The 209,668-nt window shown below is 48.0% G+C and overlaps 2 protein-coding genes across 2 annotated transcripts; both read right to left on the minus strand.

Annotated features, from left to right (window-relative positions):
- Positions 1 to 6,022: 6,022 nt before the first annotated feature.
- Positions 6,023 to 56,449, minus strand: LOC135904878 (disintegrin and metalloproteinase domain-containing protein 10-like). The gene is made up of 14 exons (XM_065435866.1): positions 56,312 to 56,449; positions 55,365 to 55,518; positions 48,240 to 48,361; positions 46,453 to 46,736; positions 42,984 to 43,340; positions 33,852 to 34,044; positions 30,843 to 31,033; positions 25,872 to 26,070; positions 22,701 to 22,857; positions 21,487 to 21,585; positions 18,747 to 18,940; positions 10,264 to 10,469; positions 6,962 to 7,117; positions 6,023 to 6,254 (listed from the first exon to the last, which is right to left on the minus strand). Exons 1-13 carry the CDS (start codon positions 56,376 to 56,378, stop codon positions 6,962 to 6,964), a joined length of 2,379 nt encoding a protein of 792 aa, XP_065291938.1. The 5' UTR covers positions 56,379 to 56,449; the 3' UTR covers positions 6,023 to 6,254.
- A 7,282-nt stretch (positions 56,450 to 63,731) lies between these two features.
- On the minus strand, positions 63,732 to 202,314 carry LOC135904877 (syndecan-like). The gene is made up of 6 exons (XM_065435865.1): positions 202,005 to 202,314; positions 95,559 to 95,618; positions 90,320 to 90,458; positions 87,896 to 87,987; positions 82,434 to 82,620; positions 63,732 to 67,194 (listed from the first exon to the last, which is right to left on the minus strand). The coding sequence occupies exons 1-6, from the start codon at positions 202,071 to 202,073 to the stop codon at positions 67,025 to 67,027; spliced, it is 717 nt and encodes a 238-aa protein (XP_065291937.1). The 5' UTR covers positions 202,074 to 202,314; the 3' UTR covers positions 63,732 to 67,024.
- Positions 202,315 to 209,668: the final 7,354 nt, after the last annotated feature.

A 209,668-nucleotide genomic window follows, 5' to 3' on the forward strand; every position in this document is an offset into this window, starting at 1 on the left:
GAAACCGAACGCTTGCAAACCACGTTGCTTGGACAGCTCTCACGGGGGAACGACGGCCAGGCTCCGGAGAGACTTCGGACGCTGGCTCCAAGAAACCGGAAGCAGACGACGTGACGTCACATCATGCCGCAGAGCCAGTGAAGGCAGAACTTAGCCCGATCGCTCGGCGAACGAGTTGAGGAGGAAAAGCGTGGCGATTGAGGAGGGCAACTTGTAATCGTCCGCAGCTCTCGTAATATGACGCGCTCCAATTAAATTGTGGTGCGAATGTTGTATGGTAGCTGCACCCTACGCGCCAACAGAATTCCTCGACACAGTTTCAGGGATCATTTAATTATATGAATGAATTCAATTCAATTTTATTGGTAAGTTAGTTAGTACAGAAATAGTTGTATGCAGGGAGGGGTCCCAAAGTGAAAATTGCATTAATTGTAAATCAATAAATAAAGCGAATGTAAAAATGCATAGCTGAAATAATTAATGAGCAGATGGAAACGAAATAAGTGCACTGATATCATACATAATAATTTAATAAAACAAGTTACAAAAAATAGAAGAAAAAAATGCAACAAATACAAAAGGAAACCGGTACAAAATACCAAAAAATGTATAACATGCCATTATGATGAGAAGTTTCAAGAAGTAGGCGCATACTCTCATAGACAATGTACAGTTAATTAGTACAGTGATTTTCTTAATTCTACATAGGTAGTCCTTTAATTGAGATTTAAAGATGGAAAGGGAGTTTGTTTTAAGTCGGTAGACAGGGTGTTCTATCGTGGTATAGCAGAAAAAAGAATAGTTTATTTTCCATAGTAGTCTGAATCTTAGGCAAAAGTAGCTTGCCTTCAACAACAAAAAAAAAAATAAACAAGCTCAGTTTGCTTTGAGCAATATACACGATGGAATTGTGTCGAGGTAGAGATAACGATGATACATATTGAAAAATAATAGACAAAGTCTGTATTAATAAGATAGGGATGACGGTAGTACGTAATTGTTAATAAAGAGCGGGAGAGAGTGCGACTGACGATATGCAAAAGAAATATCGCACATAGCTTGTTTTTGAAGGGTTGAGAGAGGTGATTGATGGATAAAAATGTTAGATGCTGTCCCAGGCTTCAGTACAATAATTTATATGACTGTGAATAAATGCATAATATAATGTGACAAGTGACAATGCCGCAGAACTAACGGCAACGCGTACAAGTTTGTTCACGTTCGTCCTGTGCAACATGTCACCTCCATGCAGTGGTTATATTTATCCACACCAAAAGCCGCAACTTTATTCTCAGGCAATTTTTATGTTTATGCATTACATAGCTATGCCAGAATTAAAACACCAAATCTGGCGGATGTACAGTTTGAGACGTCCACGCGGCGATGTGACGAGGACGAAGCCAGGGTATGACGTTACCCGAGGGAAGCATGGCGATAACAGCTGTATTAACAGAAAGGTACGATGAATAGCTACATTTCAGGATCCTGCACTTTTAGCACCACAGTGCTACTATGCACGTAAGGCGCCCAAATCTTTAACTGGTGTGCGGGAGCGGCGACTTTTCCGGGCGTCAGCGCCGTATGACGCGGTGAGGCTGGAAACAGCCTAGTAGACGATGGGCCCAGATGAGCGCGCTTTGTCCGCATGCGCTTAGCCTCAGACTGTTTCCAGCCTCGCCCCGTCAAACGGCGCTGACGCACGGAAAAGTCGCCGCTCCCGCACACCAGTTAAAGATTTGGGCGCCTGTACATGTCTTTTAGACGGTCAAGACAGTCCAAGTGGAGGCACACACCCCGTAGCACATACCGAATGGCAAAATCAATACAAATCAAGTCGATCAAAGAAATTGTCTAATATTATGGGGTACATTTCCATTCAGAGTTCGGTATACTTCAGCGTTGGCTATGGTAGCTATAGATATAGCTACATACATGTTCAGGGTTATGTAGAGAGCTGTATTATTGTAGTACGCAAAGCTGCGCTTTTTAGCACTACGTTTCGTTCAGCTTATATAGATTATAATAAGCCCGTTTGCTTGTACGCGCATTCAGCGAACATTTAACAGTTTTCTTCACCGCCACGCAGTAGTGAGGGTGAAGAAGGTAGCAAAACTCCGATTGACGAAACTAGCGTTTTATTGAGCGAACCTGTGCCCTCAAAAGCAGGCTACACTCAAAGGACAACGATAGCGGCGAGCACAGTCGGCGATCGTCGAAAATCTGCGGGTCAAGCGCGTCGGCTTTTATACACCAGTTATGGAAGGTTCCAGAGTAATGCCCGCGTGTCTTCCAGAAAGTTCTACACAATTCGCGCCGCACATGCAATCTGATTACAGAAGCTCCGGTGACAATAGAACGATCGATAACATTCCAGAAACTTGCGATACATGCGGGCGCGTCCCGCTCCGAGCGATAACATTTGTTAGACGGTAAAAAGCGCGCACCTGAAAAAAAAATAACGAGTCCACGTGTCAATGCCAATATACCGACTGACCCAGCAGCAGGCAGCAACAGCAACAATGCCTAGCACGAGAGCATACACAAAGAAATCTTCGCTTTGAAGCGGTTCTTTTAGTGGAAAACAACGCATGAAACAAGGACTGAGACAAACACAGCACGAGCGCTTGCCGAGGGCAGAAAAACACATCGCCACACAACACAGACAAACAGAACACTAACGTTTGTGTTGTGTGTTTTTGTGTCGCAGTTCTTGTTTCTCGCGCGGTTCTCCACTTCAAAATGCAATACCAACTAGTCAAATGTCTCACCTTCTTGCTTTAATATACTAGAAAACATACAGCACAATGGAGCTAGTTTTTCGTTAAATTTCAGTATGCCACTCAGGGAAACTTTAGTGTCTTCCTTGAAGCGAGGGGAACATAGATGCCTTCTATTTCTCAATTATAGGGAGGGAGGGGGGGGGGGGGGGAGGCGATTTGGCAGTTCCGCAGTTTCGCCTCAAGTATGGTGCGAGAGCCACGATACTGTAGGTTTAGCATTGCGCTCGAAATCCTCCGGCGGTGTTCGAACTGCAGGCTGGTGTGACATGTTGGTGCGACACGGCACGCAAGGCAACAGCTGCTGGGCAGAAGGAACTACGCCCTGGCAGCTACCAGGCGTCCCACAACGCTGGTGGGAAGAGGACCACCACCAGATGGCGTTTTAGGCGTCGCACCCCCATGGTGCACGATATGAGACGGAAGGGAAACCGTCGGCGTTAATGGACACCCGGCGAAATGTTAGATAACGTTTAGCTCGACGTCAAATGTCCCTTCCGCTCCAGGCCTGTGCATACTCAAAGCATCTCGACAAGAACGCCAATGCGCTGTTAGTGTGCGTGCGCAGAGCGTTCGTGCCAGCCGCGGAAGGAAGAACCTCGTCCTGGCTATGCGCTACCGAGCCGATTAAGCGGAGCGTTGACGGTATACGTTCGCTTCATGAACTTCGTCGTTTCCGGCGTTAAACACACTCTCCGTCCCTGAAGACCCCCTTACCCTCACATGTGCCGTCGATAGCAGGACAGCAGTATTGTGGCAATGCATCTCGAGCATCCGTGTAATTGCGATTGCACGAGAAAATTTCCTCGGTTGCACTGTAGGGAAAGTGCCGCAGAATTCGAAGGCGCTGCATGGACCTCATTTTTTTTTTTCTGTGGCAATGTCGTTGCCCCGTCGTAATGAAAAGATTAAGGTGATCCGAGAGGCTCGATATTTGGTTACGCACAACCACGCGAAGTAGCAGACGATGGGGCCAAATAAATCGTATAGAAATTATTGTTTAATTCAAATGCAGAAATATAAACAATATAAACTTGTAGTTTCACCCAAAGAAATGAAGCACTGATAGCGGAGAACGACAGAAAGCTGAGCTTGTTGGTAAGGATTCATTAGGCAAAAAAAGTGGCGAGGCGTGCAGACAGGACACAAGTGGACAACACGAACGCCGATTAAGCGGAGCGTTGACGGTATACTTTCGCTTCATGAACTTTTTAGGAAAAACTTTTTACTTGTTTTTCCCCGGGCATAAAAAGCGAAGAAAAAACTGTGTCCAAATGTATCCAATGAAATTGAGTACATTGATGTAAAACACGTGAAAGTTAAATGAGCGTCCCTTTCGAGTATAAACATTCACCCGCCGCCGTGGTTGCTAAGTGGCTATGGTGTTGGGCTCCTGAGCACGAGGTCGCGGGATCGAATCCCGGCCACGGCGGCCGCATTTCGATGGAGACGATAACACCCGTGTACTTAGATTTAGGTGCGTGTTAAAGAACCCCAAGTGGTCAAAATTTGTGGAGTCATCCGCTACGGCGTGCCTCATAATCATAAAGTGGTTTTGGCACGTAAAACCCCATCATTTAAGAAAAGAGGGTATAAACATTGAGGCACCATATAATTTCCTCCAGTTTATGCAACATGTTTGGTGGTGGTGTGCCGCATCTCCATCTTTTGTTGCTCGAGAGTCAACGCTATACATACGGGACACAGGATCCGATCATTTAGGGATTAAAAGTGACGGCGAGGACATTCCTGGTAATGCTCTCATTCATAGTGGTAACAACAACGGCTTCGAAGGTTCATCAAGTGCCTTGCCTAATCTGTCTATGGACGTCTGGGTTGGATAAGCACACAGTACAGAATTCGTTGTTTTCAACGAAGCAGTGAAAGAAAAGTTTTGCCTTAGTTCCGCATTGGATAGCCGTCAACTCATGTACTTACACTGTGGAGGTTTGATTCCTCGAAAACGCAGCAAATAATTGTTTACGCTGTGTACGCTTTATTGTGGCCAGTTCAAAGCGCGTGCTGAATGCATCGCGACTTCGGACACGAAAAAGCAAGTCACTGAAGCCTTACGAAGCAGTCTCATGGTACCACACACACTACTGGCGTATATGCATGCAGGGTGTCGGGACTATCATGCACCAATATTTTAAAATGTGCAAATGCCAAGTACCTCGACAGAACCAGTGTACTGTTGTTTGACGTCGCTTGGAAATGCTCAAATTATTTTTTCGCATTCCCTCTAACTACAGTAGCCTCAATTCGCTTATAAACTTCTCAAATATAATTATAGTTAGATCAAGAGTGTCAATGAGAAGATTGTAGAGCAATATAAAAAACTCCCGCTACAGCTTTCTGTTGCTGAATACGTGCTACATAAAAGGCACTTTACCGAGTACGAAAGAAACCCGCGAATACACGCAAAGGGCCTCGAGCGGCCAGTCGCGCGGCAACTTTGCGTGTATTCCCACCGTCGAAACGAGTTACGTATGAAGCATACACTGCAGCGAGACTCCACTTTCGTGTTTCCAGTAACAACACTTGGCGCCACATAAGTTTTGTTCACCGCCCATAGAGCCGCCACTGATAACCCCCTAGCGGGCGCTTCAAAAGTACACTCGGCATGCAGTAGTACAAAACAATTTGCAGCAAAAGCGGCTGAAGTTCACGGCTGCGATTTACACTTTCTTTTTCGGTTGCCTGATAGCTCTACTTCATAAATTGCCTGACAACTACTAAGCGCCCATAAACGGCTGATGAGCTGCCATTTTCTCAAAGCATGGGATTCCATGAAAGCTTCGCAAACACGTATACGTTTACGTTGGTGTAAACGTGATGCCGTCCGTCGCTTCGTATACGAGGATAGGGAAGCAAGGAACGCCACTTGCGGTCACCAGTCAAAGCAAAGGAAGAGAGTGTTTCTGTTGGCAGTGAAACTCGCTTCTTGGCACCGTTGCGACGCGACATGCAAATTTCTCAGCAGCGATGCGCATTTCTTTCAGCGCATCGTTGATGAGGTTTGCCAGGACTCGTATTCGCAAAGAAAGTACTTACGCTATAGAACTTTTAGAAAGGGCACATGACCGCCAATCGAAATGGACATATTAGCGAGGATGGCCAGCCGTTGGCAAACGGCACTCGCTAAAAGCCGATGGAGCGAACGGGGGCGAGAGCCAATCCATGGAGCCAACGTCACTATATACATTCGCAGCTCGCCACAGCGACCGATTCACGTTTGTAAGCAATTTCGATATTATAAGAGCTTTATTACAGCGAAACACTATATATTCGCCCCTTTCAATGGAGCATCTAATAAAAACAATTAAGACAACTTTTCAGACAGCGACGATAACGTGCCGCGCTGAAGAAAATAAGAAAAAAATTGAAAACGCGGTTTTCTTCCCGCACAGCCGGCTGCCGTACGGACCAGACCTTCCTCCTGGTCGCCGATGCTCCGCAACCCGGGGCCGTGGTCCGCTGAAACAAATTACAGACTGTTAGCGCAAGATGCCTCAAGGTTTCATTCGTGTTCGGACTTGCATCAGCAATGCGCGACGTTCAAAACGAACATACTTTTCTTTCGATCGTTTGCTTTTTTTTTTGTGGTGGTTGGTGGTAGTCGGAATCTCACCGCCAACAGAAAGGCGCCGTTGCAAAAGTCGCGTGGTGTCTCGTAACAGTAAGGCATGCACGAAATTACCAGCAAAGTGCGCGCGTGCGCATGCGCATGCGTGTGTGTTTGTTTGTTCGTGTGCGTGGCGCGTGCTTTCACCAACGTATCTATTCGCGCATTATTTCTTTACAATGACTATGCATTTTTGTAGATTGGTATTTAGATGCCTGCATTCCGTAGCGAGGCCTTATTTTAGTCGTACGTTGTATTAGTTGTTCTAGGTGAACAAATATTGTTTCTTCTAATTATTGTCTAACTAAGATGAACTTTCTTTTTAGTTTCTTTTTGTACGAATGTCTTCTCCATTGAAAAAAAAATAACGGTATTAGAACTGTCCTAATTTTTCTTCATTTAAAACGATGTTAGGGCTTTCTGGGGGGAAAAAACTGGCAAAATTGGAGTTCGCAGGTCAAATTGCTGAATTTTAGATACGGTGCAGGCGACTACGTTTGTTAAAGTGGCTGCCAGTACTTGTTATCAATAGCAGATGAGCCACGCTCTACACCCTCACCTAGAGCTTCCAAGGTTGCCTGAGCGTGTCCTTGAGCTTGTGGGCCGGCTTCTTGTTCGGGTTGCTGGTGGGCGTGTGGACGGCAAGGCACCGGAACACGACTATCATCAGCCACAGTGAGCCCAGCGCCACGAACACGGACAGCAGAGGGTGCACCTGCAGAACACGGCACGATCATCAAGGGGCCAGCTTCACAGCTTGTCAATTGCATGGTTTTTAAAGCTGGCTTGATTTCATGCCCAGTACATATATCCTTCTTTATTTAATTATGGGGTTTTACGTGCCAAAACCACTTTCTGATTATGAGGCACGCCGTAGTGGGGGACTCCAGAAATTTAGACCACCTGAGGTTCTTTAACGTGCGCATAAATCTAAGTACAGGAATGTTTTCGCATTTCGCCCCCATCGAAATGCGGCCGCCGTGGCCGGAATTCGATCCCGCGACGTCGTGCTTAGCAGCCCAATGCTATAGCCACTAAGCAACCACGGCGGGTACTACATATCCGCAAATTTCGAGATTTGAAAGGTTTCGCTGACCATATACTAGCACACGATATACCGGGTGGTTCATGTTAGTAGAATCCAAATTTTATAAAATGTAGGTGTATATTTAAGAAGAATGAGACCACACTGCAGTCGTCTTGAGTTCTCAAACTTTCTTTTTAAGCGTAGTTGGTTAGCTATTTAGTTACGTTTAAATGTTCAAAGTTTTAAACATTCGTTTTAGGGCACCAGCGCCGCATTTTTAAAGTTGTAGAGCGTGCTCCGAAATACCTAATAAAGTTGTTTTTATGACACGAACTTTAAGAACACCCGCGAACTGAAAAATAAGTTACCTCAATGTGCACTTGCTCATCTGGATTGCAAGGCCTTCAGTGCTGTTTCGAAATAACGAAGTCCGCATACCAATCGCAAATGAATTAAAGCTATCGGCCACGGCTTCGAGCGTAAGTCCCCACCAGCGTTGTAAAGACCAAAATATATATGTATATATGACCAAATCTATAGGGTGTCCTTTCTTTTTCTTCTTCTTTTACAATGCAGATATTTCAATAAAAAGGCTATAAGCGCAGCTATCGCGGCGTTTTTGCAGACGTGTTCATAGAGGAGGAGGGCATACTTTGCGCTAATAACGTTTGCTTCAGAAGACTAATAAACAAAAGATTATTATTTCACTTTTTATTAGTGCATTAGGGGCAGTTCCTTAAACGCCGAATGTGAAGGCAGCCACATTTTAAGGCACTTTCACTTTTTAACACTCTCGAAAGCCGCACATATTGTCCTACCTCATTCGAGATATTTCTCATCCAATATCAACGGCAAATCCAGGCAGTATCGAGACAGTGAGTGAAGGAAGCACAGAAAAGGTGACCCCGCTGCCATATCGCACTGAAACGACCCATGTTGACAACCGCGACGAAGTTTGAAACCGAACGGCTCGGCCAGTCGCGGCAGCTACTGATACGGCATGCTTATCGAGTCAAGCATGGGCGGCTATGTGCCCGGTCACGATTTGCCTCGGCATGCTATCAGATCTCCCCACGCTTCTTTACAGGGCACTGCCGTCTGAGGCGCAGCGGGAAGCGACTAATCTCGATATTTCCTCGAATGAACTTTGGGATTTGGTGATGAATGTCTCGAATTAGGTGCGATTTTTCAAAATGTTTAAACGATGGATGTGCATGAAAATGTCACTACCTCCAAATGTGTCATTTAGACAAGTGCCCCCGAGGTACTAATAAAAAAAGTTGATTAATATTATTTTGTTAATTATTATAATGAGGCTCACGTTATCAGCGGCAAAGTATGTCCACCTCACTCGTCTCCGAGGACGCCAAGTTCGTGTACTCGTTACTTTTCAGAAAAGATATGTATACTCTAAAAATATATATGAAACATGTCAGCGAAGGAAAATCAGACCTTGGGGGTCCTGTAAGTGCCCACCTTGTGGATATGTTCATTTCGTCTGCTGCTGAAGGGCTGATTGGCTGGGGGCGCCTGTCTCCTTCTGACGCGTACCCCAGCCCAGCCAATCAGAACTCCAGCAGCAGACGAAGTGAAGGTGACACAAGGTGGGCACTTAACAAATACAAGGTGACACATGTTTATGCTGCAGCGAAATTCCTGAGACTACTCAGCACATCCTAATGGAATGCGAACGGTTTCACCCAGTGAGACTTGTAGGCAAGGTAAACTTTCCAGAAGCGCTTGGATTTAAAGGGAACGGAAGCATCAACCAGTCAGCACTCGAGATAAGCAAATGACATTTCATTGATACGACCGGATTGATACGAAGGGATTGACAGGACTGTATCCGTTACAGCCACAGTTGGCTCTACAAGCTAGATACAGAAGTTCTGAGGAAGAGAAAAATGATTTAAAATGTATACAAAAATGGTAGAACGAAAATTCTTCAAGGCTAGGTGACTATTTAACACCGCCGCGATTGAAAGGGGATGCCAATTAAATCATCATCATCAGGCTACAATCGCCGCCGGTATTTCTCACAAAAAGTCAATTACATTGTTTCGCGGTTAGGTTTTATAGGTGTTCCCCATTATGGTCCCGCATGCACAAAAAGCTCTTACACTAGAATTGTTCGTAAAAAAAAATCCAGCCAATCCTGACGCTGGACATACAATTAGCGAAGGCAACCGGCCAATGGCAAATAGCACTTGCGTAAGAAAAGATTTGGGAATTCAGTCTCTGGTCTTAACCTCTATTGCATGGAGCAAGTACACTATGTTCAAAGCTTCGCGGTGAAATTACAGCTTGCAGAGCGCTCGAGTGCCGAGAAGACGCTCATTTGTGACGATGTATTGGTGGTGTGTTGAAATCATTGTCCTAAAATGGCCTCCTGCGTGGCACCTAGATATTTCTGACAGATCTTGCTTTACAAGTTTACTTTCAGGTACGTTAATCGGCATCACAGTTAAGCTGGGAATAGGAACAACCGTGCTAAAGACGTCGATGAAAGCAACTGGGCAGTGCTGGGGAAGCACTGCCCAGTTGTTTTAGTATGAAAGGACTGGGGGTACAAGTATGCAAGATGTATTAAAAGACTAGTGTTACCATGTATTAAAGGGCTATGGTACAACCATGCAAGAATTTAGATGTATCACTCTGTACTTAAAATCTCGCCCCTCTCGGCTTCGTGTTTTCTAGGCGGCCTATATAGTTCAGCACATGTGCACGCTCGCGCCATGCCAACCTCTCTCACTCTCTCTCTCTCTCTCTCTCACTCTCTCTCTCTCTCTCTCCCCAGGCGCTAAATGTGAGCCGCGTCGCGGCGGCGTACGTACCGTGATGAACTCCTTGATCTTGTTGACGGACTTTTCGCCAAAGAAGATGCGCTGCAGGCGTGCCAGCGGCCCCTCGGCGTCCACGTCACGGCACTTGCGGAAGACGTCGCAGTAGCCCCGCAGTCCGTTGCATGGAGCACCGGGGGTCATCATGACGCCGCAGTGGGCCTTCATGGCTGGAAAATCGCACGCTGGGAGGCAGCCCCCTGTCACAAAAGAAGGAGATACCACGACAGAGTAAAACATGGGCAAACACTCCAGCGGCACGGTTACGAATTTGAATTAACAACGAGTTGTAAATATATGGGACAAAATGTTAGGGTACGCTATATATTGGCCAGGAGTGCAAGAGAACGTGAAGACAGTACAGAAGAACGCAAAATGTGCAATGTTTGGGTCTTCGGAAACATCTTTAGGGAGCTTTGGAGATAAAGTTCCCAAATGGTTTTGGGTACCTAAAACCGCTTGGGGACTTTATGTCCAAAGCTCCCTAAAATTTTGACTCTTAATATTTGCCTCCTTGATAAACAAGCAGTTTACTTTTTGCAGGTGTGGGCCGTGTAGTCGAAAACGAGGAAGAAGCCCACGGGCCAGGCACGTACCCAGGGGGGGGGGAGGGGGGGCCCGGGGGGGCCCGGGCCCCTCCCCGAAATCATGTGGCATACCCCCCCTCCCTCCCCACCCACGCCACCACTCCTCACATATTCCTAAAGCGCCGCCAGATCAATGTTGAGACTTGGCAGCTGTTCATCGCTCAGCATTATGCTGCCTTTTTCACTCCTTTTAGATGGCGGTAGTTATCGGCATCTCCTGTAATGTGAAGGACAGTTTTCTCACAGATTCCGCACCCGCGCGATTAACTCGATATGCGTTCAGTTGTCACCATCTATTCAATCGTCACGCGCATAGCTGTTGCTTTGTTAGTTCAACCTTCTTTGTTTAGGCTGATCCTGGGACCAGGAGAGGGATGCGGCTGTTACTCAGCTGGTCTGTACTCTCATGGAACGAGTTGCGGCCGAAGAAAACGCCAATTGCGTTTAACTTTTCCCTTTGCTTCATTATTTCCTTGAGTTTCGGCTCGCCGCGACGCTGGCAGATGCCCGGAACCATATACACGTGATGTGGGTTAGATAAGGTAGGAAATAAAATAATGTGAAAGAGCGTCCCTCATGAAACCCTGCAATAACCCTTAAACCCATAAGCAAGATGACGGTCGCCCGTTATCTCGTCTGTTTTTCCCTAATTGTATAGCCCTTTTCGTGCAAAGTTGGCAACTGGAAACAAAAATCGCAAGGAGTTGAGAAATTAAGCGATCTACTAAGGGAGAGAGCCAAGGCAGCAACCAAACTGCAAGCAAAAGCGAATAAAAAGAAAAGGTAACCGTTGTTTATGAGAATATTTATGGATCAACATCTTTTTGTTTAAAAAAAGAAGTAGAGAAAACGCCGCGCCGGAAGTGGAGAATAATTATTTGTTTTGAATGACGCTTCTACAGTTATCGGTCGTACCGCCTCACGTAGCCACCTCTCTGCTGTGCTTATGTGGGTGTTTTTCTAACCTTTCGCGGTGAGCGCAGTACATCTAGAATCACAGAGTCCTGCGCTCTACGCGGTTGTGCGGGACTGGCGGCCGCACAGCGTTACGCAATTCGCGGAACTGTCAAAACTGATCAACAAGGCGAAAATAACTGATATTCGAAACTATAACATGAGAAACACTGAAGAAGCCGTAAAAAAATGAACGCAGCCTGAAATCAGTAAAAAATAAACCTGGCATAGGACAAACCATGATGTGTGCACTAAAAGATAAGAAGGATAATATCATAAGCAATCTCGAAGATATAGTAAAAACAGCGGAAAAATTCTAAGCTGACCTGTATACAGTACCCAGAGGAGTCACGATACCTCACTTAGAAACAGTAATGAACAGGATGCAGAAACTCTCCTATAACTAGCGATGTCAGAAGGGCCCTGCAAGACATGAAACGATGAAGAGCGGGAGGAGAAGATGGAATAACAGTCGATTTAATCAAAGAAGGAGGAGGCATAATGCTCAGAAAACTGGCGGCTCTTTATACGAAGTGTCTTTCGCCTGCAAGGGTCCCAGAAAACTGGAAGAATGCAGACATTATACTAATCCACAAAAAAGGAGATGGTAAAGAATTGAAAAATTATAGGACCATTAGCTTGCTCCCAGTATTATATAAGATATTTACCAAAATAATTTCCAATAGAATAAGGGCAACACTGGATTTTGTCAACCAAGGGAACAGGCTGGCTTCAGGAAGAGATACCTTACAATGCATCACATCCATGTCATCAATCAGGTTATCGCGAAATCTGCAGAGTACAATAAGCATCTCTATGTGGCTTATATAGATTACGAAAATGCATTTTAATAAGTATAGATACCAGCAGTCATAGAGGCACTGCGTAATCAAGGACTACAGAACGCTTACGTAAAAAGCTTGAAAAATATTGCTACATGCGTGTGGTATTTGGTTGTTTGAACGAGGTGCGTGGGTGCCATCACTCCATAAAAGAGGAGGAAGAACGAACTGGGCTCGCGCTGTGAATCTAACCGGTCAGCGCTGCAACCGTTGTTGTAAATATAATCTGTAAATAGTTTCTCGTCTTACTGACTCGTCTTTCGCGTAAGAATATCTACAGAGGTTCTACAGCTACCTTAATTCTGCACAAGAAAAGCAGGGAGATACCTATAGGGAGAGCGGTCAGACAGGGAGACACAATTTCTCCAAAGCTATTCACTGCGTGCTTAGAAGAATTCAAACTATTAAACTGGCAAGGCTTAGGAGTAAAGATCGACGACAGATATCTCAGCAGCCTTCGGTTTGCCGATGACATTGTTCCATTCTACAACAATGCAGACGAGTTATAACAAATTATTGGAGAGCTTAACAGAGAGAGTGTAAGAGTGGGGGTTGAATATGCAGATGATGAAGATAATGATAAATAGCCGGGCAAAGGAACAAGAGATCAGGATCGCCAGTCGGCCACTAGAGACTGTGAAGGAGTACGTTTACCTAGGTCAATTAATCACAGGGAACCCTGATCATGAGAAGGAAATTCACAGAAGAATAAAAATAGGTTGGATCGCATACGGCAGACATTGCCAGCTCCTGACTGGAAGCTTACCATTATTATTGAAAACTAAGGTGTGCAATCAGTGCATTTTGCCAGTGCTGACATATGGGGCGGAGACTTGAGAATAAGTTAAGGACCGCGCAAAGGTCGATCGAACGAGGATTGCTAGGCATAACGTTAAGAGAGAGAAAGAGAGCGGTTTGGATCAGAGAGCGAAGGGGTATAGACGATATTCTAATTGACATCAAGAGGAAAAAATGTAGCTGGGCAGGTCATGTAATGCGCCGGTTAGATAACCGTTGGACAATTAGGGTTACAGAATAGGTACCAAGAGAAGGAAAACGCAATCGAGGACGACAAAATACTAAGTGGAGCGATGAACTTAGGAAATTCGCGGGTGCTAGTTGGAATCGGTTGGCGCAGGACAGGGGTAAATGGAGATCGCAGGGAGAGGCCTTCGTCCTGCCGTGGACATAAAACAGGATGATGATGATGATGATGATGGTGGTGGTGGTGGTGGTGGTGGAGGTGGTGCCCCCCCCCCCCCCCCCCCCGAAAAAAAATCCTGGGTACGTGCCTGCCACGGGCACTCACGTTACACTCGAATGACTAATGCGATATAGCGTTACGATATCCTATCATTCGGTCACGACTCCTCCAGCGTCATGGCGATCTGTGAGTTATATAATGACCACCTTACACTGCTGTACGTGTGCCAGTCTACATCACCTTCTCTCCAACTTGCGGGTTTCCGCACAACTACTACGTCAAACTCTTGCCTTTGCTTCGAGTTCTCGACAAATTCGACTTCGCCCTGCCATCTGCTAGCCACCTGTTTAGCTCAGATGGTAGAGCGGCTGCCCCGGAACGGCGGTAGTGCCAGATTCGAGTCGTGGACTAGGACGAATTTTTCTTCAACGGCGCGATTTTCTTTCAAGGAACCCGCATGGTTTTCCATTGTAGCAATTGCTACGATTGGGTAGATGTCTCATTTTCCCTTAATTAACCACGTAACTTGAGCCAAACATCAAAAATATGCAAATGCCATGTAACTGGACAGAACTAAGATTACGTTGTTTGCCATCGCTTGTAGATACTAAGATAATTATTCTTAGTTATGTATCAACTTCTCAAATTGGTTGTCGAATTCTGATTGCCCCTTTTCCTATATGTAGGAAAAGTGGCAACCAGAAAATTGTAGAGCAACACAAAAGAAAACAAAACTCCCGATACAGCTTTCTGTCGCTCGGCACGTGCTACTTAGAAGTGTTTTTCCGAGCGTGAAAGAAGCCCGCAAATACACGCGAAATGCCTCGAGCGGCCAGCCGCGCGGCATTCCCAGGAACGTAATGTCCAACTGAACTTCATGAAACATGGTGCACTCTAAAAAAAGTTTGCACCTTTTGGGGTGTATATCTGCCACACAACGATAATCGTCATCTGCCTTGATGCGTATCTTTCCTTGAAAATGCCGCGCCCGCTACTTTCCTGTTGGGAATGCTATGTCATGCTGATAACGCGCATCCCGTTCGTTACTGGAAAGTACCGGGCTCGCAGCGTTAAAGAAAGGAAACGCATCAAGGCAGATGACGATTATCGTTGTGTGGCAGATATACACCCCAAAGGGTGCAAACTTTTTTTGGAGTGCACCCCTGAGAGAAATTTGAGCGGAGATGAGCCAGCGACAGATGCGTCAGTATGCATCTGAAAGCCACTCAGTGAGTCCCAACAGCCGAAGTGAAGTACACATTAGCCGATACCTTGAAGATGATGGTGATGATGATTTGGGATTTTTATGGCGCAGCAGCCGTGCAGACTATAATGGGCCAAGCACATGTTTTTCTGAGTAGCTTATTTGTTCAAATGCGGTAAAATGGTGTAAATGGCCAGGTAAAAATATAAAACATGAAATGAGCTATTGTTCTTGTGGGATTTCTGTGGCTTTTAAAAAGAAGTATCTTCATATGGGACGAGTGGTTCATCGTTCAATAAGAACATGGGATGGATAGCGATTATTTTCTCGTAAAAAATCTTACAATATCTCTCCCTCTATTCTTCTAAGCCAGGACAGGTTATTGAAATGTGTAGCACGTTTACAATTTCAGCGCAGTGCTGGCATGTTGGTTGTGGTTTGTTATTAATTAAATAACTATGTGCCAGCCTTGTGCGACCAATTCTTAGGCGACATAACATAACCTCGTAAAATCATTGTCTGTGGCGACAACTCCACCATTCTCGTAAAAGAGGTTTTATGCAATGAAGATTGTTAGGTTTTTCCTGATCCCACACTTTCTGCCAGTGTTTCTCAACTGCTATTCTTAAAGTGGCTTTATAATCTTGCCAAGGTAGGCCAACATCATGTAGCTCCACATCTTTGGTACGGGCTGCCATAAAATCTGCTCCTTCATTCCCGGGAATTCCTACATGACTAGGAAACCAGCAGAAAGTAACATTTAAAGCTCTCTTGTGACATTTGGTGTATTGATTTTGTATTTTCTTCATTAGATTTTTTCTACATGATAACCTAGATGCGAGAGCTTGAAGACAGCTCAAGGAGTCGCTAAATATAACGGATTGATTATTTCCTCTTTTCTGGATCTCTTCAAGAGCTAACGAAATGGCATGGAGTTCTGCAGTAAAGACAGTAGCCTGACTTGAAAGTCTCATTTGTTTTTCAAATTGATTTGATGTGACTGCAGCGCCTACATTGTCATTGCTTTTTGATCCAGGTGTAAAGTATTTCATGCAAAAATTATATTCTGATTCTATTTCTAAATATTCACTGAGTAACGCCTCTCTTAGTGAAGATTGTTTTCTGTTTTTTTGTTAACCTAAAGTCGCATTGCGCATGTTTCATCTCCCAAGGAGCAAAAGAAGGTTCATCTTGACAGAATTTATTTCTTACATCGTAACATAGGTCCGCATTCAGCTTTTGGTACCTGATAAAAAAGGAAGGAATAATTTGTGTTCGTTGCTAAAATGTATTTCAAAGCGCGGCCTTGTAAATAGTCTACAAGGACGCGTTGAACAGGACAGTACTCTCATTATGTACATGCTTCCAAAAAATAGTCTTCTGTGTTCCAAAGACAACTGGCTGGTTTCTGTATACAAGCTTTGTACGGCAGACGTACGAAATGCGTCGGAACACAGACGTAGTCCAAGATGATGCACCGGATCAAGAACCTCTAATGCCGACTTTCGAGCTGAGCCGTGCACAAAACATCCATAGTCTAATTGTGGCCGGACAACTGCATTGTATATGCGAAGCAGGCATGTTCTATCTGAACCAGATGATCGATGGGATAGGAGCTTTATTAAATTTATGGATTTGAGAGATTTCTGTTTTGCATAAGCGATGTGTGCTTTGAAGTTGAGTTTCTTGTCAAAGATTATACCAAGAAATTTGTGTTCATTCTTTATTGTGATTTGCTGTCCTTTAATATGTAATGTTGGGTCCGGTGTGAGCCTTCGGTATTGACTGAAAGGTACGGATATTGTTTTTTCTGCGCAAGATTTGAAACCATTTTCGTTTGCCCATTGCACTATAGAGTTTACACCCAACTGGAGTTGGCGTTCGCAAGTAGCCATATTACAAGAGGAGAAACAAAGTTGAATGTCATCCACATATAAAGAATACATTAAGGAAGAAGGAATAACTGTAGTTATCGAACTGAGCGTCACTAAAAGTAGTGTAACGCTCAATACTCCACCTTGCGGCACTCCATTCTTCTGTATAAAACAGTTGGTCCAAAGATCACCTGAAAAGTTCGGTCCTCCAGATAGCTTTTGATTACACCAAGCATGCATATGCCCTTTTATTCCGTATCTGTTTAAGTCCATTAAAATGCCATGTCTCCACGTCGTATCATACGCTTTTGATAAGTCAAAGAAAACGGATACGCAATATTTCCTTTGGACGAAAGGTTCACGGATTTTTGTTTCTAACCGGACTAATTGGTCGATTGTACTGCGATTGACTCTAAAGCCACACTGGTACTGATCAAGTAACCCGTTACATTCCAAAAGGTGTACAAGCCGTTTGTTAACCATTCTTCCGAATGTTTTTCCTAAACAACTGGTTAAGGCAATGGGGCGATAACTGTTAGGGTCAGAGCGTGCCTTTCCAGGTTTTAGAACTGGTAGAACTATAGCCTTCTTCCATGCTTTTGGAAAATAGCCTTCCGCCCACAACCTGTTGATGAGGTGAAGGATTGTGTCGTACGTGTTCATGTGTAGGTGTCGCAGCATTTCGTAGTGTATGTTGTCCGGACCTGCTGAATGGCTCTTCCCTAAATCTATCGCATCGAAGAGTTCAGTTTTTGTGAAAGGACAGTTATATGGCTCAGTACTATTCCGTGATATCCGAAGTTCTTGCTTTTCTGCAGTGCCCTTTATCTTAAGAAACTCGGGAGTGTAGTGAGCGTCACTCGAAATTCCAGCAAAGTGCTCGCCAAGTATATTTGCTTGCCCTTTAAGATCCGTTTCCTCGTCAAATACAGGGAGCGCGTATTCTGTATGAACGCCGTCAATTTTTCTCACTTTCTTCCAGACTAATTTACTTGTTGGGTGACTGTTTATCGAGCTCACATATTTCACCCATGATGTTCTTTTTGCTATCCGTCTTTCCCTTCTCGCCTCACTACGCTTCTGTTTAAAAAACAATAAATTTCCGAAAGTTGGGTACCTGTTTAGTCGAGACCATGCACAGTTTTGTTTCCTACGAGCTTTATCACATGCGTCATTCCACCACGGTTTTGGTCTACGTGGAAGCTTCCCTTGTGAAAGCGGTATGGAGTTTTCAGCTGCATCTAAAATTTGTTTCGTTATCGCATCACATAAGTCGTGAATATTGAGTGCGATGACATCATCAATCCTTACTTCACAGCTTTCCAAAAAAAAAAAACAGACTAGTCTGCTTTACCCAGCTTCCATCTCTGTCTTCGTGCTGGCATTGCTGGAGGCGCTTCGATCGGCTTGAGTATTATAGGGTAGTGGTCGCTGCCACATGGGTTTTCCCTCACGTCCCAAGTAAAAAATCTAGCAAGTGACGGCGTGCCACAGGAGAGGTCAATGCTTGAAGTAGATTGTGATTTCGCAATAAAATATGTTGGCTTTCCATCATTAAAAAGGTACACATTGCAGTTGTCTAAAAATTATTCTGCCATTTTAACGTTACGGCATTATAGCTATTGTTTAAGCTAGTTTATCCAACATGACGTACTAGCGAAATTATTAGGATACAAAAGAAAACGAGGAGCTGGATATGTGGCCCGTCGATGTACGTTCTGTCATCGGTTCCTATTTTTTTTTTCATCACGCGCAGTCCTCTTCATCAGATAATGAACAACCATGTGCACACGCACAGAACACGCTCCTCACCCGACGATCCCTCGCAGGCGAGCAGGCAGAGCTCGTCCACCGAGTATCCGGGTCCGGTGAGCGTGCACTCCTTGAGCCCGTACTTGGCGCAGATGGACGCCGCGCACTCGCCGTCCATGCACACCTGGGTGCCCTCGTTGCACGGCGTCAAGTCCGGCTTCGGAGGCCCCGGCGGGCAGGTGGCGTTGAGGCCGCTTTAGGGGGCGACGGTTAAGGGAGGAGGCACCTCTCTTCGAACGCGGGGGAAACAGACTAACGTTACGGCGGTCTTATGGCAAGCTTGGAAGCAGTGGCGTAGCAACAGGGGGGGCCGGGGGGCCGTGGGCCCCAGGTGCAGGGGCCAGAGACGGGGGGGGGGGTGTCATATACGTCTGAAGACACCCCTCTTTCCGCCGGCTACACCCGGGGGGGGGGGGGGGGGACAGAATACCTATGGGCCCCGGGTGCAAGACGACCTAGCTACGCCACTGCTTGGAAGTATACGTCTGTCTATGCGTCCGCTGAGACCTGGCGCGTGCCATCCTCCTAAATGCTTCCGCAGCACTCAACACAGGTTTGATTGCTTTACCATCAGGAGACAGTGACTCAGTGCTAAGAACAGCGACATCGTTCTTTGGGCTTGTGGTAGCTTTAAACAGGTAAACACACAATAAAAAAAACATGCAGGTAAAGGAGCGCTCATATTTCTCTTATATATTAGTTTGTGGCGTGTAGTGTGAATCCGATTCATGGGAAATGCAGTCGGATCGCAAGATAACTAAAAATAAGTTTCGGTAAGTCCAATCAGAGAGATCGCTTAATATTATGGAAACAAAAATGAAGTTGCAAAAGCATGCGCGCGTTTTCCAGCCTATGATATAGTTACAACTTCGCGGATACCCGAGAGCCACGATTGTGATCGTCAAGGATATCGAGCAAAATACGGACGCGTAGCTAGCGCCATTTACCTCAACCAAATAATCTTTGTCCTTCGTCTCCACCCACTGTCACCTTCGGCCCGGCTAAGGACGAGCCACAAACCGAAATGCATTCCGACCTATCACTCATGCGTTAGAGCATAAAAGTATTGCAATATTTGTGCGCCGTGCAGCTGTAGTGCGGCGCTACCAGAACATGATGATGGTTTAGTGACATCCCCCTTAAATCAGGGCGGTGACAAATAGTCGCTTAGCCTGCTTGTGTTTTGGACAACAGCGCCGCCAGCGGTGGCGACTTCCGTACCATGTGAAGACGGCCAAAGTACGGGAGAGAAACGCAGGGTTCGTGGTGCCATCGTCGTATTTCGCCGCAGTTTAAAGTGGCCTTTCCGAGCCTAAAGTTGTTGCACGTAGTTGTTGTTGCTTGCCTCCCGCACAAGCTCTCTCGTGGTTATCGCGACCAAAGCTTGCTAAACAGACACTAAACATCGCACCAACATCAGAACTCAAGTAAATTATATTTAACCCCCAATGCAAGCCTCAATGTGTGCCGCCAAATTGTGATATGCTGTGCGGCTTCATTTTTTTACGCGTAAATTTTTTGCGATATCGTTTTCAACGTATGTAGCAATAACGCTGTTGGAAGGCTGCCACAAAATCGTGTCTCCAATTTTTCGCCATGCTTACGTATATTTGCGCTGCCCATCAACAGATTCAGACTTTGCACGACCCGCTGTCACAACAACTCCACAGCACGAATACAACAAATACTACTTCACAATAACACTGAACATAAGAATACGACAAAAGAAAACTTTGAATAAATGATCTAGCTGAAACACGTTCCACCGCCTGCACACGCTACACCAATAAACATGAGGGAGCTTTAGAAATGGGGTCCCCAAACTGATGTGCGCACCCAAAAACTCGAAGTACTTCGTATGACCTTCTGCGTTATTTTGTAGGCCTGGCCGATAATGTGTCCTAACTTTGGGTCCCCTATTTCTGAGCTTTCCTGTTTATTCGAGAGGCCGACAGCGAGGGACGACAGGAGGAAATAATAAAAAGGTTGTGGCGACACCGCAGAAGAGCGCATAAAAAGCGGAAAGTAACTTTTTTCTTTTTTTGCGGAATTAACGCTGGTAAAATCATCACACAATAAATATTACACACATTAAGGTGTAATTTTGTATAGCAGCAATGATTGTCATCGTCATGTAAACAACTTTTCTTTTTCTTTTTTCTTTCTTTTTTTTGGGGGGGGGGGGGTGAGGCGGGGGCCTTTGCAGGGAATCTTTTGTGCGTTCTATGTGCGCGCCTTAGGGAGGTAATCACCGACACAGTGGGTCATGTAAAAAAAAGTGCCCACAAGAATATGGTGATCTGAAACACTCACAAGTTGAAGAGGTATGTACACAGTTAAGATGTCAATTCATGCTGTGCATACTTAGTGGTAGTAATGGTTGACATTAGTACCCCTTACATAAAGAAATACGAAAACTGGCGCAGCCGCAAACGAATTCGACTGCAAATGTCTAGCGACGGTGTACTTGACCACAGAATACGCAGATTTCTCACTCTGAACTCCGGGGCTGCTTGTCACAATGGCTATGAGGGTCATCACTACAGAGATTGCAGAATAGCTAGGTTCGACAACCTGGCTTTTTTTTCCCACACACACGTAAATTTAAGTGCGCAAGTGTTCCAGCATTCTGCTTCCATGAGAATGCGATCGTCTTGGCGTGGAATCGAGCTCACAACCTCACTCTTATAAACAGAACGCCGGCCATGTCTGTAGCCATAGCCGATGGGCAAAAGGATACTTGCAGTACGACACGTTCCGGCACAGGGAGTCTGTGCTGCACATCACGCTGGAGTCGTGCAGCCGACATTCACTGTTGCAGCACGGTCCGGCCGACGGACTGCGACAGAGCGACAAGCACAATTTGCACACATTTACAAAGAAGTTAGCAGGAAGTGGTTGTGGCCGTCTCACGCTCCGTTCAAAACCAGTCCTGCAGATTCACAGCACGCAGAAAATATTAGGGCACTTTTAGCTGCACTTTTTTTGTTCTTTATCAACGTCGGCGCAACCTTGATCCAGCAGTTAGCCATAGGCCAGTTTACTTTTGAACCTTTACCATTTCTCGTCGACCTGCTTCCAGCGCTACACTTCCGTGATAATTAATTCCGTATCAGTTAACGTAAAAACAAATGTGTATACCCCCCCCCCCCCCCTTAAACAAAGATCATCCTGATTTTGGAGTCGAAAGTGAGGCTAGAGCAGCACTGGGCCACACTCCGAAGAGCACCTAGAAGTAAGTGAGCAGCCGTAGAAGCGATGAAATGGGTTCATCGTGATGTGAAAGAATATCCGGACGGATAGCAAGTGGAAAAGGGGTGGAATTTTATTCCTAGATACGTACTGCTATGCAGGCTTCGAACAAATCCGATGAGTGTATCTATCACACCATGTATGGAAATGTTCTTAGAACATTTTCAAGGTAGTTTGGTTCATGCATTCCTTCCGATTGCTGCACAGCTTTGAAAATCAATGTCAAGGATTCCGAGACCTGAGCTTCGGCGCAACCGCACACCCGAAAAAAAAAATATTAATAACAATAATAAGAATACGACCACTGATGGCGCATTATGGAACATTACCACTGGTTCATCTCAGCCTCAACAAATCTGCTGCGAACACTACAGAAAGTTTTGCCTTCAGTTTATCGTGCTTTGTAGTATACGTAAATAGGGCGTCCAAAGTAACGCTAGCCAAGCTTTTTAAATGCAAGACAAGAAGAGAAAAGGAACACGGCCCTAGGTACCATTCTGTGACCTACGATGTTGTCAGACCTCTGATGACCGAACACTGTAGGTCTTATAGTTGTATCTGGCACCATCATTCTAATTTTTTTTTACAACTTTGCTAACGTTAGCTGGTACATACGGTAGATGAAACGAGGCCAAGCGGGACTGTTAAGATATGTGCCGGCCCTGCAGTCACTGCTGTGAAGTGTACATAAAAAATAAGGACCTGCAGTCTTTGCCCTTGCGGAGCGTGCATCCTGGTGCACCGAGAGTGTTGTGGCGCGGGTAGCAACAGCTCTCCTGGCATTCGTTGGCGAAGAAGCCGCAGTCGCACTCTTCCGCGTCTTCCACGATGTTGTTGCCGCAGATGGGACCGCTGTCGACTGCGTGCCAACACAAAGCCGAACATATCCTGAGAAACGGGGCCCTCTGCGCTCACTACTGCTTCCCTTTTTCCATTTCTCTAGGCTGTGCTATTGGCTGACATGACGCCAAGCCTTTATGTTGTTCGCTGTCGGCCACTTGCTGCTAGCTGTGATAGAAAATGAACTGAAGCGATAGACAATTCTTTTCTTTTTTCACCTAATATGACTCTTACGTATAGCGAATGGGCTTTCGTTCACTTACGAACGTAGTGCGACCTTTAAAATATGAGCAGTTACCTGGTCTCGATCATATGCTCCCCCCTATCCGTGATGTTAAAGGGACGTATAATGCGAGAGCTTTAAGGTGGCGTCACCACACGTCTGTCGCTTTTATTCCCACTCTCGGCCAATCGTCAGTTCTCGGTGTTGGTAAATATTTGTAGCAACGTAGCAATTAACGCAGCCTACCGCTACGATTGTTGTACACCGGTGCCACAACGGTATGCCAATAGCAAATTAAGGCAACAAAAATCTCGGCTGGTGGTGCAAAGATCACGCGAGCCGAGTTTACCCGCACTTAGCTGTTAGCTGTTAACTGACATTGTGAAATATACATCAAGGGATGACATCAAGCAGGATTACAATAGAAGTGATTAAGAAACCGAGACCCATGGTTGTCTTTGGGCACTTCAGAAGCAACATAAAAAAGCAACGCATTAGAATTCTCTCTGTGTGTGGGCGGAGCTCTTCACATTTAATTTTGAAACCAACCACATATAAGCCATCCGGGAAACATTCTCTATTTTTTACTGTCTAATTTGCTGAAACTTTCGTGACCCGACTGCTATGATTTGACGGAGGAAGCCGCCAGACTATTTCTCACAAATAAACATCACGTTGATGCCAAGCCTTCGGTGGTATTCCGCCAAATGGGAAGGAAGAGCGGGGTGAGGGTACTGCACATTTTTTAGGAGAGATATCTGGATAACTCTACATAGAATCCAAAACTGCAAGTAATACATCCTCCACGTAGTGAAAATCCGGCAATTTCGACTACGGCATATCTTCTGCTGATTCTATATGTGCCTCATGGTTCAAGACGGTTGGTTTGCCCTTCCTTGTCAGTCTTCAGGCAATTAAGTACTCTTCAATCGATACCTGTTCATGGTAGTTTTACTGAAGTAATAATTGAACCACAGACAAGATCGCGTTTGGATTTTGATCCTGTCAGGTTCGCCCCGGTGCTTCTTTGAGGCTAACAGTTAGCCTTCATCCTAGATATCGCATCCACTCATGTCACGTTGTCAGTTCTACCATATAGATCCGGGTCGTGCGTAATATATTTACGTTGACAGTTCTTTGGTGTTTCCACTTCTGTTTTATCTCGATATTCTGAACAATGAGGTTCAATACTGCTCTATACTGAGCTACGAAATTTTTCAAGGGGCCAAGAGGAAATTCAAGTATGCCATATATAAAGCGTTTGCGACGTCTTTGGGTTCTTATCACTTCAAAGTCGCCTGTTACTCTGACTTGCCATCTTTGTACGTAGAGTGCGGTCTAATGTTAATTGAAACATATCAGTGAAGAGCACGAACACTTATTTTCTATCTGGCAAATACACAGTAGCCTGACTTTGCAGCAGATGGTTCGTGGTTGGTGACGCTGGCATTTTTTCTACAACCCCGTGTACTAGTACGTCGACATATGGCTTCAGCCGGCACTTGCAACAAGACACCCAGAAAAGCGAAAGCCGTGCGTTGGAGTGTTTTCTGTAGTAGTGTACCGCACTGCGCAAAAGCTTTTTCTTAGATGTAAATGAAGGGCGAAAGAAATGAGCTCGTGCTGTGCTCTCTAACATGTTTCGGAACAACCACCAGTGGGAATGAGTTGAAGCTTTGCAGTCTGGAGACAACGCTGATTGCGCTACCTAATAGGATTTGACAAGACAGACACCGGAAAAAAAGAAAATGGCGCTTTGTTATGGCGCAGGACTAAACCAAGTCAATCCTACAAAAATTATTGTCAAATCTTAAGATGCTATTAATCTCTCCATTTAGCAAAGAACAAAAAATCTGGGGGTTTTACGTGCCAGAACCATCATACGGCACGCCGTTACAGTGAGGAACTCCGGATTTTTATCCCCCTGGGCTTCCTTACCATGCACCCAATGCGCGGTACATGGTCGTTTTTGCATTTCGCCCCCATCTAAATGCATCCGCCGCGACTGGGATTCGATGCCGCGATCTCGTTCTTAGCAGCGCAACGCCTTAGCTGCTAAGCCACCACGGCGGGTCTTCACGGAGTAGCTGACGAATTAGTTGGATGTAAAAGATCCATCGTCCTGTATACCTCGCCCCAGCGTGCAGGTCAAAGGAAAAGCAGTTACGAGTGACATGCGTAGCAGCACATTCAACTCATGTTGTCCCGTAGTAGTAGCAGTGAATATTTACAGCGGCCAATCTCTGAATGACAAGACTAACTTTTATTGGGCGTACTTGCGCCCACAAAAAAATAGGCTGCACTCAAAGCACAGCGATAGCGGCGAACACGGTCGGCGATCGTGAAAATATGATCTGCCGGTCAAGCGCGTCGGCTTTTATACACGAGTGATCGAAGGTTCCAGAGTAATCGCTGGCACCCGCGTGTCTTCCAGAAAGTTTTACACAATTCCCGTCGCACATGCAGTCGATTACGCAAGCTTCGATGACAACAGACAGCAGATAAAACCATCGATAACATTCGAGAAACTTCCTATACGGGCGGGGTCGTCCCGCGCAAAGCGATAACGTTCGTTAGACGGTGAAAAACAGTCACCCGAAAAATATAAGCAAATACACGCGTCAATATACTGTGACCTACAGGACAGCAGAACTTTTTGTTGGGCTAGTTGGTGCATATTACTGAAGTACTATAGCGCCAAACAGACGACACAAGAAGAAGAGACACAGACGAGCGCTTGTGTCTCTTCTTGTGTCGTCTGTTTGGCGCTATAGTACTTCAGTAACCTACAGGACGCTGTCCGAACTCACCCTGAAAGCAATTCTCGCGGTTGCTTCGCCCTTCGAACATCGGCTTGAGGACGTTGGTGATGTTGCGTATGCTGCAGGGCGAGAACTTGTCGTTGTTGAACTCGGAGCCCTTGGTCGCCGACGGGAACATGATGTAGTTGCCTCGCGTACCGCAAGGAGCGCACGCGCCGAAGCAGCTGACGCCGGGTGGTGCGTCATGCTGCGCAGTAACGCGTCACCACAACCGTTGCCGTTAATAACGTACAAACAGAGCCAATCTATAGCACACATCTGAAATGTTCTAGTTGCTGTCGACGTCAATCTTCTGAAGTAAATGCCAACTATTACGGTAAGATTAAGTGTATTCAAGGGACTTCAAAGGTGCATGACTGCAGCTTTTATCTGCAGTCCTATACCACCAGTTTGTTTCTTGCATAGTGACAAATATGCTCATTTCCATTCTTTGTTAGCTATAATCATATGAAGAAAACGGACGACAAATTGAGAGAGAGTATAAAAGTAACCGGTCATGTTTTGACTGAAAGGCAGAATAAGGAAAAGGAAATCAAAGGGGACAAAAAGAACTTGACGCAGGTAGGAGTCTAACCTAAAATTTCCAAATTTGGTGCAGAACTTTTATAGTTATGCTACCGCGTCGGCCATCTTGCCGTCAACTTTCTTGGGCATATGCGTACGTGTACAAGATTTTAGCTATGAGTGTTAGCCAGTGCTCCTCAAAGTCATGGCGGCGGATGACACCCTTTCAATTGCCGGCGTCAAGTTGTACGTGAACTTAAAAGAGCAGGCAGCTGGCCAATAAAATCTCGCATGCTACCTCGTGGAATCGAGGCTGCCAACGCTAACGCCCCTCGCTATGCGAAGTGCGAGAACAATACGGGAATCCGAGATGCTCCTTTTTTTTTTAGTTACTCCTTACAACGATACGGAGAATAGGTACGACGAAGCCAAAGAAATACAAAAAAATGCCCAATTTTACATCGTTATGCGGTAGCCTTCTAGTGAAACGACTCGTCACTTTTGACGTAATGGTTCGTTCTTTTCCCAAACTTTTACAATGACATCGACGAAAAAATGGCTGTGGCTTAGGTAAGGTTAAGCCCAGGATGCGAAGCATACTAGCCTTTATTTTAGTTGTTGAACCACTGTTTAGCCTGGTGAACTGCTGTTGCTTGGCTATATTTGGTTCGGCTAGACGAAGAAACAACTCATGCATTACTTCTTCGCCTTCAAGAGTGGAACGCGACAGCGTTCCCGTCGACCCGCCAAGGGGTGTAAGACAATGGGCTACAGGGCAGCGACTACGCGCCCCGCATTGGACGCGGTGAGCGTCGAGCAAAGCAGCGTTCGGCGCGGCAACGAAATGTGCGCCTGAGCAAGAGACGCACGCCTTAGAAACAGCGCGTTTCTAAGGCAACACCGCATTCACTAGAGGCGCTTTTGTACCGCTTTGAAGCGTTGTACAAGAGTGCTGGGAAAGCGATTACAGGGAGTGGTGACCAGAATAGTAGGGTCGCATCAAACATGCGGCATTAAAGGGAGGTCTATCTACACAAACATTCATATTGCCAGAAGCATCTTAGAATACTGTAATGACCTAGGTGAACACTGTGCCATGTTACAGTTAGATATGCAGAAGGCTTTCGACCGTGTGGCCCATAAAATTCTTTTCAGTATTCTAGAACACATAAAGGTAGGGGATTTGATCTTGGATGGGGTAAAGATGTGCTATCAAGACTGTACCGCCAGCCTCATTATAAACAAGGAGGTTACCAAATCCTTTAGTGTCCGGTCATCTGTGCGCCAGGGGTGTGGTTTGTCGCCTCTTTTATTCGCAATTTACCTAGAGCCGCTTTGTAGGAAAATCAAGAATGACAACAGAATATCGGGTTTCAGAGTGCAGTCCGCGGAGGTGAAAGTGCTGGCATACGCGGATGACATCGCGTTGTTTTGTCGGGATAAAGAAAGCATCGAAATCGCGGTCGCAGAGGCTTTATCATACTGCAGAATGACAGGCAGTGCTATCAACTTTGATAAATCCCTAGGGGTATGGATCGGCAACTGGGAAGACCATCCGAGTACGTTTGCAAATATCCGCTGGACAGTCACGCCGGCAAAGTACCTGGGGGTGCCGCTTGAGCACTACCGTGATGCCGTTGATTACTGGAATGCCGAAACCGAAAGGGTTCGTGAAGGTACACTTAAATGGGGAGGCCGCAATTTCTCTATGTTTGCTCGTGCGACAGTGTGCAACCTGTTTGCCGTTGCCAAAATTTTTTACGTGCTCCAAGCGTTGTGCATGTCAAGGGCTAACATACAACGTTTACACAGAGTACTTGCAGTGTTTGTATGGGGTTCAAGCTGGGAGCGCACCAGTCGCACTAATCTCTTTCGTTCGGTTAAAAATGGAGGATTAGGTCTGGCACATTTGTTCATTAGGCAGATTGTGTCGCGGTTTGTTTTCTTACGGGACCAAAATGACCCATTTTTATTAACTATGTTTCAGACAAGGCTGAGCGAAGCTATACCTGAGTTTATTGTATCGTCACATCGGTGCAGTCAAGGCAGAGCGCGTGGTTTCCTAAAAGAGGTAGTCTTGGCGTTTCAGCTGTTAAAGGTTCGGTTCTCCATGGAATACCTAAGTAGGGTACCACGAAAGCGCTTATATAAGGACCTGGTAGACACAATGTTGCCGGTGCCGTTGTATCGCTCGATGTTCTGCATTGGACCTGAAAAGGACGTACTAAAAAGAGTAAAACGAATGCCAGTACGCCCATCGGTAAAGTCCTTCTTTTTCCAGCTCCACACCAATACTTTACCTGTGAAACCGTGGCTAGATGAAAAAGGTCTTTCCGTGCCTTGGAGCGTCAACTGTTTACTATGCCGGAAACCCGAAACAATAGAACACATTTTTCTAGACTGCTGGGATGCTGTGTTCCATTGGGACATATTACAGAGAACACTAAAGAAGGACTTGCCGATTACACCATACGGGATTCGTTTCTTGCCTACTCTAAATGAAGACAAAGTACCCTATGACATGTTCATGCTGGTGTCCTTACATAGCTTATGGAAAACTAGAATGGCCGTGAGACATGCCGAAGTAAATGCCCGGCCTGTTAGAGAATACTTCATTGAAAGCATTTGTCATATTAAGGAAATGTATAATTTGCAAAAAGAAAAACCAACATGGCTCAGTGTGATGACTGAGCTAGCGAATTTTAAGCGATTTTAGCCCTGTGACTGCCAACCAATGGCAGAGATGTTGTCGTGACCGTTGTCTATTGTTAAAATGTCTTGTTTTGTAGCCTTGTTGCCATGTCGGTAATAAAGACAAAAAAAATACTCGTGGCTCAGTGGTAGCGTCTCCGTCCCACACTCCGGAGACCCTGGTTCGATTCCCACCCAGCCCGTCTTGCAAGAGTTGAGCCAAAGCCACTTCTCCTCTGTCGTGACGTCACGGTGTCACGTGATTTCATGGTCACCGCCGCGCCTGAGGAGCTGGGTTGAGCCCTCGTAATATGCTTCGCATAAAAGTAAACTTTGCTCGAAAATGCAGGAGTTCCTCCATTCAACAAATCGAAGGGCGCGTGGCGTCGTTGCCCCTTTACTGCGTGCTTTCCCTGAATACTCAACGCGCCGGGGATGACCTTAGTTGAACGCAGCCAAGCCTCGCGGGCACGTACATACTTGTTTTCAGGTTCATTAGAGCGCGACCGGCCTGTTTAGCACCAAGCCTCGCGTTGCGGCAACTAATGGCTTTAGAATGCGGCATACAGGATGTATCTGCAGCCACTTAAAGCAGATTGGCACATGCGCTCGCGCTAAGCGCTGCAGTTGTGTCACTCGGAACTTAGCAGCTTGCAGGTCCTGGCCGCAACTATTCCGAGCCTTCTTGTTCCTTGCGATGTCATCAAGTCATATAACACCTTGGCATATATGCCAATGAATCGGCACAAAGTTTGCAAATGTAAACCATAATCATGTGCGCTACATTGACATTGCGAGGAACAAGAAGGCTCGAATTGTTACAGCCAGGACCTGCAGGCTGCTAAATTCCGAGTGACACAATTGCGCTTAACGTGGACACAAACGCCAAACTGCGTATATTAGCATCTATGGCGTATGTTGGCATATATTGGCATATATGCAATTAAGCTGCTTCCGTGTGGCTGCATAAGGGCTCCTCTTCATAGGCGGAGATGGCCAGTTCACTGAGGGGGCACACCGGCCATGTACCTCCTCCTCCACCAAGTTTCTGCGTTAGTAATAGGGTGCCCCTACCCCGAAAAAAAAAAAAATTTCTGGCTACGTCACCGGGCCACTTCGCATGTATTTATTATTACTTTTACAGCCTGTGTCTACCGCTAAATGACTCGTTCCTATATCTACAAAGAGAGCGATGGCGACCTTACCGCCAGCATTATATGGAGAACGGAAACTATATGCATGTATTGCGAGTGTAGGGTTTGCTGTGCAGTGCTGTTACGATAGACATGGCTTGACGAACATGACCGCCCGTTATGGCTACGTGACTTCGGCGTTCTCCTGCCGAGCACGAGATCACGTGTTCGATCGCCGGCCGAGATGGTCGCAATCGAATAAAAGTGGAATGCAAAAAGCTCGTGCACCACGATCTCAGCGTACGTAAAGAACCCCGGATGTCCAAAATGAAATCGGAGACACCCAACTACGACGCTACTGCTACGTACAAGCGGCTTTCGGAAGTAAACTCCATCATTTAACAATAACTGACTTTGACTGAACTATCGAAAACGTTACCATTTCTCTCGTCCAAAGCATGCGTGCATCGCTGACTTCCTTTCTATATAGCCTCACCCACCGATGTCGATATCTTCCAGGCAAATATTCGCATACAGTTAATTGTGTTCAACGCCCTTGTTTGCCGGTCATTTGTAGCAGCGCCTCGGTTTAAAAGAACAGACACAACACAAAGAGCTCTTTTGCGCTCACGGGTGATCCGAAGTTGTGGCCGATTTCGTGACAGAACGTGATTTCCGAGACGGCCTGCGACACCGGGCTGTTGTAGTTGAGGAACGTCAAGATGCCCGAGTTGAGGCTCAGGTGGAATTGGCGATACTCCGTCGTGCCGGGCTTCTGGTCCACAGACGGGCGGTTCTTCTCGCAGATTCCACCCTGACCCACTGCACGCCGAACGGGGTTAACATTGTTACAAACGGACGCTTAAGGAGCCGGCCGCTGCAAGGAAATACGAGAAGGTACAGTTCCGTTCAGTATATAAGCTGCAACGCGGTGTGGTGTCCACGTTCGAAAGGGCTCCAAGACTGCACCGAAGCACGTGCGTAGGAAAAATTGTAGAACTAAACAACATTCAAATTATGCAGCCATAAGTTGTGTGCATGTCGGCACGGCCGTGCAGTCTTGCAGCCCCTTCGACCACGGCCACCGCGTTGCAGCCGATATTGAACGTGACTGCCCCTCTGAGCTGGCTTCGCGTGAGCAACTGAAACAGTAAAACCGTGGTGGCGGTCTTGCTATAGAGCGGCGACCATCGTTGTACGGCCACGTGATCAAACATTTTTGCAACCATGCGAGTTCAAGACTCTGTCGTTGTTGTGTCGATTACAAGATGCCGTCCACTCACTGTGCCGTGACGGAGGCGCCGGCGCTGGCAGAGTATGAACTGGGCCGTCACGCGCAATAGCGCTGTTTTGTTTTCAAAAACCGTCAACAGTTGAAAGAAGTTTGATACTGCAGTAGTGAAAATGTCAGTGTCAGTTTTACAATATCTAAGAAAAGCTCCTACACACTGCCGTAAAAAAAGCATTTCCGAAGGCACGAGCTACGTGACGATATAGCGTCGATAAACAAAATAATTTTTTTTCGGGTGAGGCAGCACTAGCCTTCGACTTCTCTCTTACGCCAGCGTGCAATCGCAACCTCCCTCGCTTATCTCTGTTTACAATGTACTACACTTCTACATAAACAGTTAACAACAGTAGCCGAACAAATGAAGCTCTTGACCTTGGAGCCACCGTTTCGACAAAGACACCTATCGATGACCTCAAAAATTTCTCGTGACCCCTCCGTCTTGTTTACATAAGCGCGAATGCAACCAAAGATAGAAAGTATTTTATCTCGACAAAAAAATTATAATGCCGCTTTCTAAGTAACTGGCGCGTGGAATAAGCAGTGTTCATTCTGCAAGCCGCATTTCCAACGATGCCAAACAGCCCACTTGTATTAAAGCTTCTTTCTGGGCGAGTTGGTGCATACTTGACATAAAAATTGTTACAGCGCAATCACATGCAACTACAAAGTATGAAGCGCTTGTGTCCCGTCCTTCATACTCTGTGGTTGCATATGATTGCGCTGTAACAATTTTTATGTCAAGCCCACTTGTAGGCATGAGTTAACGTGGATGACATGCGGGGTCCACCTTTGCAATGAACACTGCTTCAGTATCAAACGTTACGCTTTCCGGATCCTAATGACACCCGGAAATGCAATCTGTTTTTCGCAACCAGCCCATGGCTTCGGGTAGCATAGGGTGTTTTAGGTATATTTAGGTACATTCCCATTGCACAAATGATAGTGGCAGCAAGAAGCACTCGTTGCACTCCTTTAATATTCTGCAGGTATCAAACTATGGAGCAATAACGCGACTGGGTGTCGTGCTCTGTGTCCCGATTTTAGCGCTGTTTGATTGCGAAGCCTTTAAACCTACGTTATCGGATTTATTTGGACACGGAATCGCGAATAACATGTTTTTTTTCAGATTTAAGTTGTTTGCCGATTTTTCATGCGACATTTGAGGCCTATAGATTTTCCGAATGCTTTTATCTCCTTTACACACAGTAACCTTTATTCAAATGAACCCCCTTCTCGCCAAAAAAAAAATTGCTTATTTTTTTTCAAGCACTCATTACAGAGGCCAATAGTTGAGCTCCCTATTGCGCGTTCATTTTTTCATTTTTAACTGTTCCCAACTATTTATTAAACCCACAAAGCCCGATGTATTCTTTTTGATACGCTGAGTTCGATACCTTAAGATGCTGACTTAAGCGGGGGAAGACCTAACGCAAAAACTATAGCAGCTCTTTTGATATGCTGGAGAGAAGTTTCAGTTGTGAGTAGTTCACGAAACGAATTACTACTTCATCAATCCCAAAAGTAATTACGTTTTATTTCAATTAGCATTCTTAGGATGCTTCATGCACTTTCTGGCGTTATCTACGTCCATGATGATTTAACATTTTTCTCGGATAACTTGGATCACTCGGTAATCAGCAGACGGGCGGTCGAGCTGCTCTGCTGAGGGAACCGGGTGCGCAAGCCAGCCGTCGGATCAACTTGGGTCGCTGGCTGGGCGACACTAGATAAGTTCCGCTCTTAAATAAACCTCTTTCTTGGCAACTTGTGTCACTTAGTATGCACCACTCTTCAATGACAAAAAAAAGATTATATTTCTTCAGTTCTGCATGGATATATATATATATATATATATATATATATATATATATATATATATATATATATATATATATATATATATATATATATATATATATATATATATATATTTATATTTATATATATATACGCTCAATCTTGTATGCGCGCATTTCGTGGCGGCGACGCCAGATGCCGCACAGTGTTCAGAAGGAAGCGCGAGAGAGGAGTCCTGCTGCAGTACATACATCGTATACATAACGCTTTACGGCGGTGTTACTACGGTGTATCGCCACGTTGTTTGACTCCTAATCGCTTTAACGTCGACAGTTATCCCAAGATGGGTTCAGCCGGAATTTTTATCTCACGTAAAGTTTTCTTCACTCGTACGAATTCACTCTCATGGCGAAAAAAAAAACGTTTACAAGTTTATCTAATTTTCTTTCATGTGGAATATAACTTTCGGACTTTGTGGGATTCACTTTATTATGTAAACTTATACGCTAGTCTTGGTGTGCTAAGGCTACAGTGGAGGAGAGGCCTGCTTACATTGCGGCCTGGCAATCCACGCGAGCCCTAGGATGCCGTCGGCGAAGTCTCGGAAAGTCCAGGTGAAGGCCAAGCAGAAGTCGTCGTTGTTCTCCTTCGAGGTGAGGTGGAGCAGGTAGCCCGCGTCTATGCCATCCGAGCAGAACGGGTTGTTCTCCCTCACACCTTCGGCACAGCTGCGGCTGTCGTTGATCTGCAGGCCAGTCACATTCACTGCGTAGTTACTCCCTCTTCTCTTTAACGATGTTTAGCGTTGTTTAGTGGCGCACGGGCGACTAACGCCAACGAGCGCCAGCAGGTTTAATATGCCTAAGTTGTGCACTGGTGAATAATATATTGAAGATATGTTCAACGCACATCCCGGTCTAAAGCACCGCAGTATAAACGCATGGATAGATGAATGCTTAAGATATCTAGAGAAATACAAGTTTCCCGCGATCTTATCTGCATTTCTCTACACTTGGTCGTACGCGCGTCAAGGTCGCAAACACTGAACACTCGCGAACACACTCGCTTAATGGAGACGACATTCGGGAAGTAACGTGCACCAGTTCATTATTTTTCATGTTTCACACGGCTTTATTCTTTTTAGACAGCACAATAACACCATTGAAACACCAAATGAAACTAATCGTTGTCACAAAGCCAACTTCCGATCAGAAAAATCAGGTTACAATGAGAAACCAGAAGGCTCTTCAAAGCGAAGGCGCCAAACTTTCGAAGAATCCGTCTGCGGTATATCCATCGCCTCCATGTTGAATGAAGCGTTGCAAAGACGGCACTCGTACTCACACTATATCGCCAGTATTGCTATAGTATGAGACTTTACGCCCCATCGTGAAAGAAGGTAAGGCGGGCATACACGCACATTAAAGAACTAGACCACACAAACAGCGTTTGTGCTGTCGAGTTCCCTTGTGTCCGTGTCTGCACGCCTTACCCCCTTTCACGACGAATCCATACCAACTATAGCTCAGCTTTATGTAGCCATATGCCCCATTTTGCCTATACTAGAGTAGGCTAAGCAAAGCGATGCATCTACTGTTCATCGGAAAATGCCCGCAGTTCTTTACATTGCAAATGATGTGATTGAAGAGAGTTCCAGGCGGACATTCAGGAAAATAAAATTTAGGCGCCACAGTGTTTAAAAAAATGTTCTAGGGTTTCAAGTGCCAAAACCACAATCTGATTATGAGTTACACCACAGCGTTAATTTTGACCAGCTACAGTGTTGACTTTTCTTTTAAGGTGCACATAGGTCAAAGTAAACGAGCGTTTTTACCTTTCGCCCTGTTTAAAATTCGGCCGCCGCGATCGTATTCCGACAGGGGCAGAATGCAAGGACCATCGTGTACTGGTGCAGTGGGAGCGCGTGCTAATACCCCAAGTCGACAAAATTTGGCAGTTTCGCCCAAAAGGACAAAGTACTTACTGAGACAGCAAGGTTTAGCGTCGCGCTTGAAGTACTCGGACGGTGTCGTAACTCTACGCGGGTCCGACTAACGTGGACGTGACATACACGGGTGTGCCAATATTGCTAGCACCGTTAAACCGTTAAACGCTTTAACGTGCCGTGCAGGGCCTGTAATGACGTCACACAGGCGTCACTACACTGCCAATAAAGAGCCGCGCCAGTAAAATTAGGTCGCGTTCGGGTTTGAGCACTGATATTGTTTTGTGCTTTTAATATTTGATGGAATGAAAATATTTAAGGCAAAAGGCATGCGCTGTGAATGTTATGTTTCATGACATTTGTCTGTGGGTTGCGATTCTCAATATACTGAGGAATAAATTAGTCAAGGACGTAAGACCTGATATGTGCAACTTTAGTGAATGAATAATGTAGCAATATAGCCCGCATACACGGCTTGGATAGGCATATAACTCGCACATACCTAAATATATACGAAGCCCCACGGCGACTCGAAAGCTTGATTGGAATGCCAGTATAATTGCTATCGCAACAATAATGCGAAGTCCACCACTACGGCATGCCTCATAATCACGTCGTGGTTTTGCAGCGTGATAACCCGGAATTTCATCATCATCGTCAGCCTATTTTATGTTCACTGCAGGACAAAGGCCTCTCCTTGCAATCTCCAACTACCCCTGTCCTGCACCATCTGATTCGACTTGCGCCTGCGAATTTCTTTGTTTCATCGCCCATCTAGTTTTCTGCCGTCCTCGACTGCGCTTCCTTTCTTTTGGCACCCATTCTGTAACTATACATGTAATGGTCCGCTGGTTATCTGTCCTATGCGTTAAATGGCCTGCCTGGCTCCTTTTTTCTCTTAATGTCAATTAGAATATCAGCTATCTCCCCTTGCTCTCTGACCTACACCGTTATATCCTTGTCTCTTAACGTTATGCCTAACATTATTCGTTCCATCGCTCTTTGCACGGTCCTTGTTTTCGAGCTTCTTTGTCAGCCTCCAAGTTTCTGCCCCATATGTCATTACCGGTAAAATGCATTGATTGGACACCTTTTTTTAAATTATAATGGTAAGCTTCCAATCAGGATCTGACAATATCTTCCGTATGCCCTCCAACCGATTTTTATTATTCTGTAAATCTTCTCGCGATTACGGCACCTTGCGAGTAATTGACCTAGATAAACGTACTCCTTCACAGACTCTAGAGGATGAGTGGTGATCCTGAACTCTTGTTCCATTACCAGGCTATTACACATTAACTTCTCCTTATGAGTCATATTAACCCCACTCTTACCCTTTCTCTGTGAAGGCTCTCAACCATCTGTTGTAATTCGTTCCCAGTGGTGCTGAACAGGACAATGTCATCTGCAAACAGATGGTTGCTGAAATATTCGCTGTTGATCCTCACTCGTAAGCCTTCCCAGTTTAATAGCTTGAAAACTTCTTCCAAGCGTGCAGTGAATAGCATTAGGGGTATTGTGTCTCCTTGCCTGACCCCTGTCTTTATAGGTACCGTTCTACTTTTCTTGCGGATAACCATGGTAGCTGGGGAATTTTTGTAGATATTTTCCAAGATACTGACTCGTGTACTTGTTTATCGGGCGACCACCTTTCACCGCCTAAATAATGTTATCGCACAGCGCAGTATGCGCCTGCATGTATCGGAAGTTTCTGGAATGTTATCGATGGTTCCATCCGCTTTCTGTCACCGAACATCGTGTAATCTGATTGCATATATGCGCGACGCGAATAGTGTAGAACTTTGTGGAAGGCACGCGGGTCCCAGCGATTATTCTAGAAAATTCGACAACTGATGTATTAAAGCCGACGCACTTCACCCGCTGATCAGATTTCCGACGATTGCCGACTATGTTCGCCGCTATCGTTGTGCTTTAAGTGCAACTTGCTTCTGAAGGCACAAGTTCGCCCAACAAAGATTTAGTTTCGACATTTACTGTTTTGCTACATTGTTCGTCACAGTCAGTACCATGTGAGAATATTTACGTACACCTGTTGAACACCTTGATTACGTAATGCCTCTATGATTGCTGGTATCTCGATTGAATCAAATGCCTTTTCATAATCTTTGAAAGTCATATAGAGAGGTTGATTGTACTCTACGGATTTCTCGATTACCTGATTGATGACATGGATGTGATCCATTGTAGAGTATTCCTTCCTGAAGCCAGCCTTTTCTCTTGGTTGACTGAAGTCCAGTGTAGCCCTTAATTTATTGGAGGCTAACTTGGTCAATATTTTATACAATACTGACAGTATAAGCTAAAGGGCCTATAATTTTTCAGTTCTCTAACGTCTCCCTTTTTGTGGATTAGTATAATGTTGGCATTCTTCCAGTTCTCTGGAATTCCTGAAGTCATGATACATTTCGTATAAAAGGCCACAAGCTTTTTAAGCATGATATCTCCTCCAACTTTGATTAAACCGACTGTTATTCCATCTTCTACTATCGCTTTTCTCTATTTCATGTCTTGCAAGGCCCTTCTAAGTTCATAGTTATAGAATGAGCCTCTGTAACATGTTCATTACTACTTCAAATGGAGGTAGCGTGGTTGGTCTGGTACTGTACAGGTCAGTATAGAATTCTTCCGATGCTTTTACTATATCTTCCAAATTGCTGGTGATATTACCCTGCTTATCTTTCAGTGCCTACATCTTGGCTTGTCCTATACCAAGTTTTCTTCTCGCTGATTTCATACTGCGTCCATTTTAAACCGCTTCCTCAGTCTTTCTCACGCTATAATTTCGAATATCCCGTACTCTCTCCTTGATCAGATTTGACAGTTCCACGAATTCTATCTGATGTATTGAGTTGGACACTCATCTTTTTTTGCTTCTTTATGAGGTATTTCGTTACATAAGAGAGCTTACCTACTGGTTGCCTTGGTGCCTTACCTCCCACTTCAATTGCTGTTCTGAAGCCACTCAAGTTACGGTTTCGTTCATTACCTCTATGTCATCTTCGTCCCTCTGTTCTGAGGCTGAATATTTGTTTGCAAGTACCAGCCTAAATTGGCATGCTTTTACCTTTACTGCGTCTGCGTCTAGGTTGACCTGTTTCTTCTTGACCAATTTTACACTCGCTTTCTTCATACTGAGGTGAATTCCTAACCTATGATCACTGGACCCCCCTCCCCCCCCCCCAATTCACCCTACCTAGCGCTTCTACATCCTGCACTGTATGCTGGGATCTGCAGAAAGTGTGAAATCTATTTCATTTCTTGTTTCACCATTAGGGCTTCTCCAGGTCCACTTTCTGTTGCTACGCTACCTGAAGGAGGTGTTTATTATTCGTAGCTTATTCCTTTCCGCGAATTCTACCAAAATCTCTACTCTAGTATTCCTAGAATCGGTGCCGTAGTTGCCAATTGTTTGTTCACCAGCCTGCTTTTTCCTCCCTTTTGCATTGAAGTTACCCATGACTACAGTATATTTTCCCATCGCTAATTCAACATCTTCAAAAAGCTGCTCTATTTCATTATCATCTTGACTGGACGTTAAACCGTAGGTTTGTACTAACTTTATTTTGCACCTCCTATTTAGCTTTACTACGACTACCGCTACCCTATCAATAATGCTGTAGAATTCGTCAATGTTACCCGCTGTGTCTTAATGAATTAGGAATCTTACCCCGTATTGCTTCTTATCTGGCAGTCCTCTATAGCAGAGGACGTGGCCCTTAGACAACACTGCATAAGCTTCACGAGTTCGTCTAACCTCACTAAGGCCAATAATATCTCACACAATGCCCGATAGTTCCTCAAAGAGTCCTGCTAAGCTAACTTCACTCGAGAGAGATCGTGTGTTGAACGTTGCCAGGTTCAGTTTCTAGTGGCGGGCTGCCCGGGTACAGAGACTCTTAGCCGCCCCTGCTGCGTTGCAGGTCTTACCGCCGCCACGGTCAGGTGCTCTGTAGCTACTGGGCCCTAAGGTCCATGGGTAAATTGTAGGAGTCATGAGAAAGGTAGTGGCCGAATACTGCACCAGGGAGGTCGATTGCTGTTCTGGTAAGGGAGCGCCTTTTGTTGAAGCTTAGTGGACCTTCTTAATATGGTTGCACCAGGATATTATAGCCCCACTGGCTCTCGTCATCTTTTTTTTTTTGCCGGTGTTAGGCCCCACTCCAAACCCTAAATTTATTGATAATTAAGTAACGAAAGCGAATTTGATGCCCTCATTTGACATGAATCCGCGCGAACTATAGTGCATGCTGCCGCCAACAACCTATACATGTTTTGACGATGCTTTGTCAACCCGGAGCTATCAACTTACGACGCTTACGTCCCATTAATGACCTCAACAGCTGGTGCTACGCATGCGCTGCAGTGTGATAAACCTGGGGCCAATAAAGCTGTGTTGGTCACCGTTTTGTCACGCTGACACACTTACCCACTCATTCCTCCATTCCTTGAAACGTGTGCACATTTGCAAGAATTATTTCTTTCTTTTTTTTGTTGCAATTGCAGATTTCCTTTTCTTTCTCCCTCCTTTTTCTCTGTCTGCGCGAGGACAATGTTTAGCCAATGAACATTAATACCGTCACTAAATCATTAAATCATTGCCTTTCGAATAGAGCGCGACAAATACGTGCAACATGTCTGTCACCATAATTATCGCGTATTTTACCTCCGCTGCAGAGGAGAGGGCACTGTCGGCGATTTACAATTAACCCTGTTCTTCGCGCGTCGACTCCATCCGATGCATGCAAATTTCTTTATCTCATCGCAGCGCCTGCACTCCCTTTCCTTTGGTACCCATTATGTTACTATATAAAGGACGACCAGCTATCTGCTACATACGCATTACATGGCCTGCCCAAATCCACGTCTTCCAGTAATCCACAACTAAAATATCGGCAATCCGCATTAATAAGCTGTTTGATTCGTTCTGCCGCCTTCTCCTGTTTTTCAACATTAGACCTATCTACATACGGTAGCGTATGCACGCCTAAGAACGATGACTGCATGCTTGCCCAAGAGAACCGTGTATTTATAGTGACACTAAGAGATAAAAATTGGCAGCGCTTAGCTCGGCTATGCCAAGATATACGTAGCGAAAGCTAAGGCATAGCATGGTTAGCATTGGTTTATTTTGATTGCAAGTCCAGGTTAGTCTGGTTGTCTAGCTATGTTGGGGCGTTTAGCCACTCGTTCGGCACGCTGTTCGTCTGTTTCCTGGGCGATTCGTTTCCGCTTCATCGCGTTCCGATTTCGATTCCAGGCCCCCTCCTGCTTGTCAGAATTGACACCGTTCATACCGCCGCCTCATCTGTGGTTGCGGCGCACGTGAGCTCTCCTTTTCAATCATCCGACATGTTATCCGGCATGCGACGCAGCTGGCGAAGTGAGCGGAGGAGAGCGCAACGATGAGAAACGCGGAGTGACGTCATACCAAACGGCGGCGGCAGAAAGGCGCGTCGCTGCGCAGCGGCGGAACACCTGTGGCTCGGTGCTACTAGTGGCGTATGCGCAGTAGTGACTAGGGAGCGAGCGAGAGAGAAATATCCGGGACGAGGCGCGCGTTGTGGCGTCATGTGCCTCCTCGGAGCACCGCCACGGCGAAATCGCAAGTTCGTGGCCAGTAAAGTTTTCGCTTTAAAAATAACTTGTGCCTGTTACTTTTCTACAAACCGGAAAAATCTACTGTCACTGCGTGAGGATGAAAAAGCGAAAGGCTCGTGGCGACGTAGCCATCGCGCGCTAGCACACCGTGACGTAATGGATTTCAACGACGTTTAGTTGGCCTTAGGTAATTTAGTCGGTAAATACATTGTATACTAAATGACTCTAAAGATTGAACTTCAAGAGCTTCTACTGAGTCACAGCTGCTCAAATAAAGAGAAGAACAAAATTAAGAGGAATTTGCCGGAATGGAAGCATTCCAGGACATGCGTAGCACCACATGGCTGCCGGCGTGAAGCGGAATGTGTTATGCGTAGTAATGATTTGTGCGGGGATTATGCTGATGCGTTATGCGTAATTTGCTTATATATGCGTGAGGAGTGTGAGCCGAGAAGTACACATTGCCGAACGTATACATTCCGCACCACGCTGACCGCGATAAAACTCGTAGCGTTTAAGGCGGTCAGCACAGTTGAGCTTCGACAGTATGCCCGTTCAAGGAGGTCCTACTTAATCTAGTTGCGCGGTGCCCGGCGCGGCGTAACCAACGCGATAATACCGTCACAGGCTGCGGAGGAAGGGCGGCTGCGCGTGCAGGCTCAATTAATGCGCGACTGGAGCATCCTCTCGTTTTGGGTCCCCGTTAGCCACCTTACATCCTCACTGGTCGGGTGTTCACCAGGGCGTCCCATACCACTTGCTATCGTCCTTTTAGTATACGCACGGAGGAAGGAAACTAAGGAGAGGCCCTGGCGTCACTCTTTGTGAAGCAAAAGTGAAGCCGGAAGTTGGCGTTGCTCATGGCGATGCTCCGCCTTTTGTGCCACCCTCCTCTCTTGTTTACATCTCTCGCGAAACCACGCCGCGCTGCGCGTGGTATCGCGCGCGGAGCGCGCGCGCTCGCGCAACATCCGGCAGAGCACGGTGCAGGTAACACAGCGCAACAAGACACGGTGACTAACGCAAACCCGCCCACACAGCGCCTTTGCCACGGCACGAAACCTACCAGAGCAACACGTGTGAGCGCTCAAAAAATCAGAACAATGCCGCCATTGTGGCCCAAAAGGCGTGGCCATGCAGCAAAAAAAATTAAAAAGCAGCAAAAAAATGAGAACCTATACGTCATTTCCGCCACACTTTTCTCCTAGCGCGCGGAGGGGGTAGGGCCTCTCCTTAGTTTCCTTCCTCCGTGAGTATACGCTTAGGGATATCTGGCCTAGGTTTAACGTTTCCTTTCAACATGGCGTACGGGGAACGGGGAAAGCGGGCTGGCTCGTAGAATGTCTTGCGCCGGCGCGTCTACTGCTATCGCGCACAATGGGTCGCTTGTCACTGTACTCCGGATGGCAGCTATTAGCCGCGCACATAATGGACTTATACTACGCATTCTTGCCTTGTATTGGGAAACGAGTTTTTCTGGCTTCACATGGAATTTTTCGACCAACTGCCATAAAATTCTGCACTTTAATAGACTAAAGTACGTGACGTCACACTGACGTACTGATGCTGGAGCTTTTTGAGAGAAATGAAACGAATAAGTCTTTGACCTCAACATTTTTTTTTTAAATCTTCAACCTATTATCGCGAAATTCCCGCTAAAATAGTTTTTAAATAACAATATACCAGCCTAAAAAGAGTCAGTGTGCCTTTTCTGTCCCCTTAAACGATGCACGATCACACACATTAATACCTCGCTATAACGAAGTTGAAGAAGGAGCCACAATTACTTCGTTATACCCGTTCCTTCATTATATCAATCATTACCTGTAATGTAATATGAATCTCTATGGCGATTTCAAAGGGAATTTCACTTACTTTGTTATATCCGTTGTCTCGTTATATCTCGTCTCCTTAAAAGGATGTTCCGTTGTATATACATTTCGCGACAGCCTGTTGCGCGCATAGAAGAGTCACAATCTAAATTCCAGCGATACAAAGTACCGTGTTGATATTTGCTTCGTTCAAGGACCACGACCTAATCAGCGAACGACCTAATAAGAGCGAACAAGCCTCTGATGAGGCTCGCTCATTCATGGGCGCATTCGTTCGTTCGCGCTCACCCTAATCTTCTGGACGATGAAGCTGATGTCCTGGATGCCCCCGAAGTTGGTGCGCCGGTAGATGGCGCTGGCGCGGCTCACGTGCCCTGCGATGACAGCCGTGATGCGGGCGCGCGTGCGCGCCGGGTGCTCCTCCATCCTGAAGACGTGCTCGTACAGCAGGTGGTCCACGGACACCTTCAGGTTGCACACGCGCCGCGAGTACACGGGCAAAGCGCGCGCCGACGCGTTGCCCGTCTCGCCCTCGTCGTCGGAGCGAGCGTCGCGCAAGTTGGCTTCGCCGCGGGTGGAGGACGCCTGCTGGTCTCGCTTCGGGCTCGCCGTCCAACGCTCGACTGCGTCCCGACGTCGGCGTACCTGAGAGGTCCAGCGACGCGCTACAGTTTTGGGCGACCTGGTGATTTGACACTTGAGGTCGCGCGTTGGCTGTGTTCGATATAGCGCGCCTTCGCTACTTTTGCCTGACAAAAGCAATTTCCCGTCCTGCTTGAACGCGAGCTGATGCTTCTGCGGGCGTCTGCGTGACCTTGCGTATTTGTGTTTCTTACACTTGCCAGGCGATTTTTTTTATGCGAAGCATATTACTAGAGCTCAACCCAGCTCCTCAGGCGCGGCGGTGTCGCCTTCAATACCACGTGACACCGTGACGTCACGACAGAGGAGAAACGGGGCTCCAACTCGCGCCGTCGCTCGAGAGCTCAACCCAGCTCCTCAGGCGCGGCGGTGTCTCCTTCAATACCACGTGACACCGTGACGTCACGACAGAGGAGAAACGGGGCTCCAACTCGCGCCGTCGCTCGCGGCGTCGCCCCCCGCATCGGTCGCGGTGAGCGTCGAGCAACGCAGCGTTCGGCGCGACAACGAAATGTGCGCCTGAGCAAGCGCCGCACGCCTGAGCCGACGCCGACGACACCGGCTTTTCTGCGACACGAGCTCCTTAACGCTGTCGCGTTAAAATTAAGGCTAGTATGCTTCGCATCCTGGGCTTAACCTTAGCTAAGCCACAGCCATTTTTTTGGCCTTGTTCGTTTTTGAGTCGTACGGTGATTTCCTGCTACTATCTTGATTCCCTTGTTTTCTCTCTTGATTCTAAGCGAAATCAAATGGTAAGATCATTTTCTTTTTCTTTCGTAAATATCTGCTTAAAATGTACGCAGAGTGTATTAAACATCAGAGGAAAGCACAGCGCACGTGTTCGTCACCTTTGTTTGCTGCGCGCTGATGTACAATCACACTGCGAGGGGAGTCGACGTGCACAAAAGCCACAGTTTTCATGACGGAGCTCAAGGTACGCTGCTGTGTTGGATTCTCTAGGGTTTTGTCCAATAATAGAGTTCGTTACATTAAGTTCAGTCGCTCGGCAAGTCTACAGGAACTCGCGAACATCTCCTGGTGGTTTACCTAAGTTTGTCAATAAAGAGAAGTGCTAAGGAATTCATACATAAAGTATCGTATACAGGGTCTATATACGGTGCAGCGCGTTGCTGGCAGCAAAATGACTCCGCCCATCTTCCTAAAGAACGCCGTCTAATTATAGCACTCAATGAAGCCTATAGCTCAAACCAGTGTGACAAAAGTGCGGCCTTCCCCAGTACTTCACATACGTTCAGTACCATCCAATATGACAGCACCGCCACTACCAGTTTGTTTTAATGAGTCCCACTTAGCGCAAATAACCGACGCGCCTAGCTGAAAGGCGCCGGCTGATAGAGCGCTGCACAGCTGAAGTTCTATTATACCAGGGACAACGCTATAGCTAACGATAGCGTGTGAAGTCATTTTAGGAAACAGTCAGGTACGACGTTTTCGCTTTACTTTCTCGTTGTTTCTGTTTCTTAGGGTCTCTTTTTCTCACACAGCTACGCCTATAGATGACTGCGGATTGTCCGGTAAACCTATCGCGTATTCCATCATGTCTTTTCGGAATACGAGTCCCACGATGGCCCGCACACACCTTCGGCATGAAGAGGCTGCGAGCGAAGTGCGAAGTAAACCAAAGCGTGGTTCTAGAGAACCGCCGTGCGACCTACAACTTTCCCTCTCTTTCGGCTTTCGAGGCTACAATACACCGGCCGTATGGATGCCGCCCCTGGGCCACGCTTGCTCTTAACGAGACAACATGGAACTTGTCCCACCCCGTGTTCCACGTAAGTCCAAAACTTTGATCTCTTCAAACGGATTAACAGTGGTAGAACAAATAAAGGATGCATGAAAAAAAAAGCCTTAATGTGAAAAAAAAGCTTTATTGTTGAACAAAGGAAGCCCCAGCCTGGAGTCAATATTTCCATAAGGTCAAAACGTACTGCTGGGCGGTTGGTTGGACTAGTTTGGTTTCGACAAGGATGGTATGAAGCCGGGCTAGTTGGCGTACCTTCTTGTTAAACAGCGCTAAACCAGACAAAGGATTCAAAGGCAGAACGGTATAGACGTAGGGAAGCGCCTACTCGGACAACTTATTCGTGACTGAAAAGACAACACAAACACTTGCTCGCTTGCTAAAAGCGTGTGCTCGACAAGGAGACATTTCGTTGGCTACAGCATACATTGGCTCTTGAGCTTTGCACGCCCACACTATTGATCACTTCGTCTCCCACTTCGCGGGAACCCTTTGCAGTGTTCGCTAAATGCTTAAGTACACATTTCGTCACCGTCATCGTGTTTTTTTTATTAATTATTCTTGCATCAAATTATAACTCAGTAGTGTTAAAGGAATGACCAAGCACGTTCTATCGCTCCTTTCTCAACAAATCTTTTGCACTGTGCAAAGGCAGCTCTCTTTAAAGCCCGCCATTGGAGAGATTTAGGTTAGGGGACGCAAGCGGCTTGCGTAAACAAGGACTAGGGGCGACGGTACTGCGCATGCGCAAACCCAGACGAGGGTTACAGCGCATGCGCAGTACTGTGGCCCCTAGTTCTTGTGTACGTAAGCCACTTGCGTCCCCTAACATAAAACTCTCTATTAACCTGTTTTAACGTGTATAGGGTAAGCCATTCAACACGTCCGTGAGCGCGCAGACTAGGCTTGCGTACGGAAGACTAGGGGCGACGGTACTGCGCATGCGCAGATCCACACGTAGGGGTCTGCGCGTGCGCATTGCCATCACCCCTAGTCTTCCGTACGCAAGCCTAGTCTGCGCGGCACGGCACGGAGTAGGGGTCTGCGCGTGCGCATTACCGTGGCCTCTAGTTCTTGCGTGCGCAAGCCGCTTGCGTCCCCTTACCTAAAGCTCTCTATTAGAGAGTTTTAATTTAGGGGACGCAAGCGCTTTGCGTAGGTAAGAACTAGGGGCGCATGCTAGGGGCTACTACGCATGCGCGGACCCCTACGTCTGTGTCTACGCATGCGCATTACCGTCGCCCCTAGTTCTTGCGTACGCAAGGCGCTTGCGTTCCCTAACCTTAAACTCTCTATTCACGCGTTTTAACGTGTAGCCGTTCAACATGTCCGTGCGCGCGCAGACTAGGTTACCTTAGGACGAGCGGCACGCGGTGGTGCGGCGGCCAGGGTCGCACGGCTCTTCATCACGGAGTTCATCCAGCGCTCGGTTTCCCCGCGCACTCCACACCAGCCGCCGGGCGTGCTAGTGTTCGGAAAGCGCGCGTCCCTCGCGTCGTACAGCACCGAGTGGAAGGGTTTGGGCCCCGAGAAGAAGCGTCGGGCGCTCTCAACGTAGTAGCGGCCCCACGGCGACTGGATGGCGCCGTGGAACACGCCGTCCACCAGGGCGCCGTACACGTGACTCGAGGGCTCGCCTGTGAATTACACAATGCGTTTCAACGACGTCGTGAATTTCTGCACGATAGCGCTATATAGTACGTGAGCAGAAATGATACGCTAAACAATATAATCGAGCAAGGAGTCAGAGGTATTATCTGAAATCATTTGAAGCAAACAGACAATGAAGAAAATCACACTAGATAATAAATGTTTCTTTTTCCTTAATTGAAATTTGTGATTATTTGTGAATGTGGGCTCACTTTACTATAATGTTCATATTCCTGCAAAGAGAAATGGACGTGGAAGAACGCACAGCTTCCCATCAGTGGGAGTCAAACCCGCAAAATCCGCACGACGCGTGCTCGATGCGAATGCTCTACCAATACAAGTATATAATCGTTGCAATCTACCGTTATTGACATATATCAAGCAGAAACTTGGCAGCTAACAAAGAAGCTCGAGAAGAAGCTCAGAGCGACGCAAAGAGCGACGTAACTAAAATTGATAGGTGTGACGTTAAGAGACATGAAGACAGCGGTGTTGTTTACAGAGAAAACAGGGGTACCCGATATTCTAGTTGAGATTAAGAGTACACAATTGGGCTGGGAAGGCCACGAAATGTCTGCGGAAGATAGCTGACGCTCTCATAGAGTTACAGAATGGGTGTCAAGGCAAGGGAAGTGCAGTCGAAGACAGCAGGGAACTGGATTGCGTGTAGTCATTATGAAATTTGAAGGCACAGGATTGTGCCAGGTGGTGCAAAACAGGGACAATTAGAGGCTGCTAGGAGAGGCATTCGTCCTGCATTGGACATAAAATAGGCTGATGATGATGATGATCAAATTTAGCCCATGAATGTTAGCCAGTGCCAGTCCCAACCATTGTGGCGGATGCTGGAACCTCCTCTCAGCCTCAGTTGTCACGTAGCACGAGAAATTCGGGAGCATGCAACTGGCAATTGTGTCCTCGCATGCTATCTCTATGCATTAAGGATGTTAGAGTCAAGCCCCTCGTTGTCCAATGTGCTATAGGAGCTAGAGAAACCGAGCGGCTAGATTTTTCTGAAACAACCATGAAGGTATCGAATCAGCCTTGATGCCTTGAATCAGCATATGAGGGAGGGTCTTCCACTTTCTTAATTATATATATGAAGCTCATCGCTAATTGAACCTTCCTTCACGTTTAGCTGCACATAACGAAACAGTTATTACCTGTATGCTTTCCATGGCGTCCTTCTATGTTGGCAGCATATGGTTGTTAATCGATACACCGCAATGTCAGAGTACGTGTGTGTCTCCAGCACCTTACTACAGTGACACTTATCGAGTTTTTAAGAAAAGCTTACCATGGTATGCCACAGGTAGTTGAAATGATGCAAATCATTGACTATTTTGTTAAATTATACTAAACTTCCAATTCCTTTTTCACAAGCAGACGTTTTGAACGAAGGTGTGGCACTATACAGGAAAGAGAAAGTGCAGTTTTTTTTCCAGTGTTTCATTTAAATAAGAAAAGCCGGAATGTGGATTTCATCTCACCAACAAGTTCTCCGCTGTATATGTGGCCGATTTCCGGCTTGATTCGGCCAAGCTGTGCCGTCTCCACCACGAGGTCCTTGTGAAAAACAGACGCGTCCGGCCTTAGCTTCAAGTGGAACAGCCTGCAAATGGCAAAATTGCCTACCATCTCATTTCCCCAAATGAATGTACTTTGTAAACTATAGTAACAACCAGAGCTATAATTTTTAAAGCGACCTGAAATGGACACTGAGGTGACCTACGCTTCCTTATATATCAGTAAATTACGCTTATACAGTAGCGAAGCTGTCAGTCTTACCACAAGAGGAAGCTTGGTAAAAGGACGAAGAAGAAAAAAGCGAGAGATCTGTAGACGCCACCATGGAGTGCGCGCACCAGCTAGCCGTGAAGTCATGAATTTTCTCGGTCTATTCCACGTAATCCATTACCGCTATGGCAACGCTCTACCTCGCAGCCAACTCTTCCATATTAAAACTCGCGTAACACATTAACAGTCCATATTTACACCCACGTAAAATGCAGAAATGTTCTTATTAGCCGGCGCAGCCAATCTGAATGAAATTTGTTGCACTTAAGATAGAAATTATAATTCTGCCGACTGCACGAAGCAAAATCCGAATTTAAGGGATTTTTTTTTTTCACAAGAAGTTGCTGGAAGCCGGTGTTGAAGAAATTGAAACGCCAAGTCTACAAGTTCATAATTCTTCATCGAAAGCTGTAAACGGCATCTGTTAGAGCTTCTACAGCGGGCAAATATGACATAAGTTTACAGTTTACGCGAAACAATGCTTACGAGAGTTTTGGAAAAGCCGTGCTCGCAGACTAGTTATAAATTTCAGGGCAGTGTGTAATACATCAGCTCGATCTCCCAGTAGCTGAAGATTACAGAAATGTGATATCATTTTTATTTGCTGAGTTACAGTCGGTAAGTTGACTCAGCTTGCAATTGTCACGAGCTCTTGCAAAAAAAAAAGAACTGATGACATAAATAAAAACCTATTTACAGTCGGTATATCTTAAGTTTTAAGTGCAATAAGTTCCATCAATATTGGTATAGTAGATGCAGAAAAAAAAGTGTTTCGGCGTTTTCATGTACTTATTATAAATAAAAAAGCCGTAGTTTCGCCCTGAAGGCGAAACATTGATTTCGATAGCTAATTATTAGACAGCCACACGAAGTAATGGTACTAGTTTTATCGGCCGTATAGACTTGTAAACATTCGCTTACTACCTAAATTAACAAGCCTGGTGCTACGCGCGCACAAGCAAACATGAACTCACCTCACTGGCGTGGGGAAGCGCGACAGCAGCAGCGTGCCGTCTCTCGTTTCAATGCGAACTAAGCGGTGTTAGATATGGAGCTGTTTCCTGCGATTACTTCGAGTTCCCCAGACCACATCGGATGGCAGCACAGCTAATTGAGGAATGCAGAAGCAGGAAAGTGCATTCCAGAGAAGCGGCCGAGCAAACAAGTTTAAGGCAACAAGTTCACGTGCCAACAAGTTCGTGCGTCGCCGGGATTAGAAGGGGGCCTCGTACAATGGAGCTCAATCGTCCCCCTTCGGCTTTGAAGAAGGCATCTGCTACCGCTGCGGAGCCGAGCCACCGGGTGCAGGTGGGCCCTTGTGCAATGAAGCATGAGCGCCCCCCCTCCTTCTCCAGCCTAGAAGAAGTGGATTGCCAGTCTGCGAGGCAAGACCGCAGAGAGCCGCCAGGTGCGACACCGCGACACGGGCGCCTACCATTGGCTGAAAGTGGCGTCATCGGAGCGGACTCTCCCATTGGTGAAACATGACGTGACTTACAGTGCTCGAAGGGTTTATAAGAAGCCTTCCAGAGAGACCTGAGCATTCTGGGACATGCCCTGATTCCCTGATTCTCCTCTCTCGAACTTCTTGCCGCGGGCCGCAGCGTCCGAGTTGCTGCCGGCCCGTAATGTCTGTACTAATGTTACTTGTCGCTCACCTCCTTGTACATAATGTAGAATAAATCCCTCCCAAGTTTTGTTTTTTCATCCCGACGTCCCGTCCTCCAACCTCTACATCTGGTTGGCAGCGGTGGGATCGCCTCCGAATGCATCAGCTCGTGGCAGCGCTACGGATAAACCTTCGTCGAGAGAGATCCTAAGGAACCGGAAAGAGCGAAGAAGAGAGAGCCTTCGTCGAAAGAGGTCCGAAGAAACTGGGAGTAGCGAAGAAGGAGCGAGCCTTCGACCCAGGGAGTCCGGAGGAACCGGAAACAGCGGACGAATGAACCGGATGGCAGGGTGCTGCAACCGTAAGTGAGCGCGTGGTTTTTTTCCTTATGATTCGCCAGACTCAAAGGTTGTGTGTTCAATTTTGATAGTTCTGGGAATCGGGAGTTTGTTGCATTGTGTGTTTGCACAAATTAATTAAGGAAAACAGTTTTAACCACCTGTCGGGGCAGCTGCCATGGATCTTAGAAGGTTGACGAGGTTAGACTTGTTGTTGGTGTGCGACGATTTGGGAGTTGAGGCGGACGAACGGATGGAAACGCCAGCTATCATAAAGGCGATTGAAGATAGTGGCAATGATGATAAAAGCATTGAGCTTGCTTGGGAAGTGATACAGGAGCCACGGGAGCGAGAGCGTCGTGTACGTTTGCGAGAGCGTCGTGAACTTAGGAGTGAGCGTCAGCGTGAAGAACGCGAGAATGAACGGAAGCATGAGCTTCAAGAACTTACTCTTAGGTGTGAGCGTCACGGACGTGAGAATGAACGCGAACGTGAGCGAGAGCAAAAGTATGAGAGAGAGAAGGCAGCACTGATCAAAGAGATACAGTATTGTGATCAGTTATTGGCACAGAGACAACGGCTGTCTGAGAATTCTGTAGGTAGTACAGAGCGAAAGAATGAGGAAGCATTTAGCAGATTTTCGCCAGAAGCCGACGAAAAGAGTAGTGCCTGTGAGATTAGCTGCCGATTCATAAGTGAAGGTAAAGGGCTAGCTGCTAACGATGCCTTAGTGGCAACAGAGGCCGTTAAAGGCCGCACGGAGAGCGACGAGGTGCTGTGCCAACAGATGACTGTAGAGACAGCTAGGCCAGCTGCGAACAAATTGGCACAGTTACCGAGTGTGTGCGTCGCTGGTAATGTTAGCGAGGTTGCTAGCGAAGAAAAGGGTACTGCTGACCCGACAGACGCGAGCACCCATGTAGAGCCAGATGTGCGTGCAGAAGTGAAGTGCGAACTGAGCGATGCAGTTGAGAATAGTTCTCGGGGTGGCGAGCTCCGTAGCTCACGAGAGAACAACTGCATTGTTCAGGGATCGGTGCGGCTCTCCGCCAGTCTAGATGGCCTAGATAGGGATGATTCAGTTGTTAATCATTCGGACTGTGCGCGTGAGACAGCGATCGATACCGACGGGCTGTGTGCCGATGCACAGCGTGAGCTGGGCAATGTAGTAGAGGGCAGTTCGCAAGAGTGCGAGTTGTCTAACTCGAGTAAAGCCTGCTGCATTGTGCCAGAGTCGGTTGAGCTGTCCGCCAGTCGAGGCAGAGAGAATGTTGATTTAAAGGAAAATCAATCAGACTGTGCGGGTAAGAGACCGATCCGGGCCGACGAAATGTGTACCGGCCAGCACGAGGCACGAGAAGGCGACATGAAGGCGAGTGCAAAGAGAAAGCGCCGTAAAAAGAAGCGCGGTAAAGACCGAAAGTCGGTAATTAATGTAGCGCCGCCAAAAATGGCGAGAAACCCAAAAGGGCAGAGCGCGAGGAAGAAGGTGCGGTCGTCTAGGACGATGTTGACGCATCCAGAACGTTCGAGCCACCGGTCAAAGGGGGACCGCGAAGAATGTTCTGCACGGACGCGGACAGAGGGCACGAGGCTGTTAAACTCCTCGTCGTTCCGTAGTTCTTTTCATAGCTCAGCGTGCAGTTCGAAGAAACGCAAGGTGGCAGGACGAGACCAGGTGGGGAGTAGCGACGCGGTCAATCGAGTTTGTGTTGAAAGCGGGGCGCGAGGACGCAAATTGGCAGGAGACCGTAACGGCTTGGGGGAGCTGATAGTTAGTCAGCCCTTTTGTTGTCTCTCGGCAGCCAGAGTAGCTTTCAAGCCGCGACCACCGCGAGGACGGCTCAGAGTATGAGTCAGACATAAGCGTTTGGAAAGGGAGGCGAAGAGCCCTTCCGTAGAAATGAAGTGTGTTGTTTTTATTTTTGAGCATCGGAAAATTTCGCGATTTGAGACTGGGATTTCTTTCAATGTGTAAGGTTTGAGCTTTGGTTATGTTTTCGTTCGAGAAGCTCGAGATTTGAAAGACGCGTTTTTATGTAAGCATGTAGTCTCGCAAGATGCTCATTAATAAGTAGATAGGCTTTTTTTTGGTGTGTGTGAGTAACCTGAAGGTCAAGGTTATCGTCGAAAGGCCTATGGTAAAGCGCGTGTGTTATTTAACCTTCTTTCTTTTTAAGTGTTTTTGAATTTTTTTAAGGTTAAGCGCGTAGATTTTCAGTGAGTGCATGATTTGCACTGAGAAGCGTTCTTAGTTCCATTAGCGCGTGTCCTGTGTGGACGGAAGGAAGCAGACTTTATGACTGGGTTGCTAGTGTGTGTGAGGGCAGCCGTATTCTGACTTCTTTAGTGAACGTGCGTGGAAAGAGTTAGTAGAAGACGCATCATTTTAAGAGTTCTGCGGAGTGTGTAAGTCCCGCGAGTTTAATTGTTCGTTTACGTCACGTGTCCTGTAGGACTTTCAGGGAAGAAACGTGAGTAAGCGTAAGTGAAAAGTTTGCCTACAACGCAAGTACGCGTTTTGTTTAGTGACCACAAGGCTAGTGCGCTTGTGATTACGTACTTGTGAGGTTGACCAGATTGTTCAGTGGCACCACTACGTGCGATAAGTACGCCACTGCGATAGATTGGAAACATGCTGTTCGTGTGGTTAGGCCACTTAAGTTATGTTCGGCTGTTTTCATTTGTTGTTTGCATCGTCAACGACCCTTTTGTTTTGCAACAACAATAGTACTCTGGTCTTGTCGGCATTCGAGGAGAAATGGATAGCTGTTTGGAAGGGTGGTTGGAACTGTTGTCAAAATTGGGGAACTAAAAGGTCAGGGTTGATTTTGACTCAGTAATAGCCTGGCGAGTCAGGGGTGAAGAGCCTGCGCTTACGCGTGGTGCAGCGCTGTGTTGTTTGGTTTGTTTGACGTATGTTCTCCAGGGCCCAGGATCCCGAGGGTTGTCAAACGAGGCTCGACCCCAGTACCCTGCAGCTTCTATCAGCGTTCCTCATGGCCAGCGAATTGAGTTCACCGGCCATTCAGAACAACCGGGGCGAGGACGAGCTGTTAGATATGGAGCTGTTTCCTGCGATTACTTCGAGTTCCCCAGACCACATCGGATGGCAGCACAGCTAATTGAGGAATGCAGAAGCAGGAAAGTGCATTCCAGAGAAGCGGCCGAGCAAACAAGTTTAAGGCAACAAGTTCACGTGCCAACAAGTTCGTGCGTCGCCGGGATTAGAAGGGGGCCTCGTACAATGGAGCTCAATCGTCCCCCTTCGGCTTTGAAGAAGGCATCTGCTACCGCTGCGGAGCCGAGCCACCGGGTGCAGGTGGGCCCTTGTGCAATGAAGCATGAGCGCCCCCCCTCCTTCTCCAGCCTAGAAGAAGTGGATTGCCAGTCTGCGAGGCAAGACCGCAGAGAGCCGCCAGGTGCGACACCGCGACACGGGCGCCTACCATTGGCTGAAAGTGGCGTCATCGGAGCGGACTCTCCCATTGGTGAAACATGACGTGACTTACAGTGCTCGAAGGGTTTATAAGAAGCCTTCCAGAGAGACCTGAGCATTCTGGGACATGCCCTGATTCCCTGATTCTCCTCTTTCGAACTTCTTGCCGCGGGCCGCAGCGTCCGAGTTGCTGCCGGCCCGTAATGTCTGTACTAATGTTACTTGTCGCTCACCTCCTTGTACATAATGTAGAATAAATCCCTCCCAAGTTTTGTTTTTTCATCCCGACGTCCCGTCCTCCAACCTCTACAGCGGCTAGAACACAGCGCACACGAAGCTATCAGTACTCGGCGCACTCTGTGCCCATCGCAGATCACTTTCAAGACAGGGCCCTCACGGCTGCGCTTCGCGCAGCCGCCGCCGGAGTAGAATGCCCCCGCCCCCTCCTCCCTCTCTCCCTCCCTCCCGGTGCCTTGCGCGCGATGGAAGTCGGCGTGCTTCCTCCTCGCCTTCCTCCCTTGCACACGCAAGATCGAACCACTATCACATGCTCATCCTCGCATGCTTTCACTCGCACCTACAGCCTACGGCGCGCGGCGACAATATTTTTGCAGATGGACTTTATGCGGAACATGACAGCGACGGTGACGGCAACGATGGTGTAAATGCGCGGGTAGTATCTATGTAATTGAAGGGGGGGGGGGGTGCGGATGAGGTTGCACTCCGGCGGCGGTTGCCTACGGCGAGGCCGCGCGGGCCCAATCTTGAAAGCTATCTGCGGTGGGTACAGATTATAGACGCGCCGAGGGCTGATAGCTTCGTGTGCGCTGTGTTCTCGCCGCTTAGTTCGCGCTGGAGAGGCAGCACGAAGGGAAATTGGCTCGCTGCTGCTGTCGCTATTCCTCACGCCAGCGTTCTGACAGTGAGAAAAAAAAAGACAAAAACACGAAAGCATTCTACAGTACTCTTTGCAACAGTAATTTCGACTGTAAAGTAAGAAGATAAAATGACTGAAAAAATTAATGCGATTCCACGGCTTCATCAAAGTTAGCCGTCTCAAACACATGCTCTTGGGGAGTGTTCCAGTGTGAGTCCGTACGAGAAAAATAACTCTAAGACGTACTTTTCACATACACGTACACAAAAACTTAGGAAGTAGATGCGGTAAGATGGTCGCAGCATAGCCTAATTGATAAAACACCGCACACGTAATGCGGAAGGTGTGGGCTCGACTCCCACCTGCGGCAAGTTGTCTTTTGGTCCACTTTGATTTACATTCTCCATATCATTTCTAAATTTCAGCTAAAGTAACGGCTAATTTCCCACATGCCTTCACTGGCTTCATTGCCAGTTTTCTTCAACTGGTTGGAGCTACAAGCTACAATTGAGCAGGCGCATGATGAAGGCAAGGGGCACGTGTAGGCATGCTTGCCTGTTGAATCCCTGAAAGCGCAGGTAGACGTGGCGGCGGTCATGCTGAGCCCCTTGGTTGAGAGACCTCCGGAGTCTCACGTGATCCCGACGCACCTGGTACGGCGGGTACGAGAGCGGCTCGAAGTAACGCACGAACTCGTTCAGCCGTCGCGCTGCGGGAACCATAACAAGGATGTTGAAGATGCCTTCATGCCAGCCCAGTGTGCGCAATCTACTTTTGCATCACGTTCTTGCTCACTCAAGATCGTTCCCGCAATGTTTCCGGCTTCTGTTTTTGTCACCTGGTCTGCTTCGATTAAGTATTCATACGAATACTGATATCTCAAAGTGGGTGCTTCGAACATGATCCTATGTTTTCATTTGGTGCATTCTAAGACACAAGTTCATTGTGTTAGCACAGAAAGCATACATGCTGTTAAGGGCTAATGCGCGGAAACAACCGCCACATTTATTTGTTCCTTGCGTTCCTAATAAAAAGATAGTGAAACTGAGAAATAACAGAGAACCTGGTCCCTTTCGGCGTAAACGTCGAGTTAGCGTACTTCCCTCAATGAGCTAGTCATTAGAGGCAATTGTGCAAATCCCTTTTGACAAGTGAGTCTCGTAAACAGTCTATTCAGCTGTTTAAGAAGACGCAGTCTGACTACTTGTCACAATACAAACAAGGAAGCAGCTATCCTCTCCGACCTTGGTGCTCGGTTTTGCAAGTCATTAGCACGAACGTGGTTGACCTGGATCACTTGGGTCCTGTCTCTCTCACAAGTTGGTGCGACGATAGCTGGCACACTGAAGTAAATAATGTACGTGGCTGCAGCTTCGTGCAAAACACAAGAAAGGCGAGGTCCACTTGCTATAGCGAGACGCCGTGGTATGGCTTAGTGGCTACGGCGCTGCGCTGCTGAGCACGAGGTCACGGATCCAAACCGCGGGGCCAGAAGCACTTACCTTCCGCCAGGAGAGCCACACTGAAGTAGAAGGTAAGCACGAGTAATCCGCTCCACTTGCTTGCCATGTCTTCTTGGTGCTAGCGAAGCCCTACCCGATCGGTAATCTTCCAGAATCGCGTAGTGCGCGAGCTATAGGTCACGCTGCAGCCCACACGAGGAGCGAGACACCGCCGTCTTCTTCGTCTGTCATGCAAATCCTGCAGGCGAATACTTTTAAATTAATTATTACTCATTCAATATGACCTTCCTGATGTTATTTAACATGTAATTCTGCGCTATTCAATGCTATTTCAATAGCTATTAGGGAAACTTATGCTCTATAATAATTTCGAATAATCCACCCATTTCTTGGCCAATCCTCCATCGTGGGTAGGCGCCACACGCATCGCAGGCTACAACAACAACAACAACAACAACAACAATGGCTCAATGGGCAATGCAGGGATGAGAGTCAATAGTGATGTGCTAAAAGCGTACTGCAAGAACAGTGTATACGCGTGTAGAAGAACACTAAATGGAAATATTAGCCTAAGCTGAATTATTCAATTATGCTTCTGCCATTAGCGAAACGATCGCTCTTACCGTCGCAGAGTGGGCTTATTCGGTCGGAAAAGGCGCTAAAACAAAATACGGGTGGCGGCGCCATCTTGAAGTTCCAGCACAAGCACACCGTTACGTCAAGGGTTATTACAAAGACTCCTCATTCTTTATCAGTAAAGCACAACTACAGTGCTTTATAAAGGAATCAAGCACTCGGCCTAGCAATTTTCGATAACGTTTTCCTACGGCAAAGTGATCCAAAGTCTGAGAAAAAAATTTGGAGGACGCTTAAGCGTCCCCTTTAAGAGTGGAACGCGACAGCATACGAAAATCCCGACTGCTTCTGGTTCTTCCCGGAAACTGCAGCTTACGTAACCGCAATGTTCACAGGGAAACGCTGGCGGCGAACGCTAAGCACAAAGGCGAGCTTTGTTTTTCTTCTTTTTTTTATATGTTGCGCTAGGAACCAAGGGGGCTGTGCCGCTCCTACAAAAATGGACCTCAAACAGCAGCTTGAAAACGCTACCGCGTTAAAATGGGTTTGTGTTTGGGTTTCCGCGTAACAGAATTATGTTTTCTCGTGCAATCAAATTACAATCAGACGCTATCATGTCTGTAGGTTGTGTGTAAGTCATACTTGACGATTTTTCTGCGTATTTTACCTTGAGAAATTAATTCAATTAGTTCAGTCATTTCCTTGCGCCACATGGAGGGCCTGCGTAGCTGGGTACGCGTAGTTCGAGATTCTTCTTGCCCAAGCGGCGTCCCACGCCCGACTTTCTCTGACACCGGGCTCTTAACGCTTTCGCGTTAAGGAAGAAAGAAAATCAACTTTATTCGAGGTCCTGCAAAGCACGAGAGCTTTAGGCTCTCATGGAGAGGGCGTCTCCCACGACGGAACTGGGAGGGTGAGTTTCCTGGCGGCGTCGTGGGCCTGCTGGATGGCCCAGAGTTGGGGAGCTAGTTCTTCGCTCCGGATTGCTTCCTCAAGCTTGCGCTTGTCCTGCTCGCAGTTTATGGGAGCTTGCGATCACGGCCAGAGTAAATGATAGACGGTAAGGGATGTATTGCAATTTCTCGTTATTACTTTGCTTCTGTGACGACCCATTGACGTATCGGCACTGAGGTTTTGGAGCGAAATTCATAAAAGGAAAGTTCTACCATCGAAATTTTCTTCAATAACAATAGACCTCACTGCATCAAATCAATGAAAATAGAGATTTTAAATAATGTGGTATTCCTGAGCGTATAAGCTAATCTTAGTGGCCTTTGAATACCCTCCTGGCTAAAAATGATTCGCTGCGTTCTCCGTATACACTCATGGAAATTCCCTGCGAAGTCATGAGAAAATTACCATTTTGTCGCTTAACTTTCTAGGACAGATTCCCGAGATTCCAGCGTCGATTGGTCCTAAGCATTTTATCTTCTAAGGGTGGTTTACCTAAGCACCACGATAAACGACAGTAAATTAGCACACATTAGGCTGTACAGTGACAATGGTAAACACTTTCTCGAAAGGATGCCTTTCACACAACTTAGTGCGACAGATTACCGCCACTACAGCGCGTGGTGTGGGTAAATTTCACCAGTGTCAAAATGCTTCATGCGGGCCGCCGCCCCAATTATTGGCTTTTTCGCGCCTGTTGAGCTTTAGCCATCAAACGATGTTTGAAATTTGATTTTGCTGCCGTTTAATGCTCCGGCGTCAGCAACTAACGGTAATTCGGTGCAACAAACATCTCCAGCTGCAGAAGAAATTACCCAAAGGTACTTTAGCGTCTTTCTGCTAATACTAACAGTAAATTGCAAGTTACAGAACTGCGGCTATACTTTCCCACCAGTACACTGTTCATTGCGAAGGCTAAAATGCGGGTACTGCGCCACTTCAGTCGCCATCTATTTCGCCATGCCCGCCTCGCACACATTCATTCTTCTGAGTCAAGCAGCTTTTCTGATCAATTGTAGTCGAACAAGACATACTTCTGTAGTGTCTGTAGCAGTTTCGTCAAGAGGAATACTACGCTTTACACCCCTATAAAATGTACGGTCGAAACTCTCTTAAGGCGAATTATGGTGGTGCGAAGCGTTCTACAAGGTTATCATTTTGAAGTTGTATGGCATTTTTAGTAATAGCAAGTGACAGATAACATAATTCTAGTCCGTGGTCGGGATATTCAGAGAGGCGGACATTATTTGCACGAGAAATCAAAACACATATTCAAGTATTCCTTCGATTAACAATCGACTTCCCCTTCTTTGCACAAAATATAACTTCAGGGTGTCTACCAAGTTGACATTTCCAAGTTCCCCGAGTTTTCCAGGTTTTCCCCGAGTACCTTTGCAAATTTTTCTAAGCGACGCAGAACTATGTTTTATGTCAAGACGGGAAACCATGTCGCCCGATGCTGTCACTCTCTATTAAGCATGTGAAAAAAAAACGACTTAATCCAGTTTGAATACTAAGGAGCAGTGCTTATTTTATTCAAAAAGGGAACAGAAGGGAGGGGTTAATAAAGTGCGCAGCAAATAAAATGTCAAAAAAATTGCAAATCAAGTCGGACATTCTCAAATACGAATAAAAGGGAGATGCACACAGAAGCAAGTATTTTCGAATATGAGCTATTTCTATCAACTGATAGCAAGCTCAGTCGTATGAGGCCCAAACTTTGTCATAAATTAGATTCTCTCGCAACAGCTCGTAAGTCAACCTCAACTGTCCTGACACTCTCAGTCCGCGTACGACGCCTCAGTGTTGTGCTTCACTGCTCTAAAGAGTTTATTTTGGTTTGTATGAGGGACACCTGCATCTGGGCGTTAGCCAAAACTTTGTTTTTTTGAGCTCAAGCTCCTTCAAGGCGGCCGCAGCAGGTTTCCTTTCCCGTTCATTCCTGTCGGTACACTTATTAGGCATATTGGTGCTCGTACTGTGACAGGAGATACCGGGTGCACGCGTGTATAATTAAGGAATACATACTGTGCCCCCGTGGCAACTGCCCCTTCCCACGCTTGTTACGCTTCACCGCAATACTTTTGCGCATGCTTCACCAAGTAACATTTTCGTACAGAGGCGAAGCTGACTTTCGGAAACCGGCATTATGCAACGCAACGTGCTTTCCACGCTTCTAAGCCAATCGCGAGGACCACAATGGCGGAGTCAATGCCGTTGCTGACAGCGACGAATTATTTCAATGTATTTCTTTCAGCGCCGGTTCGAGGTGGCGAGGTAATCAAAACGGCAGCGGTGGTGGCTTTGATTAATGCTCTTTCGGACTTGCGGTCACGGCAAGAAGTCCAGAAAATCGGAAGGCGAAGGGTTCTTGAGTGCGAAATTTCAGACTTTCTGATACAGTGATTCTATGGCGTACGGGGTGGTGCCGCGAAACCGTCCGAATTATCGGGCATCCGGAAAGTCGGTCGTTGACTGTACACTGGCAACTCCTCCAGCTGCAGCTAATTGCAGCTAATTTTCCCTGATAGAAGCACAAATTCCCTGAGTTTTCCCTGAGTTTTTCCAGACTACACAAAATCCCTGAGAATTCCCGGTTTTCCCGGTTGGTAGACACCCTGAACTTCTCTTACACGTTCATGCAAGCAAAACGAAAAACAGGCGGGGTTTCTGTAGACGAGAGAGAGATACAAACTTTAATTATATGCTCAGAAACGTTAGCATGGCTAATCAACTTGCATGTTACAGTCAGCTGGTGCTGACAAATTTCCACTGGAAGAAAGCAGAAGAGAAAATTCCTAAGCGCACAGCCACAGGGCTAGACGAGGTGACCGGTAGGCTGATCAATGAACTAAGTCTAAAAAGCATTGAAATTATGGGGTTTTACGTGCCAAAACCGCTTTCTGATTATGAGGCACGCCGTAATGGAGGGCTCCGGAAATTTTGACAACCTGGGGTTCTTTAACGTGCACCTAAATCTAAGCAGACGGGTGTTTTCGCATTTCGCCTCCATCGAAATGCGGCCGCCGTGGCCGGGATTCGATCCCGCGACCTCGTGCTCAGCAGCCCAACACCATAGCCACTGAGCAACCACGGCGGGTGGTCTAAAAAAAAAAAAGTAAGGAACCTCTGTTGAAAGCAGCAGAAAATAGTTTAAAAGATAGACGAATACCAGACTGCTGGCAATAATGTAGAATGAATCCAATTTATAAATGCAGGGGGGATAAAGATAAAATTCACTCATACAGACCGTTGACCATTACATCGGTAATATGCAGGTTAGCAATACAGGAAATTAAATTAAAGCTGCAAGCGTGGGCAGATAATAAAGGCATTTCGGGAGAACTTCAGAATGGCTGCAGAATAGGTAGGCATCTGGATAACTTATTTGTCCTTACTCAGTTTATTGAAATATGCAGAGTATAAAGGAGACTGTTGTTATATGTAGCCTTCATAGACATTACAGGAGTGTATGACAACGTAGACCGCGACAATTGGGGGGATATTCTGGTAGGGGAAGGCTTGGGTGACGATTGTATACAGTTTTACCTAGAAAATACCTCTTGCGTTGAATGGGAAGGGATGAGGAGCGAGGAGAAAGTTGATATCAACAAGGGACTGAGGCAGCGGTGCCCTTTATCCCCTCTGCTGTTTATGATGTACATGGTGAGGATGGAAAGGGTGCTATAGTTAAGTAATATTGGGTTTATTCTCTCATACAAACAGGCAGGTATAGTAGTAGAGCAGTAGCTTCCATGTTTGTTCATGCGGACGACATTGCGCTGCTAGCTAACCAGCAAAGTTATATGCAATATCTGTGGAGAGGAAGGCAAGAATCTCGGTCTGAAATTGAGCGGTAAAAAGTTGGGTATTATGGTATTCAATGAGAACAGTGAACAGGCGGTTTCAATTCAGGGCCAGGAAATACCTCGGGCAAAAGAATATGAATACGTTGGTATATCAATAAACGATGGCGATAGATATAACACAGGAAGAAATAACAGCAAAGGGGAAGAGAAATGCGGCCATAATGAAGCACAGTGCTATGGCGATATAAAAGGTACGAGGTGCTCCAGGGTATGTGGAAAGCTGTAATGGTTCCAGGACTTGCGTTTGGAAATGCGGTTGTTTACTTGAAATCAGGGGTACAATCAGGACTTTATGGCAACCAAAGGTCAGTAAGACGCCTCGCACTGGGTGCTCACGGGAAGACAGCAAATGAAGGCTGAGATAATCTCATGGGTGGCAGCAACGGAAAAGAAACCTGCTATGATAACTACTTGAGAAGGAAAAATGAGATCAGGAAAGCAACAATTCAAGATAACTCAAAGGGAAACTTATTACTTTTCAAAGCGAGATCAGGTGCCTTAGAACACGCACTTATAAAGCAAGATATTAGAAGGAAGAAGCATGTGCTTGCTGCGGTAAAGCTAGGAAAACTATGGAGCACTATTTATTAGTATGAAGATATCTGCCCAGCGTTTAGGCATCTCTGGCCTCCTTGAAGCCCTTGAGTTCAGCAAAAGCAGGGGGAAAGTAAACATGCATGCAGTAGAGATTAGTAAGCAGCAATCGGTAGATTGGTGGAAGAAAAGTAGGGGAACAACAAACAACGGAGGCGTGCAAAAGCAAAGTTTACAATACGGGTTCAGAAAATTTGGTTGTGGGAATTTGCTTTTTTTTCCATTGCTTTTTCTTTTTTAACATAGGTAGGACATTAGGCAATATAATAAGAGCTTGGTTCCGTGGACGAGAGCATCTTGTACAGGCAAGGAGTTCGTTCGACTTGTGTTCAACCAAATGGCATTTCACCGTACTTTAACACGATCAATATGACAAGGCTGAGATGGCTGCTGGTCCCGAAATAAGGAAGCTAAAATCGCAGAGTCACCGGTATATTATAGGGCTCCCACTTGGGCGGTTTTCCTCCTGAACAGCCAGTTCCCTCACTGTGCTTGCTGCCGGTTAACCACCGCAACGCTATTCGGCACTTTTCCCTCCTTTGATCACGCATACATAACTAGTCAATTATTTCAAGCGCATTTTATTCCTAATTCGTGATTTTTTTTGCCATCGCGAGACCACACAATCCATCACTGTCTCATTACGGAATAGCTCCGACTCGCCCTTCCGCCGTCTCTGCAGCCCTCCTTTGCCTCTGTATCTGAAGATATATCAGACTCGCGCCTTTCTGGTATCACAGCAAATATAGAATGTATTTTTCGTCTGCTGCTCTCACAACAGACGAGCTCGCTGCGCAGTTGCAGTCCGAGTAGATGCTGTTGCCGCTAGCAGACGACAGGGCGCGCAAGAGCGCCTTCCTTTAAGATGCACGTGTTTAAGCTGACACATCAAGAATGCAGTGGCACGTGTCTATGAACTGAACCATGCGTTCATGTGCCAGGCAAATTACCTTGCCTAGAGTCCTACACTTTCCCATGCATCGCATGTTGCCGTTTTCACTTTTGTCCGACACTTCCTAGCCACGAAACCTCTCTACTGCCAAGGGCATCAGGAATGAGAGATCCCTCTGAAGGGTTCAATTGGTACTTTCACCCTTTCCTGGCAAGTCTCGACAGTGGCACACATCTGCATAAATAGGGGGGAGGGAGATGTTGCTAAGAAGGTACTTTGCTGCTCAAGCTGAAGCAGTTTGTGAAGATGTTCTGTAAAAGGACTGATGGCGACTGCTTCGACCGAGGGCCCCGTTGGCCCTTCGCTGCGTACTCGCTAAGTAACGCAAGCTTGTACTCGCCTGTGCTGCACAACACGGTGTGAAGACCTAATCAAACACTTTCGCCAGCTGCTAAAATTTTTACCCAGAAAAGCGGCAATCCTTGACTGCAAATCCTCTCCACCACCCGGCCGCAAGCCGAGAGTGTGACAAGTAGACCACTACTCACTAGCGAGTAACTTGCCAACAAAGAACACCTTTGCTTTTTTTTTGTAAATCCATCAATTTATTGTATTGACAACTATGAAAACCTCTGTACAAAAATGTTTTCGCAGCAATACAAGGTCGAGACCAGTGTCTTCAACTGTGCACTCTTTGGAGCCTGTCTGCAGTTGCGCTGACAGGCAGCCAAGATGACTAATGCGGACACACCACAGTTTTGGTACATTTGGAAGCTACTGTTTGGTCTTTGATGCAGCGACGTCTTAAATTAAACATGTACAAAAAAAATGCTTTGCAGCAGTTGTATGTGGATGTGTGAAAACACCGTACAACAACACGCACTCTTTGCATATAATATATTAAGATTCTAGCAGTGAGCAGAAAAAAAAAAACTGTCTACTGGAAACTTCAAAGGTTATTTGAAATGCAAGAAACGGTCAATTGCAGCATCAAGCAGAGGTCACAGTTAACACTTTGTAGTAAAAAAAAAAATTTAACGCAACGACGAAACACCGGACCAGCATTGAGAAATGTGGTTCAAGAGCAGGGCTGGAATCGTAAGGCATTGAATTAAAATATCCTGTGTATTATTCATATACTGCAGCCCAGATAGAAACCCATGGTAGGGTCACAATGAAAAGGTAAGCACCAAAAAAAAAAAGAAAGCAGTTGTTCAGGACTGCGAGTTCCAAGGAAGTTAAAATTGTAAATGGAGAGGCCATCTGATGCTCAGTTAAAAAAAGGAATTTCTTGATGACCCCACCTTTACGAAGACACACAAACTGCTAGAACATCCAGTGGTCACACATACAAGGTTCGATAAAAGAATACTACTCTTGCAATGTTGAAGACAAGTTTGGGTGTCCCTTAAGCAAATTTTGGAAAAGTGTACAGTATTTACAGGCTCTTTTGAACACACTATGCACTAAAACCAACAACAACAGGCACGGTACATTAAAAAAAAAAGAAAGGCAAAAGAGAAAGGAGTCCAAAGCATTTTCATCAAGGCAAAAGCGTGCAAAGCACGCCAAACTTCGTACCGGATGCTCCCATGGCTGTTCGGTTCTTTTGCATTCATTTCCCTCGGGACACATGGGGTGACTCGGTTTGTGAAGTATGTACAAGAAAAAGGAAGGCGACGACACAGGTGAGGCCTCTTGAAGGCTAAACATGCATGCTAAAAGAAATGAATGGGGAAAGACGCTGAGACAAACCGAGAAAGAGGGCTGTCGGCGAGACAGTCAAGGAAGGTGTAGTTCCATACAAGCTAGATGCATAAGAGGGCCCAGAACGCGTGGGCAGGTGGGCTCCGTTGAGACAATGGAAATGCTCTCCACTTGAAAGCACCGATGTTCCATTCAATCCCAGATTTCAAAGCTACAGCCATACCCTCTTGCACAGAGTGACACACACACACAAACTTTCACGACACATCCCATTCGTGTATATGTGTATATCGTATAGAAAAAGAAAATGGGCAATACAAAACTCTATAAGCACTTCAAGTGAGGGGAGATGGGGGTACACAGGGGTAAACGTAAAAAAGACGTCTTGGGCAGGCTGAAGACACGAGAAGTGTTGTCCGCAAAGCTTGGAAAGGCCAGCCCATCCTAAGCCACAATACGAGTTTATCAAAGCTTCAACTGAAGACTTCAAAGAGCGCTGCTACACTCCACAAATGTAGCAGATTTACTTATCCAGTACTGCTGCCTGCTGAACGCTTGCATCTGACCACTTATTCGTGAACACTACGCTCCCAAGGCATCTTTTCATCTCGGGGGCAACAGCACTAGAGAAGCAATAAATGCAACAGAAAGTTAGCGAGCCTTTTGAAAGTATATAGATGCTTGTCAAGATAACTTTAGTTTCATGCTGGAGCTAAAGTGCAATCGCTTGTTACTCAGTGTTGGTGTGTGGCAATCTAGACTTTTGGTCAGGGTGGGGAGGCCTTCTGGTGGACAACACAACAGTACAAAGTTACGCAGTGAGGAACAGTGGAAAAAGAGGAACAATATACTTTGCACTCATTTTGTGGCACACGCCAAAGCCTTACACATACACACACACACCGTTGGTCTGTGAACACGTGCAGAGCCTATACGAGCTCACCAACGTGCACTCTTGGCAGGGAACCGAGCATTGGGGCCTTAGTAGAACTCCGACAAGAGACTGGGTGGTTCCGTGAAACAAACTGAGTGTTCTACTGGGGGTAGTCTGCTTTGTCATCGACGAGACAACCAACCCGAAAACCCACAGAACTTAGAAATGTAATTGCACATGGATTAGCAACATCTTGCAGCTTTTGGCTAGTCTGTAACTAAATCCCACAGAGGACCAATTGCCAGCAGAGAATTGCGAATGTAAGGAACATTGTCACTGTAAGGAAAGCGGACGACAGAAACCCATCCCGAACAGCAGCTGGAATGTACAAACAAGACATCTCTATGACACTGCTGTCAAGATGGAACGAACAGGTAAAGAGTGGTTCAAGTTGAATGCTGTACCAATTCCCCAGCCAAGAACAAAGTAAACAGTTTGCTTCCACAAGCATCCCTTTGTTGGTGCCTTAATGCGACAGCAGGGACATCTGTAAAGCACCCAATTTACGTTTTCCTGTTTTGACTGCCAATGCAACTTTACGTGCGAAGCGTGGGGACAACCACGAGTCCTGGCGCTAGACGTTTTCCGCTGCTTACACCCCGACAATGAGCTTGCATCAAATAAAACCACAGCGTCAAAGCAATGGTCTATAAGTAAGAAGGCTTAAATAAATGGCACTAGGAGAGACACCCCTCAGACAGCACTTGACAGGCAGCATTGAATGGAAGGCCCTTCAGTTCCAGCTGACATGGTATTTCTGCTAGCAGTGCCAACAGTAAGGAGCCGTCGTTGACTGCGCTATACCAGGACGATGACACACGGTGTTAAAAAAGTCAACTAATGTAAGAAAAAATTTCGTTACATCAAGTGACAACTATAAGGCACAACAAACCGAACATTGTTTTTAAAATGTCATTTTTTTTAAGAATGCGCTTCAGGTTAAAACAATGTCAAGGAACACAAGAAGGCAACTAGGAAAAAAAAGAAAAAGTTGTTAAAAGAGTTACTGTACGTGGAGAGGGAAAAAATAACAGGATGGAGCTGGGGAACCCGCACGGCAAACTGCACAAACTTCTAGTTGCACACTTCCGCAGCATTCGACGACGCTTCCACTTGAGAAGTTTGTGGCTTGCCCTTTGATGCTGGTGTTGCGCGAGCCGAGGGTACAGGCAAGTGGGAAAGAGGAGGAGAGGCGTCTCTTTTGCACGAGTGTTGGTGGCGATCTCTCTCTAGGCGTAGAACTCCTTGTTGCTGCTACGCATGTACGAGTTGACTGTCGGTGACCGCTTGGGTTCGTCCAGGGCGTAGCTTCCTTCGTCCTTCTTGCGCATCCGGTAGACAATGAACATGACAAGCAGGATGGCACACAACAGGCCCACGACGGCACCACCGATCACCGCTGCACAGAGGAACAATAAACAGAGGTTGGCAGGTAATAGGGCACAAATTGCACAGAACATGTCTAATGCATAGCTGTGGCTACTCCACACAGCACAGATGAATTGTAATAACCATCAATATAGATTATGGATGCAATGAAGTTAATTTAAAATGCATTGATTTCCTCAACACTGGCACATAATGATCATATGCTTATAATGAATACTATCAAATATATTAAAGACCTTTTCACGTCTCATGCGATGTTTTTAGAACAAAATGACTGCACAAGAATTTTTCAACTTGCCCAGCGTACACTTCACTGGCACATTCTTAACAGCATGAGCAAAGCAATAACAGCAGCTGCTAAATGAAAACTGCACTCCACAGTGTGATGGTGGTGGACCTGTACCAAGCGAGTTCTGGACTGCTTGCTGAAAAGCAGATAGCAAAATATAAGTCCCCACTCACTTCGAGTCCCCACTCACTTCGAGTCCCCACTCACTTTGAGTCCCCACTCATCAACACTGGCACCATAATCCAGAGCAACCCGCACTGGAAAATCAGTATTCCGTGCTGCTAAAAAGAATTAATGAGCACAACATATGTCCCAGTAGTATCCACAAGTTCATCTCAGCAGTGAGCGTGCTGCTTAGATTTGCTAAAGAATGAGTAGCAACACTCGTCAATGATTACAGCAATGAATACTTCAACTATGTGTAAGCAAAATACAGTCAGACACCTCTACAATGAAGCAATTGGGACCTCCGAAATCTTTCGTTGAACAGGTTACATTACTGCAACGGTCCCGTGCTGCACATAGACATAATGTTGGCTAAGCACATTTAATAAAAGAATCTTTATATTATCCTGAATTCAAGAAATATATCATGAAATAAGTCTGCAGTTTGTTCCGGAGGCTTTTTACCAGAGAATGTGCAACTGCAGGTGACTTCACATGGCCTCGAGGTTCATGGCACAATTGATGGTGAAACCTGGTTACCATAGCTGCAGCATAGTCGGGACCCTCCTGTGTGGTCTTTGTTCTGCTATTGACTAGCACGCTGGGTGCACCGTATCTCGTCGATACCCAAGTTTACTCACTGTATAGGCGAATGTGTTGAGGTTTTTGCTGTAGAGGTCAAGGAGAAAGAAGCATCTTAGGAGGGGAATTTTTTGCAGCAGCGACAGCAAGTGCGGGCAGGCGTCACAGTTTGGGAAGGAGGAAATGCAGTGTTCGTCACAGCACGACAGCAGACTTGGCAGGTGTGTCTTATCGTTTACACGCTCTTGTATGGCGCACGAAGCACAAAAGATCACGATCTTGTCCCACATTTTGTAAATTACCCTCGATTTACATCAATAATGTCAATAAAGAGACGGGACGAACATTTTAGAAGTAATTGCTTAGTACAACTCAACTTACACCATACACTGCCCCTGAAACAAGCTACCAGCAGTGTCCCCGACCAGACAATGGCTGCTGGCGCCACAAATCATTCCCACAGACGGCGATTGACGACTGCGACGGCCAAGGCCAATGTCTGAGTGACCGGCGATCTGCCAATTGCTCAAACGGTTGTTTCGGGCCATTTTTCATAGATGGCAGCACATTGCAGGCTATTTCTTAGTTGTTTTAGGTTTTGCACACTAAAGTCAGATACAACTTTAGAACAAAGGGGAGGCCCCGCCCAGGTGACCGAAGCGCGACAGCCGATTGCCTCCGCGACTAAAATACTCCCGCTCGAAAAATCGTGCTCCTGAAACGTGTAATTCTCGGTATAAATAAATACTTTTCTATTTTGATGACTTATTTAATAGAGCTCTCATGTGCTACAGCACATGCCGAATAGCGACAAAAAAATAACCCCGTGCCTTCTGCAATGCTGCCTGTCGTCTGCTCATTGCAAGTGACAAAAGTAGAAAGAGCAGCTCTGCAAGGCTTTTGCACTTGTTCACATGTACACAGCGTATCTACTACTCGTTTTCCAAGCTTAAAACGAATCAGTTGCTATTGAAAAAGTACTTATATAGAACAATGCATTTATCGCAACCATTACAAACCTGGGGCCAGAATATGGTCGAGGCAGGAAAATACAAAAATCTTTCACTCATCGCTTTAAATAAATACTCTCGGTTTTAAATATAGCACTGTCACGATCCACCCGGATTCGTGAACAAGGGAGGGCTCGAGGCACCCTCCGTTAGACGGACGCTCTGCAGTGTGGTGGTGCTGAACGATGACTGACCGGCGAGCAGCCGTGCTCGGTGTTTATTGCGGTGCGGTGACCAATGTTGCCTGCCGAGCTTTAGCAGGCCACCGAGCCTAGTGAAGAACGAACATACCTGAGGGGGCGTCACATGCTTGCTACAAGCATAAAACATATTTTTCCGTTTTGTGTTTTCACAATTTCAGAGCACGCGTTCTACAGCTTCCGCATGCAGTGAGCACTGGTGGACAGCAATTAATCGACGGTGCTACACAACGCTCGAACACCATCGCTAGACGCTCGGTTATCTCACTGCTGACAATGATCGTTCACGCTAAGTTGACGGCGACAAACCTTTGAGTTGAAGGCTTCTTCTGTGAATATTTTCTGTTGAAACACTCTTAGGTTTGTTTCATGCACGCACCCTTTTCCGATTTCTCGTGAGAATGGTTTTGCTCCATCACTTCACCCCGTCCGACGAAAAATGCAGCGACACAGTACACGAACACACCCACCGCTAACAGTAGTCACCAGTCTTAGCAAACTTTTCTCGTCGTAACTTCACTTGGGAGCGAAATAAAACAACATGGAACAAACATGCAGGATGCGTGTTCGTAGCAGTCACCACAGGATCCTGTTTTCAGGCAAAGCGTAGCGCAGCGCCAGCGATGCTCGCTGCAATGTTCCTTCGCCGGATCACGGCTCAGAATAAACACATGCGGCACAAATGCCGCATCGTGAGCTCACAGTAATGTTTCCGGCATGATAGACCATCACAAACAGTTCTGGAATTCACTCTGACGAGGGGCACACGGTTGACGCAACCTCGCCCAGTTGGAAGCGCGGGCGGCCATCTTCGTCGGCGGGGTCACCGGCCGTCCGGCTCATGACGTTAGTCCAGAGTGCGCGCCCATTGGTGGATACCCGTGTGCCTCCGCCTCGGAGGAGTAAACGCCTCCTTTTTTCTAAAGTTGTATCCAACTATACATGGACATATTTGTCTACACTTTCGGCAGTTGTTTGTAAAACAATAGAAAGCTTCCTGCTTGCCAGACTGCTCTGTTGTAGCTGCTGCAACCAGAGTATCAGGCTAAAGAATGTATACAGGCTTCCAAGTCGGCCAATTTTTTTCAACGCATACCACCGAAAACTGAGGCGGAACCATACTTTGCTGTGCTTAGTTTTCAAGGGCCAAGTTCAGAAGTCCGAGAAGCTTTCCAAGTTCAAAAAACAGAAGTGCACTCGAACCTTCTGCATGTTTTAAAACTTTTTTATGCTCACTTTCTAGTCATTTTTTACTGCAATGGACGTGGAAGCCTTTTGCCAACAAAATAAATCTGACATTTTGTAAACACAATGTCTGTAGGCGATTTTACAGCAGGTTTCTTAGAATGTGGACCGCTCCAACAATGCAGGAACATGTGCCGTGGAACAGCAGGCACAGTGGAGCACCGAATGGGCGGAACGGAAGGTGTTAATTTTGCTTGCATGCATTGCGGGCGTGTAGGTGACTTCAGGAGGCAAACCTCAGATAAGTTCGGGCACAATGTGCTCCGACGAGTAAAGTGTAGTAGTTTTGTTTGCAGTTTGCAAGCTTTCCGTCTTGTTCTCGCGGGCTTCCACAATGCACAGTGCCAGCTTCTCAGACCTTGTGCGTGTGCTTTTCACCAAGGTACAAAGGCGAGCACTTTCCATCCATGCCATTTGAGGATGGGAAAAAAATTTGTTATGCTGAACTATGGCAGTGGCTACAAATCTTGCAAGGATGATGTAATTGCCTTCAAGATTCCTAGTAACCTGGTACGGTTTAAGCGCGGGCTTGTGCAATTTCAAGGAAAGATCTCGCAACTATTTTTGTGAGAAGCACTTCTTTGGGAGAGAGATATGTAGAAGGCCATAGCATTACGACGAACTAGGGGACAAGGTACTTGTAGACAAGCCGAAACAGCCAGTATTGTTGCCAGATGCAATGCAGTCAATATTTCTGGACTGTCCCACATACACATGCTGCTATGTGAAGTGAAGCCTGAAGTGAAGTCTTCGGTGGATCAAGATACGAGCATGCACGCTGCTTGCAGTAGTGAGCAAGACGATTCATTTCCCAAGAGCGTGCGGACTGCCGCGTTTGTGTCACTGCTTTGAATTTCGGTTTAGTAAATGCCGGTAACAGAAATTAGCACATCCATTCACATCTAGAAGCGGCTAGCAGTGGATCATCCCAGATGGCCTTGAACCGGCGAGCCTCTGGTCTATGCTGCACGAGTCTTCCCATTCTCCATAGCCAGCTCAAACGACTAAGGGCGCGTCGGCTAGTGTCCTGTGCCGGGAGTTTATTGGGACACCAGAGCGAGTGCCGCTTTGCCCCTGAAAAATGCTTGCTCCATGGTAGAGGCATTCACAATGTATAAGAAGGATAGGAATTCGGCTGGAACATGGCAAATGCTTCGTCTTGCAAGTAACTTCATGTTAAAGGTGTTCATAGTGGAGGCCTACGACTGATGAAAATTGCTCATGAGAGAACAGAAGGTACTACATCATGCCTTACATCCATATGCTGATTAACAATCTTAAGATTGCTTCAAGACATGGGATCAATGCTGCATACTCCACCTGTATGAAGGCTTAAAGGGGCCCTGAACCACCCCTTGGGCTTTGTCTACGGATAGCATACACTGCTGTGAACATCTCACCCAAGTTTTGCTGTCGTATACTGTGCATAGGCTCACAAGCAGAGTGCAAAGTCACCTTTTTCTCAAGCGCTCTTGTTTCAACAGAAGTCTGCTCCTTATTCCCTTCTGGACACTATTTCACAATAAAGCGGAATCCCATATGCGGCTGCTATTCGCAGCTGCAGTCAGCTACGTAGCATAAATACCGAGGCTGGTGCGGGGTGCTGCCACGAGTTCACTAGCCAAGCGCGCCGCAGCTCGCCGAGGACAACCGCATTCGGCTTACGCTTAACATGTTGTAGGCACCGCAATCGGAAGTCACGGCATCTACATTAACATGCAAAATGAAATTTTAACTGTGCGCCACAGTGACATCTAGAAAGCAGGGCGTTGTGGGCACACCCCACTGCTTCGCAGCCTTCGCAGTGCAAGGCATTGAAGAAGGAATGGGAGCACAGCGAACACCACATTTGATTGCCAATAACTCCGCTTCTGCTGAACACAGTGAAGTTCTTTTTCTGGCAAAGTATTACTGAAATAGCCCCGTTTCACTGCAAACGCCTTTCTACACTTCCGATAAAAAGTGGTTGAGGGCCCCTTTAATATGCTGCCAGGTAAGCCAAGACAAGACAAGAAAATGCGCAAAAGGGCACTAGATAACATACGTGGAATGCCAGGATGTATAGTCTATAATATTTATTTCACGTGGCAGCCATTCTATAGGCCAGACAGGCAGATGCCTTAACAGCAGAGCAAGGGAGCATGCTGCCATACTAAATGGCATGGATGCAGGCTGCCTCGTTTAAGTGCAATTGGAATAACTATAGGCACCAGTTTACTTATGGCCTCTCAGATTATTTAACGTGTCCCCCTACCTGCTAAGTGGATTACAAAAGGGTTTTTTGCATTCCGCCCTCTTCAAAGTGCAGCAGCCGGGATTCAAACCCAAGACCTGACGCATGCGCCTTTCCTTATGCCACAGAAACCACACAATAAGTGCAATCGAAAATCTCACTCTGCACAACATACTGCAATGTAGTTCTCGATCTGCAACACCTCTTGGTATTAGTGATTGATATACTAGAACAACAGCTTGCAAATGTAAGGTTACATCAAATCTCCTTTGTACACCTATGTGCTTCCAGTACATGACATACTCAGTCCTGGTTCCGAATGCAAGTGGTGCGATGTGGCTGCTGACTGCAGAAGCATAACACCACTCCTTCTGTGGTGAATAGGTTCAGGCCTGCAGTACCTTTCACGCATTAATTACATCTTATTTTGCAACACAGAGGTACGAGACTTAAAGTTACATCAAATTATTCAGTTTCACAAACCAAGGTAAGGATCTCTGCAATCTCAAGCTTACCATACGAATGTTCAGCTTGTTGGCCTCCATAAAATGGGCAACATGCGCAATTATGCATGCAGTTAACCAGTACTAGACCTCGTAGTTATCGGCCTAATTATATTACATATTACTGAATGAAGCTTATTCTTCATATCTAGCCAGATGAGATTTTCAGAGAAGGAGTTTCCAAATGATACTTTGAACATGCTTGATCGTTCAGACAGCTTCACAGCACCGCGAAAGGCCTCATAGGCTTAATGCACAAGTACGACTGAAATTTCGGACACCTTCAGTGCACTGTTCAATTATTCGGACTCCACATGCACAGGTGTGCCTTAATTTGGCCACCAATTGAAGCAGAAAGATTGTTCAAGCAAAGCCAAGCAATGTTTCGTTGATCTGGTAGTCTGACTGCACAAGACAAGGCATATTAAGCCGCAAAGTTGGTAAGGCTGCATTGTCAAATTTGTTGTGCAAAGGCGCTAGTTCTGAGTGCGTAGAAATGTTTACTCTTCATGTTTAACAGCGACATGGTCCCAGGCGAATTTCGATTGCTGCTATAAATTTTTGTCTCATAATCGAACAGCTGAAATGGTGCGAACTCCACCCTCGATGTCTGCCTCGACGAGGGCAGCAATTAAGCGAGGGAAGCATTGCACAATAAAAAACTTGCGATCATTCAATACACAGTTTTGACTTCGCCAGGTTGGCAGGGGACAGATTTTGTGGATGCATTGGCTACATGTCACGTATCGCTGTACCGGATCATCTAGCGAGAAAAATAAAACTAGTGCAGCCAATAATCAGCCAGTTATGCCCAAAACTATATACCGCTGCACAAGGATATTGCCCATGTATGTCTCATACCTTCTGCAGTGCTGCAAGGTACTTGGAAGACCGAGTATAAAACGCTATTCTCACTACTCCAGCCTTTTATCGTACATCTAATACCACCACAGGTGTGGATTCTTCAGCCGGTGCCTTGTGGCCCACCTTCAGCAGCAACCTCAAATTACATGAACAATGACATGCAGAATCTACACCATCCCTCTCGTGTGTAAGCTTCAACAAGGTTTTCTTATCGTCTTGCCATCTGAAGGATGGTTCCACGTAAGCCCCACTTCATTGCTTGGTCCTCTTGAGACTGCACAACGTTTCAAATTGTTGCTCCCTAGTTTCGTATCTGGGCACTGCCATAATCTGCACTGGACTGTTGCAAACTCACTCTCGAAAGCATTGAGACAGTGGAACCTAAGGTGGAACCGCTATAGGAGCTGAAGCATGACTGAACTTCTAATCCTTAACAAACCAGAAACGAATTTAAACAAATGGGTTCATGTGAATGCATAGTGTAACTGCTCATCCTTAACAAACCAGAACCAAGTTCAAACAAATGGGTTTGTGTGAATGCATAGCATAACTTTTCCAAGTGAGTCTGACGAACGATTAAGCACAAAACTAAAGCCATCTTAAATTGTTTTGGCATACGGTTCAGCATGGCCTGGAGGAAAACAAAGGGACCTTTCCGAAACACTGTTAAAAAGTTTCTTCTCTCACAAGCCAGCTGGCTAGTTTGCATAATTAAGAGCTGTAAAAACTGCTTAGATTCAGTGCATATAATGCTGGGTCCTCTTTCCCCATGCCACCTAAACAAGCAAGGCAAGAAGCCATGCAAAACAGCATACCTTGGTATGTAGCAGTAGCATTGGCACTTCAATGACCCGAGCTACAGCACATTCGCATAACCTTATTATTAGCATATTCACATTACCCTATTTGCTTCACCTGATGTGTGCTAGCACCAGCTAACATTAGAAGAATTAGAAACGCAAAGACGTGTCCCTGTCTGCTTTACCAGCCGCCTGATGTCGATATGTCTCGTCCGTCTCGTACCATGCATGCAGAGACGGTGCGAGACAGCTCGTGCATGTTGAAGCATGGCACGAGTATAGAGATCCGTTTGACAGATTGCCGGCTTGGACTGGCTTGCATCACGATGTGCCTGGAGCGATGTAGCAGCTATGTTCGTTATGTGCAAGGGAGGGCCGGAGTACACGCTCGTGTTCATGTGCTTGTCTCGGTTTGTGCTGTACCAGCTCAATCAATGGATAGTAGCCAAATACAGATAGCACGTTTCGAATCTCAATGCTGAATATGAAGTGATGTTTGGCAAGGTGTTTAACCACTGTACCAGGATTGAGCCCACACTGCTGTTCATCTAATTGTAGATGCAAACCACCATTCCTCGCGAGGCGTGGCAGGGGCAAGGCACAGACGAGCTTGCATGTGTCAGCAAGCGCATGTGCGATCTGGGCTTCATCAGAATGAAAGAACAATTAAATTGCTCTTGTAAACAATACCAAACATTAAGAAACTTGACTACCACTTCCACATTGATGTAGATTCTGCATATTGATGAGCAGCTGGCTGAATTCTTGGGCAAGCGCCAGATTTGACACATCCAAGTCTGTCAGTAGAAACACTGCCACATGCCGAGTGCACTGCGGCAGCCAATATAGTGTTCAGTAAACACCAATTCTTTATTGACCACGACTTGCAAGCACAGTTGCCTCCCATTAATTCGACCTTGACAGGAGTGATTAAGTTGACGCAATTGAAGTGAGACAAAAAAGCATCCACACAGACTGCTGGTTCATATGGCTGTATTTACTAGACTAATGTGCTCCCAAGCCTAACACACACCAAATTATATAAGAAGAAATGTAGCAAGTTTTCAATTATTCTGGTAATAAGATGATGCCTACAGTCAGGAACTCCAGAAATGAAGGGGGGCAAGTGGGGGAGAGCTCCTACACAAATTCCACTGCAGGGAAGTACTGGCAGCACTTCATATTGGAACTGGAAGGAAGGCACTCCCAGTCCCAAGGACTGACCCCTTTTCAGTACTAGTAGATTAAGCCTTTGTTATTAACGAAAAAAAAAAAAAGATCGCTTGTAGTGAAACAATCCCCGACTTGTGCCCTCGCACTCAAAATACATTTCTGGGGCCCCAGCCTGCAGTTTACCCTTTACAGAATGGAAATTTATGCTTAATGTCTATCGTTCTCAATCTGTTCTTTATCACTACAGGCTGCAACTCACTGCCCTCCTTGAAGTCCACAGCAAGTGATAGCACCACTTTTATTGAACCATTGTGCTAAGATCGCAAATGACATGAAGGTTCACACCTAAACTATTCACCAATTTGCTAGTTCATCAAGGAATGCACGCAAATATCCGGAACACCAAAAACATCTGCTGTGACTTGTTACTAGTCTAGCCTGCAAAATACATTACCTTTTCAATGAGCTGCTGTAATTAAGGACAAAGTGGTGTGCTGCTGTCCTCATCCTATGTGAATATACTTGATCTGCCACAATAGAAATGACACTGGCTTTGACAGTACGTTGCTGCTAATGACATAACAACAGTTTTACGTCGCACTTTTGCACAGGCAACTTCAGGACCAACTTCCTTGGAAAAAAGTGTGCATTTGAATAGAGTAGATATAATTGATCCCTTTGAGCTGCTCTTTTCACATTGAAATCTGCCGAAGGCTGGTCAGCGACCAATGTTTTTGGTGGCACATAATGTTTCTTCAGCACACTGTCCTATAGGCCGACCGAGACAGATGCTGTAGCAGCTAGGGTCACAATTAGGGTTCCCACTAGGATCAGGCACAAGCGCTGACTAGTCAAGCTCAACTTATCCAGCGAAAGTAAACTTTGGGATGGAAACAATAAAAGTTCTGGCCCCTATAGATGTATGGGTGTTGGAAAGTACCTTCGGTAGAGGTTGAATTAACTGCTAATTCGAATTAACAGTAGAACTAATGGAAGCCAAATGTATACACGCTAACACTTCTTAATAAGGGTGTGGAAATATTTTAACTTGGATACACAAATGAAATAGTGTATCTTAGAATAATTAGATTCTTGAATAATATTTCAACTACAATTGAACCCCCTTACGATCCCAGATATAATGATCTATCGGTTATAACCACATTCCATGGCATTTGAGATTTTCTAAACCTGCCCATTGAAGCCGAGTCCTGATAAACATTTGAAAAGCACCTGTACTGTTACCACGAACACTTCAAATCTAGTCGCTGTAAAAGGAGGGCCCACATGAAGCTGCAAAGCACTGAAGCACGATCGCACTGGGCTTCATAGCGAACGTGTCGCTAATTTAGATCAGTCTGGAACAATCAACTAGCCTCAAACTATGAGGAACTTAGGCCCAGACCCCGCATGCACTATGCCAGCCATGCCTTGCGATGAAGGGGGGTTAGCGTCTAAAGACGCTTCAGCAGCAGCGCACAGGCGCAGCCATGTTTGATCAGCTAATCGTGCCGGCATGACTGGCCTTAGTCTGAAGGCCAGCAAAGTGGCCGTGCAGCTGGAGACATGGGCGACGGTGCGGCAAGTGCCGTTGCTTCGGGTCCACCGATGGACAGCAGCTGGATTGACGACACCAAGCTCCATGGTTCAACGAGCATGTAATTGAACCATTGTAGTTTCAACGTATGTGCTCGCAGTGGAGCGCTCTGGCACTATCATCGTGCATGAGTGTCGCTCCTGCGACTTGCGATTCAAGCTCGTGAAGGCTTCTTGCGCACCATTCCCGTCAGTTCACTCGTCAATTACCGTTTTTGCTTTTGTACCTGGTGTGGTGTACTTAAGCCAGGATCTGTTTGAAGTGGTTGCACAGCCTCTCGCATTTTGCTTGACGGCGTGGAATGTGTATGCTTGGGGGCCAAGTGAAAAATTTAGTCTGCTTGTGCGTTGATATCTCCCTCACTGGCATTTTAGCTTCCAACATATGTTAAGGTAAGCGTTTACCTCAGTACTGCTGCAATGATCTCTGCAGGATTCACCAGTGCGGAGGGAACGCAATACCTTCACACAGTTGGCTTCAGATCTCCAGATTGCGCTTTTTGGATATGCTAACTGGATGCCCCCAAACAGGTGCTGTTTCATATAAAACAGCCTGTCACACGGGCACTTTCGATCGCGATGGAGCCTCGATCAGAATCCAGTTGATTGCCAATGGGTGTTGCGACATAACTACCCAATTGCGATAGGAGACCGACACAATCGAGGTACGACAAGAAAGAAAGAGCCTAAGCAATAATCCCTTAAGACGGCTGTTTTAACGAACAAAAAAAAAAGCCTTTTATTTAGATATAATTCTGCAGATCTGTCTGCAGCGTCAACACCACACATGTAGTTCTGAGAGTTGCAGATGATCAGAATCAGCAGACATGGCACGTCTTTTAGCTAAAATAATTAATAAAAAGTTATTTTTCTGAAAAAGGTTTTGTGCAATTACCTTTATTATTTATTAGGCACGTTTATTATTCACTTCGGATTTACTCAGTTACACTTTAAGTGTTACAGCCCAAACAACATGATCCTGATCATTGGACTGTAGTAGCGATCATTTTCGATCAAAATGAAAAGTCTGAGCCGGATCGAGGCTCGATCGCGATCAAAAGTGCCCACGTGACAGGGGCATAACTTTGGCGGTAACTGAAGCATTTTATAAATGAGAGTTCACCTCTGAAGCTCTTAAGCTTTTCATAGAACAGCAACACTAGCTTAGTCATCCAATGAAAATTTATTAGTTATTGAACCTCATACTATAACTTAGAAATCCGAACAATCAGTTCAATATGAGACTGTATCGTGTTATTTTAGTTGTTTCAAACGTCTGCAGATGTTTGGAGGAGTAAGTAAAAATCAGCTTCCCTTAATATATATATTTTTTTCATTACTGCAGTACATACAAATTTCTCTCTCCCATTTCAGTTGTCTACGAATACACGGTCAAGGCAATCGAACGAGATGGGAAGCCCGCGCAGAAACGGCCTCAGGCAGTCTTGATGCATCAGCGGCGCGTGCATTTCACACACTGCCATGTAACGCCGCTTAATGTAGAGTTTCAGCTTGTCCGCTAACCCGGTAAACTCAGGCAGACGGGGTGTTGGGGCAGAGGTGCAAACGTGAGTGACCTGCATGGTGCGGCCACCTGGTGGCGCAGAGCTCCGACTAAAACGGCGAATATTGCAGTAGCGAAGTGTATTCTACTTTGCTGCTGGTGTATATTTTCGGCAGTGGCGTATTCGTGTTGCTGCCAAAAATATACACCCGCAGCAAAGGCGAAATGAACTTGGTTGCTCCAATATTAGCCGTTTTTGTCCGAGCTCTGCACCACCAGGTGGCTGCATCATGGGGGGCCACGCACGTTTACGCCTCTGCCCCAATGCCCTGTCCGCCTGCCTGCGTCTACCCGAATACCGGACAAGCTAAATCTCTCCAATGTCTCCGTCGCAGTTCTTCAATTCGACCACGGCACAAGTTTTCCTCTAAATCTCCGCATTGTGCAGAATATTGTACGATGTCGCCCGACAGCATACAGCATTTAGCAAACAGCGCTTGTCAGACGCCGCTGGCTACACTTTCACGACGGAGCAATGATACTTTGGTTTTCGCGTCCAAGGCCAGGGGTGTCCAAAACATGTGGTGCGCTGGTGGCGCCACCCAATTTCAGTTGCACAAACTGGCTGCTGCAAAGCATCTGTAAGGGATGTGTACCGCTGCGTGCTCACTCCCGGCTGCTACTGCAGGGGTGGGACTGCCCAAAGTCATTTTGGAGCAATTTTTGGAGCAAGGAAAGTGACGTGTTGGAGCAGTTTGGAGCAGACAAAATTGCATTTCGGAGCAGCTTGGAGCGGACTAAATTTCATTTTGGAGCAATTTAGAACACATAAAATTCTATTATTCCACCAAAATTCAGACTGGCGTGCTTCAAAATGTTTTGTGGCAGCACACTTCGAAACCACGACAGAACATGGAACAAACCAACATGAGCGCTGTACCGCAACTGTCTTAAGCAACGTCTTAAGCTGAATCTTGAAGCAGATTACCCCGATACTTAAACAGTCTAGTGCATGCAAATTTTGGCGATAGAGTCTAAATTTTTTGCAAGTGGCAGCAATCAAAAACATGCATTCTGCAATAGCGAGTCCAAAATTTTCACAACACAATTTTTTACAAATACATTTTGCTTTAACTTCTCAACCGTGTGGGTGAAGTAACTGGGAATGTGCTTCACCAGCAGACCTTACGGAGAAGCCAGTTATGTACTAGTACTGTGGTTCACTGAAAGCGATTTATACATAATAGTTTTACCTTGATGCAACTCAATCAGAATTCAGAGCAGTAGAAGTGCACTTTGTAGCTATAGCGTACTAGAATATGAAAGAATGGGTCGAGTGGCAGCACGGCGTATGCTTTCCTGTAATGCTGAAAACATCAGTGGCACTATGATTGAACTATTATTTGACACTCATGAGGATAGTGGTAAATATTCAAATTATGCAGTCCAGTCGATGCGGTAACAATTTTGGGGGGGGGGGGGGGTGGGGGTCACCATATGTCACCACAGACCCTGAGAGCTCAAATTGACCCTGGGCAGGTATAATGTAAAGCTATTCCAATCTATTCCAACCCTCTCTCACATTCGATTATGGCTTCGATTAATGCCTTTCGGATCTGCAGTCATGGTGAAAAAGTTGAGAAACTCAAATAGCCGAAAGTTCTGTGTTCAAAATTCCAGACGTTCTTATACATTGACTCCATGAGGTACGTGGCGGCTCTGCGAAGGCGTCCAAATTATCAGGCATATAAAAAAAATCTGTTGAATGTAAATGCACCTCAAAGGCATTTGTTATGGTACGCGTTTCTATTCATGCCAACAGTGCAAGAGCAAAGCCAGAGACCCCAGTGGCAACAAGATAATGAAGCACTAGACGCGAGGGAAAAATAGTTACAAACGCCTCTAGTTCACTTCCAGCACCCTCAGTTTACTTTTCATTGTTATGTGCCTCAGCCAGGAAGCAGCTCGCCGCTAAACACAGCCGCCCTGGCTTTTCCTAAAGCAGCAATGACAGCCGGGAGTGACCACGCGCACACCGGCCATTTGTGGGAAGCGCCAAGAAGTCCAGTGTTACAAGCACAAAAATTACGAGAAACTGTGTGGGAGGCACCATCACGCAGTGTGCGGAATGTGAATGGCTGCACTTTTCTTCGAAGAATGAATCCATTCGCTGTTCACGGCCACTGTTGGAGCACACATGCCGAAGCCGTTCTGGTGCACTGTGGCACTATTTCAGTAAATTTTCTGCGTTCGACGCAGTTTGGCACGGGCATCAGCGTTTGTGTCGAAGTGGTGCAATTGACGCAGGAGTCTTACCCCTGCTACTCGTACATGCTACGTATTGAGTGCTACAAAGTGCGAAATCTTAATTGGGTTATTATCCATACAGGACAAAGCCAGTCTGCACCATGTAGCATGGCAAAGGCGCTCCAGCCCTGCCGTGCATTTACAGTTGCCTTCAGTGTTAATACCGTGGCCACCAAAGGGTGCTGTGACGGCTTTCTCAATATAACACCATAGGCAGAGCGTCGGCACTCAACCTACTCAACAGCCACTGGCGCTCCTTTATTCCACGTTGAGGGCAAACGAGAAAGGTAAATATCGCACTTAAGTATGTAAACTCATACTAGGTCTTTCTAGCAAAATTTCGGTAATACATTTCTGGAAGGTAATACACTTGTGCCAAGTTATTTTTGAGGCATTTACATGTGTCCAAACAAACTTTCCGGAATGTTCCGCAGCAAAAGAATTCGTCTAATCAGGTGTCATGTGCAAGGCAAATGCTGGTGTACATTCAGAGGTTATGCTGGAATGAATAATTACGAACGTTATGGTGGAATCTATGAAGAGTCATGTATAAATGGCCACTGCCCTTCGTCTGTAGATCAGATTCTCAATGACTACACTTGCAACTATTATTGCGCTTTGAATGTCGCTTGTCTTCTGGGCACAAGTTTGCCCAACGAAAAGTTAGTTTTCTTGGCTCATAGTTCCGGTACTATCTGGTTCTTCACAGTCACTAAAATGTCACAGTAGTAGTCCCAGAGTAGCCTGTCTACATAGGCATGCCATGCGAGCCACCCACCTGCCAAAATGCCAGGCTGAGCAAAAAAGGAGGACGGTCGGTTGTCCTGCTTGCGCCCCAAGGGTATATTGTTGCTTTGCCGATTGTCGTCGTCATGGCCACTGCTTGGGGGACCGTGTGCCACATTGATGCTAGGGCCCTTGGTTGATGTCACCGGACCGGACAACTCTGGAATCTCGTTTCCTTCCTGTGAAGCAAGACAAGCAGTGGGCGGACAGTGCCATTAGAAAGTTAACAATGCATAGTTGCTGTGCATATGTACCAGGATGATGCTAGCAAAATAGTAGTTTTCACAGTCATAACTTCATGATTACGAACACAGTAGGCTTTCTTAAGGGAAGCATTCTGGGGTTTTGCGTGTGTCAAAAATACGATCTGATTACGAGGCATGCCGCAATGGGAGCTCTTGAGAAATTGAACACAGGGACTCTAATGTGCACCAAAATAAGTGTACAAGCATTTTTGGATTTCGGCCTGATCGAAATGCAACCGCAGCAGCCAGGATGGTGCTTGTAACCTTGACCTCAGAAGTGCAACACCATAGCTGACATAGCTGACTGACCCAATGCATTAGTGGTTTGGGATGACACCACCTCAGATTTCATTGACAAAACTAGGACCTCATGCAAACCCAAGGAGCTGCTGTGCACTCTTTGCTGGTGCATTAAGAAATTGTGCTTAAAATTGGGATTAATGAGATAAACATAAGTGTTGTAACAGAAGGCTCTGGACTATTTAATTTTAATTGCCTCTGGATCCTTAATGTAACCACTGAGAGCGCACAGTGACCACGACACGAGCATTCTTGAATTTTCTCCCATATAAATGCTGCCGCCGCAGCCGGCAATTGAACTCTTGACAATATGCAAGGCCAAAGGCCATAGCCAGTGAGCCATCGTGGTAGGTAAAAGGCAGGACGAGTTCGATGTTCGTGCAATGGTATTAAAGGAAGTTGTCTTGTGCAGACATCAGCAAGCGAAACGTTGGCTAAATTCTGTGGTTTTACATGCCAGAGCCACAGTACGATTATAAGGCACGCCATAGTGGGGTTAACCAGGTTAATTTTGACCACCTGGGGCTCCTTAATGTGCACCCGATGCACAGTACACTGGCGATATTGCATTTTGCCCCCATCGAAATGTGGCTGCAGCGACTGGGCTTTGATCCCGCGCCCTCTGGCTTAGCAGTGCAATTCAGAAGCCACTACGCCACCATGGCAGGTATAGACAAGTCCATCAGTGCTGTGTGAAGGAGAGCAGCTGTGAAACCAATGAAAATATGTTTGCAGACACTATGCTCGTGCCGCCTGCAAGGCTGTTGGACTGCTGCTGTCCCCGGTGCTTACAGCTCAGTTTCGTACTTGGCAGGCAATGCAAATGTGCCATCGCAAAAGTCTCACTCCATGCATTTCACTACACAATTTCCTTACATCTGCAATGCATTCTGCAGGATAACTACTATGCATATTACAGCTAAACTTTGATATAACGAAGTCTAAATTCGGCACTTTGTTATGGTATTGAAATTTCATTATACATTCAATTTCGACCCATCATGTGAATGAGTAAAGTTCTCGACAGATTTTTCTTGCATGTAAGGGGCAGTAAAACTGCCCGAATTGTCAGGCAATCATAAAAAATTTTAAAAATTTAATTCTGCTGAAATTGAGTCAGTGACCAAAGATATGGTTTCATGCCGTGCCAACGATATCTTCACATCAGCAGCACAAGGCGAATGTAGGCTGCGTGAGCACTCAGCCGAGCCGACAGCCAAGCGCAGCCATGGCCGGGCTAGCCAAGGAAAGGTAAGCTCACATGCCCCACATGCCAAAAATTAAAAGCAAGACAACTAAAAAAAAGTTGCAGATTCAGACACTGAATACTCGAGGCTGAGATGGCAGCAGCAATTGCAATGACTCAGAAAGGGTCAACCAGTGCTGAACTCGACCCGACACACGGCTGCAAAGAACAGCTAAGCAGATGACAACAGTCTATCTGTGCACAGGCGCATATTCTCGCCAATTACACACCGCTTAATTGCACCAAGCAGAGCTGGCCTACCCAACTGGATGAAGTTTGCGTAGTAATTAAACTGGCCAAGTTTAACAGCGAAAATTACAAGAAAAGACATGTAAAATGATGGCTCCGCATGGGTATCACTGTCATGGTACAATATCAGCACTGTTTTACAATGCCTGGAAACTTGTATGTCCACTGCAGTGACGATGTGGCTGCTCAGTGCCACAGATTCGAGCGCAGGCAATGTTGACATGGTTAAGGCCGACGAACACGGTACAGTCCACACCAGTACACACAATGTGTGCCACAAAGCCTGGCCGTCAAAAAGTTGCGAACTTCAACACACAAAAACTTTTGTACGCAACCAGGGTGCATTTGTGTTATCCAGCATTGGCAGCATTTTTTAGAAGTGTTGCGCGTTCTGACAATTAACTGTCAGTCCGCAAAACATTCCCCATGCCGCTGTTTTACCAACATGTTAACTGGTGGCATCTAAGCTGGCAGATGAGGGAGAGTTGTTCTTAAAACAAAGCTCCTTCTACCTTTCCCCTTCACTTTTGGCTGCTGTCTTGTGCAATGGGTCACGAAGTGTCAGAGTTGAAACCATCTTTACAGATAATGCGGCAGTGCTTATTGTCTGGCAAACTTCGTTCAGCACAGTGGTTTAGAATTCAACTGCAGTCAGGCTCTTAAACACGAGGTAAAACGGCATCAAATAGCGGCAATGAGCCCCAAGGATCTCTCACAGTTTTGCCCAGAAACACGAAACAAAGCAGGCTTAGCAAGCACCGACAGACGAGTTGGTTGTAATGCAAATGTGTACTTGCTTTTAAACGCAAAGCCAGGCGTGGTCAATATGCTGTGATGAGACAGCAGCACAACAGAACGGTGTCATTTACGAGAGCAAAAGCACTTGATAAACACTTCGAGCAAGCCTACTTCAGTTCAGTGTGCGCTATAGAGTGTCAAACATGTATGCAGTATTGGAGTGCCACCGGTCTATGTTGAGCGAAGAGTTTTGGAGTTAAAGCATGCCCAACTTCATTTGCGTTTTTTTTTTTTTACTGGCATACTGTCATTAAACAAGAACAGTGTTCCTTGCAAACATGAAAGGAAGCTTTGCTTCAGCAGATTTCCACAGCAAGTGTAGTCTACATAATGTTTCACGAAAGCAATGAAACCATACAACCATACCCAATCATTTCAAATGATTCGTAATAAGGATGCCCTCTGTGTGCAACAGACTCCCGAGCACAAGTTAATTTCCTCCCTTGCAAAAGGCCATAATTGTGGCCTGATGTCACGAAGAAGTAGACCCCAACCTTTACTGCAGCCAACTGGCAAGCAATTGAGTAAGTAACAACGCTTAAGTACAGTATTTACAAAATCCAATTTCGACTAGATAATTTGTGCTTAAAGTTCTGCATTGTTCCTCCATTGCAGCACTATTACATTTTTCTCATAAACATGATACAATGACATGAGAACAAACCATGGAGTTCATTGGTTCTTGCATGTACATCTTCATTAGAGGTAAGCAAACATTTAGAATTTCAAAAGTAAATCAATAGTCCTAGCAATATATATGATTCGAGGACTCATTGGACACTCAGCAGTAGAACCTTGTTACAGGACATCACCTTTAACTCAAAAGTAGTACCTTCGCGTTATCCCATATTCATGTGGCGAACACATTCTTTACACACCAATAGTACTGACGAGGAACATATAATGTAACTGGGTTATATCTGATAGCTCAATATATACATGTTTATTATAACTGAGCAGTAACAAATACAGTAGAGCCTCCTCAATATAACAGATAATGAAGTCTTCAGAGATGTCAGATCAAGTGGCATATGTCCCTAATGATTCTGCTGCCGGAAAGCAGCGGTTGGTTTGTGGAAGCACCAAATCCTGAGCAAAATGAAGCGGCAGGTAAATTCTGCTCAAGAAATTAGTCATTTAATGAAAATGCCTCGCTTTTAGGGAGCTTATATGAATGTCACCTTGATTTACGGAAAGCAAGCTATTATTTAACCAGGGACACTAACACATAACTATTCCAAACTTTTCTATTCCGATTGTGTAATCAGACCTCCGCGATTGGTCAAAAACTTTTGGACCACCCCCAGTTTACCTGCCTGTCACACGACGCCTCAAAAACCGCGATAGCTCCTCATCTGATACGACGTGAAAACACTGATTATGCATGATTTGACTTAACAAAAGAAAAATAGTTACTTCTGACTCGACACCTTTTCACTATTAGACCCCAGCTATTGGTCAAAAGTTTTCGGGCTGCACCCACTTCACCTGCCTGTCACACGACGTCACTGAAAAAACTCGCGTCAAAGTGACTTGTACGCATTAAAGATGCATTAATATGCAGAAAAAAACTGAATTTTCTTCTAAATGGCCGCATGCTGCCCCGTTCCTAAAGGAATAAAAGATGGCTGCTGCCAATCGCTGAGGCACTTGCTACTCGCATCAGCCGGAGAGCATGGGTTAATTTGCGTATAATGAAACTTTTTGCGTGGCCGTGTAACGTTTTCTAGCACTTTCGGCACATTTACGACCTCTTTCTGTAACCTCTTTGCTGCGGATCTGTTTTAGCGTCATTCTTAAGCTTCCATTGCATGCCGCCGCGATTTTCGACCAGCCACTGCAAGCCAAGTAAGGGAAAGCGGACCAATCGCAGATGCCGGCACCACGCTCTTCTTCCTTCAATCGATTTTCAGTGCGGTGGCTCGGCCCCATCCAATCCCTCTCTACTTGAGCGTGCTCCTCGCCTCTTAGCCAATTAGATAAGATAAGCCGCTCAGTGTAGGCAATGTTATTCGTTTTTGAAGCAAACAAAAGTGGCCAATGAACGAGGAGAGCGTTTGATTGGTCTGTTCAGACAACCCTGTGGATGATTGCCCGGTGCTTGCGTCGTCGGTTACGCAAATTTGACATCAGGAGATGGGAATAAAAACATATTGGAATAGTTTTACATTATAGGGCCCCAGTCTAAGTATGTTGACATCTCTAAAATGTGTGATGCACTGCGTGCATCTGATTTGTTCATCTTGTTTCATTGATGCTATTGCCATGGTGCACCAGATACTGGTAGCAGGTCTTTCTTATTTACAAACTTCTCAACAATTAGTCCAATTGAGAATGGCATTACATGAATGCATCAGATATGTAAATGTAAAAGATATGTAAATGAAACGTAATCTGCACATACTTCACACATCACTGATTATAAGCGAGTAAATATTCAATATACAATGAGACTATTTCAATATCTCACTATTTGAATTCCCTCCAATGTGATCAGATTTCATGCCGTTAATTATGATGATTTAAACAAAACAGATCAGTTATAAGGCACAAGAAAAAAATATGGACGGGGCACGTTGTTTAACAAAGCTGTAACCTGCATGCTTATGAACTCACCTCAGGACTGTGAGAGGTGCCCTTTGGCTTGGCTTCGTATTTGGGAGCGTGTTTCGTGTCCGTGACCACCGTGACTTTGGGTGTGACAAACACTGCAAACAAGGGCAACATGAGCTCCGAGGCAAGGCAAGCTCAATCAAGCAAGAACAATGGCCAACTACGGGCAATGCAGCAGACAGTAATCCATCCAGATATCCTGCCGACAGCTGCTGGGAGAGCTGTCACTGAAGTCTGAGACTCAACAAAGACCCATCCATCAAAGCAGGTGCCTCTTATGTCATAGAGGCAAGTTTTTAACGAGGTGCTCAAGTTTCAACAACACTACATAATGTCCTGCTGTTCGCTAAAGCAAATTGCATGGGCGCACAGGTATGTGGCAGCATCGGCTCGTGCGGTGAAACATATGTGCTGAAACGTAACGAACATTAAAAGGAGTACTGAAGTGACATTTACACGTCCTCATTTTTCTTGTCGAATGAGGGCTAAGACACTCAACCCTTTAAATATACTGGCAAGTTTCTGAATGCTACAAATTTTCTGTAACAGCAGTTTCGAAGAACCAGCTTGTTTCAATACCCAAGTGGTGGTTGCACGACGACATATAATCGCCCTGTTCGACTGCTGCAGCTGCCACATGAGGGCGCAGCCTGAAGAGACGTGCAGCAATCTAGCCTTACTGTTGCACGACACCAGCAAATTTTTCTGTGTCGACATCGTAATGATGCCACAACACCTGCTCCGGCATTTAGAGACCAACTTCAGTACGAAATATCCGATGATTTTCAGCCTTGATACTCGCCAAGACTACAAAACCTGTGAGAGCAGTGTGGTAGAGGTTTTACAACAGCAAATAATACGTCAGCACTCCTTTGAAAGCCGAGTGCAATGAAATTATGGGCTGTGTAAGGAGGCTAGTTAAGGACAGTAGAGTTAGTACAGACTGCTTGCGAAAATTTACACGTGAAATAACAATGGATGACTCACAGAAAGATTAAGAGAACAGATTTCTTTTTTCACATAGAAGAAAAGCCAACATTATGCAAGAAATAATGCAGAACTGGAACGTCAAGAAAAATGATCAGCAACTGGAAGTGAACCTCGGAGACCTGGCAGTGGTCATGTAGTATTGGAAATCTTGCAGGGAGCATTCTGTAATTTGCGATATGTCCTCTTATCGTCATACACCCACATCGTCTACTTAAGTAATATTTAAAGGTGTGAACAAGAAAATTAGCACAATTTTGGTGAAGACTCAATCGTCTGATCACACATACTATTCATTTATAACCAATTTGTCTAAAGTGAAATTTCTCTGCAGTTCACTTGCAAGGAACTCTCCATACAGCACTCAGTCGATTTTAGGAAGGCACATCCAGAAGGATATGCCTACAGTTCAATTGTGTAGTACACATTTCACAGTAGTGGCATTCTAACTGCAAGGGAAAAGAAAAGAAAGAATTGAAAAGAAAAAAGGCAAGCAAGCAACTTGCTTCCTTCACTTGCCGAGCGAAGATACATGCAGAATGTTGAGGACAAGAGCAATATTCGTGCAGTTAAACTCGGCATAACCACTTGCAATGCTACGCACCTGGGTTGGCCTGGCTCTAGCAGTTTATGTGCATTTATTCCTCATGTATGGTCAGCCTTGAAGTTTCATACAATTACTAGAGGAAACTGCGGCGCTACCATCTATGGGAGATGCAAGCAGAGCGGTTCAGCCAGTACGGGAATGATGGGTAGTACATAAATTAGCCTCAACTTCGTCCTTTTGGTTTCATACGGCTTTTTAACTTTACAAACTCACGATTTTCAAGAGAGCACTGCGTTATGAAGAATTGCATAAACATTCATGAAACTGTTCGAGAGCAGGATTTGAACACAGAACCTGTTCAGTGTGGCACAGAAGCCAGGTAGTGAAACGATTATGATATGGCCACATAGACATGCAGAACTGCTGCAAGTGGCAGCGATTGTGCATTTCACAGTCTTATTGTCTTTTGCATTTAAAAAAAAGAATAGTTTACTTTGAAATTTAAGCCAATGATGGCAGATTCAGTGTAATAAACAAAGCCACAAGAACGTCTCAAGCCACATGCACAAAGATCAGATAAATCCATGTACTAACCATCATTCACACGATGGCTGAACGATTGCAGCGCTAGAGTTCCCGCGAGTAATTACTACAGGACACTGGTCTGAACCTAGCTAGTGCCCTCTAGTATCACGATGACACTACCCGATTCTCTATCATTTACGGAGCCACGAGCAGTATCAGTTGTGTGAAAGCTGCCACAATGGCAGTTTTTGAACTTTCAAGTCCCAATAAGAATTCTGACACCTGCTCTGAAGACATCATGCCCCGGAATGGTTCAAATGTCTGACAACACTTCATGAAAGCAACTGCAATATTTTCACCACACTCACCTGGACCTACTGTCCCAGAGCCCATTTCTTCCTCAGACAGATGTTCATCCCCAGAGCCCTCAGCATCTTCATCGTCTCCTATCCCAGAGGACGAGTCCGTGTCTTCAAAATCTGCACTGCCTTCCACAGCCTGGTCACTCTGCATAATGGAGGGCAAGTTTGATTGCATAACAAAGAAAATTTTATGCAACCATGTGATGAAGTACCAGCCTCGTGACGGAAGTCATAAGCAGATCAGGCTCAGCTCAATGTAAATTAACAGTAAACAATCAGCAAATGCAATGTGGTACGCACATATAACTTCAACACATCTTATAGCACATAAAACTTTAGCAATCAAAGAGAGTCAAGAGTGATGTTCATTAGGAATGAGCACAATTGGCAAGTTGAAAAGCTATGAAATTGCAACGTAAATGCCTTCCCAAGTGTACTTGTACACCTGATGGCCCCCTTTGAAAACGAAATAGAGAAGCCAAGTGATTACACCGCCTATGCAACAGGGGAGGCAGGCACAAATCGCTTTGTTTCCCCAAACCAGAAAGATCTCACATTAGTTGTTAAACGCAAGTTAAATGTTAAGCTGTTAACTAAACTTTTAGCTTGACTATTCAACTACTTTGTTAACAATATTCAGCTTGTTAAATAACTTAAGATTTAAGAAGTGGACATTTCGGCATACCTGCATGTGAATATATGCGCTTGCACTGTGCCATGCAGCAATGCACACACACACGAAGTGACATTGGGTTTACATGGCCCGAAGAACTGGTACAAGTGCACACAGCATCTACATAAACACATCTAATAAGCCAGGAAGTTTAATACCTACTTATTTATCACACTTTACACTCCATAGCTGCGATTGCCATGCGCGAGCGTTAGCAATGAAGACATCTGAGGATGGATCCAACCGTAGCAATGTGTACTGGCAGCGAAATAGTGTGAGTAATCAACACCATCTTGAGCTAGAAGTGTTCTTGTGTAGCAAACCTCTTTGATAAAGAAAATGTGCAAAGATACACTCAGGACAAATGTTACAGATAGCACATTTACACCAACCACTAAATGTAATAGCCACTGCAACTATACAGCTCCTGATGAATATTAGCTGAAGCAGTATACAAATATGTCAACAGAACTACAACCAGTGCCTAAATGTGTCTGTACACATCAGCACTAGCTTACACCTTCATTGCTAGAACTAATAAGGGGGAGTTCACGCAGCTGCGTCTCAAGGAGAATGGGAAGCCGCTTAGTGATTAACGGTAACAACAGCATCAGTTATTAAAGCTAAGTGAATGCAATGCACAAAAAATAAAGAAAAAAAGAAGAACGAAAGAGAAGAAAAACACTATAACAACTTTATTTCCACACATCCCATTTAAGCCAAACCATTCAAGCCGAGGACTTAACAATCGTTATTTTCAATTTTCAGCTTTGCAGCTTCATGTTATTCTTGTGTGCTGCAAAGAAATGATAGATTCTAGGCATTTTACCAAGGAAGTTGACACAGACCTCGTGTCACTCATCTTTTGTTTTTTCAGTAGTACTAGTAAAGTGTCAAAGTTCAAGCGATCAACTATCCTACCATTCTGCCTTAACAGTTAAGGCGCTCGAGATTACCTTGACACAAATTTATTGCTGCAGTAAGTGCTGTATGTGGACTGACGGAGGCAGCTGTCGAGAAAGCACCAAAAGCCTTATCACAAGTTAATTTATATCAACCTAATCAGCAATGCAATTTAAGTTCGAGACATTTCTGGAAGCCTCCACGGCTTCCAGAAATGTTAAGGCAAAGCTTCCAGCTTCCAGAAATGCTAAGGCAAATCATTAAGGCAAAGCTTTTTCCTGGTAGAGCTCCCCATGCGCGTTCCTCTGCAGCATATTTAGTTCCTGTTGCGAACGATACAAGGTGTAGCTGTCTTCTAACCATATGCAGCCATTGACACCACACCTATTTAGTCCCTTTAGGCATCTTTTAAAGACACAGCAACTATGAAAGGTTTATTGCAACCTGCTCTTTGCGTAAAGGCTGTCTGACCAGGGTGTGAAGCTTAACTTGCATAGTATGTACGTAATGGATATAAATCCCTTTAGCAACCTCAGTACTTTCCCCCAATTTTATGAAGAGAACAGAAATCTGGGTATCCAACTTGCACATCCAAAACTAATTCTTGAGTATTCCAATTAGGATAAATTTTGTTACTTAACAAAATATTGTGACATGTGCTGAATGAACAGAATTTATTGATAGGGAAGACAGAGAGGTCGACCTGAGCTAGTGCGCTCTAGTCTGCTACTCTGCGCTGGGGAAGAGGGAAGGGGAGTGAATGGGTTTACGCCTTAATGGGTTTACACCTTCACAGTATGTGGGGCAGCCAAGACAGGTGAAGGAGTAAGACAATGTGCAGCTGGCTAGCTGAATCTCAATAGGAGTTCAGCAGTTCAAGGGCTTTGCGTCTTGAACAGTTGGCAACCTGGCAATTTGACCCATAAATGACCATCTATGAACTGCTCCTCAAAGCTCTCAGACGGGAGGGGTCAGTAGCAGAGTGATGTGGCTGAGCCTGCTGGGGAGAGGGTGCTCTCCAAGTCAGTGTTCAAGTGTAAATGTGCCCTCACATTATCACGGAGCTCTTCTATGGTTAACATCTGCAACACATGACAACAGTCGGCATGGCACTCCTCTGGGGTTGGTGTCCGCGACACATACCGCCCATTGCCACGAATTGCAGGGTGCTGCAGATGCCGTGTGTTGCGGGGGAATAAGCATAAGGTTGTTGCATGATGTTGCAGGCAAGCACCTGCATGCAGGGTTTGCCATATAGTAGACAAAAGATTGGCGGACGGGCTCTCATCTATGCTGGCAACGGTTGCCATGTTTGCCAGGTGTCCAAATTTTGGCACAATGGGACGAGTCTTCAACGTCTCAAACACACAGCAGTGACGTACGACATCCGAGAAGAAATGAACGTGTCCCCTGCTTATAAAAAAATTTTAGACCCCTCCTGCAATTCCTTTGAGAAGATGTCTGACTGTCTTTCTCAGACATCTGTGAATTCACTATTTTGCACAGCTTGAGATGTACTACACGTTTCTCCAGGAGCTTGAGCTCTTTGAGCTAGTGTTCGCTCCGCGTGTTTCCGCTTGGTGTAGGAGTCGTCAAAATGCTCGATAATTTCCTCAACCAAGCGCTCTCATGTTGTTAGGGAGGCTTCGTGGTTTTTGTGCCACATTAGTGCTGTCTCGCTGAGAAACAGTACAACATATTCAAGCTGAGTAACAGAGTCCCAACAGTTGCAGTGGCTCATCCTTGCGTAGTGCGTCAGCCATTCATCGACATCTTTGCCCGCTTTTCCCGCGAACGAGTGCAGTTCCATATCGTGCTGCAAAGGTCCAACTTGCGTTGACCTTAGAGCAGGTACAACTAGAGCTGGCACTTGTCCACCTCCATCCTGAGCCATGGGGAAGGTCGTTGGCAAGAGACCGACTGGCAAGATGGCTGCTCCAGTGAAGTTCTAGGTGTTGAGACTCCGTGGTAGACTGCGTTGTACCTAGCACATTCCATCACTCTGTTATGCCCATGAAAGGCATTTATTGACAAGCCAGGTAGAGTTAGGCACTCAGCTGTTCAAGTCCGTCGCGTCCATCGAGATTCAGCTAGCCAGCTGTAATGCTATATTATAACTATACTATATATATATATAAACAATACTACAAATATAAGTAACAATTTGGTTGTATTTCGTTGTCTGCATAAATAGGAACGGTTCATGGTACGACTTTTCTAGTGATGTCCCATTGCAACATCCAGGTTATATGACTAGTGCAGCCTTCCAGAACAATATCGACCACCTGGAGTTCACAAATGTGTACCTAAACGTAAAGTAACTGAGCGCTTTGCATTCTAGCCCCATTACAATGCAGCTCTGCCATGATCTTCTGCAGTAGAATTCCGTAGCCATTGGACATGTTCTCTGCAACAATGTTCTCCCAAGTGCAACACTGAACACCATGCCTGGATTAATACACTGAATGCAGCGATAAAGCACTTATGCAATGCACACAGGTTCGGGTCAAAGCATGTAATATTCAGCCAGGGCTAGTTGGCGCAAATGCAGTATGACAGCTTTAAGAGTACACACAAAAAGAAAGGTTGTGACAATGAGAGTCTCCATTGTGTGTTGCGATTTATCCTTTAAGTGTGTTATGAGCAATGAAAAGCCAAAGCAGCATGTTCACTTGTTTGTTTTTGTTGCACACGGTGTGGGGTTGTTAATTTACAAACCATAAAAAGCATATGAATAAAGATCAGTTTGGATGTGACCTTAAAACCCAACATGCATAGAAGTAATGACACTGCCCTCAAACAACCACAAACGTTTACTGGACTGGTGCACCTGTGTAGACAGTGGTATTAGCAGGTCATTTGCTATGTTAACTAACGTCATTACCATCCCAATAACCTTTACCAGAACAGTATTCAGATCATTTCAGTGCAATGATGTGCAGATATGCTTTTATTGTTTCAAATGGTGCAGAAATCCAGTATATTTTTAGCAAGATTTTATCTAAACAACCACTTGTCATTTGCACATTTAGATGCTATAACTAATTGGCCGTGCATATATTGCTGTAACATCAGCCACCAACTAATATGCATCTGCTGCAATCTACCTGGGTGTATTGAATTCCACGCAAAATTTCGCTAATCTCATTTATGAAAAGCATCTCATATGCACTGCTTCTGTAAGAGTTTCATTATATTTAAATGCCTCCCAAAACATTTGGTCTGAGATTTGAAACCAGTACAAACGCCTTACAGACAACCATAATGGATGCACAGTACAGTCCACTGTTAAATGAAACACTAAAATGTGCAGCTAACTTTGCTGGCATTCTAGCTTCAATTGGCTGTGGAAGCAATGCCAGCGTGCTGCACGGGTGTGTTGAAGGGAGTCAGACCTACAAACGATAAGTACCACGCTTGGGAGAGGAAATTCTACAGATGCTCTGCACCCTAGAGTTCCCTTTAACAGTGGACCCCTCTGCATGTGTGTGCAAAGTAAATTGCTTCTGAGGAGTTCTTGGACATTTGAAATATTTGGTGAACTGGAGATTTCAGCTAAAATCAAGTGTATCGACCATATCTGTGGTTGACTGGAGGGCGTGTGGGAAGGTGTCACATCCAAAATGCACAAACCACGTTATAAGGTACAAGGGTGTTAGGGGGTAATACCTGGGGATCATCAATGAAGAACATGCCGTTATCGCCATGCTTTTCTGTTGTGCTTTGCACCTGCAAACAAACAAGATAAAGAAAGTTTTAGACAAGTGTACACATCTGCATACAAACGTGATGATTTCTGGGTTATGCAAAAGTTAACTCAAAACAACACAATTCGGCAGCAACACTGCAGGTGAGCTTACTAATCATGCACTACACTAACGAAAGCCGACAAGAGATTTGCCCTGTTTGAATTAAACATCGCAAATATTTTGCGGAACACTCCCAAAATTGAGCACAGGTGAAGCACACCACAAAGCTACACACTCAATACATACTGTTGCACTTAATGCAAGCTGAAACAGGGCCCATGGTAAGGCCTTCGAGACTGCACGGTGGCATTGCCACGCGAAAAATTGAGCATGTGGCCATTTCCAGTATTTCATCCAATTTTTAGTATGTCAGTGGTGCCATGCAGTTACACAGGCCCTTATACTACAGGCACCATGTTTCAAATGATTGAATACAATAGCGCACGTAAACACACACACACACCTGCATGCACGCACACCACAATATGAACTGACTGCGGCACACAATGGTTATAATATATATCTATGTATATCTATGTATATCTATATCTATATCTATATCTATATCTATCTATATCTATATCTATATATCTATATATATATATATATATATATATATATATTTGTCATTATTGGCGTTCTGATGCTCCTTAATGAGCAGAGATTAAAAGAAGCCCGCGCACCTCTTTCTTGCCTTTCAGCCATACACCGTTTGCCACGTGCATTGTGAATGTTCACAGAAGCGTTATGCTCAAGGATATGGGCACCTAATACTAGGGACTCGCGGCTCACGTGGGTTCTCTTGCACGATTACGCGCAGAAGGAGAACAAGAATCAGCAAGTTTGCTATTCGAAGGCTGCGAGGCGAGAAACTGGCGAGTGCTTTTCATTAACTTCGCCGGAATAAGACTGTGCCGGTCAAATAAAAGACGGTGGTCGTCGGCGGGTTCCGCCGTAAAAGCGGCTCGCAGGAGAGCTCGAAGAGCAGAATAGCGAGAAAAATGTGAAGATAGTCGCGTTAGTAATTTTTTTTTTTTATCGCGAAACAGAAGCAAGCTTTACGTGCACCGTATCGACATTGTACATCGAAATATTTGTGAATAATGTCAACAGCCGGAAAAAAAACCTACGCTAAATAAGCGATCTTATGCAAGCAAGCACGAAAGTAAAGTCGCGGAAACGTAAGTAAAAATGACAATACAGGAGAAAAAAAAATAAAAACCCGAAACGGCAAGAAGAGTGACGTAAATGAACAAGGGTGTGCAGGAGAACCGCGCCAACTAAGGAAGAAACGGAAAGATGGACAAAATACCGGAAGTGAAAGCTGCAAACGGACAACCGCGCAAAATAAGGGCGAGGAGGAAGGAACACCCGGGTAAAGTCCGCAAGCCAGGGAAGACGGACGGAACAAAAACATACAAAAAAAGTGCAGGAAGCACGAGAAGTGCAGTATGGGTGCAGGGGGAACAAAGAACGGCGAGGGTCTGGAATGGGGGTTCGAGAAAGAAGCGGAGCAGAAGGCGCAGGCTGGCCCGTCCGATGCCCCCGCAAACTTCACTCGCCCCACGGAAAAGCCGCTGGTGGGAGAGCGCCGCGCCGGTCGGGATCGAGGGCAATAGCCGCGGGCTCTCTCCTCTTCCTCATCGTCCTGCCCTCGCTCGCACTCTTTCACACCGGGGGCCCGTGTCCGCGCTGCGTAATCGAGCCACTTCCTGCCCCAAAAACTGCTGCTGGCTCCCTGCGTCGAACGAACCTATACGAGGAGGCGGCGACGACAGCCGCAACAACGCCGACTTCTGCCCCGACGGCTCCCGGTGTCTTCACCCGGCTGCTGACGTGTGCCGCGCAGTAGCCGACACAACAGGGAGGACGAGGATGAAGAGGGAAGTGCCAAGCTGCTCTCCCCCGCCGTCGGCATTGTGAGCGCCACCCACCCAGTCAAGTTGCGCTTCAGAAAAAGGGGAAGAAAAAGCATCGACCGCGGCAGAGGTCCTCGGACCCCTCCCCCCTTGCCCAGAAGAAGACCAGCCATCGTGAACCACACCAAAAAGCCCGCTTCTCCCCGATAACGGGGAATACGCAGTCACTTGACACCGTATTAATTAGGATGAGATTTATTTTGTTGCTTAAACAGACGAATTGCCTGCACAATAAGTGCGATCTGGGTATGTAATTGGAGTCGATAGTTCCAATGCTACCTGCCTTAATCCATCAGACGCAACATAAGCGAAATATGGCATTCGGCTGCCCAGGTATTCTCGCCGAGAGTTGAATTTTGTGCTTGTAAATCACAAAGAGCGGCGATGTTTCGGGCAAGATAGCATTATTACTTTGTTTTAGCAGGGACAACTTTTGATGTCTTCACACAGATGTACCGTGGCTGCTTGGAAGAATTTTTTAATTGATGTCCCCAAACTCATGTGCAGTGTCCACGAATTCGTGCACACGACCATGTTAAAATGCAGTCAGTATACGACGCAGCGCGCGGTCAATGCAGATGGACAATTCTGAGGCGCGGGCCCATAGTTGTATTACAGTTCCCGCAGATTACATCCAGGGCCCTTTATTTCGATAAGTAAAAAGCTCAACTGTGGCGTGAGAAATCTGAACACTTCGTGGTTACGCCCTGTTTCTCGCTTGAGCCGTGTATGTGTATAAAGGTTCCCAGAACAGGAATTTAATTGCTGGCCCAGAAATTCTTTACTCGTCTAGTACGTAGACAAGCAGTGATTTGTGAAGTGTCTAGACATGTAGCAGCGCATTAACGTTAAGCGTTAAGTCCAGCTTGATGATAGACATATATGAAGACGTCGGAAGAGAAACGGGTTCTTCAACGTCAGTTCGCATCTAGACACGTGACAAAGCGCATTTAGATCGAAAGCTGACGCTGTGATCATCGATCGCCAGCAACACATTCCCGTTTACCGACTACGGAAGTCGACAAGGTGACGCAGGCGCATCAGTCTATGGAAACCTTACAATGCGCGAAAAAAAAAAATGCGAGATGAGGTTCGTGGGAGTACGACGTTTTGTGCTGAACTGTGAGGAACTGTTCGGTCAGCACCGACAACCAGGGAGAGAAACGTTTCTGAAAAGCGATGCAACTCGAATAAAAGGCCGATGAATACGACGAGAAGGGGTGGGCTTTCAGGTCGGTGTATACGTGAAAAGGCGACACCGACTGATTTTCACCACCGAGAGTGCAGAGAGGCGGATCGCCAGCCATAGTGAAAAGTGGCAACCCGCGTTCAATAAGACGGGGGTATGGGGCGGGAAGGGGGGGGGGGGAGCGAAGCCCCAGCACGAGGCCCCAAGAAGCAGTCGCCGGGAAGGCTCTCTCCGGCGTCACGACGTCGAGTTGCACGACGCGAACAATGGAGGACGCACCGGACGCGGACGCCCTCCCATCCCTCGCGGCGCCACACAAGCGAACACGAAAGAAAGGCCGACAAGCGAGGAAGCAGCACGAGGTCCCCCGCAGCCCTCTCTACCCGCCCCCACCACCACCACCGTCCTCATTCGCCGCATCCACGCACCTCCTCGAGCCGCGGTTCCTTCGTTTTGAATCCCCGACGCCTCAGCCGCGCAACGCACCGAAGCCCCAGTAAAGCTCGTCCCTTCCCGCTCCGCGCGGTTGGAGCAGACAACAGACGACAAGCAGGCGAAGGGACACAAGCTAACTGCCACCAGACATAAAGGAAATAGGAAAAAAGCCACCGGGCTTTCGCGAGGAAGCCAGTGTTTGTTGTCAGTGGGGGCTACAGGGGCGCCCGGACAGCGAAGGGGCCAATATAGCGGGATTCCAGGAGATGCTTGCGACAACGACGCCGCCATCTTGACGCGAGCGCTTCAGACGAGGAGGGCACCCGCGTGGCAAGGCTTGAATCAGCAGAACAGGGGGGACACGGAACCTTTATCCTCTCGTCTTTTGCCGGACACGGAGGAGAACAAAAGACTGACGCTTAAAGTATAGCGTTCTGTTGTTCCAGATCGCCCCGAGGTCCAGGAGAAAAACAGCTCGCTTGCGTAATATTGCGTGGGCAGCTGCCAGTGGCGCGGCTTCTTGAGAATATAACCGAAACACCGGCGTCAGGAATGTATAGACGAAACAAGAAGGGCGCTATAACCCTTTGGAACCTAGGGGCAACTATATATGGAGGCAGCCGCGTACGAAAGTTCGCGGAGGGGGGGGACAGGGAGATCGTTGAGGACGTTAAGGCGAAGCAGCCCGCATGCCTCAGAGACAAGCGATATTGCCTCGTGGTACCAGGCTCGCGAATAAAAGGCCCGTTATGGCGCCTGGCTTTTTTCGATGTCTGTTGCCTAGCAGCCGCACGCCGTGGACCGATTTTGTTGAAACATCACTAGTCGCCTGCGTTGTATTCAAGGCTAATTTTGAACTGCGACATGAAACAGTGTGCGCAAGCGCAAACCGCTATGCACGCTTGCATCTGCAAGTTGCGCTGCCCAACCCGTAAAAGCGCGGCCGAATTAATGTCGTCCGACTTGACGGTAACTGCGTTTCGCGCGAGCATTACACACGCATAGCCACTCAAAATACATTCCTGCCATATAGTCGCTAGCTTGGGCATCGCGCGGCTTGAAGTTGGCGCAGTGTTGAAACACGATTACAGGCACGCTTGTCCAACCCCCCACCTCCGTCATACACAGCCATAGGACAGGAGCGCATCTTGGTTCTTTCCTTCTGTCGTCTAGGCGACAATTACTTTCTCGCTTGATGCCACAAATGCAAAGCAGAAAGCGCGGCAGTATCCCAACGCCCATGGGTGAGCCGACGCGGATTAAATTATCCCCTATTACAAAATAGTGCCTTAGAAAGCAACAAATCAATACCGCATCAAGGGGCCAGCCACGACCTCCCTGGATGTTTCATTTCGCAACGAAACTCCGGAACAGCTGAACGGCACCACTGGCGAGCGACTGAAAGAGACCAGAGCTTCTGTCCTTTTTTTTTAGTTTCTCGCTTTTTTAACCACCGCTCTTCTGCCACCAAGTACCCGATTTGGAAGGTGGGAGGGCGGTGTGTGAGCGGTGAAAAATAGATGAGGGCGCATTTGAACGATAGCTTGCCATCCGAAGCACGCTATACGACGAAGAATTGAGCGGTCGGAGGTGAGGGCTGTACACCGCCCTGGTGAAACCCACGCTCGTTGGGCCCGCTGACCTGTAAGCCCGTCCGCCGCTAACTGTTCCAAGTCCTTACGAGATAACGGAGTCTGCTTCACACAACGAGCAGCTGAAAAAGAAAAACCATCGAGCACGTTGGCAGTTTCTGGGGTATAGGCAGAGGACCTCCCGGAGGATGCTTTGTTGGGCGAGCTGGTAACCGATGATTTGATCAGAAAGACATGTATAGAGGCGCTGGAAGACACGTGGTTCCAAGGAGTCGGAAAAACATTTGTCCCTACGTCACATAGTGGTCGACAACTAGGTGATCTGTAGCTCGGCGTCATGCAGCATAATGGTTGGCCTCGCGACACGTTTCAGCCGATTTGCGTATAAAAAATTTGCCGTGCCACTTAGGGTTCGATTCTCGAGAGTACCCTCGTTTCTGCAAACAAAGGTGCACAGTCGCATTCCTTACAATGTAATGATAAGTGGACACGGCTGTCCCCTCAAGGAAGCTTTGAGGTCAATCAACAATATTTAAGCAACAAACGATACCAACAAATCCTCAGATGATAGTCTGCGCTTTGTGTGCGTTTTCTGAAGACAGAAGCCTGCCAATGCGCCTCCCAACAGCGCGACACGCGCGAATGTGCTACGTGCACATACTCCACTCGTACTATCGAAGTACGAGTGCGCAAGATGAAGTATGACAGGTGTGTGTCACGATCACCCGAAACGGCTGGCGACAAGGAAGCGGGGTGTCACGTGTATCGCTGTTCGTCGCATACCGAACATCGCGCCTCACGTTGCCGCTACCCTTCCCCCACAGCAACAGCGCTACACTGTGGTGGTTCCACATTGTGCCTTGCAAGGTGTGTGCAAGGTGTAGAACGACTCGACTGAAACAGGAAGTGGTACTTTAATACGCAAGTGCTATCTATACGCCGTTGCCAACTATACACGTACAGACTCGGTTGGATATAGCGAATATCGAACACCTCATTTATTCTAGACAGTTGCCAGCTAGCGCTGTGCGTTGTCCCGCGTGTCTTCCACGCCCGCATCGTCCTGCCTGCGTTGCATATACTTAGAAGACCTACCAAGAAGGCAATATAAGCTACCCTCATTGGCTTACAGACAGATAGGAATATGGAACCCTACAGAAATGACAGGCAAAGAGCAATACGAGTTGAATTAATTATCAGCACGAAATAGGCTTTTAATTGACCGACCCAAATAATGAAGCTGCCAACATCGAGCAGAACGCGTTCGCTTCCAACATCGTTGTATCAGCTGAGAGAGAGAGAGAGTATACGCGTCCGGTGTCACGACGACGCACCCACAGAAGAGGGGTGCAGCGATGCGGTAGCCCTGCTTGCCATGACAAATCGATATTTATAGGCGCCCGCGTGTGTGTGTGTATGCGAGCTGCATCGTTGACCTTCTGCTGATCATGGGGGCCGCGTGTGCGGGGAAGCCACTGAACACGGCCCAAGGCTGAACGTAGTACGCGCGGCATGTAGCGTCCCCCGCACGCTGTATACGCTACGAAACCCGATCATAGCACGCAGTTGTGATACTCCTCTCCACACTGGTGATGCTTCAGAATCGAGACACAAGTCGACTGGTGGAAAGCGTGCGGGATCTGTTGATCTTCGCGTCAGCAATGAACAACAAACCTACCTGCCTACCTACAGCTTAACCTCGATTTGAAGAAGACTATATGGGATCTGAGAATGTGAAAGCGAGGGCTTCGTTATATATACCGATAACAATGGAGCTCACGCGAACGACATTTAGTCGAAAATATTTGTAAAATCAGGTTTCATTAAACTGAGGCGAGATTAAAGCGCCACCAACTTTCCGCCGGCGAAGCAACAAGAAAAACACAGGGATACACAGCAAACAGGCGTTAGGCCGCGGCATGCATGCATGGTGGCGGTGCGTAAGTCAACTAATCCCTTACCGGCTGACACCCAGAACATGAGCGGAGATTGAGGCGGAGTTGCGGAACAGGTAGTGGGCTATACACTGAGGACAGAATACAACCTGTGTGCGAAGGTCGGGAAATAAAGAGCGCTAAACGGAACGAGAAGCCGAGTGCTTACACCCCGCTCACACTTTTTAGTCATATACAGAAGCTTGTACCACAGAAGTGCTTCAGCTGAAGGATACAGCACTGTGCTGGAATTACCACAGGACATGTTCAGCTAGCTGCTCCAGCTTTGCTTAAGGTTTCCAATGGATCGGCTCGAAATAGAAGTTCAAGGACAAAGTCGCGAGATCGCTATTGCAGCCACTCACCATTCATCAACACGGTGGGACCCAAAACAAAAGTAAAGTGACGACACGCGAACAAGATTTTTCTTTTCGGAAAAAAATCGGCTGCGTGCAATTAGTGCCACAAATCCGAGTGATTCCCGCGAATTCAAAGGCACCGCAAAAGTTCGGCAGTTCACTCACGCCGGCATATCACCGCTCGTATAACACAAAACAAACTGACGAACGGTTCAAAGCTTGTGCGCACAATCGTACACATGTAACGCTGGCAGTATTCCAAATGCCACCCGATGCAAGGAGCGTGATGGTTACCGCTCTCGCCACCGGATCGCTTCTTTTCTCCTGCAGCGGCCGGTAAGCGCAGTGCCAACGTATACGTCATCACCCGCAGTATGCTTGTACTGCCTCTATACCGAGGGTGCCAAATTACGTCGAGGTTGTATTGCTGTCAACGAAACACGGCGGGCGACCACAGCTATAGCTAGCATGCTCCAACGTTAGGAGCGGTGGCGCTCACTCTCGGGGCAGACTGTACAAGCAGAAATAAAACAAGATTCGCACATGTCGCTCACGTGTGCTACATCACACACACCATCTGCAACAATAATTACAAAAAAAAAGAAACACCGTAAACGTCACGGCGTTTACAGCAGTACCACGCGCCACACGAATCCGAACAGCCAACCAAGCCGGCCTCAAGGGTGTGCGAAGGAACGATGCGCAGAAGCAACGTCCACGGGCGCACCGGGTGTATACGTATGACTGACGTGCGAGCTGCCCTCACCCCGATGGGTCGCAAGTCGGAAACAGAGGAGGGGGGAGATAGCCGACAAGCCGCCGGCCAGCGGGGCGCCTGTCCTGCCGAAATGTGTAACGACGCTAGAAATTGGCCACAAATTCTCCGTCGCTCGACGCGCGCCTCAGAGACACAGCGGGATGAGTCCGCGAGTGACGACCGACCGAGGCGGGAGCGCACACTCAGAACGGGCGACGAGGATGAAAGAAGATAACTACGAAAAAAAAGAAGGCCTACTCACACGCTAGTGCGGCGTGTAAACACGAGGAGACAGCGAACGAAGGCATCTGCGATTCGTCAAAAAGAAAACGCGCGCGCGCGCCTACAGTGCGTGGTCCACGGCTGAAGGGACACCAGAAATTTGAGGAGGAGGCATCCACGCACGGAGCACGCTGTTGCCACCGTCTGACCGGAGGGCCGCGAAAATTGAGCGCCGCTGCGTCATCATCCTGGCTCCGAAAGCATATACGTATACAGACCCGCACGCACGGCTGCTCGATGAAGATGCAGATTCAGCTGGCATCAAGGCGCCGTGTTTATACCACAACATTCCTTTCTATGGAGTAACAGTGATGATAACTATTGAACCTTGCATAGAAAAAAAAAAGCCTCTGGCCTTAATGTGAGAAAGGAGCAGCCGGCACGCGTTCGCCCTGTCCGCTTTCCATGTTATCGGCTATGCACAACTATACGTTAAGTTACTTATACGTATTAATTTTTCACCGCTCAGGTTTCGGCAACGAGCGTCGAAACTTCTAGCGCGAACCGTACCGTACTACAAAGCCTACAGAGTGGGGGATGAGAGTTTCCATTAGCACGTGTCCTGATTACGCGCCAGCTAATTTGACCGCTCATAACGAGACAGGCGAGCAACTTCTAAGCTGACTGGGCACCACGGCGTGCTAAAACGTAGATGCTCATTTGCTCCCCGCAAAGCGCATGACCACGGACCGAACTTGGCTGGACGAATTTGGGCTAAGTAAATTAAACGTTGATACAGGCGCGCATACGTTACTGTCCAGATGTGTCATTCTCATTGTCTTTCTACGGGCCATGTAGAAAGAAGTTGCAATACATTCAAGCTACTCGGAGAAGGCGCTTGCAATAATAACCGTCAATAAATGCATTCGCCAACGCACACTAAAGCTAAACGGGCCCAAGCTTGAACCCCTGCAACCCATTATTCGCAGTACGGAAACAGTTTGCGAAATATCTGGATAAGATACCGCACGCGTAATGCGGCCGACAATCGAGGGTGCGGCTCTCACCGCAGCAGCGAGTGATCTGTTCGTCCACTTTCAGTGCCCTTTACCTTGTTTCTAAATTGCAATTGAACCGTCTACAGCGGCACTCGGATAAAAATACAGGAGAAGAAAGGAAAGCCGCCATGTGGGCCTACTGTGCTTTAAAAGCGAGAGTCCCACGCGAAGCAGCCCGCATTCCGCGCCACTGCGCTCATCGCTCCTCTCAGAAGGGAGCCTTCGCAGAATCGAGGTGCGTCACCCTTATCTGAGATGGGCCCGGAAAAAAACAGCGCGCCCTTGGCGCGGCGCCCCGGTTTCAAGCACCGCGAAGGCTTCGAATACTCACGGGTGGCTGCGCGGGCTCCGCTTATTTTCTCTTTGAGTTAAGCCTCGAGACTGCTAGCTGGGAGACAATTCCCAGGCGTTTAGTACACGGTCGATCTCGAAACGCGACGCACGTTCGACGAGAAGCTGTCCCTGGTCGTCTAAATACGACTGCGATGTCGTATGTTTACGATGCATTCATTACAGGCACAGATGAATCCCGCTCAGCGAGCCTATAAAGAGTATTCTAGAAGATAACTATATTGGCCCTTGCAACAAATTGCGTAGATGCGCTTTGTTTCGAAAGCCATTACCGACTGAAAAGCGACAAGCAGGATCGCTGCCGAAATTCCCTCGAAGCAATTAGAAGCATACGGAAATTTAGGCGAGTTTTCTGTTCAAATGGTGGGCAGGCGGTGGGAATATTTCAGGCTGTCGACATCAAAAAAGTTGAAAAAAAAACCGTGTCACCAGTGGAATCTGGAATATATGACGTCATGCTACTTATAAATTTTTACCAACCTGATGTGGCATCAGTGAGTTTGCGTCTTCAACAAATAACTTCACTCGAACGAGCCCTTCCTCTTACGTGATTCGATCGGAGGAGTCACTTGAAGAGGAAGCTTTAGCTCGGGTGCTGCTATCTAAATACACGTAAAAGGAGAATTCGTTTTTCTCGGCAACTACTGCATCGAGCTTGACATTTGAGGAATTTAAAAGAGACAAAATGTAGTGACAGTTGGTTTCGAATTTGTATTACATATTGGCAAAAATCGCAAACTTTCAGACAACTATGAAGTGTACAACTCAGTAAGTCAGCAATAGAAAGTGCTATGAATTCTGTGAACTGCGTCTAATAGCAGACTTAAAGAAGACAAAATGTACATGTTACACGTGAATCGCAGAAAATTAGTAATATAAAAATACAGCTTTAGCAGAACCCTTTTACATAATGTATCGAATTCGCTTTAAATGGTCTAATCGATGCTATTTACAGAACCACGATATCTGTTCTTGATGCAAAGCTATGAATTTGTTCACAAGGTTTGAGGATTGTGCGAGCTGGTACAGCGCAACATAGAAAGGAAGAAACAAGCCGAGCCGGTCAGATAAGGAACAGAAATGTTCGTTTATCTGGCCGGCTCGGCTTGCTTGCTTCTTCCTTTCTATGTTGCGCTATACCAGTTTCAGAATTTAGTATGAATTTGTATACTCCATGTTTCTATTTATTTTTCTAAATTTCAAATTTTTAAAATTTTGCCAAAATTCAGGCCCTAAATCAAAACTGTGCTTCCAACAGTCACTAGAAGCTAACTTCCTCAAATGCGACAACTTTCATTAATATTGGTGTAGGGGTTATCTCAGAAGCGTTTCTGCGTTCACGTATCTGAACGGGCCGCGTAGGAGTTGGGCCCGAGCTAAAGCTTCCCCTTAAGAGCGGACTACGCAAAGCGCGAACGATTTACGATCAGCGGTTCACGATCGTGCCGTCTCGAGCCGCGGCCCTACTTGAAGTATACAAGTGACCGGAGGCGAGTCCGATTCGTAGCAATTGGTTTCTAAGTGCCTGCATAGCGCTATACACACCAGCTCCCCACAGGCTTCGTGTTCCCCGTGTACATAAGAAATTTTGTAAATTCGAACGAAGCGGATTACTTAGTATACAAGGTGTTTCCACTCCATGGGCTCATTTGGTGAGACGGACCCCTAATTGTGACAGAGATGGGACGGCATGTGCAAAGACAACGCAACGTTTCTTTTTGAAGGTATGAGCGACGCCACCGAGCGCCATATAAGTGCACCCGCGAAGAAGGGAGACGCATCGCGGTGGTGCTGTGCCAAAGACCCGAGCACTTCCGGCAGCAAAGGGGGCGCAAGGCGTGGCGTATCCGTCACCGAACGAGGCGATCGCCCAGGCGGCACGCTTCCAGGCAGCGCGCGAAGTAGAGTGACGTCAAGGACGACCCAATCAGGACACGCGCATGCAGAGCCGCGGGCGATGCCGCCAAGAAGGGCACCATTGTAGAAGCCATTCCGATCACCTCTCGCGTTGAGACACATATCCTATTCTATAAGCCCGTTGTAGCGAAATAGGGTATCTGAAAACCTATACATAGGGGACGCTTAAAGGCCAACGGCAATAAGTTTTCACACTGGATAGATCGGTTGCGGATAAGCAGTGCAAGCAACCTCGCAGGCGCCGAAATCGGAAATGTGGCGTGTAACGTGAATGTACGAAATCAAATTTTAACGGTGCACCACAGTGACGTTCTGTACGAAGCGTTGTCGGTAGAACCCACTATACGCCGTACCCTTCGCAGTGCAAGACATTGAAGGAGCGGGAGCACCGCGAAGGGGATCATAGGCAATCTTTCATTGCCGATCTTTCATTGCCCATCTTTCATTGCCCATCTTTCATTGCCCATCTTTCATTGCCCATCTTTGAATGCCCATCTTTGAATGCCCATCTTTGAATGCCCATCTTTGAATGCCCATCTTTGAATGCCCATCTTTGAATGCCCATCTTTGAATGCCCATCTTTGAATGCCCATCTTTGAATGCCCATCTTTGAATGCCCATCTTTGAATGCCCATCTTTGAATGCCCATCTTTGAATGCCCATCTTTGAATGCCCATCTTTGAATGCCCATCTTTGAATGCCCATCTTTGAATGCCGATCTTTGAATGCCGATCTTTGAATGCCGATCTTTGAATGCCGATCTTTGAATGCCGATCTTTGAATGCCGATCTTTGAATGCCGATCTTTGAATGCCGATCTTTGAATGCCGATCTTTGAATGCCGATCTTTGAATGCCGATCTTTGAATGCCGATCTTTGAATGCCGATCTTTGAATGCCGATCTTTGAATGCCGATCTTTGAATGCCGATCTTTGAATGCCGATCTTTGAATGCCGATCTTTGAATGCCGATCTTTGAATGCCGATCTTTGAATGCCGATCTTTGAATGCCGATCTTTGAATGCCGATCTTTGAATGCCGATCTTTGAATGCCGATCTTTGAATGCCGATCTTTGAATGCCGATCTTTGAATGCCGATCTTTGAATGCCGATCTTTGAATGCCGATCTTTGAATGCCGATCTTTGAATGCCGATCTTTGAATGCCGATCTTTGAATGCCGATCTTTGAATGCCGATCTTTGAATGCCGATCTTTGAATGCCGATCTTTGAATGCCGATCTTTGAATGCCGATCTTTGAATGCCGATCTTTGAATGCCGATCTTTGAATGCCGATCTTTGAATGCCGATCTTTGAATGCCGATCTTTGAATGCCGATCTTTGAATGCCGATCTTTGAATGCCGATCTTTGAATGCCGATCTTTGAATGCCGATCTTTGAATGCCGATCTTTGAATGCCGATCTTTGAATGCCGATCTTTGAATGCCGATCTTTGAATGCCGATCTTTGAATGCCGATCTTTGAATGCCGATCTTTGAATGCCGATCTTTGAATGCCGATCTTTGAATGCCGATCTTTGAATGCCGATCTTTGAATGCCGATCTTTGAATGCCGATCTTTGAATGCCGATCTTTGAATGCCGATCTTTGAATGCCGATCTTTGAATGCCGATCTTTGAATGCCGATCTTTGAATGCCGATCTTTGAATGCCGATCTTTGAATGCCGATCTTTGAATGCCGATCTTTGAATGCCGATCTTTGAATGCCGATCTTTGAATGCCGATCTTTGAATGCCGATCTTTGAATGCCGATCTTTGAATGCCGATCTTTGAATGCCGATCTTTGAATGCCGATCTTTGAATGCCGATCTTTGAATGCCGATCTTTGAATGCCGATCTTTGAATGCCGATCTTTGAATGCCGATCTTTGAATGCCGATCTTTGAATGCCGATCTTTGAATGCCGATCTTTGAATGCCGATCTTTGAATGCCGATCTTTGAATGCCGATCTTTGAATGCCGATCTTTGAATGCCGATCTTTGAATGCCGATCTTTGAATGCCGATCTTTGAATGCCGATCTTTGAATGCCGATCTTTGAATGCCGATCTTTGAATGCCGATCTTTGAATGCCGATCTTTGAATGCCGATCTTTGAATGCCGATCTTTGAATGCCGATCTTTGAATGCCGATCTTTGAATGCCGATCTTTGAATGCCGATCTTTGAATGCCGATCTTTGAATGCCGATCTTTGAATGCCGATCTTTGAATGCCGATCTTTGAATGCCGATCTTTGAATGCCGATCTTTGAATGCCGATCTTTGAATGCCGATCTTTGAATGCCGATCTTTGAATGCCGATCTTTGAATGCCGATCTTTGAATGCCGATCTTTGAATGCCGATCTTTGAATGCCGATCTTTGAATGCCGATCTTTGAATGCCGATCTTTGAATGCCGATCTTTGAATGCCGATCTTTGAATGCCGATCTTTGAATGCCGATCTTTGAATGCCGATCTTTGAATGCCGATCTTTGAATGCCGATCTTTGAATGCCGATCTTTGAATGCCGATCTTTGAATGCCGATCTTTGAATGCCGATCTTTGAATGCCGATCTTTGAATGCCGATCTTTGAATGCCGATCTTTGAATGCCGATCTTTGAATGCCGATCTTTGAATGCCGATCTTTGAATGCCGATCTTTGAATGCCGATCTTTGAATGCCGATCTTTGAATGCCGATCTTTGAATGCCGATCTTTGAATGCCGATCTTTGAATGCCGATCTTTGAATGCCGATCTTTGAATGCCGATCTTTGAATGCCGATCTTTGAATGCCGATCTTTGAATGCCGATCTTTGAATGCCGATCTTTGAATGCCGATCTTTGAATGCCGATCTTTGAATGCCGATCTTTGAATGCCGATCTTTGAATGCCGATCTTTGAATGCCGATCTTTGAATGCCGATCTTTGAATGCCGATCTTTGAATGCCGATCTTTGAATGCCGATCTTTGAATGCCGATCTTTGAATGCCGATCTTTGAATGCCGATCTTTGATTGCCGATCTTTGATTGCCGATCTTTGATTGCCGATCTTTGATTGCCGATCTTTGATTGCCGATCTTTGATTGCCGATCTTTGATTGCCGATCTTTGATTGCGCAGATAACTCCGCTTCGGCTGAATGCATTGAAGTACTTTTTGCAGCTAAGTGTCCGAAATGGTGTATTTTCGACAGAAAAGTGTTGGTGAAAAGGTGTGAATCGGTGAAAGTGAAATGGTGTATCGACAAAAAAGTGGCTCAGGGTCCCCTTGAAAAGCCTTCATATATGGCACCTAATCAGACCACGCGTGGACTAGTGGTTGGGCGATATGGCGCAAATCCCAGACCATGACTTCGGCACAAGAAACTGGTGGCAGGTGCCGGTCGCCACAAGGGCTAGACCAAATATAATGTAAGAAAATCAACGAAGTCCTATAACATAACGCGCTACTCCATTACGAGGTGCTTCAGTAATACTTATGACTATTTCCACTTGTTATTCAATATCCGCCATTGGCCCTGTGGGATTAGTCAAAATTTATCGGGCCGCCGCGCAGGTCTGAAGGCGAATTCGGAATACATTAGACTCGACGTTGTTTATAAACAATTTCAATGATTGCGCCCGTGCGCTGACTCGTTAAATATTTCTATAGTTATAGCACAATGCCACAAGAACGTCTGAAGACAAAGGCACGAATTTTAGACAAATGCACGCGGTTCCTAGTCATTCCCAGAATAGCTGAAGGATCACAGCGCCAATCTTTCCTCTAGTAAATTCTGTAGGACACTACGCTGGCGACAGCACACGCGCGCCGTGGAAGCGCCCTCCCGACGTAGAGCTTCAACAAAAAAACTTGAGACGTAGCCTCGGCGCCGCTACGTCCAAAGAACGCCAGCTGCCCATACGACATTCGATCCGTGCGGCTGTCGCCGACATCCGCTGCTGGACGAAGCTATGTACGCTCGTTCCTATTACCCAGCGGGAACGTATCCTCCTCTCCGACAAACGGCCTGTCCGAGCGCAGGCGAGCAAAACCAGGCGAATTCCTCCAACAGCGCCTTAACGAAAACCATCTGTGCCGGCGGCGAGTACTGCGTCTTCCACTTTGACGGGAACGACTGACTGTACGCTAGCCTTGAATGAGCCGAGGACGAGTACGCGGCGAGCGAAGAACGCCGAGAAACGCATTGGAAGCTGCAGAGGGACGGGCTTAAAGGTTATCCAACTTTTATCCTTCGTCAACCGACGGTTAGCGACAACGGAAGGAACGATGGAGGGGGGAGAGGCAAACTTCGCGCGATTAACGCTGCGGAAAAAACTAACCATGAGCGGCTTTTGTTCACTAATTTGTGCTTTCACAATACGACCGGCAGTGCACGAGGAATTGAATAGGCAACTCCATCGCGCAGACAAGGAAGGACGAGAGGATCGGGAGGGGAATACGCGAGAGCGGCAGCCTTGACTCAGATGCATTCTCGGCCCAACCAGCGGCAGGCGAAAGCGCATGCAAATCGAGGGCCTTCCAACCGAAAGAAAAAGAATAACCCACCACAACAGGGGGGCACGAAGAACTCGGTTCAGGGAGACGCGCGGCTCCAAAGCAGCGGTCAATTCGACGCGCAGGCAGAGTGGAAGACTGCAATCGACGCAAATAAACGGGAATGGCCACCAGAGAACGGAGGGACGTTCACTCGCCGCAGAGTCAAAGAGACGAAGCCAGGAGAGGAGGAGGAGGAAAGAAATAGAGAGGGTCAAGACAAAGGGTGAAGGGAGCAGCGCCGCCACCCGCCTCGTTTGGCAACAAACGCCCACGACTTCATATATATAAATACCACGACTTGAAGTGTAGATAAAGGCCAAGTCGACGGGAGAGTGGGAGGTGGGATGAATAAGCGCGCGGCGGTGAAGAGAAGGAAGGACCTGCTATAGAGTGCAGGGCCAGGACGAAGCGGGCCGGAAGATGGCAGGCGGTCGCTCTTCACCGCGTCCACTGAGAAATGGAAATAACAGTAGAGTTGGGCAGGCGCAGTGGATGCCTCGTCATGCGTGGAGCAGTGTTGGTCGCTTGTCTCGCCGTCGGCCCACGTACTGCTCGAAAAGTCGCATCGCCGAGCACCGCGCGAATAGCGCGTGCCCGAGTGCGTGCGTGTGTGTGCGTGCGTGTGCGTGTGTGCGTGCGTGCGTGGGATGGAGGCGCAGATAACGAGCCGAGAAAGAACTATGCCCGAGAGCGTGGAAGAGGAGCGTTGAATAACCGCTGCGGAGGCCCGCCCGGTTCGAAAAGAAACAAGGAGCGTCCTCCCAGTACATAATACGCCGACGACGACCGCTGCTGCAGAGATAATGGACGCGATGTGTAGCAGCGAGCATGCCGTACATAGCGAGCGTCCCCGAGGTCACCGCCAGATGAATTGCCGTCGTCCCGGTTCATGAAAGACGACGCGGGTGACCAGGCACGTGGAGTGCATTTGTGGAACGATAATCAAGGGAGGCCTTGCATACGCGCGAAACGCTCGGCGATGCAGGGCCGCAATGAGTGCGGTACAAATGGAATGCATTCGTGGGCGAAACGGTATGGACGCCGAGGTATCCGGCACGCGCAGGTTTCCAGAATTAGTTGCCCTGCCGGTGCTCGGCGGTATATTAGCCGTACAGATGTCACACGGCCTCAAGCATTGCATAATGCTCTCGCTGAATTTTGCCGGAGAGAAAAATATACCGAATGGTACCATTTTTTTTACGTATGGTTTACACGGCATGGCTAAATAAATACGACCGTTACTCCATTATATAGTAAGAGTTCACGCGCCACTAATATTGGAGGCTATTAGCCGATTGCAGGTGTGGGTCAGCGAGGGCTGCGCCTTAGATTTAAGGTATGCGCAAGTGCATGAAAGACAGTATTGGCTTTAGTGCTACTATTTCGTGTACGTCAATGAACTGCACAACGGCTGTTGAGTGTATACGGCTAGCCACATGCGAGTGAGATACTAACCAAGAAACAACTAATGTTCGATCACCATGTTCACTGCACGACAGGCTCTCACATCGATCTCAAATTACCCTGTATCACGACACTTTACACCATATTTGATGAATGAGAACAGTTCTTTGCCGTATGCCGTTCACTGCGCCCTTCTTCCTTTGTCACCCATTCTGTAACTCCAATAGGCTCCTCATCTGCCCTACTCATTACTTGGCCAATCCCAGCTCCATTCATTCGTCATCTCAGCTTGAACTTCGGCTATATGTATTATACCCCCACTTGCTCCCCAGGGCACCACTGTCTAGTCTTAATGTTGCACCTATGTTTTTCTTTTTTTTTTCACCATTGCGCGGTCCTTAGGTTCCCAAGCTTCTTAATTTTATGTACCCAGAAACCTTAAAAACGCGAGGACACGCACAACAATAATAATAATAATAATATATGGGGTTTTACGTGCCAAAACCACTTTCTGATTATGAGGCACGCCGTAGTGGGGGACTCCGGAAATTTTGACCACCTGGGGTTCTTTAACGTGCACCTAAATCTAAGTACACGGGTGTTTTCGCATTTCGCCCCCATCGAAATGCGGCCGCCGTGGCCGGGATTCGATCCCGCGACACACGCACAACACGAGATGGCAAGACGAACGAGGAAAACTCGTCTACACATGCAGCCATACCCGCAGATCCACTTAACAGCTCCGCGTCGGCGTATCAAACATATTGGCCTGTTGCGGTGTGCCTTGTAATCACATATGCAGTTTAACGACAGTGAAAGGAACCTTTCTGCGCAATAGAACATTCTAGTCTCTTCTGAACGCTGTAGTTCAACCCTTGCGGACAAGCGTCTCTTGACGGCCACATTGCGCGACCGAACAGTCCCGATGAACCGCAAACTGTTCTGCCACGAATGCTGCGTATAGCCTATAATGTTTGAGCGTATACCGTATTACAGCATTCCACTTACGGTGATTCGCAAACTTGCGTCTGGCTATGCGAATGCCGGATAACGTATGCACGCACACGTGCTGCCACCATCAGCAAACATAACGCGTGTCTTTCCGAACAACGCCAAACGTAATTCAGCACGAAAATATCAGAAGCCGAACAGCGCAGTTGGTAAGTTACTGCGACCACAGCGCAATCTCAGTTCTTCCAGCCACCACACCGCGAGCGTACTTCGCAAGTTCTAAACACTCGTGCAGGGAAAAAAAAAAAAGGAAGTGGCGGTATATAGGCAGACATTAAATTGCGGCAGATACTACGCGAGCATTTCCCCCCGAATGAAACGACACATTAAAATGCGTATATCAGAGTAAACCTGAAACAGTGAAGCAGTCACGCGAACAGCGCGGCCGCATTATCAGATACCAGCAGACTGCACCCTCCCCACCCATGGCTTTCACAACAGTACGCGGCAGTGGCGGGTTATAAAGAAAATATTACGTCTCATCGAGTGTTCTATTCTGCATGGTTCTCCGAAAACGGCCACGACGGCGCATTTACGCAATTCCCGGTATAACTTTAAGTTATAGCTCTCACTTTTCCTCCCCGCATCCAGATTCACGCTACCTGGCAACTCCACGGTGAGCTGCGTGCATAAGCTTTAAAGCTACAAGCTAGTGAACTCGCCAAGACGAGATGCATTTCAAAGTGCGCCGTCCTGTCTGGCATACGTGGGCCCGTCCGTCACTTTGAATGTCAACCGTGGCATTGCCTGGAATATGATATTTTAGTACATAGTAGTGGCGTCGCAGTGATCAAGCACCACACCGCAATGCTGGGCAACAACATTGCACAAACGCGCGTCCTGAACCGTCAGGTTCAGCAGAGGAAGCACCGGTAAACAAATTATGCAGATCAAACGCAGATTTTGGAATATAATCGTTACGCGGAATCTTCGATCGCTGCCCATAATCAGATGCTGGAAATCCGCCCTCGTTTCAGTGCTGCGTCTTTGGCGTAAAAGCAATTGGCCCACGCGCCTCTATCGCGCACAACGAGCACGGCGATCATCTCGAAGTTTATAGTAGGCGTTGGCACGATAGAAGCATGCACGCGCGAATGTCGTAACGGTTACAGAGCGAAGAGCTGCTCTGCTAGGAGACATGTTCGCGATTCCACCGCAGCCTGCAGCTATTCGGCAAGAGCAGCACTCAGCAGCCGCCGTCAGGTATACGGCCGGGAGGGCTTGTCGAGAAAGCTCCGCCGCTTCGAAACGAGACTTCTCAGAAGAATCGGGAACCATATATACGGGATGCAGAGCTCGCGTGGCCGACAGCGTCGCCGCGCTTCCAATGCACGCAACAGACGCAGCGCCGGAAAGCGCCGGTGCACCCGTGCGGAACCGCCGAAATGCTGCGAGTCCATCGCGTTCCGCGCGATGCAGGCCGACCGCGGCGCGAACACCGCCCGCCCGCGCGCGCTCGCCACTCTCGACGCCACGTCGTCCTCGGGGGTGCCATTATCCTCGCATTAAGCGGGCAGAGGGAGAGCCGTCGCAAAGTGACGTCACCAGATGAGTTCCACGAAGGGGAGCGCTAGCACGCAGCAGGAAAACGAGGGACGATGTCGCGCGACGACATCGCCACTGCCGGGATATAATGTGGACACGCGCTCAGTCCGACGAAACAACGTCGCCCACGCGCACGCTCGCGCTCGCCGTCGCTTCCGCGGCGCGCAGTTGAGTGCAGTGCGAACGAAGCCGAGAGGAACCTTGCGTTTGCGGTCTGAATGTTGACTCACGGGGCTTAACGACTCACGCAACCAACACTGGGCCTATGCGACGCGCAGGAGGGCTCCGGATTAACGTATTGAAGGGGACAGCAGGTCAACGGAAGGGCGACGTACGCTCCTGCATGTTTGGTGGAACTAATGCTACTCATCCTGCAGCAATAAACATTTTGCAACCAAACCAATGGATATAGAGCTTCGAAAGATACGAATGCGTTACAAGTCTAAATTGAATTAGTGCCGCGCTTTCTGAAACAACCTGAGGAACGACAAAATACCGACATGCGCACGCATGCGCAGAACAATGTAAAGCGGTCGCGCAATTATAATAGCTCCTGCTAGGCGCAGCTATACAATATCCTGCGCGCTTCATATACGTACGCAAAACCACTGGGCACAGATTTCTTACACAAAGCCCTTATGTGGCAGAATGCTCCAGCGAGACGCGTGGCAACGATCACGCGCAAACGCGGTTCCGAATTTTCGTGCACTGCCACCCAAACGCGACGTCGTCGCTCACCACATAACGCTGCACGGAACTGCCGATATAAGCAGGAACGAACGGGGGGGGGGGGGGGGGGGTCCATCGATCGAACTGTGGCAATGTACGAGGCTTTCCGGCGAAGCGCTCTGATGAAGGGTTTTTCCTACAAACGCGAATAATTCACGTTCAAGCGTGTACACGAAATTCAGCGCCGCGGGAAGCACGCATTGACGGCCGCCTGTTTGCACGCGGTCGTTATATATTAACGCGCTGCTTTGTCACCGAGCGTAATCGCGCGCTTAATTAATTCGATTACATACGCCATTACGCGTGCCTTCGAAAAACGCTTTAGCGCGCACGTTTATACGACAAATCTCACGGACACAACTCGTCCAATTACAAGACTAATAGGTCGAAAGGCTGCTCGTTCGGTAATGGGTTATTGCACGTAAATACGAACGCGAGAGATTGTGCGCTAAGTGACGGAACGCCGTTCACATGTACGCGCGGAGTCGCGCAAGCGCGGCTAACGCTCGGATTTTGCGTTGTCTGTGCCATAAAGCTACATCCTCAGCTATACTATAATCTCGCGGCGTAAGATTAATAACCTGTGGAATAGACGGTCCAAAACAAGATAGCGGAGGTCCTTAACCCTGTAATGCCGACAGTTCTAGATGAAAGAATTTGTAAACTTTAGTTTTGTGCATGGAGAGTACATTCGTACAAAAAAAAAACGATTATATGCGTCGAGTTGGAACCTAATTATAGCAATTACTTGATCGGTATGACTTTTTTACTATCTAAAGCGAGAACTTCCCTCCAGCATATCAAGAACACAACATATAGGCTTTGAGTTATCGCCCTCTTAGCGTTTTGAGCCATCAAACAGCGTAGTTAGCATATATATGATACGTTAGGCATTACAGGGTTAAATGCATACCGATTAACAAGGCGACGGCTGATTAAACCAGGATGAGCCGACGACGGTCACATATTTCGCATATGAGGGCAGCGGGCATCGATAGGGAATTTAACGAGCGAATGATATAAGGGCATAGAGGACAGTAACACGAAGAGGAGTGGGACTGTTTATCGCGTTTCGGCGGACGCGGTCCGCGGAGTGACAGCCGCGGCCAACGACATCGACCCAGAGAACGAGGTCGAAACGGCAATTTAAAAAAAAAAAAGGAGAGAGAGATCGCTGGGCGAACGAAACCCAGCCGCGAAGCGCCTGCATGGCACGGATGGGTTGGAGGCAAGAGGAACAAAAACGAACGGAACGAACGGTCAGATACGCGAAAATTAATCGTGCCGGAGCGATGGTGCAATCGCATGGCCTCCCCCCAAATCGCTTCCTACTCCGCTGGGGCCGCGCTCGGACTCGGCTGCGAGATAAAGCATGGCCGTCGTATGCAGACCGCGCCGGCCGTAGGGGGGTACGCACAGAAGAGTAACGGCGACGGCGGCACAGGGGGTGGGAGAACCGCTTTCGGAACCAGCGTTCTCGCCTCGCTTCGCAAACGGTGGTTTTAAAATCGTTTTTCTTTTTTAGTGAACGGTCACACGAGGCAGGGCTCTTCTCAGAACAAAGGAAGAACACAGAAGACACCACGGCGCCGCCACCCAGGCGAGCGCGATACTGATGGCAGCTAGTCGTAACAGTTACTGTGGTTAAGTTTGGCCCCGCTGTATACTTGTCCCGTTTGTCTTGTGTGGTATGCAAACCTGTCACTGGAGGGGCTCCTGGACTTAACCACTGGGCCGCTATATACAAGCGAGCACCATAACCGAATACGAACTTACCAGCACTTGCGACTGGACAGCGACACGCACTGCGGCAGAAGCGGTCATCAGTATAACGAAACCACCCACGTGCAGCAGCTATGCGCCGAATTCTCTAAATACATGTTTTGTTATATTTATATCCGCCGTTGGCGCGCTGCGTTAAACCGAGGGTCTATGGATTCGGTGCACGACTTGCACAGCCAGCCAGCCAGCCAGCCAGAAAAGCTAACGGGACACAAGTTTAAATACAAATGCGAATTACCATCGCCGAGCTGGAAGCATTTGTGTTTAATGAATCACGAAGTAGAGCTCTCTCTCACACACACACACACATTCACATTCTCACACACACACACACATTCACATTCTCACACACACACATTCACATTCACATTCTCACACACACACACACACACATTCACATTCTCACACACACACACACACACATTCACATTCTCACACACACACATTCACATTCTCACACACACATTCACATTCTCACACACACACACACACACACACACACATTCACATTCTCTCACATTCACATTCTCTCACACACACACACATTCACATTCTCTCACATTCACATTCTCTCACACACACACACACACACACACACACACACACACACACACACACACACACACACACACACACACACACATTCACATTCTCACACACACACACACACACACACACACATTCACATTCTCACACACACACACACACACACACACACATTCACATTCTCACACACACACACACACACACACACACACATTCACATTCTCACACACACACACACACACACACACACACACACACACACACACACACATTCACACACATTCACATTCTCACACACACACACACATTCACATTCTCACACACACACACACATTCACATTCTCACACACACATTCACATTCTCACACACACACACACACACACACACACACATTCACATTCACACACACACACACACACACACACACACACACACACATTCTCACACACACATTCACATTCACACACATTCACACACACACACACACACACACACAGAGAGAGAGAGAGAGAGAGAGAACTGGATGGGGTATAGGTACCGAGACTTTCCGGAGTAATTCGGCGTTTTTAGAGGATCTGATGTCCCGTAAGCATTTATTACCGGCTTGGAACTAGCCGCGATCGAACCACTTGAAGCGACGAAGGAACCCGGCTGACGAAACATGCGCGCCCGTGAGTCAGCCTCACAAGCACCGCGCGAAGCCAGCCAGAACTTTTGCGCAGTGTCGTCGAACTCGGCGTTTCACGGGTGCGCCGAAATCCCGCAAGGACCCATGGCAACGGGCTTCCGGCCGCGAAACCACGACGAGCTCGCCGGGCGTGCCACCCACGTCCCGATGAGAAGCGCGACGTGTGCACGGAAGGTAATGGCGGCTATGTTGCAGTGAACGGGTCCGTATCCGAATGTGCCGTCAACGTGAGCCATATGTTGGCCAACGGCCATCTGTGCGCGTGCGAAGGAGTGACCTATAGGTGCACCACGTGAAAATAGGCGTGCGCGCTAGAAATGAACCTCTCGCTGGGCCAGAGTCGAGCACAAGACTGCACAAAGCAGCGGTCAAGTTTCTTATACAGGTCGGTATAGCGCTTGCCAAGTCTGTGCGCTGCAGCCACCGATTACTGACCACACGAACTCGAGGCAGCAGTCATAGGCAAGTTCGATAAATCTTGAATAACGGGACCGCAAAAATGATTAACAATGAAGGCGAAGTAGAGGCACGAGCTCAGCTTAGAAGCAAGGTCAAGACCCACTTCCAGATCCAAGCCTACCCTCATTATGAGTCAACATGTGCGTTCGTTCTGAAATTTAGCAAGTCAACCCTACCGGCACACGCTTTTATTCTGCGGGGCCAATGTTCTGACAAGGTAACTCCTTTTCTGCATTAACGCTTACACGTTAAAATCTACTGGCAGTGCGAAAAGCCGTGGTCGTAGGTCACGGTCCCTATACAGCTTTGGTCGATCGTAAGGTTGGAAAACAATGGCTCGAGGGAAGACTGGTTAAAAAAAAGGAGGTGGGGGGGGGGGGGACATTTAGGAACCGGGACTGTTCACTTGTTGCAAGAGTTCTATGGTGGAGGGCTGCATGCAGGTTGAACTAACGCAAGTCGGACAATTAGGTCAGGTCACTGTGACGTGACGTCGCCATTTCCGAACAGAGACTAGCTGGCACCAATGAAGAAGCCACGCTTTTTGTCAGAGCTGATGCAGCAGTGCGTTCATGACCACAGAAAGCTTCCGGTCACGCATTTTTGACACTGAAGTTAGCCAAGCAAATCTAAGTCTTTTGTCCTCTAGTATACAATAGGCACAAGGTATTGATGTGTTCAGATATAAGAAATGTGTTCCATGTGTCGAGCTCATGCATGCAGCTTTATCGCTGTACTTATCAGTAAAATGCACTTTTCAAGCATTCCGTAACTCTGCAGCAAAACTAGTACCAGCAGGAAAGTACTATGTAGTTATGAGTTATTGCAACTTGTATTGCGTCAGAGCATTCAGAGTGCTTAACCGGAAGTACTTTGGAAGCTCTGTAAACATAAATATGGTCTTGAAACAATAGAAAACTAGTTAAAGGGAACTTGCAGTTTCGTGCCCACGAGATAATCGCGCTCCTAAAGGGAAAGGCATACGCCTGTGCAGAGAAATTTCACTATCGCAGATTCCTGTTGAATCTACGAACGTATTTTGTCAAACCTCGCATTGGCGTTCCGCCCACGAGAAACATCAAAATGTCGCAAAAAAAAAAGAGCACCGCTCAAGTAACGAAGAAAGGACTGTCAGAGGGTGACATAAGTAGGCTCGGAACAAGTTAAAGGCCAGAAACCAATTGGGGCACACAAAGAGAAGGGTATTGCGTGAGCGATTACGGAAGAGTCGGAGCTGCCCCGGAGGGAGAGAGAGAGAAAAAAAAAGAAAAGAACACGGAAAGACGAACGCCTGAAGGCATAGAAGAGGACTACCGGGCCTCTGAGGCAACGATCTGCGCAGTGGCGGACTCAACAATGGACTGCCGCGAATAAAAAAAAAAAAAAATGCTCCCACGAAAGTAACCGAAGAAACAGCAGCAGCAGTAGTTTAAAGAGGGGGAGAAACTGCGCAGCAAGACTTCCCGAGAACACGAACGATTCCAGCGGTATAGAGATAGGAACTGTCCATCGCAGCACGACTTCGGGGGGTCTCGCGGGGGTCTACACAAAGAACTGCTGCCGCTGCTGCTCTCTTGAGGCCATAGCACGGCAGCCCAACGGAAAGCAAGGTGGAGAGAGAGAGAGAGAGAGAGAGAGAGAGAGAGAGGAGAGATAGAGGAGCGATAGAGGAGCGATAGAGGAGAGATAGAGGAGAGATAGAGAGAGATAGAGGAGAGAGAGAGAGAGATAGAGGAGAGAGAGAGAGAGATAGAGGAGAGAGAGAGAGATAGAGGAGAGAGAGAGAAGAGAGAGAAGACAGAGAAGAGAGAGAAGAAAGAGAAGAGAGAGAAGAAAGAGGAGAGGGAGAAGAAAGAGGAGAGGGAGAGAGATTGAGGAGGGGAGGCAACCCAGGAGAGAACGCAATCACGACTCAGTGAAAGGGGCAATTCCGGCGCGTAAACGACGTCGACGGACGACCATTTGGGTGCGCCGGCGAGCAACCGCGACGCCCCGGACCAAGGGACGCGACAGACCAAAAAAAAAAAAAAGCGAGAGGAAAAAAGAAATAAGGAAAATAAAGTGGCACGCAGGGCGTCTGGGAGAAAAACCCCGAGCAGCTGGCGCGAATAGACCTCCGCAATAATACACTGCACGCAGCGAGGACGGAACGGCGGCAGTGGACACCGCCGCAACAGCCGATACCAAATGCGAGAAATAAAATGGACACGAAAACAAGAGATTCGACGCCCCGCCGCAAACCACAGTGTTTTTGAAAGATAGATACGACGGGCGCACTGAGAAAAAAGCTGATGCGGGAGTGCGACGCGAACCGTATGAGAGAACACGGGAGCATTGAAAATAGATAGTATATACAGGAAAACGCGTTTCGGCGGCGTGGAACACGAACGATAACGGGTGGGGAAGCTGCGACGGGCGACCGCAACCGAGCTTTTCGAAATTCAATTGCACGCCGTCGCGTAGTATAAACCGCCGTTTCCATGGCGACGAAATGGAGAAACGCCCCTTTTCGCGAAGGACTTTTTTACCCCACCCTGGGAAGAGGCTGGCGGGTGGGGTATATGGTCGCACAGCGAGTAGCCCGTGGGACGTATAGGCAACGGAGTGAAGACCTGGCGACGCGTTAGGTACTGGTTCCAGGGCGGAATAATCTCGCCCGTTTACACACGTAGCTCGGGCCTGGGAATCGATGTCTTGCACCCACCATTTGCTACATAGGCTCAACGCAAGAAGAGACCGTATTCCAATGCAAAAGAATGGCGATGTTCACAGATGGGAGAGAGAGAGAAAACAAGGGTAGGAAAGGCAGGGAGGTCAACCAGAACAGCATCCGGTTTGCTACCCTACACGGGGGTGAGGAAAAGGGGAATAGAAAGATGGGAAAAGATGGGATTAATGCAGTTAATATTACGTCCGAAAGTAGCACGACACGGTCTATTACGGGACGACATAGTAAACGTCCTTCGAAGTGTATACACCACCGGGGCCGTAGCGAAAAAATTTCGGTTTTATATACACCCATTTTTTCGGTGTACACGACAGCCATTATTGCAGGGCCGCTTGCGATCACGTGCTTAGGTGATTTTTACACGATTCCTCTTTTCTGGGAAGATTGCCACGTGACGCCATTCAATTTCTTTTTTCTTCCCTCTGCGCTATCCGGTGTGAGGACATCTTAACAGCACCGTACAAGGCAGTATCAGATATAGGAAGGAAAAATACGGAGGGAATCTCGGTGAAGCAACGCGAATTTCACGTGCAGGCGCCGACGAGGCACGGGAAGCTTGCAAGGCGACTCGGACCGTCGGCAAGGCCATGATGGCCGCCTCCGTGGTCGTTACAGAGTAACATCTGGACACGCGGGCATCGCGAAACACAGATGGCGAGTGCGAGGAGCGTCGCCGTCGGTAATGGCCATCGGAGTGGGGCGTCGTTAATCGAGAACGGCCGTCAGCGCACGCGATGGACGCCGAAGCGGCGAGTTCTCGCCGCTATACATATACGTGAGGTGATAAGTGCGAGGCGCCTTAACAAGATTATTTCCGCCACTGGCGCAGGACACAGAAAAAATGCACGAATACAAGCGAGAGTACGTACAGTAAACCCACATTACTAGAATCTGCATAACCTTACGAATACATCCGCATCCGCGCGCGTCACTGTCGGTTTAACTTCGGCCACAGCCTTCTACATTTTTTTTTTTTCAATGACAGCTCAGTCACGATGAAAGCATGCGGTCACTTAGAGGGCGCCGCTTTTCCAGTAGTTTGTCACAGTTCGTGGGGCATGGTAGCGGTCCCGTCAACTTGACTTCTTCGCACGTCATGCGGAAGCAAAGAAGACCGAGGGCGCGAAACGGCAGCATCGCCCGGCCTAAGTTGTCCAGGCTCTAGCCACAACAGGTATGAATAATCCGACTGGGGAATGTGGCATCGCTGAAGTGAGAACACTGCCTCCCACGCACTGAAGAGCGACTGGATAGGCAATGTACAAATATAGGGCTACGCTTCGGTATTCAATGGAAGTCGTGTACGCCTAGTTGACACTCGTTTTCCCTTCGGATAATTTATACCTCGCAGATGAGGACAGTGAAACAACTTTTAGTAATGTGAATATACAAAATAAACATTGGGCTAGCAACATTTACTACGTGTGTATTGTTACGGGAAGAAATTGCAGTGTACCAGGAATGCCTAGAGCGGAGCGCTATACGTTCTCTCAGGGTGGGATCCGATGAGTTGCACGCGCGGCCCAGGATGCGAGAATATTGGTGCTCAATAACTGATTGCCGCAGCTTCAGCTGCGTGTTTCGAACCACGATCGGCCATGCAAATATTTACCAGTTAGACCATGCAGGACCGAAATAAATGAATTTCTGATTGATGGTATAGTTTACTCGAGGACATTCGCAGGTTGTAGTTGAGCTAATGCGTGTTATGGTTAGACCAAAACTTGCTTTAAATTAGAGCACGTACACGCTCACTAGCTAACACACAAGCGGTATACAGCGTAGCAATAAGCTCCGAACAATGGCGACCAAGTTCATGTCCTACAAACACGCCGTATAAATGCCGCATAGGGGAATGAAAGGCTCCGAAGTCGAAGCATTCAGGTGAAATACAATGCAGTTGAATAGCCGTTTTCCTGCATTTATCCTTCAGCACAGCCGCCGAGAATCGAACGCCTGGTCTCTTGCTATCAAAGGTAAGCAAAAGACTCGTGCAACGTTAGCAAAATCACCCACGAATGAATCAGAAAAAAAAAAACTGGCGCCCATAGCCGACAGAAAAACTGCGAGACAACGCTACAGGCGAAGCAGTTTCTGCACGAATGGAATATTGAGCCTCGTTCTTGTTATTTTCGAGTGGCAGATGTCTGTCTTTCCCTGTTCTTTCGTGCTTCTGAGATTGTGTAGTGTTCGTTTATGTTGGGCTTGGAAATCGGAATGAGACACCGAAGAGGGACCTGTACCTGCACCGGTCTGCCAAGGAATGTTTATATTTTTTTGACTTCCAGGAACGTTTCCTTTAGCTAAGGAAAGCTTAGAAATAACGGAACACCGCCTTCTTCATTAAGATTAGAATTTATGTCATCTGATTTCTTTTAATTGTCGCTTATATTATGATCGCCTTGAGCAGACATAAGTCAGAAAAGGAGCCGCCGGCGTTATATAAGGGCACCATGCAACATATCCCCGAATGAAGTTTCACAATATGGATCAATGATCGAGATGGGATCGGTAACTCAAAGCGCGCGGCTGCCCGTCCTCGACCAAATGCAGCCCAGAAAACAGTTTCATCACAGTGGCCGAGTCCAAGTGCTCAGAACTTGGGAGGTAAAATTAACTCTCCTGAATAGCGCGCATAAACTGCTTACAGGTCTGCGCACCTTTGTTCGTCAGTTCTGAAGCACGATTATGCGATTATCCGAGGCTGAATGTTCGCACGGCATCTCCCAAAATGCCGCCACGGCCCCTCGCCTGCCAGAGTTACCCGAACGGCTCGTTACTATTCCTCAACACACACTACTATACAGAATAAAGCCGTAGGATTTCTACATGGCTTCCTTAAATTGCCGGGTATGTGCTGATAGTTAACATCCCTTTACTCCTGCTAGTTCGGCCTGGCGGGACCGCAAGATTTGGTCTAATTATCCGAAAGGTCGAATTAACAAACTGGGGCAAGGTGAACAAATTCAAGTTGTTTTTATCGCTTGCAGTAGCCTAACACCCGTCTCTTGCTTTTGAAGCGCAGCGCAACCTGCATATAGCGAAAAGCACCGACATGCTCAGCGTGAGACAACACGAAACAAGTGGGAACGGGCGGCTTCACGGGCAGAAGAAGCGTCAGCCACTAAAAGAAAACGAAAGCCGCTTAGTGCCAAGGGCAGCAGCATCGCTATCAGCTTACTGTTTTCAAGCTTTAAGTAAATGCTGCGCGATAGTGGCGCATGCTTTCGAGTTCGAAACAAACGAGTTTCCAAAGCAATGTATGGTTTTTCGGCGGGGCTTTCCAGTGCGTTCGAATCAAGCGAGACGTCAGTTTACACGAGGTCGAATTAACGCGAGTCATCTGTATCTGGAATTTTTCCTTTAGAGCGCAGCTCTTGGGCGCCCGTTGCTGCGGCGAGCGCCGGCGGCATAACCAAGCGTACGAGTACAGGGAAGTATAAAGGCGAACGCGGAGCGGGACATTAAAGACGCGAAGAGGAAAGCGGAGAGAAGGGTGCAGTGGAACCATGAGGCAGAAAGTGGAGGAGGGTATGGCGAAAGCGCGAGGAAAGCGTATTGCGGCGACGATAGCTACGAGATGGCGCCAGTAGCGCGCGTCGTCAAGGTCTGTCGGCGGCGCCAGCAGCTGTAAAGCACGCCCACTTTCTGGCACTCGCGATCTATAGACTATCGAGGCAGTCACGCCGCACTTCGCCCCAACGTGCCACACGAGCCAGGTTGTCCGTGCCAACCAATATATCGCGAAATGAGAAAAAGTCAGAGCTGCGCTCAAATTTCTCGTTAGGGAGCATAGAAATCGTCGGTGAAATTGTTCAACCTGATTTCAACTGGCGCGTACGCAGGCATCCAACACGAGCAGACCCAGGAACCGGCGTAGGGCCGATTTACGCTCGAACCGCCCATCGCCGCAAGCCGCACCGCACGCGTGCGGTCGCGCGAAAAATTGCACCTATCAAACAACTTGTGCACAAATTTCGGTCTACAATGTGTAAGGTATACACTGTGTACACAATGTAAACGGTAATTTGTGCACAACTGCTGGATACGTGCAATTTTTCGCGCAACAGCTACTCGAAACCGGAGCTCTTCACAATCAACTCTCGTGTGTGCGCCTGTACGTGTGAGTGCGTGCACGTGTGCGTGGACATCCGGCTGGTGCAGTAGTGCAGCTAATACGCCGAAAGATTGGAAGTCGCTGCTGCTGACCGCTCCCTCGGGTGCAGGTTTAGGATACAGCCCTGCAAACGCCCTCTAGAGGATCTCGAACGCGCACGAGTAGATTTCGCCCGCCCCGTCCGAGGCTCGGCGACCGAACTAATACAACGCGGGCAGGTTTATCTACAAAGGGAATCGTGCCCACCCTGCAGCGCACACAGGCCGCGCCAGCGGGACCATAAAACAGCTGTGGCAACAAGCCAGTTCACACCCATAGTTTGGGTGAGAGATTAAAATACAAAGCGAAGTGCAGAAGGGGAGCACAGGAAACGAACGAAGAAGGCACGAGAAGCAGACCGAGGAAGTGGCGGGAGAGGGCGCGCGCGCGCAAGACAAAGTACGTGAAGTACGGACAGGCGGCTAGCTCCTTGCGGGCCGGCCGGCTTTGCTGCCGAGCTACACGGCGGGCACCGCCAGAATGAAGGGGAGAGGAGGATATCGGCGGGGTTGCGGTCAGACATGGACAGAAGGCGCAGTACAACGGCGCGGCCGTGCCGCAGCATCGAAAAGGCGGGCTTCCGGGAATTTATTTCGCGGAACAACAACGAAGAGGCGGAGGTCACGATACCACTGGGACAAGGCTTCCCCGATGCGAAGAGAGGGGGAGCCAAGCCGAGCCAAACGGTTCCAAGGGGAGGATTTCTGAGGCGCTGCTCAAACTCTGCTAAAATTTATTGCTCGTTCTGCTTTTGTTCATTCTGTGCGTCTTTTTTTTTTTTTAAGAGGCGGTCAGCTGCGCGCAAGCAAGACGAAAGGAAGCGAATTAGAGCAGAGCGAAGGAAAAAAAGGGCGAGGGATATGGCGAAGCAGATCAGAAGCACATGCAGCGAAAGAGGATGAGGTGGACGGAGAACCAAGTTCAAGGTTGGGAACTTCCGGCCGACGGGAGAATAAAAAAACAAGCAAGAACGAAAAGACTGCCGCGCAAGGGAAGGAACGGCAACTGCAAAAAAATAATACGTATAGAAACGAAGGGGGTTCTGATTACAAGCGGCGTCATCAACGCCGTTATGAGCAAAAGAGAAGCGAAACCCTCTATGGGAACGGGCCGCGGGGCTCGCGACGCGGATCATTTTCGACGCGAGCGCGCAAGCGGGTGCACAAACCCACGCAGCCGCGTGAGCTGCGTGCGGGTGACGCACGCCATGCGAGACGCGCGGGAGAAGATGAAGCGCCGGCAACGTACGCGCACATCCGCGAGGCACGCGTCCTATACAGGGCGGCGAACGAATCGCACGACAGGATGTGTCGTTGCGTATGTGTCGTTCCTGCATTCCCTGCGTCGAATTGCCGCAACGCGTGCACGCCCGAGATTTCTACTTTGCCGCGTCAGCGTCGAATCGGACTCTTAGGGCACATTCACACCGGCGACTTGAGGAGGTCGCGCGACCAGTCGCAAATGGTCGCAAACGGTCGCCTTTCTCGAAAAGCGACCATTTGGGGCGAGTCGCTCTCTGCGCGATTTTTCAGTCGCGCGACCGTGGTCGCAAAACTGATAAACCAATCAGTGGCGCACCGGAAGTGATCTTTCGTGTGTCTACATCCGGCCTCCTCCGGCGTCGCATTCAAATTCCGCGTAGATTCCGAGAGTTCTCGCTGAGAACGATAATCTCCGGGATTGAGACTTGCGGGTCGCGCTCAGCCGGGCTTGGCGGTGTGAACATCAGTCGCCTTCGGTCGCTTTTTGATTGCGAGTCGCAAACGGTCGCGCGACCTCCTCAAGTCGCCGGTGTGAATGAGCCCTTAAGAGATTGTTGCTACAGCGGAAGCGCTATAATGCTCTTTGCAAACGAGAATGTGTCACCCTCCGCAGTGATTTTTTTCCCTTGAATTTATGAATATCAACCTAATTCTACGTTCTTGAGGGAACATTGAAAATGGAGACGAAAACGTTTAACTTGAAAGCATATACGATCACGCTCCGTGTCGTCGGAAAACGGAAGACGCGCCTATAAGGAACGCACCGCCCCGGCAGTTAGAGAACACAGCTGGCTGCGGTATAGCATGCACGTCAAAGCAGTATTTTAGCATTGCGTTAGCAAAGTGCTATTACGCTGCCGTTACCGATACTCCGATATCGCAGCACCCGTAACAGTAACGCTGTGCTAAGAAGGCGCAGTTTCGCCCGAAAGGCGAGGCATCGATTGCGACAGCAAATTAGTCGTAATACGAAATACGAAGTAAGGATAGTTTTATCAGCCGTATGAACTTGTAAACGTAAACATACAAACAAAATTAAGAAGCATGATGCGACGCGCGCACAAGAACATCTCACTCGATGACTGCGGAAACTCGCTATCAGAACGCTGGAGTGAGGAAGCACGGCAGCAGCAGCGAGCGAATTCACCGTGGTTCGTCTCGTATCAGCGCGAACTAAGCCTCGGATGCAGTGCGCGGGGGGACTGTCCCCGTCGCAGATGGCTTTCAACATAAAGAGACCCGGGCGTGAGCGCGCGGCCGCCCGGGCCACCCGGAGTAGTACACCCTCTCTCCTCATCCCTACCCTCCCGCTGGAACCTGGGGCGCGATAGAAAACGACGCACTCCCTCCCCCTTCCCTCCCTCCCTTGCCTTGCCTGAGGGAGATTGAGCCGCGAAGGCTGGCTCATCCTCGCACGCTTTCACTCGCACATACAATATACGGCGTGCGACAACGACGTTACCTCCCTTGGACTTTAAACGGGACCTCACGGAGACGGCAGAGGTGCGCCTGGAGTGTATATAATTGCTACCCCAATAAACGTCATACAAGACCCGTGAAACACAAGGCGGAAATTTGCATGCACCTCAGCCGGCAAATAACGGTTACTACAGGCAACACTACACAGGGCGGTGACATCTGAGGACTGGCGTCCATGGGATATTGTGAAAAAGACACTTGACTCACTATGGAGCTTCGTATGAGCCATAATGAGCCATACTTAGCCAGGTCATTTCCCCTACCTACTTCTCCAGATATTGTCACGCGCCTTTAGGGCATTAGATCTGTGCCTGTGACCATGCAGAAAAAATATACAGGAGCGCCGACCAGTCGATCGTAATCAATTTGGCGCGGCCAATTCTAATGTCCCACCGATAACAGGCGCAGTATACTCCAACGTGTGCTCTCTGCCTCCGCTCACCCTTCTCGTTGTTCCTTTTCTATAGCTGCTGGCGCCAAATATTCGCGACGTGCCGCAGTCGAGACCAGAAACGAATGTGTCGAGCTATAGCCCTTTCAGCTACATATAAGAGAGCTTTAGAATAGGGCGCCCAAAAGATTGGGAGCGCAAAGTGCTTTGCGGTGAGCGTTCGGGCACAAAGGAATGAATAGTTTCCCCCAAAAGTGAAAAAAAAAGGAAGTATTGTGTCGCCGTAGTTACCCATCGCAGTTATACTATATAGCGTAAAAAAAGGCGATAACAACGCACTGCTTCAACGGCGCATTAGCGGTATATTGGCTTTTGATGGTTGCGGGCCAAAGCTAATAATCTTAGTACAAAACAATGAAATGCTTTGAGCGGGGGAACCAACCACTGCTACTATAGATATACATTCATGACAATCACTTCAATAATGTTGCCATATTTTACACTCGTGAAATTGTACAGGCCATCCTAACGCGCCATTTGAATATACTGCTTTGAGTTCCTCTTCGAATCCCTCGATTTAAAAAAAAAAATCGATAACGGAAGCCGCACCAACGCAATTCAGCAAAACGCTCACCCGGGATCAAGCACAACTAACTGAACAGCAGATAATTTATCAAACGCTTTGACGCAACTCGCAATGAAAGCTTAACCAAATGTTAATTAGGTGCGTGCGGTGCCGCTCCATGCACAGAGATTGAATCATTAACCGCGTCTTTACATTGCTTGAAATCCTTTTTCTCGCGATGAGGCGCCTAGCTACACGGTTTGTTCCACGGACTTAAAAGCGCATTTCGCGAATTCAACAGAAACACAAATGATTAAAGGACTGCAACAGGCCGAGTGGCGGTGCGTTGCAGAGGTTGAACGCGTTCTCCTCGGCGCTATGACGTAATGAGACGGCAAATATTCCACGCCACCGTGAGTCACACTAGTGTGGAGCGACAGGCCCGGCTGAAGACCGCACATGATTATACGAGCGCATACCGCAAGGGGGGCTCGCGCGGCCACAGCCAGCTCAAAGTATACGCCCACACGCGACACTCGAATTTCTCAGGCGGACGGTCCCCTGCCCTTCCCAAGTTTCGCTCATTACGCGCCGGTACAACCTTTCGCTAATGGTAACCCAGCTTCGTGACGACGGGGTGCGCGCATTCGTCATCAGGCCTGCCCACCGGCCGCCTCGGAGGTGGCCGACGTAATTAGCTCGGCGCGCACGCAACCGCGGTTCCCCACCACCCGGGTTCATCCGCGGAACCGTGCGGTCCCGGGTTTCAGCCGCGGCACAAGCTCTCGAGGCTACGCGCTCTGTACGCCACCACAGTGACGGTCGTATACGCTTGCGCGCAGCTGAGGAGGCCGGTCCGCAAACGGCGCGCGCACAGCGATTCCGGTTGTGAACGTGCGGCCTGTGTCGGACAAAAAGCTGTATGATACAGTCTGCGTACTTAAAAGGAAGAGGTCTGGACACCGACCAAAAATGGTTTAAAAGAGTTATTTACGTTTATTTGCAAGTATGCATCATCCCGACCAGACGGGCTTCCGTCATACTCTCAACTTCATCCAGTCTGCGTACTATATAAGCATAGGTGATTAAGCAACTCTCCTTATCAGCTAGTGAGAAATTAACAAATGTATATATCCGAGGCATCAAAAGTAGCTCTGCATGTGCCACGAGAAACAACGGTTGGAGTGGAGTGGGTCGAAGACACCTGCATGTGAAAAGGTATACCGTGGCGAAAGAAAACCTGTGACGAACGCCATGAAAGCTGGATGACGTGAACTGAACTCTAATCGCACGGCATGCAAGCATGCTATAGGTCCTTCGGTCTTCGCAGATGAGCTGCAGTGCATACTAAGAGGCATCGCCGGGAGGACAAACTCGTAATTTATGATATTGAAGCAGCGCACTTACATCTGACACGTACTAATAGGAAGTACTGACACAGGCACTGGACTGCAACTACTGTTTTACTGCTTGAGGACCAGTCTTTTGTAGCGTCCCTTGAGAAGCGCACGTGCTCCGATGACATGTAGTGAGGCGTGACGAGAGCCAGAGTAAAACAAAAAACAAAAAATAAAGATGACATTTTTGCATTCCCACTATGAATAATCAAAGTCCAAGATAGCGGCGCACTTATTCAGAGAATGATACTGAGGGGCAACTGATACACCTATCTTTCCATTTGTCAATCTATATTGCTTCAAGAATTTCCCGTGTTGGCTTTATTGTGTTCCCTGCATGTGCACAACTTCCGCATCTTTCAGGACGGGTTTGCAGCCACAATCCTTGCAATGAAAGGCTAAAATGACCTGAATCTTTAGCCGTGTAGTGATAACTGCTCAGTTACCCTCGTATTCAAGCACCTGCCCGTCCGCCCAATGTATGACTTGTTACAGGACAGAGGGATATGATAAGCCATACTATACAAGTGACCTAGGGCTTTCGGTTGTTGACTGCACAAGGACTCGCAGCTTCTTTTGCGCCATTCACCTTTGTGCACAGGCTCTACAATCGCACAGATGCGGAAAACCACATCAATGCCAGCCCTTTGACCCATCTCTCGAAGATTGTGGGAAATTATGTGTACAGAAGGCATGACCACTTTGTCTTAACAGTCCTTGCGGCTGCGCATGGATCCGCGCGCCTTTTTTGTCTTTATTAAGCATTTTGCAACTGATTAAGAGCTTCGAGGGATACCCGGAGCTCCGAGGCAGTTTACCTGGTTTGTGAAGCTGGTTTCATATTTCTGATGGCATGATTCGTGCAGTGCGTTAAGAAAGCAAGAGTGGACAATCGCCCTCTTCAGAAGCTTTGAATGTAGGAAAGGACAGGCGTGTGGCTCCTTGGTTCATAAGGCCAACATATATGATCAGAGGATACACAGACACCAAGGTCCACGCGCAGTCACAAGGACTTGCGTATCTTCAGTGGTTCGAGCGGCGCTCCGCCTACGCCATTACCGGGTCCGGAAGGTCGCGGGCGGTGAGCGATTAAGGAACAGTGCTGATCGCGCGAGATGAATCCTTCCCTGTCGCCCAACGTGGTTGCTATACGACTAATAATGCAGCGGTTAAAGGTAAACACAAAATGATGCCCGCGTATTTTATGCGTAAAGAGAGGAGGTGGCTGAGGCATGCGACCACTAATTCTGGCTATAGATGTGCATGCGGTGGAATGTAAGTCAACGACTCGTTATAGCATAGGTACACCGGAAAGCAGCCATGTAGTAAGGCCGCTTGTTGGCAGATCTTCAAACGAGGCATCTGCCCTCGATCACCGGCGTTACTAAAACACGCACGCACACGCACACACAGGAGAGAGAGAAAGAAAGAAAGAGAAAGAAAGGAAGAGGAAGAAAGAAAGAGAAAGAAAGAAAGAAAGAGGAAGAAAGAAAGAGGAAGAAAGAAAGAGGAAGAAAGAAAGAGGAAGAAAGAAAGAGAAAGAAAGAAAGAAAGAGAAAGAAAGAAAGAAAGAGAAAGAAAGAAAGAGAGAAGGAAGAAAGAAAGAGGAAGAGATAGAAAGACAAAGAGAGAGATAGAAAGAGAAAGAGAGAGATAGAAAGAGAAAGAGAAATAAGGCCTTCCTCCGCTTTGACTTGAGCGATGCAGCCTACCCTATACCGCGCTCAAACGAAAGCAGACAGGCATTCACATTCCTCATCGGAGTTGCGCAAGGTATATATGCACTGCTGCGGACTCGCTCGAGTCGGTCGCGTTCCTCCGCAGAAACTTGTCGATTCCTTCGTACCAGTGGCGTTATACAGAGAATGCAACGGGCACTGAGGAATGAACTGAAGAAGACATCAGGTGAAGGCGAAAGACCAACGCAAGAGAGTTGTTCCGAGGAACCGCGCTGTAGAGCTCAAGAGGGGCTCTGAACGGTGGGCGGGTCAATATTAACAATGCGCTCGGCGTGAGAGCCGCGATGCAAAGTCACGTTGCCCTTAAGAAAAGAAACGAAAGGAAGAAAAGAAAAGGACATACCCAGATAAAGGGGAACAACTGCGTAGATTCGCTTGCCCGCCTGCTGCACCGCATGCTTCGTTCAGCGTCACCGCCGGTTGGCGCGGCAAGTCGCATACGCTTACGAGGTGGACAAACACCGCGCGGCCCCACTTGCGCGCTGTTTGGTTTTTCCAGCGCGCGTTCTCCAAGAGCAGCACATCTTCAGTGCCTCTGTGTCCACATTCCCCAATTTGCCGGGCGAAGAGATGCAGCATATAAAAAACCAGCAAAACGCCGCGGAAGCGAAGGAGGCTATACAGAGCTCGGAGAGAGTTATACGGAGATGGGAAGTGGCTTTTTTTTTTTTTAATTCATGCGGGCCAGAACAACCGGACCAATCCGACGGTTTTCTTCGTTCCAATGACGGCGCGACACGAAAGGGGTCGAGAGACCTCAACGGTTGCACTGCACTCGTTCGTGAACGCCTGAGATTCACGTGGCCACGTGCTGAATGCGGATGGTGTGCGGTAGCGCGCCTATACAAATCGACGCTTCGCGTTTTCAGCAATCGCAGTATCTTCGATCCTTTCACGAAATGAAGAAAAAGCTAAACAAAAGGAAAAGGTCAACGGCACGCGCACATTATGCAATGCACGAAGCAAGAGAAAGCGGTCTGTTTGCCTACGCGGTACGCGACAGCCCGGTGCGCGTTCCGAAATTCCAGCTCAAGGCAAGGGCCACATAGGGCGGATATCGCGCGAGAACTTGAGATGCGCAGGTAAACCAAATGCATAGCTCACTAGTCTGCGAGTTCATGAAAAAAAAACAGCGCGCGCACGGACCTGTTATGCAATGCTAAATGAGAGGCAGACAGACAGGCGAATAGCAAAGTCAAATATTGCAAAAAAACAAAAAGGTAAGAACGCGTTCGTGAAGTTCGCGGCTATATTACCAACGCTATGCATACCGACAAGCCTGATAGAAAAGCAGAAGCGCGCCCGCGCGCATTCGGAAGCCAACACCAAGCTGAGCTTCTGCAGCAGTCATACCCACGAAAATATAGTATACAAATGGGAGTAGCAGCAGCAGCAGCAGACTCCATCTCGCACGTTCCAATTTAAGATAAGAGGATGCAAACGCGAAATCAACAAAATGCAAAACGCAGTGAACGCCCCCCTCCCTCCCTCCCTTCTGGCAGCGGACGTCAATATTTCAAAGCGCCGCGCTGCGCTGCAGGGCTTGCACGCTCGCGCAAGCGTGCGCATATATATTCCGGAACGCGCCCGACGCGCGCTTCGAAGCCGCGCTCGAAGCCATCACCCTCGGCAAGGCGCGTCGTATGTGTACAGCCCCGCGGGTGTGAAGGTTCTTTTTCGACCGGTCCATATATAGCCGGCCACGAGAGCGCCTGCACTCGAGCGAGCGTGCTTTATGCAGTGCGGCTCCCTTCCCTCACCACCACCGCTGCTGCTCCTGGTGCCTCTGCCCGAAAGCAGTTCACGCTGTATGGAGAGGTACAGGTATATTTACGCGCATGAACGAAACGAACGAGCGGACCGGACGGAAATGCAACTCGACGGTGGTGGCTGCTGCTGCGGTGGTGGTGGGCGAACCTGACTGGGAGACCACGCAAGCGGATAACGCGCTTTGCTTGCCTCCTTGCGCGCGCGCACACGCACGCACACACGCACTTCGCAATGCGTTAGAGTGAGCTTGCGCATCCATATTGCCGGAGTCCATCCGGTCTTTGTGACACACACACGGGCCGTATACGTTGGAGACGGAATAGAGACGAGCTATAAGCGAACGGCGAAGAATCAATTCCCACTGCGAAACGATTGACAAACTTGTTTAAAGGAACGAGAGGGGATGGGTGTTGCTCCAAAGATTCAGCGCTGTTGCGCGCGTGCTTCCTGTAGCAAGGTGAAATTGAATTCCGGGCATTTGGCATGCCGAAACCAAGATACGATTACGAATCGCTCCGTGTATAGTGGCTGAATTTGAGAACCCGGGGTTCTTTAACGTGCATCTAAATCGAAGTGAGAATGGCGTTTCTGCATTTCGCCCCCACACCGGAATGAGGCCGAGCCGGGGCTCGAACGCGTGACCTCGCGGCCATTTCGGCGCGACGCCACATCCACTATATAGACCACCGGGACGGGTCGGCCGGTATAGTCAAGGTGGTCAGACCTGGATCACTTCTAGTCTACCATGAGCTCAAGGACGTTGCCTTTTCTTTCCCCCGATCTCATGGCAGGTTATTGTGACCGCGAAATGCGACAGTGAGAAGAGGCGGGGATATAGGAGTATATGAACCATCCGCGTAGGACACGCGTACACTAACCGCCGTATTCAGAAACGCATCTTGACTTGAAGCCCATGCTTGACTTGATATAAATGACGCCTGTTGCGAACGCGCCAAAGATGCTCATTGCGTTTCTTACGGTGCGTTCGCGACAGGCGTCATTAAAATCAAGTCAAGCATGGCCTTCAAGTTAAGATGCATTTCTGAATACGGGGGTAAGAACAGATTGCGACGAAACGAATGACAGAATTCATTTTTAGTACGAGCAATAGCGCTAAGCACAGGTACAGAGCAGTTGTGGCCGACTGTGCAGGAGACCAAAGAGTACTCTGCTATTAGCCCCGAGAACGAACGCGAGCGGCGCTGCGAGCGCCGCTCGCGTGACGTCAGGGCACGGACTCGCGCATGTCGTCTGCTACAGTTCGGGCGTTTTCCGGGCGCTTTCTGCGGTGTTTTCGTTTGTTCGCCCTCGTTCTCTCTGCTTGTATACTTATGGTGGTCGTCTCAAATATATTTTTACGACGTCTTCCTTTGCGAACATTTATTCAAAGAGCTGATTTCTTAGACAACAATGCAGCTCTCGAAGGCAACGCTACAGTGCCAGCCGAAGCGACGCAGACCAGCCCATTGCGGGTTTTTCATACGCGGATCGACAATCGCAAAAGCATAGCCTATAGGAATCCAGTTATGATACCATACCTGCCGCGGTGCAACAAGTATGTCACAAAGCTGGCTATATATGACTTCTACAGCAGTTACGTTGATTTTATTCCGCTAAAACAGGTTTGCTCACGACGAGTAGTTCATGGTATAATATCGAATTTTTGCATTTCCTCACAGAAACGCTCGGCAGTAGCACGGTGACTTAACTAATACTGGAGCTTAGATTCTACACGCCTCACTTGCTTCTTTAACTGCTTGTCAACATTAGGCGGTTCTTCACGTGTTTATTTTTTTTAAGCAGCGGAAATTTGAAGTAAAGTAAATGAAGGCTTACAGCTATTTACAGAGTACAAATATTAATGTACCAATATATATTCCCTTTTCCGTGCTACACGTTCAACTCACCTCTTTAGAGCGCGTTTGTTAATGATTAATAATGCATGTTATGTTCCTCTTTTTTTGTCTATGTTACCAAGTGTATATCATTTATTTATTTCAATGCCGCAGTGTGTTTTGCATTGTTATCGTGGAAATATTTCACTGTGCTTTCATATATTGTATAACTGCAATGTTTTATGGCCACTATATAAATAATTTATATGGCGCTTGATGTGTTACCCCATGCAGCCATATTGTACCTAAGAGGGTGACGTTACCTCAAGCCGCGTCTGTGCGGCTTTGTTCCCTCATCCACCTCCATTTACCACTCCTCTGTACATGTGTGTGTGTAAATGGAAATTAAAAAATCAAATCAAATCAAACTCACTTAAGAAATTTACTGGTGCTTGTTGCTTGAGGAATATACATGACGAATCTGTTTGGCAAACTGACACAGGCTGCTCGGCCCAATTTTTTTAGTGAAGTATGCCTGCTGGACCGCATAGCTGCAGCCAGAAAGCAGTCGAAGCGTCAATGACTAGTAGTATGGGACATATTGAAGATATCGAAATTCCCCCTGTGGAGGGTCAGAAATCAAGTGAAAGTATATGCAAGGCTTGTGGTGCTTTCTTTATGAATGTTTGCGATTGGATTGTAGCAAACTTAGATTAGCCTGCAAGGTTCTCTTTTATGTACCGACGAAGCGAATAGTTATCCGTTTGTATAATTAAATAACGCTGGATCGAGACATGGTGAGACAAAAGGTGCTTGAATTTTCCTTTCGTAGGCAATCTAAGCTGCGTAGTAGTAGCTCGAGAATACTTTAGCCATTCCAGTTGGCGCTGTAAAAAAATGCTTTATGGTTTTAATTCGAAGTTGAAGTGAACTGATGGGTTTCGCGAACATAGCGTGCCTCGCCATACGGACAGTCGATTGCTACCGTTACGTGATCAGGGGTGTCCCATATTGTCGATAAAGGCTACTGAGGGCCACTATGATACATTTCATCACTTTCAATTGAGTGGCTCTCAATCTAAACAATGAAACTTTTCTCTCAGGTGATTGCTACTATGGTGTTTGTGAATTAACTATGTAAATACTCTACATGACGCGCCGTCGTGTTAGCAGCCATGAGCAATTCGTTTTCTGGAGGCCTGTTTCAGAGGGGGATGAAAGTAGCAGCAAACATTTTCATAAGAAATGCGCGCCTAACAATTTTTTTACGCATTAATGAATGGCCATATTTGAATAGAACAACACACCAGAGTAATAGGAATCATGATGACAGCTTCGCTGGGCAGTGTCTTTCTAACATCGGATAACATGTTGACGCCAATTACCTAATTTTTCTTCCACGTAAAATGCAATACCTCTCATAGCTAAATACTAAAGGAATGTTAAATGTTTAGCGAAGCATCATACACAACTTCGCGCGTTGAATTTTCAGATATTCTTGTTTTAGTCAAAATTTACCGATAGACACGGCGCATATATGCATTGCAAAAACTAGTAGACCCCTTTAACGCTACTTAGCTTGCGATATCCAAGCCGCAATGTTCCTCGACTCACACGCTTTTGAAGAAGAAACTGTGGTTAAGGTATGGCAGCTGAAAGAAGCCGACTTATTCTTCAATACGTACGGCTCGAGCCACCTATACCCCAAGCATACACGAAGGGAACGAGCGCGCGCGGCAGCCGAGCGAGCCGGAGCGAGCAGCGTCCTGGCCGTGACGTCACTCGCGAGAGGGCGCCATTCCTCTTTCTCGGGGCTAATAACATGCGCCGACGTGAGCCTGCGCATTGAATTCGCGCAACCAGAGGCGCGCGCTCGCGCCCTTCACCTATGCCCACAGGCTCGCAAGTAAGGCGCACATTGCGCACTCCATCCGGTCTACACATACGCGCAGACGTGCATTTTGGGGGTGGACTTCGAAGAGGATCGAGGCAAGCGGGGCAGAATTCAAGTCCCGGAGGCACGCATGCAACCCCGAACCGCCACCCACTCCGCGCACAGGTTTTTTTTTTTTTTTCGAGGAGCAACCTAAGTCAAGCAAACCGGGCAAGGCGTGCGTGAGATAAGCGGCGAGTCTTAGCGGAATAGAAGACGAGGAGGGGATTGCGTCTCCTCCCTGCCAGAATAAGCTAATAAGGAGATGCACTATAAGATAGAAAGCCATAAGAGCGGCGCATAAGATGGCACACCGGGTGACTTCGCTACGCGTTGCAAATATGCAAGCTGTATCCGCTCGGCATGTATACGGTGAAAATATTTTGGAGGTTCTTAGATTAGGGTTCTTTGGTCCTCGGCTTTTATATACCTGAAGCAAGAGTTTTTTTTTTTTTTTCATGCGAGGATAAATGCCTCAGGGCATACAAGGGTATGGGATGGGGGTGAATAAGGATGATTAAATGAATGAAAATGGATTTGCTGACCTAATGAAGTCCAAGCAAGAGCTATTAGAGGGAGTACTGCTACGAGCTGCAGAAGGTTGCCAAGGACGGAATCGTGGAATGGATTGCGGACTTGCGCTTCGAGCGACTTTCTCATTTCTAGAAATGTCCAAGACGAAATCGGACGGCTGTTATTTCGCCAGCTTTTCTATTGAATGCCATGGTAACTCCGTGAAAAGTATATACTGAATGTCAACAAGGAGTTCTGTCCGGATGAAGGCGGTATAGAGACCGCAAGAACTCTTACTGGTACATAAACATTACAAAAGGCTTGAATATGGTCGCGCTGTACATGATAGGCTCCAGCAAAATATCTACCTGTTCGTATACGTTATGAAACGCTTGCTGGGGTAAAAGTGCAATGCCGGGCGGTACTGTCATTGAGGCAGCGATAGTCTTATCTGAAGCCATACAAAATCTGTAGTGCGTCTATAAAATATATGTTGCTTTCAACCGACTAGAGATGCGCCCGACTAATACTCATTGTTTTTCCAATGCGAGCGTTTACACCAGGGAGCCGTAACAACTTGATTCTAAGGCTGTTACGTGTAGGTCCAGGCGACGAAAGCGAGAGTTCTCATGGTGCAGCGAGCCGGCAAAGGCGAGCGGAGACCCGCGCCGAGCAAGGGAGACTTCGTAGATGACGTAGGCCCTCGTCGGGGCGCGCCAGCGCCCAACTGCAGGCACAAATAAAGTTGGCTCCAATGCAAACCAATCAGCGCGCAGTGCATGCATGCATGCTCGCATGTTCCACGTAGCACGCACACACGTACGATCTGCTATAAGCATATCCCAGCAGTACTTTCGTACTAAGTGATAGCTTCATTCATGAGGGAAATAAATGTTACTCCCCTAACGGTAGAAACTACCGCACAAGTTTGTTTCCCCAAAAGTACGGCAAAGCAAGAAACACTTGCTAAACCATAGAAAAACAACCTAACAGAAGAGATATTACAAAAATTGCGTACTAATTCAGAGTTTATTATTTCACAAAGAATTCCAACAGTTCAGTATGCCAGGTGTTTCTGTGCAGACTAAGCAACTTTTTTTTTTTTAATCACCTCTGGCAGATATCACGCTTCTAGTCCTTGAACCGGTTCACACGAAGAGGCGGATATTACTTGCACGATAAATGAAAATGTGTAATGTGTAATTAACAAACTTTCACCAATCACGTTTTCAGCAAATTACCCTGCAGCACACATTGCTATTTAGAAATTATAGCCGGCGAGACCGCAAGGCCTATCCACTTGATAATTCCGCGAATGACACCATGTTCGTAATATGCGCCGCCAAACTTTCGGTAAAGATGCCCCATCATTCCACTTTTTTTTTATAACGACACGCTGTTTGATACGTTGAAGCACCAAAGCAATGGATCGCTAATGTATTTCTTCGCAAAGTTCAGCAAATGTCTGAATATTGGTGCCGTCTTGCAAATTCGTTCCAAGTGGATCCGCCTTGCAAGTTGTCCGGCTACAATTGGTGAATTGCAGAAAAATGAAATTTTCTAACGAAAGGTAATAAAATGACACGTTCGAAAATCAATTAGTGAATGATTGTTAATTAATGAATTACGAGTTTCGATTTCTCATGCAAATAATGTACGTCTGTTTGCGCAATCGAGCTGAACGATTAGAATCGTGTTATCTGCCGCAGGAAATTTTTATAAATTAGTTAATGTCTCAGGCTGCTGCACTTAAGAGCAGCCGAGCGAAAATAACGCGACAGCCGATAACCTTTCATTCTGATAAGGCCTATTAAAAGTATTAGGCGGTGCGACGACACACAGCCGCTTGGCGCGAGTCATGATGCATGTTAATTACCCTGGCAAATACCATCACAAGCAGGACTATAGAAGGCCTCTATAAATATTACGTTCCCAAGGACAATGAAGGCTTTTAGCGTGTCATTTTCTTTTCTTTGAAAATACGGACTTTGGTGAACTTCAGCCAACCATGCATGCTGATATTAGCAGGAACTGCGCGGTGTACTGCAGTTTACTGCCCGACAGAGACGAGATGCGCTACGCGCTTGGAGTGAGCAAGCATACACGCGCGAGCAGACAACAGTGCAACGGTTAGGTTTAGGGGGCAAACAGCAAAAATAAGATGGATATGCCGCCAAGCGCGCCGCCTTGCGGCGCAATGCGCAACAGAGGTAACTAGAAGGTTTTATAACTAGGAGGACGCAAGGCATTGGGGGTCCACCTGGCGCGTGGGGCCACGGTACGGCGCATGCGCCGACCTTTGCGCAGGGGTGGCCCGAAACACCTCGAGTCCCCCTAAAGCTCTCTAATAAAGCATTAGAAAGTTTTAGTTTAGGGAACGCAAGCGGCTTGAGTACGCAACTAAGGGCGACGCTACTGCGCATGCGGACACGGACGTAGCGTTCTGCGCATGCGCAGTACCATGGCCCCTAGTTCTTGCGTACGCAAGCCGCTTGCTTCCCCTAAACTAAAGCTATTGACGCGCTTGCGTTGACGCACAGGTGCACGGGTCAAGCCGAACGCGTCATCCATGGCGTAAAGAGAAAGCTACCAGAATGCTGCACTGATCGAACAGGGGACCTTAGTGCATCACTAGCTTGAAACAAGCATGTATACTATTGGTACACGTCGTCAGCGCTCATTGTTGACAATGTGTTTACTATCATAACGAACTACAACAGGCTGAAGATTTAATTGGACAACTTCGTTTAGAATGGTTAACCTCCCTGCCTTCATCTTTTCTCTTTCCTTTCCTCCTTCGTTTAGAACGCGCAATGAACGCGCATGCACAACTCGTCGGTGGTAAAGAGAAATAGCACGTAATGAATTTTGTCAGAGTGCTTTACAATTACTGGGAACACAAGATGTGTAAATCTGGCACCTATGCGTGTACAGTTTATCTGCAGCGCCAGTAAGGAATGGCAATGAGCAGATGTATGCACTTGTCTAAACTTGGGTTTTCTGGCTTCTAGAAACACGGGTTTTTGTCTGAAAGTTCCAGTTGTGACGACAGCGTCTCAGTACGTACAGGCATCCAACAAGTAAATGTGAGTATGGACGAAAACGGCACCCAGACTGGGGAATTTCTCCGATCGCGGCTTCGCGACCACCGACAGCCTGTACAATCGTTGCGTGCGCGGCGACCGCCTACAGAAGCGGAACTCCGCGTTCCGAAAGAAACGGAGAACACAGCAAGGAAGTAGTCGCCTGCCGCGCGCGCACGAGAGAAGTCCGCCGATCGCCGGATGCTGCGAGGGAAGTCCGATTTCACACGACCCGCAACCGCAAAACTTGCGTCGCGCGCTTTCGTCAGCTGCCTCGGGAACCGCGAGGCCCCGATTACGGATCGTTTTACGTCGTCGTCGTTGCAATGGTGACAAATAGGCAAGCACGTAAGCGCACAGCGAAGGAAGGGGGGGGGGGGGGGTCGTCGGAGGAAGTGGGAGGCTTGCAGCATCCGGCGGTGGCATCGAGTCATTGGGCAAGGACGCAGATTCCGTATAGCGCGCGCGCGCCATGCAGTCAACAAGATACCGGGCCGCGCGTAAACGCGAGCCGATGGCGGCAGCGGCACGTGGCTCGGCGCGACGAAGGAACTTGGAAATCGGAGGCCAGCGGCCATGCGAGGGGAGCGTGACGGGAGAGAGAGAGAGAAAACGGCGTCTCACAAACCGGCGCCACGCGCGCACGTCGCGCTGTCAGCTACACTCTTAAAACGGTTGCACCCTTTGGGGTGTAAATTTGTCCCACAACAATTATCATCATCTGCCTTGCTTGCGTTTCCTTTCCTGAAAACTCGGCGCTCGCTACTTTCCTGTCGAGAATGCTGCATCACACTGATAACGCGCATGCCGTTCGTGACTGGGAAGTACCGGGCTCGCCACGTTAGAGAAAGGAAACGCGGACAAGACGGATGACATTTATTGTTGTGGGACAAGATAAGCCCCAAAGGGTGTAAATTTTTCTAAGAGTGTAGCTGTCGCGACGCGGCGCACACACTAATATTTTCCACCCTGAAAGGTGAAAAAGGGTGTAAATGTGTCTAACTCACACCCTTATGGTGTTATCTATATAGCGCACACCCGGTGGGTGTGAGTTATAGACACATTTACACCTTTTTTCACGTTTCAGGGTGTATATTTTACAGTGCACGCGACGTATACGTGGCGTTCCGTTGCAGTGTTCCTCCGCGAGTTCTGCGCACTGCAGAGCGTTCGTTATGCGTTGGCCGAGCGAGGTCAGCCGCGATACGGAGTCGTTGCGGCGTGCAAGAGAACGTTGGGGGGTAGATACAGGCTTGCAACGACAAGCCCCCCTTGCGACGAATGCATATCGGGGAGGAGGAAGGTCAAGGACAGACCATGGACAGAGAAAAAGGCGAGGAGAGAGTCCCTAGAACCGCTGAGGGCCCATACTAGAGTACACGAAAAGCCGTGAGAATTCAGACAGGTAGTAGACCTAAATACGAAAATAAAGCAGATACGGAGGGAGAACGAGGAGTTACATATGGTCTACCACCAGCACGCGTATAGCAAGGTCGGTATCCGCAGTCCCAGCGCGCGGTGTCTGCTCAATTCGTATATCTAAAGAATGTGCATAATGAGAGAGCAGCATTACTTTAGGAACAGCATGCTTCATTGGCTCGCCGCTACCAATTGTCGCTATGGCAACCAGACGAATAGCTAGAAACGTGGCCCTTCTTTGGCGGCCGTTTATATATTTTGCACAATGGCGTTACGTACTACACCGTTTAGCGAGGCGTCATATACCGCACTTCTCTTACGTTCGCTTACATTCAACTCGTTTTGTTTTCAATTACACTGCAGCTGACCGTTGGAGTCCCTTTGGAGTTTCTGTAACGACAGTACCACTTACAATATTACAAAATCTATAAGGTGAAAAGAAAGACGCCCCCGCTAGACGTTTATCACTTTATGGCTTCATACGCGTCATCTATAAGCAGTATTCATGCAAGTATCCGAACCAACTACGGAGGTTGCCTAATTTGGTTAGAATTCGGCGCGGCATCGGGCAAGCGTCTCGTCTCGTTGAGCTTGCCGAATGTGCTGTGCAACATACCGTAAACCATCATGATCACTTTTTAGGCAATATTTAGCCAAAAAATTAAATCATGAATGCTTGTATATTCAAACTGGATAAATATCTGCCATAAGGTAGTAACTACAGATTTAAACACTAAACAACAAGCTAAAATATTTTTTGAGCTGAATTTCACTCCATATCAAATAATATACAAAGGAAAAGATACTGGTTTATTTACAGGCTATTATGAGCCTTCGATGAAAGGTAGTTTAGTTAAAACTCTACAATATACTGTACCTATCTATCGTACTCCTGATAATTTAGTAAAAAAACCTAAAGGCGATGATGGCTTTTCTTTTGGGATGTATCAAAATGGTAAATCGTGCTACGATCTTATGCGAGCAGCTCAGGACCATCTATAGTGCTTTCTATGGTGCATTAATTTAGCGCCTGCTGGACGAAGAAGGAGCAAACTCATCGAGATGCTAGCGTTCAAGAGTAAGCAATAAATAATACAATGGCTTAACAATAAACCGGGCGCGCTTCGCAATTAAGCTATATATAGCCGCCATCCACTGCAATTGACGGAAGCGCAAACTTCACAGACAGAAGTTCTGGCATGAACGTTACGACTGGCTCCGGCAATTGTCGACGAAAAACTCGACTCGAGGCGCGTTTGTTTGCCGTCGTAGCAAGTCATTATCCGCCAATCTCTGAATGGTCATTTTAACGACTCGGCATGGAACAGACGTCGCATGCAGCTGCGCTATAGGAGGAACGTGGAGTTTCTCTGTTTTTTTCCTAGCGATTTCGCAGACTGCTCCGATCACGCGGCCGGCGTGCTTTAGAGGAAACTTGCACATCCAGCTGCGCCTGACTGGCCGCCGATAACTAACTGCTTGTCACTAGTTTCGGACCCATCACAGAGCCAAGTGCGGCTTTTATAAAGCTGGAGTCTGGGATCCGGCTACGAATATGGTCGTATTAAACCGACCAAGACAGGGTCTGAACAATGCTCGATTCGAGAATCTGACGAGCAACTTGCGCCATGGTGTCTCGATAGCCGAGAAAAAAAAAAACGGATAGAAATAATAAAAGCAGTAACAAGACGCACGAAGAGGAACAGGGTGGACGAGCGTCCACGAACAACTAAAGATTTATCTGAAAGAAAGAAGGAAAGAAAATAATGTAGAATTTATGTGACACGAAACTTTCGTTAAGCGGCTAATGCTACGAATATGTCCCGTGTATAATACCTGTGCCTTTGGTGTAAAGGAAAGTGGCACGCACCCACGTGCTCTCACGCACCCGTGCCACGCAATGTGACACACGCGACGACCTCAAAGAGCTGCTTGGCAATAGAAGTACGCGTGCGATTGTGGCCAAATAGGGACTCCAGCTAGTGCTGGTGAACAGGTCGTTCGATCCCACCGTAGGGCGTGTAATTCAAGTTGGCAAGACAGCACCAAACAGCAGCAAGGGCTAGGAAAGTCCGGGAGGTGGTACAAAGAAAGCCTCACTAAACATGACAGAAAGAGAGAGAAAGAAAGCGAGAGAAAGAATGAGAAAGAAAGAAAAAGGAAGAGGAAGAGAGAAAGGAAGAGAAAAAGAGAAAGAAAGAACGACGATTTCCTGAAGGCTTTCAAACAAACCTTCAAGCTTAATAAGCGCTGATCCCGCCTGTCCTGCCTCCTGTCCAAGCTGTTTCTTTAACAATGACACGATGGCCCAGTTGCAGCCCAGAATATGCTGCACCGAACTATGTCGTAGGAAGCGACAGAGCCTCACGCGTATTGCCTCTCGAGCGGATGCTCTCGGATGTAAGACGCGTGCAACACCCCTTTTCCTGTCGGTTAAAAAGACCGCGGAAGCTCATCGGCGCTATCTCTGGCGCCAAGCAGACTGGCGGGGCGCCGCGGATGATGCCAGCTGTCGTTACCACATACCGCGAGGAAATGACAGCAAAAGACTCGTCACAGCAGGGGAATCGCCTATTTGTCAGCCGCTCGCCGGACACCAACAGACAATCCGAGTCTGAGTCGCCGAGCGCACACATGATTGCTCCCGCGATAATGCGTGCTTAACTATAGCGCGCCGTTTTAAAGGCACGGGTATGCTATAAGCAAGCCCCACAAACCGATTGCACGAGCGGAATGTCGGTACGAAAGCCCTCTAGACATGCTCTATAGTTGTAGGTGCACACAGCCGGTACAAAACGACCGCGTAGCAGCTGTGGTATGGTAACAACCATTCGGGTCCTTCAGGGCGCGCGTCGGCACGTAACACGTCGGTATCCTGGAAGGGTTACTGGAACAACTGTTTCCTGCAAGGTGATAATGTCTGGTTTGTGTTGTGCGGTTCGGTGCAGAAAGGCCGGGCCTAGCAGCTGCGTCGCCAGCCCGACGGACATAAAGATTGTGTTGGGCAATGAAAATTAATAAAAAATGAAATAATTAAAACAAGAAACTAAGCCCTGCCTACTGCACCTAAGTATTGCAGGCGGCCCGACGGACAAGCCCGTAGCTGTGCTTCAAGATCGGGGCTGCTCAGGGCAACCTCGCAGTTGGAAGACGTGACGCCGTCGCGTAACGCGAAGCACCGCCAGAGCACGTGTTCCAAGTTAGCCAGGCCTGAGCATAGATCGCAAATATCGGTGACAGTTGTGCATAAAAAGAAGGAAAAAAAAACATGTATCGAAGGTACCTTCTCAATCGCGAAAAGCGGCAAGACAATCACCGCATTGATCGCTCAGAGCTGCGGCTTTGAAGCCGCGGGTATAGTTTAAATTAGGTTTTGGCGTTTTACGTGCCACAATCACGATCTCATTACGAGGCACGCTGTATATAGTGGGGGTCTCTAGATTAATTTTGACCACCCCGGGGGCTATTTACCCTGCACCCAAAGCATACGATATACACGGGCGTCTTTACATTTCGCTCCAACCTATAGATGCGGCCGCCGGGGCCGGGAGTCGAACCCACTGAAATACTCTGAACGAGACTGCGAAAGCGTCGATTACGAACGATTCCCTACGGAGAAGTACGAGACGCGAATGGGTTTTCCAACGGGGAACCTGCGTCATGCATTCAACGCAAGCGGGAGTTTTGCACCATTTATTTACTGCAGAATCAAACTGCGCACTAATGAGAGAAACCATGTGACGTCGATAATGGCCTATAAGGGGCAAGAAAAAAAAACTTTCAAGAATGCCTAAGCGCGTAGGACGAAACTGAGTACGAATGCAATTTCTGCGAAAGGAAACGGTTGTGCTAATGTTAATGGAGAGGTTTAGGTTGTGCGGTAAACGCAGGCATGCGGGGCGTAGGGGTGGAGCGTAAACGTGAGCGGCCTGCATGGTGCAGCCACCTGGCGGTGCAGAGCTCAATGAGACCAAAACAGCTAATATGGCATTGACCGAGCGTTATTATACTTCGCTGCTAGTGTAAATTTTCGACACTGGCGTAATTTGCGGGTGTAAATTTTTGGCAGCAACACAAGTAAAATACATTCGGTTACTGCAATATTAGCTGTTTCTGTCTGAGCTCTGTGGCACCAGGTGGCTGCACCATGCAGACCACTCACGTTTACGCCTCCGCCCCGTCCGCCTGCGTTTACTCGAATACCGGAGAAGCTAAACCTCTGTAATACTGCAGGCTGTCACAACTGCAGCGTTCTTGCTTACACTGGCTTGGCCTCGGTTGGACAGCGCTCGAAAAAAAAAAGAAAAAGAAAGGAAGGAAGGAAGACAACTTCGCGAATAAGTAAGACCAGTTCTATTACTCTTAACTACTACATTATAAACTAAGCACATGGCTGTGCGTGTGACACCCACACACGAAATGCGCGAACTTCGACCAGTGACTCAGAAGTATGCACAACATTCTCAAAAAAAAAGAAAAACAGGAGACTTCATGTCTAGCTGGTTGATGTCTCGGGAATGTACAGCAGGAACAAAAACCAAATCATTTCGTAACACCCAAAATAGTATACAGGGTTTTTTGAGCTGCACCAAATTTTTTTGAGGATTGCCTATGGCGGATAGCACAACTCTAGCCCATGATAACATTTCCACGAGAAATCAAAATGTTCAGTTAATTATAATTACGCTAATTAGTTTTGCCATTTGTTTACGCCCCATATGTTAATCTACGAATTGTAGCCGCTGAGTTCGCAGGGCGTATCCACTTGGAAGGAATTCTCTGGACTTTTATGTTAATTTTTAGTGTACATCGAAATGCATTGTGTTCCAGTTATTTTACGCTCCAATGCATAGAACAGCGATTTCGTTTTTAAAGAAACGTAACTGGAACGCCAATGCATTGCGTCAGATAGTGAAAATTAATGCCTCGGAACTGGTCCTGTCCAGAAAATTCCTTCGAAGCGGATACACCGTGCGAACTCAGCGGCTATAATTCGTAGATAGAAATATGTGGCGTGATGTAATTCAAAAGCTCATTCTAATAACTACGCTAATCATTCAATTTAACATTGATTTCCCATAGAAGTAATGGCTGCCTCATCGAGTAACTTAGATCAAAGTTTAGCAATGTGCTATCTGCGATAGGCTATATTTAAAAAAATTGGGGCAGCTAAAGAAAAAAATAAGACACCCTGTATAGTATCTTGTTCAGATGTGAATTATGAAGGACTGCCAATAGATGTAACAGTTACATGAACGTATTCGCATATATCCGTAGCCTTATCCATACATTGGTTAGTATTCGCGATAACAGTAATTAATCTCGATTTAGCTATTGGCTGCAAGTTTTGTGATCCAAAAGCGCCTTTGCTATACCTCGCAGTTCCCATCGCGCAGTGCATATACATTTCGATCCATTCCCCACTGCAACTAACAATGAGAGAACTACAGCGGACGTTTCCAATTTCCGCCGAGTACAACTTCGAATTGCTATTGCACTACAAGGTGCCTGTGTCTGTGTGAGAAACATCTTTTTGAACAGTAAATAGTAAACTATACGCTTTCCAGTACAAGCTTCCCAAGGTGCTCAGGGTACTCGAAATTCGGAAACCAAAAGGGGCCTCGCTGTACGATCGAGAAAGTACTACTACTACTACAGGCGAGCCTTTCGCTTAGGCTGTCGCGAACTTTTGTCGCCGAGAGACCCGCGAAAGAAGCATACACACACACACATGCCGACAGGAAGCGTCAACCGTACGCGGGCTCAAGATTAAGAGTGCAGTGTCCGGGTAAGCGTATGCGCAGCCGACTGTTATACACGAGCTGTTGTGTTTTATGGCGTGTACAATGAAGAAAACAAAAATACAGCGTAGGTAGACAAGCCGGGTGAGGGATATCGCCTTTCGCAACGCACCTCCCGACGACACTCGGTCTTAGTGGATGCGCCATCGTATACTGCGTTTTTGTACATGTGTTATAAATAGACACGCGCGAAGGCGCGATGCATACCGGAGAAACAATTCACCGAAGTGCTGCCGGCTGTCTCTACGGAGCCTCCCGTGAGCATTGTAAATGCGCACGGTTGCATAAACAAAAAATCGTAGGTACTGGCGCTGCGACAGGCGAAGAGATGTTGCGTAAGAAGAACGAAGAAAGGGAACACACGGAAACAAAAAACAAGTGAGAGGGAAAAAAAAGAAGCAGGAGCTGTGGAATTTGCGATGGACCGAGATGTCGACTGCGTGCGTTATATATACGTGACGAAGGTATGCCGTAGGTATATGTGGCCAGTGCTAGCCACCCCTATAGCATATAGGCAAAGGGGATTGCTTTTATGATCCGCCAACCATGGCTCAAGCCAGGCACCGCGGGCTCGAGAGGACACGAAGAAACGAGAGAAAAAAAAATGGCGAACTCGGGGAATTCGCGACGAGAAAGAAAAAAATAAAAAGGGACGTCCAAATGTTGAGACGCGAACGCCGCAAAGAGACAAAAATGACGAAGCCCCGGCAAATGGAATCCTGTAGTAGACGACGTCGTCGTCTTAAGCCCGAAAAGAAAATGATAAAGGAGAAAGAACCGGAAAGAACAAGAAAAGTTTGCCTAAGACACCTAAGGGGTATTCGGAGAGCCCGCGCACACTGCAGTCGTTACTGAAATTCCGGCGTCATTTTTCACGACACCGGACGAGTCGATGCTTCTCCAACGGCAACGGACAAATGTAATATCGCAGAAATGGGGACACCGCAGCGAATACTCACGCGAAAAAAAAAAAAATTAGAAGAAAGCAAGTACGACAACTATAAGCAGCGGTAAAGACTGCCGGCGACGGCAATGCGAGACAGGCTGTGGATCATTGAGAAAGCTTAGATGAAATGCGAAACGACGCGTAACGGGAGAGATTTACGAAAATCCTCGCACGTCGCCCGGAAACACCAACCAGCGACAGCTCGGCGACAAGATTTCGAAACATTGGCTCACGCACTACGACGTAATTTATGCACTTTTTATTATTAACTTTTCTTTCGTTTTCCTTACACTGAATTGGCACTAAATAAGTTTTGGACTGATAAATCACTCTTTGAGGACATATTTTGCCGATTTCACGGTAATAGTTTATTAGACGAGGTGAAGACACGTCGTCACGGATTTCGAAGTATATTTCGCGCAGGGGCCGTTGTGGTGGAGCAAAAGTTCTCGAAACTCGCCAAATTCAGCCTTTGGCTCGGACAGTATATAATGTAGTCCATCTTAGCTCACCAGGAACTAACGTAAGCCCCATGCGGAGTGTCGAAATCTGACCTCACGGCGAGCTGGCGCGAACATTTCAACGCGGCGCAGCCGCTCGTACTTAATTTCCGCGGTCTTTGTTTTTTTTTTTTATTACTATAGGCTGCTGCTGGCGGCAACATTGTTTTCTTTAGTACTGTATTTAGCCATGTACTTTTGTATTTTAAACACCCCTACAACAGTGCCCCGAGAGGGCGCCGTAGGTACGTGTATAAATGTAAAAATAGCGAAAAGCTAAATTAAGAATGAGAGCTGATGTTATCTTTAGTGGTCCCCTCCAAGGTTCGTCGGGCTAAGAAGTCAGTAAATGTGGAGGAAAGAAAAACAAAACAAACCAATGTGCTGACATCGAGAGGCTGAACACGGAACAAGATATATATATATGACGTAGTACTTCTGCGGCAACCCGCAAGGGGGAGAGAAGTATTGAATAAAGGGAAAATCAGACGAACGGGTGGGTGTCTGATTGTCCCTTTATTCAAGATAACATTATATATATATATATATATATATATATATATATATATATATATATATATATATATATATATAGAGAGAGAGAGAGAGAGAGAGAGAGAGAGAGAGAGAGAGAGACAGACACACACACACCTATAGGGTGTCGTAACTAACGTTACTCAAGCTGGTGTAAGAAAAAAAGGTTTAACACGGTGCAAAATGCGATATTAAGGCCTACGGTGTTAGATCGCAAGGCCTCTCACGACAAAAGACCATAGGTTTTATAACTACCGTTGCGGCTAGCGTGGCGTTCAGGGCATGGAATCCACCAAGCCCATCGATTGCTACGTCAGGTTGTGGAAAATTAAGGAAAAGGGGGCTTATTAACGTCGTTACACGGCTTCAGCTAAGGAAGACCACTCCATGCAGGAGCAAGTTAAAGGTCTCGGTTCACATCCGGATCATCTGTCCCACTTTCGAAAAGTCTCCGCTTTTAATACCGTCGTCTTCTGAATATGGAGACTGTCCAGCAGCAAATCATAATCGTTGACCCCGTTGTGATACCACGCCGATCTAACAACCCGCAGTTACTCCGAAGAGACTGGTTTGGAATCTGTGACAAGAAAGCAACCCGTGACACCGAGTTCATCGTCGTGGTTCCCTCTTTTTCAACCTTTGCTCAGGTTTCTAGGTAATGGTGGAGGTGAACGCCTTTCGTGGGGTCATTCTACAGGGGTCCACGCTGCGTTGACGTCTGGATACGAGGGGCGGTTGTTTGACACGTGACAAACGTCCAATTAACGCCATTGTGGTGTTGAGACGCAACACTATCTCGCACCGTGTTTCCTGGTGGGTCACATGGCACATTTTAGGAACGAATGATCCAAGTGGCTTTCCCTTCAATGAAATGATTTGATATATACAATACATATGGCTTGGAGCAGGATTATCAACGACTGAGAGCGGGATTATGCAGAGCAGGATTATGCAGGAAGCGGGACTCCCTGCATCTTTGATCTCAGCCGTCACTGAAATAACTTGATTACAGGCTTTTTTTTTGTTCCAATTATAATATCTCGCTCTGCACCATATGGGGTGCAAACGGAAGCGTGAAGGCCTCTTCATGTAAGCAGTGGCACACAGAGCTCGCTATCGTTAAGCCAACGCGATTATCAGTGGTGTTTGTTGAATTAGCGTGGAAGCTGATAATTCTAGCCGTCGTTTAGTAAATAACTTTGATGGAAATACACATGCGAAATTCGTATGTGCTTTGAGACACAACGTACGTATTTTTGTTATCGTATATCGTGAAATCGAATTTCAGAGCGGCAAATATGCATATAAAACATTGGAACTTCCCTGCCGCTATCTGAAAACAAAATCCGCGAATGTCCTCGCATAGAATACATGTTAAGGAATGGTTGTTCATGGCATCACACGTTTGCAGCAGTTCAGTTCCGCGCAGCGGCAGTATACGCAACGATAGAAAGCTGTAAACTACTAGTGTTTATGTAATAGAGAATGATTACGACGAATAAAAGTGATGTCTCAAGTGAGGTTGATACACGAACTCACCCTGTTCTCGTTTTTACTGAAAGGCGCACAGGGCGAGGAAAAATTCAAACTGGAGTGTTTTAAGAGACCGATGCACAATTGAAGAGAAAGAAAGAAGACAGTGGGCTCAAAATTATTTCACGCGTCATAATAGTTGGAACCGTCAGGGGAGAGGAGACTGCCCGGCTATATATAATTTAATACAAGCAGAACTTTTCATATCCCAACATTCGCGCGGTGGTCGGAGCGCCCTTTAAGTTCGCAAAAACGGTGGCGCCTCGTTTACCTTAACGTAGTAACTACTACAGCAAATTACCGTTTCCGTCAACCGTAAAGAAACGCATGAGCAGTACAATACTGAGTGCAGGCCCAAAGTGCACCCGGTGTAAAACAAAATTCAAAACCTGCGACGAGCCGCCAGACAACATTCTTGCGTAAACATTCATCGAGACAAGCAAGTTGTTTATCTTTTTTTCAGTCACAAGCAACCGCAAACGAGTCTTAGCAGCGAAGGATTCGCTTGAGCGAACGGCGCTTTCGCATTGTAAAGCCGCACTGCGCGACAGACAACACCAGACATCCTGTATACCCAAGAGACTCCTATAGAAAGCAGCAACTACGACTGCCACCACCTCAAGCACGATGCGAAAATACGTTGGCCGTGGAAGCAGCTAGCTCCTGGAAGGACTTATTTGGACGAGGCTACACACTATACAGGAAGTGGGGGACGAGGAAGAGAAAAACAAACGGGCGTTGAAAAAGCGAGGAAGAAAGCTGTTCCAAAGAAATGAAGTTGACGCGGAGGACACGAGGACAAGAAACGCCTGGTTTTGAAGAGAAAAGACAGCCGAGGACAGGATGTACTCCCATAGTTGGGGGAAAGAGGGGGGGGGGGGGAGTGAGCCAGAAATATCGCGCGTCGCTATGAAGCCGCCTCAAAATTAAGTGCGCAACAGGCGGCGAGCGCCGAGATTAAAACGCAAGGAGACACGCATCACGCACCAGGGAAATAAAAAATCACATAGAACACGAACACAAAAATATGTCTCAAAAGTTTATCCGAGATTAAAGAGCACCGAGGCAAGGGGGGAGGGGGGGGGGGGGCAGGCACAAGACGTCAAGGAGTGAAAAATGAACCCGCGAGGGTCTAATTCGCGCCGACGTTTCTTGGCAACAACGCCATTATCACCGCACGTCGACGAGAGAGCGGAGAAGGCATCACACCCAACACGGACAGTGTTGTCTGGGTATACAGAGTGGCAGATACAGCTACAGAACGCAGAATACGCGCACAAGGGTTGTCGCGACAACGAGCCGACAAAACAACCAATGGCAACTGCGCGCGGAACACATACGTCCTGAGGCTGTGCCCCGGAAATGCAATGAAATTTTCAAAAATAGAACGAAGAAAGACTTTTCACGCCTCTTGACGTGCGAGAGCCGAGGAAGACATGCCGGGCGCAGTCCCATACAGCATGGCGCCCGTAAAGGCAGAGAGCAAGACGGAACCCCTGGCCTCACCCACCGTGCACTCACGTAGAGGAGGAGGATGTCCGGAAAGCGAACACGGATGCTGGTTGCCCCTCCCCGCAGTTCCGCTTTGCCCGACTTCCGCCGGCGTCCTTTAAAGCGGCTTTTGGAGGAACATGAAAGGATGAGGGAGAGAGAGCGCAGTACATGAGCGATGATGTCCTCGCCGTGCCGACATATTTGCAGCACCACAAGGGACCTCCGAGGGGCCCCTCGGAGTGAGACGGGGACGCAGGGCTGCGTACGGGTACCGCGAGCTATCGGAAGGCGCTGTAATGGCCGAGTTCCAATCAAAGTGAGAGCGCAAAGGCTTGGCAGGCACCGAGCTTTCGGCAACAAAAGCAGCAGCCTTACTTTAAAAATCCATGCTACCTTGCCTTCGGACATGGTGCCACGTTTCTTAACCCCTGCGCTAAACTAAAACCTCCATTGTAAGGGGCAATCCTATCTAACCCTGCATGGGCCGATCTGCCAATGGTTTTCCTCAATTGCTTGTTCCACATGTGTAGAATGACAAACATTGCCGAATGTTTCTGTACTAATTGTTTTGTGTTAAGAGGTTTTATTTGGGTAGACCTTATAATTACGTGCTTCACCTGCTTCCTCTGTCGTCACCACCACCGTTTCGCTCTTACCCTATAGCGTATAAGTACCTGTAGGTAGAGGAACGTACTTGACGGCGAGCTCTCCGACACAGAACTCATCTGTCTTTCTAAACAGGATCTGCACACCGCGTGATGGTTTCCACAGAAAAAAAAAGGGGGTGGGGGTGAGCTAGACGGAAGATGGTCTAACCAGGTTCACCGGCTGGTTACTTTATCGGAGAAAAGGGGGAGGGAGAGGAGGGCAAAAGTGACATCAGTCGCCCGCGGGTGCTATATAGCGCGAGGAGTCAGTTTTGTCGGAGAACTGCTTTGCCGTAACTTGCATCGCACTGCGCGTCTACTATATACTGCAGCCGCTACCAAAAAAAAAAAGAAAGGATACGCCACCGACACGGTAACAACCGGCTCCTCGGACAGGAAAGGAAACGCTTTCTCGAATGCACTGTCGCGCCGCGTCACCGGAGGAAGCGAGGGCGGGCGGTCGCTGCAAGGACGAGACCCGAGCCGCGCGTTCTGGCGGCGCGTCCGCAAGCGGTAACAATGGGAACCCGTCGTCTAACGAGACGTCGGAAAAGACGGATCAGCGACGGACACCGCGTTCTCCGGTGGCTCTGCCAAGAGTCCCCTCCCCCGTGTCGCTAGAAAGAGCGAAGGCAGCCGTCCAAGGGACGAGCGTCGCGCGTGCAAACGTCTCACTCCCGCCCTCAGTGCCATTCCGGTTTACACTGTGCCCTGCACTCATACCCGTCTTCACGCTGCGATGCATGAGTGGTGCAGCAACGCGAATGCCAAAAAGAAAGTGAACAGCAGCGAGCGCGGGCTGCGAGCGAAAACGACGCGTGTCAATGACAGCCCGGGAGGAATGCTGTCATCGTTATCCCGTCAAGCTATAGAACGAACGCGCAGCAGGACCAGCCAAAGTATAGGCGCCATTCCACCCGCACACCTTCGTATGTGCAGTGAGAAAATGGCTCGCTTTCTTGGCGAGCCGAGCGCTCCGCGCGCCGGCCAGGTTAGAACGCGCTCGGAAAAAACCATTACCCGCACACTTCGCGTGGTTCGAGAGACGCGCCTGCGGCGCTCGCGAGCGTCCGAGGGCAAAACGACAGCGCTGCTCGGAGCCAGCGAAGCGATCAACCGAAGCGCGCCTTGAAAGCGCGCTTTGGCGCGTCGCAAGCGAGCAAGCGTATTGGCCTCGAGCTCCACCACTGGAAAAGCTGGCGCCACCGTCGGCGTGACGTGCTAGGAGGGATCACGTGGACATAGCGGCCGCGTCGGCTGCTTCGGGCGCGCCGAAGCGAGCTGAAAACGAGCTTAAATTCCCTCGTACGCTGCGGTTTTCATTTAGAGGCGAAATTTTCCCGCTTCGAGTGTCTCCTTTACAACGCTTGAAAGCACTACAATAGGTAATGGCTGCCTTTGAAGGCGCGCGACATGGTAGGCTACTGCTCAGTGCCGCAGGGCCGGACGCACGTAACGGAGGCCGGTGTCAGCCTTATTCGCACGTAGCCGCAGGACGCGAAGCTGTGTGAAGCTTGGCTCGCAAAACATAAAACCGGCAAACAGTCATCGGCTACAACTCGGGTATGCAGCAAGCAAAGACGCGAGGAAGATTTCTGCTACGGCGCCCGGTCTGCGATGTTCTGAAAACGCGCACTGAGACGCTCGCCCGAGTCCGCTGCCCGACTAATGTCATGACGGTTTAGCCTATGAACTTGTCGATACTATAGATACTGGCAAGTTCAGTGGAGTGGAAAGGCAGCGGTAAGAAGCACATTTAAAGAAAGCATGGCATATGGTCATGTTTGTGTTATTAATTAATGCACTGGATTACAAAAAAGGAGCAGAGGGAAACTGCACGCTGAGAACGCCGATAAACATACAGTGCGACGCAACTCGAGAAATAGTATTGAAAGGTCAAAGAATTTAGAAAAAAAAAGATTGAATCGTCGCGACGGCACATCACAGTCCCGTAGGCGTCGAAGTCTGTACAATGAAATTATTTTTGAACAGCTCTGATAGCGCCCACGCAACAATGGTTGCTTGTATACTGTCAAATGCTCATATTCTGCGGCCTCAAGCTCATGGCACGGTGCGAAAATGCGCGCGTGGAGTAAGCGAAACAGTGCGCGGACAAGCATGCAGACGCGCAGTCGGTCGCTATGAATCTGCGCGATCGCTGCATTGAGGCTTCATTCTATTACGCTCCATTTAGTTATACAAACACTATAAGAACATATTTCACATAGTTTGCTCTCAGCGTTTACCTACCTTTCACGCAAGAAGCCGGTTCGGGAGACTCCATCGCGGCGACCGCGCGCAGTGGCGTTTACTGTACGTATTCGGTAAAGAGATAGCGGCTGTAAACGATTGTGTGCTTTCAGTTTGCCCAACATTATTATTTAGACAGTAAGAAACTTCTCTCGTTTCGAAAGTACTTACAGAAATGTCCGGGAGAGCTCGCGCGCGGTGTTTTCAGTGAGCGCTGACAGCAAAACCTATGAGGAGCGCGCCACGTGATCCCTCATACTACGCCAGCGAGGCGCTTCCGATAGAGGGCGACTCCGTAACTCCTCGCCGCCAATACGAGGCGTGCGGGTTCGCCGGTGCAGTGCGCGGCTAAACGAATCGAGGAGCGCGAAGAGGCACGCGATCAGGTGTGACGTCAACGGCAGCTGCGCAAGGGCATACAGTGCGCTCGAGGGTGAGGTCGTACAGAGGCGCAGAGCGTGCAAGCACCGCGGAACGCGCACGCGGTTTTGGATACGCTGCCCTTGCACCGGCGTTACCGAGACCTTCGGAGCGGGCGAGATGAAGTGCGTGAATACAGGCCTATGCAGCGCCGGCTTCGTACATATAGAGTGGCGACAGATGAACGGGAATGTTATATACCTGCGACAATGTGGCGCTAGTTTTGTGAACCTCAGACGTCCGCCTCGCTACTAGCCAGTAATGATGGTATACAGGTATGGTGGATGTACTAGAATACTAGAGAGCTCATGCGCGAAATCGTATGGGATATCAACGAAAGGGATCGGCGCCCCGAAGACAAGCTCTCGTGCCGAAACGCCGGCACCTAAGTGAGGCACTTTCTCTTCCCTTAATATGCATGTCCTGTGCAATCTTCTGGCTTCTGAACAACATTGCTTAACACCCTCATTGGCGTGAACACCATGCATTTTGTTGATGAGATAGCGCTGAAGGTGGGGCAAGAGAAAGGTACCTAACCAAAGAACGATCTCGCACGTCTTTGGGAGAATATGCGGAAAACGTACGCATATTTTTTTTTTTTTTACTGCGAAGCATTTTTTTGGCGAACATTTGCCACTTTGACAGTACCTATATATCTAGCCGCATACGTTCTCATGGTCCTTTCGTTTTTTGGTAGGTACAAAAAGTGGCGAAGTACCACAAGAGTGCATGACGAACACTAACGACAGGTCATGATATGAATGTCATAACATGCGTGTCATGTAGGTCATGAAAGAGCCGCCTGCATCTTGGTGCTAGCATGGTCGTTTCGTTAAGTTGGCTCCCCGCACACTGCTTGGCATAACATCGATTCCCACAAGGTGTGGGATTTGCCGGCTTTTTTTTTTTGTCTTCGTATGGCTTCGCATGTGGAGCGTGTCGGTCACGCTACTCAAACTGCACAGACGCTGCTAGAATGTGCGACCAAAGATGAGAATTGCCAATCGTTGCCGCAACAATGAAGTCGTGCAGTTTTATAATGCGGTAAGCAAATAAAAAAGCCCGCCAAACGCCATTGGTTCCTGGAAAGCAAGTAAAAGCGCTGTCAAGGCACAGCAGTAACTGGGCTGGCTTTCAGGATTGTAGACTGCCTGGGAATTTCCTCAACTGAAGGACAGGAATAATGAAGCACGTGGTGGACCATTGAAGTACGCTATTTCGCAAGTACGAGAACACACAAATAAAGACGAAGAAATAAGGAAACTTAATGCTGCACGAACGCACCGATGAGCGCACAAGTGCAGTTAGAAGCTGTCCTGGAAACTACACAAAAGAAAAGCCTGCCGCAAGAACGAGTATGCCCGAATAAGTGAGAACGAAAAAAGAAAGTGCTGCGAAGCAGATGGACGTTCTGACGTCGCACGCTAGTTTCAATTCGAGGAAAGACAATTAAAGGTGCAGTTTCCATAAAACAACCACGTAAGGCAAGAGGCAGATAACAGTCATCGCCATACGTGCGCAGAACAGCTAATCAGCGCACCTTCGAGAAGCGACAGAGAAAGAACAAATGCGTGTGAGCGCACGTGTGTACATATATATTACACACACGCGGAACGGAAACCACCCGGGAAACGTTATCCCCCTCCCCCGACACCTGAGCCGCTGAATATGGCGCGCTCACACGAGGCAGCTAGAAACGTCAACAGCGGAGCGAAGCGAAAACGGAAAGCGAAGTACACGCGCAAAAGCATCTCAAATGAAAAGCATGAGGAAGGAGAGAGAGAGAGAGACCCCGCTGCCTCCCCCGGTGCCAGCTTCGTCCCTAGGGATCCCGGCCGGAGAGCGACTTCCGAGGTCTGCGCGACCGAGTTCATTTCCCTAGCAGAAGAAAGATTGCCCGGATGGGAGGGGGAATTGTGCGGACGTCTTGGAATAGGATTAGCGAAGTCCCAGCGCGCGCGAAGAGCACAAGCATTCCCAGAGTTCCCCTGTTGGAGGCGGGGGGAAGGGGGCTGAGAGGGAAAATGGGAACGCCATTTGTGCTCGGCCTCGAGCCAAAACGACTCGTGTGCAGCGTCTTCGAAGCTATATACAGCCGACTCCCGCTAATCAATGGAGCAATGCACGAGGGCATTGGGACGTAAGAATGGATAGCGACTGGTCGCTGCCTCGCTGGTTGCGACCGGCCGTCGCGCGGGCTTCATCCAGGAATGGCAACACACTACGAGTTCCCAGCCGAAAGGTCTACGAAATTGTATACCGTATAGGGGGCGATTGGCGTCTCGACCGCTTTCTAGAAGGAGTTGCGACACGTCTGTCTTTTTCGCGTCCTGATGCTGTGAGCCTCGCTTAATCACGGTGTTTTGATGTGTCCGCGTTGCTGCGCCGAAGTTTTGATACTTGGATCACTTAGCATCTCCCGAACTATACACACGGTATTGGCCGGGTACCCTCGCAAACTCTGAACGCCTGCCGCAAAAAATATTCTTTCGTCGTGGCAGACAATCTAGCCTGCGACCTCATGATGAGCAGCGGTAAGGAACAGCCGTTAAGCCACCCGGATGGCTCCGGAATTACCCGGCGCCAGCTCTGGCTTTCATAGTACTGCGCGCTTTTAAACAGACGACAGTGAACCTTAGCGGGGGGACTCCTTTATCGAAGCTGCAAGGCCAAGCGCGGAATCGGGTCGGGGGCCCCCCGTGCAGTATTGATGCGGGGCCGGTGAGGACAGCGACGCCATATATGCAGACCATACAAAATGCAAAGCGTAACAGAGAGAGAGAGAGAGAGAGAGACAGAGTCCCGCGCTTTAATCAATCAGGCGCACGGGCACCGCGAAACGCGCAGACAGGAAGCAGGCAGGCAGGGAGGGGAGGGGGAAAGGGAGAGCGAGAAAGCCCGGACCACAAAATATTACGCAAACGCCAAGCAGCCTCACAAAGAAAAAGAAAAAAACGTCGCACGTGGTGCGCGCGCTCCTTCAAGATAAACATAGGCAAATGAACCGAAGATAGCGCGTTGAATTTTTTTTTTTCGAAACAATATTCGATAACTCAGCAGAGACGGAACCTCCCTCTCCGCTCTTTGAGAGCCACACGATAATTCAGGGGTCAGGCGCGCACTTGCGCTGGAGGATGCTCTCGGAAAAGAACAAACAACACGAGGCGGGAAAAGAAAGCTGACCCCCTCAAAAGTTTGAGCAAGCGCTTCGCTCTGCGACATCGCGAGAAGATTAGAAACGCTACCAAAACTTGAAGGAAAAAAAAAGGAAATCAAATAACGGCAAGCAAAGCGGTGATGCAAGGGGGAAACCTATAGCCGGTTTTTACCCGGCAGTCATCGCGGGCTCGTTGCAGCCCGCAGCCGAGCTGGCTAGCTTCGCGCCGGACAAATCGATCGTATCTGCAATAGGGTCACCGCGATGAGAAGAAAGAAAATTACAAAGGCGGACCGCTATATACGTCACGCGGCCGGTGCGCGCAGTATTACGGTTTAACTAGTCAGAGGCTTGTTCAGTAGCATGACGAAAGCACTTTGAAAGCATGTAGGCACGCTCCCGCATGACGCAGTAAAACCCGTACAGAAAGTGCGGCGATTAGGGATGAAGCAGCAAGAAACCTAGTTACGCGTCGGGCTGGTTAGCGGCCACCTTTAATCGATATACCGGATCAAAGTACAACCTTTAAGCAGAGTTCGGTTCTGCGAAGTAGGCACGGTAATGGGAAGGGCGTCTGCTAGCGATTCGAACGGCGAATTCCGGCCGTCCATGTCAAAAGCATTAAAAAAAGCAGCTCATATTACGCGCGCGCGCTGAAGGTAAAACGGCCTTGCACGACCATTCCATATAGGCAATCACGCCGACTTGCCTAAACAGTACTCATAAAACCGCAGTTTATTAACAGCAACCGTTGTTAAATCTCCGTGGCGCATTAACGCTATTTTATCACCGCAAAAACGGAAAAACTTGCGAACAAATGAACAGGAAGGGAATGAAAGGACACGTGCTGCGTCCGTCAAGTGGAATCTCCAACTTGACAGACGCGTACGTGGTTTCGTTTTCCGCCACCCGACCCGGTGCCAAAGCACCATTCCGCGAGGGAAGAGATTCCCACGGGGCTCAAAGAAAAGATCCGCCGCAAGATCGGAATCTCACGATCTACCGGTGCTTTGAGCGCTCGCAACACACAGCTACGAGACCGTCTCCTCCCCGTTTTCAAAGGACGGAAAGAAACGGCACAGGCAACAACGATACTCTGCCAAAGAAAAGATGAGGTTAAAAAAAAATAAAGGAAGGAAGGAAAGAAAGAAAGCAGTGCAGGTTCTTTCTCATTGCGTTTGTTAGTGCCCCTCCCCGTTCCTTTCTGGGAGGCGCGGCAACGTCGCGCCACTCACGGAAAAGTCGGCTTTCATTCAATCCTCCCCCTGGCATTCCTACAGCATTGGCGCCGCCAGAGCTGAAGATGGGGGACGACCACCGGAGGAAGTTGGAAAAGAAGAGCACACCGCAAAAAAGGCACGCCGACACCTAGCAATTAAAGAGCTAGTCTATAGAACCGCGTGAAGGCCTCGGGGCCTACTACACAGCACGGCGACTGGGGAGAAAGAAGGGGGCGGAGGGGGGGGGGGGTGAGAAGCGCGAACGCAGCACGCATGCTGGTCGCCGATGCATAGCGCGGCTCACTCGCAAACCGCGATCGACTTCCCTCAACCCCCCTCTTATATACTCGTCCATTGTTTTTGAAGAACAGCTCGCTCCTCCGACCTCCCTCCAGCCACGCTCGCCAGAGTCAAAGGTAGTCGTCATTAGGGCTCTGCTTCCCCGGAGGCGGCACGGGGCGGAGGGAGATGCGTCGAGGGAAAAAAAATGTGCAACACAGATTGGGCCAATTTTACCCACCATGCAAGCAAGCAAGCAGCCCGCATGCGTCGCTACAAAGAGAAACAGCAGCAACAACAAGAAAGACGGAGGTGGGAAGAGATACTAAAGGCAAGCCGCGGTAGCGGCCCCTTATGCTTCCGTCCCGCAAACTACGTGCAGTAGAGCGAAAGCTACCGGCCGCGGCAGCCAACCAGAGGGGAGTACCAGAAGCACGTGACCAGAAGAAAAGCTTGCGTCTCTTACTGCGCGACGCCGACTGAATGGAAGCTTCGCGGAGCGCACGACGAGCGAGCCATTTTCCCCAAGAACGCGCAAACCGACTCGTTACCGAGTGGCCAACCCCGTACCATTCGCCGCACTGCACGTAATTGGCGAGGCGCAGTGTACAAGATGTCTTCTCCCTGCGACCCGAGAGGGGCCCGTGGCCACACCTCTTCGGCACTCCAGATCACGACTCGTCCGGGAACTAACCTGCATTCTTGCGCAGACGCTCGCGCTATATAGCGATGTTGCATGCGGACCGACTCTAAAGCACGCGTGCGCGGGTAGAACGACATAGGTTGAGAGGAGAAAACGTGCACGCGATGGGTGGTACGAAAAGTGGCGGCGTGGGCAGAAGGGAAGGGCCCGTCCCGGGGGCACCATGCGAACACGGGCGATAACGTATGAGAGGCAAGGCGCTACAAAGTAACCAAGCGCGAGGCCACCGAAATAGACACGAAAGGGGAACGCTACGGAACGTCAACGTGACCGTTGGCGCCGTTCGCCAAGAAAAGGTTAAAAGGAGCGACGAGCGAAAGGAACACCGAGCAGTTAGTTACAGCAACAAATTTTCGCAAGACAGCTCGCTTCCCTCTGAAAAAGAAACGACGCGTCGTAGAAGGCGTATAATGTAGGAGCAGCAGCAACAACCTTCCATTGTGGGGAAAGCTATATGTCGTTGCCAGAGAACTTTCCCGAAGTGGCGGCGCAAGCACGGGGCAGTGACTTCTGTTGAAGGATAAAAATGGAGGTGGTTGGCCCGAAGAAGTAAGTAACAAAAAAGGCTTGGCGCGAGCTTGACACGCCAAATACAACTGTTGGTATGGCACCTCATCGTCTTACGACAGCACGGCACCGCATTAGGTTTGTTACTAAGTGGCAATGCATCTTTCCTTTAAATAACGGTGCACGTGCTTCATACTGGGGCAGCTTCTATCGGCGCCGTTGTTTGACAAGTTTGTACTTCAGTCCAGAACAGTCCATTAGTATTTCACCGTCAGCTGTGGAGTAAATCATCGTCTCTGTAAAAGGAGCAATCAACATTGATGTTCGATAAGGCATGCACAAGCACGATCGTACAGGCGACTTAATGGCAAGGTAAAACAATAAATATGCAGATCCAACGCACATGTTAGAAACTACGCGAAGAGAAGCTCTTCATTAAATGACAAAGTCATTCGGTATCTGTACCGGGAGTTGCAGCACAGTGGTAACGTGTCTGTTTGGCAATATGCATGGAGACACCCACCACACAACCTTCGTTCGAGTACACTGTCACCGAAATCGGCCCAGTTTTCATCACACCGTCTCCGGGACCTGCCCAGGTTACTAATTGCATGGTCTCTACGATCAGCTCACTTCACTCTGACAAACTGACCGAGCGTTCTCCATCAGACCCCGAAGAAGAGGGCGCAGAAACAACTCTTCGGAAGGCGTATAATGTCGCAGTTACTATATGTTTGGTACAATTTACTGCTTCATTGGACATAGCCTGAGAACTTCACCCTCGCTCGCATGTACTCGCCGCGGGTTTTCAAACGGCCAAAGGCGGCCGCGATTATTCTGCTGCTTAATGATAAGCAGCAATAAACGGTGACACGTTTCTTGTCGCCTGCATACAGAGCACGTCATGATTCCCATAATTCAACAATCCACTCATGTCAGTACCGCCACAAGTGAAGGAGTACACTGTCCAAAGGCGACGCCGGCAATGCCTGCAAGGTCCGTTCGCCCATTTTTTTTTTTTCCGGCGAAGCGCAGGCACTGATGAGAAAAGGACGTGTTGCAAGGCGGGAAAACAGCTTTTTCCTTTTTTTTTTTAGGAAGTGCGAAGGCGCTGTCAAGTTCGAAAAACGCCGGCGCACGTCCCGAAGTGGTTCTCAGAAGCGCATCGAGAAAACGGGTGAGGAAGTAGGGCGGGGCAGCTTCAAAACAAGAACCCCCGCGAACTAAGATCAGCCGAGCCGCGGCGAAGCGCTCAGAGGGCAAAACACGTGGAGACAAGCGCACCACGCCGAGCCGTGAGGGAAACGGAGCTGCCAGGAAGGCGGCGGGAGGGCAAGAACCGGGCCAGCCACACGACCCCTCGACGGCCCCAGCTGGGATCGCTTGACCCACGCTGCCGGCCGCAGCTCTTTCCCGATGAGCGAGGCGAGGGTTGCGACACAGAGAAGGCCGGATGGTAACGAAGACAAAAACACTAGAAATGCGAAATACCGTAACCTCGCGCGCCCGTAATGCCCACGCGCATACAACGAGAGCAACGCGAGATCATCATACACGGTGAACAAGAATACGCTCAAGTATAGTCGAGCGCGAAATTGAGTGAAAAGTCCAAATCTGTGGTCACACCGTTGCGTGGCGACTGCCTGTTCCGTCTCCGTCACCTTCCAACATCATCGATGTGCTCCAACTCTCCGAAGGCTCGTAAAGAGGCTCCATTCCTTTAAGCTGTTAGCGACACCTCCTACACAGCACGCAACTTATGAATGGTCGCATCAGGTTGCATGTTAAGCGTTGGAAATACAGCCGACTACATTATTTAGTCATTCACAGCACTTAGTTCATGTACATGTAAAATGGAGCAGCAGGACACACGGGCTCCAAACCTCTCCAGTTGATCCCTTAGTTAAACAGACATCACTTCGTCTACCCTCGCTTTCCAAGTTGAGAAGTGCTCGTCAAGAACTTGCAGAAACGCGGCCCCCTTACATTTCTTTATTGTATTGGACGTCCTTGTGCACGGTTGCAGCCATGAACGCAAGCAAGGGCCTAACTGGTCACAAAAGAAATGTTCACTTCACTTTTATTGCTTAAAGAAAGGGGGAGGTATGGAAGCGAGAACGATCCCTGGCATACAACTCAAGAGCCTCGCCATGCGACTTTTGCCCTCTATAAAAGTGCGAACGGCACACGTCACCACGCCGCTCGTCAAAACTCAGTCCGGAAAAAACAGGACCGGCGGCCGCGCTACTCTATACAACCGCCGCTCTTCTCAAGCCGCAAAGGCGCGACGTCGACGGAAACACGTTTCCCCAAAGTAGCAGCGATGTCTGCCCAGCCCACCCAGGTAGGAGGTACAGCCAAAGCGCAGAGCGGAAATAAAGCAAAAAGAGCGTCCCTCCTCGGACACAGCAGTGGTGCAGAGAAAGAGTGGGGCAAAGAATGGCCCATCGAGGTTGGTGAAGCAAGGGCAGGCGGCGGCCGAGTTATGGTAAGCGGTTACGGCTTCACGCTTTTCGCCAATCCGGGAACTGTTGTCTCGCGGAGACGACGTGCCGCCAGGTGAGAGCGCGAGACGCCCTCCCAGACAGCGTGGAGGGAGTAAAGAATAAAGAAAGAACCAAGGACGAGGAACGCACGCCTGCGGAAGGAAGTAAGGCTCGTCGGAGAAAGTAAAGGAAGGGGAAGGTGAGCGAAACACAGCGGCGAGCGGAAAGCTAGCCGCCGCCTCAGGTGACGGGAAGCTGAAAAGGGGATGCAGACAGCGTGGCTTTACCGACTGGCACACCGACGACACGCCGCGAAAGCGATAAGTACGTACATACGCACTCAAAGAACCGAATAGCTAGGCGTTTCAAAGGGCCACTGGAAAACGGAAGAAACGCAACGCAAGGTGAGCAGACGACAGAAGCGCTTGTGTCGTCTGCTCCCACTTGTTTTCGCTTTCTGCGCTGTTTGCAAGTACAGAACAGCTTCTTGCTGAGTAACGCGAAGGTTCCGCGCGCCCGAAGCAGGGACGGATTGCACTAACATTTAATAACGAAAATAATCACGAATTTAAGAACGCGTTATAGTGCGGACCAGGAGTTAATTGTCAACGGAATATTGAAGAGCGCGTTCTTAAATTCGTTATTTTTGTTATTGAATGATCGTGCAAGCCGCTCCGGAACAGGACGAGGGAAGGCCGCCCGTCCCTCGGCAAAGGCTGTTCTTGCCCCTCTTGTCCTAAACTTAAGTCATGAAGTTACACGCTGCAGGACCAACCACTGTAGTAACTCCGCAAGTCAGTGCGTAGTGCTAAGCCTATTCGCGGCACGCGAAGCGATCGGAGGCTCGGCTCTTCGTAGCACCTGAAAAGGGGCAACCGACAGCACAACAGCAACCAGACAGAAACCCTTTCACAGGCATGGGCGACAATCCTTTTGACAGAAATGCAGGATGTTGAAGCTTGTTCGTGATACAGGTTAAAGTGGGAGAACTCAAAGCTTTAGCCGAGTGTGGTATAATAGTAATAACTGGTTTGAAAACGAAACACTTAAAAGGAAGCTTTCGATCGCGCCCAAGTTCGACATGGCCGATTCAAATACATGTGAAACGAGAACCCCTGGACCGATTTTAACGAAATTTATTGCATTTGAGAGACAAAGTGAAATTCTAGTGACTTGAAATCGGAATTTAGATTTTAGGCCTGAATATTGTTAATAATGTTCGAGAATTCGAAAAAGCACCAAGTGTACAAATAGCTCTGCATAAATAACAGCTATCGCTGTTCTGTAAACGGCATCCATTAGATCCTTCGAAGCGGACAAATTAGAAATGTCAATTTATATCTTACGTGAACTCGTTACGTTGTGTACAAGGGTTCTGCGAAAGCTGTATTCCCATATTACAATTTTTTTTTATATTCATGTGTAACATTTTGTCCGCTTTACGTGTACTATTAGACGCAATTCACGGTATTGATATCATTTTTCATTGCTGAGTTGTATACTTTATAGTCTCGTTTTCTGTAAATGTGTGATTTTTGCAAATTTTCAGTAAAAATTGAAGAGCTGAAGCAAAAATGCGAACAGTCATTAGATTTTAAGTTCCTTTTAAATGCTATAAACCTCAAATTTCGTGCAGGGGTTGCCGAGAAAAAAACGAATTCTGTTACATGTATGTAGATGCACCCGAGCGAGAGCTTTAACTAGCGGACACGTATTTAAATACATGGCAAAGGAGAAATAGTTTTTCTCTGCAACCACTGGACCAGATTTGGCGAGAAAAAAAGCTAGTGACTGTTGGGTAAAAATCCGCGCTTGCAGTATTTCATGTGTTGAGTGTTTTGGCTAGTCAAGATATGTCTGCGTATGCAAATGTGTACTAAACTTATGCACAAAACTTTGCGATTTATGTACTGTTACACTGTAGTGTTTTACAAGGGTCTCCGGCGTGTGAGACAGACGATACCACTCAGCCATGAGTTCGATGGTTCAAATGGGACAAAAGGGCCTCTAGTGAATGCGGTGTTGCCTTAGAAACCTGCCGTAGAATGTTACACTGCGGTGTATATCGGTAATTATGAGCATGTAAATTACAGAAGTCGCAGTTAAACGAGTGGCGAAGTACGTTTCCACTATATTTCTTCTGCGCTTGGCGCACACGCAGAGCCATCTTGCGGCAAACACAGAAGACCCCCTCCTCGCAATGTACGGCGCTGCTCCGACAGGTGGCGCGCCACTCGCCCGCTTCTCCCCTTCGTCTCGACAAGAGCATGCCGAGCGAATGAGTGGGCGGTGCAAACGGGGTGCGATAACGCTATCGCGTTCCACTGTTGAAGGTGAAGCTTAAGCGTCCTCCAATTTTTTCTCGCATGTTGGCCGGAAAACCTTCGCCAATTCCTCTCGAGACATCTACGCTGTTTTGCGATGTTGGCCAATTCAGACGTTGCCACACGTACAGGGTGTCGCAAGTAACTTGTGCCAAATTGGTGGGAAAAAATGGGCAGGTGCTAGGAACGTGGACAGAACCGAGGTAATACGTGCCGTCGCTTCAAGCTAGTCTGACTATTTATATCGAGTAATTGCTTAATTAGTTACAATTTAAGTGCTTGAATTGCATGTTTCAATATGGCCTTCAGTCTGACTGGCTCCGAGCGGAGACGGTATATGCATCCTCTCTCGCGCAAGGAAGGAAGGAAGGATGCGCCTGTTGACCGAGCAGCACACCGGCTGCATGCACCTCGAGTGCGTAAAAAGAGGAGCTCCCTCTCACATCGCGCCGGAGAAAACCGAGCGGCCGCGTCGATAAACAGCGCGCAACAACGACAGGAAAGGCCCATCCAAGTCGCGGCGGCAAGCAGGCCGTCGAGATAAGGAGAAAATAAACACACCAACTCCGCGGCGGGCAACGCCGTTTAGGAGGGAGAGGGGGCGGGGGAGGGGGCAGAGGCTAAACAGAACACGCGCTCGTAAGCGGTTCTCCAGAAATAAAGGTCCGGCTTTTAAAGAGAAGGGCGACGGCAGCGTAAGAGAAAAGAATGCCAAGTGGGCGGACGGGAGGGAAAGTTCAAATGCGGCTATCCGGTAAATGGGTAGCGTACGGTTCCCTTCGCTAAAGCCGACGGCGAGGGGCCATTCGTGTCGCACTACGCCACACACGACGGACGAGCAACGCGGCGACCGCTAGCGCACGGGGGGGGGGGGGGGGGGGGGGGGGCTCTCTTCCTGTCCGTAAAAATGGCCGCGTCGCACATTCCCGATTCCGACCACGTATATACACACGCGTATTGCGACGGGACACCGCAACACGGCGGTCGTGTGGACGCGTCGAGGAGGTCACGTGTGGCGCCGTGTTCACTGCTGCCACCGACACGCGCATGCGGGACCGCCCCCCCCCCTCCCTCCTCCTGCCGCGCCCCCCGGTTGTAAAGCGCCGCCGCTTCTCGGAAAGGACAGAAAGTGCGCGCGTGTTTGGGGTGAGGGGGGTCATTGCAGCGGAATCGCGTTCTCTCAGATTCAGGACGCCTCGAGACGGTTACCGTACTCTGAAAGTGCATATTAGGAAGGCTAAAAGAAACATGTACGTCGTGCCGCTTTGCTTGCTCTGCGGCAATTTGAGAAGCGGGATGACAAACAACGTTTACGTGTGAAACACGGGAATGCCATGGTGTAAGGCTTTGTGTTCACTTAAGATTGACTCAGTGGAGGCTGCTGCACAATGGCGTATTCGAAGGTTGGGGGAAATGAAGGTGTTAAAATGAAAACGCACAAGGGAGTGGGCACCAACACGTCCTGCGTGCTCTTGTACGTTGTTATTTATTGTGTTTAACTTTACCCAAGCCTTCGAAAATGACCCAACCAGCCTGTCTAATAAACTCTGCATATTTTGATAAAACAACTAAAAGCCGGACACAGAGAAGACAGCTGTGCAAGTTAGTGTTGTACGCAGGATAGGGGAGTGAACGGACAAGAACGGATGACGGAGCAAAGAAAACTATCTACATATCCACAACGGTGCGGATATGTAAGAGATTGTTCGCTTCTGGAGTGACCTCCTCAGGCGAGTCACCCAACCACGCACACTTGCACTGCTGGGTCGCGTAGAGCAGCCGAGTGGTGGTGTAGGACTGCACAGGTTGTCAGTTGTGTGCGCGTAACGAAAAGAAAACAAAAAAAAACAGAAAACTAGATGCTCTACAAAAGCACGTGCCCAACTCGAACGACTGCGGTGTTCAACAAGCACGTCATTGAACTCTGCACCCCGACACCTTATCGCGACACATGCAGGTGCAAATAATTGCCATTGCAGCACGCAGAGCGAGCCCGTGCGAAAGTTTACGGTTCAAGGAGCTCTCGGGAACGGGCACGCACGCGGATTCGCTCGACACCCCGCACCCCGCCAGGTAAGACTCGCTCAAACATCGACGATAAAAAAGCCCGCGCGCTTACCGCACAGATAAGGAAGCGACGAGAGATACGACGAGAGAGGCGCTAAAAGCAGTCCCCCGATGTCCGCACCTTCACAGAAGCTCTAGCGCAAGATAGTGAAATGTCACGGCAAACGAGGAACAATCAGAGCGGAGAGCCTAGCGAATGGAGGAAAGAAAAACACGCACACCGTTGGACGAAAGGAAGACCGTGAGATGCCTGCAAAGCGAACAGCGCATTGTAAACATCGGGGCCTGCAACGGTGCCGAGAAGGACACGCAAACACAGAGGCACATACAAGCTGCTGCAACACCACGGCACGCACGCACGCACGTCGGCGCTACTAGCATTATGCAAACGGCCCGCGACGCCGGCAACATTCTGATGCAACGGCCCCGCGCGAGAATCTGGATGCGCACAAGCGGGGCAAGCGCAGCCAAGAACGAGTGCACGCACAAAGAGAACACCAGACCAGCCAAGCTTCTGACGAGGTGTGCACGCTATCCGAGGAACTCCATATGCGCGCGTCGGCCAGTTTCAAAACAGGCCGCACCGCGTTGAACGAGATTCGTGGTACGCACACAGCCAGCGAACCCAGGCACAACGCGTGGCCAGCTACTGGCAGGGAGAGGGACGAAACGAGATTTCTCGTTTTTTTTTTCTTTTTACGAGTGTGTTCTAGTGTAGATTGGAGAGCATGTGTGCTCGAGAGAAACCGACGTGCGCCCCTCACCCTAGCCCACGTCATGGTTAATTAGAGGGAGGAGAGAGCTACTAAGCCCTCTTTCTCACCCGCTTCTCCCAGGAAAAAAAAAATGGGCGGGCCGTTTCACTAGGGACAGGGGAGGCGACGTGGACGGTTCGGGCTCCCTCTGTGCACGTGCGCTCTAGGTCCACGACGGAGTGAAAGTGATTACTCAAGAGGCCTCCACAACCCAAACCTTGGAAACAAAAAAAAATTAAAATGGAGAAGGAACCGAGGGAAGAGGAACACCTAACGACATCACACCAAGGGGAGGTCGTCCGCCGACGGAGGGAAGCCGCGCAGTAGCGGTGGCGCTGTCGTCGCGCCGGCACCGGCTCCTCCCACTCGAAATGTCCGGAAATTTTGAGCGGACGAAAATTTTAACACTAACCCCCGTATGCAGAAATGCAACTTAAGTCGAAGCACATGCTTGACTTGATTTAGATGACGCCTGGCGTTAACGTGCCCAAAGACGCTCACTGCGTTTCCTTCGGCGCGTTCTCGATAGGCGTCACTCGGATCAAGTCAAGCATGGGCTTCAACTTAAGTTGCATTTCTGCATACGGGGGTAAGAGTGTTAAGCTAGTAAAAATACGGTATGTATAATATTTCAGCAATGCAAAAGTGTCCTTAAATACATGCAATAATTACGCACAGAACGCGGCTTGAATGGAATGAACAGATTGTTATTTTCTACAAAAGATTGCTAAATCCGATAACTCAGAATAAGGTGCCCTCAATATGTCCGACGAACTGTCGATGGACGCAATCGCAGTATGATTGATCGCGGCTGCTTCCACATTCAAGTTTGATATTGTACGTGGAGTAGTTTTCGAACACGTCTACTTGCGAGCCTGTTGTGAAGCTTACGAACATTTGCAAACAAAAGCAGTGTCGTTCCCAACTGGCAGATGTAGAAGGTATAGCCCAGAAGATGTAGGTGTCCGCTGCTGATTAGTGCAAATTCCGTAATTACCACCAGATGGACAGTTCCACGCGCTTCAACTCAGACGCCAGTCCTGGACTACAACCTAGAGGACGCTCCTGTATTCCAGTACGGTTGAAAGCTACGTTTAAAAATGGGACGAAAATCATACAGTACTGGATAGCTATGTTGCCGTTTTCTTTTCGCATATAAAATCTTATGCTGCACAGGATAGAATGGCAAGCGTAACTATATGGAAATATTAACGATTTTCGTTTCTCTGTGCTGAAAAAAAAAGTTTGCTTAATTTGCTAACTTGCTTAATGCTTAATTTTTTTCCCCTGCCCTATATATTTAACCGGACTACGCGGAAGTATACGGGAAGAAGACGTAAAGGAAGCTAGCCGCAACCCCGCCGTAATAATTTATTGTTAGTAAGTTTTTATTTTAGGAAGTTTGTACTTTCACTTATCGAAGACAGCGGGTGAAAACGGCCATTCAAAACTGCATACCATGTAGCGTGGGAAAATTGAAGCACGTATAACGCGCAAATGGCGCAGCACGCACACGTGTCGGCAATGACGCAAGACAAGGTGCAAGGAGCCGCTCACGCCGACCAATTAATTACAGGGCCAGGCTGAACCCGCCTGTAACTACAGTTCACCTAACGGTTACCAGTCAGTGCGGCGACGCGGGGTGCAGTGACACGACACACAACGGCACAAAGACGTAACACGCTGTAGTTACGCGAAAAATGAACGCCACGGAGGTTTCGATTGGAATAGGTTGGAAAGCCGCTACAAACCGAGGAAGAAAAACAATATATATACGCTCAAGTTGCTTAACAGGATCGCTAACATTCACTGCGTCACGTGCTAACTTAGTCCCACAAGATTTCAGCCCCACAAAAGCTTTCAGCCAGACACTTGTGTAACACGCATGGTGGGCACGCAAAATACACGCAAGATTTCCGCACGACTGTCCGCTCGAGGCACTTTGCGTGTTTTCGAGGGCTTCTTTCACAATCGGAAGAAACCCTTATGTAGCACGTATTGAGGAACAGAAAGCCGTATCTGGAGTTTTTGATGTTGCTCTACAATCTTCTCATTGACACTTTTCACATAAATATTTGAGAAGTTCAATTATTTAAGAATTCTCCAATTAGGCGGAACGAAAAAGGCGAGTATCTCCAAAAGACAAACATTACCTTTCTTTTGTCCAGCTACGTGGCATTTCCATATCTTTAATGTTTTGCTCAAGTCACGTGTGACACCCTGTACGTTCAAGGCGTTGCGAAAAGGCTCCTCAAGCGCATCTGCAACGTTTTCATTCCTAGAGCCTTCAAGGTATGCGCTTCACGTGCTTATTCATCCAAGTGTTAGCTTGCGGGGTTTTCCACTTCACCAGACGCATTCAAGCTGCAGCGAAGACCAAAACAAAGGTAGTACGAGGGATGGTTAGAGGATTCGGTGGGAGACGCAATTGTTCTGGCGCGTTTTCTGAAGCAACAACCACGCGCTAAGAGCAAGAACACCCCGAGAAGACAACACGTTGTGGGGCAGGGGAGGGGAGGGGTGCCATTGTGTGCGACGACGCGCTGGCGGCATTCGGAAAAAGAACGCCGCGGGTGTGTTCCACTTTTACTATGCGCGCACGCGAAACGCCCGCCCAGTGCAGCACGCGCTTTGTGTACGATATAACAGGTTTGAGCAGAGAAACAATGGACGTGCCATGACAAAAGCTGGGGCACGTCGGGGCGGTCGGGACCAACCCCCGAAAAGAAAAGTTTCCAGCCGCGCTGTTCGGTACGCGAATAGAGTGCGCGTGCAATTATTGGTCCTCGCGAGTTATCGGGTTTCGCTTCAAACGGGTTTGGAGGCGCGTAAAATTTGAAACCAAAATGAAATTTTGGAGTGACAAGGATTGAGCTCCGTCCGTATGGTGAATGCCGAGTCCAGGTCGTATTTCTCACGTGAAACCGTAACGAAAAGAGCGGGCCGGTACGAACGTATATATAAAACGTCCGAGTCTGCTTGGCGTAAAACACTGCAAGTGGAAGAAAGGTACCGGGATTTCATTCCCACCGTCGGTGCATTTTCTGCGTTTTACTGTCCATTTCCGCCATCACAATCGTGACAAATTGCATCGCATTATTAATTTAATATTTGCGGTTTTACGTGCCAAAACCACTTTCTGATTATGAGGCACGCCGTAGTGGAGGACTCCGGAAATTTTGACCACCTGGGGTCCTTTAACGTGCACCTAAATCTAAGCACACGGGTGTTTTCGCATTTCGCCCCCATCGAAATGCGGCCGCCGTGGCCGGGATTCGATCCCGCGACCTCGTGCTCAGCAGCCCAACACCATAGCCACTGAGCAACCACGGCGGGTAGCATCGCATTATCACCATCTTACAATGGTACAGTTATCCCCTTATGGATCGCTTATCTGCAAGGACTTGCCTTGCTTGGCGGAGCGCCCATTTTTTTCCCCCGCTCATTTAATGACTCTCAGACGTGCGAGGTGTAACGAAATTGAGGACTCTATGGGAGCCTTTATCTCAGAGACAGCAACGTTAGCAAATATCGATATTTTTGGAACAGTTATACGACTTTCGCATCTGACACGAGAAAAATTAACACTCCCAATATAAATGAACGCAGACGCTCACTAAGACTGCATACGTGTCCCAGGGTGGCTGCTGTAGCAACGATTCGCGCACGCCGATTGGAAAGACGTGGACAAACAACGAAGTCTAGCTCTCAAGGCTCATGGCGAATTTGATTACCCATCGCTCTAGCTTCCGAGGCAGATATCTTTGACGCGTCTTTCGAGTTTACCACCCTCTCGTCGAAGAGGGGGTCGACTGTACCCCTCGTGAGCATAAAAAGAGTCGCAGCGATTAAGGAAGCCGTCAGGGTTCGGAAATGACATTCTCAAGCATTCGCGCATGCTTCGCCAGCTAGAATAACGCCGGGTTTCGTAACACGACACTTGGCGGGACTAAATCGTAATGCGTCGTACCTTTTGCAGCATACATAAGCCTGTACAAGCTTGTCGCTCTTAGGCGGAATAGAGTTACGTAGGGTGTTCCAAGCAACCTCGCGGGAATGAAAACGGGAGTAGAAAAACACCCAAGACAACCCCCTTCCCGTTTCCAGGCAAGAAAGTCATTCACGTGCGCGAGGAACAAAACGTACGCTCTCTGCACGGTCCTGACGCGAGACAACTCGGCCTCACAGTGCAGGCGTCTCCCGCTCACTCCGCAGCGGAGCCCGTTAAACTCGGCTCGACGGGCCCCGGAGCAAAAGCAGTGCCAGAGAATAAACAGGCCGAGCAATCGCCGCCGCCGTGAGATATTTACGACGCGGCAAGCGTCCAGGCGAGGGCATGAATGGAGAAACGACCTGAAAAGAGAAGGGGAGGGGGAAGCCCGCGTTCGGCCGACTTGTCTCGGCAGCGAAGCCGGCGTCGCAGCACTCGTAGCCGAGGCACGGCCGTTACGGCGAACGGCCGCCGTTCCGCGAGGACGCCCTTTGTCGAAGCGAGTCGAGCGGCGAAGAAGAAGGAGGAGGAGGAGGAGGAGGAGAAGGAAGCTCGCGACACGGCGAGCGGCGCCGAGAACGAAAGGACCGCCGCTTCGCAGCATGCGACGGCGAGGAACCGAACCTACAGCTGAAGGACGCCGAAGGTCGGCACATTAAATCGCGAGACACGCAGGGAACGGGGGGACGCGGAGGTGGTGGCAGAAGGAGGGCCGACGGACGACCGAGTAACACTTCGTGAGGCGCATGGCAGTTAGGAGAGTTGTGAGCTGCCGGCTGAAACGGGGCACACAGCTTTCGTGTCTAGAAACCATGCGGAGCTCTGCCTGAACGGCATACGATACCATGGAAACACGTCTCGATTTTCGCGGCGCCTACGGTCGGTGTAACGAGAAGACGAGATCTAGTTTTCACCTACGTAGCGAGAGCGGCTTCTCGGATAAATAGCGCTTGCACGGAAGTGCGCGAGAGACTACTACTGCGGTGCGAGAATGAGCCGTAGTTCAGCCGATCTTGCATGCCAAAACCGTACGTGCAGGCACACTTGCTGGCCGCTGCGCTTGCCCGAGTAAACGACGCTTGAATCCAAAGGGATGAGAGTAAGCTGGTGCGTAGAAAAGTTATTTTCTGCAGGCATAAAAAAAAAAACTGTAGATGGTCACTTAAGAAATAAAAAGCGATTCAACAAGACAACCAGTTATTCCGAAACTTTGTGGCAGATGCGAGACACGGAGGAGGCGGTGCCGTGGTTATGAGATGTATAGAAAAGCTACACGGCTTCTGCCGTGAAGTGAAACTGCTGACAGCGATGATCATTCTTACTACTCTTGCCCACGCAGTCATGTCTGCACCAGCATTCAAGTGTTCCTCTAACCATAGGGCTGGTGGACGTAGCGTATCATGTATATATCTCCGTTTGTGAAGTCGAAGGTCGATACGCTATCGAAGATAACTGCGACCACCTAACACACCTACACGAAAAAAAAAAAGCCATTTTACATGGTTTTGTTCTATGGCGGCAGTACGCTGTCCTCCGGGAACAAAATACTAAGCTGCAACAATTCGTGCGTTGCTGTATCTAACGAACAAGTTAGGGTTAAATGGGGCCGAGGTCTAAATTGCGAGCACCATCATTTATAATTTGCCGAATCGATAACGTTAACACGGCCACAAGCGCAATGAAGGGTGCATTTTGAACGTCTTCCTATACACACCGTCTTTCTATTTCGCTCCCCGCGCTCGGTGTAGGTCCACAAACGATGAACAAACCTGCAGCCTTCTTTCTCTCCGGTACTACGGCAGCAACGACAATATGTAACGCCAGGGTAAAAGTGATAGCCGTACAAACAATGGACTTCGCTTGTATGGTGCTACGTGGCAATACGAACTCGCGAACGCACAGCTCCCCCGGCGCAACGATCCTCCTGAATCGCTATACGCTGCCATAATTCACGCCCGACAGGGCAGGTGGTCTCCCCGCCAGCGTAAAAGCGAACGGATCGAAAGCGACCGAAAGGCGAGCTCCGTAAGGACGTCCAAGGTCACCCGGCGGGCCTTGCTCTCCGCCACCGACATTTATGGCCGCTCTCGCAACCAGCCCAGCAAAATGCAAGTAAAAGCTTCTCGTCGCAGACGTTCGGGAGGCAAGGGGGGGGGGGGTGCAACAACGTGCGCTGGCGCACGCGCGAGCCGCCGGAGAAAAACGTGCACGCAACCCGTACGTCGGGGTCGGCAGAGAAAGCGTCCTACAGTGAACCACTTCCAGAGATGCGGGAGAGAGAGGGCACAGAAGGAAAGCAGCGAGAATGGGCGACAGGTCACGTGAGCGCTGACGTCACTGTCTTTACATAACGTGCTGCGCGGCAAGTCAGGGCAGTGAGGCGAAGGGCGGGGGGAGTGTTCATTGGAACACGGTGCCGAAATAGCGACGGCACGTAGATTGACGTTCGGCAGCAGAAAGCGGGACACCGCCCAAGAGTAGATTATAAGCAGTGCTGTAGACTCGCGATCAAACATGCATGAACGGGGCGAGTCAGGTGCCGTGGGTGCCCTGCCCCGGATAGGGGGAGCGCTGCGGACGATGACGGAGTGGGTCAACGACGATGACCTATGATGTCACTCCGACCGAGTGACGCAGGTAGTTCAAGCAAAATTGACCAAGAACGGCCCATCTCAGTTAAGTTAAACCTGCTATGACGTTCAGATGAAATGGTACTGATCGATCACGCCAGCTAGGCGGTGCGAACTTCCGAAGCGTGCATGGAAGGGGCAGTGGCGAGGGTAATCCAACTGGAAAACTAAACGCGGCATTGATTCCTCTAGAGCGTCACACGCGTCACATTCGGCTTTTGACGCGTGACAAGCGCACTACAGTTGTACCACACGTTATCGATCTTGAACCGAATTCGATCCGCACCACCAGCTTTTGCTTAAAATACAATGGCCTATCCCAAAATTTTAGCGAAGGCAAATAAAAAAAAACTTGACGGGGGAATTCATAGCCCGCGGCATCAAATCGCTCTGGATTTGATGCGGAGAGAAAGTCCGGAGACAAAACAGCTACATAACGAATCTCACACTGAGCAGCAGGTTTGGAGTGCAGGGCTAATTAGTGTAGGAACACGAATGACAGCTCGCGATGTTGCCTCAGAACATTGCTTGCACCGTGGCCACACTGGGAATTGATAGAAAAGTACACGCCCAACACAATACCAAAAGAGGTAAAGGCAAACATTCAAAACGAAGCACTAGGCAACTAAAACATAAATTTGGGAGGGCCTAAACCTAATCTTAGGAAAGCACGGCAGGTGTTGCACCATGCTCAAGCCACGTCTTGGCGCCGTTCTCGCGAGGCACGTGATTTTCCCAGCGAGCATCCACTGGCGCCTCATGCACGCAGTGCACGACGCCCGCGCTATGCTTCACGCATCGGAATATCGGTGCACTACAAAACAGGTTAACGCAGCGAGCGGAATCGATCGGCTACGACTTGAAATCGCGTATGAAGATTGCAATGACTCACACCAACGGAAAAAACGAAAAAAAAAGGGAGCAGGCTTGTGCCCACGTGGAACCTATAGAAGGACAGTGAGGGTTCCAGAGGAACTCCGCGACGGACGCAAATTCAAGACGCGCACCGACGATCTACGCCTTCCGGTCGAGAGCGATAGGAGAGTGAACAAGTGCGTTCGAAATCGCAAGGGAAAAAAAAAGAAGAAAGAAACCAGAGCAGAACATATACCAACCACGGAGAGGCTCACTTCGCGTCACACCCGTGAGGATAGGGAGGCGGCCAGACAGCGAGCCGCGATAAAGCCGAGCGGCGGCCTCGAGAGCGTACGCGCTGGGGCGGCAGCACACGCGAAGGCGGCACCGAGAAGAAACCGAGGCGCGGGTTTGCACAAAAATAGCCACCTTGAGCGGCCAGACGCGCCGCTGCAGTCGACGACGACCGCAAAGCCACGTATGCACGTTCCACTATCAGCGGACACGTCTCGAGTTCGTTTCTCTACGGTGTGCAGTGAATGACCAAACAACGTCGGCCTCTCGCTGCTCTTCTAAAGCTTTTTTTTTTTTTTTAACGCCCTCTGGCTAAGTCGGACGGGCCTCGAAGCAGCGTTGAAAGCGGGAGACAGCACTGCCCACATTGGTTAGCCCCAGTAATGGGATCAATACAAGAAAACCCATAACCAAGAGACCACAAAATTTTACGGAACAGAAGACCTGCAAAAAAAAAAAAAAGCTGAATATCTGCACAGCCTCAACGCAGCATATAGTATTCACATTTACAGCCTCTACTAGTATATGTGAACAACATTGTGATGCTCGGCTTTACCGACTACTGTCACAGGTTGTTCGGAAACTAAACGTTTTCCGTGATGACGTGGTTCGTAAACGTTTCTGGTTGACTGCATCGATGTACAGCGCTCGTAAGGTTCAGAAGTACAGTTATGGAAGGGGCAAATATGACGAAACTCGATTTAACGAAACCCGAGTTTATGAAATTCGGTTCAACGAGCCGATTTCGACATCCCGACACAATCGTGTTAAAACCAAAGAACAATTGCCGCTTCACCCATAATGCGAAGCGCGGCGCCAGCTATTGCCTTTCGCCGTTTCGAGGATAAAACTTACGCATATAAACACACTAACAAATTCGTGGCTATTGGAAATTCTAGATGCGCATTATAGGCGAATTTAATGCGCATCAACTTGTTTATTAATATTGCGGCACACATTGCAATGAATGAATGAATATTATGAAATTGTGAAAGACTTCTAACGATCGCACGGATTTCGATATACGCCGTGAAACTTGATTACGGTAAAAATGTATTCTACTTCAGCAAACCATGCACCGCTTTGTGCAATGAAGCACAGAACTGGAGCGCCCACGTATTTCATCGTACAATCTGGGCATGGATATCTCGAAGCCTGTGTCACATTGAAAATTCGTCCCAAGTGGATATCGCCTTGCGAATTAACAGGCTACAATTCGTAAATCTTAACATGCGGCATAAAGCAATTTGTTTAAAGGATAATTAGCAAACAAACATCGTTAATTAGTGAAAATATTCATGGATTTATCGTGCAAATGTCCCCCTCAGAATAACCTAACCCAACAAGTAGAATTGCGCGACATGGCACGGGCAATTCATTAAATATTCAGCTAAAGATAAAATAAGAACACCTTGTATTGTCAGCAAGACAAGTACGAGCATGTAGTGGGCAAGCTTCTTACTCCCTCTCTAAAGGTTTAAGTCAATGTCATCCTTCAGTGCGGATAACTAATTAGCGCCTATATACGCCTCACAAAGAAAGGCGAGAAAGGCCGAGATAAGACCCGTATGTACGTTCGATGATTCACGCGTACGCGGATCTAACAATAACGAGAATTGCCAAATTGCCAGCGCTACCCAGGCCCATGTCCCGCGTCCCTATTTAGTTCCGGTCGATATGCGCGAAGCCATTTCGAAAAACGCTGGCGCCTGTTACCACCGTATCTGCAAACAGACACTTTCAGCCATATCTAACGACGAAGGACTAACAGCATATATAGGATGTGCGCATTTTGTATGTAGGCGAACAAGCGTAGAAAGGCGCGTAGTACTCCGCTCATTGTGTTAATTCGTCTGTTACTGCGCCCACGCACCCATAATGTAGTGCGCCTTGAGGTACAAGAGAAAATAACATGAGTGAAGAGACATTGCTCTAGTTAACGAGTGCTTGTAGTGGCACGATGTGCAGATATAACAGTTAACGATGCATTTGGTTACTGCGTGTATACAGCATTAGAGTTCGCACAAGGTTATAGAGAGGGTTGGTACTGTTAGATATGGAGCTGTTTCCTGCGATTACTTCGAGTTCCCCAGACCACATCGGATGGCAGCACAGCTAATTGAGGAATGCAGAAGCAGGAAAGTGCATTCCAGAGAAGCGGCCGAGCAAACAAGTTTAAGGCAACAAGTTCACGTGCCAACAAGTTCGTGCGTCGCCGGGATTAGAAGGGGGCCTCGTACAATGGAGCTCAATCGTCCCCCTTCGGCTTTGAAGAAGGCATCTGCTACCGCTGCGAAGCCGAGCCACCGGGTGCAGGTGGGCCCTTGTGCAATGAAGCAGGAGCGCCCCCCCCCCCTCCTTCTCCAGCCTAGTAGAAGTGCAATGCCAGTCTGCGAGGGAAGACCGCAGAAAGCCGCCAGGTGTGACACCGCGACACGGGCGGCTACCATTGGCTGAAAGTGGCGTCATCGGAGCGGACTCTCCCATTGGTCAAACATGACGTGACTTGCTGTGCGCGAAGTGTTTATAAGAAGCCTTCCAGAGAGACCTGAGGATTCTGGGACATGCCCCGATTCCCTGATTCACCTCTCTCGAACTTCTTGCCGCGGGCCGCAGCGTCCGAGTTGCTGTCGGCCCGTAATGACTATACGACTGTTACTTGTCGCTCACCTCCTTGTATATAATGTAGAATAAAACCCTCCCAAGTTTGGCTTTCATCCCGAAGTCCCGTCCTTCAACCCCTACATCTGGTTGGCAGCGGTAGGATCGCCTCCGAATGCATCAGCTGGTGGCAGCGCTACGGATGAACCTTCGTCAAGAGAGATCCTAAGGAACCGGGAAGAGCGAAGAAGAGACAGCCTTCGTCGAAAGAGGTCCGAAGAAACTGGGAGCAGCGAAGAAGGAGCGAGCCTTCGACCCGGAGTCCGGAGGAGCCGGGAACAGCGGACAAATGAACCGGATGGCAGGGTGCTGCAACCGTAAGTGAGCGCGTGGTTTTTTTCCTTATGATTCGCCAGACTCAAAGGTTGTGTGTTCAATTTTGATAGTTCTGGGAATCGGGAGTTTGATGCACTGTGTATTTGCACAAATTAATTAAGGAAAACAGTTTTAACCACCTGTCGGGGCAGCTGCCATGGATCTTAGAAGGTTGACGAGGTTAGACTTGTTGTTGGTGTGCGACGATTTGGGAGTTGAGGCGGACGAACGGATGGAAGCGCCAGCTATCATAAAGGCGATTAATGATAGTGGCAATGATGATGAAAGCATTAGGCTTGCTTGGGAGGTGATACAGGAGCCTCGGCAGCGTGAGCGTCGTGTACGTTTGCGAGAGCGTCGTGAGCTTAGGAGTAAGCATAAGCGTGAAGAACGCGAGAATGAACGGAAGCATGAGCTTCAAGAACTTACTCTTAGGTGTGAGCTTCACGATCGTGAGAATCAACGTAAGCTTGAGCGTGAGCAAAAGTATGAGAGAGAGAAGGCAGCACTGATCAAAGAGATACAGTATTGTGATCAGTTATTGGCACAGAGAGAACGGCTGTCTGAGAATTCTGTAGGTAGTACAGAGCGAAAGAATGAGGAAGTGCCTAGCGGACTTTCGCCAGAAGCCGACGAGAAGAGTAGTGCCTGTGAGATTGGCTGCCGATTCATAAGCGAAGGGAAAAGGCTAGCTGCTAACGATGCCTTAGTGGCAATAGAGGCCGTTAAAGGCCAGAGTGAGAGCGACGAGGTGCTGTGCCAACAGATGACTGTGGAGACAGCTAGGCCAGCTGCGAACAAATTGGCACAGTTACCGCGTGTGTGCGTCGCTAGTAAGGTTAGCGAGGTTGCTAGCGAGGAAAAGGGTACTGTTGACGCGACAGACGCGAGCACCCATGTAGAGCCAGATCTGCGTGCAGAAGTGAAGTGCGAGCTGGACGGTGCAGTTGAGAATAGCTCTCGGGGTGGCGAGCTCCGTAGCTCACGAGAGAACAACTGCATTGTTCAGGGATCGGTGCGGCTCTCCGCCAGTCTAGGTAGCCTAGAGAGGGATGATTCAGTTATTAATCATTCGGACTGTGCGCGTGAGACAGCGATCGATACCGACGGGCTGTGTGCCGATGCACAGCGTGAGCTGGGCAATGTAGTAGAGGGCAGTTCGCTAGAGTGCGAGTTGTCTTACTCGAGTAAAGCCTGCTGCATTGTGCCAGAGTCGGTTGGGCTGTCCACCAGTCGAGGCAAAGTGAGAGTAGATTTAAATGTAAATCACTCAGACTGTGCGGGTAAGAGACCGATCCGGGCCGACGAAATGTGTACCGGCCAGCACGAGGCACGAGAAGGCGACATGAAAGCGAGTGCAAAGAGAAAGCGCCGTAAAAAGAAGCGCGGTAAAGACCGAAAGTCGGTAATTGATGTAGCGCCGCCAATGATGGCGAGAAACCCAAATGGGCAGGGCGCGAGGAGAAGAAAGGTGCGGTCGTCATTGACGATGTTGACGCACCCAAATTGTTCAAACCACCGGTCCAAGGCGGACCGCGAAGCATGTTCTGCACGGACGCGGACAAAGGGCACGAGGCTGTTAAACTCCTCGTCGTTCCGTAGTTCTTTTCATAGCTCAGCGTGCAGTTCGAAGAAACGCAAGGTGGCAGGACGAGACCAGGTGGGGAGTAGCGACGCGGTCAATCAAGTTTGTGAGGAAAGCGGGGCGCCAGGGCGCAAATTGGCAGAAGACCGTAACGTCTTGGGGGAGCTGATAGTGAATCAGCCCTTTTGTTGTCTCTCGGCAGCCAGAGTAGCTTTCAAACCACGCCCACCGCGGGTTCGACTCAAAGTATGAGTAAGACGGAATCGTTTGGAAAGGGAGGCCAGGAGCGCTTCCGTAGAAATGAAGTGTGTTGTTTTTTATTTTGAGCATCGGAAAATTTCGCGATTTGAGACTAGTTTCTTTCAATATGTAAACGTATGAGCTTTGTTTGTGTTTTGTTAGAAAAGCTCCGAGATTTGAAAGACGCGTTTGTGTAAACATGTAGTCTCGCGAGATGCTCATTAATAAGTAGATAGGCTTTTTTTGTGTGTGTGTGAGTAACCTGAAGGTCAAGGTTATCGTCGAAAGGCCTATGGTAAAGCGCGTGTTTTATTTAACCTTCTTTCTTTATAAGTGTTTTTGAATTTTGCAAGGTTAAGCGCGTAGATTTTCAGTGAGTGCATGATTTGCACGGAGAAGCGTTTTTAGTTCCATTAGCGCGTGTCCTGTGTGGACGGAAGGAAGCAGATTTATGACTGGGTTGCTAGTGTGTGTGGAGGGCAGCCGTATTCTGGCTTGTCTTATAAGTACGCGTGGAACGAGTTAGTAAAAGACGCATTATTTTAAGGGTTCTGCGGAGTGTGTAAGTCCCGCAAGTTTAATTGTTCGTTTATGTCACGTGTCCTGTAGGACTTTCAGGGAAGAAACGTGAGTAAGCGTAAATGAAAGAGTTTGCCTACAACGCAAGTACGCGTTTTGCTTAGTGACCACAAGGCTAGTGCGCTTGTGATTACGTACTTGTGAGGTTGACCAGATTGTTCAGTGGCACCAATACGTGCGATAAGTACGCCACTGCGATAGATTGGAAACATGCTGTTCGTGTAGTTAGGCCACTTAAGTTATGTTCGGCTGTTTTCATTTGTTGTTTGCATCGTCAACGACCCTTTTGTTTTGCAACAACAATAGTACTCTGGTCTTGTCGGCAATCGAGGAGAAATGGATAGCTGTTTGGAAGGGTGGTTGGAACTGTTTGGTCAAAATTGGGGGAACTAAAAGATCAGGGTTGACTTTGACTCAGTAATAGCCTGGCGAGTCAGGGGTGAAGAGCCTGCGCTTACGCGTGGTGCAGCGCTGTGTTGTTTGGTTTGTTTGACGTATGTTCTCCAGGGTCCAGGATCCCGAGGGTTGTCAAACGAGGCTCGACCCCAGTACCCTGCAGCTTCTTTCAGCGTTCCTCATGGCCAGCGAATTGAGTTCACCGGCCATTCAGAACAACCGGGGCGAGGACGAGCTGTTAGATATGGAGCTGTTTCCTGCGATTACTTCGAGTTCCCCAGACCACATCGGATGGCAGCACAGCTAATTGAGGAATGCAGAAGCAGGAAAGTGCATTCCAGAGAAGCGGCCGAGCAAACGAGTTTAAGGCAACAAGTTCACGTGCCAACAAGTTCGTGCGTCGCCGGGATTAGAAGGGGGCCTCGTACAATGGAGCTCAATCGTCCCCCTTCGGCTTTGAAGAAGGCATCTGCTACCGCTGCGAAGCCGAGCCACCGGGTGCAGGTGGGCCCTTGTGCAATGAAGCAGGAGCGCCCCCCCTCCTTCTCCAGCCTAGTAGAAGTGCATTGCCAGTCTGCGAGGCAAGACCGCAGAAAGCCGCCAGGTGTGACACCGCGACACGGGCGGCTACCATTGGCTGAAAGTGGCGTCATCGGAGCGGACTCTCCCATTGGTCAAACATGACGTGACTTACTGTGCGCGAAGTGTTTATAAGAAGCCTTCCAGAGAGACCTGAGGATTCTGGGACATGCCCTGATTCCCTGATTCACCTCTCTCGAACTTCTTGCCGCGGGCCGCAGCGTCCGAGTTGCTGTCGGCCCGTAATGACTATACGACTGTTACTTGTCGCTCACCTCCTTGTATATAATGTAGAATAAAACCCTCCCAAGTTTGGCTTTCATCCCGACGTCCGTCCCACAACCCCTACAGTACATAGATGTACACAGGGTGTTTCAGCGAACACTCAAAAATTTGTAAATACTGTTCATGGCAGACAGCACAATTTAGTCCATGAGCTGCAGTGTGCTCGAAGAGCCGGACATTACTTGCACAGAAACGTGAAATACATAATCTACTAACAAACGTTCACTAATGAAGTGTTAACGAATTACCTTACGGCACATATTGAAATTTACTAATTCTAACGAAGGAGCTCGCAAGGCGGATCCACTTGGAACGTATACTCAGGACGGCACCAGTTTCGAGACATGAATTCCACACAGTTCTTTTCACGTGGATATGCCTGGCAGTCTCACCCGTTAGAATTTGTAAACTGCAATGAGTCGTAACGCAATTAGTCGAACTTGATTACTGAATTATTCGAATTTGTCTATTAAGAATTTTAATTTTCATGCGAGTAATGTCCGCCTCTTCCAGTAGACCAGATCACTGACTAGAATTGTGCTGTCTGCTCCAGGCAATTTTTAATAACTTAATTATTAGCCGAAATACCCTGTAATTAAGGCATCGACCATGCCCATGCGTTTCATCGTTGCTTGAGCTACCGAGTCGTCAACTATTTGCTTTTCTTTTCACCATCGGCATCTTAGTACTTTTTGTCATCTTTTAGTACTTATCACAGCCCTTTCTGATGATACACGGCCAACAGGGATTGCCGCTTGAAAGCGCAAGATGTCGCCGCCGTAGCGCAAAGGTAAAATTACGCAATAAAGCCAGCCCAGAGTCACGGTACGGCGAACATAGGGAGAGGCAATTTGTTAGCAGGTACGACACTCGCGTCGTCACGAACCCAAAAGTAGAAAATAAAGCAAGAACGGCGCGAGAAGTAGATTGGATTTGATATGCTCCGGGAGAGGCCGGAGGGAGGGAGGGGGCAGGGGCTCGAAGAAAAGATATGGCGAGGGAGAATGCGTCTAGTGCCTTCGCCTCTCGTTCCCAATTTCCCTTATGCTGCGATGATTCACTACTTCCCTCGCATGCTTCCGCCCTTGCACTCCCGCTATTTTGCCGTACACGCACCACAGATGCAGCCCGGCATGCACTGCAGACCTCGCGGTCGATGCCACGGCGGAACGCTTTTGTTCGCGCGCAGAAGAGGGGGAGGAGGGGCGGGGCGGCTCGAACAGGACGATCTGCTCTATCACTTTTTTTCTCATTTTATTCTCATTTCGCTGACGCGCAAGCTAAGAGCGGCGAACAAAAACACACTCGACGAAGGCGAAATGAACGAGGCGGTCATATAGAAGGGAAAGCTAGGAAAAGCCAAAGGAAGCCCAAAGCAGCGGGCAACAGTGCGGAGTAATGGGCAATCCATGCAGACCAGCGGCGATGGTATAGTGAATAAAACTCTGCGGCGCAGGATGATCGAGGCGCGCGACACAAACGCACAGACAAACAAGCAAACAAAACAAACAAACAAAAACGGGGAAAGGAACGAGAACGAGACAATCGCCGGAAGGCGGCGCTTCCGTGCATATATAGATTGATTCGAACTTCACCAAGCAGGCAAAAGTTAGCTCTGCGGGCCCGCGGCTATGCCCAGTCGGGGACCTGGTATGTCATTAGCCCCGTAAACAAATAGCTCATCCGAGATAAATCATTCCGAACAGCGAGGCGCGGACTTCGATCGAAGCTCGCACGGTCGTCGCATTGTTTACTATATGCGCACGGCCCAAGTCGTGGCGCTCAGATGCTAACATCGCGGGTCATTAAATGACGGCGGGGAGAATAAAAGAAAGGCAGGTATATCTTTAACTGGAAGACCGCACGAAAGAGCCCCTTGTTGGCGCGATGCCAGCTCGGATGCGACAACAATTAATATATAAACGCTATACGGTCGACGTCTAGAGTCAGCGCAAATCTGTGCGTAATCAGAATTGAGGCGAAACACGGGAGCAGCGGAAAGTATTATTCGCCCCATCGATACCACACTCTTGAGAATAGCTTTTCGGCGAAGGAACAAAAAGGACTGCGAACGGCGCCGCATTACAGAAACGGTGGCGCGGTTTCGGAAAAGTGTTGCATCTGTATCAGCAAAGCACGGCGCAGCTTTTATGCAATCGTCGATTCAGATGCTGCGAAGGCTTCCGTCAGTCATAGTTGATAGCAAAGCACCTCTTGCGGAAACCCGTAAGGTGGAGGATCGAAGGTTGTTGAAATGGAAATTTCACCCGACCGTAGCACGAAGGTACAAAAGACACCAATACGGGTTTCTCGCAAGGACAGCGTCAAAATTGAGGAGAAATTGTTGATTCAGGGATCGAGCCCGGGACCAACGCATTCGCGGGTTGGTCATCTTACCAACTGAGCTAACCAGGGGGCTATAGTAGGTCGTATAGGGCGACGCGTACGCCAATTTGATCGGCAACTTGAAGCACAGGGAACACCGAACATACACTGAACAGCAGATCAGACATTCTGAAATGTTCGCCCGTATACAATTCACGTAAAGACCAGAAAGCGAAGGCGCGATAAGTTCTTAGACGGCAGCCGCTCCGTCGTGGGAGTGCAGCCGTGCGGTTGAACCCACCAGGGGTGCTATTCTGGACCCCTACTGGATATTTTCGAAGAGGTCGTATCGTCGAGAGTCGCCTCAGCTCCGATTGGCACCGAATGCCGCTACTGAAGAATCTGACAATACTGCGAAATTTGACAGCGTCAGCACCATGGCGTAGCGACGCAGCGAAGCACACAGGGCGCCACTATACGCGACGCCTATAACTACGCTAAAATATAGCAGGGACCGCGGGCATAACGTTACACCGTAATCTATGTAAACAGCCCTGACGGGCGGCTGAAAACGTTTAGCAAGGTCAGCGAAACATCAAGCCAGACGTAGGCAAGCGAGCAGGATGAATGGGAGCTTGCTCGGCGATTACGCTAAATACGCCAAGACCAAAAGCACGCACACAAGATAGTTGCGAAAAGAAAACAAAAAAAAAGGAAGGGAGGCAGATTAAGTGAGCAGCATGTACACTATATCACTACACCCTCTCCCTCTTTCTCTATAGTTGAGATGACGCGTGCGAATCGCGGCTCTAGCCTTGGAAGAGATTGGCCTCCGTAACGGCGAGTGAAGAAAAAAAAAATTCGAAAGAGCCCCATAGAACATCTTTCCAGGCGGCGGCAGCGTGTCGCCAATAAACAAGCCGCGCTGCAGCCGGCGCCGGCACACGAGCGTCGGATTTCGTCGGGGCTTTCCAAATTGGCGCACGCACTCCTCCCAGCCATGCAACAGCAGCAGCAGCAGCAGCAGCAAAAGCGAACACGAGATGAGACTCCGCCTCAGCCCACGTGTACCGCGTCGTTACCCCGATGTCACGCGAGCAGAAGACGACGCGTGGAGAACGTCAATCACTGGGCGACGAAAGCGGAGAAATCGGACGCTCCCGCGAGAGCACGTGACGTCATGAATTGTGCGGCTGTGCTGCCGTCAGTTTCGCCGTATATAGTATACCTAACGGAAGACGAATTACAAAATGCAACTCCCGGGTAGAGTGTCACACGGAAGACAGCGTTGGAGTTCCCTATTGCTGGATGCCAGTCTGCAGACGAAGGCTACAGCTATAGCTATATTAAAAATGGGAGGGTCGAGGTATTAGTCTTCCGTCTCCCGTTCCACGCCTACCCACGGCTGTTTCGAACACGCAGCTTATAGAGAAAAAGGTGGGTATACAGGAGAAAAAACATCCTTTGTCAAGAAAAGGGGCGTTCCAGTTCTTTGAACAGACTAAAACAAATTTCTGCCTCTTCCCCATTCACAGCACAGTGAAAAATTTAGAGTCGCACTTGAAAGAACTTCCTTACCTATGTGAAAAGTACCAGCGCGAAATTAAATACAATCACGCTAACGGCCCGCGCCAGAGCATTCTTGCGCCTGACGCAATCGGAGCAACACTGCATGCTTGCACTTCCACTGTCAGAATTCTCACAGCCTCACATCTTGACGCGTGGGCGCACACACCTTTTTCGCCAGCGCCCCACCCCTCAAACTGCGTGCAACCCCACCGAACTTCAAGACAGTTTTCGCACCTTATTACCTTGCCGCGCACAAAACGTACAGTCAAGCACGAAATTCTACGGACCCACGCGAGACCCGAGAAAATATTTAACATCTCCGCAGCCACACCACGCCGCAGCCGGGCATTCGCTTTTCCAGCGAATAACATTCTGATGTACCCTGTTAATGGATACCGTTGCATACTGCTTAGAAATTTAACGCTTTTAGATCCGGTGGTCCGTCAACTTTGGTGGTGGATGTAACGCTGTAGTCTTTTGTCCAACTCAGTGATGCGTTTTTTTCGTTTACTCAAATACATAAAACGATCCCCAATCCTGCAGTTCTCGCGTATTCTGTCGCACAATTCTGAAAACCGAGGAAGTGAAACAAAACAAACACACAGGTTCAACAACAATAGGCGCGCATCATGCAACTGGTATAATGCTAGAACTCGCGCTTCGAAGCGCGAAACGATATGACGGTGAACAACAAGGGAAATAATGCCTACCACGCGGCAATATCTTATAGCCACCATCGTTTTCCTAGCCCGCTCTATATTGAGCGTGTTGTATGGAAGGCTACACGGGACGCGTACCGCGGTAACGTTTGAAAACATCGAAATTGATTATACACAAACCATTTCAAGTCTAAGGCCCACGGTCGCTGTCAACTCGGAAAACAATACTAAGAGCCCTATTATCGATTCACACGCTGGCGCCAACTTAATGGTCAACGCGAGACGGCCTGTTTACGACCACTCCGCCGCCTCCCCGAAAACTGCAACGTTGGCGAAGCGTTTACTACTTCCGCATTAGGGGCACAGCATGGTTAGTTGGTGGGCGGTGACATTTTGAAAAAATATGTATATATTCAGATGTAGGCTTGCAATGCACAGCGGGATCGCGAGAAGTTACGCACACTCTTGTATACACTTGAGCGCATGCAATAAGTGCGGTCCCTGCCTTGCATATTCAATCTTGGCTTGTATACATATGCGCGTTGAAAGATTACAGCGTATGAACTATTTGACTCAGCAAGTCGAATATCTGTGCCGAGGCAACGCCTCCAATATTTGACATGTGATGACGGGCCGAAGCGGAATATTGATGCGAAAGCGTCAAATAGCCCATCGAGCGAAAAGAGCCGGCGTATGTCGTCTGTAGCAGTGAAACGGCACCTAAACTCGCACTGCCATTGGCTGCGACGCCAACTCACGTGCATGCCCCGACGGAGCAGAGTGGGCGAAAGAGAACATCAGCGGCAATAGCGCGCCAGGTGTTGCGTTAAGCGGAGAGGGCATCGCCGCGTCGGTGGCATGCGGCGTTGGCAACGCAGGCTGCTGCTGCTGCTCGCTCAATCGTGCAGCAAGTACAGCTATGGTACATTACTCACAGAGCTGAACTCGAAGAATCGCTCAGCGTCATTCGATTGTACATAAATGCTTTAGCATTCACAACTCGTAAGCGCTTAGGTGCCCTCGGATTTTTGATCCCATCGTCAAAGCGTCGTCACAATGGGCAACATGTTGGGCCACACAGGCAGCGAGTGATGGCGACGAAAAAAAGACGACTGTGTGTACATTACAGGAACACGCATCTGAACAGCTGCGATGCCAAACCGCCATCTTGAGTTCAACAGAACAACGTAACTGGCGCCACGCCACTGGTGCAGGTGACCTGGTGCAGGTGTGCGAAAAGAGCTGCGTTCGTCTCCTTTACCTTAGTATGAAGTCTCATTTTCTGGGCTGCTCGCCTGAAGCATGAAATAACACGCCCAGCAAACAATCCTAATGTATACCGAGAACAGTCTATATAAAGTATGCACGTGTTTACAATCAACGTACCTCCCATGACAACGTCCCCGACCACGCTTATACACGCCCTGGAGGACGCCGGCTGCCCCTAATGATGACGATGGCGAGTCATCGCGCAGGGCAGGGAAACGACGCAGGTACAGGACCAACGAACTTGGCAACTGCACTGAGCACTGGTGAATGCTCGACGATCACAAAAGACACCGGCGTATAATTATGCCAGCTCTGCGACGCTCGGATTCTGCCACGGTTAATTGCTACGCAGTAGAGAACCGCGTCCCTGAAATAACCTCCAATCGGCGTCGCGCCCCGATCGTCGAGTACCGTTTTTTCTCGCGAGTTGTGCGACAGAACATTCGGAACAGTTTACGATTCCCCAGGCCCAAATTTGTACAACAGTGACTTTACGCGGACTTTGCTGGCATGAGTAAACAACTCTGAAACAGTGAAGATATGGTTGGGCTATGAACGGTTACACACGTAGCATTTCGTTTATACATTCGGCTCTCGCCGGCTTCATTACATGTGGACTCTTATCAATTTTTACGCTCAAAGCAATGCGCACACGTTCAAATTGTGCGCAATGTCCACACGTTCGTGTGCCACATTCACCGGTTTAAGACATTATTCGCACTGTATTATATGGAAGTGCGCGTCGGGACACTTCGTCGTCCTGCGAAGTGGGACCGCAGCTGCCATTTTGCTCGCCATGCGCGTGGTAACAGCTCATGTCGAAGAGGTCCAGACGCCAGACTGCTGGCCAAGGTAGTGCTTATATTATCACTGAACATACATCAAATTTGGTATGGAGTATTTTCCAAACCGAACTGCGTTTGTGACGTGGCAAATTATGGAGCTGCGCACGTAGCTTATTAACTGCTGCTACACTAAAGCCAAAGTCACATTCGGCTCGCAAGGCCACCGGCGCACAAATATTCGTGCGTGCGCAGTGCCGCGACAACTTTTGTCACGTGTCAACGGCTGCGCATCCTCCGGAGCGGCGCTGCAGATTTTGTCGGCTCGATAAATTGTGAAGTGGAAAGCACACGGTTTCCTTTAATTTTTTTTGACCACGCCAATCTGCGTTCGCGTCAGTAGAACCAAAACTAAAATTAAAAAGAGAAAAAAGTCGTCGCAGAAGTTCACTCCATCTGGCAGATCGCGGCGAAAGCTGGGGCAGGGGCGCTTACGCTGCGAGCAAGAAAAACTACAACTCTGCACAGAGCTTTTTTTTTTTTTTCCTTCATACGCGTCCATGCACCGGGATAGCTTGACCCCGCTCCCCGTGGCTTCGGCGCGGTTGGACTTGACAGGGACGGCAATCACTTTGGACAAAACGTGGGTTTGCGTAGTCGCCCTAGGAACGGCCCCAACAACAGGCACTTTGCATTTCCTGAATAGAAGAACGCGGCGGCTGCGTCGTGAAAGAGGGATCAAAAATGCGGCGTTGTAGTGACCTAAGAAAAAAAAAAGATGACGCAATCACGGTAAAACACAGACGGGCAGGTACGCGCGCGTGCGTGTGCGCGTGTTAGCGACGTTCCCAGGAGAACAGCATTAGAGCCCGCCACGACCACACCCCCTATTTTGACAAAATACATGCGCCCTTACGCGCGCTCTCAAAGCGACCAGCTTCAGGCGTCAGCTGCGGCGACGAATTGAAATGGAACATCCCTTGCCTATTTTCGCACTGCAGTGCCGAATTGTTTCGACTTGCACTGAACGATCGAAACAGCGGGAAGCCGCAGTGTTGACTAAACCGAGCGTCGAAAAAAGGGGGAGGAATCGAAAGTCTGTTACAACTACCGTTACAACGGTGCGGCGGAATAATGAGTGCCGGCGTTCGGATTTCAAGTTAGTATTCGGCGAGAAAAACTATAGAGAAGGCAGAAGAGGGACCCGAGCTCGCGCATGCGCAGGTGTGGACGCACTGCATTTCGCGAGTGGTACGCCGCTCTTTTAGAGTATATACATGGCTGCGGCTCGCAGCCGGCTGTTCGATGATGCGATTCAAATTATATATCGCGCTAGCTTTTACCAAATTGGGCGGTCTTCCCTAACTTCTGCATCTTCATAGTAGGGAGCTCTAGTCAAAAGGCTCGGTATGCAAGGCCCTAGAGCTCACGCGTCTTTGCAGCAGCTCTGGAGCGATGGCTCCTGGAGATTTCTGGACATACCTGTTCTATGGCCTGCGAAGTGCTCCAAGCAGAGCAATACGACGGGAGAGAAAGGTTGTCGAAGACTAAAAACAAAAAAAAAGTGTGCGTAAAGTTACACGCCACGCAGAGGTTCTTTCGACACTGCCCGCACCGTATAGAAGGCAGGTGTCTGCAAACCAAGTCAATGGAAAAGAACGCGGAGAAAGGCCAGAACAGCATCCCCTTGTATTCGCTCATAGCTATTGGTAGATTAATGGAATAGTGGGAGATCGTACTAGCGAGGAGACGCCCTGGGAGTTGCGTCACCGTAAACTAAAACATCTAAAAGCGATTGACTTAAAACGCAAACGGTGCTATATGTCCGGACTAATTGCGGCTACACTTCTAGTACTTCGTAAGGAACGAGCCGACGTTAGCTCTGACGCACATCCGCTATTTCAACGATACAAGTGTTGCAGCGTTTCAAGCTGCGAGCGAAGAGACTGCGACAACATCGTTGGACGCTTCACCGGCAATTACAGAGTAACTTTCCGCGTAAGTGAATTCGCTCAGCATACAGAGCTTTATTGACCTTCACTCGCTTCAGTTCACGGCAGCGACCGCGTCGCGATCAAGGAAATACGAGGATTTAACGTTGCCTCGAATACGACGGGTTATAACGATGTAGGATCGTTCAACACGAGTCACCTTTGCGCCCCGCGCCTGTAATAGCGCGATGCGCGTGAAACGCGCCCGCTCCGAACGTAATCGCAGCTAAACGACCACGTGCTACCAAGCTGGAAACCCCGACTAGCCTTGTACATTAGAAGTATCCACACATATTGCGAAGCAAAGACGCAACGACAATAAGTGGCGACGACGCTTGGCAGTATTTCCCAATAACAGACCATCGCTTGATGCAAGACTGGATTTCGTGCAGTCTATAGACATGCAAATTTTGCTGCATTTGGAAGCCTTGTTCATTTGTGTTTAACAGCAATAAGCGACAAACTGACACCACAGAACAATGCAGCACATTTACCCTAAACAAATATAAAACGAGACGGGCACTTGTACGCCAAGCAATTGGCAGCTAGATCCGCTAGTAGCTATAGCAGCCCCCTCCTCACCGGGGCAGTTTCCAAACTTTAACGGCCAGGGGCCAAAAATATAGACGCATGGTCAGTCTAGGTCGCATTTTAAACAAAGGGCCCGCTCGGGCCCGAAAGAAACATCCAGCGGGACAGAAATGGCGCCGAAATACGCGTGCGCGAACGCTCGGTGCGAGTACAAATCGACTGGCGATTTTACGGCTGGAAGTTCATTTCGAAAAAAATGGATATTGGGATCATTCCAACGTTTCATCAGAACCGAATATCAAGGGCTATTATAGTTACCGGAGCCTGAGGAAACAAATGTAACAAGGAAGGTCCATCGGCCTTTTCAAGTGCCAGTTGTAATCTAAGGAATGGTATAGTTGTCTTTCACAATTTGTGCATTTGCAAGGCGCCCAGTGCAATCCAAACGTCAAGACAGCACTGAATGTAATATTGGAAGTGAACTGGCTTTTCGAATAGCCGAACTTTGGAATCAAATGTTATATTCTACAATATTAAAAAAAAGAAAGCAAGCAAGCCTATCTGAAGAAATGTGGCAATGTTCGTCTCATTGCTTCAGTAAGTTTCCTTTCTACGTTTCCGAAATCTTTAGCGTAGTATACAATTCTAAAATGCCCCTAATTCGAACGCCGGCAGTCGGCAAAACGGGCTGGGAATGAAGCAATGGTTTGCCATGAAGTAGTACACCAAACGCTGTCACACCGCTTATCGCATAACTCAACCGTGTGCACAGAAGCGAGGACTAAACGCGATTTCCGATAAAAAAAAACACACAGAACGTTCTACTCAACTGCGCATTTGCCACTAACGCCGAGCACAGCATTCGGCAATCAAAAAAGTTCCACTAAATCCCAAGCCTGGGATTTAGTGCCACTAAATCCCAGGCCGGTAGATCTTGCAATCTACCGGCCTGTGTGAACGACTTTAACTGGAACGCCTTTTGTGTGCGTGTCTCCATGTGTGCGCGTTCGTTTTTTTTTTTTTTTTTGCGTTTTCCTCTGCCATCTTTCTAACCCCTATCCCCCATCCCCAGTGCAGGGTAGCAAACCGGAGACTCATATCTGGTTAACCTCCCTGCCTTTCCTCTTCATTTTCTCTCTCTCCCCCCCTCTCTCTCTCTCCACTAAATCCCAAAAGTTTGAAATTGCGTCATCGGGGTGGTGCAGGAAAGAGACCGCACGAACGGGGTAAGAAGCGCGCATCAGCCAAGCGCGCCCGAACAGAAAATGGGAGGGGGGGGGGGGAGGGGAGGGGTACGCGACGTCTAATCTCGCACGCGTAAGCACACCGGCGGCGACGAAGATGCACGCGATGACGGGAAGACGGCGAGCGAGCGAGTAAGCGAGCAAGCAAACAGATAAGGTCAGTCATGGCATCGGCGCCGAACCTAGTCGTTGCGCATTATCGTCGAGGGCAGCAGATGCGGATAGGGTAACCGACCCACGTGGGGGAAAAAAGATGGGGCCGCGCGAAAGCGATCAGCACGCAGGAAACTCATCAGCACCAACTACCGGCGCGAGCGAGGTCGGCTGATGGGACGCCGATTGCGCCTCGACGACTTCTAGGTGGTCCCTAAGAAATGCTGTGCAGCGTAGCGAGTAGTCAGGAAACGGGTGAATTAGGCGGTAACCCGTTGGGACAGAGCAGGAACGCACCCGAACAAAACGCAACGCACGTTTCTCCCGGACGCGATTCGCCATTTCAGACACGAGAAACTTCGCAGTGCAGCGCTGTCCTGTGTAGAATCTATGATGTGATCAGTGAATCGGGGCACAGCGAGAAACGCTCAGTCCAGGACAGTTGCATGGTGCGATTACATATATGCGGACGGTATACGCATACGGTATACGCTTTCATCAATCCGCAAAAAAAAAAACAGCTTTCGGAGTGCGCCGAATCCAAGAAACAAGGAGTAATGTCGAAAATTTTTTGTGCGTAATACACAACTAAAACGGTTAATCTAAGGTATTCGCAGCTGAATGGATATGTTGAGAGGCAACAACCCCTTGCGAGAACGCGCCGTTGAACCGGTTGGTTTTCCTCCACGCAAAGAGACGTGACAACAGAACGCACAAGGCAGAGCGGCTTCCATGCTCCGAAAGCTTCGTCGGCTGTAGTATAATGCGCCTATAAATGTACACTGTCCTGCTTCGGCGCTGTTTACGCGTGCGCATCGGCCAATCGCGCTCATTTCTAGACTTTGGAGAGAGCCTTGTAAGTTCGCGTGCCAATTGGTTTGAAAAGTGGAAGGCAATAAAAATTAAAGAGACGTTAGACAGAAAATAACTGAACTAGTAAATTGCCCTTCTACAATACGAAAATAAATAAGCTGCTCGTACCATAAATGGAGGGCATGGTATACATATGCATGGAATGAGGGGAGAAGTGTGGCAACGCCGCCGCGTTCACAGCATCACGTAGTCGCAGTGAAGCCCATAGTTAACTGCTTATCTATAGTAACGGACTGCAATGCGTCCTACAATACAGCCCAGGACTGAACTTGGCGAGCTTCAAGAACATTTATTAAGGCACAACGACTAAAATAAGAGGAAATATACTTTGGCGTCACACTCATGCCCCGCCGCCGAAATGTTAAAAAATATACGAAACTAGCGTCCATTCCTTTTTGTAATCAACCTATTACCGCGACCTTGAAGATAGAGAGAATACTCTATTAAAAACTAAACTTATATACTATTCATCTTTAATGCATGCTTAACAGCCGCTACGTATGCGTTTACGCTTTTCTCAAGCAGGATAACACTGCCCACACGCTGATGAGGGAGAATGCCAAGGCCATCAGTGGTTACTGGAGATGTTAGGAGAGAAGCAAATGAACGCGGGCAGGAAATCATGGGCCTAAAACGCCGGACCCGGAAAAGCTAGCACGAGAGGCGGCAACACTGAGTGAGCGACGGCCCCGGGACAAAAAAAAAACACCGCGAACGAGAAATCTCGTCGTTGCCGAGCTTGGAACTGATCGAGCGTGAACTAGATTGGATTGGACTGTCAGATAAGGCGGCTCGAATCGTCCAAATGAGGACGTGAAAAATAAAAAGGTGGACAGGAAAAAAAGTACCATGGCTCATTCGGCGCGATAGATTTAATGAGAACGTCCGGACTGACACGGGGAGAGGGGAGTCAGGGAGGGGGGGGGGGGGTGTAGTCCCAACAACATCGTTGGAAACTGGCCGGCCAACTTTGTTCGGTGCGTCTACCCAAGGATGCGCCACACTGCCGGCTGATATAGAGGCCGCGCAAAGACCAACCAGACCAGCGTTTCGCCGAGAGATTACCATTTACTGGGAACGCCTACAGCAAGACCAACCCGGCCTTGCTCTCTGAAGAGCACCGCTAAGTGCAGGCCTTCATATAAATAGTGCGCTAGTATCGCGAGCCGAGGCGCGCTCGGCACTTAGTGGAGGCCGTAATCCAATTAACGCCACGATGTGAAGGGCAAAGGCACGACACTCCAGAGAACCAAAGTCAGTTGACGTTTTGGAAACGTAAAAAGAAAAGAATTCGACCGAGTGGCTGAAATATATCTGCACGCACTGTAATCACTTTTGAGAGGTTCCTTTCTGTCCCATGTCAATGAGGAACGGGCGGACGACCCGGATTATGCGTTCAGTTAATTGGAAGGCGATAAGCTAGTGTTGGCCCAGACCTGAAAAAAAATCTTTGTGCCGCTTCTCCCTACGACTTTGCTAACGATGAAAAAAAGAAGAAAAATTGTTGGAGACGTTTGGGAGTGATTGCGAGAGGGTAAACCCTCACGCTTTTTCTTTTTATGTAAGCATCCCAGGCAATGTACAGCGCTGGTCCGTACATGGCACGTTGTGAACGCACCATCACGGTGATACGGCGAATGAAAACGCCGAGTTGGTTGAAGAGCCAGTTTTTTCGAGTGCCTTGCGACAAATAATACCGATATTCAGGGATAAGACTACCGTCGGTTTATAGATATATTCCCCTTTCCAAGATCGCCGAGTAAACCGTGTTTTCACCCGCAGTGCTCGAAGAATTACTTGCATAATAGATTACCAACTTGCCCGGAATGCTGCTTTCATTAATTTCAAAGAATGTTTTGTGGAAAAGTGATGCGTAGAACGCTACGCAGCATTTCACCGAAAGTTTGAGAACGGGATGGCTCAAAACCGGTGCCGATCTCAAGATTTCTGTCAAGTTCATATATGCAAACACCACTAATTGGGTTTAATTCCCCAATTGCAAGATTTGTTCCGAAGTCCACAAATAAAAGAAGTGTTTGAAATTAGTTCACTGAGGGGCACAACGGCGACTAAGAAATAATGTCTATGTTCGTCATTCGTGTAAATCTTGGCAGAAAGAAAAAAATTGAATGCAGCATTTTCAACAATTGGACAGACCTCGCAGTATTATACCACCTGGATCCATATGAACGTCAATGGGCGATGATAACGAGTGAACCCCGTTTTAAGTGAAACTGCTCGATTTGAATATCATTGCCATGCGCCTGAGTAACCTGTGCTTTCATTAAAGTTCAAGAACAGTAAGACCAAAGCGGATAGAACTGCCAAAAAACAAGCATGGGTAATACTGGTGTCGCAGGACCACTTTCGATCGCGATCATGCCCGATGCGGATCGAAATTCTCGATCGCTTCCTTTGCGCAAAGGAACCAATCTCGATTGAGAGCTTCGATCTGGATCGGGTTAAATCACGATAAAAAGTGCGCTGTGCGACACCCGTATAAGATCCTACCGTTGAGCTCCGATATTGCTCATTTGTGTTGTACAGGCACCCATGTCAAAAGAGGCGCAAAAACCGTCTGGATCATGCTCTAGCACCACAACTAGCAGCACAGCTTTCGATATTGCCAGGCCTGATTTCTTAAAGTGAAATGAAAGTTGGTCTGTCGTTTAAGTGACAATAGTGCCACTCGCGTCCAAGCTTGCGTCTGCTACTGCTATGCTCGTCTTTTAGAGAAAGCACAGCTTACCAGCGCGGACAAAGAAAAAAAAAAGGAAAGGCGGACATAAGCCAAATGCCAACAAAGGATATACGAGGCAAGCTAGCGCTAAGTCCGACGCGCCTGTCGGCAGTCACCTAGCCAAGCAGGCTCGAGAGAAGGTAATAGGATTATGGCCCAAGTACCGCCAGGCGTGAAGTAGGAACCACCCAAAGACGGGAAGAAGCGACAAGCCGACAGGTAACCGATAGCTACCGTTAAGCTGTGCGGCGACCCAGTGCACCCAATTTGATCAGTTCAGAAGGCGACCGCTCCATTTAGGGCCGGGCCGGAATACAGCGTGGTCGAACTGCTCCGCCCTCGCAGGACCGGCTTGCTGCACGCGCGCAAGCGATGCACCGAACTACCCGGCACGACGATTCCCGGCGGCACACATGGCGTCCATGTGCGGTGGTGCCTTTTTACGTGGAGCACGAACAACCCGCGAACAGCGTGTGCCGTTAGAAAGCAAACACCGGCGTGTGTAGTACAGCAGCAGAAGGATATGACAGCTCATTGCGACAACGCAACCGGGGGCGCCGTTATCGCATTCAGAGCCCTCGGCTGCATCACAGATGCGCCGTACAATGTTTAGATAATACTCAGTGAAACGCCCGGTGCTTGAGAACAAATCATGCAAACGTGTGCAGTGAAAACAAGGGCGCTCGGCTTATTCAAATCGATAGCAAAGCAGGCATTAGGCTTAGGCAGCGGAGTTCAGGTTAACGTAATGACTCGAACAAAGCCGGGTTACATAAATGAGGAAGTCATAAGTTGCGCGGCGACTGTCACGAACTACGCGGTCATGGACAGCACTCTAACATAACCGAAAACGACGCCCTTTCGCGGCCGCACAACAAACACGCTACGTTGCGACGGCTAGCAACGCGTTGCCGCCGGTAGGACGCCAACCCAAACTAGCAATCCCCGTTCGTCGCGGCCCTTCAAGGGAGGGAGGCGTGAGACAGAACGACGACTCTCGAAGGGTGTGTCGAACGGGAAGCCAAAGCGCCGCAAAACTCGACAGAAAACTGCTCGGCTCGCTTATCAGCGGCGGCACAGTGCCACAACGGAATGACTGCTAGCACGAAGTGCGTCTGATAACGCCCCGAAGCTACCGGCAGTAGCTTTTTCGAGTGTCCAGCGCGGCTCACGGGAACAGCTAAACAACCTCCGGTTTCTGCTTTGAGAACGCTCGAGAACCCGAAGCAGCATCGCCTGTCAAGGCAAGAAGGCACACTGGTAAAACTTCACGACTTTGTCTCGCGCGCGCGTGAACCCCGGCTGCCTTGCTTCGGTCACTAACCTTGGCAAAGCATTAGAGAAAGAAACTGCGCCAAGCGCAGCTGTTGCTCTCCAGTAAGCGCGACCCGGCTTCGGTCGAAAGTAGCCGACGCTACCGTGAAAGGGAGGCTGCCGCGACACGCCAATTTGCGAAGCGACAGCTCAGAGGAAGCGTCCAATTGTCGGGCACAGTACCTTTTCGGCTGCGAGTAGTACTCCATTGACGGCGAGCAGTAGTAGGATAACAAGCGTCGCTTTCCACATTCCTCCGACTAGGCGTAGATGATAATCCGTGTAAGACGGTCCACGAAAGTTCCCCGGGCGAGCAGTGGGCTGCGATGGCGTGCTTCCACCTAGGAATCGAGTATCCGCCTCCGCCCTCCACTTGCGACCATAAGCAACACACAGCACACGCACAACCAGCAAACTATTCAGTCACCATTGCCGCTTCTTGATATTTCAACCGCGCTACTAAGAGGCCTAGCCGCCTAGCGGATGTTTTGCGGACGGAGGGACGCCTTCATCCGACCAGCGCTCCGCGGCACACGCCTCGCTCCGCCTGTCGGCACTTCACGGAATCCGAAAGAGCCTTTAAATACAGGGTTGTCCGCCTCCGCTAGACCGGTTTCAGTTTCGGTTTCTCGAGCGCGGCTGTGGCTCGGGCAGTGGTTCTTTCCTGGGAAATTGAAAAAAATAAAGAAAAGCGCTACAATGAAAACCGATGTGCGATACTTTATTCTCGCGCACTTCATTTCTTTCATACCGATTCGGATTTCACGTTATCTACAAGCGATTCATTCATACAAGTATTCTTTTTTTTACTTCACGCTGAAATTTTAAAGTTGGAAATGTAGAATAATTTGTTCGACAAATTAAAATAAATAAATCCTCAAGTTTTACGCGCCAGGACCACAATCTGATTTTGAGGGACGTAGCAATGGAAGACTCGGGATTCGTTAACGCGTACCCAATGCAAAGCATACGAGCGATCTTGGATTACGCATTATTACTGTTTCGTAGATAGCTCTACGTTAACCTAGGGCTTCTTTTTCATTCCAAGCTTAATGTGGACGCCTTCTTTATTGTCCTACCTGCACTAGGAGTTCTGAAATCGCCCTATTTTGACGAAAGTGCTCAGAAAGTGACGGCCGGATAACCAGATTTACAGAACGTTTCACGTAACTTCAACCGAGGATTTTAAAATGCGTGAAACCAATGTACCAACTAGGCCCAAATGAAGTGTTGGTGAAACCAAAGATATGTGGGTTGCCGTCATGTTGCGTTCCTCAAGATATTTTTTTATATTCCGCTTAGTTAACTGAGATCAACTGCTAAAAGTTTTTAATATTCACCTTAGGACCAAGTGCGCTTCCCAACGTTTAGGTTCAGAAACGGCTGATCCAATTTTTTTCGCAGCGTATACAGGCTGCATGGTGATTTCTTTTTTTTGCGTTTGAAGGAAGGCCACGAAATATGCAATAAAACCACGTGACTTCGCTGATGCGCCGCCGAAAACATCCGTCAATCCATCGCTCATTCCTGCTGTTGTCGGTTGTGCTCATTGCACACCGCTAGCTAGCGCATACGTCAAAGTTTGTGTTGTTCGTGATTTCTTTTGTAGTCTATGTAGCTCAAACAACGCATTGTTTAAAATAATGGCTTGATTTTCCCTGAGATATCCCGGTTTGAATTATACTCAGCGGTTGTCGCCGCAATATAAAGAGCTGAATGCGTCTAAATAATTACTTAATCAATTCTAATTTGCCAACTTTGAAATACCTCAAGTAATTAAAGCTTATGATCATTAAATAAGTAATTGATTTAAATAACTGTACTGTCGGTTCGCATCACGCATACTACGTAAATAATTTTTGTAATTAATAAATTTTGCTATATCCAATAGATTGCTCATCCTGCGGCACTTAGAAATAAGGTAACCATGTCTCTTTACATAATATTTATGTATTGTTTGAGTGGTATCTGTCTACAAAGGAGTAGGTTTTCGTTGGTACATTTTCTTCAAGTGTAACACGCAATTGCGAAACTAGCATGCGTATTTCCACACTTTCTCTCTGTGCATTTTCAAGAAGTTCCCTTGGGGATCCTGTTTCAGCCAGGATCCGTTAGAGAATTTCTTCGGGATTGTCCGACAATCAGGTGGGTCAAATCACCATCCCACACTATCGCAGTTCCTGATTAATGTAAACTGCTTGTCATTTTGCAACTTCGCCAAAGCAGTCAGCTCGGGCAACGCATAGGTTGATGAAGAAATGAGCGCAATATAAGCAAGGCACCGTACCGCATCGGAAGCCCTGCATGATGTGACAGCTCATGCTCTGGTGGCGCCATCTCATGGCTTTCGGCATTAAATGCGGCAGCCATGAGTCCTCCTTGAAGAGACTACGTCATACTCTAGTACTCTACAGCTACGGCAATTTCCGTCTCGCCGTAGAGCTTGTATGCGAAGACGACAGGTGTCTTACGGTCGTAGCTGCTTGATAAAGAAATCTATATTGCCTAAAAAAAAACTGTATATTCGTTTTTACACGTGAACTTGGCTACCTTTCTCTGGTGACCGCTTTTCACTGGCTAAAAGAATGTTAAAAGTGATCACTCCACGCATTACGGGCCTGCATGTATCGTAGGTTACTCGAATGTTATCGACGGTTCTATCCCTTGTCTGTTGTCACTGAGCCTTCGGACCTTGAAGGTACAGTAAATAAATAAATAAAAACTTTGTGTAATATGAATGTATGCGCGACACGAATTGTGTGGCACTCCTTGCAAGACACACGGGCACTAGCGATTACTCTGGGACCTTCGATGACTCATGTCAAAGAGCCGACGCGCTTGACCCGCTCGTCAGATTTTGACGATCACCGACTGTGCTCGCCGCTATCGTTGTGCTTTGAGTGTAGCCTGTATTTCCGCCCAATAAAGAGTCAGTTTCGCAATATACGCAGTTTTAGCTGCTGTGTTCTACACAGTCACTACAACGTGACATCCGATGACGGTGCTGGGTATCGATCCCAGTACCTCTTATTATTATTCGTTAATAATAATACTTCTTTAATAATAGTGCCTAAATTACCTCTCTTATTCTTTATTTCGACACAAAACAGTACTACATCATGCAAATCCACAAAAGCACTTAAGCTATTGTATGTCGAACTGGACAGCCCGTTCTTTCATGCTAAACATTTTTTCATTTCATCTCGCTTACATAACGCCAAATTCACAGACAACATATACGATTAGAAATAAAATAAAACAATTTGTTAACGCTAACGCCTGTTCTGCAACGCAACTTTCAATGTCACTATAGGCCTAACTATAATTTGACGATGTGTTTGCTGTGTTATGTGCTCCCATCTTTCATCCCCCCATCCCGCTCCCATGTGTATAGGGTAGCAAACCGGTTAGGCTAAACTGGTCAACCTCCCTGCCTTCCTTCTCCACTTTTTCCTTCCTTCCTTGTGTCAAACGTCTCTCAGTTCGGTCAGCATAAGGGGTCGCTTCCGAAAAGCGCATGTAACGAAACTTGTGTTCTCATCGCTTATATGTTTGCAACCACACTGTCCACACGGCTTACATTAGTATCGTCATGTATAGAGGAAATAAGCCATTACTCAATCATTTACAGTTCGCGTGCATAGATGGCGCTGTTGTCACGCCTCGCATGACGCGATCGAAACTAAATTTAGCCCATTGCACGACGTTCAAAGAGGCGCAGTTCGGCAGTACGTTTGTCGATCCGAGCAGAAGTGGTCTCGTTTGAAAAAGCTACGTCTGCCATAGCAGGTACATTCCATCCTATTTAAATGCGTGCTCATCGGGAGTTATAAGGCCTACAAGTGTGCATTCACTTGCAGAAACACCGTGAGGAGACTCGGTCAGCAAGACAGACGGATGGCAGTTCGCGCCCGCCACCTTTAACACCGGCGTGCAGACTACGAATAGAGAGCGAGTACGATTGCATAATTAAACAGTATGACCAACCCCTCCCCACCCCCTATTTGTATGTTAAGCTAAGCATGTAAGCTTCGTAATGTGTAAACAAATGCAGCTTGTGTATTTGGTTGCGTGATTTCTTTGCCCTAATGCATGCCCATACAACCTCAACAGACCGTACAAGATGTTTCACGTATATGCCTACTGGTGGCAGCCTGTATATATATTTTATTTGTTCTCTTCCCAACTTCCATATCCCCCACCGCAGTGCAGGGTAACAAACCGGATACTCGCCTCTAGTTAACCTCCCTGCCTTTCCTCTCTCGCTCGCTGTCTCGGACAGGACATCTAATATGTAGGGCCGATAACCGGTAGTCCATTAGAGTTGCAGAATAGGTGCCAAGAGAAGAGACGTGCAGTCGGGGGCGGCAGAGAATTAGATAGTGGAACGAAATAAGGAAATTCGCAGGCATAAGATGGCGTCAGCTGGCGCAAGACAAAAGGTAATTGTGGGAGAGGCCTTCGTCTTATATGATGATGGTCGTAATGATGATAAATAGGTTTCACAGACAAATATTCCCATTAGCTTTCTAAAAGCTACCAAAAAAAGATAAGTTTTTCGCAAGGGCGTCAGTTCAAGGTTGACGCCTCCATCTCATTTACTTGCTTCCAAACAGTCCCTGACACTGCCGGCGACGGGAGGTAAAAGTAACGCGAGACCCGTGACTGACAAGCGCATTGAAGAGGGGCATAAGACTACAACGCTCGAGGCGCAAATCGTCGCTGACGCAGGCGAGTTTAGTTTTACAGTCAACCTCGAGCTGTCCGTCTTCGCGTCACCGCACGCGCAAGAGCGCAAGGTGCTCGGGGAGGAGCAGACGTCGTCGCCTAATTGGGGATACGATGTCGGGTCACGGGGCTACACCAGACGCCGCGGCCCCGCTGTGAAGCCAACCCATCCTGCCCAGGGGGGTTGTCGTCGACACGTAAGCGCGTACTCACCGGCTGCATCGTGTTCGCTGAGCCCCCATTGTTTTGCTTTGACAGCTATACACCCCCGCCACTGCCGAAGCGGTGCATTGCTCAGACAATGGGCGCCACTGCATGCGGGCGAAACGCGCGCGCGGCCGAACTGAAGCGGATGGGGCAAGACGCGCTGATGGAGCGGTGGAAAGAAAGACTATAGCGACGCGTGGGTGCGAAGCAGGCAGAAGCTGTAACTGATACCGGGAGATGGCCCGTACCGATCGGCGGAGTCGATATTCAGAGAGCAAACGGGTGTGACATATTCTAAGCGACATTGGGAAGAAGGAATGAAGTTGAGCAGGTCACGTGAATCGGGGTCCACTATTTTACTAGAATGAATGACTGGGAAAGTAAAATGCAAATGTGTGTGTGCGTGTGTGTGTGGTGGTGGGGGGACGGACGCGAAAACGAACGCAAAGGGAACGCGGAAATGTATTCGTATTATCTCAAATTGGTCTTAACAGGAGCAATCCACAGTACTCAAGATATATTCTCCTGGTGCGTTCCCACATATCCACGACAAAATAAACAGAACAGCTTTATATATGAAAGGGAGACGTAAAAAGATAAATTTGTTGGGTTTGCATGATACAAAGTGTTGCTTAATGCACTCCTCGCTTAACCTACTCAGCAACTGCGCACTGGGCACCTCTGCGCGCTGTCAAAAAGCTAACATGTCACTTAGTTTGCCTAAGAATTCTCCAGCTGTTAAGACGCACCAAAGTGTACTCGGAGCATAATAAGCTGCGTCACGTGTGAGACTGGCCCTGGTACTTCCTGCGCACCGCTCTCGCCTAATTACAAGCATACACAGACAGCATCTGGGACCACCTCAATTAGTGTTTCCATGGTGTCAGCCCTGCATGTTTCGTCGTCAACGCTGGAAAAGCGGTTTAGGTTCACATAAGCAAACCAGGTATCTCGTTGAGCCAAGTAGCAGGTGTCAGACACGGCTGCAGAAGTGCGGCTTAACCGTAGTAGTGGTTCGTGTTAATCAATCAATCAATCAATCAATCAATCAATCAATCAATCAATCAATCAATCAATCAATCAATCAATCAATCAATCAATCAATCAATCAATCAATCAATCAATCAATCAATCAATCAATCAATCAATTATTTACAGTGCCCTGGAACACCTATAATGTCCGAGTGCTGGCGCACACATACTTTAAAGAAAGCAAAAAGAAATACAGAAATCTACAAGGGAATATAAGTACAATCAACAAAAACAATTTTGAAAAGAAGAGTGTACATGCAGCAAGGCGCAAGACGAATACAAAAGAAAACGGAGGAGAAGGGCGATTGAGCAATGTGTGAAACTATGACAGAACAACGCAAAGGTCGGAAAAGAACAATGACAGGGAGTTACGAAAAATATCGAGGTTTTGCAAGTACGCGTTAAAAAGACTCCGTATTCTGTGGACGGTCGATTACTGGTGATGACAGGCACGAACATCGAGAGATTTATGTTCTCTGGTGATCTTGTGCGGAATACAAAACGCGCTTCATCTGAGGAGTTCGGAGCAGGTGAGGATACCATGAAATAGTTTGAAAAGAAACAGAAGATCAACGCGATTAGGTCGGTAGCGAAGGAAAGGCAATTACAATAATCCAACACCGCATGAACAAGGTCCAGTGTCCGTCTAAACATACCGGTGATGATAAACGGTCAGACACATTTTCTGGGCCCGATCTGTAATGTCACTGCTGGATCTAGAAATGCAATTCCAGGCGACCGACACGTATTCCAGTTAAGGAAGACATATTGTTGTGTACAACTTATAGAACGGTGTAGGAGAATTGAATTCCCTTAATAGTCTGCAAACAGTACCGAGAGAGCGCATACCCCGCATTGCAAGGCGTTTAGTGTGAGTAGAAATGTGTAAAGTTGTATAAAAAAATATACCGAGATTATTGATGTCAAAGACCTTGCACAATTGCACAGAATCTACAGAATAAGAAAAAGAAATGCTTGATGTTTTGGCTGTGAAAGTCATTTCTTTGGCTTGGCAGCGTTCAAGGTGAGGTTACTGTTTCTGCACAATTCAGAAAAAGAAAGCACGTCAGACTGCATGATGCGACAGTCATCTACAGCACGAACTTCCTTAAAAATCATGATGTCGTCGGCGTATAGAAGGAACGAAGAATTGCGAATAGCGGAAAGAATGCCATTAATGACAATTTAAAAAAAGGAGTGGTCCTAATACTGATCCTTAGAGGATCAGTATTAGGACCACTAGCGGCTAGGCCCTTTTATATGGCCGCCAGTTCCCATCTAAAAAGAAGACGTTTGGCCAGTGACGTTTACATAACATGAACCACCAAGAAGATAACTGCGCAACAGATTGACAACTGACGAATCAAAACCAGAGTACGTAACCTTGGTCAGCAGCAGCGAGTGGCTGCTGACCAAGGTTACTGTGATATCAAACGCTTCGCTGATATCACAGTAAATGATGTCAACTTGCCCCAATTCAAGTACCGGCGCGGAGATTTGTGTCACGAAACTCGCCATGTTTGTGATATTGGAGTCACAGGTAAGAAATCCATGCTGATTCGAAATCAATGAGTTATTCACAATAAAAGACAATATGCTGTGAAGAGCAAGCTAAAAAATCTTAGACATGGCGCAGAGAAGAGAAATCGGGCGATAATTGGAGAATTGGACACTTAAACAAAGGAAAAAAGACGAGCAGTTTTCCACGTGTGAGGGAAACTGGAAGTATTCAAAGACTTATTATAGATAGATGTCAATACTAGGGCACATATACTGCCGTAAGCTATTGGAATTCCGGAGGGGCATGCTATCAGGGTTGCAGGATATATGGAAGGCTCTAATCAAGTAAGGCATTCGCTGAGGAGCTTTTCCTCAAACGC

This window comes from Dermacentor albipictus, chromosome 3 (assembly GCF_038994185.2).
Source record: "Dermacentor albipictus isolate Rhodes 1998 colony chromosome 3, USDA_Dalb.pri_finalv2, whole genome shotgun sequence".
Taxonomy (NCBI): Eukaryota; Metazoa; Arthropoda; class Arachnida; order Ixodida; family Ixodidae; genus Dermacentor; species Dermacentor albipictus.

Bases quoted from the DNA above. Each gene is read 5' to 3' on its own strand.
- LOC135904878 (XM_065435866.1), bottom strand. From the start codon at position 56,378: ATGGCAAGCAAGTGGAGCGGATTACTCGTGCTTACCTTCTACTTCAGT. The intron at 43,341-46,452 runs GTAACCTAGTCT...TGGACCTCTCAG, and splicing joins CGCGTGCCGCTCGTCCTAAG to GTACGCCGACGTCGGGACGC. The intron at 34,045-42,983 runs GTGAGCGCGAAC...ACTGGCCTGCAG, and splicing joins TCATCGTCCAGAAGATTAGG to ATCAACGACAGCCGCAGCTG.
- LOC135904877 (XM_065435865.1), bottom strand. From the start codon at position 202,073: ATGTGGAAAGCGACGCTTGTTATCCTACTACTGCTCGCCGTCAATGGA. The intron at 95,619-202,004 runs GTACTGTGCCCG...GTTTGTTTGCAG, and splicing joins TACTACTCGCAGCCGAAAAG to GTGCAAAGCACAACAGAAAA. The intron at 67,195-82,433 runs GTGGGTGGCTCG...TCCTCTGTGCAG, and splicing joins TCAGCCTGGCATTTTGGCAG to CGGTGATCGGTGGTGCCGTC.